Source organism: Callorhinchus milii, unplaced genomic scaffold (assembly GCF_018977255.1).
Source record: "Callorhinchus milii isolate IMCB2004 unplaced genomic scaffold, IMCB_Cmil_1.0 Scaffold1, whole genome shotgun sequence".
Taxonomy (NCBI): domain Eukaryota; kingdom Metazoa; phylum Chordata; class Chondrichthyes; order Chimaeriformes; family Callorhinchidae; genus Callorhinchus; species Callorhinchus milii.
In genome coordinates this window covers 46,551,159-46,805,706 of record NW_024704742.1, presented here as the reverse complement: position 1 = coordinate 46,805,706, position 254,548 = coordinate 46,551,159, and the positions used below count along the sequence as shown (strand labels likewise).

The 254,548-nt window shown below is 40.4% G+C and overlaps 2 protein-coding genes across 5 annotated transcripts; one reads left to right on the top strand and one right to left on the bottom strand.

The window, feature by feature from the left end:
- Positions 1 to 12,852: 12,852 nt before the first annotated feature.
- dthd1 (death domain containing 1) lies at positions 12,853 to 34,252 on the bottom strand. The gene is made up of 10 exons (XM_007889180.2): positions 33,967 to 34,252; positions 30,175 to 30,934; positions 27,818 to 28,148; positions 26,564 to 26,743; positions 24,239 to 24,480; positions 23,852 to 24,016; positions 19,492 to 19,781; positions 15,453 to 15,697; positions 14,317 to 14,377; positions 12,853 to 13,142 (listed from the first exon to the last, which is right to left on the bottom strand). The coding sequence occupies exons 1-10, from the start codon at positions 34,250 to 34,252 to the stop codon at positions 12,853 to 12,855; spliced, it is 2,850 nt and encodes a 949-aa protein (XP_007887371.2).
- Positions 34,253 to 54,852: 20,600 nt separating this feature from the next.
- arap2 (ArfGAP with RhoGAP domain, ankyrin repeat and PH domain 2) lies at positions 54,853 to 234,330 on the top strand. 4 transcript variants are annotated; one of them, XM_042341269.1, is made up of 35 exons: positions 54,853 to 55,166; positions 56,758 to 56,867; positions 85,936 to 86,036; positions 86,212 to 87,313; positions 97,107 to 97,186; positions 103,882 to 103,955; positions 104,709 to 104,791; positions 107,320 to 107,673; positions 114,710 to 114,779; positions 133,366 to 133,486; positions 136,364 to 136,551; positions 141,066 to 141,172; positions 145,770 to 145,969; positions 147,719 to 147,804; positions 149,270 to 149,452; positions 151,676 to 151,850; positions 153,302 to 153,433; positions 158,231 to 158,375; positions 164,601 to 164,703; positions 166,686 to 166,884; positions 168,140 to 168,203; positions 169,504 to 169,667; positions 174,728 to 174,940; positions 179,251 to 179,356; positions 187,113 to 187,260; positions 195,622 to 195,690; positions 198,085 to 198,159; positions 200,189 to 200,306; positions 203,827 to 203,955; positions 210,686 to 210,825; positions 218,530 to 218,612; positions 219,695 to 219,730; positions 220,602 to 220,665; positions 222,902 to 223,033; positions 225,939 to 226,348. In XM_042341269.1, the coding sequence occupies exons 4-35, from the start codon at positions 86,394 to 86,396 to the stop codon at positions 226,269 to 226,271; spliced, it is 5,094 nt and encodes a 1,697-aa protein (XP_042197203.1). In that variant the 5' UTR covers positions 54,853 to 55,166; positions 56,758 to 56,867; positions 85,936 to 86,036; positions 86,212 to 86,393; the 3' UTR covers positions 226,272 to 226,348. The 4 variants fall into 4 exon arrangements, with proteins under 4 accessions (XP_042197203.1, XP_007887279.2, XP_007887277.2 ...); XM_007889088.2 differs by lacking the exons at positions 54,853 to 55,166; positions 225,939 to 226,348 and adding an exon at positions 234,114 to 234,330 and having other exon boundaries at positions 56,422 to 56,867; XM_007889086.2 differs by lacking the exon at positions 54,853 to 55,166 and having other exon boundaries at positions 56,422 to 56,867.
- Positions 234,331 to 254,548: the final 20,218 nt, after the last annotated feature.

The following is a 254,548-nucleotide window of genomic DNA, read 5'->3' as shown; positions in this document are numbered from 1 at the left end:
TGGAGGCAGAAAGGTTGAACCACAAATTGCATTGATATAACATCTTTCTTGTCAGAGGATATCCCAAGGTGCTGGACAATTGAGGATTTGCACCCAAGCTGGGTGGCTGAGATAGTAAGGTGGGCGGGGTGAGGGACATGAAGCAGGCCATTGCCTGCTGGGCAGAGGTAGGGAACTGGCGGGATGGGAGGGTTTCAGAAGTTGGGTAGCTCTAACTCAGGAGGTAGTGTTACGATATATACAGTATTTATATTTCCCAGGAGAAATAGAGCAGGGAAACCCATCTTAGAATGCACAAAAACCTTGACCTAGAATGCAAAATCATTGGGGTGAAAATTGCAATATGTGACATGTTAATAATAATAAACATTAACATTAATGATAGTGCGCTGGACAGTCAGGGATTTGGACCCAAGCTGAGGGTTGGGATCATGGAGGGTGGAGGGACAGAGAGGGTAGGGGTAGGAGAGTGACCAAAGCTCGAACAGGAGGTTCTTGAGATGTGCCTTGAAGGAACAAGGAGAAGTGACTGTGGGATGGAGTTGCAAAGGGTGGGGCAGAGAGGCTGAAGGCCCGACCACCAATGGTGTGTAAAGTTAGTTCTCGTCCAGGATTTGGTGTGTGACAGACATTCTGTCAGGACAGCAGTGGTCCTGGAGTCGAGGGTGGGGCAGAGAGATAGAGTTGTGTGTCATCCGCATACATGTGGAAGTTGATCCCATTTCTGTGGATGATGTCACCAAGAGGGAGCATATAGATATTGAAGAGGAGGGGACCAAGGACAGAGCCCTGAGGAACGGCGCATGAGACAATGCAGGGGCTGGAGGAGAAGACGTTTGTGGAAACAAAGTGGAGATGGTGTGAAAGGTTGGATCTGAACCAGTCAAGGACAGAACCATGAAGGTTGGGCTGAGAGGAGAGAAGGTGGAGGAGGATAGAGTGGTCAAAAGTCTCAAAGGGTTTATAATGCAATCTGAACTCTATGATCGCCTTGTAACCTTGATTTTAACCATCTCTTCCTAACTTCAGGGGTTAGTGCTGATCCTAGCACTCTCAATGTTAGGTGAAATTGAAAGCGTGAAGGACAGACTATTGTTATCAGTGCAGCACAGCTAAATAACTTTAGTGTTACTGTGTGAATTACTGCTTTTGTTTAGCAGCATAATAGCTTCTCCAACATTGGCATCCCAGTAACAATAAGGTGACAGGGACAGATAAATCTCTTCATATGAAACATAGTAAGAGATTAAAGCGGTGACCTTTTCTCCAGCCTCCAGGCCAGTAAAATCCCATCATTCTCATAGGGGTATATCACCCACCGTTTGTTAATAATAACAACTCTTTATGTTACTTGTTTTATAATGGGATTTTTTTAGCATGAATTTCCCCTCATAAACAAGAACTGTTTCATAATGATTCCTATTTTTAATTCATTGTTCAATTTTCAACACAGAAAACATTGATTTACTTGAAGATGACATTAGGATACTCAATGGTTATTGGATAATTTTCTTCCATTTTTTGTAAAAAAAAACAAAAATAATTTGGTCACTCAATCCACGACTGTTTGTGCGCAACTGGCAATTGTGCAGGTTTCACCCACAAAATACAGTCACTTCACTTTACAGTATATTCCTTGAAGTGCTTTGAGACGTCTCAGTGATATAAGGCTCTATATCAAATACAGGGATTATTATTATTATGGAAGGAAATTTGCTCAGTTGAAGGGTAGGGGAAGGAATAGCCCTTTAAGTGTTCGTTGCCATGTGTGACCATTCAGACTCAGTCCTCCAGCAAAACTCCAGACATGATGTCATGAAAGTGCACAGAACACCTAATGCGGACATTATTTTGCTGACATACATCATTGCGATGCACACAATGTTAGTATCAGCAAGAAGAGTGTTAGAAAATGCTACAGCTAGGACTCCTGCTAGTCTGTAGGATTCAAGGATTCAGTCCAGCAAAGAACAGATACACTGAACTGAACGAGGAGGAAGAAATTCCACCTGGGTCTAGATTTACTCTATTTATGGAGCATTTCCGACAGTCTGGAATTTGGCAATTTTTATAAGTATAGGACTTAATTTGGAAACTGTTTTTTGTCATTTCTTTTAATCTTCAGACAAATTCAGCAATTTGGATACTCTTAAAATGTTCCATAAATAGCGTAAATGTAGACCCAGGTGGAATTTCCCGAGCAATTTCTGTATACATCGGCGAACATGTGCTGTCAGAGTCAACACCTGGAGACACAGAAAAGCGTGACTGGAGTTACAAAACGCTCCACTAAAATACAATACCTCAAAAACACATCGAGTGAAAAACCCTGGAGTGTCATTAGTGAAACCAAGTGCAATTTCTCTTCCATTTTCTCCCCAGTCCACACTGATTGGAAGTTGAACAAAGACATATCTCATGCAATTAATGGCCAATTATCTAGATGCAATGAAAAATAGGTTAGCACTGACAAGCAGAAGGTGATGATAAATGAAAAATCCTTCATGAGGAGCAATGAGTGCCAACTCTGCTCGGGTCTGTTCTATTCAACTGTTAAATAATTTGGAATAAAGTTCAAATTATAACATTTAAAACATTGCTAACAGTGCCAAACTTATTTTGCAGCGGGATAGCATAGTATAGAATACTTTTTCACAAAGTATTCAACAATTGAATACATAGTCTAGGCTGATAACAGGCGATCACTGCAGTGTCGGAGGTGCTATCCTTTAGATAAGACTGCAAATCAAGGTTCCGTCTGTCTGTTCAGGTGAATATTAAAAATCCCATGGCACAATTGGAAAAGAGAAGCAAGTTTCTCCCAATAATCTGACTTTCAGTCCGCCAAATAAAATTGGTTATTCACTTTATGGCTGTTCGCCTACAAAATATACAGCCACTCCACTTTACAGTATATTCTGTGAAGCACATTGAGACATCCTCCTGATGTGAAAGGTGTTATATCAAGTAACAAGGATTATTATTTTATTATTATTCTCATGCAGAAAAATTCTTTGTCACTTGGGCCTGGTCAGCCTGAGACTAAAATAAAGTACAATATACATACAACATACCACTGCTCCACCTTCTCTGCGCCCCCACTCCTGCATCCCTCACCCCTGACTGGTGCCCAGCTGGCTATGTAAAGTATTTTGAGACATCCGCCCAATGTGAAAGGCACTATATAAATGTATATTGTATAAATAATGTTACCTTTGCCACCATGTGTTGTACCAAATCTAAAATTACTCGATGATTGGCTGAAATGGGAACATGTTTCATTCACTAGCACTAACATTCTTTCCCTTAATAATCGCACATACTTCCATTTTACTTTAAAGGATCAAAATAATGGAAACATGGTTTTACAAAGCTCACGTGTGGGTCACTTGAACCAAATGGCATTTATTAGCACATTGTACCACCTAGTGTTAAATGTGAGTGTTACATGTTCAATTAAAAAATGCCAATAATCCTTACATTCAATATAATAATAAAAACCCTTGCATTTGGTACAGCACATTTCACATCAGGGAGAGGTCTCAAAGCTCTTCACAGGAACCACTCTGAAGTGGAGTGACTGTGTATTTGTAGTCAAAGGTGGCAACCCAATTGCACACAGCAGGGTCCCACAAACAACCATGAAATAAATGACCAATAGTGTCATGGGATCGTTAACACCCACCCGAACAGGCAGACCGGACCTTGGTTTAATCATTCGGAGAATGGCACCTCCGACAAAATTCTACTCCCCCAACACCTCATTGGAATATCAGCCGAGACTGTGAGTTCAAAGTCCTGACTTGGGGTTTGATCCCACAATCTTCTAACTCAGAGGTGAGAGTGCTACCAACTGAGCCAGATAGACAGTGGGTTCAGTGTTACACACTTTTATGAATCTTATTATTGGAACCCTGATTGCCCTCTTTAAAAAAACGTACAGTAATTTGTAGCTTCCACTCTGCTGGGATTGGAAGGCTGTGTTTGTACTGCATGTTTGGTTGTGAATTGCTGCAATTTTGGTGGTGAAGCACGTAATATAGACCAGGGTTAATGCAGAGCGAATAATTCTGTAGCCCTGCTCCTGACGAGTGAAGCTGAAGGTAGGAATTCAGCTCCCCTCTCGACTCTCTTCCCCCTCCTCGCTCCCTCCCTTCCCTCCCCTTACCCTGACCATTTCCCCCCTCCTCGCTCCCTCCCTTCCCTCCCCTCACCCTGACCATTTCCCCCCTGCTCGGGTCATGACCCAACTGTGCAGCGCCTTGGGACGTCCTCCTGACGTGAAAGGCGCTTTATAAATGGAATCTTGTTGTTGTTGTTGTAGGAATTTGGATTTTTGAATACCTGACCATGTGGTCTCTAGACTGCCTGCAGAACAGCATTTATTTTTGGCCTGACATACGCAGAAACCCATCACTATGTTTAAGTGTATCCAAAGTCAGAATGAGTTCCAAACACACCAACAACAACAACAACAACACGATTCCAATTATTGAGCGCCTTTCACGTCGGGAGGACGTCCCAAGGCGCTGTACAGTTGGGTCAGGACCCGAGCAGGGGGGAAATGGTCAGGGTGAGGGGAGGGAAGGGAGGGAGCGAGGAGGGGGTAGAGGGTCGAGAGGGGAGCTGAAGGCATGGTCAAAGAGAACGGTCACCACCAACTCATGGGCATTTCCTTGTGTGCACAATGGAATGTACACTTTCTTCCCGGAGGGACGCAGTTTGCTTAATTAATTCTGAAGAGTATTAGGCACTGTTTGGCAAGAACCAAGGCTTGGGGATTTCAGATTGTGCCTTAGGTGTTGCTGGAGGCTAAAACTACAGAGCTTGCTATTGAGAGCACTGTCTGCCAAGCTTCCCGCTGCTTGTCCAGCTTGGATTCATTAGGGCTTTGGCTTGCAGGGTTAATACGATTTGAGTGGGAAAGATCTCTGCTCCCAGTACATTAACGTTTAAAGGTGTAACTCTTGTTTGATCATCCAGGAGTATTCCACAATTAGAAATATCTGGCTTTGCTTAACAGACTTCAGTTCTACCTACTGGGAAAATTTACATTCAGCAGGGACCAGGAGATAATGGATGAAATGGCAACCCGTATATCTCCTTAATACGCTTCACAGGATTTTACTGTGAAGTGAAATAACAATTCATGAACCTGGCAGTCAATCTGCACACAGGATTGTCCCTCAAACAGCCATGAAATGAATGATGAATTTCATTGTTCATAACATTTACCAATATTATATAGAAATGCCGGGCTGCAACATTGGTTCTATTGCACTGTCAGTTATTTGGTCTCTTATCCTTATCCTTTTCATTCAGCTTGTGCAACTTTCCTCTCTGCTTTCCAAATTCCTTCTACAAACCTACCTCTTTGACCTGTGGTCACCTCGTACTCAACTCGCACCCACCTCTACCTCCTCCTCTGCTGAGGTTCCCACTTCATCTCTGGAAAGTACTTTGAAATGTTTAACTACATGAAAAGAGCGATATAAATGCAAATTGTTTAAATTGTTAGCATTTTCTGAATACTCAACTGAAGTGGTCACGAAGATTTAAACTGTGGCTTTGGTTTGGAGTATGTAATTCATTTGAGCATTGTTTCTCTGTCTGGGGAGAAACTTCAATACTTCAAATCTGATTTAAACATTGCTGCTTTCCAGTATTAAATCTTTGTTACTTTTATGTTCTCCAGTTAAAGAGCTACTTTCAGAATTCATCCGGGGATGATTTAGAATTCCCCAAACTAATTTGCCTTGAAATAAACTCTTCAATTTTATAAAGATGCCAGGAAGCGATAAAATCCTTTAAAGGGAGACTGTCTGTATTAAAATATCTTTGCCAAATCCATTTTTATTTGGAGCGAGAGCTCAATATAAGGGCTCAGTCTTGGGCATTAAACACAGGTTTCGGGGGTGGGCAAGGCACAAATGTTGCTGTTTGTAAGCTGTTATATTATGACCCTACCCCCACCCCCCAAAAAAAACACTAAGCATACTTTAGAGCTCAAAAGTGCAAAAAAACAACAAAATAGTCAGTATCAAAGATGATGGTGAGATAGACAGAGCCAGTGCAGAGCAGGGAGGGGACACTGTCATCTGTTGGCCATTCAGTATATTACAGCCGGTTTAGTTTCAATCTAACAATGATAATCATCCTTGAATTTGATATAGCGCCTTAACACGTCAGCCGAAACATTTCAAAGTGCTTCACAGGATTTACTGTAAAGTGTAATGATTGTATAATTGTGGGGTAAACAGTGCACACGTGGAGTCCTGTAGCATAACCCTTAGAGCACTCGCCTCGTAAGCAAGAGAACCTGGGTTTGATTCCTGGCAGAGCGAAACCTTAGGTAAGTTTCTTTACTCCACATGCCTCTATTTACTTAGCAGTAAGTAGGAACCCGGTTGTTAGTCGATTGGCTTTCTTGGGGTAATAGTCCCTTCAATAAAAATGAAAAATAACACTTTGGTCATTCAATCCACGACTGTTTGTGGAAAACTGCTGGGTGCAATTAACTGCCGTGTTCAGACCACAACATACACAGTCAATCCACTTTACAGTATATTCTGTGAAGCGCTTTGAGGCGTCTCAACAATGTGCTCAGGTGCTATTTCAAACGCAAGGATTATTACTATTATATAACATTTCATAGTTATTGATTTTTTTGTCCATTGGTAAGAGAACCTCTGTTCCACATTATGCACAAACACTGGGGCATCAACTTAAAAAGTATTTGGTTGGTCAGACCTGACAGGATAATTGATTTATGCTTTAGATCCATTCAATACAGACAGAGGTCATTGGAGGGAAATGTAATCGGTTTTCTCTTCTTCCAGAATTGATTCTGTAGATACTGGATCCCAACTACACTGTGCAGCTAATCCAAATTCTTCATGAGGAAATATTAATTAATTTGACACACCGCAGGCAAAATACAATACAAACAGTTGGGTAATGCTCATGGCTAAAACAGCCTACTCAATACATAATCTAATCATCTTTTATCATTCATTACAACATTTTCCTGACAGTTTGCGAGTTTTTTCTTCACAGTCACGGATGAAATTTTGGGGGGATTTTTCTGCATTGAAATTTTTAAAAAAATCTCCCACTTCCCATCCCACAAACTAGCAACAATGATAGAGGCCAAGAGAATTCCCAATTTAACACTTTATTTTCGGGATTAATAGCAAATAAAAAATGGTTGTCTACTTCATGACTGTTTGTAGGACATTACTGTGTGCAAATTGCCTGCCGTTTTCACCTACAAAATAATCACTAAATTTTACATTAATTCCTGTGAAACACCGAGATATTTCGATGATGTGACAAGGTGCTACATCAAATGCAACAATTATTATATTATTTTTTAGATAACAAAATATTATGGAAAGGGAGGCCAAGAAATGGTGTGTTCTGACTGCAGCAGTGATCTTCTTCAGGGTTTCCGACTGCTAGGAGGCATGAAAGATGACCTGGGTTAAATTGCTGTAACGCTTAGTCTCAAATGGAAATCTTTAATATGAACTGTATTCTGTTCAATAAAATAGATTGTTATAATAAATGCTTTATTTTTTGTTGATGAAGCAAGTTCTACAAGAGGCAATAATCAACAGCAGAGCCACAATCCAGATGTCTAGTGCAGCATTAAGCATCATCATTAAACATGAAATCAATGTGACATTGACTTTTAAACTTTTACTAGTTTTCCCCTGCATTCCCTTGATCTTACAACCCCGAACAGACTAATAACAATATAATCTTTCAAACAAACAAAGATGCTCTGCTATGTCGAGGAATGCCTGGGGCAACCCAATACGTTTTTGGAGATCACTGATAGTAATATGATTTCTCAGCCCAAATTCTCCATCAACAGATCTTCACCTCTCAGCAATAAGTTCCCAAGATCTTCCTCAAACTGCCCCAAATTCTATCTTCCCTGCATTGAAACAGCAGATGTTTATTCATTCTGTCAAAGAGAGATGAGGCTGTATTTAGCCCTATTTTGTCTTTAAGTAATTATTCCAAATGGAAATGTAACCAATAGTTGGAGGCTAAATAACAAAGAGTAGGGATAAACGGGCCCTTCTCAGATTGGCAGGATGTGACTAGTGGAGTGCCACAAGGATCAGTGCTTGGGCCTCAACTATTTACAATCTACATCAACGATTTAGATGAGGACATCGAACTTAATGTATCCAAATTCGCGGATGACACTAAACTAGGAGTAAACAAAGAGTAAACACCGAGGATTACATTAAAATAATGCAACAAGATATAGATAGGGGAGACGAGTGGGCAAATAGATGGCAGATGAAGTATAATGTAGGGAAGTGTGAAGTCATCCACCTAGGTGGCAAAAGCAGTGGAGCAGCTTATTTTTTAGAAGGGGAGAAACTAGATAGTGTTAGGGTTCAGAGGGACTTGGGTGTCCTTGTACACTAGTCACAAAAAGGTGCAGCAAGCAACTAGGAAGGCTAACGGTATGTTGGCATTTGTTACAAAAGGGTTAGAATATAAGAGTAGGGAAGTCTTGTTGCAACTGTACAGGACCCTGGTGAGACCGCACTTAAAGAATTGTGTGCAGTTTTGGTCTCCTTATTTAGGAAAGGATGTACTCGTCTTGGAGGGGATACATCGTAGATTCACTAGGTTGGTACCTGGGATGAGGGGGATGAGTTATGAGGATAGGTTGAGCAATTTAGGCCTATATTCTCTAAAATATAGAAGAATGAGAGGTGATCTTATAGAAACCTACAAGATTATTAAGGGGCACGACAGAATAGACAGTGGGAGACTTTTTCCCCTGGTTGGAGAAACTATAACCAGGGGTCACAGTCTTAAAATTAGGGGTAAGCCCTTTTGCACTGAGTTGAGGAAAAACTTCTTCACTCAGAGGGTAGTGAATTTATGGAATTATCTACCCCAAAGGGCTGTAGATGCCCAGTCCTTGAATATATTCAAGACTGAGATTGATAGATTTCTTGTGGATAAAGGGATTAAAGGATATGGGGATAAGGCGGGTACGTGGAGTTAGAATAGATCAGCCATGATCTTATTGATTGGCGGGGCAGGCTCGAGGGGCCGAATGGCCTACTCCTGCTCCTAATTCTTATGTTCTTATGTTCTAACTCTCTACTTCCAATTTGGATCATTTCTCTGTTTTCACTTTCCTTTACTCTTAATAATAGCATATAATGTCCCCCGCTTCACCTCCATGAAGGTGTTCAACATTGACTCACCTGAGGTATGAGGGCCCGGTATTCCCATAACTAAGTGTTATTTACTCTCTAGTTTTTGTGTAAAACAGACGCAAATAGGAAATTCATTCTCCAACAGGGAGATTTATTACATTCCAAAAGGAGGCCAAACATGAAGGAAATTGGGATGTGATCAAAAATAACTGTCACTGAAGAAACTCCTGTTTGGTTGCTATTTTGATTAATAGGATGAATTTCAAGATCCTCTACCTCACATACAAATCCCTTCATGCCTTAACACCTCTCTGACTTGTTTGTACCCATTCCTCTGCCCAAACTCTATGCTTGGCTGGCACAGGTCTGACATCTCCCAACCAGTCCTCACTACCATCAGTGCCATTTACCCCTGGAACTCTCTGTCTCAATCCATCCACAATTCCTCACCCTTTTTTTTAAAACTTTAAATCCCACTATAACCTAGTTGATCCTACATATGGTCACTTCAACCTTCGCTTCTCCCTTGCTTGGCATCCAACCTCACCACTGTGCAGCACACTAAGACTCTACAACAACAATCTGCATTTATATAGTGTCCTCCATGCCTGGCGGCATCCCAGAGCGCTTAACATTGGTGGAGCCTGATACCAAGCCAGGGGGAGGAGGAAGATGACCATAAGCACGGTTGAAGAGGAAGGTCTTCAGGCGCACCCTGAAAATGGGGAAAGAGCGGACAAGATGAAGCGATTGAGGGAGGGAGTTCTATAGCTTTGGGGCATAGTAGCTGAAAGCATGGCTGCCGATGGTGGAGCAGAGGATTCGAAGAACAGGGAGGAAGCCGGAGCCAGTAGAGTGGAGGCAGTGGGTAATGCTGTGGGGAGAGAGGAGGTTAGAGAGATAGGGGGGTGCCAAGGCATCGAGGGATTTAAACACTAGAGTGAGGATTTTGAAATTGATCCACTCTGTGACAGGGAGCCAGTGGAGTTTAGCAGAGACTGGAGTAATCGGGGTATGAAGTTTGGTGCGGGTGAGAATGCGAGCAGCGGAGTTTTGAATGAGCTGAATTTTGTGAATAGAGGAGGAGGGGAGACCGGCGAGGAGGGCACTATAGTAGTCCAGCCGAGAGGTGACAAAGGCATGGACAAGGGTTTTGGCAGCTTTTGGGGTGAGGTATTGTCAGAGACAGGCAATGTGGCAGAAGTGGAGGAAAGCGGTCCTGGTCAGGAACCAGATGTGGAGAAGGAAGGATAACTGGGGATCGCCCAAGTTGTGCACAGGTTCAGAGAGTTTTAAGGACAGATCAGGTAGATTGAGGATGTCAGAACTGCAGGGCAGAAGACATCGATGGGAGGCAAAGAGTATGGCTTCCGTCTTGTTGATGTTTAACTGCAAAAAATTTGCACTCATCCAGGCCTCATCCGCATACATTTGGAAGTTAACCCTGGGTCTGTGGATGACATCACTGAGAGGGAGCATATAGATGAGGAAGAGAAGGGGGCTAAGGATGGATCCTTGGGGTTCCCTGCAGATGACCAGGTGGAAGCGCGAAGAAAAGCCATTTGCAGAAATGTAGAAATGTTTGTGACTTTCACGAGCGCTGTCTCTGTACTGCGGGCAGGGCGGGAGGTTGGAGGGCGGGAGGTTGGGGGGATCAAGGATAGGTGTTTAAGGAAGTGGATGATGATGGCGGCGTTGAGGGGGAGTGGGACTAATCCTGAGGAGAAGGGCTGATTAATGATGTCTGCTAGCAGTGGGCAGAGAAGGGGGAGCTGGGTGATCAGCAGCTGGGTCCTGCGTGAAGGCCACTGTATAAATGCAAGTTGTTGTTGTTGCTATTTGCTCTGATCATATTTTCACCATTTCCCATGACATGCAGATATACTATCTATTTGAGAATATATATCATGGCTAGCAGAAAATTAGGCGAGATGGTATTGCAATAAACCAGTGCAACCCAGACATTTTTCAGGCCCATTTCACCACATCAATAATACATAATGTGCTAAACTATCTCATCTTAGTGAAAAATAATAAGATCAGTAATCGTTGTGTTTGATATAGTGCCTATAATGTCAAAAGGTCTTCTAGCGATTAAAACTGAAAAAAAATAGATTAAACTGACTGTCGGATAAACAGTAAATATATCAGATGTGTGAATCACGAGGTATTAACCAGAGTCCTATGTCTAATATAACTCATCTTCCCTGTGCAAAAGCTGAATAATGTGGTCCCAGAGCCCTCCGTAATTTCTTTTTACAATCCACTAATATGTAAACCTTTGCATTTATTATCTAGAAATTTGCACATCCCTCGACCACTCTGCTCCACCATCAGTGGCCATGCTTTCAGCCATTATGCCCCAAACCTCTGAAACTCCCTACCTCAATCCCTTCACCTTGTTCCCTCTTTGCCTATCTTCAGATCACAGCTGAAAAGGTTCTTCTTTGACCGTGCCTACAGTCACCTCCTCTTTCTCCCTGGTTTGGTGTCAAACTCAGCCATTGGTATGGACACCATCTTGCGTGAACGATGCTATATAAATGCAAGTTGTTGATGTTGTTATTGGAGATACTTGACTTATGGGGACTGTTCAATGACAAATATACTTTACTTTCCACATATTGAGCTGTCACTAGATAGCTCTAGATAGAATACTTGCTTACCCTGGGCAAATATTCTACTATGCATAGTGCTGATCATACATCCTCAGTAAAAACATTTTACAGTTGTCAATGCACAGCTACTCTAAGTGTTACACAATATCCCGTAACATTGAAACATTTTAACCAAATGAAAAACAATAAAAGAGGAATTAAACAGTTTACTTTGTTCATATATGTTTTTCTTGTGCTGTGAATTGTTGCTTTGGTACAGATGATTTGGGTCTAAAATGTAATATTACAAATTAGATTAGTTCCATTACTTGGAATTTCTGTTTTGTGAATATCAGATTGAGTGATTTGTGATTAAATTTACAGCTGGCAAATCACAAATTCCAATTTGGAAAATGTAACTTCTTAAAAAGAACACAGAGAGCGGAATATTGACCAGGTCTTGACCAGTCGGAGTTTTGCTCAGTTTCTTGTCATTAGCTCTCTAGTTTTTGTGGAAAAACAGAGTCAAACGAGAAATTCATTCTCCAACAGGGAGATTTGTTAATTCCCAAAAGAGGCCAAACATGAGGGAAATTGGGTTGTGATCAAAAGTAACTGTCGCTGAAGAACCTCCAGTTTGGTTGCTGTTTTGATTATTCAGATAGATTTTAAGATCCTCTACCTCACATACAAATCTCTTTGTGCCTTAGCAACTTCATGCCTTTCTGACCTGTTCATATCCCACTCATCTGACTGTCCACCCTACTCTCGGCTGATACAGGCTTTGCTCACTTGATATTTCTTCTGACTTTGCTTGGGATTCGCAATTTGTGAGCTGTGTATTCACCATGAATTCTGGAACTTATTATGTGAAAACCTGAAGTCACAATTCACACAATAAGCCTAGTTTGCATTTCAGACCTCTATCTGCAGCACTAAAACACCTCCAGGTGACTCTTTTTGCACCAATTGCTTAATGTGACGGATATATAGATGCACATTAATGCCAGGAGAGGCATGTCTATGATGGAAACCATTTTTTAAAATCAAACTATCTACTATTTCTCTTCCCCAATCTTCCATTTCGACTGTAAATCTTCCACTAGGTCTTGTCTGCTGCATTTATTCAAATGTCTCGAAAGGAGCCGTTGTTTATCCGCTGATGTTGGAAGGCTCTTTTTCCACATGCTCAGTAGCTTGAAGATTTGATGTGTCAAATCATCTGGGTTTGTCAGCTTGACGAGCTGAATCGCACTGCGTCGAATTCGAAGAGATGTAAAAAGCAGGAGTGCATCCTCCTCAGAAAGTTCTGAGGCCACCCAGTACAATACGTTATCTGACACTGCGTCTGTCAGTTAAAGAATTCAAAGCATCATTAACAGGAGGACCTGAGGCCTGATATTCTAGCGAGTCTTAACCTAATCTTAAGATTTACGATTGCGCAGAATTACAATAAATTCTTAAAATCAGCCCCAAATTGGAAGCTATTTTCGACACATTCTTTTAACAGAACAAAGCCGTCTTTCAAATTAAGGTTTTTCACAATTAGGTACAGCTATAAATTTTAAGACATTATGGCTAAGACAAGGTGGAATTTCAGGATTCTTGTGTCTTAAAACAATTACACTCATTTACATTAACCTTCCACTTTAAACGCACTTTTGTTCATCTTTCCCCTCCCCACCCCCTTGGCTCCCACCAGAATCTCTTGGTGCCAAGCCAGGATTGTTAAGTGCTTTGAGATGTCTTCCCAACATTATCCTTCCAGAATACCGATAATGGTTCGCATCAAAAGAATTGAAAGACTGGGGTTTTAACATTTTAGGAGTCCCAAACCTGTTTTTAAATCCTGGACAAAAAGTGTTGGACTTTGTAATAATTAATATGTCGCACACTCCCACCCCTCCTCACTCCTCGCCCCCTCTTCCCTTCCTCCCCCTCCTCCCCCCATCCCACTCACTGCCCCATTGATATAGCAAGGAGAGAATGCAAAAAACCTAGATGCCCATCATCAAGCCCACTAGACTCTATACTTCAAATGGAGAACTTATGCTCTGATCAGTTTAGTCCCTTTGATTGGATTTAAATCACCTGAAATTGTATTTAAATATTCTTTAAATTATCCAAAGGTTGTGGAAGCAAATGTGATTTCAATATTTTCCAGCAGAACAAGATCTATTTATTTTTCTGCCACTACGATGTAGTTTTGAAATATATCTCCAGTCACATTGTAGACCAATAAAGTACCACCGGATTATTTTATGCCAGAATGAATTATTAGACAGTTTACGAAAAAATTATTCATTGTATTTACATTGTGCTGGTTTTAAGAAGGCAATTCCTTTAACTCAACTAGTCCAGGCTTGCAATGTTCATTAATAATTCACAAAACAGTTTTCTGTGCACTAAAAGTAATGATTGTCAAAGCAGGCATCATAACATTAATCTTAGGATACAATGAAATCTTGAACCAAAGGTACAAGAGGTTATTAAATAGAAATTCAACAGGTCAGTTCCCTTACCCTTAGAAGGTTCTGTTGGAATTTGGATTACATTAACTGAACGATTAACAGTCCTTTCTCTCTGCAATAAAAAATAGATATTTAAACACAGGTAAGAAAAGATGAGAAGAGTGAAATTAAATTGGTGCGGATTTCTTAATTTTCTCCCTGAAATTTTTTATTTTCTGCTGAAGACAACTACAACTTGGGTTAACCGCATGGGCTACAGGTTTGAGCCCTGTGTCGAGAGTTAGAGCTCATGTAGTCTAAATTGACACTCCTGTGCAGTGCTGGGGCTGTGCTGCGTTGTTGGACGTGCTGTCCTTCAGATGAAACGTTAATCTGAGGTCCCATCTGCCTGTTCAGATTGATAATAATAATAATAATATAATAATCCTTGCATTTGATATAGCGCTTTTCACGTCAGGAGGACGTCCCAAAGCGCTTCACAGAACACACTGTAAAGTGAATTGACTGTATATTTGTGGGCGAACGCGGCAGCCAATTGCGCACAGCAATGTCCCACAAGCAGTCATATGGATTGAAAATGACCAATTTATTATTGTTTTTGGTTTTGGAGGGATTATTATTAGGCGTGTGGAGTAAGGAAACTTGCCCAAGGTTTCGCCCTGCCTGGAATTGAACTCAGGTCTCTCACTTGCAAAGCGAGTGCTCTAACCACTGAGCTACAGGATTCCACAAATGATGTTAAAGATCCCAAGGTAATATTCAAAAAGAAAAGGGAATTTTTCCTAGTCTCCTGGCCAACAATCCCTGAGATAAAATTGGTCACTCACTTCAAGTCGGTTCTTGTTAGACATTACTGAGTTCTATGTGACTGCTGCATTCGCTTACAATATACACTACAGTAAATGTTGTGAAATGGTTTGAAACATCCTCCTGACATGAAAGTTCCTATATCAAATACACAGAATATCATTGTAATCACCATTGGGAGGGAGGGGTATGCAACCTGGTAATCTAATAATTTCACAAATGAATTTTCCCTTCTTTCAAATACTACTATTTCCCCTCCTTCAAATACTATATGTGATGCAATGGACATGTTTGCAATTACTGTATCACCAGGAAATTTATCAGTCACAGAGAGAAATGCTGTAACAAGTATAGTGTTTTTATCCTGATTATTTTCTGACCTTGGGAAGTGTCAGTGCCAGTTTGCACACCGGGCTACGTTGCTGGCTCTCCTCTGCATTGTCAGCTCCATCCCATTGTTTGTTGAGCTCTTCTTTGGTTACTTTATAAAATATTGCCATTCCTTTGTAGTGGGGCGAGCAGTAGTTGCCAAATTCATCTACTTCATTGAGTTCAAGCTCAAGTCTAGTCTTCCTTTGAGAGTGGAATATTAATTGATATCCTTGAGTTACATCTCCCTCATTTCCTAAATCAAGATAGGAGAACAAACACATGAGTTTTACAGATCAACGGTTTGATATGTAATATTGGAGGAGAAAAGTGAGTTGTTAAGTTCTAATTATCACATAACCTCCAAACCCTCCCCCTTGCTTGTCGGATGTCAAATAAAAATATAGTGACAATTCTCCTTGGGGAGGAGATAGGTGGGGTCTCCTTGGAATTTAACTGGCTTCAAGGTAACATGTTTGGCATTGGAATGTCAGAGAAGAGCGAGCCCTCTGTGGTGGTCTAAGTAGTCCAGTTCCTCAGCCAGGCGGGTCCACAGTATTCTCGAGCATTGCTGATGACAACACAGCCAGCGTGGCTCATAGGCAGCATTTGGAAGGGCAGACCAGTCTCTGGGGGCAGAGATTCTGCACACTCAGCTCCTATTAACCCTGCAAGTCAAAGCCTTAAAAAAAATAAGGTGTTCCTAGCTGAACAAGCAGCGGGAAAGTGCCAGACAGTGCTTTCAATAGCATGCTATGTGGTTTCAGCTGGTTGGACGCCTGCAGTTCCCCAATGCACACGTTTTGGGCGAAGAGTGCAGCGAATACCTCACAAATTCAGAGATCCTGATTCTTTAAACATTCCCTCCAGGTTAATCTGACCTTTTTTTAAAACCTTTTTGCCTGAGGGCTGAATGCTCTTTCTTTACAATGGTGCATTGTGTTTTTGTTTCCTGCCTGTGTATTTCCCAAACGATTGTCCTTCTGTTGTGTAACACAGGCCAAGCCTCAATGTAATCAAGTTAATTGGAAGTCCTGTGAAGTGAAACATATGGTGTATGTTGTGATAGTTATCTCCATTTATAATATTTTCCTGCCCCAGGTCTCAACTGATTGCTTTAGCCACTCTTGAAATGTCCAGTAACGAAGATAAGTTGCCTCTGGGAATGGGGACTTTCTATACCTTGTAACAATATGAAACATGCATTGTGTGAGCATTGACGGGAAAAGAATTAGGGAAGATATTTTCTAGCCTGCACCTGCCTCATTTTCTGTCCCTTTATTGTTCATTATGTGCATGCTATGCTGTTACATTTGTTTGACAGCCTGGAAATTTAGTGACAAGTTAATAGTAAAGAGCTTTCTGCCTGAGAGCATTTTTGTTGTGACATTGGCAGGTGTTTATAAATTAGAAACTGTTCATGCACACTTTATTTTCTGTACAATTGCGTTCTGTACAAATTTTAAATGATTCCAAAATGTCACCTTTCTGATCAACTAACAACAATTTTATATTTCTATGGCGACTTTCAATGTTGGGAAGGTATCTCAAAGTGCTTCACAGAGCCGACTGGGAGCCTGAACTGGGGTGGGGAGCTGAGGAAGATGGGGGGAGGGAGAGGAAAGGTGACCAAAAGTGCAATTGAACAGAAAGGTCTTAAGGCAGTTTTAAAGGTGAGAACCGCAGGGATGAGGTGTAGGGACAGAATGATTGAAAGCTCACCCACCGATAGTGGGGCAGGATGGGAAGTGGCATGAAGCAGTTCACTGTGTGGAAGGAGCAGCTGGAGGTGGTAGGTGCCCAGGAGGTCATAGAGGTAGGCTGGGGAGAGACTATGAAGCTAGCTGATATGAATTTAATATCAAATTTAGCGTGCAATTAAATAATAATAATAATAATCCTTGCATTTGATATAGCGCTTTTCACGTCGGAAGGACGTCCCAAAGCGCTTCACAGAACACACTGTAAAGTGAATTGACTGTATATTTGTGAGCGAACGCGGCAGCCAATTGCGCACAGCAATGTCCACAAACAGTCGTAGATTGAAAATGACCAATTTATTATTGTTTTTGGTTTTGGAGGGATTACTTATTAGGTGTGTGGAGTAAGGAAACTTGCCCAAGGTTTCGCCCTCTGCCTGGAATTGAACTCAGGTCTCTCACTTGCAAAGTGAGTGTTCTAACCAGGACTCCAAATGTTTACATATGAAGTACATGGCATTATGTTTATTTGTATTGTGCAAAAATGCTTACAATAAAGATCAGACATACATTATACATGTAGTTAAGAAGTCTCTAGTGGAGAATTGGTTTAATAGTACTATTTAATGATAACAGGAAATCTGTATTCCTTTTGGTCGGCAATGCTTAAAAGCAAAACAAATGCCTCCCAAGTTCCACATATATATGGTTTCCATTTGTCTAGTATAGATAGGTTACACACTCTCCTCAGAGGGTTGCTATCTACTTACTTGACATGGAAAGCGCTATACCAAATTTATGATTACTAATTCCTGAGAAATTAAGTATAGTTTGGTAAGAGCCATAACTTGGAAACCACAGCATGTGACCCAGGGCATTGCTAGCGTTTAACTAACTTCGACCATTTAACTAACTTAACTAACGCAGCTTACCATTGCTGAGCACTGGGAAACTTCCTGTTCAGGCCAAAATTTTAGCGACTAACATGACCCTATCTGTTAAGGTTTTGGCTTGCAGAGTTATCAGGAGCTGAATGTGAAGAATCCAGTTCCTACAAGTTAAACCAATGAGTCAGGTTATCAAGTATTAGACAATCAAATATGTACAGAGGATCAACTCAATTTTGATTTCCATTGCCAGGAGTATCATCTTGTTGTTAATTCAGCCCCAAAGAGATCCTCCTGACCGCAGCTCAAACACACAAGCCCTAGTCATGGCTCCATCAGTTGTCGTCAGTTGTAAGTACAGACTTACAAAGCTTTAGGAGCAGCTGTTTACCTCTTTGTGGAACCAAAATTCTGTCAACATTTATAGAGTTAATGATGGAATTTGGAGAGTAAAATATTGAAACCCATCCAACAATCCTCACAAGATTCTATGCACTTTTTTATTCTGCCATAAATACTTCCACATTATCACTCTAAAATATTTTATTGGTCCTCAATACAATAACAACAAAATTACATTTGTATAGCATCTTGGGAGGATGTCCCAAGGTCCTGGACAATCAGCGTTTCGGACCTGAGCTGGGGGTCGGGGTCGGGATCGGGGAGGGTGGAGGGCAGTGGGGGAAGCAGGATGATTGTACGCACAGTCAAGGTGGAAGGTTTTCAGATGGGACATGAAAAGGGGGAGAGTGGGGGTAAAACGGAGGGATTGAGTGAGAGTGTTCCAGAGTTTCAGGGAGAGATGCTGTCCTGCATGATGGGCGCTATAAAAATAAAAGTCATTGTTATTAAGCATAGTATTTCCGCATGTGTCCGACACCTGACTGAAGAGAAAAAAAAGGATTGGAGGTACAATCCAGCAAATATCATAATAATCAAGGTTAGGTTCTGCTTCAAATTAACTATGATCTCAGTTTAAGAAAGGATTGGATACATCTGCAATGGTGTTCAAGATTGAACACCTGCCAGTAATAAACATCTTGACATAGACATGAAAAAAATGACTTACGAAAGTAACAGAGGCCATTGGAGCTGCAGACTATCATGAATCAATGTGTTTCATGATAGAAAGGGGGACAAAAGCAGAAAATTAGGAAGAAAAGATGTATCACAAAATCACAAGAGATATAGATGAAAAAGACCCTTCGGTTCAATTGATCTCATCTTTGCAGAATATCCACAGTGCTATCTTTCAATCAGTCTAGCCTCCTGGACTGTATCATCATCCATGATAATCCATTCCATCTGTGTAAATAAATACTTTCTGGTGTCTGGCCTAAAATTGCCTTTCACAACCCTGAACCTGTGCTTTTTTGCCTTTGTAATCTGAAAACATTAATATAGAGGTCAAATAAATATTTTATGCCAGCCTGACTTTAAAAGCATAATTATTAGCAACTTACCTAGTGATTTAATGTTGCCACTAAACTTCAGTATTAACTGCTCTCCCTCTCTCATCGGAAACTCTTCAGATGGCTCTGGAGGGCCCCTGTATCCCTTTTCTCGTAGTTTAGCCAATTCCCAAGGTGAATCTTTGGACGGAACCAGTTGAACTACAGCCTTGTGGAAATTGTCTCTTCTGTGATACATAACAATATTAACCATGGTGAACTGGATTGCTTCTTCCAGTTCTTGGATGAAAGAAACCAAGTAGCTGCTGTCCACCGAGGATGACAAACGAAGAACTATAAATCTGTTAGAGGAAAAATATACTGGTGAAATTTACAAAAACTATATAGTATCAATCACGATAAAAATTATTGTATTATGTGATAAGACCCAAAACTATGATAAAAAATATCAACATTTGTCTCTTATTTTAGCAGTTGCTGTCATTCCATCAAGATAGTTGAATAGGTGAAAGGGTAACATTTAAGAATTATATTGTAACAGGAGAGGCTGTGCAAGGCTTTAATCAGAATTGAGTCATATAAGATTGCCAAAAAAAAACAGACAGTTCATTAAATGTAATAATACAAGAATCTTTGAACTTGAAATGAAAGATTTGAGAGTTTTAAGAGAATTGCTGGTAAGTGTGTCTGGTCAGGTAAATGCAACTGACCTTAGGTAACAGCTGCAAACTGATTCAGTACCTATGGAAAGAAGTAAAATCTGACCTACTTCAGTTTGCCAGCTACCTGATCAGATAATATGTTATAATGTAAAGCGATAATCTTCACGCATTGCGTACAAACACTGTCAATACATCACTACACATCACAGTAAATCCTGTAATATGCATTGAGATATGTTGATGATATGATGAGGCACAAAGTCACAATGTGAGAAAAAACATTATGTATTATTATTATATTATGTCTCCTTTGTAGCATAAATATGAAAAAACATTAGAAAGCATTTCTCTTATATGGTTACATAAAATGTTATAATTGTCATGTCACCTTTTCATCACAAGACTGAACAACAGCAAACACCTTTATTAGACCACCATGGAAAATAGTTACCTATGTTTGTGCATTTCATTGGCTTTCAGAAGTTGCAATTAGCTAGTTTGCAAGTATTGCAAATTGGCTGTTGATAGTCAGAAACGTAAATCACAATTAACACATCAAATTCCACTTGTGAATATCACAGATTGTTCCCAATTGTCTAAAATAGCAATTTGTTAGAAGTGACAACCTCAGGAGCTGCGATTTATTGTATCTCCCAGATCTCCTAAATTACATTATTGTATTTAGACACATTCCAGCTTAATTGTTTATTAATAGTCAAAGTCTATTATTAAAACCTGTTCCAGCAAATGTTTTCCCTGATCCTAGCTGACATTTAATTAAAGAAAGTCAAGCCTTGATAAGATGGACCCTTGATTAGAAGTAAAATGTTTCAGCCCTCGCACACTTAGAATAATGAAGATTGATTGTGCATCTGGAATGCACTGAATTTTTTTTATTTTTGCATTATATACTACTCACTTATTATATCAATCCCATTCAACCAGCAAACGATACAAGCACAACATGTTTTTCAATAGAGTGCAATAGCGTTCATGTTGTCAAATTAGACTCTATGTGTCTACTTCATCATGTAAACATGTTCCAGATTTTTGTCCCCATGGAAAAATAAAACCATGTAGTAAATACAATCGGCAAAAATGAGTGAGGGAATCATACATAATATTAATTGTTGTATTCTAATAGAGTGCCTTACACTCAGGACATATCAAAGGGCGTCACAGAATTTACTGTAAAGTGTAGTGGTTGTGGATTTTGTATGGAAACTGTCTACTCAAGGTGTCAAAGTTGGGATCAGAAATATTGTTATGCAAAACACACATTAATCAGTCAGTGTTTACACGTATTATCTTAGGCTATGTGGACTAAAGGGATTTCTCCATTATAATCATGAAACGCCAAAGGTGCTATGTGTAACGCCAGCTAGAATTTCAGTCTATTAGCAGAGATGAAATTGGAATGAACGTCTGCATTTGTTGAAGTTAAGCTCTTTGACAAAGATATGAATAACACATGATTCACAAAGAGGTTTCTATTTAGTGGATTCTGCAGGGACCCAGATGAGCCTTTGATGGCTATGTAATCCACTTCCACAGAAATTGCAACTGAGATTGATATCCAAACAGTTTCAGAGAGACAACTTGAGACACATGCAGGTACCTGCAGGATTCACTATTTACAAAAATACTTTTGCAAATCTCGTAAATTGGAGCCCAATATTCAACTGCCTCCAGGTCTTTACAATCAACAACAACAACTTGCATTTATATTGATTCCCTCACACAAGGAAGCGTCCCAGAGCAATCGAATGGCCCTTGTATGGAATATTAAATTCTTACACAATATCAAATAAACACAAAGATCTAGCAGGAACTTGCCATTTGCGAGTTGCATCCACCAGAACAATGAGTCACATCACTCTTACCAGATTAAGCAACAGGTTTCAGGGTAACCTTTGAGCTCTCTAGTGATCCAAAACTACTGCTCTGGGGCAACACAGAGAAAGCCAATGCATACTACAGAGCATGTTTTAAAGGAATTTTCACTGGTGGGACTGAACTCACAGAGGCACTTTTATCCCACATCCAGAAGCATTAAAAACAGATTTCTACAGATGAAGCAATGCTTCATATTTTTTTTCAAATGATAGGATGATTGAAACACTATGAAACCAGAATCTAATAAGTAATGATCATACAATGTCTTTAATTATCAAATAATATTCCATAAAATTGGCCTAAAATTCTGTAAAACTGCCTAAACGCTGCCCGCTTGGCCAACAAAATAATAATTTAATAACAATAGAGATAACGGTGACAAAATTGTCATTAGCTTTAGTATTATTATGGAAGGGCAATTTACTGGTGGGTAATTTTGAAATTACAGCTGGGGGATTTCTACAACAACAACAACAACAAGATTCCATTTATAAAGCGCCTTTCACGTCAGGAGGACGTCCCAAGGCGCTGCACAGTTGGGTCATGACCCGAGCAGGGGGGAAATGGTCAGGGTGAGGGGAGGGAAGGGAGGGAGCGAGGAGGGGGGGAAATGGTCAGGGTGAGGGAGGGAAGGGAGGGAGCGAGGAGGAGGAAGAGAGTCGAGAGGGAGCTGAAGGCACGGTCAAAGAGAAAGGTCTTGAGACCGGCCTTGAAGGAGGAAAGGGAGGAGGCGGCGAAGGCACTGGGGGATAGAGTTCCAGAGCCTCGGGGCTGAGAGGCTGAAGGCCCGACCACCAATGGTAGGGCGATTGGGGCGGGGGACGTGGAGCAGACCGGAGCCGGAGGAACGGAGGGTACGGGCAGGTAGGTAGGGGGATAGTAGGTTGGAGAGGTAGGAGGGAGCGAGGCCGTGAATGGCCTTGTAGGTGAGGATGAGGATCTTGAATTCGATCCTCTGGGGGATGGGGAGCCAGTGGAGGCGAGCGAGGGTGGGAGTGATGTGGTCCCGAAGCCTGGTGCGGGACAGTACACGAGCTGCAGAGTTCTGAATGACCTGCAGCTTGTGGAGGGAGGTGCCGGGAAGGCCGGCGAGGAGAGAGTTCCCATAGTCCAGCCTTGAGGTGACAAAGGCGTGGACCAGGGTTTCAGCAGCGTGAGGGGTGAGGTAATGGCGTAGTCTGGCGTTCTAGGGGCTGGTGGGGATTTTCCCCAAGAATTTACTTGTTAAAAAAAGGCCTTGGTGCACTATACACTAATTTCCTTTGAACACTTGATTTTTCAAAAACAATTTAAAACCAAAGAAGCTGGAACTACCTGTAGTTCTTATTTTAAGATGTATCAGTGCTAGGATGGGGGATTCCTTTTGTATGGTTTAAGTGGTGCCTGATTTAAGTGAACAGTAGGATGCATGTGGACAAGATTAGAGAAGCAGAGTGATATCAATTTCACACCTATAAACCAGTCATTATAGAAGTACTAGCTGACACTAGGCTCCAAAGCTTTATCCGATTCAAATTCAACTCATATTAGGTTGCTTTCAGCACATGTTTTCGTGTGTGAGCCAGCCCTTCTTTGCTCATCTTCAGATCACACTTGAAGATTTTACTCTTCGATCGTGCCCACAGTCACCTCCTATTTCTCCCCAGCTCCACCTCAAACTTCACTATCAATTCTCTGAAACCCTTCCCTCATGTGAAGAGCACTATGTAAATGTAACTTGATGTTGTCGTTGTTGATGTTATGTTCTATGCAATACTGGAATTGCAAACCAGTTAAAAACAGAGAAATTAGGTTATTGCCTATAAGTAGTATACGCTCACTGAACTATTAGTTAAAGTGTACAAATATCATACCTCTCTACATGTTCAGCGATTTCAAATTCAACAAGTCCATTCTGCCCATTCTTTACAGTTATCGCGTCCATCAGAAACCACTGCTCATCTCTGCATTTAAATCCCAATAGCTTCAAGGATTCATTGGCCGGCTCACCGTGTTTTTTCACAGGGGCACTCATTGACCTGTAATTTGACAAATGACAAAGTAAAGATGTAACATTCTGTTGGAAGTTATCAGGTGTACTTCATAGATTTTTTTTAACCCACTGCAATTGTTACTTCAAAATGTATTAGCAATCTCACTGAAAAAAATTTGTTTCATCTATTTAAGAACCTCACTGCTGAATGTGTGGAAACTTTTATAGCTCGCGATAGTGCAGTTTAGCAGTTAAGCTGTCAATTTACCGAATGCGATGGCTGCTGCTCCTGTGGACCATGGCAGTGGCTGCTCGACCGTGGTCTGTTTCATCTCCTAATCTCTTTTTATCTGGATTTGGTGGGCAAGGCACAATGATAGCAATTGATTTTCGAAACTGCTGGGTTGAAGGATGAGTAATATGAACAATTGGGCTGGTTGAGACTATGGAATGGTACACATCTTGTCTTGCTTTCAAAGTAGACAGCAGCGTTGTATCAATTGGCTGAACCTATGAAAACAGATAGCACTGGGAGAGGTAAATGTTATGAAGCATTCCAGACTTCCAAGCTGTGCAAAATTGCTATGAAACCCTCTAAATCGTAAAGCTGAAGGTTGGCAATATTATTGCCAGCACATGACATCATAGCCCCCAAATTCCACCTGGTTTTAGCCTGTAAGATTATTTTGTTTTAAGATTTTCTGTATACTAAGCAGCTATTGCAGGGACCTTACTTAAAATCTAAACTCTGCTTTAGGGTCATGTTTCAGTTTACCTGATCCTACCAATCGGAGCCTCTGCTGATAAAATAAACCAGGTAGTATCGAATTTCAAATTAAAACTATACTTCATGTCTAAAAGACAAGTTTGAGCATTGTTGGAAACAAGAAGTTATTCTTGTGAAGCAAGATCTTTGGTACTATTTCAAGAAAATCTCTCAACAGACTTCATATCTGTTTAGCAAAGGCACAATATTAATAATACTAGTGAGCCAATATCATGCATAATCTGGGCAATCTGAAAAATCACTCAACATATCTAATGACCCATTGAATATTGCTATGAAAAGAAAGTTAATCACTTGACAAATTGACTTTAAACAGGTTCAGGCAAAGTTGCATGAGTAATGTTGCCCCTAATTCTTATCAAACAAAGGGGTTCATCTTGTTCCTTTCTCCTGCTGTTATGTTATTTACTTTTATATCTTTATGTTCATTTTCTTCTCTAATACAGGCATGTCCATTCATGTCCCAAACAGCCCAGTTTTTCCCTCTCCCTCCCTCATTTTTACCTGATAGGGCATGTCTATTTTCAATAGCAGGTCACAAGAGAGGTTTGAATGAAAAAGGCCTTCTTGCCAATTTGATCTTATGTTTTATATAATAAAAAATTCTGTGCATTTCATATAACATCCTTTCCCATCAGCAGGACATCTCAAAGTGATATTCTGTAAAGTGTAGTGACTATGGTTCTTTGTAGGCAAATGCAGCAGTAAATCTGTGCACAGCCGTAACAAATTCCCTTGTTTCTGAAAACATACTTGTGAGGAAAAACAGCAACAAAATGGTGCCTCGACATTGAGGAAAAAAATCTCAGGACACAAAATGTATCTCCTCCACAAAGCCCTTAGTCATCCCGCTGACAACAAGAGATGGCAGTTCTGATCCAAGATTGCTTCAGAGCCAAGATCACAGTGACAAACATGGGATTCACTGCAGGAGGCAGGCTTTATATCCGCATGTGCTTTTACCAACGTCAAGATGCCATTTTGCCTTAAGGTTTAAGTTTGCAGAGAATTGTGCAAAAATTCTTCAATTCAATTTAATTAAGAAGCCTTTTCTTTTTCAAGAGCTGTGTAAATCTAGCTTTCAAGTGAAAACGGAAATTTAAGCTTTTTTCCCCAATTCTGCATATTCTTAAAATTAGGAACAAATTACTCTTTCAGGTTATTACTGGGTAGAATTTCAGGCTAAAGGTCTTTTTCAACCCCAAAAAAAGTTCATCAGGCAGACGGACCCAAATTCCCCTGGTTCAATCCCTGGTTTGTTTTGAGTTAGCTGATCTCAGTCACAGCAGTGATTGGGATTGCTACAATTCAGCGAGGGAAATTCAGCCAGGGATTTCATTCCTCATAGTTATTGATTGATTTGCATGGATACCCTAAACACGTGGACATCATATTAGATTGCTCACACGTAGACATGTTGAGAAGTGTCAAAGCGCTTCATAGAATGTATTGCAAAGTGGATTGACTGTGTATTTTCTGGGCGGAATGTCCCACAAACAGTGATTAAATTATAATTTTTGGGGGAAGGGGATTATTATCCCTGGAAAGTGATCCACCAATTGACTAACAACAGGGTTCTTATTTACTCCTAGGTAAACAGAAGCATGTGGAGTAAGGAAATTTGCCCAATGTCTCGCCCCACATGGGAATCAAACCCAGGTCCTCTTGCTTGCGAGGCAAGCATGCTAACCACTAAGCGATGGGATTCCACGGTCAACTTGGATAAGGTACCATGCATCTTTCTCTCAGGGAAACTCAGTGGCCTGGTGAAAGGAGGAGATATATGTACATGTCTTTGATTCCTACCTTTGATTGCACTATGACTGGAGCACTAAATGTTCCTGGAAGATAGTTCAGTGCAATTCTTCCATCCATGCTCAGCTTCAAAGCCAATCCTTTTTTAGGTACCGTAAATCTCTCTTTTTTTAAGCAGGACACAACTGAAAAGATACCGAGTTTATAAACCTTAATCTCTGCATACGTTCCCTAAGGGAAGAAAATAATGCAGTTGCAATTAGAACAAATGAAATGTAATTTACCTTTTTAAAATGGTGCAATTACACTTACACTTACACTTTTGTGATTTTTGTTCATGGACTGTAACATTAGTGCGCAGAAATTGAAAAATGGATAGAGCGATCCATTTTCATTTGCTGTTGAATATACAATTGCAGGTTGAAACACAAAATCTTTGCAAATAGTTTTTTTTACTAGTTAAGGCAAAGTTAAATTAAAGGCAAATTAGGCCCAAATCTGAAAGGGACCAAAAGCAAAATGTTTAGTAATCAAAACCCAGAAAACTTTCGTTGCGGACCTCGAGATGGATTTTTCCCCTTTTAGCATTTTTTGAAGCAAAATTCATAGAAAATCCTGCAATTTCAATTGCAAACTGGAAGTTGTTCTTAACTCAGCAACTTCTGGATTGCAAATATTGCATTTTCAAACCCAATTAACATTTCAAAATCGCAATTCAACAGCTTTGTCCACACAGCAACAACATATAGTGGAGTCCTGTAGCTCAGTGGTTAGAGCACTCGCTTTGCAAGTGAGAGACCTGAGTTCAATTCCAGGCAGGGCGAGACCTTGGGCAAGTTTCCTTACTCCACACGCCTAATAATAATCCCTCCAAAACCAAAAACAATAATAAAATTGGTCATTTTCAATCTACGACTGTTTGTGGGACATTGCTGTGCGCAATTGGCTGCCGCGTTCGCCCACAAATATACAGTCAATTCACTTTACAGTCTATTCTGTGAAGCGCTTTGGGACGTCCTCCCGACGTGAAAAGCGCTATATCAAATGCAAGGATTATTATTATTATTATTATTATTATATACAGAACATACAACAGATCATCAGCACCTCTGGGACATCCTTCTGACATGAAAGGCATTATGTAAATGTAATTTGTATTGCACTGTATCATAATTGGAAGATTATTTTGCACTGAGAGCATTCATATTTATTTCATTTATGCCATAAATACTATTTAAGAGGATCTTTTGAGTTTGGGTGCAAGAGTGTAGGATTTGAGAAAAACGCTGGCTGCTGTTCACCAACCTTATGCCCATCATAAATTCCTTCCAAAGATATGGGACTCATGTAGCTTGAGCAAAGACTGCCATCTGACACCTTCACCATAATCTCACGATAATGTCCTCTGTAACTTGCAGTGAATGGGATGGCAATCCTGATTGGAAAGGGAATCTTTATCCTGGAGTCTGAGCACTGAATGCTGATCACATTGCTGACCAGCTCTTCACCATCATATATGACCAGTGAGCTCCTATCATTGATTATTCTACATATCAGTTTCTGGATTATCATGAAAGGGGCTGTTACATAACAGGGGATCTGCGGGTCACTTTCAGCATTCAATTCTGCAAGCAGCCTAAAAACAGACAGAAAACAGAACTGATATTCCACATATTCATTGTTTAGTATGATGAATAAAATGTTTCACCTTTTCTGCTGTAAGCACTATTTTTGATACTATGTTTTTGATTTATGCCTCATACTTCTAAGATTTTCACTCATTCTTTTACCATATTAGGTATCTAAACGTTTTACATGTGATAATTATTATTGCTAATTGGCAATGTTTCATATCAAATTCAATGTAATAATTATCAAATCGCATTTGTTCTGAAACATCACAATTTGCACCCTGAGGCATGCACATTCAGTATTGTACTGGCAACAAAGAATTCTTGAATTTTCTTGGATTTTTATGCAAATTGAATCAATTGAAATAAATAACTCTGAGTTTTATAATAATCAAATAATCCTTGGATTTGATGTAGTGCTTAATCAGTCGTCGAGACATCTCAAAGCCCTCTACAGGAACTAGTGCAAAGTGCACTGACTGTATTTTGTAGACAAGAGTGGCAACCAATGTATCTACAACAATGTTACACAAACAGCCATGAAATAAATGAACATTTGTTTCTAAATGAGAATAACACCTCATCACTGGAAGAAGAGGCATTGGACATAAGTGTGTCTCTCCCAGGGAACCCCATTGCACTATGAGACCTCAGATCAAAGCTGAGTTCCCACGGATTGATATGATGTACATGGGGTTTCCTACAGGAGACACACTTTATATCCTGAGACAGTCTTCAGTTTATTGCTGCTGCTAGTTTACTAACAAGCATTTTATCCATGACTGTTATTCCACCTTCACTGCTCTTTCCTTTGGATTAAAATTATATTCTTCCCGTTTTCCTGCCCAATTTCTTTCAGATTCTCGTGTTTCGGGTATACTTTTGCACGCGGCGGCATTCAAATGATAAAAATTACAAACCCTCAATGGATTTCTTGCTGAAAACTGTGCTCAACCACCTGGCCTTCGTAATGGTCAGCTGCACTATTGAGAAATAAGGTCAGTCTTGATTTTTACAGATTGGATGCAAGAGGGTGGTACAATTGGAAAACAACATGAAGTTGAAGGAGTTCATATACTGAGCAGTGGTTTGGGACAGATCAGTTGTGCACACAAATTAGTTATTGACAAATACTTGGGATAAATGGTGAAATGTTTGAAATGTTTTGTGCTTAAAGGGTCACAGCATTGTGTTGGGGCGTGTTCTGGTTCACGATACAGGCACTTTTGCATTGTAATAGGTAAGATGGTGCTCGTTGTTCCTGGTGCAACTCTGTCAAAACTTTCCAACTAAAATACACAAAATGCACAGTCACTACAACACTTTATAATAAAAGCTTTGAGCCATCTCGACAGCATGCTACATCAAATGCAAGGATTATTAATTATTCTTAGAAACTAAAACATGTTTTTATCATCTGCTTCATTGTAAATTTTCAATATAGTTTTAATATTTAGATCAGGAAACTTAATTAAAGTTTTACAAAAGCAAATTAATTGTAATACCAGGTGTTGCCAGTGATATAAACACGTTATCAGAGTCTAAAGTGCAGGTTGGTCAAATAGTGATTTGACTAACTATGTTCAAATGTACACTAGCACCTTTAATTAATGGCAAGATATTTAAATGCATTTTGATGTGATGTTTATAGCATCTTTATGGCACATGGCAGTCATGAAATGTAAAAACATAGAAATCTACAGTGCAGAAGGAGGCCATTCGGCCTATCAAGTCCACACTGGCTCACAGAGCAAGGAGATCAATTCAATAACCCCATAATCCTTCAATCTCTTCTCTTTCATATGTGCTGAAACATACTTTATTTGCATTCCTGAAATAAAATGCTTAACAATACCACAAATCTTACTTCAGTGTTTTTTTTTCTCCATTGTAATAGGACAAATTGAAACCTGTGTTGCCACTGTTATTGTTCAGAGCTGATTGTGCAGAACAATTTCATCAGTTGTTCATAGGCAGTTAATAATACCTCTACATACTTCCACCATCATCACTGAACTGAATTGTACTTACCCTGTTTGGGACCAGCTTTGCGGGTCCCTAGATTTCACAGGCTGAGCTGCAGAGTCAGTAATCTCATTTTGGTCATGGAATTTGTTTATTTTTAACCTGTCGGTCACACTTGTTTTTGACACCATACTTAGATGAATATCTTTGCTTCCACCTTGATTGCTAAATGGGATAGATTTTAGTGTTTTTCCGCTGTCTTCGACTTCCGTTTTACTATCCATATCTTCTGTTATTCTGAAAGGGCTTTTCACGTGCTCTTCCCTGTTGCCTGCTTTTTGAATTGTAAGTTGTCTATTATAATTTTCTTCCTTAGAAAAGACTGCACTGGACGCCTGAAAGTGTTCTTTATCCCCTGCAGTATCTTCTCTCTCAACTCCTTCACATGCACTTGGTTGAAAAAAGCTACAGCTGGATTCTTGCACACTGTGTCCCTTTTCTGTTATCAGAATGGTATTTGTTTTCTCAGACATGTGCTGATTATTTTGGGAATTACTGAGAGATGTTTCAAAGGCTCCTTTTTTCTTGGTCTCCCCTTCCTCTGAATTCCCATTTTTCTGGTGATAGGAGGGACTCCCGGTTTGCAGATGCTGCATATCAGATCCCAATTCCACCTTTTCCTCTCCAGTGCAGGAGCTTTGCATCTCCTTGTGGTCTGAAGGCCATTTGACATCGTACAAATTAGTTTCTGCACTTTTTAAACTTGCGATCAAATGGTTTAGAAAGTTGCTCGTCCACTCCAGGTAATTCAGATTAGCTGGATTCACTAGAAACATAATAAAGAGTGAATTAAAACAAAAAATCATCATGAAATAGGTAGAACTGAACCAATTATTAGTTCTTGGAACTAATAAGAACTACCAAGTTCTAGATATATGGAATTCTTCATCTGTCTGTTTCATGTATAAATATTCATTATTTAAGAGTTGTAACATTTAGAAGTAATGGAAGTCTAATATTATCTCCCTGGGTCTGATTTTATTACTTCACAGATACTTTTCCTAATCACACTAAAATAAAATAATGCTTGTATTTCATATAGCGCCTTTCACTTCAGGAGGACATCTAAAAGCACTTCAGAGGATTTACTATAAAGTGTAGTGACTGAACTTTGCAGGTGAAGGTGGCAGTCAATTTGTGCACAGCAATGTCCCACAAACAGCCATGAATTAAATCAGCTACCAGATTGTACTAGTAAATATTTCACCCGTTAGAAAGGTTGCTTTATGAAATCTCAGCACTCTGAAGGGTGTTATGAAACTTTGTTGTTTTAAGTTGTTTCAAGCTGTCAAGCAAGTTGTTGTCAAATATCATATTTATTCCATGAACAAAGAGATACTGATCTCCTTTCTAGGAGTAAGCAAAGTAGAGTAGAATCCCATTATAAAGCATTTCATTATAACATGGGTTCATGTATAAGCTTTGGATCCCAACATTTATTTACTCTAAAATATCTAAAGTACGTGCTGAATCCATTGACAATTCGGCAATGGGGAAGCCAAAATCAACATCTTCAGGGTCACAAGGCTTCTGTGGAATTTGATACAGATGCATCCGCTGTTTTGCCTTTAGCTTGCGTGCGGATTGAATATATGGAAGTCATTTCTCTCCATTACAGAATTGGTTGGGATTTTATGGACCAACAACTATCATGTTATAACAGGGACTTAACCTGCTCCGCCTTTCCCCACCTATACTGTGAAATGGATTGACTGTGTATTTTGTGGGTAAAATGCGGCAGCCAGTTGTGCACAGCAATGCCCCACAAACAGTAATGGTGTGAGTGACCAATTTTATTTTGGGGGATTGTTGGTCAGGACACTGGGAGAAACTCTGTTGACTTTTTGAATTGGTTTTGTGCTAGTGGTGAACAGCAGGTACGTTTGCCCATAAATATCATTGCACTTCACAGTAAAAATCCTGTGACTTGAGACATTCAGACAACTTGATAAGGCACTATATCACTATATCAAATGCAAGGATTACATATTTAAGTCAAAAGTTAAACTTACTGAAAGACTCAACTAAGGGATCATTATTGGTCTAAACTAGTGGGGTTCAATATTATAGTGCTAATGATAATCATAAGGGAAGAAAATCCACCTGAGCCTAGATTTATTCTATTTTTTAAGTGTTGTAGAGAGTCCATAAGGTGGCAAATAGTTGAATTCAGCCTTAACTTTGAAGTTGGTTTTCTGAATGTCTTCTACAAATTTTATGGAAAACCGGATTCAAAAATGAAGCTGTGTTTAAAAATTTGCCAATTTCTGGATGTTCTAAAATGCTTCATGAATAGAACAAATCTAGACTCAATAGAATTTCTCCCCAGCAATGCACTTTAAAAAAAATTGTTCACTCAATCCACAATTGTTTGTGGGACACTGCTGTGTGCAATTGGCTGCTGTATTTTACCTACAAAATACAGTCAATTCACTTTACATATATTCCGTGAAGCACTTTGAGACATCTCAAAGATGTGATAAGGCGCTATATCAAATGCAAGGATTATTATTATCATCATCAATTGCTCCAAATTTCTTCCCAGAATATTTGAAGTTCCATCTAGGCTTACTTAATCTGTGAGGTCATTTTATTTTAAAATTTAAGTTAACACAGAATTATGGAAAATTCCTAAATTCTCAATTTGGAAGCTAGTTTTCTACAGTTCTTAAAGAGAGTCAGCTTCCAAATTACTTAAATCAAAGATATTAAAAACTACCTCTAAAATTGTGTGCATCTGAGAATCATCAATGCTTTAGAATTACAGTAAAGTTCCCTTTTTTACCCAAATGCTCTAAATTCTGCCTGCACCTTAGATTACTTTAATTTGCATAAATTCTGTAAAGTGAAATTCTGCACTTTGAAACTTGAAAACAAAATGATTTTGCAGCCTAAGACTAGGTAGAATTTCAGATTTAATTTCTGCTTCTTTTCTCTCTTTTTGAAAAGCAGACTGGGATTAGAATATATTAGAATATATTAGAATATGCAGCACAGAAACAGGCCATTCAGCCCAACTGGTCTATGCCGGTGTTTATGCTCCACATGAGCCTCCTCCTGCCCTTCCTCAACTAAGCCTTCGAGCATAACCTTCTATTCCTTTCTCCCTCATGATCTGTCTAGCTTTCCCTTAAATACATCTATGTTATTTACCTCAACAACTCCTTATGGTAGCATGTTCCACATTCCCACTACTCTATGTGAAGAAATTTCTTCTAACTTCCCTATTTGATCTATTTGTGACTATTTTATATTGATGGCCCCTGGTTTTGGTCTCCCTCACAAGTTGAAACATCTTCCCTATGTCTACCCTATTATGCAAGGTTTTTTTTGACTGTTTAACTAGGAAGTCCAACAATAAGGAAGATTATGTGTGTTACACCAGAGACAAAACATTGAAACAGACGTCAAAACTGAGAAGCCCAAAACTACAGGAAAACAATCAACAAGCTATGTTGTAAAGAACATTTAGATTATAACAATATCATTTACAAGTACAGAGTGTTCAAGGACTAACTTGTGTACATATTAAAGTGTAACCTGATAACATATTTTGTAAATAAGCAATCAGGCATGAAATATCATTATTGCATTTACTATTTCAAAAATGCTGGTCATTCACTTCATAGGTGTTTGTGGGACATTGCTATATGCGAATTAGCTGCTGCATTTGCCTACAAAAACACACAGTCATTATACTTTACAGTATATCCACTGAAGCGATTTGGGACATCCAATGGGAAAGACGCTATACCAAATGTAAGGAATGATATTTATTTTTTGAAGTGCAGCTCTTACCTATCTGGTCAATGTTTGTTCGCTTCTGTTGACAGAGGCCAGCCACGATTTCAGTTGTCGTTTGAAGTATCTCTGTTGTACTTCTGAGTTTTTCTAGGATATCAATGCTGATCTGTTCACTCAAGAATAACACAGTATCAATACTCTGTTTGATGACCCCCTGGTCCTTCTGCTCAAGTTGCTCTGTTTTCTGAAGTAAGCATTTGAGGATATGGTTTTGTCTCTGAACAGAGTCAATGATATTGATGACATTGTCTAAATGAGATATATTTTCAGCCTCGGTCATCTCTGTTCCTCGCAGTGAGGGATTCAATTTAAAGGATGCCTTCTGGATCTTTGTCTCCCCCAAAACATGAATCAAAGAAGTAACATAAGTAAATTACTGAGCTGTGGATATTGTTGTGTGGGGACGTCTACCATTAATTTAGCTGCTCCTTAATGGTTCGCTTTCTTGCTGTTGACTGTTGTGTGCAGCCTGCTGCAATTAAATGTTACTAGGGTGACTCGAAGGTGTGTCACTCAGGGTTTGGCTTTTGGTATTGGACCTTGAAGCCTCTATAGACCTGGCTGAGAATACATACATTTATTTCCAGTTTGAATTCACAACAAAGAAAAGCTTGTCTGAAGTCTTAAATAATTAGTGTTCAACCGTACAATATCTAAGTTCATAACCTCTGCATTCCTTCAATGTAGCAATCGATTTTCCTAATTTTAACACTGAAATAAAGAGGAAAGGAATTTACATTTTTGTAGCGATGTTTTGTCACCTCAAAGCATATCAAAGTGCTTCAAAGGTAATTAATGTCACGTGCAGTGACAAATTTTTGAAGCTAAATAGACAGCCAGACATTTTGTGCAGGAAGGACTTACAAGTAACCATTAGGTGAATGATCAATTTATCTAAGGATTGTTGGCCATGATACGAGGAGAAACTCCCATGTTTATTCAAACAGTGCACTACCCCCTGGTGTTTTATTAAATAATAAAATAATAATAATAATATATGGTGGACTGACCACCAACTGGGTTTCACACAATGAAAATGCAGGCGTAATGTATTTTATTTGTTTTGGGCTTTTCATGTTACTTGCATTAGAATACAATTTTAGTTATTTAATGAGACATTACATGTAGGCACATATTCCAGAGGGCATGCTCTACTTCTGAAGGACACAGAATGTACCTGTTAACTACGCTTTTGGTCATCATGGAGTCCTGGAGCTCAGCGGTTAGAGCACTTGCCTCGCAAGTGAGGGACCTTGGTTTGGTTCCTGGCAGGGTGAAATGTTGGGCAAGTTTCCTTACTCCACTTGTTCTGTTTACCTAGCAGTAACTAGGAACCCGGTTGTTAGTCGATTGGTGGATCGCTTTTCTGGGAGTAATAATTCCTTCAAAAAAAAAAAAAAAAAAATAAATTGGTCACTTCAATCCGCAACTGTTTGTGAGATACTGCTGTGTGCAATTGGCTACTGTTTATCGTCTAAAATTATATAGTCAATTCACTTTACAGTATATTCTGTGAAGAGCTTTGAGACATCTCAAAGTCATGATAAGGCACTATATCAAATGCAAGAATTATTATCATCCCCCACACCAACCCTACTTCAGCCCCATCCCTCGTCCCCCACCTTGGATATCCAGGGGAAGTACTTTGAGATGCTCTTTTGACGAAAAAGGCTCTATATAAATGGAAATTGTTGTTGGTCAAGTTAAATAAATATTTCCCCATGAATCTAATGCTGTACCAAAGCCTACTACTTATATAAAAAAAAGTGTCTTGAATTGGGAAACAGTACCAATGGCAGCTGTTTGTGAGGCTAGTATCACATGAATATAGTTACCCCCATCACCCACCCCCAGCTCTGGTGCAAACTGTACAGCACCTTGGGATGTCCTCCCAACATGAAAGGCACTATATAATTACAATTTGTTGTTATTGTTGTTGTGTAAAACCACTACCGAATGGATCATCCCCCACATAGCCACACACTGAGAGATAGAATTCAGCTCAGTGGTAGAATTCAACTCAATGTGTGCATCACTTTGTTAGTAGGCTATAATGAGTTGGGAACAAGATTACATGAAGTTGTCAGAAACAACACATCACCCATGATTTAGTTTTGTTGTGATTTGAATTGGAGAAAATAAACTACCTTCAACTGGCTTTTAAATTGGTTTCAGTTAATTATTTTGGAGAAGGGTAATTAAAACACCTTATTTTCAAATAGAATTTCAAATTGGGAGTTAAGCCAGCTGTGCGTGAGGTTTTCTGTGAAATTTACTGTAGAGTCTGCTTTCAATTATAGCACTTGACATTTCATCAGTTTTGTGTTTACAAACAGTGTCGCTGACTTACACCGTGAGATGAAAAATCAGCTGTTTCAAAAAGATTTGCTAATTATTGAATATGTTATTGGATCTATAATTAAACAACACATTTTTCACTCCTGTATGTCTATGATCCCCTAATAATAGTCAGTCATTGTGAGTTGATGATATGAAAAGAAATAAAGTAAAAAAGTAAAACTTTTGAAGGTTAATTACACTGCAGCTCTTGGGGGATTTCATTTTTGAAGTATGTAATGATTCTGGAGAACTGTGCAAAATACTGAAATATATATTTCATTAGGAAGCCAACTTTTTTTTATTTCTGTAAGCCAGGTATCTGACACATGCGGTGTATCCAGACCAGTCTGTGAGTTCCACATATATTCCATTTATATATAGAAATTTCCCTACGTCTGAAATGGAGTGCGCACTCTCTCCCTCGGGTTTGGATCCTGATTACCTAATTCCGGAAAGTATTAGGTGCAGGTTGGTGAGAGCCAAAGCACAGGGATTCCAGTGTATGCATTGGGTATTATTGGAGTTCAGTTTGCTGAAACTGCATAGCTTGCCTTTGAGAGCCCTGTTGAGCTAAGCTTTCTGCTGTTTGTCTGGCAAGGGCTGCCCTGCCCATTAGGGCTTTGGCTTGCAGGTTAACACAAGGAAACTGAGAAGAATGCCAGTGCTCCCAGTTACTGTCTTTTTATGAACTGTGGAAAACAGGCTTTGAAACTTGCCTTAAAACCATTGTCTTAAAATTAAAGATTGTGCAGTATTTTGAAAAATTGTTGAGTTTTGCTGGTTTTGTGCAGTTCCCTGTACTGAACATTCAGGTCTCAGATTGCAAGTTCGCCTGCCAATTGGCAAGATACTGGTTTAACTGAACAAAACACATCAGCTTTAAGCTTGTGTCCCAATAACCTGCAGGTCAATGCAGTGGTCCATGAGCCAGAAGCACAACCATTCTGAATGGTGTCAGGGTGTTGGGTGGTGGGGGCATGAATTGAAACATTATAAGTACATCAACCCAAGCCAACTCTACCTGAGAATGTTTGCTCCTGGTATGAAGCGCAAATAGAATGATCAATTCCAGGACTGACATCTGTCAACATCAAAGAGGGCTAAACTTGATTTTGAAAGAAAAATAAACATTTTCTTTGTAAAACTCTGGTCCTAATAATAAAGAAAGCTTTTCTTTTAGGTTAATGAGTGTGATGATTTAGCCGCTGTGCCTTTTATACTGGATGCAGTTTTTGTTATGAAACATGTGAACGGACAAAACCTCTTTCTGTTACAAATGGATTTCCAGTTCCATCCGCACCACGCAGGCTCTGAATAACAAATCCAATCCGTCATACATCCAAGTTGAGTCTCCAAAGCCCCACTTATTAATTAGCATGATAACAGAGCGACATTCATATTGAAAAGCCAGTCAGTCCAAATTACAATCTAAAGAGTGATTCCTGGAATTCAAGTGACTGGCCTATCACAAACCAAAACCAAACAAATACAGAAATTCAGTGAAACAGTTCTGTTACCATGCTTAAAATAGGATATTTTCTGCATGGGTTTTTAGAGATTCATATGTGTGACCTGAAGTTTTGAGACTGTAACTCAAAAATATGCATTGTTCATCTATCTTCCATATAACATGTGTGTCAAGATTAAATGGGATACACAGAGCGAGGAGAGAACTTTAAATAATGAAGGGAAATATTTATTCTGCAGACCTGCTAACAAAACGTCAATGTGATAAAAGAGATTTTGAAATAAGGAGCGATTTACTGAAGCATTGATTGAATGGAGTTCGCAGTCCTGGAAGCTGGCAAGAGCAGCTTGTTTATCACACTGCATAGTTGCTATAGAAATGAAAGCAAGCAGAGAAGAAGATCTGTTTGTAGGTTTTCAGAAGGCCATTTATCATTCAGTGAAAATTAGTACTTTGCTTTTTCTTTGTTTTTTCTCCATAGATCTTTCTCCTTTAGGGGACTTGTGATACCATTGAAAGCCCAATGTGAGGCCAGGTAATCCAATTGGATGCCTCCCAAGTTGTCCTTAAACTCTGTATTTCTTGAGACAATAAACAACCCTGTTTGATCTTCCTTCTACTTCCTGTTAGGTGATTCTGAATGCCCATTGTAAGATGCTGCAAACTAATGTGGTATAACTTGCTATGCCAGCTGACAGGTATTTGTAACATATTGAGATCCAATAAGTGCTCGAATGATGTAACCACCAGAAAAGCTCCTTGCAATGTAAACTGAAGTGCCCTTGGTGGTCTGATTCCTAAAAAGGTGGGTCTGCAGTACTCCAGGGCACTGCTGATGACATCCAACCAGCGTGGTTCATGGTAGGACTTGGAGGGACAGACCAGTCACTGTTAGCAGGGATTCTTCCCACTCAGCTCCTCTTAACCCTACAAGCCAAACCTTAATGGGTAGGATAGTTCTAGATGAAGATGAAGGGTGAAGATGAAGAGGCTGAAGGCCCAACGGCCGATGGTGGGGCAGGCCAGGCGGGGGACATGGAGTAGGCCAGAGCCTGCTGAGCGGAGGGAATGGACAGGTTGATATGGGGTCAGCAGGACACAGAGGTAGGAAGGGGTAAGGTCCTGAAGGACCTTGAAGGCAAGGATGAGGATTTTGAACTTGATCCTCTGAGGGATGGGGAGCCAGTGGAGCCGGGCGAGGGCGGGAGTGATGGGGTCTCAGAGCCTGGTGCGGGAGACTACACGACCTGCAGGGTTATGGATGATCTGCAGCTTGTGGAGGGAAGAGTTGGAAAGGCCAACTATCAGGGAGTTGGCGTAGTCAAATCTAGATGTGATAAATGTGTGGATGAGGGTTTTGGTGGCCTTAAGGGAGAGGCAGTGGCGAAGCCTGGCAATGTTGCGGAGGTGGGGTAAGGCAGAACGGGTCACAACACAGATGTGGGGGAGAAAGTTAAGGGTCAAAAAAGATGCCAAAGTTCTGGACTGGCTCAGTGAGGTGGAATGTGCATTCTTGGATGGTGATCTCATGTCTGCGGATTATGTCACTAAGAGGGAGCATATACATGTTGAAGTGGAGAGGACCACAGAGCCCTGAGGAATGCCTCACGAGATGGTGCGGGGGCTGGAGACATGTCCGCTATGTAGAGACAAAGCGGAGATGGTGTGAAAGGTAGGATCTGAACCAGTCAAGGACAGAACCATGAAGGTTGAGGTCAGAGGGCAGGTGGCATTTGGGTACTCTTAAGCATGCAGACACCCGGGTGACCAAAAAAAATGTAAACTGTATTATAATAATAATAATAATCCTTCCATTTGATATAGAGCTTCATCGCATTTTCTAGATGTAGCAAAGCACTTCACAGAGTATTCTGTAAAGTGAATTCTCTGTATATTTTGTGGGCAAAACGCCGTAGCCAATTGTGCACAGCAGTGTCCCACAAACAGTCGTGGATTGAGTGACCAAATTCTTCTTTTTTTTTTCTTGAGGGATTATTATTAGGCGTGTGGAATAAGGAAATTTGCCCAAGGTTTCGCCCTGCTGGGAATTGAACACAGGTCTCTCGCTTCGAAATGAGTGGTCAACTGCTGAGCTACTGTAGGGATTTTCTGTAGGGAAGCCCCTGTGAATCATGTCGACTTGACTTGTCTCTGACCTGAGGAGATCACGAGAACCGAGGCCTCACAGGGCAAGGTGACGTACAGGGGATCTCCAGAGATAGCAGCGTTGATAAAATTAGTTACTTTTTCCAGTGTTTATTTTGTGGTTGTCCTGTTCAAGTGTTGAGAAAATGACATCTGAAAAATTGCATCTGGAAGCAGAAAAAAAACATCTTGGGACATAAAGTACATACACGCAAATACACAGGCAGTACTGTTTACAGAAAACTTTGTGAAGTACTTTGAGACATCTTGATACTTTAGGCGCTATATCAAATGTAATTTTTTTATCAACTGGTATATGTCATATTGACTTGGAAGAACTCATTTTCGAATGGAGATCACTTTGGAGCCACACTGTTGCAATTCGAGGTGATGTACATAGAGTTTCCTGGAGTAGACGCACTTTTTATCTTGAGACATTTTTCTGGTGCAAGGCCAAATCACTGAGAAGTGTTTTATTAATGTCATTAATCAAACTATATAAACACAACTGTTCTATCCAGGCAATATAGGCACAGATTAATATACAAGACAATAAGCAAGCATTTTAATTTGCTTGAACACTGTCCGTTCCAGGACTTCTACACTGTTTTCATTCATAGATTTTGGCATGGAATCTCTTTAAAATTGCATGCAGCGCTACTTTTGACATTTAAATTACGTTCTTAGAATCTGTGGCTTAGTTGGGATTAATGCCCACTCCCCAACCAGTGAGCAGTGTCATTCATACTTGGTTATGTTAAGGGAGACTTATTATACAAAGGCGGAAGCTGCACTCGTTATATATTTCCTCTGTAACTGTTTATAAACTTTTTTTTCTCCAGCAAGATGCAACTTTTAGAATGAAACATCCACTGAATGGAAGATGATGCTATTGTTACCTATGGTGATTTAAACAGTTAACATTTCTACAAGTTTTGGACTGCACGTCAAAAAGTAAATCTCTTTTTGGAACTGCAGTGCCTTAACATTGTGGCAGCTCTGAAATAACTATTGTGACTGTGGTTATTAGAGTACAGTAGCAGTTAATATGGTTCATATTGGTGTGATATGGGAATGAGATCTCTAGCCACCTTTACAGCACCAGAACAACAACCTGCATGTGGAGTCCTGTAGCTCAGTGGTTAGAGCACTCGCTTTGCAAGCGAGAGACCTGAGTTCAATTCCAGGCAGAGTGAAACCTTGGGCAAGTTTCCTTACTCCACACTCCTAATAATAATCCCTCCAAAAAACAAAACAATAATAAATTGGTCATTTTCAATCCATGACTGTTCGTGGGACATTGCTGTGCGCAATTGGCTGCCGCGTTCGCCCACAAATATACAGTCAATTCACTTTACAGTATATTCTGTGAAGCGCTTTGGGATGTCTAGATAGTGGTGGAGCTTGACATCGAGCGAGGAAAGAGGGAAGTTGACTATAGGCACGGTCAAAGAGAAAAGTCTTCAGGTGTGATCTGAAGACGGGCAAAGAGGGGGCAAGGCAGAGGAATTGAGTTATAGAGTTCCAGAGTCTTGCGGCATAGTGACCGAAAGCACGGCCGTCGATGGTGGAGCGGAGGGGATGAGGAACGTGTGTAAGGTTGGAGCCAGCTGAGAAAAGGGGACTAGTAGTGGAGTGTAGTGTAAGCAGATCAGAGAGGTAGGGAGCTGCTAGGGCATGAAGTGATTTGTAAGTGTCAGGCTCTTGAAATTAATCCGTTCTGCAATAGGCAGCCAGTGGAGCCTGGTGAGGACTGGGGTGATGGGGTATTGAGTTTGTTTTCAGGGCCCGGACTGAGTATAGAGGCAGCAGGTCATGCATAATAGCTATTTCTCCAGGATCTGGATCTGCTGAGACCTGATTCCCAAAGTCTTTGCTTCCACTAGCTGTGCATAAAGATCAGACTCCACAATAAAAAATCTCAACCACAAAGAGAGTCGATTTGGCAGTAATGTGACGGTAGTGACGTCATGGCCAAGGGGTCTGCATACTCATTTGAATGGAGACTCACTGTTTGTTGCTTCCACCGGCAGGTGGTAAACACTTTCCAGAGTCTTGGGGTGTAGTGCAATAAAAATGATGCAATCTCATTTGAATGGAGACTCATCATTTGTAAGAATGTTGCTTTGCTACTTGCCTCACTGTTTCAGCTACTTCCACCCCGCAGATGGTAGGAACTGTCTCACTTATTCATTTGATAGGAATGTTGTCCTTACCGCATACGCAGCCAAAACACTTGGCCACGCGTTTGTCATCTCTCTCCTCGACTATTCAAATACTCTCCTCGCCGGCCTCCCCAACTCCACAAAATACAGCTAATCCAAAACACTGCCGCACACATACTCACCCGCACTAAACGATGTACCCCATCACTGGCTCCCGATCATCAAATGGATCAATTTCAAGATCCTCATTCTCGTCTTCAAATCCCTTCATGCCCTGGCACCTCCCTACTTCTCCAACCTGCTTACCCCCAACCCACTATCCGCTGCTTCCAGTCGACTGGCTCCGGCCTTCTGCTTGTCCTTTGTGCCACTATGTACAAAAACTCTGGAACAGTCTTTCTCTATCCCTCCACCTTGTCCCTTCCTTCCCCATTTTCAAGTCGTGCCTGAAGACTTTCCTCTTCGACTGCAGTCATCTCCCCGTCCCCCTGGCTTGGCATTGTGCTCCGGGACACTACCCTGCCTGAGGGGAGCTATATAAGTACAAGTTTACACTGACTCAGTTAAAGAATGTTGTTGACTTCTCTGAATGGAACCTAATTTCCATAGAGACTGATTGTCTGTAAAAATATGGCTTTGTGTGAGTGTGATAATAAGTGAAGAAAAGTATAAAACTTGGTGTTATACAGCCAGGCAAGTGGCAGTTGTACCTTGGACGGACTTCTTTTAAGAAGTTAGTTAGCTCGCCCACCCGGCTAAAAAAGCTTCCCCACTCTGCTCAAACCGTAAGTGTCTTTATCCATTACAACTCTGGGGTATTATCAAATTGGATGCTTGTGACCAACAAATATATTACATTCATTTCAAGTAGTGCATGTTTTAATTCACTAATATAAACAGGATACTAGTTTTGTACTCTCATCTCGAAACCACTGTGGGATTTGATATAAAATACCAAGCTCTATCTCAGTAGCACTGCGATGATGTCAAGGTGTTTGCCCAAATGCAAATTTCCATTATAATTATTTGGGAAGGTTTCTGCCACAGCAATAATGGTAGTAGAATCAAGAAGCCAAGAATAAAGTCATCTGATCTTCAGGCCCAACTCCTGACCTCTGTTTTTCTTCTTTCAATACTCAGCATAACCAGTAATGGGTGTTAGTTTTTATCAGATGACGTATTTTCTTTCACAGGTGATGGTGATTATGGTTGAGGTTACAAGAGGGAATATTGTCCTTACATAATGAAGCACTGGAACGGGCATTGTCTGTGCGCAATTGGCTGCCGCGTTCGCCCACAAATATACAGTCAATTCACTTTACAGTGTGTTCTGTGAAGCGCTTTGGGACGTCCTCCCGACGTGAAAAGCGCTATATCAAATGCAAGGATTATTATTATTATTATTATTATTATTATTATTAGTGTCATAAAACACACATTTGGAATGTTAAAGCTGGGATCCAGATGTTTCAACATTGAGATGTGCTTTGTCTGTCCCAATGTCCTGGGACATATACAGCTGAAGAAAAGCCATACTTGGGGCCCCAATGGACAACAGCTGCATGAACTTTGCGGCCTTGAAACTTTGTTTGAAAAGAATAAGTTATACAAATGATTTACGTGCCACAAGGTGTTGTGTAAGCTTATGTGTTTCTGAAGTATTTGAGACCGCTTTGTATCTTTGGTTGAGGCAGAATCTATATTAGCTTCCTGAAGGGAAGCAGGTACATATCTAAAAAGGAGTAAACTACAGGGCTGTTAAGAAAAGGCAGCTAAATGGGACTGAATGGATCGCTCTTTGAAAAGCTAGCACAGATACAATGGGCCAAATGGCCTTCTTCTGTGCTGTAAATGTCTATGGTTCTATGAATAGCAGTGGACATGCCATGTGGTGATTTTCTTCCTGTTTTTTCTCCCCTGCAGAAATGGCATGCTAAAATCTTGTGTCAAATATAATGTAGATAGCAGTTTAATTTAATTTGTATTTAAATACTGGCTCTCTCGATGAGTTCATTCAGTAAGTAAGTCAATAAGTGAACCTTAGCGATCAACTTTAATCAGGTAAGTTCTTTTAAGAATTATAGCAAACCAGATTCAAAGTTAAGCCTGAATTCAACAATTTGGCAAATTTTGGACATTTTGAAATGTTAAGAAAATAGAGTAAGTTTAATCCATGTGGAATTTCTCCCCCAGGGAGAGGAAAAATGCCAGGGCTCTTGCTTCTGGTTGCCAGTGACAGGTGTACAGATAAGACTGGAACCTGAGGATGGAGTGGGCAAAAGTATCCATCCATCGCCAAATAGTCTGCTGGCACTTACTCCCAAGGCTCACGAGAAAATAATTGTCACTGGGGTAATGTGCTGGATGGCAAGAGAAATAATGGTTAAAAAATAAATACATTTCTTTTAAAAAGCACCTTATAATGTTAGTAAATATATTCAGAACCCATTGCTACATTCGTAGAATAATGCCCACCTTCACAGCAGTGAGTCAAAATAGTTGTGTTTGATCTTCCATTACTCACATTTCTGTGGATCACACATGGTGCAGTGTGTGTTATACATTGTGGTAGGAAGTGAGCTTTACTCAATGGCTTGCGACCAGGCCTATTGACCAGTTCTGGTGATTTGTACAAGTGCTCTTGGGCATTAAAACATTGTTGCAGTCATAAGTTACCAATGAACTAAGTAAATTGAGAATATTTTAAATCATAAATACAACGTTTGCACAAACTGTACATAATAAAAATTCAAATGGAGTTTTATTATTGGATAAATTATTTATGATTTCTACTTCAAGATGTTTACTTTGCCGGTTTCCTGTAAACATGATACCAGTCTCAGTGGAAATGTGGGTGGTAATTTAGATCATGCACATTGTATTTCAAATGAAACGACTGAATAAATCACTTGTGTGATTTGTAACACTACTTATCTAAATGGAAAGGAACCACAGCAGCTCACTACAAGATTGCCCGTGAAAGGTTGCATTGATACATAGTTTATTTTATGCTTGACATGTTTATTCGTTCGCCAATGTAAAATGCGAAATTCCATCGGAGAGTGCATAAGAATAATTTATCTAATAAAGTCAGACTGTTAAAGTTGTTCAGACACTTACAGTGATTAAGAATGTGCGCCCAAGGCATTGGAGACTCTGAAGCTTTAATATAAAGTAAGATGCATTCAAATAGAAATCAAATTCAAATTCAGTAGTTTCCAGTTATTTTAAATACAAGGCCAGAAAACATCAATCTACTCCAGTTGGAGGTTTCCTCAATTATTGGCTTCTTTTTTGTAAAAAGAAACTTGTAAGCTGGCATAATACTGCAACCATTTATTTCCTGTCAAATTTTGGTGTTTTTTCTGAAATATATTTTCCCATATATAAATATGACAACTTTTTAAAATAAATGTAAATGGTGATCCCGACACCAACACTTTTCAGTCCAGAGGAGGCCTCAATGTGCTTATCGTGATTGACTGTAAAGTTAGAGGAGCTATGTATTTGTGGGCGAACACGGCAGCCAATTTGCACATAGCAATCCTGGCATTTGGTATAGCATATTTCAGGTCAGGAGGACATCCCAAAGTGCTTCACCGGATATACTGTAAAGTGACTGTGTGCTTTGTGGGTGAACGTGGTACTGGATTTGGGCACAGCAATATTGTGAATGAAGTTCTATGAAACAGCTATGAAGTGAATAACCGATTTTATTTGGCGTCCCACAAAGAACAACAGCAACTTGCATTTATAAAGCACCATCTATGTGGGGTAGAGTTTTAAGAATCAAAATCTAATCAGTTTTTCTAGCATTACTAAAGAGCTGAGAATAAAGCCAAAACTTTAACATTAAACTCTTAAGAGAGGACTATCAGATCATAAAACTTTTTTTTAGTTACATGCAGGATTTGATTCATTCATTTAAATCCTTAAAACCACCTCCTCCGAGCAGGGCTCAGAATCAAATAGATAGCTCTGAAATGTGATTTATACTGCACTGTCAACATTTATTTGATATAAAATAATAATAATAAGAATCCTTGCATTTTACATACTGCCTTATCCTGTCTTTGAGATATCTCAGAATATATGGGCGAAACTGTTTTGATCTGGCACTATTATGTTGTATAACTAATTTCTAATTTCCCTTGAATTTTACCAATACCTAGTCCGGAAATCCCAAAAAAGTCTGTTTGTTATCCATAAAACCATATCCAAAGACCAGAATTAGGTCACCTCCTAATCTTTTTTACGCCAACAAGTTAAATTCTACCTCAAGTTACTGAAGTGAACAAGTTAAAATTTGAGAATTTGTACCTTTGCAAATGTGGCCAAACTATGTTTATGTTGGGTTAAATTAATGTATCTGAACATTATCAGATCTCCTGAATTCCACCTTAATTCGCTTTATTAATAATGGTTTCACATTAACTGGAAATGTCTATAATCAGCTCCAAATGTTTTTTTCTCTTTCTACTTTTGCCATTGGAATCCATCCATCATATATACTTGTGTTTTATGTTTCTTTCAGACTCCAGTGCACATGTTTCCATATTAAATTCCATTTACTATTTCTTAACCTTTCTCTTAATTTGCCCAGATTCCTTGGATAATATCAATTAACCACTTGTTACATAGAAACATTAACATTGAGATCAAAAGCACGGTCGAAGAGGCGGGTCTTGAGGTGGGTCTTGAAGGTGTCAAGGAAGGGGACGGACGGAGGGACTGTGGGATGGCGTTCCAGAGGGTAGGTGCAGAGTGACGAAAGGCCTTCCTGCTGATAGTGGGGCGAGCAAGGCGGGGGATGTGAAGCAGGCTGGAGCCCGCTGAGTGGAGGGAGTGAACAGGATGTTAGGGGTTTAGGAGGTTGGAGAGGTAGAGGGGAGGAAGACCGTGGAGGGCTTTGAAGGTGAGGACCAGGATCTTGAACTGTATTCTCCGTGTGATCGCAAGCCACTGGAGTTGGGCAAGGATGGGAGTGATAGGGTCGTGCAGCCTAGTGCGGGAGAGGATGTGGGCTGCAGAGTTCTGGATGATCTGCAGCCTGTGGAGGGAGGAGTTGGGGAGGCCGACAAGAACGGAGTTTGCATACTCAAGCCTCGATGTAATGAAAGCATGTATGAGGGTTTTGGCGGCCTGTGGTGTGAGACAGAGTTGGAGCCGGGTGATGTTGCGGAGGTGGGGGAAGGCAGAGCAAGTCATGGCACAGATGTGGGGTAGAAAGGATAGTTGAGGGTCAAACAAGACCCCAAGGTTCTGGACCGGCTCAGTGAGGTGGATTGTGCAACTATGGATGGTAATACTGTCAAGGCCTGAGGTGTGGAGGCGCTGACGATAGCCAATCAGGAGAGCCTCGGTCTTATTGCTGTTCAACTGAAGAAAGTTGGCTCTCATCCAGGACTTGATGTCTGATACACACTCTGTCAGGACAGCAGTGATCATGGAGTCAAGTGTGGAGGCAGAGAGATAGAGTTGGGTATCATCCGCATACATTGGAAGTTGACCCCCTGTCTGCGGATGATGTCACCAAGAGGGAGCAAATAGATATTGAAGAGGAGGGGACCAAGGACTGAGCCCTGAGGAACGGAGCACAAGATGGTTTGGGGGCTAGAGGAGAAACCGTTTGAGGAGATGAAGTGCAGGCGGTGTGAGAGGTATGATCTGAACCATTCAAGGACAACGCCGTGGAAATTGAGGTGAGAGGAGAGGTGGTGGATGAGGATAGAGTGGTTGATGGTGTTGAAAGCAGCAGTGAGGTCAAGGAGGACGAGGAGGCAGAGGGAGCCCTGGTTGCAGATGGATAGAATGTCATTTGTCACTTTGACCAGGGTAGTTTCTGTGCTGTGGGCGGCACGGAAGCCCGATTGCACAGTGATTCAAGTAGAGCTATATTATTCTGCAGTTGGCAAAGGCAGAACTCTGCATATGGCTTTAAAGTGGCAGCTTGGCTACTACTACTACTACCCCTAATAATAATAATCCTTGTATTTGATATAGCGCCATCTTCACATCTTCCAGACGTCTCAAAGCGCTTCACAGCATATACTGTAAAGTGAATTGACTGTATATTTTGTGGGCGAAGTGCGAAAGCCAATTGCGCACAGCAGTGCCCGCCAAACAGTTGTGGATTGAGTGACCAAATTATTATTATTAATAATAGTAATAATCCTTGCATTTGATATAGCGCTTTTCACGTCGGGAGGACGTCCCAAAGTGCTTCACAGAACACACTGTTAAGTGAATTGACTGTATATTTGTGGGCAAACGCGGCAGCCAATTGCGCACAGCAATATCCCACAAACAGTCGTAGATTGAAAATGACCAATTTATTATTATTTTTGGTTTTTGGAGGGATTATTATTAGGCTCTGTGTGGAGTAAGGAAACTTGCCCAAGGAATGCTCTAACCACTGAGCTACAGGACTCCACATATTATTTATATTATTTATTATTAAATATTATTTATTTTGGAGGAATTATTACTCCTGGAAAAGCGATCCGCCAATCGACTAACATCCATTTTTTCTACTTACTACTAGGTAAACAGAGGCGTGTGGAGTAAGGAAACTTGTCCAACGTTTTGCCCTGCCGGGAATCAAACCCAGATCCTCTCGCTCGTGGAACGAGTTCTCTAACCGCTGAGCTACAGGACTCTATGTTGCTATTGTGTTTGCATTTGGATCAGAAGGTTGTGACTTCAAGTCTCACATTGGCACTTGAGTTCAATGACCAAGCTGTCACTCCAATGCAGTAGTGGGGAGAGTACTACATTGTCAGAGGTGCTGCTTTTTCAGATGAAACGTGAAAGCGAGGTTTGTTTGTTTTGGTGGATATTAAAGATTCCATTTACCAAGGGGAGTGAGTTTCTCATGGTGTCCAAGCCAGCAAGAATATTCCTCTAATATTCATTCAACTTGGGGCTTCTTGTGGATCTTTGCTGGTTCAAATGGCTGCTATAATTACTCACAAGTTCAGTATCTATATGTATGTACTTAATAGTAATGTCTTGTGAAATATTTTGAGATATTTTGAAGTAATAAGGTACGGTAAAGGCCCTATAAAAATGCAAGATCTTTGAATTTGCTTCCCATCTCCAGAATGATTCAAAACAGCTGTCATAGAAGGAGGCTTTTTTGTCTCATTTTTTCATGTCATCTTAACCCTAGTTCGCTGCTCTTTCCCCAAACACTCAAATGTCCTTTCTTGGCATTTGCTCGTCTAATTCTTTTTTGAATGCTTTTTCGAATCAACCCTGCTCCAACAGCCTCGCCTGGCAAATTCCATTTCCTGACGTTCGTCTGAACTTCACCAACATTTTGTTTAATTTTAAATGTTTATCAACAGTCAAAGAAATAGGTCTTCAAGTGGGATTTGAAAGTGGAGAGGAAAGGGGCGTGGGATTATGAGGAAGAGTTCAGATACAGGGGCACAAATTGGTGAAGGCTTGTCCATCAATGGTGGGATAGTAGGCAGTCAGTGGATGCCAGTTTCACTGTGAGGGATCTAAAAACTTATAGAATTAGAGAGGGAATAAGGGGGAGGGAAGTAAACTTTTATTTAAAATAAATAAGTGTTTTGTTTACTTTGTTTAATTGTTATTATTTTTCAGAAGATCCATTCCGAAAACTAGACTGTTTAGCTTTGAATGGTTTCAAATTAACAGATATCAGTCTCTTACTGATATGACTCTAAAACAGCAGGATCACAGATATTAAATAGGAACAACATCAAAAAAAGACTGAACCGTTTGGGTTCCTTTTGCTGTCACTAATTTTTGCTGTTACTATTTCTGAATAGCCTTGAACTACAGCCCTTCTCAGCCTGCACTGTATTGGATGAGCTACAATTTGATCATTTATTTCATGCCTGTTTGTGGGATGTTGCTGTTTATAAATTGGCTGCTACCTTTTGCCTACAAATGACCCAATCACTACACTTTACTGTAAAATCATGTGAAGCACTTTGAAATGTTCCCTCAATGTGAAAGGGATAATATCAACTGCAAGGATAATTTATTATTTAATATGTCATTTCAACTGCCTTATCGTAGAGACAAAGGAAGCAGAAGGGGGGAGGAAAAAGCAACAGCAGGAGGGGAACAAAAGTGAAATCCTGTAACGTAGAGGTTAGAGCACTCGCCTTGCAAGCAAAAGGACCTAGGTTTGATTCCTGGGCAGGGCAAAATGTTGGCAAGTTTCCTTGCTCCACATACCTCTGTTTACCTAGCAGTAAGTAGGAACCTGGTTGTTAGTCGATTAGCGTGTCGCTTTTCTAGGGGTAATAATCCCTTAAAAATATATAAAATTAAACAAAATTTGGTCCCTCAATCCACCACTGTTTGTGGGACACTGCTGTGCGCAATTGGCTGCTGCGTTTCACACACAAAATATACAGTGAATCCACATTTCACAGTATATTCTGTAATATTATTATAATAATATTTGATACAGTGCTTCTCATGTCTTCTAGACGTCTCAAAGCGCTTCACAGAATATACTGTAAAGTGAATTGACTGTATATTTTGTGGGCGAAACGTGGCGGCCAATTGCGCACAACACTGTACCACAAATATTATTGGGATTATTATCAGGTAATATTGGGATTATTATCAGGCATGTGGAGTGATCAAATTTGCCCAAGGTTTCGGCCTGCCGGGAATTAAACCTAGGTCTCTCGCTTGCGAGGTGAGTACTCTAACCACTGAGCTACAGGATTTCTCATGCAGGAATATATCAATGAGTAGTTCAAATGCAAGGATTATTATTATAAAAAGCAGCAGATGGGGAAAGTATCAGTGCGAGGAAAAGGGCAAAAGCAGGGTGTTTCAGTGGCTGCTCTGGTTGCAGTGTTGTGCAGTGCCTGGCTGAGCTGAATTGTATAGTCAAAACCCAAAATACTGCAGGTGCTGGAAATATGAAAACAAAACAGTAGTCGCTGGGATCACTCAGCAGGTCAGGCAGCATCTATAGTAAAAGTGAGTCAACGTTTTGACTCTATAGTGTTGGGCAGTGCAGTGCCTGGCTGAGCTGAGCTGTAATTGTTGGGCTGAGCTGAGTTTATGGTGTTGGGCTGAGCTGAGCTGTTTAGTGTAGGGATGAGCTCTTTGGTATTGGGCTGAGCTGTTTGGAGCAGGGCTGAGCTGTTTGGTATTGGGCTGAGCTGTTTGGTGCAGGGCTGAGCTGTTTGGTATTGGGCTGAGCTGTTTGGTGCAGGGCTGAGCTGTTTGGTATTGGGCTGAGCTATTTGGTGCAGGGATGAGCTGTTTGAATTTGGGCTGAGCTGTTTGGTGCTGAGCTTGTTGGTGTTGGGTTGAGCTGGTTGGTGCTGGTGTTGGGCTGAGCTGGTTGGTGTTGGACTGAGCTGGTTGGTGTTGGGCTAAGCTAGTTGGTGTTGGGCTGGTTGGTGTTGGGCTGAGCTGGTTGGGGCTGGGCTGGTTGGTGTTGGGCTGAGCTGGTTGGTGTTGGGCTGAGCTGGTTGGTGTTGGGCTGGTTGGTGTTGGGCTGAGCTGGTTGGGGCTGAGCTGGTTGGTGTTGGTGTTGGGTTGAGCTGGTTGGTGTTGGGCTGAGCTGGTTGGTGTTGGTGTTGGGCTGAGCTGGTGTTGGTGTTGAGCTGAGCTGGTTGGTGTTGGGCTGAGCCGGTTGGTGTTGGGCTGAGCTGGCTGGTGTTGGTGTTGGGCTGAGCTGGTGTTGGTGTTGAGCTGAGCTGGTTGGTGTTGGGGTTGGCCTGAGCCGGTTGGTGTTGGGCTGAGCTGATTGGTGTTGGTGTCGGGCTGAGCTGGTGTTGGGCTGAGCTGGTGTTGGGCTGAGCTGGTGTTGGGCTGAGCTGGTGTTGGTGTTGGGCTGAGCTGGTGTTGGTGTTGGGCTGAGCTGGTGTTGGTGTTGGGCTGAGCTGGTGTTGGTGTTGTGCTGGTGTTGGGCTGAGCTGGTGTTGGTGTTGTGCTGGTGTTGGTGTTGGGTTGAGTTGGTGTTGTGCTGGTGTTGGTGTTGGGCTGAGCTGGTGTTGGGCTGAGCTGGTGTTGGGTTGAGCTGGTGTTGGTGTTGTGCTGGTGCTGGGCTGAGCTGGTGTTGGTGTTCTGCTGGTGTTGGGCTGAGCTGGTGTTGTGCTGGTGTTGGTGTTGGGTTGAGCTGGTGTTGGTGTTGGGTTGGTGTTGAGCTGGTGTTGGTGTTGTGCTGGTGTTGGGCTGAGCTGGTGTTGGTGTTGTGCTGGTGTTGGTGTTGGGTTGAGTTGGTGTTGTGCTGGTGTTGGTGTTGGGCTGAGCTGGTGTTGGTGTTGGGCTGAGCTGGTGTTGGTGTTGTGCTGGTGTTGGGCTGAGCTGGTGTTGGTGTTGTGCTGGTGTTGGGCTGAGCTGGTGTTGGTGTTGTGCTGGTGTTGGTGTTGGGTTGAGTTGGTGTTGTGCTGGTGTTGGTGTTGGGCTGAGCTGGTGTTGGGCTGAGCTGGTGTTGGGTTGAGCTGGTGTTGGTGTTGTGCTGGTGCTGGGCTGAGCTGGTGTTGGTGTTGTGCTGGTGTTGGGCTGAGCTGGTGTTGTGCTGGTGTTGGTGTTGGGTTGAGCTGGTGTTGGTGTTGGGTTGGTGTTGGTGTTGAGCTGGTGTTGGTGTTGTGCTGGTGTTGTGCTGGTGTTGGGCTGGTGTTGGGCTGAGCTGGTGTTGGGCTGGTGTTGGTGTTGTGCTGGTGTTGGGCTGGTGTTGGTGTTGGGCTGTGCTGGTGTTGGTGTTGTGTTGGTGTTGGGCTGGTGTTGAGCTGGTGCTGGTGTTGGGCTGTGCTGGTTGGTGTTGGGCTGTGCTGGTGTTGGTGTTGTGCTGGTGTTGTGTTGGTGTTGTGCTGGTCTGGTGTTGGGCTGTGCTGGTGTTGGTGTTGTGCTGGTGTTGGTGTTGTGCTGGTGTTGTGTTGTGTTGGTGTTGTGCTGGTCTGTTGTGTTGGTGTTGTGCTGGTGTTGTGTTGGGCTGTGCTGGTGCTGTGCTGGTCTGTGCTGTGCTGGTGTAGGTGTTGTGCTGTGCTGGTTTTGTGCTGGTCTGTGTTGTGTTGGTGTTGTGCTGGTCTGTGCTGGTGTTGGGCTGTGCTGGTCTGTGCTGGTGCTGGTGTTGGGCTGTGCTGGTGCTGGTGCTGGTGTTGGGCTGTGCTGGTGCTGTGCTGGTGTTGGGCTGTGCTGGTCTGTGCTGTGCTGTGTTGGGCTGTGCTGGTCTGTGCTGTGTTGGGCTGTGCTGGTCTGTGCTGTGTTGGGCTGTGCTGGTCTGTGCTGTGCTGGTGTTGGGCTGTGCTGGTCTGTGCTGTGCTGGTCTGTGCTGGTGTTGGTGTTGTGCTGGTCTGTGCTGTGTTGGGCTGTGCTGGTCTGTGCTGTGTTGGGCTGTGCTGGTCTGTGCTGTGTTGGGCTGTGCTGGTCTGTGCTGTGTTGGGCTGTGCTGGTCTGTGCTGTGTTGTGTTGTGCTGGTCTGTGCTGTGTTGTGTTGGTGTTGTGCTGGTGTTGCGTTGGCTGTGCTGGTGTTGCGTTGGCTGTGCTGGTGTTGGGCTGTGCTGTGTTGGTGTTGTGCTGGTCTGTGTTGTGCTGGTCTGTGTTGGTGTTGGGCTGTGTTGGTGCTGGGCTGTGCTGTGTTGGGCTGTGCTGGTCTGTGCTGGTGTTGGGCTCGTCTGTGCTGTGTTGGTGTTGTGCTGGTCTGTGCTGGTGCTGGGCTGTGCTGGTCTGTGTTGGGCTGTGCTGGTCTGTGCTGTGCTGTGTTGGGCTGTGCTGGTCTGTGCTGTCTGGTGTTGGTGCTGGGCTGTGCTGGTCTGTGCTGTGTTGGGCTGTGCTGGTCTGTGCTGTGTTGGGCTGTGCTGTGTTGGGCTGTGCTGGTCTGTGCTGTGTTGGGCTGTGCTGGTCTGTGCTGTGTTGTGTTGGGCTGTGCTGGTCTGTGCTGTGTTGGGCTGTGCTGGTCTGTGTTGTGTTGGGCTGTGCTGGTCTGTGCTGTGCTGGTGTTGGGCTGTGCCGGTCTGTGTTGGGCTGTGCTGGTGTTGGTGTTGTGCTGGTCTGTGCTGTGTTGGTGTTGTGCTGGTCTGTGCTGTGCTGGTGTTGTGCTGGTCTGTGCTGTGCTGGTGTTGGTGCTGGGCTGTGCTGGTCTGTGCTGTGTTGGGCTGTGCTGTGTTGGGCTGTGCTGGGCTGTGCTGTGTTGGGCTGTGCTGGGCTGTGCTGTGTTGGGCTGTGCTGGTCTGTGCTGTGTTGTGCTGGTCTGTGCTGTGCTGTGTTGTGCTGGTCTGTGCTGTGCTGGGCTGTGCTGTGCTGGTCTGTGCTGTGCTGGGCTGGGCTGGTCTGTGCTGTGCTGGTCTGTGCTGTGCTGGTCTGTGCTGTGCTGGTCTGTGCTGTGCTGGTCTGTGCTGTGCTGGTGTTGGTGCTGGGCTGGGCTGGTCTGGGCTGTGCTGGGCTGTGCTGGTCTGTGTTGTGCTGTGCTGGGCTGTGCTGTGCTGTGCTGGTCTGTGCTGTGCTGGTGTTGGTGCTGGGCTGGGCTGGTCTGGGCTGTGCTGGGCTGTGCTGGTCTGTGTTGTGCTGTGCTGGGCTGTGCTGTGCTGTGCTGGTCTGTGCTGTGTTGGTGCTGTGCTGGGCTGTGCTGGTCTGTGCTGTGTTGGGCTGTGCTGGTCTGTGCTGGGCTGTGCTGGGCTGTGCTGGGCTGTGCTGTGCTGTGCTGGGCTGTGCTGGTGTTGGTGCTGGTCTGGGCTGTGCTGGTCTGTGCTGGGCTGTGCTGTGAAGGCGGGGCGCCCCCAGGAGCTGCTCCTCCCAGTCCCTGACTGCGTTTCCTGCCTCTCTCTCACTCGCTCACTCGCTCAGTGCAGCGGAGGCTGAACCTGGTCAAAACGGGAGAAATTCCGGGGAGAGAGAAAGAAAAAGTGAGAGAAAGAGAGAGAGAGAGAGAGAGTAAATACCAAACCAACGCCCCCAGGAGCCCTGGGAGTGGGAGTGGGAGGTGCAGTGAGTGACACTCAGTGTCCACACACACACAGTCAGATTTCCTGCTGCTGTTGTGTTTGGAGGGTTTCCAGTCGTTGCAATAAGTGAGACAGACTTCACAGCCCCAGAGGGACACCCACACTCACCAGCTGTGTGTTCAGGTAGGTTTCCATCCCCCCCCCCCACCCCCACCCCCCCACCCCCACCCCCCCCCATCAGCCAGAGAACTGTGTGCAAGAAAGTACTGTCATTAAAATACAACTCTCCTCAAAAGCTCCAAGGCTGGGCCACAAAGTTTTGCAAAACTTTACAGTGGAGTTCAGCAGCTAATGCAGTGCCCTACAGGAGAACTCACACTCACTCACTCTCACTCACTCACTGTGTGTGTGTGTGTGTGAGTGGGGGAAAGTGCTTTGGCTCAGCTGTGTAACCAGATTGTCCTTTTTTTTTCTTTCCAATTTGGCACTCTCTTTACCTGGGCTTTTGTGTAATGAAACCGATGTTACAATAATAATAATAATCCTTGCATTCGATATAGCGCTTTTCACGTCGGGAGGACGTCCCAAAGCGCTTCACAGAACACACTGTAAAGTGAATTGACTGTATGTTTGTGGGCGAACGCGGCAGCCAATTGCGCACAGTAGTGTCCCACAAACAGTCGTGGATTGAAAATGACCAATTTATTATTGTTTTGGGTTTTGGAGGGATTATTATTAAGTGTGTGGAGGAAGGAAACTTGCCCAAGGTTTCGCTCTGCCTGGGTTATTGAGAGAAATGTCTGTTATGTCTGTCTGTCTCTGTGGAGGTGACTAACAAGCCTGGCTTTGCTTCCTCCCCCGCACCCCTCTTCAACTTTGCACACCTCTGAAACGTTTCTGTAGTAGTTGGTAGAGATTACATGACCTTCAAAGGAAATCACTATCAAGCAATTTAAAAAAATCAAATAATAACACATTATTATTATTAAAAAATAAAAAAATAAACTTTCTTCACGTTGAAAGGAAGCCTCAAAGTGTCAGTGTCAAAGTGAAAGTGTCAGTGCTGTGGAAGTATGATCAGAAGTTTTGCAATAGATTTAGAAGCAATCAGCAAAATAATTTATGAAGTTTCTTTATTAAAGTGATTCTATTTTTTAAAAAATATTGTGTTGAAAAAAACCTACCCTGTCTTGTGGTTTTAAAATGACCAGGATAAAGAACAGCAGACCGTACCCGTAGTGAGGCATTATTACCTTTGCTAATATCTCTGAATACAGAGGCTACTCATATTATTGCTTAATTTATTACATGTTCCCCTCTTTCCACTTGTAAACGCGAATCTTATTTTTTTACTGCAGACACTGAGCACACCTAGAACTTCCAGTTTAAAAAAAATGCTCCATCATAGACAGAGATTGGGTGTCTCATTAGAATCTTTAATAAAAAGACTTGTCATAAAGAAATGTGATTAAAACTTCGTCACTTACAGATAATCTTTTAAAACCATTCTGAAAGCACCGTAGGTTTGCATTTGTTACCTTCCACAGTCCGGCCCAGAACCTCATTTAAGGCAGTACGTCTGACTACTGCTTGCTTAATATTCATAAAAATCAGACAACATAAAATAATGTTAATCATACTTCTGTTTCTTGATGATGAGGCTTGCCCTTTAAATAAAGGCTGGATGTTAGTGTGTGGGAGAGAGAGAGAGAGAGAGATGTGTAGAAAGTGAAAGTCAGCTATCCGCTCAGGAATTTGACTGGATGTTTTGAAGTTGCTAGGACGGATTCAGACAGGATAGTATCCGCCTGTGGAATATTGCGGACCCAGCAACTCAGAGTTACGTTCGGCCAGCACTCCTGAAGGGACAAAAACAAAAGTAATGTGAGTTACTTCTCCTACTACACCCTCTCCAGTTCATTTCCTTAGGTACTATGATCTAAAAAAACCTGTCTCTTTTTTAAAAAAAGCAGTCAGATCAGGAATATTTAATAATAATTTATGTAATAATCCTTGTATTTCACTTCGCCTTATTATGTCGTGAGATGTCTCAAAGTGCTGCACAGAATATATTGTAAAGTGGATTGACTGTATTTTGGGGGGGAAAATATTAACATTTGGTAACTAGGTTTTAACTAGTTTCCTAGCATGGGGCACAGCAACCCTCAGATTAGTATTCCCATTTCTGGATCTTTCACTTGTAAAGGCCAACGTGCTGACCACTACTCTCTGGGGTAAACCATTGTGAATTGTTAATTTCACAGTTGAGAAGATGCTCGGAAGGGAATATGAGATTGTAATTTTTCAATGGAGTGCTGTAACCACAACAACTTGCAGTTATTCAGTGCCCTTCATTTGGATAGCGAATTGGAGCCGAAGGGGTCGGGGACATCCCGAAGATCTAAGCCAGCTGAGTGAAGGCGACAGGTAGAGAAGTGGGATGTGAGCTGGTTGGAGAGGTAGGGAGATGCCAGGGCTTGAAGTGATTTGAAAATGAGAGTGAGGATCTTGAAATTGATCTGTTCTGCAACAGGAAGCCAGTGGAGCTGCCAAGGACTGGGATAATTGGAGTGCAGAGCCTGGTAAGGGTAAAGGATACGGGCAGAAAAGTTTTGAATCATTTGGGTCTAGTTAATAATGAAGCAGGGGAAACCGGCGAAGAGTGCACTGGATCAATGCAGGAGGTGTCAAACGTATGAATGAGGGTTTCAGCAGCATTTGAACTAAGATGGGGCGAAGGCGGGTGATGTGGTGGAGGTAGAGGAAGGTAGTCCTGCTCAGGTATGGGATGTGGAATAGGAAGAATAACGGGATTGAACCTAACACCAAAATTGTGTATGGGTTCAATTAGTCTTGAGGGATAGGCAGGGAAGTTAAGGGGTTCAGAACCGCTGATGAGAAGACGTTGACAGGAGCTAAGGCTCAGCTGCAGAAAGTTGGCACTTATCCAGACCTTGATGTCTGACAAGTAGGCAGTCAGAACGTTGGTAGGACTGGGGTCGTGACTAGAGGAGGATAAATTAATTTGTCATCCGCAAATATGTGGAAAAGTGACTTCATGTCTGAGGTTGATATCGCCAAGAGGGAGCCTGTAAATGAGAAAAAAGGATCTTCTGAGAATAGAGCTTTGGGGGTAAACCACAGGAAGGAAAAACCATTACAGGAGACAAAATGGTGGCGGTGCTCAAGTAGAACTTGAACCAGGAGAGTTTGGTTCCACTGAGATAATAACAATAATCCTTGTATTTGATATAGGACCTTATCATGTCGTTGAGACGCCTCAAACCGCTTCACAAAATAAACTGTAAAGTCAATTGACTATATTTTGTGGATGAAATATTTTGAGATGGATGAGGGAGGAGAGGAGGATGGCATAGTCCACTGTGTCAAAAGCAGCAGAGAAATCCAGGAGGACAAAGAGACAAAGGAAGCCGGTGATAGAGACAGAGGACATCATTTGTAACCTTGACGAACGCTGTCTCAGTGCTGTCAGAGGAGAGGAATCAGACTGTAAGGGCATGAGAAGGGAATGGGAGGCAAGGTGTGAGCAAAATTGGGTGCCAATTCTGTATTCTAGCACTTGTAAATGGACAGTCGGAGTTAAGTTCTTATTATGAAATGAGTGTAGTTTAATGGTTTTACCTATTCAACGATTGCAGTGAAGTACCTTATTACTTGAAGAGCTCCTTTTCTGAATCACTGGAACCATCAACACAGTGTGCATGAGCAACTAAGAGAGCAAACTACATATTGGAGTGAATAACAAAAGGATTAGAGAATAAATCACAGAACTGAATATGTACAGAGCACTGGGCTTACCCCACTTGAATTAGAGGCTGGGGAAATTTAGATTCATCACATTGGAGAAGAGATGCCTCTGGCACTGAACCCTAATAATGTGTTTCATATCGTAGCACACACTGCAAGTGGGAACGGACTCCAACCTCGAAGAGAGAAAGTGAACAGAGCAATGAATATGTAAATTATTCTAGCTATGGGGGAAGGGAGGGAAAATGTCTCAGCAAATTCATGAAGGGATTAAATAGCTATTTGGTGAAGAAATCAATTTGAGGGGATTGATAGTGGGAGCAATGTAGGATTTAGTTTAACACTGACCAGCTTGATGATAATGTTCTTTTCTTCACATTGACAAGATTCCTACGGATTCAAATGAATTGGGGTTGCTCATTTGTTTTTGTGTTGAATTTCAGCCCCTCTCTGATGAAGTAGTAAATCTGTAATGAATCTCAGACCATCTGTTAGGTTGTGATATGCATTCATGTTACTTTAATCGTTTGTGTTAGTGACGAACCGTCCATCAGTCAGTGTGACAGCGAAGTGGAGGCTGCTGACAATGGAAAGTAATAATAATCCTTGCAGTTGGTATCGCATCTCTCCATCTCCCTGTACCCCAATCTTCTGTCTGTGCTCTCCGCTCGGCTAACACAGGCTTGCTGTACTTCCCTTGCCTATTCAGCCTCGCAATCGGTGGGCAAGCTTCTGCCATTACACCCCCACAGCCTCTAGAAACTCCTTGCCTCATACCTCCTTTATCTATCTTCAAATCCCACCTTAAAACCTACCTCATCTACCCCACCCATATATAAATACAAGGGGTTGTTTATAATGTTAACATTTTGAAGTGTTTCCAGGAAGTTGCTGTCAAATATATTTGTAGGTCAATGTGGCAGGACAATATCCCACAACCTGCCATGATCTGGGACAGTGTTATCAAACCACAAAGTCTCAGTGTGGCTCACAGCCACCTCAGCTTCAGTAGAAAACATGGGTCGTAATTCGCATTGACAATTTTCTTACAAAGACACAGGGATGGCTATTTAAACACATTAAATGTATGTGATAAAAATGTCTCTAGTCAAGCTTTTTGAAAATTCATATTTGAAAACATATCTTTGTATTCATATTTATAAAATTCTCCGTGAATTGATCTTTTCTGCATATTCATCAAAGGAAAATGCTGATCTCTCTTGCCAAACAAACATTTAGCGGAAGAACGGCACTGTCTGGTTGCACAATCATTTTGATCTAATTTTCAGAAATTGGTTGAGAAATACAACTGTCAAATCTCACACTAATGTCTTGCTTTGATTTATACTGCTAATATTTTCCTATGTTTGAGTTTTGCTGCTGTCTATGTGGTATCCTTGGTGTTGTCTTCACTGAGAAAGACTACGTCATGCTTATAAATAAATCTTGCGTAGGAAATTCTGTGACTTGTTTAATTTTTCGACTGGTGTGGGTCACACATGTTGTTCATGAGCTACACATGTGGCTCAGTACAAATCTGGGTTTGACAACATCTGGGCGATTAAGTGTGTAATGCAGCAGGTGCAAAGGAAAATTAATATCTGGTATTTGAGTTGAGCGCTTAGAGCAATTTTTTTCAGATAGATTAAGTTTTAGATTTCTGGGAGGGAGCTTTCATAAAAGTTTGGCATACAATAGCATATTTTATACGTGTTGTGAGCTATATAATTGCTGACTTTGAGATATGGTATTGGCTTGAATAATTACTTTTATAGTCGGGTTTTGTTAAAAGTACAGTCACACAATCGGACAAGATATTAAGGACCATTCAAGTTTTTAAACTAATTTTTACTGATAAATATTTCTACTTTTAGTTAACTCAGTTCTCTTCTGTGTTTTGGGAATGGTCACCTTTAACCCACTCTATGGCCACTCATCTGCTGTGAACTGTTTTCAGCCGTGATTCCATCTTCACAGGAAAAATAACGTCCTGAAAATTTTCAATTCTTTTTTCACTAGGGGTCCACCAATCCTTTTCAGTGCACTCTAATAATGGTTCATGGTGTAGAGATGGTAAAACTACAGCTTGGCTCTGGATATGTCCTCATTTAATACAGTGGTGATGTGGACACAGAAAAGCGCCTCCTGTCGTTTTTTTCATGCGTCAGCCTGGTACAGTGGTGGCACTCTGTCCTCTGTGTCAGAAGATTGTGGGTTCAAGTCGCATGTTGGGATATGGAATCATATAGTCTAACATAACATGTAGGAGCAGGAGTAGGCCATTCGGCCCTTCGAGCCTGCCCCGCCATTCAAACGTGGCTGATTTTCTAATCTAACTCCAGCTAATAACCTGACCCTGCCTTATCCCCATATCCCTTAATCCTTTTGCAATAAGAAATACATCTATCTCAGTCTTGAATATGTCAGGTGTGACTAAAATGACACTTCAATGCAGTGCTGGGGGTGTGTTGCATTGTCAGAGGTGCCATTGTTAAATTACGTTAAACCGAGTCCTGTCTGCCTGTTTAGGTGGATGTTAAAGATCCAGGGCACTATTCGAAAAGAGAAGAGAATTTTTCACGGTGTCTTGGCTACCAATCCTCCAAATAAAGTTGCTCACTCACTCCTTCGGCTCACATTGCTGTGCACACTTGCTTCACTTTTTGAACAGTTCCTTGGGATCTTGTGGAGTCCTGTAGCTCAGTGATTAGAGCATCGCCTCGCGAGCGAGAGGACGTGGGTTTGATTCCCAGGCACGGCTAAACGTTAGGCACGTTTCCTTACTCCACACGCTTCTGTTTACCTAGCATTAAGTAGGTATCCGGTTGTTAGTCGAATGGCGAATCGCTTTTCCGAGGATATTAAACCCGTCAAAAAATAAATTAATGAATAAATAATTTTGTGATAATAATAATAATAATCCTTGCATTTAATATAGCGCTTTTCATGTCGGGAGGACGTCCCAAAGCGCTTCACAGAACACACTGTAAAGTGAATTGACTATATTTGTGGGCGAATGTGGCAGCCAATTGAGCACAGCAATGTCCCACAGCAATGTCCCATAAACAGTCGTAGATTGTCACTCAATCCATGACTTTTTGTGGGACATTATGGTGCATTTGGCTGCCACGTTTCACCCTCAAAATATACACTTTGCAGTGTATTCTGTGAAGCGCTTTGAGACATCTTGAAGACGTGATAAGGTTCTATATCAAATAAAAGGATTATTATTATGGTTTAATGTCTCATCCAAAGACATCACCTTTAACAATGCAGTGCTCCCCCAGCACTATATTGCAGTGTCAGCCTAGGCCCTGAGCTCCGTGTCCTATTGTGAAGCTTGAACCTATAACCTTCTGACTCAGAGCTGAGACTGCTATCAATTGAGCCAGGCTGACAGCTCTCTTAACTTTATCTCAAATTGAAAGAGAGGAAGGAGTGGGGCAAAGAACGTCTCTTATTGTCTGGGAGCCAAATACTACATCAAAATTCTTGCTATAGGCTCCATTATTACTTTATACATTTAAATACAAAATTTCTCTACAAACACACAGTCACTACACTTTGAAATAAAATCCTGTGGAGTGCTTTGAGACATCATCCCGATGTGAAAGGTGATATACCAAATGCAAAGATTATCATCAAGTGCACAAAGCACAAACTGTTCTTTTTTTTGCACCACTTTGTGTGTAACCCTGGCTTGTTTAGTAGCACTCTCCCCTCTGAGTCAGAAAGTTGTGAAGATTCAAGCCCCACCTCAGGACTTTGAGCTTATAGCATTGGCTGACACCTCAGTGCACTGCTGGAGGAGTGCTGCATTGGTTGTGATGCTGTCTGTTCAGATGGACATCAATGAGGTGGATGTCAAAGATCCCAAGGCAGTATTTGAAAAGAGAAGGGAGTTTCTTCTGATGGTCTGGCCAATAATCCCCAAACGAAAAAAAAATGTTATTGACTTCATGGCTCTCTGTAGGACATTAGCTTTACATAAATCAGCTGTCCCATTTGCCTACACAGTCACTGCACTTTACAGTAAGCTATGAAGTGATTTGAGGCATTTCCATGTGATAAGGCACTGTATCAAAAGCAGAGATTATTATTATTATATTATTTATTCCAAAAATGTAGGCAAAAGTATATCTTTCAATGTCTTTACAGTGGGTCTCTCTGAATACACAAGGCTGGTTAATATACAATATAAATTATATTTGATATCTACGTTGTATATCGGTTACCCATTTCCAGCATCCTTGAACCCGTTGCCACTCCTACATGAAACAATGCCCATACTCACATGAGGTAGCAGGTTAGATAGAACAGTACAGGAAAACAAGTAATAATCCTTGCATCTGATATAGCGCTTGTCACACCTTCTAGACGTCTCAAAACGCTTCACAGAATATTCTTTAAAGTGAATTGACTGTATATACGTGGACGAAACTCGGCAGCCAATTGCGCACTGCAGTGTCCCACAAACAGTCGTGGATTGAGTGACCAAATCATTATTGTGAGGGATTATTATCAGGCATGTATACACACAGCTTCTCCCAGTGTCTCTCCTGTACACACAGCCTCTCCTGTACACACAGCCTCTCCCAATGTCTCTCACTGTATACACACAGCCTCTTCCAGTGTCTCTCCTGTACACACAGCCTCTCCTGTATACACACAGCCTCTTTCAGTATCTCCCACTGTATACACACAACATCTCCCAATGTCTCTCACTGTATACACACAGCCTCTCCTGTATACACACAGCCTCTCCCAGTGTCTCTCCTGTACACACAGCCTCTCCTATATACACACAGCCTCTCCCAATGTCTCTCCTGTTTACACACAGCCTCTCCCAGTGTCTCTCCTGTACACACAGCCTCTCCTATATACACACAGCCTCTCCCAATGTCTCTCCTGTTTACACACAGCCTCTCCCAGTGTCTCTCCTGTACACACAGCCTCTCCTGTATACACACAGCCTCTGCCAGTGTCTCTCACTGTATACACACAGCCTCTCCCAGTGTCTCTCACTGAATACACAGTCTCTCCCAATGTCTCTCCTGTATACACACAGCCTCTCCTGTATACACACAGGCCAGGAAGGGAGGTAACGAGACGCAAGATGGTCAGAATCAGTAAGAGACCAAGTCACCAATCTAGAGGAAACTGCAGTGAGCAGCAGCCACAGTACTCAAGATTGGAGTATCTGTATATACATTTTCAGTTGTACATGGAAATGGGGGTTGAGGGCTGCAGACTGCATTGTGGAATGCCAGTCTCATCTTTATGTACCAGAAAAGAAAGGTCCCATTCTGGTTCTTTGGTTTGTAGTTTTAAGAACATGATTGTGCAAATCTAATCCCTATTAATGAGCCAGATATGCGAGTCGTTCACCAGTCATGCCTTGGATTATTCTGGGCCTGTCTGACTTTGTACCAGCCATAAGCATCTTCGACCCAAAGAAGGCAAGTCCACTGAGGTCAGTCATTCTGTTAGGGAATCGTTGGAAGACTTTTGCAGCAACAAATGTACTACAACAACAACAACAGAATGAGGGTTTGCATCCGAGCTGAGGGTTGGATTTGGTTGGGGATAGGAAGCTGACTGAAATTGTGGTCAAACATCATTTGAGAGAAACAGTACACTCGAAACTCACCATAACAAACCCCAATCGGAACCAGTAGAAAAGATTGCTATATCAGGGTGTTCACTAGAGTTTGGCTGTCAAAGAATAGCACAAATCAGACTGGGATCATTAAAACTGGGGGTTTGTTATAAGCAGGGTTCATTATAGTTATAGGGAGTCCTGTAGCTTAGTGATTAGAGCACTCGCCTCACAAGCGAGAGGACCTGAGTTTGATTTCCAGCAGGCTGAAACGTTAGGCAAGTTTCCTTACTCCACACACCTCTGTTTAACTATCAGTTAGTAGGAACCTGGTAGTTAGTTCATTGGCAGATCGCTTTCCGGGGGTAATAATCCCTTCAAAAAATAATGATAATAAATAAATAAATAAATAAATAAATAAATAAATACATACATACATACATACATACATACATACATACATACATACATACATACATACATACATACATAGATAGATAGATAGATAGATAGATAGATAGATAGATAGATAGATAGATAGGTCACTCAATCCACAATTGTTATGGGACACTGCTGCGTGCAATTGGCTACCGTGTTTTGCCTACAAAAATATACAGTCAATTCAATTTACAGTGTATTCTGTGAAGCGCTTTGAGACATCTCGAAGACGTGACAAGGCGCTATAGAAACAGCAACAACAACAAAATTACATTTGTAAAGCGCCTTTCATGTCAGGAAGACGTCCCAAGGCGCTGGACAGACAGAGTTATAGACCCGAGCTGGGGGTCGGGATTGGGGAGGGTGGAGGGCAGTGGGGGAAGCAGGAAGATAGAAAGCAAGGTTGAAGAGAGGGTCTTAAGATGGGTCTTGAAGGTGGCGAGGGAAAGGGGGGGGGGGAGGGACTGCGGGATGGAGTTCCAGAGGGTGGGGGCAGAGCGGCGGAAGGCTGGTCCGCCAATAGTCGGGTGAGCGAGGCGGGGGATGTGAAGCGGGCCAGAGCCCGCTAAGCGGAGGAAGCGAACAGGATGGTAGGGGGTTAGGAGGTCAGAGAGGTCGAGGGAAGCAAGACTGTGGAGGGCTTTGAAGGTGAAGACCAGGATCTTGAACTGTATCCTCTGTGTGATGGCGGATCACACAGGATTGTTATATTATTAATATAGTGAAGTTCCACTGTACTGCACATGTGAGGAGCATTATCTTAAAAGTGCAGTAATTTTGTGTAGTTTGTGCTAGCAGACAAGGGTTGCATACCCAAGGGAGTAAAATCTCTTGTGGCCCACACTTGATTGCAAACATGGTTTGGAGGTTTAGCCACCTGATATTTTAATGGTTATAGAATTTCAACTCTTAACATGCTATGATTATTTGATCTATGTATTGGTCCAGCATGTTCTTGTGAGCAATGTTTTACTTGTTCAAGTTACTTTTTTAAAAACATAAATAAAGCTGTAGGCCTAGCAAATGAATGCTAAGAATGAATAAACTGAGTGTTAATTTCTGTAGGAAGGTTTTCTGTGAGCATGGAGTTCTGCTTTCTGGAATCATGGGCTGAGCTGCCTTGCCTTTTTGCAATGTTTTTCTATTTACCAAGTCCAACTCTAAATTGTAACATAATCTAGTGGTGTTTCTCATTTGTCAGTATTGTTGGTTTCTATTTCCTCTCCTCCCCAAAAGCTTACTTCTCAGTTTCTATTTGTGTGGCATGAAAACTTTACCCAAAGATCATTACCATTCAAACAATTGTTCTTTTTGTCTAGGTGCAAGGAATATTATTATTATCTCATACATCAAACCGAGAGTGGAAAATAATTCTTACCAGTAAAGGCCAAACTCTGATCGATACAAAAACAAGATCAAAACTTTGAAGGTAGCACCAGAGTACAGTATTCACAAGATTGCAAGAGTGGTTCAGATGAAGCAGGTTTTTTTAAACTATTTTAATATCATCCTTCCAGAGTACCAACCCTACCATCTTCCTATTTAATATTGATCTGTTTTGGGACATCCTCCTGACGTGAAAGGCCCTATACAAATGTAATTTGTTGTCGTTGTTTCTTTGAAGTGTCGAGTATCCTATTGACAAATGCCTTTCCAAGTAAAAGGCAAAATACTCAGATGCTGGAAATCTGAAATAAAAACAGAAGTTGCTGGGAACACACAGCAGGTCAGGCAGCATCTATGGAGAGAGGAAAATGAGTTAACATTTCAGGTCGATGACCTTTCGTTAGAACTCACGAGTTGGATAATACAATATAATCCCTCATTCAGATTGCACTTTGCTGCTTAGTTGTATATCCCTTCTGTTCATCTCTTTCTGCTGACACCATTGATAACTTCAGCCGTTTAACACACTTGAATTAAATATGGTCTTACAGTTTTAAAGTCAACATTTTGAGTGTGAAATATGCGGTATGTGGTATTATAGAGCATACTGCATTTTTCACCCCATAACTTTTTGTTTAGTGATGTAGTATTATAATAATATTAATAATCTTTGCATTTGATATGTCATAATGCCTCAAAAGACTTCACAGGATTCATTGTAAAGTGCGGTGACTCTATAGTTGTGGGCACATGGCAGCCAGTTTGTGCACAGCAGTGCTCCGCAAACAGTTGTCAAAATGATGATCAATTTTCTATCCTGGGAATTGTTGGCCAGGAAACCAGGAGGAACTTTCTTTCTTCTCTTTTTGAATTGCGCCCAAATATTTTTAATGTCCACTTGGACAGGCACGTTGGACCTTAGTTTGTCGCGTCATCAAAGAGTTGGTACTGCTGGCAATGCAGCATTCCCTCCAGCACAGCATTAGAGTGACAGCCTAGATAGACTATGTGCTCAAAATCCTAATGTGGCTTTGAACCCAAACCTACTGATTCGGAGGCAAGAGTATTACGAGATTAGCCAGGCTGACACCTATTACGTCAAGGCACCTTAGAATCTGTCCTGATGTATTTTTTAAGGAGAAACCTGACATTTCATGCAAGAAATAACTTCTAGATGTGAATGTCTAACATGTTTTCTGTGCTTACTATTACACAAGAGAAATGTGGACATCCATTCAGAGATGCACTAAAATTCTACATGTTTATGGTTATCATCAATTCTGTCCATAAACAAACTAAACAACATGCAATTTATTGAATGAATTGGTGATCATTAACACCAGTTTGAATATTGAATTTCCAATATGTTATAATTTCCTGACAGCAGTTTGGAAAAAAAACTATTAACTGCGACATATCTTGTAGCTTGGTTGGCCTTCAGACACAGCAGCTGATATGTTGTGTATATCTAACTTTAGAACAATTTGTACATATCCAGATTGTGGGTGTGGATGGAATCCAATGCCATGAGACCTCTAGGATGAAATATCTTATGTTTGTACTAACGTTGATGCCAGATCTCCTACACACTCCACAATCTGGTCTCGTTATCCAACCTTCTGCGCTGTACTTGACCATGATGAGAGTGCATTTCTTCATATGATGTCATTATTCAATGAAAAATAATCATTGGCTTCAGCATTCTGATTTAAACTTCTCCTTGTTTTGAAAGTTCTGCTGCGCAAATGATGGAGACCTTTATTTTCTCCTGACCGTAGTTTAATGGTGTTTGGCTCAGTCCATTCCACTTCATACAATTGAATGTCCAAGTTGAGCTTTTGCTTCAAACCTATTAAGTTCACAGAATGTTGTGCCGACCTTATTCAGTTGATAGGACTCTTGTCTCTGAATCAGAAGGTTGAATTTGGAAGCAGGTTTTCTGTAAAAAGTTCTTTTATTGCAGAAAACTGGCTTCACAGTTGAAACTCAATTCAACAATTTGCCAAATTATGGACAATCTGAAATACTACATATATAGAGTAAATCTAGATCCAGGTGAAATTTCTATCCATATATATGAACAATCTGGTTGCATATTATTTTACCACATAGAGCCAGGAGAATGAATGTATGACAGCTTACTGTATTTTGTGTATTGGAACACTTGCATGCAAATAATTGTGTTACAATGGTACTGTATTGTGAGCAGCAAAATTGAGTTTGACATCTTTTCTTGCATGTTGTGTTCTCAGGATATTGCCTGAGTAGGCTTGCTTTGTTTTAAGTGAAGTGTGAAAATAGGAAGATGACGTGCTTTGCATTGATTGGCTTATGATTTGATGTTGCTGGCGGACAGCCAGTTTTTAAGATCCTAAGTGTGGTTAAAGTGTGTCTAATTCAAATTGGCCATGGAGTACAGAGTTGGTGATACACTGATATATATTCCGGTTCACAGAGTTTCTGTAAATTTTATTTGAATATTTTTCATACTGTCTTAGAGCATTGATGAGACTGGAAGAATGCAATGTGGCATCGAAGCATTGGAAAAAACGAAATCCCCTGAAAGGATTAAACCATTAAAACTAACATTTTCCTTCCTGCTGCATCTTGTTTCTAACTTTTATTTGCTTATCGTGTCCTCGCTAATGACTAGTGATGCACACTACCTTTCTCTATTGTAGTCTCTGCATTGTTTGATATGACTCACTGTGTGATGCAAATCCAATTACAATCACAGTGAACTGGGCATGAACTCATAAACTGCACTGACTTGCAGCATTTAATTCAGTCAGAATTGCTATCAGCCCACATCAATCCTTCAGTGAACAAGCATGAGTGAGGGATATCTGCAACAACAAAATTACAGTTGTAAAGCATCTTTCATGTCGGGAGGATGTCCCAAGGCACTGAACAGTCGGGGATCAGGATACGAGTGTGGGGGGTCAGGGTTGGGATGAGGGAGGTAGAGAGGAAAGAGGGCGGCTGAAGGCACAGTCAAAAAGGAGGATCTTGAGTAGTGCGTTGAAGGAGGCAAGGGAGGGAGCAAGGCAAAGGGGTAAGGCAAAGGGGTTGTGGGATGGATTTACAAAGGGTGAGGGCAGAGAGGCTGAAAGCCCGGCCGCCAATGGTAAGGCGGGTCGGGCAGGAGACATGGAGCAACAACAACAAAATTACAATTGTATCGCACCGTTTATGTTGGAAGGATGTCCTTAGGCTGGACAGTTAGTGTTTTGGACCCGAGCTGGGGGTCGGGAATGGGGAGGGTGGAGGGCAGGGGGGGAAGCAGGGACATCGAAAGCACGGTCGAAGAGAAGGATCTTGAGATGGGTCTTGAAGGAGGCGAGGGAGGGGACGAGGTTGGGGCTGAGTGGCAGAAGGCCTGCCCGCCAATGTTGGGGCGGGTGACGCAAGAGATGTGAAGCAAGCCGGAGCCCGCTGAGCGGAGGGAGCGGACATGATGGTAGGGGGTTAGGAGGTCACAGAAGTCGGTGGGACCAAAGCCATGAAGGGCTTTGAAGGTGAGGACCAGGATCTTGAACTGTATCGTCTGTGATAGGAAGTCAGTGGAGTCTGGTGAGGATAGGGCTGATGGAGTCACAGAGCCTGGTGCGGGAGAGGACATGGGCTGCAGGGTTCTGGATGATCTGCAGCCTGTGGAGGGAGGAGTTGGGAAGGCCGACAAGCAATGAGTTTGCATAGTCAAGCCTCAATGTTATGAAAGCGTATATGAGGGTTTTGGCGGTCTGCAGTGTGAGACAGTGGTGGAGCCGGGAGATATTGCGCAGGTGGGGGAAGTCAGAGCGGGTCATGGTGTAGATGTGAGGTAGAAAGGTTAGTTGAGGGTCAAACAAGACCCCAAGGTTCCGGACTGGCTTAGTGAGGCGGAGTATGCAACCATGGATGGTGATGCCTTCAGCGCCTGAGGTGTGGAGGCGCTGACGGGAGCCGATGAGGAGGGCCTCGGTCTTGTTGACCTTCAACTGAAGAAAGTTAGCTCTCATCCAGGACTTGGTGTCTGACAGACATTCTGGTGGTAAATTGTACTTTTACGTTGTAAATTGTTCTTTACTGCAAGAAAAAATCCCATATAAAGCTTGATTTTACAAGCAATTTATTAGTATTGATTTGATGTGTGCTGCTTAGCATAAATTGTACTGTAAGATTTATTAAACTTGAACTGAGAGGCATGGACAGTACTCCTGGAGGTGTAATTACTGCAACCTGCATGAATATAGAGTCCTTCACGCAGGAAGGTGTGATTGAAACTTGGGCACCTATTAACTCTAGAGTTGTTTTTTGTTAATTCATTTTAAAACAACTTTCATTTTAAAATGAATTTCTTATCTCACGTGGATTGTTTTTTGATTTGAGAATACAAACTATGACTAGACTGCTAGGGTTGCATTGATTCACACCCTTCTGAAAATTGATTATTTATAACATAGTCATTTTTTGGTTTTACACTACAAATGTACACCTACTAAAGAGCAGCTGTTAGTAAGCTTTTTTTTATCATAGTTTTACTAAAATGCATTCAAAGATTAGAGGTGGTACAATGAAACGTTTTGATGTTATCTTAAAGCACAACTTGGTTCCATTCATGTTAAAATATCTGAATGTGTATTAACTCTTAGAAGTATTTGCAATTAGTCTCAAATCTATCTAAACATGAATCATCTAGTGTTTTTTGTGCTAGAAAACATCCGCAAAATAATGCTTTGAACTGTGCTCATAATTTGTTACAGAACAGATAGAAAGGGACGTGCTCCAACAGCGAAAGTCATTGAGGAAGTCGATTTTAATACAGACAAGAGTGGTGTTTGCACTGAAATGCACCATTTTTATTTACAAAATGGTCCTAAGCATTTCAAATGATTGTCCAATTATAATAGTGGAGAATTAGGCTGAGGATTTTGAACTCCTATTATTATATCCCATGCTGAGCCAGAATTTATCTTGAGTGAGTATGATCTGTAGTGGGAGTAAGCCAAGCATAGCAGCATTTTGAGTGGATTGGCTTTTGCATCTACGTTCGCTGTTGGAGAACGTCCCACTATATCTGTTTTGTTACACATTCCAGGTGATTCATGTGTAGATGGATCTTGACTGGTAAGTGCAATAAATGTCTGAGAGTGAGTAATAATAATGATACATATCCTTGCATTTGATATAGCGTCTTATCACGTCTACTAGACATCGCAAAGCATTTCGCAGAGTGTAAAGTTAATTGACTATATTTTGTGGGCGAGTAAAGAGGCTTCTATCAAATTTGGGATTGCATGATGCCAGAATCTTGAGATTATATCGTATTACATTTTTGACCTTGATGTGTTACAATTTGTAATGCTACCAAATTGTTCTTAGATCATTGTACACTTTGCCTGAAGATATACTTTGCTATGTTTTGCTCTCCATGTGATTTCCTGTATGTACATACAAGTGAGAGAGTGCTCAAAGTTTAGCATTGAAAGAGAGATACTCTGGAGATTTTGGTTTGTTCAGTTAAGTTCAGTTAAGATAATAACCAATTACATTTGTAAAGCGCCTTTCACGTTGGGAGGATGTCTCAAAGCGCTGAAGGATACTTAGAGACCTGAAATTTCACCAAAGCCCTAGTCTATAAGACTTTGGAGTCCTATGGTTCAGTGGTTAGAGCACACGCTTTGCAAGCAGGAGACCAGGGTTTGATTCCTGGCAGGGTGAAAATGTTTCCTTACTCCACACACCTCTGTTTACCTAGCAGTAAGTAGGATCCCGGTTGTTAGTCGATTGGCGGATTGCTTTCCGGGGTAATAATTTCTTTTTTTAAAAAAAATTGGTCTCTTCAATCCTTGACTGTTTATAGGACACTGCTGTGTGTGATTGTCTGCCATGTTTCACCCACAAAGTATACAGTCAGTTCACTTTACAGTATATTCTATGAAGTGCTTTGAGACGTCTCGAAGATGTGATACCGTGCTATATCAAATGCAATTATTACTATAATTAAAATATTTTATCTTAACATTTTAAGGTCCCACATAAAATTCCTGAATCCAAATCCTAATTCATTGTAATAATAATAATAAGGCTGAAATTAGTAATTTTCTGCAATTCTACATTCTCTTACATTCTAAAACAATTGGTCTTACAATCAATGAGTAAGTAGAATTGTGTGTGCAGTTTGGGCACTTGCCTTTAAAAAGGCCATTGATATGTATAAAGTTCAAAGAATAATGGCCAGAATGATTCTTGGGCATCAGTGTCTGTTATGAGGAAAGGCTATTAGTTTTCACTGTACAAATGATGGAGAGTATGTGTGTATATATGGGGTGGGGAGTTGTGAGTTGACAAATTGATGTGCAGGTTGTAAGATACGTCTCCAGCTGACTCAAGAGCTTGGATGCTGAACTGGATGACATGGATATATGGTTAACAAGCCTCAAGTGACACTGAAGATGATAACATATTCTTCCCTTACCTCCCATAGAGCAATTGGTGCAAGGGAGGTGGTGGGGGTGGGGGGGTTGGTGGTGAGAGGGAAGAAGGTGACAAACTTCTACCAAAAGCTGTGCCAATTAAGCTTAAACAAGAATCTGGTAAATCCCCTACCCCAAGATTTCTGCAAAAATATTCTGTCTCTTACAGTGATTCAAGCACCTCATATGGTCTCTTTGTACAGTAACTCCTATTGTTATTTGTCAGTCAGTTGAGACCAGCCCTGGGATGTTGGCAAAATATTATTGAATTGGCTCTGCCTGAGAGCTGACTGGGGGAGTAATTGGGTCTGCCAAGTCTGTCAGTGACATGTTGTTTACTGCCTCAATGTTGAATTGGCATTGTGTCTTGTTAAATATAGAAATCACTATTCCTGAACTTTATGGAGAAATCCAGAAGTCGCTGCAGTACTTTGCCTTTTGATTATGGAGAAATCGTTTTATACCCATTAAATATAATTGATTTATTTTCTTTAAACTAAAATCAATTTTAGAAAGTTGGAGAGGGCCTGGCCTGGCAAGTAATATTGTCTTTTTTTCAACTTACTCTTGGTTTTTAATTTGCAAAAGAGAAGATCGCAAATCGTGGCCAGAGTCCCAGTTTAGATGTTGCATTTCATAAACCCGGTATAGTGTAGTATACTCTCAATTTCAGTTAAGTCAGGCATTTTATAGGGCTTCACCTCTGTGTCCTGACATATATTGAAGCTGTTCTGAATTTACTTTGTCCCATGTCACCGTACTTACAGACATATTTCATTTTGTACAATATCATTTTGTTGACTCCGGTGGTGAAGGTACTTGCTATGTGTGTTTGTAAGGCCAGCTGTGTAAAGTATGATTAGTATCTCAGTGCACATTCTGTGGTCCCCAAGCCTTGAATCCTGCTTATCTCCAACAAAATTCTCTGGGTAAGCAGGATATGTTCCTCCAGAAAGAAAATTAGCACTTCATGTCAGACAGGAAAACAATATCTACGAAACATTCAGTGGTTTGGTTTGGAGACATTTTAGTATGATGATGAGTTCCGTATGAGAATAGAAACCTGTCTGACCAAATTAAAAAGGCTATAAGTATCTGATCTCGCTGTGCAGTGTGGCATGTAGTTGGTTAAGTAATAATTTATGTACATTTAGAGCTCTTCATGTCTGGAGGACTTTTCATGTTGTTTCACCAACTGCTTTACCGTAAAGCTTAGTGGCTTGGCAGCCAATTTGCTCATAGTAGTAACCCATAAACAACCAATTGAGTAAGCAATTTTATTTGGGAGATTGTTGGCCAGGACACCGGAAGAAACTCCCTTTGAATAGTGCCATGGGATCTTTAGCGTTCACCTGAACATGCAGATGGGACCTCGGTTTAATGCCTCATCCTGAGGAACTGCATTATATGGCATTACACCAGCATTATACTCAAACCTGCTTGGTTGGAAAAAAAAAGTAACTCGAGCAAATTTCATTGAGATTTTGTTGGAAAGAGGGAGATGTAGCAGTGCCTTCCCCTCTTAGATATAGGAGGCATCAACGTAGATAAGATGCTGATTATTGGTGGGTACTGTGCTTGTTCTATGAACTTGGCAACTGTTTTTGCAAAATCAAAGGACAACATTGTTATTGTTTCAAATAAATACTTCACTGAAATAATAATAATAATAATCCTTGCATTTGATATAGCGCTTTTCACGTCTTCTGGATGTCCCAAAACGTTTCACAGAATATACTGTAAAGTGAATTCACTGTATATTTGTGGGCGAATGAGGCAGCCAATTGCGCACAGCAATGTCCCACAAACAGTCATGGATTGAAAATGACCAATTTATTATTGTTTTGTTTTTTGGAGGGATTATTATTAGGCGTGTGGAGTAAGGAAACTTGCCCAAGGTTTCGCCCTGCCTGGAATTGTACTCAGGTCTCTCACTTGCAAAGCGAGTGCTTTAACCACTGAGCTACAGGACTCCACATAGACTTCCTTCAAACTAATTAGTGACTATCCTCCTTGGGGGGGAGGTAAGCAGGGTCTGCTTGGAGCTGAACTGGCTCCAAGGTGACATGCCTGGGAACAGAATATTATATTCAAGCCAGCCCTCTGTGGCAGTCTCGGTATTTCAGTTCCGCAGTATTCCAGGGCACTGCTGATGACAGCACAGGATCATTGGCAGGACCTGTAAGGGCAGCCCAATCCCTGGGGGCAGAGGGTCCCCCACTGAAATCCTGGTAACCCTGCAAGCCAAAGCCCTAACCGGTAGCCTGGTCCCAGCTGGACAAGCAGCAGACAGCACTATCAATGGCAAGCTATGCGGTTTTAGACTCCAGCAGTACCCGAACGCACACTCTGGAGTCCCCAAGCCTTGGCTCTTGCACCTGTGCATTTTAATATAAGATTTTTTTATTAATCTCCCAACATATTTGAGTTTATAAGATTTTGCAGAGGGTTGGACAATACAATTTGGATTAGTTATTGTGACGGGGAATGAGAAGGTGACTGAATTGAATGGATTGTGCAGAGTGAGTTGACAGGAACCTGAGAGCTGAATTGGTTGATGCAGTACTGGGACTTCCAAACTAATGCTGGTATATTGTGACTCATGTTGAATATTGAGGAAGAATAACCAATATCTGGAGGTTAATAACACAGGGGAAATCACAAATGATGGTATTTCTTCTTACTAGTAACTTGACTTGTCATTAACACTTGCTGTTTAAGCCCAGCTCAGTCTATAGCCTTCTTGCCTCTGAGTCGGAAGGTTGCAGTGGGTTCAAGTCTTATGAGTCAGGACTTTGAACTCATAGTCTAGGCTGATGCTGCAGTTCAGTGTTGGTGGGAACACTGCAGGGCCATCCTGCAGTGCACTATTTGAAAAGAGTAGGGAGTTCTTACAATGTTCTGGCCAGTAATCCCCGAATAAAATTGATCATTCACTTCATGGCTGTTTGTGGGATGTTGTGAGCAAATTGGCTGTCATGTTTGCCTAAAAATGACACAGTTATTAAACTTCATAGTAAAATATATCCTGTGTATTGCTTTGAGTAGTCCCACTGACCTGAAAAATGCTATATCAAATGCAAGAATTCAAAATTATTTTATTATTACCCACAAGAATATTAGGTATGCATTGAAGAAACCACAAAAGGGAAAAACATTTTTTTAGAAAGGGGATTTCCTTTTTCTGAGATATTCTTTTTAGGGGGTTGGCATTGTGTGGAAATTGAACCAGATAACACAGATCATTCTTGCTGAATTTAGTCCTATCCTAGTTCTGGGTGTATTTGTTATAGGACATTATTCAATCCTGAACTGACTGAAAGTGTCATCTTTTTCTGGGTTGCGAAGATCTTCCATTCCACTCACGCTTGTAATCTGCCACAAATTGTTTTGGAAAAGTCCTAGTCAATTTATCATAGCCCCGAGCTGGTTGGACTAGTTTCAAAGTTCAGTCATCAGTGCAGAAATCTGATGCTCATGTCCTGGATTCCTTCATAATATTCTACGCACAACCTGCAACCTGAATTCTTCAGTTGGAATCCCCAAAATTGGATGGTGCTGAGCTTCACAATATACTTCCAGTGTGTATTGTGCAGGTATGACAACATATGAAGTGACATTAAGTAAAAATGTCCACGAACAAGTGGCAGTTTCAGTCTGATGTGAGGGTGTTGGCAGATAATGATGATCAGAAAACAAAATGACTTAAGGGGTTTTGTTGCTAACATTTAAATGTGGACTTGAATCTGGTTGTGCATTTCAGGCTTTTAGGCCTCTCGAAACAATTGTCTTAGTCACAAATTTGACTGAGATAATGTAATGTTAGTTTCTGATTCCCTTGTTTGTATACATCAGTGCATATAAAAAGTTTCACAACTTAGGCCTCTGAAGTGCATTGCTTTGTACTGTACTGTATGTTCATTTTAAAGTTGGTAAAAATAATAATCCTTGGACTTTGTATTGTGCCTCTAACTTCAAATGTCTCAAAGTTCTTCACAGGGAATTGTTGTAAACTATTGTGCCTGTGTATCTGTGGGAGTCTGCATGCAGTACATGTTGAACTTCCAAATAGCAGATATTTATTGTTGCTTGTAGAAATAAAGCCGATTGAAGTACAGAAATTGTCTCAATCTTCATTTTGCTGTTTGGTTATATCTTACATCGATCGATCAACGTAAATCTGTGGCTGCTGTGTTGTGGCAGTAATGAAGTCCTCTGGTAACTGAAAAAAATCTATTGATAAGAATTATGAAATTTGGGGTTTGTGAGAAAATAATTGTGTAATGTAATTTGATGAATAAAGTAAGTTGCATATATGTATTGGTTTTGAAGTTCTTTTTACCCTCATAGGACAAAACTAACCTTTTATAAAAGTAGCCATGAGGCTCTCGAATTTCAGTGACTGTGTGGGGGTGGGGGTACAGAAAGCCAGGTCTATTTTGTTATTAAGATATCAACCTTGTCTCTGAGTCTAAAGGTTGTGGGTTCATTGTCAGACTTAGAGTTCCTAAGGCTAACTCTCAAATGTCATGCTGCATTGTCAGAGGTGCTGTGAGACATTAAACCGAGAACTGTACTTGTTTCCGTTTTCAGGTGGGTGTTAAAGGTCCCCGTGGCACAATTCAAAGTAAAGGGATTTCTTCCTGGTGTCATGGCCACCAGTGCCCCAGATAATAATAATAATCCTGACAATTGATATAGAGCCTTATCATGTCTTTGAGTCGCCTCAAAGCGCTTCACAAAATATACTGTAAAATGAATTGATGGTTTATTTTGTGGGCGAAACGTGGCAGCCAATTACACACAGCAGTGTCCCACAAACAGTCGTGGATTGAAAATGACCAATTTTTTGGGGGAGGGATTATTATTAGGCGTGTGGAGTAAGGAAACTTGCCCAAGGTTTTGCCCTGCCTGGAATTGAACCCAGGTGTCTCACTTGCAAGGCGAGTGCTCTAACCACTGAGCTGCAGGACTCCAGTTGTGGATTGAGTGACCATTTTTTTTGTTCATTATTCATTAACCCCAGAAAAAGATTCGCTAATCGACTAACAACCGAGTTCCTGCTTACTGCTCGGTAAACAGAGGCTTGGAGTAAGGAAACTTGCCCAACATTTCGCTCTGCTGGGAATAGAACCCAGGTCTCTCGCTTGCGAGGCCAGTGCTCTAACCACTGAGCTACAGGATAAAATTGATCGTGGCCTTTTGTAGGCAAATTTAATATGATTTTGTACATTTTCGGCTTGAGTTAAATTATTTCAGTGAGCATCTCCATACTACAATTAAAGCACAGCGTGGGTCTGAAATTGCATCGTTCTAGTTTAAAACTGAACTCTCTAAATTCGCAACATGGATTTTGTAAAATCACAAGGAAATTAAAGCAAAAGTATGTGTTACTGAAACGTCTATAATTCTTAAATATTATCAAGGGAGGTATCAACCCTGTGCACTTCCTGACATTGGGTACTCCTTGATCGCTTTTTTTATACTTTGGAACTGTTGATCAGAAGTGATTGTGAATATTTGTTTCTCTGAGATGGAATCAAGTAATTCAAGGAAGTGTAGACCATATTTGTCACCAAAGTATGCAATGTCCTCCATCGTTTCCTGAATTTTAAGAAAGAAAAGTATGAACTCAATCATTATGCAAACAAATGCTATGAAGTGACTATGAGGCATGGTATTTTCAGCTAGAATCTGTCTGACTCACAAGGTTGAGCCTGCACTAGTGAAAAACCTGAGTTCAATTCCAGACAGGGCGAAACCTTGGGCAACTTTCCTTACTCCACACGCCTAATAATAATCCCTCCCCAAAAAAACAATAATAAATTGGTCATTTTCAATCCATGACTGTTTGTGGAACATTGCTGTGCGCAATTGGCTGCCGCGTTCGCCCACAAATATACAGTCAATTCACTTTACAGTGTCTTCTGTGAAGCGCTTTGGGACGTCCTCCCGACGTGAAAAGCGCTATATCAAATGCAAGGATTATTATTATTATTCTGTGAAACGCTTTGGGACGTCTAGAAGACATGAAAAGCGCTATATCAAATGCAAGGATTATTATTATTATTATTATAATCAAGACCAGCCAAAACAGAGCCTATGTGGATTTTGACTCTGGGTGAGTGAGGGGTGAGGTTGGGTTGATATAGAATCACATAGAATGATCCAGCGCCAAAAACACCATGCGGCTCAACTTGTCTGTGTCAGTGTTTCTATTCCACACAAGTCCTCAGCCCTACAACACCCCTTTTCCTCCTTCTCCCTCTTTTCCTTCTCCCTCCTATATGTATGATCTTTCCTGGAAAATGTGTGTGTGTGTGTGTGTGCATATGTTTCTTGTGTGTTTTGTGAGAATGAAAGATTTGGCTCTTCAGTGTTGCAATGGGTGAATGTGCTGACACTCGGCCTGTAGACCCGTATTGAAAGAATGGACATAATGGGGAGCTGCAAAAGAGAACTAGCACTGAACGTTCTGACAAATTCAGTTATGAACCAATCCCTTGTTAGTTGTTTTTGTAGCGTTAATGTAAGCGTATTCTGCAGAATCTGTCATGCCCATGATTAAGCTGTTGCTGCTTCTAGCTGATGTTTTGAGGTTTCAGTATTAGGTTGTGTTCAGTGATCCTTTTGATAAGGTTTCCACCCCCACCCACGTTTCTACCGATTTAGATTTAAAACTGTTCCATTGATTTTGTTCCCCAAAGACACAATTTCTTATTTGTAACTTTAGCCAACTGCTACCATCTTTTTACCTTTGGTGGCTACACGCTTAATCCTTCATCTATCAACATTTTTGGCTCCTTTCTCCTCTGATTTCAATCGAATTTCCATATTTTTATTGCTAAAAGCTGTTTCCAAGCAGCTCAGGTTAATAATTATTATTATGTTATTATAATATATGGGGAAAGCTGCTCCATCACCTCCTATACACTTTGATAGAATTTTTTGTTTGTTTCTTCCCATGCCTCTCACCTCCTTTATACCTTTAAATTTTTCCTGTCTTTCTGTTTTATGCTCAGTACTTCTCTGAACTGTGCCTTTATCATCTTACACACTCTTCATTTTTACTATGCTGTAATCATCTTATTTATTCTTTATTGATTGATTCATCCCCACTCTATCACAACTGTGAGTATCCTTACCTATCTGCCTCCCTTCCTCCAAGAAGGTCAGTTTAAGGCAGTTTGTGACATTCTTGCCTCTGGGTCAGAACGTTGTGTGTTCAAGCCCTGTGTTTAGAGCTTTTATTCTAGGCTTGCGCTCCAGTGCAGTACAAGTAGTAGTTTAAGTGCTCTTTGAGACATTGTCCTCTTTGAAGGGATGCTATATACTGTAATTGCAAGTTGTTTTGTTGTAGTGGAATATTGTATCATCAAGGAGGATGCCCTTAGATCAGATATTAAATCGATGGACTGTCTGCCTGTTTCAGATGGAAGTTAAATTCAGTGGAAATCGCTTTCACCAGACACCGGTTAATCTCGGATGCCGGGTAAATTGGACGAAACCCTCAGCCCCCATTCATTTGCATTCTTACCCGTTTTAAATATGCCGGTTAATTCGTACAGCAATCCGGTTACTCTGGACAAAATGTGGCGCTAGTCGCTGCTGGATGAACGCACTCGCGACTTCGATGTCTCGATCGGCTCCATTCAGCGATGACCGGCTCTGGGATTGAGATGAGAGGAGTCAAACTGTGATTGACTGACAGCTGGAATGGAGCCCATCCATTCTCAAGCTGCTCCAAGACTGTCAATCACCTCGCAGGCACTGGCAATTGGTCCCCTTCCTGTCCCGTGGGAACGGCAATAGGAGGGAGGAGGTGCCACCACTCCTCTGTTGGGTGGGAATAGGTAATGGAACCTTGGTTACCCTCAGATACCGTTTTTTTATTAAAAAAATTTGGTCACTTAATCCACGACTGTTTGTGGGACACTGCTGTGCGCAATTGGCTGCCGTGTTTCGTCCACAAAATATACAGTCAATTCACTTTACATTGTATCCTGTGAAGCGCTTTGAGACGTCTCGAAGACGTGACAAGGCGTTATATCAAATGCAAGGATTATTATTATTATTAAGCCGGACAAAACGGCCAGCCTCAATGTGTCCGGTTTAATCGGCTTCCACTGTATCCATAATACTTTATAAAAAGAGAAATAAATTACCCAACAGTCCTCCAGATTAATTGGTCATTTGCCTCATGTGGCAGTTTGCAGGACCATCTGGTGTAAATAGCTTCCCTATTTGTCTACAAAACCAGTCACTGCATGTGAAATGCTTGAAATGTTTCTATGTGATATATGTGCTATAAAAGTTTTTTTTCTTACAATGTCTTGGTTTTTAAAGCCCAAACTTGACAGAGCTTAGTCCCTATTGGACTTGTCTGTTATCTTGTTGTTCCTAATACTTACAAGCTCGGTTGTATCCCATTCTTCATTTGGGTTTCACAACTGGGGATCAAAAAGTTATTGCAGAACCGCTTAAGGAAGTGGTTCTGCAATAGTGGCTACAGCCTCCTGCTGTAAAAACTGCCGTGTTTGTGTTGCATTTTTTTTATTTACAGCAGCACTGGGAATTCACATTAGAACCACTGCAGCTTTACAACTCATTTCCCCAATGTGAGGAACGCACGTGCTAGTAGATGTTAGTTCTTTGAAAAAAAATAGCCTTTTTCCCAACTATCTAAAGCACTTTGAGATGGTTAACTACATGAAAGGCGCTATACACAATAAGTGCAAGTTGTTGGTCTTGAAATGTTGGGTGGTGTGGGAGGGAGAATAATATCTCTTTGTATTGTAGAATATTAATTAGAGCATTGCCTCGCAAACGAGAAGACCTGGGTTTGCTTCCTGGGCAGGGTGAATGAAACATTGGGTAAGATTCATTACTCCACACGCCTCTGTTTACTAAGCAGTAAGTGGGAACCCGGTTGTTAGTCGATTGTGCTAATGGCTTTCCGGGGTTAATAATCCCTTAAAAATTAAAAGAAATAAAAAATTGGTCACTCAATCCATGACTGATTGTGGGCAGTCTTTGTATAATTGGCTGCCGCATTTCGCCCACAAAATATACAGTCAATTCACTTTAAAGCATGTTCTACAAAGCATTTTGTTTTGTTCTCAACTATGTGATAAGGCATTATATATCAGATGCAAGGATTATTATTGTGTGAATAAAGGATCAAATAATTTATGCTTTGTCAGTTTCTCATTATGTAATGTTTGGGGTAATATACAACACCTTTAGGATTTGGGATTTTTTTCATCCAGATAGAAAAGTCTTCATCTCAAATTGGAGTGGTTTGTTCTAGGAAACAAACAGTCATTTATGAGTACAAAAATTGCTGTCCTCCAAACAATAAAAAACTCCAAACTGTCGTCCTCCAAATAAATTTTAAAATGAATAAATTTGGTCACTCAATCCAAGACTATATGTTTGACACAGCTGTGTGAAATTGGCTGCCACGTTCCACTCACAAAGCATACAGTAAATTCACTTTACACTATATTCTGTGAAGTGCTTTGAGATATCTCGAAGATGTGATGAGGCGCTATGCAAATGGAAGGATTATTATTATGCTACACTGTAGTTTTGATGCTTGATACTGTATTAGTGACAAAGTGTGTATGTTTTTTTGTTCAGTGTGCTGGGCTTTCATGCAACTACCTTAGTCACTGCTTGTCTTTATTTACACTTTAAAGGATGTGTGGAATGTGGTGATGCACTTATCTGGTCAGGTTTAGTGTCTTCTACAGTTTGATAATTAGCCCTTAGCTGGTTTCATACACACAACATTAAAAAAGCAAATGAGCAAAACAAGTTAAGTTTCTTTTCCCTCCATTTTGTTTTGCGGTTCCAAAGAATAGATTGGGGAAGGAAGGACTTAAATGATCACAAAACGCCATGAGAGTGAATCATTTTTAGAGATGCAGTGGATTCTAATGATAGGCTTACTGAAGGTGCTGTGTCACTGCCCCTAAAGACCCTGAGGCAGTTGAATAATTCTTGATGTCTACTCACTCTTGGAATGTGTGAACATGCTCATCGGGAGATAGGAATGGATCCAGTGCTAGTGTAAACACATCGATATTCCACGCACATTGAGTCACTCACAGTGGCTCAGTAGTGTGCCCATTTTATTTTTGATGTTTTTTCTTTCACGGATCTGTTTTATCCACTAAATCTCCACCTGTTTTACTGGGTTAATTGGCTCTTTATTCTTTTGTGCTCCCTCTGCTCTGGAGTAGGTTGAAGTTTTTATCATTCGCAGCAGTAAGGGAGCACCAAGGCATCTGGCGTGCTTGTGAAACTTCTAGGAAGTATTTTATCATACACGGAAGAACATTACAGGTGGAAGTGAATAAAAATAGAATATTCATTTTACCACAAAACTACACCACACCTAATTTGGACCTGGTGATAGTGTGCATGGCACACAATGCCAGAGAACTTCACAAAAATCTCATACCAGAGCTAGTTTGTACAGTATAGTTCAGTGTTGTATTAGTGTAAAGCCACACATACTGACCTGCAGTGGGACATTTTATTCACTATGTCAGATATACTTTCAGGTTACAGGCTGATACGATTTTACCCATTTCAAAAAATAGCACCTGAAAGAGAAAGTGATCTTTTGCAAACGCTAATGACAGTCTGTGTCTTTGGAACAGTAATATGTAGAGGTTTTTAAAAAAATTAAAATATTCTTTGTGAATAATTCGAAAGATTATCACAATATGCTACATAAGTGAGCTAATGACTCATGGTCAAAATAGTAGTCAAAGAGAAAGGTCTTAAGACAGACCTCGAAGCGGTGAGGGAAGGAGTGAGGTGAAGGGATTCCTGAATGGCGTTCCAGACAGTGGGGGCAGATAGGCTCAAAGCCCAACCACCGATGGTGGGGCTGGCAGGGCGGGTGATGTGAAGCAGGCCAGTGCATGCTGAGTGTAGGTAGCGGGCAGGTTGGTAAGGTTGCAAAGGTAGGGTGGAGCAAGACGTTGGAAGGCTTTAAAAGTACGAGGATGTTGAATTCTATCCTCTGGGGAATGGGGAGCCAGTGGAGCCAGACAAGGATGGGGGTGATTGGCTCGTGGAAGTGGTGCGGGAGAGGACAGGAGCTGCAGAGTTCTTGGTGGAGGGAAGAGTTGCAAAGTTTAGCTTCCACAGAGTTGCCTGGATGAATAATGGTCTCGGCTGCCTGAGAGGAGAGGTCAGAGTACGGATGTAGGGTTTAAAGCACAGTTGAGAGTCAAACATAACACTGAGGTTTTGCACTCGCTCTGTGAGCTTAAGTGTGCATTGTGTAGTTTGATGCTATCAGCATCTGAGGTGAGAAGGTGTTGACTGGAGCCAAGAAGGAGGATGCCTGTCTTGCTGACATTCAACTGAAGAAAATTGGTTCTCATCCAGGACTTGATGTCCGACAGACAACTAGTCAAGGCAACAACAACAACAACAACAAGATTCCATTTATAAAGCGCCTTTCACGTCAGGAGGACGTCCCAAGGCGCTGCACAGTTGGGTCATGACCCGAGCAGGGGGGAAATGGTCAGGGTGAGGGAAGGGAGGGAGCAAGGAGGGGGGAAATGGTCAGGGTGAGGGGAGGGAAGGGAGAGAGCGAGGAGGGGGAAGAGAGTCGAGAGGGGAGCTGAAGGCACGGTCAAAGAGAAAGGTTTTGAGACCGGCCTTGAAGGAGGAAAGGGAGGAGGCGGCGAAGGCACTGGGGAATGGAGTTCCAGAGCCTCGGGGCTGAGAGGCTGAAGGCCCGACCACCGATGGTAGGGCGGTTGGGGCGGGGGACGTGGAGCAGACCAGAGCCAGAGGAACGGAGGGTACGGGCAGGTAGGTAGGGGGATAGTAGGTCAGAGAGGTAGGAGGGAGCGAGGCCGTGAATGGCCTTGTAGGTGAAGATGAGGATCTTGAATTCGATCCTCTGGGGGATGGGGAGCCAGTGGAGGTGAGCGAGGGTGGGAGTGATGTGGTCCCGAAGCCTGGTGCGGGACAGTACACGAGCTGCAGAGTTCTGAATGACCTGCAGCTTGTGGAGGGAGGTGGCGGGAAGGCCGGCGAGGAGAGAGTTCCCATAGTCCAGCCTTGAGGTGACAAAGGCGTGGACCAGGGTTTCAGCAGCGTGAGGGGTGAGGTAGTGCCGTAGTCTGGCGATGTTCCGAAGGTGATGGAAGGCGGTGCCAGTTGTAGTGCGGATGTGAGGGAGAAAGGACAGCTCAGGGTCGAACAAAAGAAAGGACAGCTCAGGGTCGAACAGGGTCGGCAGGGATGCCGGAATCATGGGTGGAAGCAAAGACATAGAGATGGGTGCCATCTGCATACATGGGGAAGTTAACCCCATGCTTGCAGATGACATCACTGAGCGAGAGGGTAGTGCCCTGAGGAACACCGCACCTTTCGGGCGGGAGGAGAAGGCGTGAGCAGAGAAGTAGGGAGAATGAAACCAGGAAATGACAGAACTGTGAGGTGGAGCTGAGAGGAATGGTGGTGGAAAACAAGAGTGGGGAAAACAACAAAAAAAGTAAAGCTGTCTGACAATCATTAAAACTGGGGTTTCTGATTTTCATTTTTAACCGATAAACAATAAAATACTCTGATACAAAAACAATGAAATTGGTGTTTATGCAATAAATGGTTGCTTATCTCGCAGATTAGGTTCTCTTTTTCTCTCGGCGACGTTCTGGTGTACCAACTGTACATTTGTCGCTCTCTGCTTGTCCCTCTCGCCTGTGTGCCATCTGGAGTGAAGGGCGCTATATAAATGCTTGTTGTTGTGTGCATAGGTGCGTCTGGTGAAGCAATTGAGCGGAGGGAGGCATGCTCGCTCTCACGCGTGTGCACAGCCATGTCTTCTCTTTATAGTATCAAAAGCCCCGACAACTACTGATTTATAAAGATTCTAAAATTGCTAAAAATAAACTGAAAATTAGAAGCCCTAATTATAACAGTGTATTCATCAGTTTGTTCAGCACCTGCATTGCAATAATTCTGCAGAACAGGTTATACAAAGTACAGGTTAGTGTTTGAAGAGTATGAAGGTCTGAACTCTGCAATGCAAAGGTTTGAGGAACTGAACAAATCCTGTTAATTGTGTGGAGAGTTAGCAGGTTTCAATGTGTCCTGGTGGATAAAGAGACTTGCATCAATATCTCTGCTCTCAATTCCTTCAAAGCTCAGAGCCTCATTCCACAGGGAATGATGCAAGATGATGAGAGGAGAGGGGTTTAGATGAAGAAGACTCTTTTGCCCATTTGATGTAACCCTTTCAGAATGACCTACTCTGTTCCTGTTACAGCTGGGGAGATGGGCATGGAGGACATTTGAATAGCCAAGGCGGGAGGTGACAAAGGCGTAGACGAGGGTTTCGGCTGCATTCGGTGTGAGGTATGGACGGAGGTGAGTAATGTGACGGGGATGAAGGAAAGCAGAACTGGGTGTAAGGTAGGAAGGATAGCTACGGATGGAAACCACGCCCAGGTTACATGTCATTTTATATAGAGCATCACGTTTGTTTCTTGGAAAAAAATATCTTCTGTGGTCAAACTAACGCTTTTGTCTTGATTTTTTTTAGTAAAGTGATTCTTTTCGTCTGAATGAGGAAGCAAGGCTACTTCCCACTATGATGGCAAGTTCCACATCAGATGCAGTGCTTCAGACAAGTTATGAAATCGTTCGGCTGCAGTAAGCTTGTGTTTACGTTAGAGAATGTGAATTGTGCAGAGGGAAGGCTGGAATGGGACTGAAATCACCACCATGTCATCATCCAGTGAGGCTGGCAGGGACATCGCAGACTGGCTGACCGGTATTCATCTGGAGCAGTACACAATTCATTTCAAAGAGTCTGGCTACTGCACAGTAGGGGCCTGTGAGCACGTAAACAATGAGACTCTTCTTGAACTCGGGATTGCTCCGACCGGACACCGTAAGAGAATACTTAGACAACTGTTCTGTGAGTTTCCACCAATGCAAGACGAGGCAGTGGGATCCCAAGCTCTTGATAAACAGGAGAACAAAGGCAATAAGCGAGACAGCGACAATCAGGGTGTTGCTTTACGCAGTCCACCTGCAATAGAAGAGATTGAAAAAAGCACTCCTGTGTCAAAGCCGAGAAGGATTTATGCTAAAAGTGGTTTAACTTCAGATCGCCCCGACCCAGCGCACTCTGATGGATGTGTCATCTCAAAAAGGAACACATTTCAGCCTCCTCAAGTGGCGCAGGTTGAAGGACAGCAGAAATGTTCACATGGCAAAGGCCTAAAACTGCATATTCCTGAGCCCGAGGATTCCTCTTTCAGTTCATGCGAACAACAGGGCGACGTGAAGAAGGATAATCCAGCCGATGGTCGCCCACCACTTCCACCGCGGGTGAATCAGGGCACTCCCCCTCTCCCATTCACTGGGGATAAGGCACAGTTGCCTTCTGCTTCTGCTGATTCTTCAGATTGCACTTCTACAAAAGAGACTTCAGTGGAAGCCGATCAAACACCAACCTCTCCTTTCTTTGAATTCAGAGGAGAAATGAGAGCGAATGCTTTGTATGATGGAATACAGATTGTTCCAGACCAGACTCTTATGGGAACTTCGAGGGAATCTGATCTGAGGAACAGGCCCCCTGCAGAGCTTCCCAGCCTATGTGCGGCACAGGCTGTACCGCTCTGTGCTGCAGACAACAGGTGCAGTTGCGTTTTATATTCGGCATTATTTTAGGTTTGACTTGAGCGTTTTGCGTACTGAATATTTATTTCCTCTTTTCTGGAGGGAAGGAGGGAGGGGCAGATTTGTTGATCTGGGATTTTACAAAATTAGGAACAAAAGAGGGTTATTGAACCCATCGACCCTGATCCATCATATTATTAATTCATCACAGCTGTCTGTATGGAGCTCATCATGTGGTGTAAATCTGAACTGCTTGTACCCAATTCCTCTGACAAACAGCTTTGTTTAGCTAAACACAAGCCTGATACGCATCCCCAGACCCTCGACCTCCACCACAGTGGCCAAGCCTTGAGCTATCCCTAATCTCTCAAACTCCTTGCCTCAATTCCTCCTCCTCTCCCCTCTTTCTTTAAATTCTATCAGAAAACCTATCTCTTCAACTGCGTCTATGGTCACCTTCCCCTTTCTCGCTTGCTAAACGTCCATCCCTGATATCCTCCATGAAGGGCAATGGGGTCCAAGTTGTTGACAATGAGGTATAGAATGCGCAATGTGTAAACTATATAAATCTGATGTCTGAACACCAATGGTGCTAGAGCCTAGAGCTCAGATAGAAAGGGAGAGTTGGTGATATTTGTGAACCCTGTGCCTGCAAATGATGTCACTAAGAGGGAGTATGCAGATGAAAAAAAGGGAGAGGACTGAGGATGGATCCCTGATAAAGGCCACACTTGGCTGTATGGGGCCAGGAGGAGAAGCCATTAGAAAGGATATAGTGAGGATGCTAGAATGGCAAGGAGTGGGACCAGGAAAGTGTGGAGGGCTAACATCTCTCCTCCCTGATAGTTTTTAATTAATACAGAAACTAAATGCCCCAAACTAAGACATGTTTTTGTTAAATAGAAATGCTCAAAAAGAAAAAAATCTTTAATACTGCTTTCAGTTGTACATTCAACAATAGATTATAAATGTGAACCATTACAGAAAACCTGTCAGTTTCACAGTTTTAACATTGGTATATTTAATTGTTGTAAACTACAGTCGTGACAAAACAGCAATTAAGTTTAGACAGCAAGTTTTGCTTTATATTGAAGCTTGCTCAATGCACTTTTTTATGTTTTTTTAATAACACAAGTTATTTTTAATCATGGCTTTTGTCCTCAACCTGATGACAATGCATTCCCATGAGATTACATATAAGTTCGCAAGTAGAAGTTTTTGTTGTGGTCTAAACCTTTATTGTTGAAAATATCAAAATCATAGAATTCTTTCCAGTGTTCTATGTTGTTTTCCAAAATGTTCCAATCTTAGTTTACATCGTCTTGCCTTCAATGCCGTCGGCAGCTGTTGTTTAAAAGCCAAAAAGCAGATGATCAAGAGCTATTTCAATTTGCATTCAAAGAATTGCTTTAAAAAGCATTTTCTCTTTGGCTCAATCCATTTTATGCTACTCCTTTCTTGATGGTCCGACAGCAGGATTGTTTAAAATCCATTAGATTTTTACCTGGCTGCTATTGTGTAACTGTTGTGCAACTTTGTGGATTGTTTGTTTTTAAAGTAAATATTTGAAGAGCTATTATACAGCGTGCTTGCAATTATTAAGGCTAATACTCACTCTCTTCTGCATTGAAGAACATTCAAAATTAATTTTTGGACTTATTTTGTATTCTCAAATATCGTGTTTGGGCTGAAAAAGTAAGAACTCTGAGTACCTCCATAAAGCTAAATAAATAATAATTTGGGATTTGATTTAGCGCCTTTTATGTCAAGAGGCCGCCTTCAAGTGCTTCAATAGTAATGTACAGAACTGGAAAAAACCATTGCGATAAGTTTCTGGCTAGTTCCATTTTCTAACATGCTGTTTGCTACTTTCAGTGCTCTGAGGCACTATCGTGCATAACCAACAACAACAAATTACATTTGTAAAGCTTCACCTTTCACATCGGGAGCACGTCCCAAGGGACTATTTAAATGTGGAGTCCTGTAGCTCAGTGTTAAAGCACTCACCTCGCAAGCGAGAAACCTAAGTTCAATTCCTGGCAGGGCGATACCTTGGGCAGGTTTCCTTACTCCACATGCCTGATAATAATCCTTCAAGAAAAAAAACTATTAAAGTATTAAAAAAAAACTATTAAAAATGATGCTATATGAATGTAGGTTGTTGGTAAAAGCACTGATAAATATATTACTATGATTAAAGTCTTAGCTGTTCCCAGGATGTATTCTTGATCTGTGCTGAGTTATAACTGATCTCACCTGGAGAGGTGAAGGTGCTCCAATTGACATTAATGCTCCTGGGTTACGGTGGGGAGTCAGCAAGGTCTGCCACTCCTGGCTAATAATAATAATAATAATAATCCTTGCATTTGTTTATAGTGCTTTTCACGTCTTCTAGACGTCCCAAAGTGTTTCACAGAATATACTGTAAAGTGAATTGACTGTGCACAGCAATGTCCCACAAACAGTCGTAGATTGAAAATGACCAATTTATTATTGTTTTTGGTTTTGGAGGGATTATTATCAGGCTCTGTGTGGAGTAAGGAAACTTGCCCAAGGTTTCGCCCTTTGCCTGGAATTGAACTCAGGTCTCTCGCTTGCAAAGCGAGTGCTCTAACCACTGAGCTACAGGACTCCATGTTAACCCATATTGGAAATTGTCAATTCTGTGAATGTGTGTTAAGGATTGGCCTGGGATATATCTGATTCTCCGTGGGGGAATTATCCTGGGTAGTCAGCAGGATTTAGAGGAGAAGACTAGTCACTGGGAATGGGATTCTTTCCACTGAGTTCCTGTTAACTCAGCAAACCAAAGCTCTAAAAAAGAAGTAGGTCCTAGCTGGTCAAGCATGGGGAAGTTTGTTACAGAGTCTTTTCAATGGCAAGCTATGTGGTTCTATGTTAAACTTTAGTACTACCCCAACTCACAAGCTGTTACAAATCTGATCATAGTTTCAGGGATTAGGTTAGAAAATTGTGTCCCTCCAGGGAGAGGGTGCACATCCCATTACCAGACAAAATGATAATTTCCATAAGTTTTTGAACTCTCAATAGTTTGGTATAGATCAGTGGCGGCCAACCTATTTTGTCGGGTAGCTAAATTCATTTTCTCGATTGAATATGTTTTGATTAATGTCTAACTCAGAAAAAAATGGAAACAAAACATTGATTTAAAATAAACTCATCTAGACGAGTGAGAATGCTCGGCAGGCCACCTCCTGAAGGTTTATGTTTATTTGCAGAGCCTATGAAACAGCCAAAGTGCCCAGTGGTTAATGTAGCATGAGGCATAGTCGCAACCACATTATTATCTAATTTTGCTTATTATCGATAAAAGATGCTGTAGTGACATTTGCTGTCCGCCTAACGTGAAAGGCGCAATACAAATGTAATTTGTTGTTGTTGTATTAAACCTACTGTGGTTTGAAAATAGTGAGCCTGACATTGCAAGGGGATAGTTCAAGCTCAAATTTCATTTGAGAAGTTCTTTTTCATCCATTCATTTTAGCTATGGTATCTGGCTGGGAGATCTCTTTCAAAAATCAACTTCCTCTCATTATCAGCGGTCAAAGTATTTTACAACAAATTAGTCCTTCCTCTATTGAAGGTTAAGTGTTCATGATGACAAGGCATTATGTTTAGATGAAATTCTGTGGCTGAGTATTCATTTAGAGGGAGAATTTGCTCAGATATAAATAAATATGTTGTGGGCACAAAATTGGCTGCAATGTTTGCCTCCAAAAGACAATGTAAAAGTTGTATAAAAGTCAGTATTACGAACCACTTTACAGCAAATCCTGTAAAGTGCTTTGAAATGCTCTGCTGATGTGAAAGGTGTTATGTAAAATAATAAGGATTATTGTTATCATAACGGCCAGGACTTCCTACTGGAAAGGAGCAATAGGTTGCAGGAGTAATAGTTTAGACCAGAATTGCTGCTTCATATGGTAATATTCTTGATCAGTAGTGCGACTAGCTGATTACTGAGCTTGTAAGATGCAAATAACTTCACATGTAGGCATAGTTACATTTTAATTAGAATGCAGCTAACCCAGGAGATGTCTTTTGGAGATGAAGGATGAATTGCATTTTTCATATTAACCTTCTGTTAGGAGCTCAGTGAACTAGTTTCAAATCATCTTATTCCCCAATGTAAATAGTGGAACAAGGTTTCCAGAGCCACCTTTTTAAAACAGATTCTATCCTTTTAATTTCATTACTTTAACTGAAGTCAGTGGGGGAGTTTGGGAAGCGATTCTAATGCTGATTAACACTTTTAATCTGAAATGTTTTAATGTGAGCATGCTGAGTCCAATAGATAAAGGCACTCTGCTATGTAACAACGGAGGAATCTGAAGCAGAAGGTTGTGGGTTTGATCACTAACCTTTGCTGAGTAGGAAAGGAAAAATCAGCCAGGGTTCTTGCTCCTGATTTACAATCTTTCACATTGGGAGGACGTCCCAAGGTTCTGGACAGACAAAATTACGGACCCAAGTTGGGGGTCTGGGTGGGAGAGGGTAGAGGGCAGGGGGGGAAGCAGGGAGATCGAAGAGGAGGGTCTTGAGATGGGTCTTGAAGGTGGCAAGGGAGGGGCGAGACGGAGGGACTGCGGGCTGGAATTACAGAGGGTGGGGGCAGAGTGGCAGAAGGCCCACCCTCCAATAGTGGGACGAGCAAGGTGGGGGACGGGAAGCAGGCCGGAGCCTGCTGAGCAGAGGGAAGGAACAGGATGGTAGGGGGTTAGGAGGTCGGAGAGGTAGAGGGGAGCAAGATAGAGGGGTTTGTAAGGTGAGGACCAGGATCTTGAACTGTATCCTCTGTGTGATGGGAAGCCAGTGGAGTTGGGCAAGGATGGGGGGCGATCGGATCGCGGAGCCTAGTGTGGGAGAAGACACGGGCTGCAGAGTTCTGGATGATCTGCAGCCTGTGGAGAGAGGAGTTGGGGAGGCCGAGAAGCAATGAGTTTGCATAGTTGAGCCTCGATGTAATGAAGGCATGTATGAGAGTTTCAGCGGCCTGCGGTGTGAGACAGTGTTGGAGCCGGGCGACGTTGCGGAGGTCGGGGAAGGCAGAGCGGGTCATGGCGCAGATGTGGGGTAGAAAGGATAGTTGAGGGTCAAACAAGACCCAAGGTTCCAGACTGGCTTAGCGAGGTGGAGTGTGCAACCATGGATGGTGATGCTGCCAGCGCCTGAGGTTAGGAGGCACTGATGGGAGCCAATAAGGAGAGACTCGGTCTTGTTGATGTTCAATTGAAGAAAGTTATCTCTCATCCAGAATGTCCCAAGGTACTGATCAGTCAGGGATTTGGACCGGAGCTGGGGTTTGGAATCAGGAGGGGTGGAGAACATGTATGGTAGGAGGGTGACCGAAGGCTTGGTAAAGGAGGGGGGTCTTGAGACGTGCCTTGAAGGAGGCAAAGGAGGGAATGAGGCGAAGGAACTAGGATGGATTTCTGAAGGGTGGGGTAAGAAAGGCTGAAGGCCTGATCTCCATCGGTGGGAGACATGGAACATGCCAGAGCCCGCCGAACAGAGGGAGGGGATATTTGGAGTTAGCAGGTCACAGAGGTAGGGAGGAGCAAGGACATTGAGGGCTTTTGAAGGCAAGAATGAGGATTTTGACAAGGGTTTATCAAGAACTGAAGTTGGCTCACTTGGTTTCCGATAAGTCTGAACTTTCTAAAACTTGTGAAAGTGAGCTCACAACTCTACTGGGTAAATTTACCACATGCTAGTACTGAGTCAGATGCACCAGGTTTTATCTTTTATTTGTGCCGGGTTTAATTCATGTATGGCAGGGCAATGCTTACAGTACTACAGTTTGTCTTGGTGCTGCAATAGAAGGGCAGGGCAATGCTTTGACTAATGCAATTGGCCTCGGAGGGAAGAAGTTGCCACCATGCACAGAAAGGAATTTACATTATATTTTTGAGTCTTACCGTAGCAGGAGGTTGCCTGTTCATATGCCACTGTTTTCCATGTTGCATCTTTTCCACTCTTTCTGTCAAACAATGCTGAGAGTTCATGTCTTCTTAGTTATAGAGTTCATACTTGGATAATTCTTTACACTTCATGGGGGATGGGGTTGACAGAGAGAATGAGCGCTTAATGGCAGGTAGGATCCCTGCTGCTCTTTGGAGAGGTTGCTCTCTAATTCTTGGTGGACAAGTCAAAGGGAGGAGAATTGAGTCAAGGTTTATGCATGTCATGTTTCAAATGGTGTTCTTGACCATAATTTCACACTTTGTAAATGCTTCATCTGCAGCTTTTTCTGTAGCCTATGCACGTATAAAGCCAAGTAGATAGAACTCCTCCCTGGTGGCTTTTGGTATGTTTGACTTCAACTGGATGGATCTGAGTTTTTTGTGGAATGTTGGGAGTTTTCTTTCTATTGAGCAAAACAGAAACTGAACAAACCTCAGTGTCACAGTGAGGTTCTCCCTGTGGATGGAAAAACTGAAGCACACATGGCTGTGGTTAGGGAATGAATGATAACCGTGTTCATTCTCCTGCATGTGCTTTTCCTGCTTAGCATTTTTTTTGTGTTCCTAAGTAGTCTCCACTTTGTATGTAATTATATGCAGTTGTCTCACGGGTAAAAGTTAAAATTCTGGATTTCTGCAGCAAGAGATATTTGCAAGAATTTAAAGTGTGCATAAAGATGTGACTTTCTCTTAACAGGAGCATTGTAGTGCTACTTCTAGTGCTGCTTTCTATATCACAACTTGCTTTATGTTATCTAAACCAGCGATCTCTGATGGTCAGCTTGAAAGGTCACTGGAAAAAGCAGCTGGTGAGTGATTTTTTAGGGTTAACATGTGACTTCTGAAAAGTCATATGAACATGCAGCACAGAAACAGGCCATTCGGCCCAACTGATCTATGCCGGTGTTTATGCTCCACATGAGCCTCCTCCTGCCCTTCCTCAACTAAGCCTTCAAACGTAACCTTCTATTCCTTTCTCCCTCATGTACATATCTAGTTTACCCTTAAATACATCTATGCTATTTGCCTCAACAACTCCTTGTGGTAGCAAGTTCCTCATTCCCACTACTCTCTGTGTGAAGACATCTCTTCTAAACTTCCCTATTTGATCTATTTGTGACTGTTTCATATTGATGGCCCCTGGTTTTGGTCTCCCCCACAAAACCTCTATCAGGTCACCCCTTACCCACCTCTTTTCAAGAGAAAAGAGTCCAAGCCTGTTCAGCCTTTCCTGATAGGTATAACCTCTCAGTTCTGGGATCACACTTGTGAATCTCTTTTGCACCCTCTCCAGTGCTTCTACATCTCTTCTATAATGTGGGGACCAGAACTGCCCACAGTATTCTAAGTGTGGTTTAACCAACGTTCTATAGACGGCTTTTCATTTCTATCCCTCTAGAAATGAACCCCAATGCCTGGTTTGCTTTTTTTATGGCCTTATTAACCTGGGTTGCTACTTTTAGTGAATTGTGTATGTGTACTCTTAGGTCCCTTTGCTCCTCTACCCCAGTTAGGTTTTTATTTTCCAATTACTTCTGATCTAATAAACCTTGCATTTGATATAGCACCTGAGCAGTTCATTGAGATGTCCCAAAGCACTTCGCGGAATATACTGTGAAGTGAATTGACTGTATATTTTGTGGCTGAAATGAAATATACAATATATTTTGTGTGCAAAACAAAATATACAATTGCCTCTAAGGCTATGGTTACATGTCCACCCATCACGATTTTAAAGTCATGTAGTTTAGGCTGGCATTCCAGTATAATCCAGGGGAGCGCTGCCTTGTCAGACGTGCTATGCTTTGGATGAGATGTTAAACCGAGGGCTTACCTTCTTGTCCAGGTGGATGTTAAAGATCCCATGACAGTATTTGAAAAGAGAAGGAAATTTCTCCTGGTGGCCTGGCCAGCAATCCCCCAGAAAAAATTGGTCATTTACTTCATGGCTGTTTGTGGGACATTGCTGGGCGCAAAATTGGCTGCTGTTTTCACCTACAAAGTACGCAATCACTACATTTTACAGTAAATACAAATAGATATATACACTGCCTTTCAAGTCAGGAGGATGTCCCAAGGCATTTAACAATAATGGCTTGCCTGTAAAGTCCTGTGAATTGCTTTGAGACATCCCCTGATGTGAAAGGCACTATATCAAATGCAAGAATTTGATTATCGATTATAGTAACAATTATTATTTGTTATCACAAATATTCAAGTGGGTGGAAGAGATTGCAGTTGTGTTTTTAAGTGTGCCGTGAACCTTACATGGTTGAATAAAATAATACTTGAGTTAAGGTATGGAATTGATATTTACTTAGTAGATTAAATAGTCACACTGTGACTAATGATTGAACTGCCCAAATTTGGAATAGAAATAAATTGAATGATGCTTTTATTAGCTGTTGGGACTCCTCATGCATTGCAATATTATGTCCAGGAACTGCAATGATACAACTTGCTTCATTTTACAAATGCTTTCTCTACGTAGGAAAACGGCCAGTCATAGTTGGAATCATCCTGTACTAATAGCCCAGTTTAGTCCAGGGCCACAGTACATCCATATTAAACTGGAGTATGTTATAACTGAGTCGGTCTATATTTTGAAAAGTTACTCTTCCTTCAACATTATCAGCTGACTTAAATTTCACTTAGTGGTAACCCTATAATTCTGACAGTAATTGGTAATTCTGTTATTCAAACTATCTTGGCAGAGTGCAGTAGTTGTTTTATATGTTGTTTCCAACAAGAGAATGAATGGCAATTCAAATCTTTAAATTTATGTTTCCAGTTCCCAACCGCCCTCAGCCCTGAAGTGAGGCTTCTGCAATGTATTTTTTCTTAAAAAATCCTTGTATTTGACATATCGTCTTATGTCATCGAAACATCACAAAGTGCTTCACAGGATACACTGTAAAGTGGATTGACTGTGTTTTTGTGGGAGAAAAGTGGTAGCCAGTGTGCGCACAGTAATGTTCCACAACAGCCATGGAGTGAGTGACCAGGTTTATTTGGGGTATTGTTGGACAGGACACAGGGAGAAACTTTTTTTCAATAGAGGAATCGAATCTTCAACATCCACCTGAACAGACAGACAGGACCTCAGTTTAATTTGTCATCCGAAGGATGGTAACTCTGACAATGCAATGTTTCCCGGCACTGCATTGGAGTGCCAGCTTATGTGATTCCAAATCCCGACGTAAGGCTTGACCCACAACCTTCTGATTCAGAGACAAGCGTGACCCAGGTACCTTTTAATAAAAAAAAGGTCACTTTGAGTTCTTGGATGATCCAATGCAATCCAATCCCCCCCCCATGCAAAACATTTTAGGGCCAAGCCACTCAGGTACTCAAAAAATGTGGTTTGTCTTTTGATCATAAAGTGAAGAGGCAATTGAATTATTTTGTAACACAGTTTGTGGTGCTACTTCATGAGGAGTGTGGAGTCCTGTAGCTCAGTGGTTGAGCACTCGCTTTGCAAGCTAGAGACCTGAGTTCAATTCCAGGCAGAGCGAAACCTTGGGCAAGTTTCCTTACTCCAGACGCCTAATAATAATCCCTCCAAAACCAAAAACAATAATAAATTGGTCATTTTCAATCCATGACTGTTTGTGGGACATTGCTGTGCGCAATTGGCTGCTGCGTTCGCCCACAAATATACAGTCAATTCACTTTACAGTGTGTTCTGTGAAGCGCTTTGGGACGTCCTCCTGACGTGAAAAGCGCTATATCAAATGCAAGGATTATTATTATTATTAGTGTGCATTGCACCTAGATGTTACAGGTGGACAGAGTACATTACATTCTTTCATTTCATTTACTACAGTTCCTTACTGAAAAGAAGAAACTTCAATCTATCAAATGTTTCCAAGACTTGTGATGTTCCAAAAATTCCATTATCATATGGTAAGTAAAAAAAAAGTTATACCTTCATAATTTTTATTTAACTTTTACCACCTACAGGTTTGATTTGCCTTTCCCTTTTTTTTACTCGTAAGTCTCTTTAGTTGACCAATGGAACAGGTTAGATTACTGAGCATGGTTTCTAGTGAACTTCATAACCTGGGCCAATAGAAAATTGTGGAAATATTTGCCCCAAATTGTGAGGCATTTGATAATTTTGCAGAAAATTGCAGAGAAATTTGATAAATTTTGTGCAGAATTGCAGAGGTTTGATTGGTGCTATTGAGAGACCCAATTCAGCAGTTTTCTTCAGCCTCACTGACTGACAAGTGCACTTAAAGGCAAAGGAACTAATGAATGAAGTTTGTTACACTTTTAACTTGGAGAGGTTAGCCCTGTACTGTAGTGTGGGCTTGCTGCAGTTTCATTCGAAACGTTAGCCCATCTTTTGACCCGCTGTGGATTTTATTTTTATTTCTGATTTCCAACATTTAGTCATTTTTCTTTCTTGGAAATGTCAATCTTACTGGGAGGGTGTGGAAAGCAGTAGCACAATCTCTGCATTTAAGGTAAAAAAAAAGGTTCCCCTTTCACTTTATGGCACTATTCCAGCTCGATTGTAATGCCGCCTTTTAATTCACTTCAATCTGTTTGCCGTTCTGTTATTGCAATTCTATTTAAACAGCTGCTTCAGCGACACACTGTGCTACAGTTTTGCAGGTTTTCCCCATTTAGACTGGACAGATATTATTGCAGTAATAGCAACACACCAACAAGAGTGTGTGTGTATATATGTATATATATATATATATATATATATATGTGCCCATTGCAGCTCTGGTTGCAAAAGGATCTATTATGGAACGTAGACAGCCACACAGACAGACATTTCATCTAGACATTATACTCAGCTGGGAGGACTGCTGTGGGAGGACTCCTTTAATATATTCTCTCTCTCAGTCTATCTCTCTCTCTCAGTTTCTCTTTCTCTCTCAGTCTCTTTCTCTTTCTCCCAGTCTCTCACTTTCTCAGTCTCTCTCACTCTCTCAGTCTCTCTCACTCTCTGTCTCTCTCACTCTCACAGCTCTCTCAATCTCACAGCTCTCTCTCTCTGTCTCTCTCTCTCTCAGTCTAGCTCTCTCTCAGTCTTTCTCTGTCTCTCCCACAAAACACACAGTCACTACACTTTATAACATATAGCTGGACCTGTTGCAGCTAACATAACGTGTAGAAACAGGAGAAGGCCATTTGGCCCTTCGAGCCTGCCCCGCCAATCAATCATGGCTGATCTTCTAATCTAACTCCAGCTAATAACCTAACCCTGCCTTATCCCCATATCCCTTAGTCCCTTTCGCAATAAGAAATATATCTATCTCAGTCTTGAAGATGTTCAAGGACTGAGCGTCAACAGCCCTTTGGGGTAGTGAGTTCCATACATTCACCACCCTTTGAGCGAAGAAGTTCTTCCTCAACTCAGTGCGAAAGGGCTGGCCTCTGATTTTAAGGTTGTGACCACTGGTTTTAGTTTCTCCAACCAGGGGAAACAATCTCCCACTATCTACTCTATCATGCCCTTTGATGATCTTATAGGTTTCTATAAGATCCCCTCTAATTCTTCTATATTCTAGAGAATATAGGCCCAAATTGGTCAGCCTATCCTTGTAACTCAACCCCTTCATCCCTGGCACTAGCCTAGTAAATCTACGCTGCACCCCCTCCAAGGCAAATACATCCTTCTTTAAATAAGGAGACCAAAACTGCACACAGTATTCCAGGTGTGGTCTCACCAGGGCCCTATACAGTTGCAGCAAGACTTCCCTACTCTTATACTCTAATCCTTTCATAATGAATGCAAACATACTGTTTGCCTTCCCAATTGCTGCTGCACCTGCAGACTAACTTTCTGTGATTGGTGTACAAAGACACCCGAGTCCCTCTGGACGCCAACACATTCCAGTCTCTGCCCTTTTAAAAAATAACCCGCTCTACTGTTTTTGCTACCGAGGTGGATGACTTTGCACTTCCCTACATTATACTCATCTGCCACCTACCTGCCCAATCACCTAACCTATCTATGTCGCACTGCATTTTTTAATGTGACCCTCTGTGTTGACACTTCCTCCTAGTTTTGTGTCATCCGTGAATTTAGATATATTAACTTCGATGTCCTCATCTAGATCATTGATATAGATGGTAAATAGCTGAGGCCCAAGGACTGATCCTTGTGGCACTCCACTAGTCACATCCCGCCAATCTGAAAAGGACCCGTTTATCCCTACTCTTTGTTTCCTACCCGTTAACCATTCCCTATTCGATGTTAATATGCTCCCCCCAATTCCGTAGGCCCCTATCTTTTGGTTTAACCTTTTATGCGGCACCTTATCGAATGCCTTCTGAAAGTCCAAATAGACCACATCCACTGATTCACCCTTATCTAGTTTACTGGCAATATCCTCAAAAAACTCTATGCGATTTGTCAACTATGACTTCCCTTTTGTAAAGCCATGTTGACTTGGCCCTAATTATATTGTGCTCCTCTAAATACCGCACTACCACATCCTTATTCAACAATTCTAAATTTTTTCTTATCGCTGATGTGAGACTAACTGGCCTATAGTTCCCCATCTTTTCCTTTCCACCTTTTTTAAATAGTGGTGTGACATTTGTGATCTTCTAATCCATGGGGACTGTTCCAGAATCCAAGGAATTTTGGAAGATCAGACATAAGGCCTCCACTATCTCATAAGCTACCTCTTTTAAAACCCTGGGATGCAAGCCATCCGGACCAGGGGATTTGTCACTTTTTAGTGCTAATAATTTCCCTAACACCAATTCTCTACTAATGAAAATTTCCCTAAGTTGCTCCCTGTCCTTATCCCTTTGGTGCATCTCTATTGTTGGCAGACTTGTTGTGTCTTCTAGGGTGAAGACAGATACAAAGTACCCATTTAGGGACTCTGCCATGTCCTTATCCCCCATTACAACTTCTCCCATCTCTGACTGAAGTGGACCTACATTTACCCTCACTAGCCTATTCCTCTTAATATATTTGTAAAAACTTTTACAATCAGACTTAATGTTCCTAGCTAGCTTACCCTCATACTCCATTTTCTCGCTCTTAATGAGTTTTTTAGTTTTATTTTGCTGGTTTTTAAAACTCTCCTAATCTTCAGATTTGCCGCTTTTTTGGCAGTTTTATAAGCCTTTTCTTTTAATTTGATGCTTTCCCTAACTGCTCTAGTTAGCCACGGATGAATTGCTTTCCCTGTGGTACTCTTATTCCGCAAGGGAATATGCAACCCCTGAGAATTTTGCACTAAATCCTTGAATATTTGCCACTGTTGGTCTACATTTGTACCTCTTAATCTTATTCTTCAGTCTATTTTACCTAAATCTTTTCTCATACCAAAAAATTAGCCCTATTTAAATTCAGAATACTTGCCTCGGATTTAACTATATCCCTCTCTAACTTAATGCAGAATTCAATCATATTGTGATCACTCTGTCCCAGAGGATTCTTAATACCTACACTGCCAACTTGCCCTGTTTCGTTACACAAAACAAGGTCTAGGATGGCCTGCCCCTAGTTGGTTCCTCGGCATGCTGCTCCAGAAAGTTATCTCTCATACATTCAATGAACTCTTCTTCTGACCTACTTTTGCCGATTTGGTTTTCCCAATCTATGTCGCGATTGAAATCACCCACTATTATCGCTTGACCTTTCCTACATGTGCCACTGATTTCTTGATTGATAGCCTGTGCTAAATTGTGATCGCTGTTTGGGGGTCTATAAACCACTTCCATTAATATTTTCTGCCCTTGATTATTTTTTATTTGCACCCATATTGTCTCGACCTCCTGGTCATCGGATTTCAGATCCTTCCTCTTCACTGCTTTTATTTCATCCCTAATTAACAGGGCTATCTCCCCACCTCGTTTCCCACAGTACCTATCTTTCCTGTAAACTGAGAACCCTGGAATATTTAACTCCCACCATAGATCTCCTTGTAACCGTGTTTCAGTGATGGCTACTGGATCGTACCCATATGTGTCTATCTGTGCTTTTAATTCGTCAGTTTTATTCCGAATGCTTCGCGCATTCAGATATAACATTTTTAATTTCCTACCATTTCCTCTACTCTCTGAGTCCTTATCTGCTTTGCCAAGCTTCTTACCCCTACTTAACATATTCCTATTATCTGGCATGCCATTCTGCACTGTCATCTTTACTTTTTCTAATGCTAACTTATGGTTTCTCGTACTTATATATTCCCCCCCTTTACCAGTTTAAATTTTTATTTACCTCCCTATTAATTCGTTTAGCTAGGACATTTGTCCCAGCCCGATTTAAATGCAGCCCATTTCTCTGAAAGAGCTCTCTTTTCCCCCAATACTCGTGCCAATGGCCCATAAAAAGAAACCCCTGAGTTTCGCACCACTCTTTTAGCCATGCGTCCAAGTCCTTAATTTGTTTGTTCCTGTACCAATTGTTGTATGGTACAGGCAGTAGTCCCGATATTACCACCTTCGATGATCTTGACTTCAATTTGGACCCCAGCTCTTTGAATTCCCTTCTCAAGTCATCTTGGCCAACTCTGCCGATGTCATTGCTACCTATGTGAAGTACCACCAACGGATCCTTGCCCTCGTATTTTAAATTATCCTCTAGCCCTGCCGAGACATCCTTCACCCTGGCCCCAGGGAGGCAACAAAGCCTTCGTTTCGGTTCTTCTGGTTGGGGTTGCAGATGATTGTGTCTGTCTGTCTAATAGTCTCATCCCCAATGACAACAACCATCCGCTCGTTTGCCCCAATGTTAGAGGTAGTTTTTCCTTCCACCTCACCGGCTTCCTTATCGATACAAGTTCCAAGGATCTCATATCTATTGCTCAAGGTTAATGCCGGATTTACTACCACTTTTTCCGTTGTCCCCCTGACCTCCTGACTGTCCATTGATCTATCCTGACCATAACCAATGTTGACTGTATATTCCCTCAAGGGAGTGACTGGCACCAGGATGTAGCTATCCAGGAAGCACTCACTATCTCTGATACTCCATAGTGTCTGCACCTCGGATTCCAGCTCTCTGAGCCTCAGCTGCAGACATCTTCTGCAGATGTGGTCGCTCGGGGCTCCCACATGTCACACTCCTCACATAACACCTGCCATGCCATTGTCACCACTTCCAACTTGAGTTAGTTACTTAAGTTAATTTAATTAAGTTTTAATTTAATCAAGTTGATCCAATTAAGTTGATCAAGCTAAGTTAAATCAATCAAGGTAAGTTAATCAAGTTAAGTCCGTGGTGTGTGATGTGTTGATAGTTGATAGTGTTGATAGATGTCAGTGTTAGTTTACTGTTAGTCTGCAGTTAGTGTTGATACTGACGTCGCTCTGACGTCACTTTTTAATTTTCTCGCTTTTTTTTATCCTCTGCTCCTGGCTGACTGACTGATTGCTCTCCTCGCCCCTCGCTCTCGTGCCTCTGACTGACTGACTCTACGCTTGCAACCAAAGGATTCAATATAGAATGCAGATGGACACAGACAGACAGACATTTCATCTTTTATCTATATTCATCTGGGAGGACTCCTGTGGGAGGACTCCTTTTGCGAGGACTCAGTGGGAGGATTCGGCGCTTTAAAAATGTAATTTTGTTGTTGTTGCCGCAAGTTAGCTTTGGGTGTTTGTGTTCTTTATTTTGTTCCCGTCGTTTGGCTACGTGTGTATTCTGTGACGCAGGATGCCACAGCGCCATGGTCAGCTGGCGTGGCCACCAGATGTAAGTGCAGTGAGTGTGTATATACGTACGTGCTCTTTGACGCACGATGCCACAGCGTCACGTTGACTCGATGGCCACTGAGCGTGACTGCAGCGATAAATGCAAAACTGAAACTAACTCATGAACAATAGGAGATACCCAAAACCAAATATGCCCATGTTATTCCTAGATGCAAGACCTTTCCGATGAGGTATAAATCAGGTCTCTATCAATCGGTAATTGCGATCCTTCTTGAAGCGCAGACAGATATTGTTGTTTTCTTAGTATAAATATATATAGAAGATAGATAGAAGAAGTTATATATTATATATACATATATTGCATCTTTCACTCCTGGTCAATGGACCTTCCCTGATGTTTGTTTATGGTAGTTCTGCACAGCCCAGCCCAGCCATATGTAAACTGCATTGTTGGGCTGTTCAGGTTGGTTGAGACACACTGTTTGTAATCATCACCATTGGGGAAATAATTTTTGTGTGTCTCATTCGTGTACGCGCACACTCTTTTCCCTCCTCTCTCTATCTCTCTTTCTGTCTCCGTGTCTCTAAACGTACACTGTGCATAATTGGAATGGATTATTAAATAAACACTTACCTTTGCTTTGTTGGCTCGGTCACCTGTGTGACTAATTTGTAAACCCTGAATCTTGCATTTATTCAAGTGACAGAGTTCACATGTACAACACAATCCGTAGAAAATTCCAGTACAACTTATAGGAACAGGAGTAGACCATTCAACCCTTCAAGCCATTCTATTAGATCATAACTGATCTGTACCTCAACCCCAAATACCCACCTTTGCCCCATATGCCCCATTATCTGACCCCCCCTCTAAACTATCTTATGTCCTGTATTTGATTCAGATTTCCTTGATGTAATATGAAAATAAATGATTTCAATGTTCTTATACAAAACAGATGATGAAAATAGGCCATCTCCTATCAGTCCATATGGGGAAACATTCCTGTACCAACATCCAGAAGACAGTGAGGTAGGTTTGTTAATCTAAAACTATTCCCATTAGTACAGGCGAATTGAGTTATACTTTCTTATTCAGATTGTAAACTTTTATGGTACAATTGTTTATGTTATTTTCTCACTGGTTAATTTGCATTGTCATTGATGTTGATGAAATGTGAACACTGATTTGAATTGATACTGATAATCGAGACATTGCTGTGCCCCATGCTAGCAAACTAGTTAAAACCTAGTTAACAAATTATTTGTTAAAATACACAGTCAATCCACTTTACAATATATTCGCAGCTGTTCTTCCTTACCCAATTCCGGTCCCTGACCAGGACCACCTTCCTCCATCTCTGCCACATTACCCGTCCCCAACCGTGCCTAACCCCAGATGCAGCCAGGTCGGCCTGAAGATCTTCCTATTCGACCATGCCTAAGGTCACCTCCCCCTCCCCCTGGCTTGGCGTTGTGCTCCTCCACTGTCAAGCGCTCTGGGACTCTACCATGCATGAGGGGTGCTGTACAATGCAAGTTATTGTTGTTGTAAATGCTTTGATGTAGCTATCCAACCTGAATGTTGGGATGTGATATGTGTCCTGTTGACGCTTTCAAAATCATCTCTTCAACCTCCACAATAAAATGATAGAAATGTGGTCAGGCATGAGTTCTCTTTAAAAATTAATCGCTGGAACTGCTTATTATTATTGAAGTACATCAAATCAAATGTGTGTAAGTTCTGTATCTCCCATATGAAAGTATAACTTCTTTATGTCATCAGGATTTGAACAAAGTTGCTCTGTACATTACTGAAACATCGACCAGAGCGAAGAATGAAGAAATGGGGACAAACATTGACTCCAGGTCAAGAAATTATCCATTTTTATTTTGCTCTGGTTATGGTGCTGTTGCTTTTCTTTGCTACATTTGTTTTAATTAGTGTTTCTAATGGTTTAAACCTGCTGATGCATGTTATCCGAGTCTCTGAATGCATATGTGAGTGACAGATTGCCTAAAATATTTATGGGTAGAAAATCTACCTGGGCTTAGATTAGAGCATCCAGAATTTGTCAACTTCTTAAACAATTTTTATTTTTGAATCTTATTTCCTAGAAACTTATTTTCGAAGAACTACAAAAAACAGCTTTCAAAGTTAAAACTGAATTCAACAATTTTTCAGAAATACAATATTAATGAATCAATTTAACCTAGACCCAAGTGGAATTTTACCTCATTAGTTGGATAAACCGGTATATTTTATGTTAGAGTAATAAATGCTATGCATGAGGTTACCAGTGTTCCTGAAGAAGAGGCAGAACTGAGTTATGTTGGAGTTGGCCACTGATCTCTGTTAACCACAAATGGTTATAATTTATTCTCAGGAAATTCCTGACTGCAGCCAGACATGCCCCTACCAGTGGAGAGAACTAAATTGCTGCATCATAACCAAGCACTGAATCCTTCACTGTATTTTTAAAATACAGGAAACTATGAAAGCTATATTTGATTTTAAACATGCGTGCCAAGGATTTCCCAATTATTTTTATCACTTTTCCCCAAGTGAACTAAAATACAACTTTTCCTTTGTGACTTTCCTAGTTTAAAGTAAGTGTAAGTGAAACTGTATAAGTAAAGGCAACACATGAATACTTTTACCTCATGCGAACAGGAAAACCATTATTTTCTGTCTGGCATTAATTTCCATGATTTTTGTCCCATTCAAGGACAACAAACCAGGCCTGTTAATTCCTGACTGAGAAGGGCTCACGTGGTTGGAGGAGTTGAACAGACACCATAAGTTCTAGTGATTTACCTCACTGCTGTTTTGGAAACAGAATCTGGCTTCAGTCCATTAGCATGCATCAGTCTTGGGCTTTTTTTACCACTCAACCTTCTCCCGTGGTCTCCAGTTCTCCCTTAGATTAACACTATGCAATTGCAGAGTGTGCGTTTTCAAACAGCTGCATCTCACAACTGCCTGGATGTCAGTGAAGAGCATCTGGTCTGCTTTCCCCCTACGGTTTAGTGGGAAAAGGCACTGCTAATTGCAGCATTAGCTCATGCAGGTCAGAAGGTCAGAGGCTCGGATCCAGTCAATGCTGATTTTGCTTATCAGTTGATGTGCTATAATTGACATTCCCATTCTGGATTAATGAGGGAGACATAAGCCTGAATTTCTCTCATGATTACTATCCTGACACGCTTACTGGAAGGTGCACAGGTGACGATTGGATTAGGCTTGGCTGTTTTGTCTTTCATGGCCCAATATTCCTTATGAACAGTATATTTTGAAGTTGGGACAGCCTTCTGACGTGAAACTTTAAGAATTTTTTTATCTAAGATATTGTTATGAAGTCTCCAGTTTGCAGGTGTTGCATGTTGGAGAAGTAAATCTGAACCGTGAACATATAAATATTTATCCACTGATAAGTGGAAAAGAAAATGATGTAGTTATTAAGCAGTCATTCTCAGGTGGTTATTACCAAGGATCGTCAAGTGCTGAAAGTATCTAAAGAGGATCTAACTATCCAGCAAATTGAACCAGGTTTGCTCAAGCTATATTGACCATTAGCGAGGGCAATTTTAGAATATTAGAAGAAAGTTTGTTCACTGACACATTCAACAAGACCTTGAAGGATTAGAGTGTTTAGAAAAAGGCCAGCAAAAATGATTTGACTTGAACTTGAAGTGACTCACAGAGTTGAGCCTTCTAGAATAGCCAACTATCACATTCCTATTACAGCTTCAAGCTGTTTCTTAAATAAGTATGACATCCATTTAATGGATTCAGATCTTTTCTCCATATTGACCTTTGTCTCAGCTGGCAACACACTCAAAGCATTTAGTTGGTACTCGTTCCAATTTAAAAACCCTTTATTGTTTTGATTTTTTTTCCCCTTACCCCTTTTAGGATATTACGTGGCACTACATACCACTTCTCTTTTTCTCCTTACGGCGCCAACATTTTTAAAGAAAAATTGAAATGATGAAATTTACAACTGATCTCATATCTTTATATAATATTGACTACTGTTGCAGGTTACAGTTATATCCAATTGGGCTGAATAGCTTATTTCTATGCAATATCATTCTATGTTATGCGAATTGAGGCTGTCAATTGCTCAACATTTTGTTACTCATTCTCAAGGCTACAACAATAACAACAACAAATTACATTTGTATTAGCGCCTTTCATGTCTGGAGGACGTCCCAAGGTGCTGGACAATCAGTGTTTCGGACCCGAGCTGGGGGTTGGGATCAGGGAGGGTGGAGGGCAGTGGATGGGGGAGAAGGGTGGCCGAAGGTACGGTCGAAGAGGAGGTTCTTGAAATGGGGTCTCAAGATCATTTTCAGGAAGAGTAATCTTGTATTTTTTTAAATTTTATTAACAGGAACCATGATCAGACCAAATTGTGTGCCGATCATGATAAGCAGAAATCTTCACACTTGGGTGGTTGTTCGACAAAGAAGGACTCCAAGACTGAACATTCTACAGTGGATAACAGTGTCTGGAAGCTTAGATCTGAATATACTACAACAGCTGAAGTCTATGAGAGCGTGCAAGCAACAAGTACCAGCAATTTTGCATATAGCGAAGGTCACCCAATGCAATTTGACTTGGGAAGACGATCCCTAAACAGTGATTCAGATATTCACAGTGACGTAGAAATATCACCCTACGCTTGCTTCTATGGTGCAGCAAAGAGTACAAAAGAAGGCTGGCTGGATAAGCTTTCACCACAAGGGTATATAAATACCATATTTTTTCTATCTATATTTTAAAAAAGGGTTATGATCATTTACTTCTCTAGTGTTTTCTTTGAATTGGAAGGATGCTGCTGTAATAACAGTAGTAAATTTTCTTGAATTTATAGTTACTTTTAACAATTATGATGAGGATCTCTTTTGTGGATTCAAAATTGCTCCACTGTGTACATAGGTTAGATATGTCATTGCAATGGAGTAACAAGACCTGATTAACCATCTTTAAACATTAGAGGATTGTGTTGGATTGTTTGACCCTAGCTCAATATGGAGTAAAACTATTAAGGTTATTGAATAATGTAGTATAAAAAAACTCTATAATGTAAACCCATGCAAAATATTGTCCCATGTTTATGTTCTTAATGACTGAGTGGATCATTAATTATTATAGCATTATTGAACTAATTATTTGGAATTGCTCTGCTGTTTTTCCATTTGTACTTCCATTGCATTCGCACAGAAATCTCATTGTATTTGCACAGAAATTGTGCACCTTCTTGCCTGAACAAGAAACACACTCCCTACAGTTAGGCGATTCAAGGGCAAGAGGACATGAATTCAAGATTATTCCTTGGGGAGGTTTGGAAGAACTTGTTTTCCCAGTGGGTTTTCAGATTGTGGAATGATTTGCAACTGCTGCCTGTTAGAGCAGTCGATTGGGGCATTCAGAAAATAATTGGACCACGTAATTGGTTTCTGTATGTGTCAGACACCTGGCTGACCAAATAAGAATGGATAGCTTCTTGGAGGAGCAAACACTGATACAACGTGTGTGATATATTTCTCCCCCCACACACATACAAGCACAGTGGGCCATCCTATTTAGATTTAACCCATTTAATTTATCCCCCTCGCCTCACACTGATATTAACAGTTGTCTATAGTTATTTCCCTTATTGCCTTCTGCACAGTTACCCACCTTCTGGAATTTACATAGTCTTTTTAGACGTTTATACAAAAATTGACTTTCCTGCAGTACCTTCTTAAAATTTGCAGTTCTGGAACTTTTTACTTGCCTCCTGCAATACAAATTATGCTAGATTTGTTGCAGAAGCATTTACCTAATTATAATAAACTGATATCTAGTTTATATAATGCTTATAAAATCAGTATAAATTTGGGTTGTGTCGCATAATCTGGTAACTAATCTCATTGGAGTCTGGCTGCTGAGACCTTGTGGAGAAGCTGTTATCAGTAGCACATTGATTTGTAGATTGGTGCAGTATAAATGCTGGTCTATGTAGATGAAGAGAGCACGTGTTATAGGTAGTGATATTGAACCTTGAACAGAGCACTTGGAGTGTCACATACAATTCCGGCAGCATATTGTGTTAGGACATCTTGGTATTGCAGAGGGTTTAGCAAAGGGCAATGACATTGTTGCTTAGGGAGACAGTGTCAACAAATTCCAAAGCAAGTTAAATAGCTATTTGATGAAGAAATCGATTAAGAGGTGTGAATATAGGCACCAGGTGAATTGCGATGTATTTGTTGGTCCTGTACATGCCTATTTTCCTACAACAACAACAACAACAAAAAAATTACATTTATAGAGCGCCTTTCACGTTGGGAGGACGTCCCAAGGTGCTAGATTTTAGCTGTGTTCAGAAATGGTCTTATCAAAATTCTTGGACGTCTGGGTGTGTCACTCAGTTGCTTTTGCACAGACCACACCTAGCAAATACGATTAAGAACAAAGTAGATTTATTGGACTGCCCACTCCTTACCCCTTCCCTGTTAACCCATCCTGGTCGGGCTCCCATCACTTCAACATGAAGCACTTTGGATTGCGAGCGACCCTACCTCTTTGACTGCATCTATCGTCGCCTCTCCCTTTTCCTTGCTTGGCGTCCAACCCCACCACTGTGCAGCACTCTGAGACACTCTCCTGCGTAAAGGGCACTATATAAACGCAAATTGTTTTATATGTTAAAATGACTATGTAAACTTTAACCCTAGAACTAATTTTAATTCCAGGAGTATAAAAAAATGATATTTTTCACCCACTGGCTCTTATTTGCCCCTTTCTGTAGACATCTGATAAAAACCGAAACACTCTATATGTTTCCATCCTATTGTATAGTACTTCTGCACTGCAGCAATAGCATAACATTCATATAACATTGTGAATGTTATGCTATTGCTGTTTGTGACCTTGAAGAAAGCATTTTTTTTGTTCACTGCAGGAATGAGTTTAGGTGCACAAAAATGATTTGTGCAATAGGCAGAAATCACTCTTCCTCAAAGCAAGTTGATAGTTGTGCATGAATGCCTTAAGCCTAAGTATTATCGACCAATTGAATCAAAACATCAAACAGGCAGCAAAACTGACCTCTGTACATGATCAACCTGGTGAGAGGTAGCCTTTTCTTTGCTCAGCTGGAAGCCAAGCAGAAACAGTTTCTAGCTGTGGGAATATAGCTGTCTGAAGATAAACATTCATACAATCATAGAATTGTACAGCACAGAAGGAGGCCATTCGGCCCATCATGTCTGTGCCGACTCTTTGAAAAGAGCACACAAAATCAATCCCACTCCTCCGCTCTCTCCCCATAGCCCTGCAAACTTGTCCTCCCCAAATAATTACCTATTTCTCTCTTAAAAGCTGTTATCGAATTGGCTACCACCAACCTTTCAGGCAATGCATTCTTGGCATTTTTATTGTAACAACAGCAACTTGCATTTAAACAATGCCCTTCACGTGGGGTAGTGTCTCGGATCAAGCAGTAATCTTGAAAAAACCCTCCCTTGATGCGTCGCAGCTTTCAAGCTACCGGCCCCTCCAACCTCCCCTTTCTGTCCAAGGTCCTGGAACGAGTTGTCGCCTCCCAGCTGCGCTCTTTCCTCTCCACCCATTCACTATTCGAACCCCTTCAGTCGGGTTTCCGTGCTGCCCATAGCACAGAAATTGCCCTGGTCAAGGTCACCAATGATATCCTGACCATCTGTGACCAGGGCTCCCTCTGTCTCCTCGTCCTCCTCGACCTATCGGCAGCATTCGATACGGTCGACCACGCTATCCTCCTCCACCGCTTGTCCTCCCACCTCAACCTTCCTTGAGTGGTTTAGGTCGTACCTCTCCCACCATCTTCACTATGTTTCCACGAATGGCTTTTCCTCCAGCCCCCGCACTGTCTCGTGTGGTGTCCCTCAAGGCTCTGTCCTCGGTCCCCTCCTCTTCACCCTCTATATGCTCCCCCTTGGTGACATCATCCGCAGACATGGGGTTAACTTCCACATGTATGCGGATGACACCCAACTCTACCTTTCCTCCTCTACCCTCAACTCCACGACCACCGATGTCCTGACAGCTGCCTGTCCGACATCGAGTCCTGGACGAGAGACAACTTTCTTCAGCTCAACGTGCGCAAAACTGAGGCCCTCCTGATTGGCTCACGTCAGCGCCTCCGCACCTCAGGCGCTGACAGCATCAGCATCCAAGGCTGCACTCTCCACCTCTCAAAGCCGTCAGGAACCTCGGGGTTCTGTTCGACACTGAGCTGTCCTTTCTCCCTCATATCTGCGCCACAACTGGCACCGCCTTCCATCACCTCCGGAATATCGCCAGACTACGGCACTACCTCACCCCTCACGCTGCTGAAACTCTGGTCCACGCCTTTGTCACCTCAAGGCTGGACTATGGGAACTCTCTCCTCGCCGGCCTTCCCGCCACCTCCCTCCACAAGCTGCAGGTCATTCAGAACTCTGCAGCTCGTGTACTGTCCCGCACCAGGCTTCGGGACCACATCACTCCCACCCTCGCTCGCCTCCACTGGCTCCCCATCCCCAGAGGATCGAATTCAAGATCCTCATCCTCACCTACAAGGCCATTCACGGCCTCGCTCCCTCCTACCTCTCCAACCTACTATCCCCCTACCTACCTGCCCGTACCCTCCGTTCCTCTGGCTCCGGTCTGCTCCACATCCCCCGCTCCAACCGCCCTACCATCGGTGGCCGGGCCTTCAGCCTCTCAGCCCCGAGGCTCTGGAACTCCATCCCCCAGTGCCTTCGCCGCCTCCTCCCTTTCCTCCTTCAAGGCCGGTCTCAAGACCTTTCTCTTTGACCGTGCCTTCAGCTCCCCTCTCGACTCTCTACCCCCTCCTCGCTCCCTCCCTTCCCTCCCCTCACCCTGACCATTTCCCCCCTGCTCGGGTCCTGACCCAACTGTACAGCGCCTTGGGACGTCCTCCTGACGTGAAAGGCGCTCTATAAATGGAATCTTGTTGTTGTTGTTGTAATCAAGCAGCACACAATATACTTAGTTTCTTGCTAAAACAATTGATCTTTTTATACACATGTAGTCCATTTTTAAGCCATGGGATATGGGGGGAGCGGGGCGGAGTGGGTGTGTATTGGGTCTTCTTTATGATACATTATGTTCATGCTACGTATTATTTCATGAGGTTGTTGTGTTGGCCTTACCCACTTCCTTTGCTTGTAACCAAGAGTTGATTGCACAATATTGTTTGTGGCTTACAAAATAAATGGGGCAAAGGTTAACATGATTGTTTTCCAGAATGCACAGGTTTGTAATGCAATTGTGTTGACATTTACAGATATCCAGTAAACCTGGCCAAACCTGCTGTACTTCGTGTACTGCTTGATTATTTCCACTAGATGTAGTTAATGAGCTGTTTAAATGTACGAAGGCCTCATGGCGTGCAGCCCTGACTTTGTTAATCGTGACTGGATTTCAGCCTCTTATTTGCTAACCGAGATTGAAAAGAAAGCCAAGTTCTGGGATTTGGAACAATTTATTTTTTTCTGGTTTCATCGTGTTGCCAAAGAAATGGCATTTTCATTAGGGTTCATATTCAGGTTTTAATAGTGTGAGAAATATACTCTGTACATCAGGCCCATTTCTCTATTACCTGAATGCTCTTCTCAATAATCCAAACTAGGAGTTTGATTATTGCCAACTGATCCTGTGCCTATATCTAAGGCAGATTGATACAGTGCCAAATACCTGATATTGTGGAGAATTTTATCTCTAGAGGCAGCTGCTCCTACCTTCAGAAGAGGAAAGCTATGCTTTACCTTAGCTAGTGTACATTGGGCTTACAGTTATTTCTGGGTGTCCGAGCAGCAATTAATCTACTGCACTTTTTTTTCAAAGAAGTGAATGTTTTGAAATCTGCATGGCCTGGAGAGGGAACCATTCCCCAGAGTTGGGGGAGTGGAGGGGACTTTTCAATCCCAAACTTGTATTCAGGAGGCAAAATTACTGCAATTGCTGGTCTTTTGTCACATATTACTATAAACATTTAATATAAAAATAAACATTTGATGTAGCATATTATCATGTTGATGCACTTTAAATGCTTCACAGACTGTTCTACATAATGCAGTAATTATTTGTAGGCTAACATGGCAGCCAGTTTGCACACATCAATGTCCCACAAATAGCTGTGAAGCGAATGACTAATTTTCTATCTGGGGGATTGTTGGCCGGGACACTGGAAGAAACTCCGTTCTCCTTCCAAAATGTTGACAGGATCTTCCAGACTCTGGAACTCTATCCCCCAGTGCGGCTCTGGAACTCTATCCCTCAGTGCCTTCACCACCTCCTCCCTTTCCTCCTTCAAGGCCGGTCTCAAGACCTTTCTCTATGACCGTGCCTTCAGCTCCCCTCTCGACTCTCTACCCCCTCCTCGCTCCCTCCCTTCCCTCACCCTGACCATTTCCCCCTTGCTCGGGTCCTGACCCAACTGTACAGCGCCTTGGGACGTCCTCCCGACGTGAAAGGCGCTCAATAAATGGAATCTTGTTGTTGTTGTTGTTAAAGTCCACCTGAACAGGCATACGGTACATCAGTTTAATGTCTCATACAAAGGGCGGCACCTCTGACAATATAATGCTTCCTCAAGTCTGCATTGGAGTGTCATCCTAGACTGTAAGCTCAAAGCCCCTGAATTAATTCTTGCAGTATGTGTTTTGCCCCCGTTTTGTGTTAAGAAAATTGTTCTTTTTTTTTCTTTAGATATATAATGGAGTGAATTCCTTAATGTCAAACTATCTTATTATTAATCTTGTGCCTTGCAAATGCAATCATGACTGCAGACTACAAGTATTTGGCCTGAATAGAAGGATATATTTTTAGTATGTTCTCATCTGTTCTCTATCTAGATCCTGATATTTCTGGGTAGCTGACACAGGTCAGGTTATGTATGGTACTATCATGCTGGATATTAAATTGTCCTGTTGCAAACATCCTTTTAATGAAGAGATGCTTCTGTTGCACTGAATTGATGAGGTCTATTTTATATTGCTCATAAATTGAAATGATTTTGTTATGAATTTTTCTATCTATCTTCTGCAGCCTTAAAATGGCGATATCTACATTCCATATACTTGTTGAATCAAGGTTGTAGGAGCACAAAATAGTCTGTGTAAATCTATTACCCGTTAGTCCTGTACAGTTTCTCCACATTGTAGTGTGCTTTTGAAACCCAGAGTCAATATCATACATCATGGTTCACCCCAAAACACACAGTCGTTACACTTTATAATATATCTTGTAAAGTGCTTTGAGACATCCTCTTGACGTAAAAGGAGTTATATCAAATTAAGGATTATTATTATTGTCAGCATTGCTGCCAATTATGTTTGTCACCTTGTGTTTAAAAGCAAATTCAAACTTCTTAAGGGAGAGTAACAGAACCACTGAAACTATTAAAGCTTTATAATACTTTAGCTTCACTGTTAGTGGTTTCAAGATCCTCACACTCGTGTATAAATCACACTCGCCTAGCACCTCATGATCTCTCTGACCTGCTTACATCCTACTCCTCCACCTGTCCTCTTCTCTCAGCGGGCTCTGACCTCCTGCACATCCCTTGTTCTCTTGGCTTCAGCAGCAGCGGCTGTGCTTTCAACCACTATGTCCTAAAATTCTGGGACTCTTTGTCTCAATCCCTCCACCTGAAGACTTTCCTCTTTGACTGTTGTTGTAATGAAGAACAGCCTTAACCACATAAGCACATTGACTTCTCTCTTTCTTCCCCTCCCTTATTATAGGAATTGTATGTTCCAGAAGCGCTGGGTTAAGTTTGATGGTGACAATTTGGCCTACTACAACAATGAGAAGGTATGTGAATCGATGCGTTACACTGATATTGATAAAGGCAACCTGTATTTCAACCGGCTATTTAAAATTGAAAGCTGTCAACATCAAATAACTAACTTTCGATTGTAAAATATTTGTAATTTTAATAGTGATCATTTTACTTTATTTGTCCTGATATTTAAGATAAGTAGATAGGTAGACATAATTGTATGACCAGTGGTACATCAACATTACCTTTTTTGCGGTTGAAGAGTGCAAGAAGATGCAAAAGAGCTTCAGTTTTGGTGAGGTTCAAACCCGTATCCCCAAAGAGACTGGAGCCTTAATTCAGCATTTTAGCCTGCTGTTCAAATTGAACTCAATTTGTCTTTCAGTGTCAATATCTTGAATCTTTAATGAATTGGATGAAATTCAGCGTGTATCTTTACTGTGCAAATTGCTTTTGAGATGGCGTACATCCCTCTGGTGAAATCGAGGTGACTGTCCTCACTGGATCAATGTTAAATCCAATTACTAAGGAAACATTTAGTCGAATTACACATAACTTAATATATAGGCACAAAAGTGCAGGCTACATTGGAAAACTCTTCTGATGAAAGTCACAATGGTCATCTTTGCTACATCTTTGAGTAACTGGAGAAATTTAGCAGTTTCTCACCAAATTGTGTAGATGATTCATTTGATGGATCATTTTGAAAATAACTTTGCTTCTTTAAATCTGGAGAGCCTGATTGGAATTTTGTATGCCCTCCATATCTTAAAAATATTCCTATTTGGTAAATTTAATAGTCTTCTTATGCTGTTACTCTAGGAATTTACAGTAATAAACCTAAAATATAAATGAAAAGTGCTCAGATTAGGCTCTGAATCAACCTATAAAAAGACTTTTACACGTGTCAGAAATCTGACCTTTTATTACAGACGATCAAGAAAAAGTGATTTCTTTAGCTTTAACAGAAGATCACAAATTACGTTTATCAGAGTAATATAAATTAAATATAAATTAAATATCAATATCAAAACATTCCTAGTAATTGCATTCCTGCTATTAACTATATTTGATGGTCACAGTTCATCTTTATAGGTTTAAGTATTAAATTTGGTCACCAACCATCAACATGTAAACTGACCACTGTCATTGGGATAGCAGTACCATTAATTTTAATTTTCCTTCGCTATCCTGCACAGTGCTAAGCTGATTCACAAAATCTAACGCTTTGAATTGTAAAATTACCTACAAAATACAGTCACGACACTTCACATTGAAATCCTATGGAGCGCTTTGAGATATCTTGACTGTGCGATAAAGCACTATAAAAATGCAAGGATTATTACTATTATAAGATAAAAAGATTTAAAAACGTTTAGCCTAAAATCGTAAATGTACATTTTAGAGCAATATTAGTTGATGTAGTATGTACGTATTTTGTACACATGTGTATTATCTATATCATCCATTTCCTAGATCATGCTGAATTTTGCTTATAGTAAGACTCTACCAATCCTACTAAGATCTAGTAGCTGAATGGTGAACGTGATGTAGAGTGACTGACTCGTCCCAATGCTCTGAACTTTCCTAGAAAGCTCCCAATTTAACTGTCTGCACTTTTTAAAAAAATAATGTTTTTTTCTTCTCCATTACGTTGGGTAATGAAGCATACTAGTCACATAGTCGATACATTTGTTTTTTTAAAAAACTAATTTGACATTGAATCACAAATACATAATCATATTCTATACCCAGCACTTAAACAATCTCGTATTTTACTAAACAGGGAGCCCTATCGATTTCATTATTTGTTTCCGATGAACAAAGTGTCAAATAGCAGTCACGGCTTCTGAAGAAAAGCTGTGACATGAACTGTTAGTATATTAGAGGTATTAAAGCCTTAGTCAAGTTACAAATGACACTCTGTTCATCTGTGACCAGGACAAGATCTGTCTTCTCGTCCTTCTCGATCTCTGCTGTCTCAGACACTGTTGACCACTCTAATCTTCTCCACTGCGCCTCTTCTCAGCTTCACCTTCATGGTTCTGTTCACTCTTACCTTTCCCATCGTCTCCACTTTGTATATGCTAGTGGCTTCTCCTCCAGTCCTCACAACATCATGTGCGGCATTCCTCAGGCACTCTGTCTTTGGTCCTCTCCCACTTAATATTTATGTGGAGTCCTGTAGCTCAGTGGTTAGAGCACTAGCTTTGCAAGCGAGAGACGTGAGTTCAATTCCAGGCAGAGGGCGAAACCTTGGCCAAGTTCCCTTACTCCACACGCCTAATAATAATCCCTCCAAAACAAAAAACAATAATAAATTGGTAATTTTCAATCTACGACTGTTTGTGGGACACTGCTGTGCGCAATTGGCTGTCGCGTTCGCCCACAAATATACAGTCAATTCACTTTACGGTATATTCTGTGAAGCGCTTTGGGACGTCTAGAAGACGTGAAAAGTGCTATATCAAATGCAAGGATTATTATTATATTATTATGTGCTCCTGCTCAGTGATGTTATCTGCAGAGTGGGGTTAACTTCCACATGTATGTGAATGACACTGAATTCTATCTCTCTTCCTCCACCCTCAACTCCTGGGCCACTGCTGTGCTGACAGAATTTCTGTCAAACATCAAGAGCCAACTTTCTCCAGTTGAATGTCAACAAGTCCGAGGCTCTCCTGCTTTGTTCCCGTCAGCACCTCCACACCTCAGATGCTGACAGCACTATTCATGGACGCACACTCCACTTCACATATGAAATTTTCGTGTCTTGTTTGACCCTCAACTGTCTTTTAAATCCCACATTTATGCCCTGACCCATTCTGTCTTCCCTCACCTCCGCAACATTGCCCACCGCCACCACTCCCTCTCCCCTTAGGCTACTGAGACCCTCATCCATGCCCTCTTCACGTCCAGGCTTGACTATGCTAACTCCCTTCTCACGCCCTTTCCTCCACAATCCTGTTGATTATTCACAATTTTGCAGCTAATTCAAATTTAATTTTTGGAATGGTTCAGAATGGTTTTACAATACAAATTACATTTATATAGCGTCTTTCAAATTGGGAGAACATCTCAAACTCCTTGACAAAGCTAAACACTTAACAAACTTCTGACAACAAGAACTTTCCTCTCCTGCACCGAGCTCTGCAGGTCGATTACTCGTTCAAGGCCCATCACAAGATGTTGCTATTTGACCGTGCCTTTAGTCATACCTCCACCTCCATCCCTTACCCTGCACCCTCTTGACTCTAACCTCCAGCTTGGTTTCAAATCCTTGACTATCAAGCATCTTGGGATGACTTGAAAGGTGCTCTCTAAATGCAATTTGTTGTTATTGTAAAGTCATTGGAAATGATGAATCTCTTTATATCTCTGTCTCGCTCTCACTCAGCAGTCCAAGACTTTTCATAGCTTTATTATATATATAACATAAAGATGTGATTACATCTACAAAACTAATGGATTCTTATAGACTTGGATCCCCTTCATTTATAGCTGGATTGTTGAATGGTATTGCACTGACACGGATGAAAACTTTAACTAGAAATAGCTGTGCGTGGAGCAGTAATGTAGCTTCTCATTTTTTTCAGCTCTGTCTGTGGAGTATATTTAAATGAAAGATAGAAATAGAGTGAATCCTAGACATGGAGAATCCATTAAAATTCTAAGCCTAATTGCATATTTTAATACAAAAACAGCTATAAAAACTGTGGCGGCTGAGAGGTAATCCACAATGAGCAGGCTTTACTGGGAAAGATATGCTGGGCTGGGATTTAGACATTAGGCTTCAACAGAAGCATGCAACTGAGCAAAAATATTTCCTTTGATCAGCAGGCAGGTTATTTTTTGAAAAGATGAATTATCTTCCATTTGGCAGTCTCAATGTCTGTATCACTGGTCATTACACATGTGACCATATTCCTGTCATTATCAACTTGGCTCATTTGGTAGCACTCTCGCTTCTTGGTCTGAAGGTTGTGAGTTCAAGCCCCTCGGGGAACTTGTGCTCACACTCCAGGGCAGTATTGGGAAAGTGCTGCAACATTGGAGGAAATGTCAAATAAAGGCCCATTGATTGTCAGGTGGACATTACAAATTCCATGGATTTGTAATGTCCACCTGACATGTCTGCCTGGTCTGACGTATAAATCCCATACCTCAGCGATCTCCTGTTACTACTCCCCTGGCCATTCCCGCTGCCTTGCCAATTCTGACCTGCTTTATGTCCCCTGCCTGTTCTGCCCAGCCATCACTGGGCAAGCTTTTAGGTACTCTTCCCTTGCCCTCTAGCTTTTAACTTTCTAAAACTCGTCTAAACATCTCTTTGATAACGCCTTTAGCTAGTGAGCATGGACTCCCACTCAGTCTTTGCAAAGTGCTTTCAGTTGTTCTTCCTACTGGAAAAGCCTTTTATAAGTGTACTTTTGTGTTGTAAGCTGTGTATATATGGTTTCATTCTGAATGTTTCCCTGGTCTGTTTTTTTTTCCATTCACTGATGTTGGTCAGAGGATGACAGTCTGCACTGAGCGTCCTTTGTAGCTTATACTGAATTGTTTTGGACTCTTTGCTAATGTTTCCATAGTCTTCTGTCAGTGCTTATGTGATTCCCAATCTCTTGGGATTTTTGTTGGTACTATTTCAATCAATTTAGTCAAAAGACCTTTGTGTTCCACACCCATAAAGAAATATACTTCAATTCTCAGTCAGGCATGGAATTAACTGGAGCGAGGGATTACATGTGGGAGTGCCATCCAAAATCCATTGGTTCAGCACTGCTTGGCTGACTTGTAGGCTTCGGGCTCATCAATGGTTGAGCTGCCTCCACCAGCATCGATCCCAAGTTGCTAAAACTTCAGAATACCACAGAAGGCCTGAGCTTGGCCAAGTAAAGCATCCATGTCTTTAACTAATGCTGAGGCATCCCACTGGTTACAGACGTTGGTTTCTCCCAAAGAGGCAGTCTCTGAATTGGCTCTGATTGTGGATTAGATCCCAACTGCCCTCAGAGGAGCTGTATAACAGGAAATTGCTGATGTATTCAAGTTTGTGCTAGTCTGTTGGGGGATTACTATCCTCTCAAAGCAGATGGCTGACATTGTACAGTTGATTACAGTTCCAAACATACTCTTACCAGCAATCCACCAATGCATGAATCTTCTGGGATTGTGTGTCTGAACTCTGGTGCTAATCGGTTATCCTGGGGCCTCTTGTTTCATTCATTTATTACTAGGTTTTTATTCTTTTTTTTATTTTAAAAACAGCTTTCACATTCATTGGAAAGGGAACAGCAATGATACACTGGAGTTGTGCTGGGGACAAGAAGTCCTATGAATTAAGGGAGACTTAAAACGTTGGGATTGTGTTCCCTTAAATGGGAGGGGAGAATGTAGATGTTTTCGGAATGATGAGTTGTTTTGACAGGTAAATGAGAGCTAATTTCCACTATTTGTTATAATTGTAAAAAGGGGGGTCATCAATTGAGGATTGTTACCAGATGGAAATTGAGGGAGCTTAGAAGAACATTTTTTACACAGAGGATCATCAGAATGTGGAATGCTTTACCAAAAATGACAGTCGAAGCAGAGTCCAGATAACATTTTCAAAATGAATTGGAAAAATATTCAAGGAAAAAGTAACGTAAAAGTTGTGTGGGGAAAGAACAGAGAAATAGAATAGAACAGGTTGGTCCAATGGGGTTGCTAGTACCACTACAAACTTGATGGTCTTTCCCATAAACACTTTGTGAGATAATGTTTGCAGCACTTCAAAACTATTACTATCATTGGATTTGGAATCACATAGTCTAAGCTGATACTCGAATGCAGCTCTGGTTGCGGGGGGTGTTGCATTGTCAGAGGTGCCTTCCTCTGCCTGTTCAGGTGGACGTTAAAGGTACCATGGATCTACTCAAGAAAAGAAGGGAATTTCTCGAGAGGGTCTGGACAACAATCCCCCAAATTAAATTGGTCACTCACTCCATGGCTGTTTGTGGGATATTGCTATGCTCATCTGCCCTCTGCGATTCGCCCACAAAATCACAGGCCGTTCACAGTATATCTTGCAAAGCACTTTGAGACGTCTCAATGATGTGATAAGGCATAAGATCAAATGCACATATTATTATAATTATAAATGTAGGGTGACCCTGTTGGAATGGCCCGAGTTGAGTGCAGTTTTGTGGGTAAGGCTGAAAAGGATTATTAGGATTATTATTATTATGTGTATAGCGTGTGTACAGAGGAAATTACAGGGTAATTCACCAATATCAAATGGAAGCATTATTATTAAATCAACAATCGTGAGGTGCAGCACCCTCCTCACAATCTATCTAAAGACACAACGTCAACCATTTGTTTTTTGAGTTTGAAGCAATGGCGAGCGTTGTAAATTGAAGGCCCTGGAGTGGCTTGTGTGGTTTTTTTGTGTGTGGTTGATCTGTGAAAGGAGGAGTGAAATTTGCACTCTCCTGGCCAAACTGAACTTTTTAACCAATTGCCCTGTGGCCTTGTGCTGTCACCTAGTGGACATTATTTTAACAGCTATGATATACAATATAATTTACACTTATATAGCACCTTTCAAGATAGGAAGATACCCAAAGTGCTTGATCATTCTAGTTGGATGTAGGAGCTGAGGGTAGGAGCTGATGGGGTGAGGAAAGGAAAGATAACCGATAGCGTGGTCAAAGAGGTATGTTTGAGGTTTTATCTTGAAAGAGGAGAAGGAGGGACCTGGAAATGGAGTTCCAGAGAATGGGCGCCAAATAGCTGAAATAGTTTGGAAATGCTACAAACTCAAATCTTAGAAGATGGCAACACATAAGCTGGCAATAGCGTGGTTTCTGATCTGAGGTGGTCTGAAGTCTTGAAGTTATTAAGGATAATTTGTTATTAAGTTATTAAACACTCCACAACCTTGAGCCTTCCTACCTCTTTGACCTGCTAACTGCATATCAACCTGTCCTCTCCCTCCGCTCAGCAGACTCTGGCCCGCCTCAGGTCCCCGGCCAGCCTGCCCACCATCGATGGTCGGGCTTTAGCTTCTCTGCTCCCACCCTTAGAACTCTATCCCACTGTCCCTTTACCTCACCCTCTACCTTGCCTCCTTCGACACCCATCTCAAGATCCTCCTCTTCAACTGTGTCTTCGGTCACCCTCCTACCCGTACCGTCCCTGCCCTCCACCCCTCCTAATCTCAGCCCCCTACTCGGATCCAAATTCCTGTCTGTCCAGCGCCTTGGGACGTCCTCCCGATGTGAAAGGCCCTATACAAATGTAATTTGTTGTTGTTTCTGGGAGAGAAACTAAATGCATTCCAATTTGAAAGTATTCTGAAATTAACTATGCACTGAAGCCTAATAAATGAAAGATAGGAAAACCCAATGATACAAACTTGAGCATCAAAAGGTTTTTGTAGGCAATTCTTTAGAGATGTCAGATCCTTGAAGTTAATACGGATAATTTGTTTTGAAGGAGTTATGAGGAGCCACTTAGTATATTACATACATTTCAATTCAGCGCCTTGAGAAGTCCTCCTGACGTTAGAGGCCCTATTTAAATGTAAATTTGTTGTTATTGTATTGTACTCAAAGTGTATAATATGTATTTTTCCTAGTTTCTTTTTTCATTTTTATTTTTAAATGAATCTTCTCTACACAAGGTCCTTATTTATGCTGAGGTACATTTCCACAAATGACCTGCAATAACTCAGTCCAAATTATGCTATTTTACATGTGAGCCAGATATTGGGCTGTATGTGTGTGTGTGTACTTTTCGATCGTGCCTTCGGTAATCTTTCCCCTTCCACCACCGGTCTCTGATCCCAATCTGCATCTTAGGTGCAAACTCCTCATTTTGTCCAGTACCTTGGGACCTTCTCCTGATGTGAAAGGGACTATATAATGCAATTTGTTGTTGTGTGTGCTTGTATTTGATAAAGGAGCTGGTTTACTGAGTGAGCTCTCTTCAAAGTCTGGTAAACATTATAACCCTGTGCTAGTTAATATATTCAGGCTTGAAACATCAGATTTTAAAGAATGCTACAGTACTTTAAATTAAACTAATTGTCTGTATGATTATCAGCTGGGTTATAATGTTTACTAGACTTTGAAGAGAGCTAACATGATCCAGCTACTTCATCAAATACCTCATTCAGTAAGAAATGATTTCCCATAGCAACCAATATTCATGATACCTAAAGCAGCAATTACAGAGAACAAGAGAATTGCTAGCTCAGGATTTTCATTCTTTGTTTGAGATAAATCTCAAACATTTATACAGTCAATTCACTTTACAGTATATTCTGTGAAGCGCTTTGAGATATCTCAAGGACTTGATAAGGCGGTGTATCAAATGCAAGGATTATTATTATATTCTGGCCAGTAAATTTCAACATGTAAAAGAGGTTTCTGTTTTATTGTTTATAATTTTGAGGCTAGAGACATGCATATAAGTATTAAGGCAATATTGCGGAACATTGCTGAATGTATAACACAGTGGACTGTTTCTTTGTTCCAGGATCATAATAATAGGAATAATCTATTTTGATACTTTGAATGAATTAGGAATTGCTGCTATACTTTAACACTTATGTTAGCATCCTTTCTGGGTCTGAACAGTGACTATTGTAAAGAGATGTTAGCTGCCCCAACCAGGTAATTTCTGCAACAAACAATCGGTGGAAACAAATAGGATTATCATATGCATCATTTACAACATCGTGAATTTATACAGTGTTTGATTTTCTATCCTTGCACTTTACATGTAAGGATTATTGTTGTAATATTTCAAATATGGTTTCTCTAAAGATGCCTACAAGGATAGAATACGTTATTTCAACAAATTGATGAGATTCATTCCAGTAATGGATTGCTGCAAGTAACCTGAAGCACATGGTCAAATCAGAAGGTTTTCTATGGGTCCATAAAATCCTAATCTGCCTTATAATGGGCATAATTGCTGGTTAGATGAGCAGTCATGTCACTGAGTAGAAAGCCAACCTGTTTCCTGTGCTGAAAAATGGTCAACTTTCAGGTTATCACTTCACTGTCACCCAGAAAGTCACACAAGCCTCAAGTACTTGACCTAACCTGGTAGCATCAGTAGGTTATTGTGTATTATTGCTAGTGCAAATAAGTTAGGTTATACACCATCACGTTGCTGGCATGTAGCTCCTAGAAGTGACAACAGTAGCAACCTGGTGACAGAGAGGTCAGCCAGTATTTGCTTGGAGAAGCTGACCAAGGTTCCCCAGGGCACCCTCCTTAATCAAACCTGTGTTACAATGACTCAAAGTATATTATCGAAGCCTGCTAAAAATCGATGCAAAATTAATGCGAATAATAATCAATACTTTGAGAAGCAAAAGTTAGTTAACATAATAATATTCTAAAAAGCGTGAGGGCACTATTTAGCTTCATTAGTGACATAATGAATTGTCTGTATACATCACCAAATGGTACGAGCCCTGTAATTACATTTCTAATATATCCTATTTGCTCTTTCGTATGTAAAAATCTTTTCCTGCATTATGTGTTGACAACATGAAAAGATTGTAGCTATTTTGCACAAACGCAAATAATTCTGAACATCAAGCATGTTTATTTGTTCTTGCTTCGACGTCCAGTATTATGATGGACATATCAAGCAAAGTGGGTTTTGTAGGTTTAATTTACACTTACAGATTTATACATTGACATCTGCATGCATTTAGACATGTTCTGTACTAGGCTTTCCTAAAGGTAGAAAAACTAGAGAACCCATGAAGAGAAACTATCAAAATGTAAATTTACAGGACCAATTCTTCCCCATGGTCTGAGGACGATTCATACCATTGAGTTATACCCATTAAGATTGGATTTGTCATATTGCCCCAAAGGTAGGTAGGTGTATGTCTTTTACAATAAAGAAAAAACTGACTATTTAAAAAGCATTATTTAACATATATTTGTTGTTGTGGAGCTTTTGCCAGCATTGCCTTGAAAAAGATCTTGTTAATGTATAATTTATCTTCCTCAGGCCAGGGTTTGTCCTGAATATTAAAGCTTTTGTACAGAAGCGAAGTATCCAGATTTAGCAGTGACATCATACCAATTTATATTTACGGTTGAAAGCCTAATTTATCCAGGATATTGTCACATTTTTGAAAATATGTAAAAGGTGTGCATTAATTAAAGTGCTTTTCTGAAAAAGGTAGTACAGTACTTCCTTCGGCACAATCTGTTTTATTTGCAACAAAATCAATTGGAAAAGTGCCAAATCGTAAAATAGCTATCTCCCGGTGACCTATTATTTCAGCAGCTCTTATTATTTTGTTGTTGTTCAAATGCCAGTAATACATGTTCAGTTTGGCTCAGGTGGTAGTACTCTCGCTTTTGTGGATCAGAAAGGTTGTGCCCCATATTAAAGCTTTGAGTTTGCAGACTAGGCTAACATTTTAGTGCCATGTTGGAAAGCACTACTTTGTTGGACGTGCCTTCCTTTGAATGAGATGTTAACAGAAGTCTCCTCTGTATGTTCAAGATCCCATCACATTATTTTCCCAGTTTCCTGGTGAACAGTCCTCCAGATAAATTAGTCATTCACTACATAGTTGTTTGTGGGATCTGCTGTGTGCAAATTGGCTGCTGTCTGTACTTATAAAAATAACTTATAGCACTTATATATTAGTAGAACAGCTTTGTTTGATTTTTGTGTGGTAACATTATAGAATTACGAAGTAACCTTGGTATTGGTAATAATAATAATCCTTGCATTTGATATAGCAACTTATATCTTCGAGATATCTCAAAGTGCTTCACAGAATATACTGTAAAATGAATTGTCTGTATATTTTCTGGACGAATCGTAGTATTTAATATGCTAATATTCTCCTAAAGATGTTTAACCTTTTGTATTCTGAGTCAAAAGAGCTCAATAGCATTCTTTAATAACAATTTCTGTTAATTTACCATGAAATTTACCATTTGTTGGCAGTGCCTTGCCATACCTTGGTCCAATAATTCAGTTCACTATCTTACAATTTACTAAACTGACCATTACACTAAGGCTGCTTTTATATAAGAATATATACTTGGGAGCCATGCAAAAAGCTAATTGCAAGGAATGAACTACAACAGAGAAGATGCTTTAAAATGTTGGCAAGGTGAGCCAAAAGCAGTAAATGTTGTACCACAGAATGTTGGAGAGTATTGCCAAACCAGGCATTTAGAGCCAAAGTTTTGAAAGTCGTGCTTTGAAAGTGTAAAAGATTTAAGGGAGGAACAAATGTTGTCCTCGGCTGGAATCCCACTAGCCAACTGTTCTCACCTGCTAACAGTTGGAATAGTATTTAGAAAAAAAATTCAGAAAATATATTCGTCTGATTTCTCACTTATTCTATTCTGTACATTTCTTGGAAAGGTTTATGATTACATTTATGTTTTGCATGATGCCAAGTAACATGCTGGTGTCAGGAATGTGAGAAATGGTTGGGTTAGACCAGAAAACATCAGCTATGAACATTTGCTACAAAGAATATTAAAATGAGCTGTATACAATTTCACAATTGCATAAGTCTAGTAACTCAACAATATTAATCTAAGTGGACACTTCAGGTTGTTTCTTAATTCAATGGACCATTGAATTTTTTGTATTCCACTAATACAATATCAGTTTATTTGTAATACGAGTTCTATTCATGTAGCAATCAGGTTGTTCAATTACGGTTACTAAAAACTGCAACAAAATATGTTGCGAAAAAGAAATGTGCTTGAACATAGAGATGGCTGTAGTTGCACCATATTTCCAGTAGATGTCTGCATATACCACGGAACCATCAACTGTTCAAGCTTTTGTAAATTTATAAAAATGGAATAAATATTGGACCAAATATTATTATGTGACAATCCATTTCGAGGATGCTTTTCACATCGTCTCTGTATGGTAGTAAAATAACAAACTTGCATTCGATCATATAACAAGTGTCCTGTACCAGGGCCGAGGTTCAAAGTCGTATCTGAAGAACAACCTTTGAGAGTGAAGCTCTCTCCAGAATTGCACTGGAATGTTAGCTTAGAGAGAGGGGGAAGAGAGAAGAGGGAGAGAGGGGGGGGATGGAGGACAGAGAGGGAGAGGAGGACACTCTCTCTCCTTCACTCCCCCTCTCTCTCACTCTACGAGCTGTGTCCTTCCAACCGCTGGCTCTTGGCGCTGCCCTGGGAGGATGTTCGCCAGGGCGGGAGGGAGCAGAAGGTGAAATGTTGGAAATGGTAGCCTGCCAGATAAAACTACTCGCTGGCGTGCGGGACCAGGCTGATCTAGGTTATGAGTTCAACGTTTCCGTGTCGGGCTTGAACCCATGACCTTCCGACCTGAACATGTGTACTAACAACTCAGCCAGGTTGACGCATAGGTTATTTCCTTCATAGGCAAATCATTATTTTTGGCCAGCAATTATCTTTTTAAATCATCCAGTATACTGAAAATGCAATTTTTAATAGAACACTTGTATTAGTTTGAACAATAGATCAAAAATATTAAATTAAGTTTCGAGACATTAATCTGAGGTCCGTCTGCTTGTTGAGATGGGTATTAAAGATCCTCCAGATAAAATTGATCATTTACTTCATGGCTGTTTGTGGTACATTGCAATTCGCTGTGTTCGCATACAAAATATAGTCACTACACTTTACAGCAAATCCCGTGAAGCATTTCGAAGTTGTCCTTCCAACATGAATGGCGCAATCTCAAGTGCAAGGTTGATCAATTATTTTCTCATTCCATTGCTCGAGATGTAGTAGTAGGTTAAACAATGGAAGATTGGTTTCCTCTCGAAGATGGCTTTTGCTGACCTCAGGGGAGCTATGCAGTGGGTGAAGAGAAAGCTGACAGGCAGAGCCCCTTCTCAAGTCATTCAGAGGACTCCTGGTAGATTGTAAAATGAAAAAAAAATTGTGAAACACAAATTAGATCAGCTTGATATATAGAAGCGATATAAAACAATATGGCCCAATTACAGCAGCAACACCGAAAATATGGAAACGTGAACCTTCTCGTCCGATTCCAGAAATGATTGGAATTCTGCACAGTTATGGGAATGTAAAAATAAATCCTCGATTCCACGCCGGTTCTGGGGTTGACCCTTTGGGGCAAAAATACTTTTTTTATATACAATATGCATTATAATAATTACATTCTTTTTAATGCTCACATTGAGCCCCATTTAGAGATGTATTACATCATCACAATATATATTTATAAAATCATTTTATGTCCAAGGTCATATCTAACCAAAAAGACAATTGCGTTCCTTGTTGCTGATTGTTCAGGCTCTTGTTTCTGTACTATTGTTATGTTAACTGGTCAGTAGTTCTTGCAGTTGATGTAGTGTCAATCTCACTGAGTCATAAAGTTGTAGGTTCAAGGATCGCATTGGGTCTTTGAGTTTACATTCTAACCAGACACTACAGGACAGTGCTGGGGAGTGCTCAAGTGTTGGAGGGCCCATCCTTTGGTGAGACATTAAACCAAAAACTTGTGCCGTTAGAGATCCTATAGCACTATTCCAAAAAAAGAAGGGAATTTCTCTTTGTGTCCTGACTAACAATCTGCCAGATAAAATTGGTTGTTTACTCCATGGCTGTTTGTGCGATGTTGCTGCGTGCATGTTAGCTGCTGTGTTCACCTACAAAATACAGTCTGTACAATTTAGAAGTTTGTTTTTGTGATTAGGCACTATATCAAATGCAAGGGTTATTATTATGATCTGTTCAGCTACTCATGCTTTATAATAACAATCTTTGCATTTGATATAGCACCTTATCGCATCTTCTAGATGTCTCAAAGCGCTTCACAATATACTGCGAAACGCGGCAGCCAATTGTGCAGAGCAGTGTCCACAAACAGTCGTGGATTGAGTGACCAAATTCTTATTCCTTTTGTATATTTTTTTCTTTTTGAAGGGATTATTATCCTCAGAAAAGCAATCCGCCAATTGACGGGTTCCTACTGACTGCTTGGTAAACAGTGGAGTAAGGAAACTTGCCCAATGATTTGCACTGCCCGGGAATCGAACCCGGGTTCTCTTGTTTGAGAGGCGAGTGCTCTAACCGCTGAGCTACAGGACTCCACATTTGCCTTACTGTTTTACGGTATAACGCTTATATGCACATTAAGAAACAACTGATATAAAAATTTAAAATGCCCAGTTTCAAACAAAAAAAAACACTGCTCAAAGTGCAGAGGGAATTTTTTTCAGCTACAATTTTATTATTAATTTTACTGAAGCTGTAATCTTTGTATGTGAAATTGCTCGAGGACTGAAGAGCCTGCTTACCAATTTTTCTAGAAAGTGCTAGAAAACTGTTATGCAGATTTGAAATTGATCTGTTTAATTAATTAGTTGCACAGTTGAAAAGGATGGGGTATGGGGTGGGAAGAGAGGGGACTAGAATAAATGTAAGGCTTTCTGTAAGAATGTTGGTCAGATGTCATTTGGAATATCTTGTTTTGGGCAGCTAAGATTTGGAAGGATAGGACAGCTTTAGAAGCCTTCCAAAGATGATTCACTAGATGTAAAAGGCTAGATAGATTTGGGTTAGATGCCCTGGTGGTATGAAGGTTAAGGGTTGATTTGATTGAGGTGCTTAAAACAAATTAAAATGAGGGACAACCTTTCCCCGCTCTGCTAGAGGAATCTCCAAAAAAGGTCATGTGGAGTCCTGTAGCTCAGTGGTTAGAGCACTTGCTTTGCAAGTGAGAGACCTGAGTTCAATTCCAGGCAGGGCGAAACCTTGGGCAAGTTTCCTTACTCCACACACCTAATAATAATCCCTCCAAAACCAAAAACAATAATAAAAAAAATTGGTCATGTTCAATCTACGACTGTTTGTGGGACATTGCTGTGCGTAATTGGCTGCCGCGTTCGCCCACAAATATACAGTCAATTCACTTTACAGTATATTCTGTGAAGCGCTTTGGGACGTCCTCCCGACGTGAAAAGCGCTATATCAAATGCAAGGATTATTATTATTATTATATTATTATGTGCCTGGCAGTGGATTATTGAAATCAAGTTAATCCTTTGGGGGATGTCTGGGTGTGCAGTCTTTGAACAATGTGAGTCCACAGGACTCCCAAGGCACTGAGATGACAGCCAGCCAGCCTGACTTGTTGGTTGAGTTGCCAAAGAAACTGGGGGATTGATACTGCAAGACGATTTGGACATCAGTAAGACGAAGAAACAGATAAAAGAAAAGAACATGGTTGGCAGAGGTCCAAAGCAGCAATTGAATTGAAAATTAAAGGTCCTGTCACATTGCTGTTTGTAGTTTGACGTCATCAAGGTTCAGACTACTTAGCCATCTGGTAGGCTTTTTTTCAAATAATAATTGAGTAGAGAGGAAGGCTGTCTAGAATGTTGTCATTTTCATGTGCGGGATAAGTATTTCACCTATGTGAACAAAAAGGGTAGATATCCGTTTTCTTTCTGCCTGTTGATTATAACTCTGGTTCTGAATAATGTAACTTTTTTTAAATGATCCGATTTTCATCCACAGTCATCGTGGAGTCCTGTAGCATATTGGTTAGAGCACACGCCTCGCAAGCAAGAGGACGTAGGTTTGATTCCCAGGCAGGACGAAACGTTAGGCATAATAATAATAATCCTTGTATTTGATATAGTGCTTTTCACGTCTTCTAGATGTCTCAAAGCTCTTCACACAATCTACTGTAAAGTGAATTTGACTGTATGTTTGTGGGCGAAACGCGGCAGCCAATTGCGCACAGCAGTGTCCCACAAACAGTCGTGGATTTAAGTGACCAAATTTTTTTTTCTTGAGGGATTATTATCAGGCATGTGGAGTAAGGAAACTTGCCCAAGGTTTCACCCTGCCGGGAATCGAACCCAGGTCTTTCGCTTGGAGGCGAGTGCTCTAACCACTGAGCTACAGGACTCCACGACACAATCAATGCAACACACGTAACAGATGACATCAACACAGAATTAATATCATGCAATTGACTGCAGAGTTGAAATATTCTACCTTCTTATGTTATGTTCAGCTCTGCATTGAAGCTATACACCAATTAGCAAGTTGTGGAGTGCACTGCAATATTAACCAAATTCCTAATAATAATCCTTGCATTTGATACAGCACCTTACCACATCTTCGAGACATCTCAAAGCGTCTTTATCTTTCTTTGCTCTACACTCCTCTGGTTACCTAGTAGTAAGTAGGAACCTGGTTGTTAGTCGATTGGCCGTTCGCTTTGCGGATCGCTTTTCAGGGGTTAGTAATCCCTTCAAAACAAACATAATAATAACAGTAATTTGGTCACTCAATCCACGACTGGGACACTGCTGTGCAACTGGCTGCTGGGTTTGGTCCACAAAATATATAATCAGTTCACTTGATAGTATATTCTGTGAAGTGCTTTGAGACGTTTTGAAGATGTGATAAGGCGATATATCAAAAGCAAAGATTACTATTATTATTAATAATTTTATGTATCACAGTCGAATCTGAAATGCAAACTTGCAGTATTGACAATTTGTGTTTTAAAGTACGGGGAGAACTTCGGGCAGAACAAGTTAAGAAAAACATTTTTAAAATGTGGCATTATTCCAAATTTCCTTTGAAATTAGACTGCAGCAGTAATTATAGGTTTAATATCCTTTGTCATAATTACTATGTTATGGTGACACTCCCATCATCAATCATACATTGTTCAACATTTTATTATTAAAAGGAGGTGTTTAAAATTATCAACATGATTAATTGGAGCACTGTATAAATTGGCTTGTGATATTCATTGGAAAACAGAAACTCCTTAGAAGGCTCATGATTAATGATGGGGCGAAAACATATGGAAAAATGTGTCCATTGTGAAATCAGTGGCTGCTTATCCAACCTCTCTCACTGAGATGGGATTATAATATTATAATAATAGTAGGTCAGCAATTGGGTTGATGTTGGTGTGTGTTTGTAAATTATAAGGATGGATGCGACGTAGTGCCAAATAACCCTCCTGCCAGAGTAAACCTTCACAGTGTGGACTTTGAAAAGATCTGAAAATAGGAGTAACTGAGCTTTCAAAGGGTAAAAATCAGTTGTTTGTTAAATACAGTGGAATCTGCTTTAGGCAAACACCGGTTAACCCCAGACGCCAGGCAAATCGAACAAAACCCCTGGCCCCGATTCATTTGTATTCTTACCTGTTTTAAATATGCCAGTTCATTCGGATAAAAATCCAGTTAAACTCAGTCAAAATGTTCGTCCTCGAAATGTCCGGTTTAATCGGCTTCCATTGTATTTGGATAAAAGTGAAGACAAGCAATTTTCGCTTTCAACATTCTCCACGGCCTACCTCTTTGACCTGCTAACCCATATCAACTTATCCGCTCCCTCTGCTCAGCAGGCTCCAGCCTGCTCCATGTCCCCCGCCAGGCCCGCCCCACAATCGGCGGTCGGACCTTCAGCCTTTCTGCCCCCACCCTTTGGAATTCCATCCCATTTTCCTTGCGTCTTGCTCCAGGCCTTGCCTCCTTCAAAGCACGTCTCAAGATCCTCTTCAACCGTGCATTCAGCCATTTTCCTACTCTTATCCCCCTGCCCTCTGCTCCCTCCTTATCCCAACCCCTAGCTCGGGTCCAAATCCCTGACTGTCCAGTACCTGAAGACATCCTCCTGATGTGAAAGGCGCTATAGAAATGTAATTTGTTGTTGGTGCTGGGTCAAATTGGAACAGCAAGACAAAATTATTCCAAGGCTGGAAATTGTTTTTGTCTGGATTCCACAGATGTCTATGGTCCTACACTGTAGGTTAAATTTATCTTATTGGGTAGTCACGTCTGTGGAGCTGGGAGATGGATTAATTGAGGTTTGATGCACGAATTTGGTATACAGTAAAATTTGCAGAAGTCTTATCTTTATAAATCATATAATTGCCTGGGTCATACATGCATTAGATTTCTTTCCACTACTCGTATTTATCATCTCTTAACTTGTAACACTGCTCTCCTATTCTCCATTACTCCCCCATTTACCGGATGCATTGAATCGCAAAAAATGATATCCTGACCTGTCAATACACGTGCACCTACCGGCCGGCTGCATTAAATCGCGGGAAACTTAGTCTTGATCCATTGCCGCGTGCACAGAAGAACTTAATTTCACTCGATTCAATGTGATTCCAGTACTTCCCAATAAGTGTGCATGTGTTAACGGATCAAGACGCATTGAATTCCGGAAAACATAATCGTGATCTGTCACCATGTGTGCACTTACCAGCTCCAGTGACAAGGCTACATTAAATTACGCACTTACCGACTACATTAAATTACGCATGCGCAGTGTAGATTATTGATTTAATCAGATTTTATACAACTTATACTGTTTGACTGTAATTCGGACTTTGTGTAGGTCATTTAAATGTTATGGTCCCTATTGATACGACTTTTGTAAGTTTCACTGTAGTGGAACTGATAGGTACTGATCACAGCTTTCAGAGAATCCTGATCAATTATTGACTTCTGTAGATCTGTGTGTCATTGTTGCTGTAGAAAAAAAAAATTGATATTTATTTGTGTTTTTTTTGTTTCTATGTTCTCCCATCTCTCTCTCGCCATCAAAGGAAATGTATTCAAAAGGAATAATTCCAGCCTCTTCAATAATTACGGTCCGTGGAATAGGAGACAGCAAATTTGAGGTGTTGACCTCTAACAGAACTTTTACTTTTAGAGTCGAGAAAGAAGGTAAGATGTGGAGTGTGGCCCAGTGGCTGAAAATGTTGATCAGTCTCCGAAAAAAGACCAGAAGAGAGAAAGAGAGAGGATAACATTTCTTTAACAATTTACATTTATATAGCACCCTTCACATAGAGTATTTTGCAAGGACAGGGTTGGATGCTGAACAAGGGGAGGTGATGGGTGGAGGGCGGGGTGGCTTTCAAAGAGGTAGGTTTTAAGACAGGATAGAGAGGGGTGGGAGGGGGGAGTTCTAGAGGTTAGGGGAGTAGGATCTCAAGGTTTTTCCACTAACAATGGTGCAGATTTAAACTGAACATGTTCACTATTCTATAACATTTTTCAGTAATCTGCACACATTTTTGAGCTCCCAATAATAAATGTAAGCCAAAGAACTATTTTGTTTTTTATCAATATTTTGGTTCAGCATTAATATTGATTTATTTTTCCTTCCTCACAATGGAGTTCTGCTCCAAGTGACCAGCTACCCAAATTCCCCTTCCTCCTGTCGGACGCACCTGGCGTAGACTGTACCCAGTACTTTTAGTAAACCCAGGTTTGAGGTTGGGGAGAATTGTGGGTGTGAATGCACTTTCCATCACTGTGGAACAGTGCTATTGAACTCTCGAGGAAGGGTAGTTATGGGCAGAATACTTGACTGATTCATAAAAAGCAGCATGATGCTGTGCTTTAGACTCTACAATGTAGAGGATGGTTGGATGGGTCTTCTGGTAGGATGAGATTAAATTGGCTGAAGGACCTTTTTCATCTGGACTCATCTTGGAGCCCTGTAGCTCAGTGGTTAGAGCATTTGCTTTGCAAGTGAGAGACCTGAGTTCAATTCCAGGCAGAGGGCGAAACCTTGGGCAGGTTTCCTTACTCCACACGCCTAATAATAATCCCTCCAAAACCAAAAACAATAATAAATTGGTCATATTCAATCTACGACTGTTTGTGGGACATTGCTGTGCGCAATTGGCTGCCGCGTTCGCCCACAAATATACAATCAATTCACTTTACAGTGTGTTCTGTGAAGCGCTTTGGGACGTCCTCCCGACGTGAAAAGCGCTATATCAAATGCAAGGATTATTATTATTATTATCTGAATCTCTCTTGTGAACTTTCTATCTTCCTGTACTGCCCTTCTTGATTTGATTTTTACATTGATGCCTTTCTATATTGCACAGAAAATTCAGACTGTTTCGAATCCTAGAATAGGTACCACAGTTTGTAACAGAAGCTGTTAACATGCATCCTGCAGTGTATGGAATTTTCCAACCAAAGCTGAGCTCTATGAAGCTGCCAATCTAATCGTGGGGAGCCTACAATTTTGTATTTAAAGTGTTAGGATATTTCAGATCTGGGTATTCAGGTATGAAATGTACAGATCTTTACATCCCTTGTGGCCAGGATAAGGTGTTACAAGTCACGAAAGTGTTCTTGTCTTACGCAGTCATACTTGTAGTATGTACTTTCCAGTTTAACAGCAAATTCCCTCAGTAATACATCTTGAGCTCCTGACCTTAATTGTACAGTCGGCTGAATAACAACATTTTTAATTGCATGTTAACTTCAACGTTACATTTGACATTTTCGCGCCCTGGGTTAATCTTGCACCAAAAGCAGCCTTTGTTTCTAAGCAGTGCTTGCCAATTTATATCAAAAGTGTAAAGCTGCACTGTTTGAAGTAATTAGCAGTGTTAGTACATTGCCAGCAATGCTGCTTATACTTGATCCACTTATTGTGCTAAGTAAATCATTGTGCATTACGTTGGATTGCCTTGATAAGATGTGCGTGTAGGGGGCACCTCTATGATGGACTTTGCAGCTCATACTGTACTAAAATTTAGATGGAAGTGCAGAGCAGATAGTAGGTACTCTCTCCATATGGGGCGATGAATAGTCGATTGAGAAATTACCCTGGAATCCAGTTCCCTATCTCTTAGCAGATGGACTAAGTTTCTGATGATCAGAGATCCAGGCGCAGTTGCTGTCTGCCTTTCTAGTCAATAGATGTACAACACTGGAAAGCATCTCGGGGGTGAGAGGGGTACTTTTCTTTGCTACTTCTCCAGAAAGATGATGAACCCATTCTCAGGAGATCCCTTTCTGCCAGTGTTAATTTCCCAAACCTGAAAGCACTTGCTCAGAAGCTTTGTGCAATTAGTGTATCTTTGACCATTTTCCAGTGGCGAGAAATCAGAATCTAGAGCACCATATGGGTTGAAAAAGCTGAGGAACTGAGGTCTTGTGAGTCTGTGTGACGTGCACAGGCTCCCTGCAGGAGATGGGACATCGAAGCATCAGTTACGCTACCGCTTTCCTGAGAAGCACTTATTGAACCCCGATACAGTGGGAAGGTGGGTCAACAACAGCCTAAAATAGAAAAGGTGTGTCAATCACCTTTTCCTCTTCCTACTGCATTCCTGAGACACGTTCTGGTGCTTCCGTTGAAACATCTCCTTTCAGGCGGGATATTCACCTCCCAGTCTTTCCGGAGCGATACTGACAATGCTTCACACATAAGAACCATCCATTATGGGTCACTGAAAAGTGATTGAAAGTAAGATCTGTAGATGTTTTGTTTCCTTCCCTGCCCTGTGGCATTCAGGTTGCTTGTCTCTCTTCCACTGTTGCCCAGACCAGAGCTAATTCATTATCAACCAGGCCTTTGGCAGCTGTTATGGTTTAACTACTCACCAAATTACTTGCTAAGCCATCCAGAGACATCACTGCTGAAAAAGTTTATAAGAAAAATACTTTTATTAGATACTGAGTTTCTGCCTATTACTGACTCTTTAAAAACAAATGTTGTCTTTAATATATTCCTTGAAACATTTAAGTTAATGTCTTATAATTGGCTATTTTATTTCTTATTATCTATAGGTGAGAGAGATGACTGGATTAACAAGCTTTTGAATGCAGTAAAATCTCAGAGCAACACGTTTCCACATCTGGGCAGCCGGTCCAATGTCTCATTTGAGAAATCTGGCTATCTTGAGCTAAAAGGCTACAAAGCACGAATTTTTATTGCATTGAAAGGTGTAAAAGTGTGGATTTACAAAAATGAGCAGGTAAGACTTAACAGTTTTCAGGTTATTTACTTGTTTCATAATGTATTAACTGTAGTGCATCTTATGCAAACCCCATATCAAGCTGTCCGCTCCCTCTGCTCAGCAGGCTCCGTCCTGCTTCACATCCCAGCCCGGCCAGCCCTACCATCGGTGGTCAGGCCTTCAGCTTCTCTACCCCCACCGTTTGGAACTCCATCCCACATTCCCTTTGTCTTACTCCCTCCCTTAGCTCCTTCAAAGAACGTCTCAAAATCCTCCTCTTTGACCGCACATTTGATCACCCTCCTACCCTTCCTATCCTCCACCTTCCCTGATCCCAACCCCCAAGCTCAGGTCCGAATCCCTGACTATCCAGCACCTTGGGACGTCCTCCCGACGTTAAAGGTGCTTTACGAATGTAATTCATTGTTGCTGTTGATTCTTGGAATTTGGTTGAGCTGCTGCAATGCTTTTTGAGCCTTTTGCTCGAGGAAATATTGTAGCCCATGTGATTTTGTGGTGTTTCTTATTGCAATGATGGTTTTGAGCAGCAAAGATTGACTAGCGCAGTGGAAAATCAAGATACTTTCCGAATGATTGGGGCTTCAAAGCACATGACTCTTATGGCTCTTTTTAGATATAAGAACATAAACCTTTGATCAAGAATAGCAGGATTTCATTTCACCAACTTTGCCCTTTGCAATGAGAATCTGTTGAGCTCTGTAAGCCTCTCCTCGTACAGGTATCTTGGAGCTTGATCATTCTTGGAAGTCTTCTCTTAACGCTCGTTTTGATGTTCAAAGCTGTGCACACAATGCCAAATGTGACCTCCTCACATTAACATCACTGTTTAAAAAAAAATTTGATGGCGAAGTCCACAGTGTAAAACAGGCAAACGCTGGAGAAAAGGCCCATTGAGACATAAAGTGCAACTTGTGCATGGATCCCCATGTACATCGTGCAGTTTTGTGAGAATCGTCCACTAGATAGTTTTTATACTTTAACTACTTCATCAAATAATTTCACTTGGCTTATGTGACATGACTTATTGCTTCTAAATTCATGTTGACTACTCCTTATAACTTCTGTGTTCTTTAGATGATAATTGATAGCTTTGTACACAATGCTTTCCACCATTTTCTCTGGTTTGGATTTTATGGGCTCATGTCTTGTTCCTTTTCTTTTAGAATAACAGATAACATGCTGTCTTCCTGTGCAGCTGAAGTGCTTCTAAAATATTAACCTGGCTCTACTTGTTGTGCACAATTGGCTGCCGCGTTTCACCCACAAAATATACAGTCAATTCACTTTACAGTACATTTGAAGACGTGATAAGCGCTATATCAAATGCGGGGGTTATTTTATTTATTATTTCATTTGATTTCTTAGATTCCTAGAGTTTATTCTTGATAAAAATCAATGGTAACAGTAACATAAAGAGCATCTTAAGTAGCAGTGTCATGGTCGAACAATAATAAAAAAAAGTGGCACTTCTCCAGTGTTATAGGGACATTTGAAGCTTGCAAAGATGAGAAAATGAGATGCCAAGTGTTCGTGTTCGTGTGCACAATTTTCATCATTAACACTTGACTTAAATATTATTGTGGCACACTTCTACACCAGTTTACAGATTGCTCGCAGATACTGAAAATGGTGAACCTGTTTATTAACACAGCAAATTTGTTCAAATTGTGCACAGTGGTTTATTTTAAGACATCTTGGACTCACTGAGGTGATACGCAATGGGAAGTAATCAAGTGACCTGTTTGTTATAATAATCCTTGTATATGATATAGCGCCTTATCGTGTCTTCGAGACGTCTCAAAGCACTTCACAGAATATACTGTAAAGTGAATGGTATACTTTGTGGGCGAGACGCGGCAGCCAATTGCGCACAGCAATGTCCCAAGAACAGTCATGGATTCAGTGACCAATTTTTTTTAAGGAATTATTGCCCCCAGAAAAGCAATCCACCAATTGACCAACAACTGGGTTCCTAGTCACTGCTTGGTAAACAGGCGTGCGGAGTAAGGAAACTTGCCCAACATTTCGTCCTGCCGGGAATCAAACCAAGGTCTCTCGCTTGCAAGGCGAGTGCTCTAACCACTGAGCTACAGGACTCCACAATTGCTAGCTCATGAGTTGCAGGTCAAACTTTGTGACCTACCATTCTAATGCCAAAAGAATCGAAACATTTAAAAAAAATAAACACATAGGAGTCAGCTGTGAACTGCTGTAACAAGTATTGTATAAGGACACATACTTGATGTTCCCCAGGAATTAGCAGGTCATTTAAAAAGATTTTTTAAAATTTCATAGTAACCATGGCAATTTTAGCTTGCCATGCAAATGCACTTATATCATTTCAGAAAATCATTAATTTTTCTAACTCCTGCCTCTTGTTTTGTTTGTTGTTGTGTTGTCTCCCCCCCCAGACCCCCCCCCCCCCGTCTGTTGAACTGCATGATTCATCTATGGTTATGATTCCACCGCTGCCAGCCCACTGCTTTGTCTATTAGGTTACTTTCCATCAGTGAGCTAACACGTGTCAACAGGCTCCTGAACCACAGAGAGCTTTACCACCAAGCCTATTTCCATGCAGTGTCTATTCATGTGCACTTTGCAGACATGATTACTTGATTGTGACCACTTCTGTATGCATGGATACTCCAGGTCAGAATCAGGACTGTTTTTCTCCCTCTTCCCTTATCCAGGGGTATTATGTTTAATTTCCTGGCACAGATGCCCTAAGTCACCACAAGTGAGATTCAAACCTGAGATCTTTTAGTCTTTACAGATTTGCTTTGCACCTTTATCTGTTCACCGTGTTACTCTTTGATTACCTAGCCTCAATGACAAACTCTGTGAATTGAGGTGGAAAACTATACTCATTTGGTGTGACACCTGGTGACCGGAATAAATAAGAATGTTAAATAAGAAATACTGTAATCAGGACATTCAATTAACACTCGAGTCTCTGGTTTTGTGAGCCAGTTGTTAAAGTCATCCTGTTATATATATATATATTAGGAATCTATCATCATTGTTTTATTTTGATCGACTAGCAGTGGAGATAGCATAGAATAGCAGGAACAATGTTACTAGCAAATGCAGTTTCCCGTTCGGTGCTTTTTTCAATGAATACAGGGATCTGTGTATCTTCTCATGCTGTGTAGAACCAATATGTGTAAATTGAACTCAAAATACAATAAATGGATTCTGCTGGGTCCATTCAATATTATCAGGTCATAGTTTAGTACAAAAGGCTAAATCATGATTTAAAACATGGGGCTTTAAAACATTTGTAATAAATATCTTGTCTATAAATCAGAAAATAAGGACCAGGTAGAGAATAGAAGGTAGTAGCCATATCAATGCACATTTTCAAGGTTTAAATGTCACTATAGATATTCATTTAAATTCTTCAAGAATCATTAAATGGCAAAAATGGATGTGCCTCTTTTCCCCCATCTTAGATATTGCAGAGGTAGCACCTGTAATAGCTTCTACAACTTCCCGCAGTGTCTTCCATTTACTGTTAATGTTACTACATTTATTTTGAAAAGTAATTGTCATTTTAAAATAGTTATTGAAGACAAATCCAGTCAATCGTTGTGATTTTGTACAGTGTCATCTGAGTTCCCCGAATCCATATTTAGACTGAAAGGTAATTGTTTAGTAAGTATTTCTATACTTATTCCATAATTATCAACACCTCTATGCTTTCAGGGATTATGGATATTATACAGACATTCTACAATTGGATGGATGAATGACTGCCTTTCTAAGCCCATTGATATCACTTTAGTTTGGGGTCAGATATTCAATGTCATGTTTACTTTACACTGATAAACCAGAGGAAGAGATTAGCCTTGGAAATAGCAAACCTCTCCTGGTGATTTTTTTAAACTTTATTTTTAACAGTGTGAGAGCCAATGAGTATGATGAATATCATGAGTGTGACCAGCCCTTCGCAAACAGTTGGATTTGGCATTTAGTTTACTAAACATGGCATCACACAGGATCATGTTCAAAAAAGTCTTGGATGGTTATTTTTTTGTTTAAATGAAACATATTCCACACTTACCCCTTCTTTTTCTCTTTGACCGTGCCTTCAGCTCCCCTCTCGACTCTCTTCCCCCTTTTCGCTCCCTCCCTTCCCTCCCCTCACCCTGACCATTTCCCCCCTCCTCGCTCCCTCCCTTCCCTCCCCTCACCCTGACCATTTCCCCCCTCCTCGCTCCCTCCCTTCCCTCCCCTCACCCTGACCATTTCCCCCCTGCTCGGGTCATGACCCAACTGTGCAGCGCCTTGGGACGTCCTCCTGACGTGAAAGGCGCTTTATAAGTGGAATCTTGTTGTTGTTGTTGTTTTTGCATAATCGGAAATTGATAGACTTTATAAACTTATTTATCTAATAGTACAAATGTCATATTAAACAGAGTGCAACAACATCTGCAAAACAAGTTAAGAATAATTTTGTCAAACTGTACTTGGTAGGAAATCCTGACTACTAAAATGTTTTGATTCTCCAGGATTTTAAAAGTGGAGTCGGTATAACTACGGTCGACACAAATGTGGCTACAGTCAAAGACGTGGATCGTAAAGGTTTTGAATTATCCACTCCATTCCGAAACTTTAGGTAAAATCTTCTGAAGCTGTATTGATGTTGACTTTGATTTTTTTCTCTCCTCCACCAATCTATTATGTGGTCTACTGAAAGCGAATTTAATTTGTCAAATGAAAACAGAAGTCTCTGCGAACACTCAGCAGGTCAGGCAGCATCTATGGAGAAAGAAATGTGAGTCAACGTTTCAGGTCCATGACCTTTGTTAGAACAGTTCGATGTCCAGGTGTCGATGAGATGGCAGCAAGCAGATTATATAACTTAGACTTGAGGTTTTCTTTTGAAACAAAATAAAAGTCTTGAATCAGACTAGAGGTGAAGAGTCATCGATTTGATTCCTAACAGAAACAGGTGATGTTGTTTTCATGAACTCCTTCAAAAAAGAACCGAATGGTCCCCGAATGCCCAGAGAGTAAAGACATTGCTGGTGGGTAGAAGTCATTGCCTGGTGCCGCAGGTTCGAGGTCCTAGTTTGTACTGAGATAGTTGTTCTCAACTAGCTTCAGCACCATTTGTTTAGGGATGAATAAATCCGCCAGTTTCACTATCCAGTTAGAAAATTATGCTAGAAAAAAAGGAAACATCTGTTTGAGAACAATTTTTACAGGATATTACAAGATATAGGCATAGACACATACTTGTTTGAACTCTACTCCATGGTGTACTATACATAGTGTTACAAGGGCAGGGGGGTGGTTTAGATTAGGAAGACAGGTTTGAATATTAGAGATGTGGGAACGTAAGAATAAAATTCACCTTTTAGTGGATTGAGTTTGATAATTGTATGCATTCCCCTACAAAAATACACAGTCACAACACTTTACAGTAATATCATGTGAAGCTCTTTGAGACAGCCTATTGATGTCAAAGTGCTATCTCAAATGTAAGCATCATTATAAGATTATTATTATATAATCTGGATTTATCTGTGCAGAATTTAATTAGATAGCTTGTCATGTACTATGGAGCGAGCCAGCTTGACACCCTCAAAATCCTTTCTCTTTCCATGCTTTCTTATGTACATAAAGCTTTTGCCCTCATGACTAGCACTGCTTAACACTGGGAAAAAAATTGTATGGAATGGAAATATAATATATTGTCCTTTAGCTTGATCAGCCCAGTAGATCATCTAAAACCATAAATGAAAGAAAATCGGCAAGAAAAACCAAGTGTCCATGTTTATTACTTTTTCGGTGACTTCCACCCATGGAGTTGAACTATGCATTTTTATTTGTTGATGTCCCAAAATGATTATATTATTTGCAACATTTCATGCTGCCGACTAGGTGTGAATCTCAGTTTATAAGACTTTCCGTTGCTTTTTGTACGGGCATTGGTCAGGAAGTAAGAGCACGCAAAGAGTTTTTATTTTTATGGGAATATTTTTAAAACTATTTTTTTTCCCCAATATATCAATACTAAGGTTGACTATGGAGAAAGCATGCAAGTAAACAGAATTTAATTGTGCCTTGGTAAATTTGAACTGGATTTTAATTTATCAACAAATTGTACTGAAAAAGAACCATATTATATCCACTCACACTTTTATTCTATTTGCAGTAGCAGCGAAGAAATATAGAACCATTTTTGATGAACAGAGTCCCCAAAAGTGTGAGCTGAAACATTTCAGGCTCTATAATGTATATTATGTATTATAATTGTCAGCCTTTTGGTATTGTAAAGTTTGTAACTAACATTATGTTTATAATACTTTTGAAAACAAATGAAAATGTGCAATATATTCCAGTAGATAGAATGGATTGCAAAAATTTCAGTACAAATCAGGGTTCAGTTTATAAAATTATTTATGTGCCCTTAATATTGTAAGTTCAAAACGGCATCAAATGTACAAGCACAGAAGCAATGTGTGTAAGCACTCTCAGGACCTGGGACTGGTGTGATCTGCTAATTATGTGGATTGATAAAGAATGCAGCTTTCTGGTGGTAGTGTTATTGCTTTGTTTAGCTGGAAATTTTTTTTGCCTCTTTTTCTGAGTTGGCATGGAGAATGTATTACAAAGGAAAAGCTTTTCATGAGTCCTCTTTGTGAAATTTGTCACAAGGAGAATTCACATATTGGTATTATTTTAATCCTTGCATTTGATACTAAAATCTTCTGTCAATTGCAGAGTGTTTAGTCTGTTTACTCTGATGCAAGAAATGGGAATCTAACTCAAAATGCTGAGATTCAATATATGGTGTTTAAACATCTGAATATTTCCTTTATAATTTACTGCAGAAATGTTCAAGATCTGAAACCATTTATAAATAAAAATCTGAATTTAATTTTGTTCTCACACTCCACACGTCCTCAATCCCTCAAGAAAAAACACAATAATAAATTGGTCACTTCAATCCACGACTGTTTGTGGGACACTGCTGTGCGCAATTTGGCTCCCGCATTTTGCCTACAAATATACAGTCAATTCACCATACAGTATATTCTTTGAAGCACTTTGAGACGTTTAGAAGACATGAAAAACGCTATATTAAATGCAAGTATTATTATTATTTTAAAAAGCTATTTTCTTTCTGATCTTTTCTGATATTTTCTGGTCCTCACATACAAAGCCCTCCATGGCCTCGCCCCACTCTACCTCTGCGACCTTCTAACGCCCTACCAACCCGCCCGTTCCCGCCGCTCAGCCGGCTCTGGCCTGCTCTAGCCTGCTTCACGTTCCCCGACCCACCCGCCCACCATTGGCGGGACAGCCTTCAGCCACTCTGCCCCCAACCTCTGGAATTCCATCCCCAATCACTCCGCCTCTCCCCCTCCTTAGCCTCCTTCAAGTCCCGCCTCAAGACCCTCCTCTTTGACCATGCCATCGGCCACCCCCCTTCCGATCCCCTACCTTAACCCCCAACCTGTGGAGTCCTGTAGCTCAGTGGTTAGAGCACTCGCTTTGCAAGCGAGAGACCTGAGTTCAATTCCAGGTCAGGGCGAAACCTTGGGGAAGTTTCCTTACTCCACACACCTAATAATAATCCCTCCAAAACCAAAAACAATAATAAATTGGTCATTTTCAATCCATGACTGTTTGTGGAACACTGCTGTACGCAATTGGCTGCCGCGTTTGCCCACAAATATACAGTCAATTCACTTTACAGTGTGTTCTGTGAAGCGCTTTGGGACGTCCTCCCGACGTGAAAAGCGCTATATCAAATGCAAGGATTACTATTATTATTATTACAACCCCAGCTCGGGTCTAAAATGCTGTATTCTGTCCAGCGCCTTGGACATCCTCCTGACGTGAAAGGCGCTAAACAAATATGATGATGATAATGATAATGATCGAATGAGTTAGAGTAAGTTACTTGTGAAAACAAATGGGATTGGCTACTGGGAACTGCTGATGCCTGGAAGTATGGGAGTTAGTATATGCTGAAAGTACATATGGCAATATGTGTGCCTATTGTACACCACTTGCTGGTGTGGTAATATATGTCATGGGAGGAGGGAGGGGTTCAGCCTTTCATGTCAAATGTGACATGAATATAATTGTGGAGCTCTATAAAGTTAATAGAATACTGCCTGTAATTTACACAGCAGTTGACTGGAGCTGGATATGAATTTGTGAATACATTGCTTATTTCCCTGCAGAGTGTGGTTTTGAAAACTAATGGATTTTGCAGCATTAGTGGGTGGATGTTTCTAATGCACATTTGACTTCTGTTGAAGTGTCCTGGGACTGGCAGAAGTCCTAGTTTAAGAAAGTTCTTTATATTTCTTTAAGGAAGACTATGCCCGTCAGCGTCATCAGTTTTTATTTTGCCTCGCTGCATAGATATACAAGCTTAAATATAAAATTCTGCTGTCACACCTAATTTGTTGTATTTTGTTTATATATGTGATGGGGAATACCATGTCTGAATTTGTTCTGAATCAGTTACGAAATGGGTTAAAATCATAATTACTAGTAATCCATGCGGATAGCATCTTAACACATCATTTAGATGTCTGAAAGCGTTCCACAGGATTTTACAGAGGAGAGTAGTAACTGCGTATTTATAGGAAAACATGGCAGTCAATTTGCATATAGCAATATCACACAGTCAGGAAATGAGTGAACAATTTGATTTGGGTGATTTTTAACCAGGACACCAGGAGGAGCTGACTTCTCTTTTAAAATAGTGCCACAGGATCTTTAACATCCACCTGAACAGGCATAGACAAGACCTTGGTTTAATATCAGCCTCTCTGCCCCCACCCTTTGGAACTCCTTCCCACATTTCCTTCACCTCGCTCCCTCCCTTGCCTCGTTCAATGCACGTCTCAAGATCCATCTCTTCGACCATGCCTTCGGCCACCCTCCTTCCCTCTCTGCCCCTCCACCCTCACCCCAATCCCACCCCCCCCCCCCCACCCCTTGCTTAGGTCCAAATTCCTGACTGTCCAGCGCCTTGGAATATATTTATAATATCTCTTTTCCAGATAGAATTTAAATATGTATTTTGTATACATTGCAAACCATGTCACATGCATCAGACACAGGTGTGTAAACTGGTTATGTTCTGCCGAGTTCCTCATCCTGCTAAATTAATAACTAGCTTTATATAAACTATTAGACTGGATAATTAAAAAGAAATGCGGAAAATAAAATCAATGTTTCAGCTTCACAGCGGAATCTGAAAGAGAGAAACAAGATTGGATTGAAACTTTAGAAGGATCCATAGCAGAAAGCCTCTCAGATTATGAAGTGGCAGAAAAGATTTGGTTCAACGAGTCGAACAGAAGCTGCGCAGACTGCCGTTCACTGGACCCTGAATGGGCATCCATCAATCTTTGCGTTGTCATCTGCAAAAAATGTGCAGGTAATTAATGGAACAAATGGGGGAGGGGGGAGCGGATGCGAAGAGTAAACAGGCACAAAATGCAACAACATCATATCTGTTCCACTTTATTTTTACGGAATGATTTGAGTGAGCGTTTTTCCCCAACATTTTCTTTCTTTCACTTCACAGCATATTTTTAAAGAAAATTCCCTTTCTTGCTTTGCTTGTTCAGGCTACCTGCGGGGGACTCTTTCAGCTCTTTTGCGATGAGCCTAGTGATTCCTTGCTGGCAATAGAAAACCTCCCATGCAAGCCTCTTGATTTTTATTATCTTCTTCCCCCTCCGACATCTGAGAAGGATGTCTCCCCATTAATGTTCTAATGCTCAGTCAACTGAGGCTTGTCTTCACATGTCTGATATTTGAACGTAATGTGTTGAGTTCTTTGAGCAATCATCACAGTCTCTTTATTGTGTGAATTCACTGGAAATTTAGGAAAATGTGCTTTAAATACATTTCATTTTGAACACTTGTATTTTTTCCTCCATCAATCTCTCCTATAAGTGTTTGTCTCCTTTTTTTTCTGATGAGTTACATTTCTTTGAGTGTGTGTTATCTTTGTACCTTGCCCAAGTGGACACTATTGATGTATGAACCCTGCTGGGTTACTTGATGGGGTCTCGTGCAATATTGTTTGGTTCTCTGATTTTTCTCATCTATGTGCTCTGAGCTGATGGCCCCTTGCAGACATTATCCACAGGCATGGGGTCCAATTTTATATATACCTGGTTGACACACATCTCAAATTTTTATCTCCACCCTGAACTGCAGGACTACTGGTGTTCTGACAGTCTGCCTGTTAGACATCAAATCCTAGATGAGCCATAACTTCCTTAAAATCAACGCCTATAAAACTGAGGCTATCGTGCTTGGTGACCACCAGCACCTCTTTGCCTCTGGTGCTGACCATATTGGCCTCTCCAGTTGCTCACTCCAATTTGCAGAGACTGTGTAGAACTTTGGTGTTTTGTTTGATCCTCGATTCTCCTTTTCGAGTCTTCATTTGAGCTCAGCTGAAGCTGCTTTTGTTCCATCTCTACAACATTGACATCTCTCCCACTACATTACTTCAGAACAGCTGGATCTCTCATCCTCATTTTTGTCACCTCAGATTTGACTTCTCCCAACACACTGGTCACTGACCACCCCAACTCCATCCTTCCAAATCTCCAAAGGCCGACATAAAAAATGTTGGATTGTTTTGCGTACCAGGCTTTTCCTGTACTTTGCTGATGTGAGATTACAAATTTCTGTCTGAAGTTTGTAAACTGGAAGTTGCAATTAAGACAGCTTAATGTGATTTGGCGATATTACAAATTTGACACCAACATCTGCTTGAAATTCCAAATTATAGCCTGCTCCTTCATAGGAACAAAAATGAGTTTCTGTCTAGAAAAGCTTTTAATTCATTAAGCTTGTTGCTTTCTCAGAGATTTCTAAACTATCTTTTGACTCTCCATTGTGTCTGGATACTCTTAGTTTTCCAAAAATACTTGAATTAAAACTTCAATATTAAACCTTGTTCTTTCTCTGTGAATCCACCTCCTTCCCACAGTCAACATTTCCATTTGCCCGGCAGCTATGAAATGAAACCTACCTATTAATTTACAGAGCAGTTTGAATTCTACCAAAGAGCATTTTCATAATCTCCAAAGACTTTGTAGCCTTGAGTGTTTTCGATCATACGTTTAAATGTCAGTTATCAATATAAATTCTTTATTTGTCACAGGTCAGCACCGATCATTGGGATCAAATATATCTAAGGTTCGAAGTTTGAAATTGGATATTAGTATCTGGAGTAATGAACTTGTGGAGGTAAGAGGCCAACTGAGTCCTGCATTGAGAAAGCAGCGAGCAATCTTGTCCACTGAATAAGTGGCAGTTCGCCTGCTCCCTGTTTCCTTAAGTTAAATTTAGTGTACTTGTTATGCATCTTGTTGGAAGTGCATTGGTGAACAAGCCGTGATATTAATGAGATCCCCATTCCATGACCCATGAGCCGTTTTGCTGCAATTCACAAAAGTATTTCTTGGCATTTCTTTGGCACTCGGCCAAAGTGAACTTGGAGCCCTCAGGTTTCTAAATTCAGTGATGCAACTCATTGTAAAATATTAATAAGAACTACTGTTCACAAAGTCACTTATTTTTCCCAACTGGTCTTAAGTTCCTTGGAGACCATTCTGTAGCCTGTTAAGTAAGATAATTGTATGTTGCATCTGAGTACTTTAGTCAGTATCATCAGGTAACGTGCTGTGGAGAGCTTTAACTGGTTCTAATTGACCACTGAAGATGACCACTGCATATGTCACTTCAGAAAACAAATTGCCTAGTGCACAAGTGAGCATTAATAGGTCAAAATAAGGTTTCAGTATTGTAATACTTTATGCTGACCAATGATTCTTAGCCCACTGATTAAAGCTGAACTGTGTCGCAATATAAAGTTACCATAAGGGGAAAATTGCGGAATTCATAGCTGCAATGTTTTCTTTAAAAGATTTCCAAGCTGGATCTGATGAACGTGTGCAAAATCACTAGTCCTGGCCTTTGGAATAAACGTCACCACCTTGCTTATGAAGACAATGAGAGAAGGTTTTGACAACCTTTAATCTCGTGCCCAGGGCAGATCAACTGTTTTAATAATAATAAATAAGAATTATATATAGCACCTTTTCTACTTTAGCGAGATTGATTGTGTATTTGGTTGCAAATGATGCGATGAAATGAAAGTACTTTTGATCCTAATACAAACAATGAAAATCCTTACATTTGAGGTTGAGAGGATGTCTCAAAGTAATGCACATGATTTACTGTAGAGTGTAGTGACTGTAGACAAATTTAATATCATAGCCAGTTTGCACTCATCAATGTCCTAAAATAAGCTATGAATGACCAATTTTATTTGGGAGATTATTGTCAGAACACCAGGATAACTTGCTTTCTTTTTTTGAATAGTGCCATCAAATCTTTAACATCTATCTGAACAGGCAGATGAGACCTTGGTTTAAAATCATAGTGCTCCCCAGGATCGCATTGGGGTGTCAACCCAGATTGAGTTGAATGCTTAATGTGGGGCATGGACCACATTGACTCGGAGATGTGAGTTCTACCACTGAGCCAGGCAGATGCATGCAACATTGCAAATCTGATTCCTGATTTGCCATTTCAATACAGTTTTGCAGTCTCTCACCAATAGAATGTTTGTGTAGCCAAATAATAACATTGAAATAAGGAAGCATGTTTGATTCTTACACATGTTTAATACCTGTGCTTTGATGTACAGCTTTTCATAGTGGTGGGAAATAAGAATGCCAATAGTTTTTGGACAGCAAACCTGAAAGCAGAGGAAGAGCTGGATATGGATGCACTACCAGACCGTCGCCTCGAATTCATCACTCAGAAATACAAAGAGAGAAAATTTCGAAAAATTCCTTTAACTTTTCTGACTCAGGAAGAACTGAACAAGGTAATGTTATTGTGTATATATAACAGAGATTTGATTTGAGAAGAACTTATTCCTGCTGTAGTTATTGTTCCTCTAAACTTTCCTAATTTTTCCCTAAACTCTAAATATACTGTTTTACACAAGTTGCTCTCTGCATGTTCACTGATGAAATGGAGTCTTATTGCATTGTCTCATACTTATTCTTTCTCATTAAATTCCTGTTAAATTCTTGTTAACCTCTGACAACCTTTTAAAACCAACATTTTGCACATCTAACATTGCTTCTTGACTGCTGATATTTTTTATTTTAAATCTTAATAAATCATGTAGTTTGGCCCAACTAGATTTCTCAATTCAAGAAATGAAAGCAGAGGTTTGACACTGGAAATAAAAATCATTATGGGTCCTGGTGAATGTATTTAATCCTTGATGACAATAACTAGCGCTCCTGTAGTGCCTTTCCTGTTGGATGAGCATCATGAAGCAATTCACTTGTTTTAGCGCACTTTACGTGTCTGAGATTGATCCAATCCCATTTGGTATAACTGTACCAACGTCTGCTTGGGCTATTGATTGGGTGACAAAAATAGTCTTTACAAGCTGTTGTAGCAGTACGGAGGTTTTAAGGTCTCATTGATTAAGTTCTCATCAGCTTGATGACTTGTGGTCCTAAAGAACTCGGTAGCTGCCTAGTACTGCACTTATATCACATTACGACCTATGCCCAGAAATCTCTATAACTTAGAAGTATTTGGATTGGCTATCTCACTCAATGTCTGACAGACATTCTGTCAGGACAGCAGTGGTCCTGGAGTTGAGGGTGGAGGTAGAGAGATAGAGTTGGGTGTCATCCACATACATGTGGAAGTTGACCCCATGTCTGCGGATGATGTCACCTAGAGGGAACAAATAGATGTTGAAGAGGAGGGGACCAAGGACAGAGCCCTGAGAAATGCCGCATGAGATGGTGAAGGGCTAGAGGAGAAGCCGTTTGTAGAGATGAAGTGCAGGCGGTGTGAGAGGTACGATCTGAACCATTCAAGGACAGAGCCGTGAAGTGAGCGGAGAGGCGATGGATGAGGATAGAGTGGTCAATGGTGTTGAAGGCAGCAGAGAGGTCAAGGAGGATGAGGAGGCAGTGGGAGCCCTGGTCGCAGATGGACAGAATATCATTTGTCATTTTGACCAAAGTTCTTTCTATGCTGTGGGTGGGATGGAAACCCAATTGGAGGGGTTCGTGAGGGAGTGGTGGGAGAGGAAGGAGTGAAGCTGTGAAGAATTGACTCATTCCAGGACCTTGGAGAGGAAAGGGAGGTTAGAGATGGAGCGGTAGTTTGAGAGCAGGGATGGTCCAGGGAGGGTTTTTTAAGGTTTGGAGTGCGACCGACATTTTTAAAGGGATGGGAACAGTACCAGTACCAGGGAGACGTTTATGATGTCTGTGAGTAGAGGGGCAATGAGGTGGAGCTGGGAGGTAAGGAGAGGGATAGGAATGGGGTCGAGGGAGCAGGTGGTTGGTTTCATGCGGGTTACAGTGGTGGTGAGAGAGGAGTGGGAGACAGTTTCAAAGGTGTGGAGGGAGGGATGGGTAGGGGCCGGGGGGAGATGGGGAGGGGATAGTAGATGGAAGGGCAGAGGCAGCTGAGCAGATCCCCTCGACTTTCGATTTGAGGAAGTCCAGCATCGCCTTACAGTTGCTCCTTCCTACCTCTCCGACGTGCTAACCCCTTATTGACCTGTCCGCTCCTGGCAAGTCAGCAGGCTCCGTCCTGCTCCATGTCCCCTGCCCAGCCCACCCCACTATCGGTGGTTGGGCTTTCAGCCCTCTGCCTCCACTCTTTGGAACTCCCATTCTACATTCCCTTCGCCTCGTTCCCTGCCTTACCTTCTTCAAGGGAGGCTTCAAGACCCTTGTCTTTGACCGTGCCTTCGGCCACCTCCTGCCCTCTCTGGCTGCCCTGATCCCAACCTCCTCCCCGCTCCAATCCTAATTCCTGACTGGACATCCTCCTGACGTGAAAAGAGCTTTACAAATGTTATTTTGTATTGTATCTGCAGAAGTAGACAGTTGATCCTTCTGAGAATAACATGTAACATTGTCTAGTTTGTAGACATCAAAGTTGATGCTTCTTAAAACTTGTTCGAACATTTTTTCTGATATAGTTTATTTGTCTATACCTGAGTGTTGAATTCTTTTCTTGCGTCCCTCATTTATAAAGTCTTCTAATGTTTTTGTAAACTTAGAGCTTATGTCAAGCAGTGGTGAAACAGGATGTCTTAGAGACCATGTCACTGGTTTTCAGCGGAGCAGATGCTATGTGTGCAACAGGAGATGCGACTCACTGTACCCCCTATCTCTTAGCCCAGAAAGCTGGTCAGCGGTTGCAGATGGAATTTCTTTTTCACAATAAACTCTCAGGTAAAACGCTTGGTACATTTGAAGGCTTTCAGCTTAAAAGTATACTGCCATCTAACCATAGAATGTGAGCATCAAAGCTGTTTGATCTGTATTGTGAAGAACTTCCATTACATTTCCCTTTTCAAGTGCTCTGAGTTGTTACCCTGCGTGAAGGCAGCTGTATCAACGCAAGTTGTTGTTTCCCTTGGATTCAGAGACTAAGCTGGCCATTCCGCTGTGAGAGTTGCACATACAGTAATAATCCTTGCATTAATATAACGTCTTATCACATCAGGTCCCCCGGCTCTGAGTTGTGCTCCACCATTGTCAAGCGTTCTGGGACGCTACCCTGCATGAGGGGCGCTATATAAATGCAAATTGTCGGTTTGGTTGTTGTCGTCTTCCTCATATGTATGCCACCTATGCACTGGAAATTTCCCTGTGTCTGGAAGGGAATGAGAACTGTCACCTAGGAGTGAGAAGAACAACAACAAATTGCATTTATATAGCACTTTTCAATCCAGGAGATATCCCAAGGCGCTGGAAGAATGCACTCTGCTTACTTAATTCTGGAAACAGACACAGCCTGGCAAAAGCCAAGATTTTGTGTATTCCAGGGTGTGGGATCCCCGCCTGATCCGCCCTACCATTGGTGGCCGGACCTTTAGCCTCTCTGACCACCAACCTCTGGAACTCCATCCCACAATCCCTTTGCCTTGCTCCCTCTCTTGCCTCCTTCAAGGCACGACTCAAGACCCTCCTTTTTGACCTTGCCTTCAGCCACCCTCCTACCCTCTCTGCCCTCCCTCATCCAATCCTGCGCCCCCACGCTCGGATCCTGCTCCCTGACTGTTCAACGCCTTGGGATGCCCTCCCGAAGCGAAAGGCATTTTACAAAAATGTAATTTTGTTGTTGTTGTGAGTTAACCAGCTAGACCTGTATAGCTCGGCATTGGGAGAACTGTCTGACAAGCTTCCCACTGCTTGCCCCAGCTAGGATCGCCTTACTTGGACTTGAGGGTTGATGAGAGCTAAGTGGGAAGACTCCCTCCCCAGTGACTGGTCTGCCTCTCTAAGTCCTGTCGATAAGCCAGGCTGGTTGGTGTATCTTGGAGTATTGCAGAACCGGACTATCGAGTTCACCAGAGAGGATTGACTTGAACCACATATTCCATTGCCAGACATTTTACCTTGGAGCCAGATGAGCCCCAAGAAGCTTGATAATCCCTAAACTTGAAAAATAATATTTTATGATTTTAAAATTCCAAATGTATAAAAAATGGAAGGGTTCAGTCAAAAATCCTGTAACTATCAGATGTAAAGATGATCTCATAAGTGGATGCACCGTTGCATGAATCATTGCAAGCAGCCGCTGTTTTATTACAACTGGAATGTTTAATAATAGTTAAAAAATGCGTAGTTTTAAAAAACTCATTATGTGAATCACTACTGACCTCTTCTGTTTCTCATAGTTATTCCAAAGATTGACTCACCATCCGAAGCTGCCGTTCATTCTCAGACCTCTTGCTCCACCTTCCTTTGTGGTTTCTTATACAAGGCCATTAACACTACAAAAACAGTAAGCGAGAAGAGACTGAAGGAAGGTACGTGATTCAGTCATGGTGTTTTTACTTAGAATAAGTACTCAGCACTGTTAGCCAGAGTGAACACACATGTAGTTAAGTGCCATTTAATCTGAGGAAGATTAGGGTCTCTAAGTTCACTATGACTCAGATATTGCAAAAAAAACACTTCTACACTACAGTTGCATCTTGTCATGAGTTTCTTAAGTGCATGTCTAAAATAACTAGAATTTTGACCAATTGAGTTTCATCCCCTTCCTCCAGCCTTGCGGGCAGTCACACTGTGTTGAATTGATGGCTGTCCAGCTCTTCCTTACTTCTCCCTCCTACAAGTTACTTGTTTTATTCTTTTGTTCATGATAAACCAATCTATCACCTGTTTTTGTTACAAAAATAACCAAATTTTGCTTCAGGTGGAATTGTTAGATTTGTCATGTGTAAATCACATTTTTATAAAAATGCATTTCCTATGTTGGGACTATGTGAAAATTGATGTTATTTGTGTCTGACATGAGTAACGTGCCGAAATACTGAGAGTGAGTCACCAGTGTTCTTAGAACCATTTTGCTTGTCTAAATCAAAATGAAGAAATGAAATGTGAATCAATTATGTGCTCTGTTTAACGACTGCTGCTTGTTTGAGGTTCATTAACGCAATGGAAAATGCAAGACGCCATTTAATTTAGGTCCTTGAATGATCTTTATACTTAATGCCACTTGCTTCCCCCCCCCCCCCCCCCCGAGATGAATAAAGATTTGAAATTTGTTGTAGCCATTAAAATAATTAGGAGGGCATGTGATCCCGATGAAAGTGTGGAAATTAAAATATTTCAGCTCCAGATTTTTTGTGCGCTTACTTTCAACTGCTGAAGAATCTGGTAATGGTGTAAGGAAGCAGCTATTGATTCCATGGCAACAAATGAACCCAGAGAAGATTACTGGTTTGTTTTGAAGAGCTTGATTAGAATCTGCAGACTAGAAAATGTTGCTCTACTGTCCACTGCACTCCAGTTTTGTATTTAGTTTCTTTTTTTGCCAATAGATAATCTCATGCAGACAAGCATTATTTCTTTCCTTTAAAGAAAACGTTTCAACGAATCACATTCTGTGTAGAGCTAGCCTTTTAATGCCCTCATTGAAATCAACTGTACAATCCACAAGAATAATTCTTCACTAAGAGTTTTTCCTCTTTTTTTCGTTAATAGCAGACATCTTTTTCTTCTATTTTGTATATCCTTGCAACTTTGCAAGAGACAGAATGTACTAGAGTTTTCGTAACTCTTAGAGTTGGAGGGTCTGCTGATGCATTTTTATTAATAAAACTGAAAAGCTTTTATTGAACGAAAAACTGCAGGATAATAATTATCACCAGTGTTTGCGGAAACAAAATTTTAAGCTATAATAGGTTTTATGTTTTTTTCTCTCTCTGGGAATATCGAATCCCTTTATTTGCTGCCTGGATAGAAGACTACCTGCAGGGAAGTCTCCAGGCAACCAATGGTGTTGTTCTGGGTTGGCTGCTATGGGTCGCTCAACAGTGGGGATGATAGAAACTCCCTTTCATGTTGAGGAGCTTCTATTATATATTGCTCATGGCAAGATTGCTGAAAGCTTCAAGTGTTTCTGTTTGTAAAGGAAAGCTGTCTGTATTCATGGTGTTTCTACCACATGAGCACTGAAGCACTTTGTTCATTTAGCTTCCACTCCCTGCTGCACATTGATTTCAGTAGAACAGTGAGGGAACAGCTTGTTTTTCGCTAATCTTGATTGGGAGTGTATTTTATGTGTATGTGTATGTCTTTTTACTTTTTTAGTAATTTCAGATGGTAATTCCACAATTACTTTGACAAGTAGTATAATGTAAACACATGCTGGGCTTTAATCTACACTCCTCCTTGAATACAGTAGACGTTTCTTAAAAGCGACTCCCCTGTTCTAACTCCTGGGTCAAATGTTCTATATGTCTGCAAAACATGTTATGCTTCCAGTTGTGTATAGCTGTCTATGCTTCTTGGTTTGTATGGCCCACTATCATAGTGGGTGATGCATTTTCCCAGTGTCCCATATATTGAGCTTTTCCTGTTCATTTGTCTGATTTATGGTATTTGAAGGATACGGGATTTGACCTATCCAGCAGGGATTAGAAGATTAGATTTGTGGCCTGTTGTGATTTCTGCCCTCTGATATTTTCTGCTAAGATTGTTCAAGGGAGGAACAGCCCATGGAAACATTTTGTCACAATAGATCCAGGAAATTGTACCATGGACTAACATGCTTTTTGCAGTTTTTAGATAACACAACTTGTCCAGTTTTGTGATCTAAGGCCATGTTGACTTGTTCTTTCTCTTGACATGGAATGTAATTTCGCCAACTGTGACCTTTGTGACCTTTTATGGTAACATCAACATTTATGAGAGGTTTTGATTGTTTTTGTTCTATGCTGTGACATTAAGTTGGCACTGTAATGCCACCATGTAGTAGAGAATAGATTGATTCTGTCTCAGCTGTTATTTCCACTATGTGTGAAGAAAGACCAAGACCTTTTGCTATTATGTGCTGTAAAGTCAGCAATAGATTCTGCAATCAAACTGTTACGAACTTGAAATATTTTCTGATGCTTTGAGCATCTGAGTTACAGTTGTGTGTTTCACATCTTAGCAGTTGGACATATTAATTTGGTATTAAGTTACATTAAAATTTCCATCAGTTTCATCATAGGTATTAATAGTAAAAGCTCTCACTGGAATATGCAACCATATATTGTTCCTGCTGATACAGCCATTGAATGCGGAAAAGGATCTGGAGACTTGCATTTTGTTTAACTAAATGCAGAGCTAAGATTTTGATGCATTGCTGAATAGTTTCTGAATCTTAAGGTTAGTCAGGGTGCAACTTGTGACTGCCTCATGATTCACTGTATTTAATCAAATCTAAGGTAGCCTTGAATCTAATTCAAAGATGGATTTTAGAGCTTGGTGAGGAATTCACAGAAAACAACAAAAACTTTTACATAACGCGCTTCTTGTAGGTGATGACACAGAGCATTTCACAGCAGCAGGGTTAGATGTGGAACAAGGAGTAGGAGGTAACTATAGGTGAAGTTGAAGAGGTAGGTTTTAAGGTGGGATTTAAAGATGGATAGAGAGAGTACGAAGCAGAGGTTTTGAGGCAGGGAGTCCCAGAGGTTAAGGGAGGAGTGACTGAGGGTTTGTCCTCCGATGGTGGCATGGAGGAGCAAGGGTGTCACAGGGGGACAGGGCCTATCTCTCTGACCTCCTTCAATCTTACTTCCAAAAAAAAGTGTATTGAGCTATACACACCTGGAAGTATATTGATATTGAGTCATATATAATACACAGAACATTTTACCAAAGGTAGAGGAGTCACTAATAAAGCCCAGTACAATCTTCTATGTAATGCAAAAATTTTTGGCATGGGATCAAGGCAAATGGAATGCTGATACAAATACAGTAGATGTTGTCTTCACTGCTAACATTTGGTTAAGGCAGTAGTGGCTAAGCTGTATTGGTTGGCCAACAAAATAATCATAGAAATAACAAATAGCATAGATTCATGCAATAAATCAATAAATCAATATTCAATCAAGAAACATTGATTTTGTTGGCCCACCAAAGAGGATAGCCACCACTGGGTTAAGGGATTATTTGTGTTTGATTATTTTCCTGCATGTGTCCCCATTGTTATTTGTGGCTATGTCACCTTCACAAGAGCAGCTTTGGTACAAAACAATGAAAAGTGCTATAACTGAGCCAAAAAGTGCAATTTGCTCAAACTTGGACCGAATCAGAAATTTCCTTTGCAAGTATCCTTAATCTAGTGTCCAATAGTATATTGTAATTACTGAGCAAGGGAATGTCACTGGAGAACTGGATTACATTTGTATATTCAAAGCACTCTTAGTAGCCTTTAAAATGAAGTTTTAGGTGCTCTACATTATTGTGGTTGTGAAGTCCTGTGGTTAGACCATTCGTCTTGCAGTGAGAGACCTGGGTTCAAATCCCGGCAGGGCAAAATGTTGGGCAAATTTCCTTACTCCACATGCCTCTATTTACCTAGCAGTAAGTAGGAATCCATTTGTTAGTCGATTGGTGGATGACTTTTCCGGGGGTAATAATTCCTTCAAAAAAAAAATTGTTCACTTCAATCCACGACTGTTTGTGGGACACTGCTGTGCACACTTGGCTGCCGCGTTTCGGCTGCAAAATATACACTCAAATCACTTTACTGTGTATTCTGTGAAGTGCTACTCTGCAGTGTATCCTATGAAGCACTTCAAGGCGTGTCGAGATGTGATAAGTCGCTGTATCAAATCCAAGAATTATTACATTCTGTCTTCAGAGGCTATATGCCCCTTTGCTAATGAACCACGTTGATATGTCTGAGAATTGCTGTCTTCATGATGCGAGGTTCCATTCTAAGACATTAGCAGTAGCATGAAGAAAATGCTGGAGTTGTGTCATGGCTGTGTATCTGGACTATGAGCAGCTCTTTCTCTCTGAAATCCACGAGCATGCAATTACGGGATTCTGGCTCAAATGCGATTTCATTGCATAGGCAGAACTTAACCTTTTTAAAAGAAAGCCCAGAATTAAAAACAATAAACCCGTATCATTACAAGTCTCGTGCTCTCAGTTTTTTTTTAAAAGACCTGACCCATTCGCCTTTTTCAAGTTTTATATTCTCCGGATCCTCTGGCTGCTTTTTGGAATGATTAATAAGACTCCACTATGGGAGGCCTGTTCACAGAGATTACAGAAGTTTTTTTTGCTAAACCTAAACTTCTTTCCTTTGTTTGCAGAATTCAATAAACGATGGTGCACCCTGGAAGGTGGATTTCTCAGTTATTATGAAAGTGACAAGTCGGCCACTCCCAACGGAAGGATTGATATCAGCGAAGTTGTCTGCTTAGGAGTGAACAAGCCTGACCTCACGTGGGGTACTGGGTGAGTACTGTGAACTGTAATCACTTTTGTGTGTGTGGTTTGGATTGGAGATGGAATTCCCTGAACTTCAAGTTCTGGATGACTGAGAGAACAAATTATTCTGCGACCTGGCAGTTTAATGTAGCAAGCGAGACCTGGTTATTAGTGGTTGGAGTTGAATCAGCACATTGCTTGCTGATGACACAGAGAGGGTAGAACTTGACATTTTATTAAAATAATTTTTTATCCAGTTGGTCTTATCCCTGGTGTTCTTGTGAAGCGACCATGTAGTTTTATGAAGTGTCTAATCCATGTGAAACAGCGAAGATGCAACTGTTCTTTTTTTCCCCAGTTGGCTTAATCTTTGCTTTGAGATGATGTAAAATACTTTTTTTTATAATGTTTTAAATGTATTCCTGATCATGCAAATTAATTTTAAGTGATATTCTGGTAACTTGAGTGCCAGGGTGCTTATAGTTGTAAAATTCCCGACTGCTGCTAATTGTGTTCCGTGCTGCCGCTTCTTTTAATGTACTCAAGGAAGTTTTAATGTCTGCAAAGGGATTTTGTAGATTTAAGGTGAAGCCTTTTTATTATAACATTGTTGTTCATTCTAAATTCAATCATAATGCTCTGAGGCAATGTTGACATGTAGTAGCTGTCAGAGATCTACATTAAAGAAAATCTACACACGCTTCTCTTGTGCGTATAAAATTGCAAAGTTGTAAAAAATTCATGATCCCAAAGCAAAAAGTTCCAAACTTGGTGGATTTAGAGTGTGATTCTTGTAATGCTTTCATAGAATTTGTTCTATTACCCTAGACGCTACTGGAGATGAGAATCTTAAGTCTGTGTATTGTCTAATTTTGGGAGCATCATAAATATATAAATTGCTATGATATCCAGTATATCTACTCTTCTTCTCAGCACATGAATCCCTTTTGTAATGTTAAAAGTTCAAGTATTCATTGTTATAGTGGAGAGTTGATTGTATCTATCAGTGTATTGCAAAGTCTTCCTGAGGGCATCTGCAGTAATTGCACCCTAGTTCTATAAGGCTCCTTAAGTTTCCATAGAGAAGGAATAATTGCCATTTGAGGGTAAACTTTATTTGTATACTTACTTTGGGACCATCATTTACTCCACTGTACAAAATATTGTGATGTGGTATTGAACATGAAATTCTTAATGTCAATTATTTGAATTTGGGCTCAGTGATGGCGAGTTTTACACAGCAATCAATATACTTTATTATCCAGACGTCTTGGTTCAGATTGTGTATACAATAACACATTGGTGAAGATTGAGGGGAAAAAAGGGAGTCAGAAATTAGTCCAAAGAGAGCATATATAAGCACACCAATTTTATGGGATAGATGTTCTGCACAGCATCACTCTTGTGAATGTGCCACTTTGAACTTGATGAATGCAAGGCTTCTTGAGTAGATTATTGACAAAGGCCCTGTAACTATAGTTATTGGAAAAAACAAAAGGTGGGGGAAATAAATCATCTAGATTTATGTTGGCGTGACTATGCATCACATTTGTACTTACAATAAAGGTTGTGTTCAGTATCAATCTCTGAAGAGCACTCCCCCACCAAACATAGGGTAGTATGACATTTCCTTCTAAATTGTAACCTCCCACGTGAAAATGCTATTATTGTGATTCATGGGCAGTTTTGTACTGTGGCTTTGAACGAACTAGAGACTGGGTTGAGAATGCTCAGATTCATTTCATTTAGGATGTTTGCTGCTGGCAGAGAGCAGAGATTTATAATCCCATCAGTCTGGATTGGATTCATCTCTGTCCCCAAGGTGAAAAGTCAATATTCCACCCTTTCACATTATGTAATTTCCTAAATTAACATAAATTCAAAGTGTAACTAAATTTTAAGAACGACCAGATTTGAACAAAAGCATTAGGAGCGATGGAAGAAAAAATATGCAAATCTGCAGCACAAAACTGCCTACAAATTTGAGCGTTAAATTGATACACTCATTCAGAGGCCATTATGATGGCTGATGCAACAAATGAAAATATCACATAGAATGCACAGGCCATAGAAATTATTGATTTTACTGAAATCAGAGGCTAACATGTTATGAAAGTTGACCATTAAATTGCTTTCAGTTTGAATGGGAGTGGATGAAGACAGTCTTTTGTTACAACCCCTAATGAACCGCACACAAACTGCAATGCAAAGCTGAATTTTTAGTGTTAAGTTTTACGATGAAAACACAAAGCTATTAGAAGTGGGTTAATTAGATAGGGACAGCATGTTTCACTAGCACATTTAAGATAACTGAAATGTGAAAAAAAATCTCATTTGGAGGGGAACTAATTGCATTTCACATACCAAAGGAAAACAAAAAGATAGAGAATAAACAGACTGTGCCAATCTGCCTTCCTGCAGTTCAGTGCAGTGCAATGCTCTTTGTAAAACTTAATAACCCAAGTTTTAGATAATACTGTTTAGACAGGAGAATGATCAGATAACATCGAGTATAACAGTGAGGAATTATTTTTTCATAAGAAAGTTTAAACCTTATTTATTATCTGTTCAGTCGTGCTGCTACAGAAACAGTAGTCTCTGACTGTGGTGTGCCTTGTATCTTGAGGTCATGGTATGTCATTTATGGTTTTGCCTCAGTAATTATGAAACTGTATAAAACATGCTGCTTACAACTTGTTTCATGTGGAAAATAATACTCTTGTATGACTCCCACATTTGTAGTATAGTGGGATAATAATCATATTGAAATGCCAACAAAAAAATTACTAGATAATGCTATATTTGAAATTGTACAAACATCTGAATTATTCAATACAAGGGCTGTGACATGTTGCAAGAAATGTCTCCTGTTTAAAGTGTGGTGTGTGCATGGAATCATCAGTGTGCAAAGCCATTACATCCTCCTGTGCATGTCCGATTGGTTCAGTTACAACTTTGAAGGTGGATGCAGTAAATCCCTGTTTAACAAGCACTCTGCTATAAGGTGGATTTGATTATAAGGAATATGCCTTGTGGATCTGCCCTATTGACTTTGTGCTGTGCATACAATACAAAATCACATTTGTATAGCGCCTTTCACATCGGGAGGACGTCCCAAAGCCGCTGGACAGTCAGGGATTTGGACCCGAGCTGGGGGTCGGGATCAGGGAAGGTGGAGGTCAGGGAGGGTAGGAGGGTGGCCGAAGGCTCGGTCGAAGGGGAGGTTTTTGAGACTCACCTTGAAGGAGGCGAGGGGGGGAGCGAGGTGAAGGGAATGGGACGGAGTTCCATATGGTGGGGGCAGAGTGGCTGCATGATATGTACAGGAAGTTTCCTGTGCATGGATGCCATGCATATGTGCAACATATGAATTGGTGGTGACCTTTTAGTGCAATTAATGCACTAGAATTTTAGTGCAGGAAGCCACATATGCAGCGACGTCCCAGGTCGTGTGATCAGCGACATCACCATGCAGGAGGGCTGACTTGTGGCCATTCTTGATCGTGCCCCTTTATATGGTTTTGTAATTTTGTGAACTACTGCCTTTAAATGGGATTCTCGTGTTTTAGACTGAACAACACCAAGTTGCAGAGATAGATATGTCCTACTCTGATCTGCACTGAAAACCTTTGCCTTGCAAATGTGATGGAGTCCTTATAATGAGGGTTGAACACACATTAAAATGAACGATGACCTCTATATAACTTTCTAGCTCTCAGCAGGACTGGATTGGGTTGCAAGCTTTGTCTTCTGGTAACACCAGATCAATTCTTTCCTTTATAGTGTCATTTGTTTTGCTTAGAGTGCCAATAGTTTAACTTTTGGAAGTGATTTGTGATTCCACATTAATTATATTTAAATCATAATTAATTTTGCAGTTATAAAAACACTGTTTTAATTGAATCAGTTCAAAAGCCCCACACTTCACATGCACACCAAGCAAATAAAAACAAGAGGTGATTTTCACACCAGATTTAACAGGAGATATAAATGGTGCCATTGAGCTGCTGATGATGGTAAATAGCAATGTTTTGTTTGTGAAGGAAACGAGTGGCTTGATATTCTTGCAGGAAACTTCTGTGTTCATTATACAGCTGCAATGCCCAGGATGGTGGATTACTCTTTCTCTTCTTGTATTTCACAAAGTGCATTAATAAAAACTTTAAGCTTTACAAAAGATGTTAAGATAATGAACTTCTGATTGTGCAGCTCAGCATTACTGACTCTATTCCTTGTTGAGTCAGCATCTTGCTTGATCTACAATACTCCTTGGAAAGGGCAAATCTGAACGCTGGGAACTTGAGCAGTTTTGCAATCGAATAATCTTATCAATTATTGAAAGCATTGATGGAATATGCACTTACATTTAATCAAATAGTAAATAGCACAGTTCCTGAATAAATGTGCATTCAGCATTTTATTGGAAATGTGTTGGCGTCAGTGTCAGCTCATTCAGATTCTGCTGTTTTAACCATTAAATGCTTCAAGGGTACTTCAGTAATCAGAACCACATCAACTGTATTTGTTGTATCTAAACATTACATGAATATTTCAGTACAGAACAATGAGTGCAGGACTATATGGACACTGTTTGGTACAAAATAATGAGTGCAATTCCACATGCATATTGTGTGATATAGAACTGCAGTACTATATGGACACTATAATATAAGACAATGCGTGCAGTTCAATATGGATATGATGCAAAACAATGAGTGCAGTACTATACAAAACAGTATAATGCAACACAATGATTACATTTTTGTCACAAATATTCATACCTGAACAATTAGTTGGTTATTTAGTCCAGCTCTGAAGTTAACCTAGTGAATGGAGGTAGCAAATTCAGAATTTTTTCACTCCCTTATCAGTTTGACGTCCAGGAGAGATGACCAGTAGAAAACTTTTTCTGTATGTGTTTATGGAGGAACACCTTCTAATTATAATATACCTGGAGTTCCTGATAACCAACAGGCTTTCTCATTTACCAAATGTTCTTTACAGCTGTTTAAACAATGATAAGTTTTTTTTTAATGTCATCATTATCTTTCAGCAAATAACTGAAAATATGAAAAGGTTATTTTAAATGAGAAGTACATTAGCAAAGCAGATGTATAATTAGCATTTCTCAAGCTTGGTTAGCGATGTAGTGTAACTATTGATATTGTTAATCAAGCAGGGTTAACTCCTTGAATATTATGTTGATTTCTTTGCATTCATTTTTTGCACATACAATGGCCTTTGCAGATTTCAAAGTGGGCATTTTTTATCACATAATGCCACAAGTGTGGGCTTAAAGTTTCTAATTCTGAATTTTTATAACTGCACAGAACCACAGCGGTGTTCCATTCAAAGCTTTGAACAAACATAATAGATAGTTCAAATGGTTGAGCATCAGATATGAGATCAGAAGGTTTTGAGTTCAAGATCGTTCGCTCATTTGCCTTGGTTGTGTTAGGTTCATCCCCCTGTGGATTGGTAGATAGTAATCTTTATGACAAGGAAGCATTCAATCTCAATAAACAGGTCTAACAAAACTAATTCAACTCACTTACCTTGACTCACACATCCTTGACATTGCTGAGCATTCACAGAGCAGTTTATGAAGAAGTTTGCTGACTAAACTGGGTTGCATGGTAAAAGAAAGGCATGCATCATAATAATAATCCTTGCATTTGATGCAGTGCCTTATCACATCTTCAAGGTGTCTCAAAGCTTTTCAAAGAATATACTGTAAGGTGAATTAATTGTGTATTTTCTGGGCGATATGTGGTAACCAATCGCGCACAGCAGTGTCCCACAAACAGTCATGGATTGAAGTGACCAATTTATGATTTTTGCCTTATCATGCCAAAATGTCAATTAATTAAGGTACTTTCAATTGTAGTAAGTTTGTAGGCTAACCATTTACACCAGTAAGTTTCCACTAACAACCATGAGATGAACGATCAATTAAACTGGAGAATTGTTAGCTGGAACATTGGAAGAAATTCCTTTCGCTTTTTAATTGTATCATAGGTCCTTAACATCAGACATTAGGTGATCTTAGCTCGTTGCTCTGGAGAGGTTCAGCCTAAAAATATATTTAATGTGGAATCTGATAAGCCAATATGTACATTCAATGGTGGAGTTTTGCTTCAGTATAAAGTACTTTAAAAAAAAGATACAGCTTAAAGCATTAAGACTTGAACTGTAGCTCCTGCTGTCATATTGCAAAGATCTAATGCTCTTTTTTATTTTCATTTGCTTCAGGGTTAGTTATACATTTGAGATGTATTTGCTGTCAGAATGTCTCTTTTCCTTCGGAACTGATAGTGCTGAAACTCTAAAAGACTGGACACGGGCAATATGCAAGGTGAAAACAACTTTTGGAACATCATTTCAGTGCTAAGTGAGGCAGAAGCCTTGTGATGACTGATATGGGAATTTATATTTGCATGTTGATTACCATTGGTATATGTGGAATGGATTTTTCAGCTCTTTGTAGCAAAGTTACAGTTTGCCACATACATTTCTAAAGTATGCTAAATTTTCCTTAACCTTATCTGAACCCACAAGCATACAGACATTACGATGCACATCATGCTGTGCGTAAACCATTGAGATAAAACTCTCGGATTTCAGCTGTTCTAAATGGATTTTATTCTTCAATAGTAATAATAATCATAAAAAGTAAATGTTTCAAAATTGACAGACTTCATCCTTGAGTCCCAGGCAAGACAGAATCTGCAACCTGAGTTATGTTGGGTGATATCAAATTAAGATTGACTGAGTGACTTTGTTACTCTGACTTTTTCATTCCTGATGAACTGCTTGATCATGGCCAACTTCCCCAACGGAAGATACTGATACAAACGTAGAAGTGAACGCCATTAGGTGCTGTGTTATCTGATCTCTCCCAGAGTAGCTGGTCAGGTCCTGTGATTGGATGAAGGAGAGGAAAGGGAGCCAGGGTTCCCACACCAAATCCAAATCCCTATCTAGAGCCGAGAACTGGCAGCAGCATGCCCATAGACTTCTGTTAGTTAAGGAAAGAATCTGGATTGGTTGTCATGCCCACTGTTGAATGACTTATCACGACACAAGCTATTTATCAAGTGATTAGTCTAGTACATTCATCAGAGGTCAACTTACAACTAAGGAACCATGCTCTAGTACAAAGATGGGGGAAGCTAAATGTCATCAGGATAGACTGAAGAAAATCTTGTATAAGTAAAATTGATGGAGGAAAAATATAGAGATACCATATGTCTTTTTTATATGAATCAATCATTACTGTATAATATGCTTCCATTGAAGTATGAAGCTTTCTAAAATGAGGAACCGAATCTAGATTACTTAGATTATTCATCAAAATTATGGGAGTTTCTCAACATTTTATTTCATGTGTATATATATATAGGCTGAGTGTAAATTTTCTGATATTAGAATCACCCATCAATCAATAAACTTATTTCTATCTTCTATATAAAACTTCACTACTATATGTGGGGAGGCATAAGTAAACTTTACTGTTTATAGAGTCTATAGATTCCGGGATGCTACCCTGTGGGAAGGGCCACTATTTAAGTTGTTGTATATATTTTTCCTCCATCAATTTTACTTAATCAAGATTTTTTGCAGTCTATATTTAACTTCCCCCATCCCTGTACTAGAGCATGGTCACAGCAGCCTAGGACATCTTTTTGACGTGACGAGTGCTGTACAAGTGTAATTTGTTGTTTGAAATTGAATTTCAGCTCTACAATATTGATTTTATAAATTGAAAGTCTTTAATAGTTAACATTAAGATTCTATTTTATGTTGTGTTAACACATGAAAAATTTACTATTGGTATGTGTTTCCTCAGTGTTGGTTTCGATAAGTAGAAAGATTTCAGTTTTGTATATCTTAACTAGTTGAGACAGATGCAAAAGTTTTTTCTAAACACAAAGACCCATAATGAATGCATTTGTGCCACTGTCTGCCTAACATAAAGACATATCGACAGTCTAAAGTTGCAATAATCCAAAAAGATGTTTTGTTACACAGCTCTGCACAATGCAGGTTGCAGTTGAATTTTAGTGGATATTATAACATCACTATAATTATTCACGTTCTCTTGCTGTCTGTCATGCTTAATATATCTGCAGAATTGCTTTACTGTATTTGTAAATGTGTAAGACTGACACAGTCAAATTAGAAAATGAAGAAGTACCATTGAAACCTGTTTAATTCATTCCATTAAATATAACACATGTCCTCATTTTATTGATGTTTTAAGATTTATTTTCCAGATATACCAATGTAAACCTCTGTGGTGTAAATTGCTGTTGATTGACCTTCTGTGCGTTCCAGTGTTTTATTCCTGCTGTGGTAGAAAACCTGTTAAAGAAAGATTACGAGTTGATTGGTCGGCTCTACTACAAAGATGTGCATAATTTGGAACGCTGGAGTGCAGGCTGGTTTACTTTAGAGAAATCGAAACTCTGCTTCTGCCCTGAGCAGGATGGTGCTGAAGAGGATTCTGTGTATTTAAAGAGACTGCAGGAACTTAGTAAGACTTTAACATCCTACACTCACTCGTTTGCTTATATAATAATAGTAAATAATAGTAATAATATTTGTGTTTGGTATAATGCCTTGTCACATTGTTGAAACATCTCAAAGCACTTCTTAAGATTTATTGTAGAGAATCAGTGACTGTATTTTATAGGTGGACCAGCAGAAAATTTGTGCACAGTAAAGTTCCCCCAAACAGCCATGAAGTGAATGACCAATCTTCTTGGGAATTGTTGGCCCAGAGAAATTGCCTTCTGATTTCAAAAAGGGTCATGTGATCTTTAAAGTCCACTTGAACAGGTGGAAGGGGCTTCTGTGTAACATGTTATATGAAGGATAGCACCTCTGACAATAAGGCGCTCCTCCAACATTGCCCTGGAGCATCAGTCGAGATTATTTTCCCAAATTCATGACATGGAGCTTGAACCTACAGAGACAGAACCTGTCTCAGAGACAGCATGTTATCATCTGTGCCAGGAGTAAAGGGTATTAAGAATTCAATGTGACTACTTTGGTCCTAATGGTGAAAGGAACCCGAACGGTGACAGATTTTCTACTTTCCTCTTGTTGCTTCTCCCATTTGGTGCTGTTCTTGCATCCTTGTATTTTCATCCTTGCATTTAATATAATTCCTTATCACGTTCTTCTAAACATCTCAAACCTTGCCAGATTTCCCTTCCTTTACTAAGATCTAATAAATATGAAGTACCCTATTCAGACCAGTGGCCTAAATAACTGCAAACATTTCTCCTCCTGGAAAGACAGATAATCACAAAGAAAGTGGTTTAAACTCACGAGTCCTAGATTCTAACATCAGTTCTCCTGCCAGACACTTGTTCTTCCCTCCACTAAATTTGAGAAGGTTGTGTTTGAAGAATTGTACATTCCTACTGAAATTTGCTTTAGTAAAAATGTCTTAAGTAATTGTGAACATTTTGCATTGTAGAAATCTGGCCCTTGTGGGATTTTAGAACCTGGACGATTAAACTTGTGTTTTGTGTAGTTTTGTCTTCATCTCCTTTTTGGATTCAGCATCGATTTTTAAATACTAATTGAATATGTAAAGATCTGTACTTACAGCAGCAAATAGAAAAGGCTGTACATACTTTATCTGTAATAAAATTCAAAACCTGTGAATTGTAGTAGAAATGTTTCTGACAAGTTTTTGATCTCTGAAGAGAATTTTGGCTTGTCTTTGCTCAGACATGTGTTTAAAAATGACCAATTTGTTCCTTTTGTTCTATTCACAGCTGTCACCACGCAGCTTGAACACAATGAGAAGAAAGACGTCTTACTGCTGGTAGAAAAAGGAAGGTAGAGATCTTCTTCAATTCATCCTTATTTTTGGCAAATGTCAGTGTTACTGGGTATGCTAGGTGCTAGACTTGTTGAAAGTTCTGCAATGTACAAAGTTAGCAATACATATATACAGCAATAGTGTAAAATGGCATCTGCTGAGGCACAACTGAAGATCTCGAAACATTTGCAGCTTTTATATATTCAAAAAACTAAACGTTGAAAGTACTGTACTGCCCATTGTCTTAAGAAGCCCCAAATTACATTTTGAAATATTGCATTAAGTACGTTTGTCAGAAATCACAGAAAGTCCAGGCCTTTTCTGGGATAGTATTAATATATTTTATTAAATATATACAGTTGCATACATACTTTATTAATTTAATACTTTATTACAATTGAACAGTTGTATTTAATACAGCTGGGCATGTATTTTATTCTAGCAGTTCAAGCAGTCCTTGGTTAATATCTGATTGCTTTCCGTACACTGGTGTTAGTGTTATAGTATTATTAATTATTCAGTACTGTCATCAAAACTATGAATGCAACAGATTAACGTAGTCTGAAATCCTCAATGTGATTACTACTGATGTAGTCATTATTAGGTGTCCTTTATTCTCTGCTTCCTATATACTCACGATTATTCATAAATTTCCAGCAAATAGTTCATGCCATTAATCCTTCATTGTGGATATCAGCAGAGTCCACTGGAGTTCAGCATCCATCATTAAACCCAATACTAGCACAAAATGGGAAAACTGAATAAACCCAAACCTACAAGCTTCATAACGCGTATTATATATGCATACCGGCTATCAGCGATGCCACAAAACTAATCTCACTAAGGTGTTCAGATACATTATAAAACTTGAGGAATGAATTGCAAGTGTAAGTGAAGTGCCTGTTGAGGTGAGGTTCATTGTCATGTAATTTATTTTGTGAAAGAAATGATCAACATAGCATTTATTTAGTGCAAATAAATTCCATCTGAACTGTCACACCAGTGGTCTGGAATGTGGTTTATTTCAGCAGCAGCTGTAATGTCAGCCAGACCAATCTGTTGCATTGATGTTCAATGCCATCCTTGATGAAAGATTGGTGATATTGTCATAGCAATTTAACTTTTAGCAAAAGACTAAGACATACCATTCCTTCAAATATTTGGTGCGGCTACATTGAATAGTTTCCAAGACTGTGCTCTTGATTTATAGTTCAGTTGGCTATAGGTTATCAGTCTAATAATGTTCCTTCCAAAGTTATAGAATCTCTGTAAACAGAGAAACCCTTCGAGGTCTAAAAGTTTGTTTTAACCTTGCAGAACTTTGTACATGCATGGCCATACAAAGTTGGATTTTACAGTCTGGCACATGGCCATCAAAAAGGCAGCGGGCACAGATGGCAATGCACTGCGAGACCAGCAGCTCAGCAAAAATGACATTCCCATCATTGTGGACAGCTGTATAGCATTTGTTACACAGTATGGTAAGCAACCTCATTTTAGAACTACAGAATGTCACCGTGAGTCATATCTATTTCCTTCTTTAATGCCAAGAGCTATTTTCTCCATATGCTTTATAGTTGGCTTTGATTTTTTTTGAGAAAAATTGTGAAACATAGATTTAAATGAAGAGATCTAATTATTTCAACTACACTTCATTAATTGTTCCAAACAGCCAGTTTGATGCTGAAATAAACATTTTCAGTCATTTACCAATCACAAGAATGTCCTTTGGTCTATTTGATCTCGTCCTTCCAGAACACCCACCCTGTGATCCTCCTGTTCAGCATTGAGCTGTTTTTTGAATTAGTCCCCTGTTCTGACCTCCACCACCATTCCTGGGAACCTGTTCCAGTTGTTAATTACCCTCTGGATAAATAAATACAACTTCTATCCTGAAATTGCCCTTTGAAATCCTAAATTTGTATCTTCTTGTTCTGCTGTCTTGATATATCTGAAAATGTGCAAGCCACTGTTTTTCTGTGTTTACTTTCTCAAACGCATTTAAAATCTTACATACATCTATAAGGATCTCTTCTGAGTTTTCTCTTTTCAAGAATGAAATGCCTTAGCTTATCTAATCATTGCTCAAAGCTCTTTCCTTAAAACTGGGGATCATCACTGTGGCTCTCCTCTGCTTCTAGACTCTGGGCAATCTCTTATGTCCAGCAACCAGAATGTCATGCAGTGTTCCACGTATAGCCTGATCAGAGCACTATATAACTTGAGTATGGGATCTGAATTGTACTGATTTGACTATATAACTTGGTGTTGTCTGTAAATGTAACTACCTTACATTGGGTGTACAAATCCAGGTCATAAATATACAGTATAAACACATCTCCGGTTTATTTGACTGGCCTTTGGCCATCTTCTCCCGCCCCCCCCACCCACTTAGATCCAACTCCCAGCTTGGTTACAAACCCCTGACTGTCCAGCACCTTGGGATGTCAAATAGCACATTCAATTTGCTATTGTTAGGGTTAACCTTTTGATATCTATTCTTTTTTGCAGCACTAAAAAATATCTAATATTTATCATACATATGCTCATATTTTTACTTCTTTGTTTCTCCTATCTCTCCTGACCCACTCCCATGCTTAAACCTACTTCTCATGCCATGTTTAGTGGACATAGGAATATTCTGGGCCTTCCCATAAGAGGCTAAGAGGCATAAATAACAATCCATATCAGTCAAAGAGGTTCTTTATGTGGGAAAGGGCATGTACATATTTTGGTATTGTAATGTGTCTGTCTCCCACCCCCCATTAACTGTTTAAGTTATGGGATGTCTAGACCAGGTCTAAATCTGACTGCTTAACAGTGTATGTGGAGAGGGGTGGCTGAAAGGTTTGGTCAAAGGGGTGCTTTTGAAGGTGGGGAGGGATGGAGCAATGCCGTGGCACTCTGGGATGGAGTTTGAGAGTGAGGAAGGAATTACTACGATGGAGTGGGCAGAGGATGTGAAAGTGGCCAGTGATTGGAAAGTAGGAACCAGGACAGAAGAGGTCATGCAGGTAGGCTGGGGCGAGGTAACAGAGGGATTTAAAAGTCAGGACAAGAAATTGCCTATGAGGTAGCCGTTCAAATCCAGGTGTATGGAATGAGAACTTAAAGCCTGGTCGCTAAAACTACTCGGCTGCAAATCAGTGAGCTATTCATTTTGGCACTTGTCTACTTACCCAGGTGAGGGGCAATTATGTTGAGTTGTACCTTTTTTCTACCTTTGTCTACATTTTAAGTACTCCTGTTTCTGTGCTACTCGTACTTCAGCTGCAGTGATGGAAGAGTATGTCCTACTTGCTCTGTATGACATTTCCATTTTCCACTCTGTCTATTCCTGCAGTCTGTCTCAGTGAGATTGTCAAATCAGTCCTGAATTATGGGCAATTTTGTGCACTTGAATTTGTAGCCACTGGGAATTGAATTGTGATTACCCGTCTTCAATTCACCAGGGACCCTCATCATAGTCACCCAAGAAGTATGTTTCGAGTTCCAGGCAACCCATTTAAAAGCATTTGATTTTCTTGTGTGTCAGGCTGCCTAACAATTGAGGATAACAAAATGCTTTTAGTTTTGTTGTATTATTTGCATATTTTACATAACTTTAGATAATTAATTTCAATTATTTTATCTGATTGCTATTGATGTAAATAACAATATCTATCTAATTTTAAAATTATATCTTCTAGAATCCCTTATTCTTTTGTTTCATTTTTGAGTGTAAATTAAGGACAAATGTGAACATTTGAGCAAGCCATCATTAAAAACTGTTAATCTGTCGTCATGAAGTGTAGAATCTATGGTTGTGGATAATAAATCAAGATAGAGTAAAATGCAAATAACTAGATTCTCAAAAAACAGAAATCTTTAGATGTATTGAAACCTGTATTAAAATATGATTTTTTAAAATATGTTTGTATTTTCATCTTCTTCAAAAATGTTACAGATTCTGTTTGTTGTGGACGTTCAAAGTATGAACATTTTTACCCCACGCCACACAACAATGGATTAATTGTCATTCAAACATTATCCACCAACACTTAAAGTAACCTACTTGTGGGATATAAATCCTATCCCTTATGTCTTCATAATAAGCGGACTGCAACAGACTATTGCGATCCATCCTGCCATTACAAGCAGGATTTGGATGACCAATTTACAATTTGGAAGGTTGGTGGTGAATACCTAGTGTTAGAAGGATGAGGTTAGTGTTGAGGAACAACAATTGAAAGGGACTCTTCAGAGCATACGTTTATGCTTCAGAGCATCTCGAATTCAAGATCCTCATCCTCACCTACAAGGCCATTCACAGCCTCGCTCCCTCCTAACTCTCCGACCTAGTATCCCCCTATCTACCTGCCCGTACCCTCCGTTCCTCTGGCTCCGGTCTGCTCCACATCCCCCGCCCCAACCGCCCTCCCATCAGTGGCCGGGCCTTCAACCTCTCAGCCCCCAGGCTCTGGAGCTCTATCCCCCAGTGCTTTCGCCGCCTCCTCCCTTTCCTCCTTCAAGGCCGGTCTCAAGACCTTTCTCTTTGACCGTGCCTTCAGCTCTCCTCTCAACTCTCTACCCCCTGCTCGCTCCCTCCCTTCCCTCCCCTCACCCTGACCATTTCCCCCCTCCTCGCTCCCTTCCCTCCCTCCCCTCACCCTGACCATTTCCCCCCTGCTCGGGTCCTGACCCAATTGTCCAGCGCTTTGAGACGTCCTCCTGACGTGAAAGGTGCTCTATAAATGGAATCTTCTTCTTGTTGTTGTTGTTGTAAGAGTATACAAAATGTAAGACAAAGTAAATCTGAACAATACTTTCAAATACACTAAGGGAGCAGTAAAAGTGTGTACAGGTCCAACATTGTGAAAGTTTAGGATAGATATGACCTTCTTCATCCAGACGTCTCTTATGATTTCGACAGATGTTTGCTTTGATATTCAAAGTCTATGTGGAAATGAAACCATTTACAAATCCTTATTGTGTTTCAGGGTGGAATGCTTTCACTATTGTGTCAGTCAATTTTGTGTAGTAGGTAGCACTCTCGCCTCTGGGTTGGAAGGTTATGGGTTCAAGCTACACTTAGGAACTTGAGCTCATTGTTTAGGCGGACACGAGTTGAGTACTGTAACATTGTAGGTGCAGGTCTTTAGGGTGAGATATTAAACTGAATTTCATTTGTCTCTTCAGTTGGATGTTAAAAATTCCATGAAACTGCTGTCTTTGAAATAATTCTCCCAGTGTCCAGGCCAACAATTCAGATTCATTGGTAATTCACCTCAAGACTGTTGGTGTGACCTTGCTGGCAAATTGGGACACTGCATTCTGTTTTCAACAATTGCACTTGACAGAAGCATTTGAGACATTTCAACATGACAAGTTGCTATAGAAATCCAAGTTCTGACTTTAAGAATTGAAACAAAACCACATGGTTTAGAAATTCATGTTCAGTTCTGTAACTTGAGTGCCAATAATTTTAGCCCTTAAAATGAGAAAATTGTAGCTTATATTTGTTCTGTTAAAGGTCTTGGGTACAATCACACACCAACTATTCTAACAATGTAGTCTATTGAGTAAATGTTTCAAAGGTCTTCATTTGGATAACAGACAGTCATTCAGAAAGAGTAGTCCTGTTTTTTGAGCCTGGTGATATTTCTGCAAGAACATTCTTTTTCCAGGCAGTAATGTGGACTATGATTGACATTGGGTACAAATCCTATGTGGTAAAGGTTTGTGTTTTATTCTCTGTTTGATCAGTAAAGTGACTGAGCAAAAATAAGAATAGATTATTTGCTTGTAGTGGAAAAATAATAATAATAATATGATAATAATAATTGTTGCATTTGATATAGCGCCTTATTATGTCTTCGAGACGTCTCAAAGCGCTATTTTGTCGGCACAAAGTAGTGTAGTGGAAATCTGGAACTCTCTCCCCCAAAAGGCTGTTATCCTGAATCAATTAAAATTTTCAAGATTGAGTTGGATAGATTTTGTTTTAGGTAAGAGTATCAAGAGATATGGGGCAAAGGATGGTAAATGGAGTTGAGGTTCAGATCAGCCATGATCTAATAGAATGACAGAATAGACTCGAGGGGCTGTGCTCTTGTGCTCCTACAACTGTTACTACGCTTTACAGTAAATTCTGTGAAGCATTTTGAGATTTCCTTCAAACATGAAAGGCGCAATATCAAATGCAAGGATTATTAGTATTATTAGTTTTGTCATACCACACCACAAAAAGGATTGCTGCTCAGTTTTCTCAAACATTGAAACAATATTTACAGTTTTGCTTAGGCCCGAATTGTGTGTTCCCCCCCCCAACCCAACCCCTTCAAGACTGTTCCCTCTTCTCCTGAAGGTGCTCATATCCTTTTCCTTCTACTGGAAGCACTGTTCTATCTGATCCAAGGCATCATTATTTTAGGTGTGAGATTTCAGTCTTCAACTGTATATGTTCGATACAAGGTGTGTGTGTGTGGGGGGGGTGCGGTGGGGGTGGGTGGGGAGGAGGTGGACTTTTTAAGAAGCTTAGATATTTCTTTTTATCCTTCAGGCCTCAATTGTGAAGGAATGTATCGGAAAAATGGCACACCATCACGGGTTAGCCAGCTACTGGATCAGTTTAGAAAAGATGCCAGAAATGTAAAGCTGAGAGCCGGAGAACATCAGCTCGGCGATGTGGCTGATGTACTGAAGCGATTCCTGTTTGAAATGGATGACGCACTGCTCACCAAGGAATTGTATCCATACTGGTTGTCTGCATTGGGTAATATAGCTTTGTATGCTCTGTGCCTATTGTCTATAGTTTCTATCTGTATAATGCAACTAATGATTTAGTTTGATGCAAAGTTTTAATGAGTATTTTATTTTCAAAAAGACTTTCGTAAAGAGATCGTTGTTTGCCTACAAAATACACAGTCACTACACTTGATAGTAAATCCAGTGAAGTGCTTTGAGACATCCCCCTGATGTAAAAGGCACTACATGAAATGCAGGGACCATTGTCATTCTAATGCTGGTTGAAATTTTGAAAATCGGCACTGCTCACTATTTATGTGCCCAGTTCATCTATCCCTGTGCTTTTTTATGCCAACTGACCATGAACATTTTGGGGGATTGAACTGATGTGAAAGTGAACTGCACTAAAGCACAGGTACTGAGAAAACATTAGGAGAGAATGGTTTCAGAGATCTGTCGATTTGCAGTGTTCCAGTATAAGTGCTTGCAGTGTAAATTTGCTCATATCAGTAACAGTTCTTGGAAGGTCAAAATGGAACTGCCCAGAATGTTTAAATTATGATTTTTAATGTTCACTTAAAGAGGTGTTCATGGAGCCACTTCTTTAAAATATTAAAACATACCTAGTTATTGATATGCTGTGAATCTTGTTCATGTGGAATCCTGTAGCTCAGTGGTTAGAGCACTCGCCTCACAAGAGAGACCTGGGTTCAATTCCTGGCAGGGTGAAATGTTGGGCAAGTTTCCTTACTGTTTACGTAGCAGTAAGTAGGAATCTGGTTGTTAGTTGATTGGCGGACAGCTTTTCCGGGGATAATAATCCCTGAAAAAAAGTAATAATTTGGTCACTCAATCCACGACTATTTGTAGGATACTGCTGTGCGCAATTGTCTGCCGCGTTTCACCCACAAATACAGTCAATTCACTTTACAGTATATTCTGTGAAGATATTGGTGCTTTAATAAGAAGTGATTCCTAATGACATTCCTTAATAAGGAAACGGCAAGTAGATGTCATTGACTTGTCAACCCCACCCCAACGTGGAGTCCTGTAGCTCAGTGGTGTAGAGTCCTGTAGCTCTGTCGTTAGAGCACCTGCCTCACAAGTGAGAGACCTGGGTTCAATTCCCGGCAGGCGAAACCTTGGGCAAGTTTCCTTACTCCACACGCTTGATAATAATGGCTCAAGAAAAAAAAGTCATAATTTGGTCACTCAATCCACGACTGTTGCTGTGTTTCTCCCACAAGTATACAGTCAATTCACTTCACAGTGTATTCTGTGAAGCGCTTTGAGATGTCTCGAAGATGTGAAAAGCACTACAACAGATACAAGTATTATTATTATTATGTGAGCCATCTTTAGAGTAGAGTTTCCTACACTAGAGTAACTACACTTGGCATTAAATTTAAGACATTTTGTCAAAAGACGCTATATATATATAAGTTCCTTGTTTGTTTTACCTGAGCTTTCTGTACCCCTAGCACAGCTGTCTTTGCCTAATGATAACATAATCTGTCTGTCACTCTTTATGTTAGAGTTTACTAGCTCTTATCTGGCCAGTTAGAATTGGTAATCCTGTTGTGCCGTCTGCACCTCATTAACTCCAGTCAGTCTTTTACAGCTCAAAGAAGACACTTTACAGTCGAGCATTATTTTCAGAACTTGTAATACACCCACACCAAGTCACTCATTTACAGATGTCCTTTTAAAAAAAACAAATTCTAGATTCATACTCCTGCTATATTTTTTGTGGACACGATGTGCAGAGAATTAGTCTTGGGTCTGTTTCAGTGTCCCATCTTTCAAACGCTGGGGGAACAGTCACTTTAAATTCTTTCATTAAATAATTTCACCTATTTAAACTTCAGAAACTTTAGGCAATACTTTTGTTGAGGTCTCCAACTGAATTTTTGATTTGAAAACTATATCTCAAACTATTTATGCCCTACTTTATCTGCACAAACATTGTAACTTCGCAATTCCCACTTTTTCACATTTAATAATCATTTCGCTAGTTTCTGGTTTGCCCCATAAATAATTTATATTAGCCCAAACCAAATCTTTTCATTTTATTCCCTATATCTACCACTGGGAGAAAAACATAATCTAATCCTTATACCACTCTAGACTTTTAAATTAAAACCTATGGCCCCCTAGTTCCTCCCCATCCCCCTGGCTCGGCCCCGGGATCCGTTACTGTGAAGCGCTCTGAGACACCGTCCGGCGTGGAGGGCGCTATATAAATCCAAGTTTCTGTTGTTGTTGTTGTAGTTCTCTGACTATGTCCATATCCAACAACATTATTTTGAACATTTGAATCATTTTAGTTATGTGCTTTGTGCCCCTCCTCATCCCTCCTTCAATCATTGTTCAATAAGGACAGGTTCAGATCTGAAATGATCTCTTCATAATTTAGCTCCATTACAATATACATTGCAATGTTCTTTTTCAGGTAAGGTGCCCAAAGCTGCAAAAGAAAATTCATAATGTAGTGTCGCCAGTGATTTATATCATGTTAGAATTATTTACTCTGAACTTCCAGTCAAATACTTTTGCATTTTGCTTTGTTCACAACAGCCTCAGCTTGACAGAAACCCAAGAGTCAATAGTTGCAACAAAAACCCTTTACATTTCTGCTGATATGGAGTCTTCATTTGACATTTCTTCACTTATCTACTTAATTTATCCAGATCTTGCATGCCATTTATCCCACTTAGATTATTCATCAGTCCCCATAGTTTGGTGTTATCAGTAAATGTTGTCATATTGCAAGTGTTCTATCCAAGTCATCATTGAATACTGAGAACAACAGGGAATCTAGGAACAGACCGTTATGGATCTCTGCTAGTCATTGCCCCAGGTGAAGCCTTTTCTATTTACCTTTGGCCTCCTAGTATTATGTTCCATGAGATTTAACCTTTAGAAATATCATATGTGGAATTTTATCAAGTGGCCTCTGATGGATTGCCATCATCCTCTAGATTAGATTCTTCGTCAAGAGTTTCAGTAGATTTCTGAGGTCCTTGATTCCATGTTGACTGCATTTTATAGCTTCTGTGATCTTTAGAAGAGCATTGAAAGGGTCTTGTAAAATGTGCTCAAGTATTTTCTCCATTATCAGATGTTAGCCTAATTGGTCTATATCTCAGTCTTGAATAATCGTCCAGCATAGTTCCACTGATAATAGTGCTAATAATCGGATAATAGTGATAATCTTGCATTTCTTTAAGAATCTAAGGGTGAATTTTGGCTCGCCAAGTAGACCTTTTAAACGTTTGAATTTCTTTAGGATTCTCAAAAGATGTGATAAGGCACTGTATCAAATGCAAGGATTATTATTTATTTATTGTGATTCTGATGATATCCATATTAGAAATCCTGGAGCCCAAATATCTGACTGTTGAATTTAACAACTGTTCCTTCTAAAAACTGATGGAAATATCTATTCAATATCTAAATATGTTTTCCTCACTTGTACTCGAAGAGACTAATTTGATGTCTTAAATGGTAACTACTGCTAACCTAGCAAGCAAAGAAAAATTGATCCCTCCTTGCTGCAAATTGTCTTTCCATTATTTTACTTCCAAAATTCCTTTTAACGAATCTAGTCCTCACTACTTTATGTTTCCTTGTATTGTGTTATGCTTGCTGGTTTCTTGGTATAATTTAAAATATCTAATTTTAAGAAACGTTACATGATGTGAGATTCACACCGCAAATCACAACGAGGTTCATAAATCACAAAGTCCCAGATTGCAAAGGTATTTCGCATGTACTCGGGGAACTGTTGCGTCAATTCACTGAAGAGAGAATTTTTTAAAAAAGTGCTTATACCACTTGAGACTTTTATTTTTTTTGATGTATGGAAATCTAGTCCTAGTATACTGAGAGTAGGTTTGCCATTCTATGAAGAGCTCAATCTCATTAAAGTAAGTTCAGCAGGCACCCCATGAGAGAATTCACAATTATATAAACCTGCCTAATAAGACAGAGGACGCTTTTCTACAGTGAGGTTTAAGTTATGGTATTTCTTAACAAGATAAGGAATGCAAGTCATGGGTAAATAGAAACTCTTTCCAGTAAACAAGAGTGTAATCTTACTTCCGAAGTGGAGTTCTACAGGTCAATGGAAGTTTCAGTGGTGTTCCTTATTAAGAATCTTACAAAGTAGAACAAATATGTTTCCCATATAATGGCGTGTGTAATTTTTATGGGTAGGATGAAGAGATCAGTGCATTGTTAACAATGGAACAGTGAGGTAGAGGGCATGTTTTGGGTCTTTTTGATGCCATGGCATTTTGTGAACTTTTTATGACTTGTGCAATCGTCTGTCAACAGATGTGCAAGATGAAAAGGAACGATTGGAAAAGTATCGGATGTTAATACAAACTTTACCGCGTGTTAACAGGGTCACTCTTGCAGCTCTGATTGGTCACCTTTACAGGTAGGCTAACATCTCTTTCACTTTACCATGAGCAGGAGCAGTGGCTGTCCTTATTGAGCATATTTCAGGTTATCCATGCACTAAATGGGAATGAAAGCAGATATCTGGTCCAGTGATGAATAGACACATTTAGAGGAACATTGCAACATTGCTGCAGCTAACAGGACCGTGACATCTAGGCAATAGTTTTAGTGCAACTTGTTCATTAATATTTCCTCACGCCTGTAGGTTTGTGGATAATCTGAAGCTCTTTTATATGTAACTGGTGCAGTCTCAATTTTATTGTAAATGTTTCAGTTTTGGCACAACCTCTTTCTTCCAGTCTATCGAGTGCCTTATTTTAGAGAACCCTTTGGTTGGCACAAGGTTGGAAAACTGGTGCATGAATTAATATACTGGAATGAAAAGGATGCCAATGTTGATTAGTCAACGGAAAAGATTAAGTACTTCACTCTGAATCTTTGGTGGACTTGACTTAGGTTATAGTCCGACATTGTCCTGAATTGAATTGTTGACAACAGCTTCACATGGTATGTGGAGAACTTTTTATTCACACTTCTATACACATTTTTAAGTTGGGTCTAATGTAGTTACAGATATCTTATGAATTCTACTACTTTTTGAATAATTACATGTTAATTCTGTAAGAATTTGCATGACAAATTGCTCTCTTTATACAAAAATCATAAGTCGGTGCCGCCTCTTAGGGAGGTTTCAATATGCTGAGATGTTTATTATCATTTCATGTTTTTTTTAAACTTTGTGAAATGTTACTCCTGGTATTGATATTCTCTGTATCTGTGACCATCTTAAATAAGGCATTAGGGACGGGACCATTTCAGTAATAATAATAATCCTTGCATTTGATATAGCGCCTTATCATGTCTTCGAGGCATCTCAAAGCGCTTCACAGAATATACTGTGTCCCACAAACAGTCGTGGATTGAGTGACCTGTTTATTTTTTTAAAGTAATATTTAGACTGGTTATAGCTTTTCATTTGGATGATGAATGGATCGGATTCCCATATGTTTATATTTTGGACTGAAGTCATAACTCGTATTGTTTTGATCTGCTTTGTGTCCCTAAAATTACAAGACCTTCATAATACTTGCTTTATTACCTTACATTTCATTTTCTGTTCTGAATTCCTAAGAAACTTATTTTGGCCTTTGCCTTGCTCACTTTGCATAAAGTGGCTGCCTCCAGGTTTGTTCCAGGTCTGCTTCTCTTATCGCGTAGTGCCAGCAGTCTCCCTTCTCTTAACCTTGTGTGTCAGTCTGGCTCAATGGTAGTATTCTAGTCCCTAAGTAAGAAGGTTGTGGGTACAAACCCGACATCAGGATTTGGAATCACATATAAGCTGACACCAATGCAATGTTGGGGGGTGTTGCATTGTCGAGGTGCTATCCTTCGGATGAAACGTTAAACTGAAGTCTCTCTGCCTGTTCAGGTGAACATTAAAGATCCCACATCACTATTCGAAAAGAGAAGGGAGTTTCTCCTGGTTTCCTGGCTGAAGTAAATTTGGTCACTCACTCCTTGGCTGTTTGTGGGACATTGCTGTGCATAACTGTATTGGACGTCTTGGACGTCCTCCCGACGTGAAAGGCGCTATATAAATGTAATCTTGTAGTTGTTGTTGTATTTCCTGTGAAGCACTTTGAGGCTTCTTGATGACGTGAAAGGCGTGATATCAAATGCAAGGCTTATTAAGAATGAACATCCTGATGAGACTGCATGTATTCTGTTGCTGCTCATTCAGAAAACTGAAGCTTGTCATTAAATCACTGTAAAAGTACAAATGTGTGATTGTGCTGAATCTAGCTGTCCCAGTTAAATGTAATAGGAGTAGACCCATGTACTACTTAGTTTTGAACACCAGAGAGTACTATCTCTTCATATTTCCCAGGAACCGCTATAGTTTGGGTTTTGTGCATTAAGTGCAAGTCATTGAAATGTCATCAGTTTTGTTCTGTTAAAACAGAACATTCTGTTTTACTGACTTTCCCTGCAAGTACAATTCCCCCAATATAGCTCAGTCTATCAAGGAGTACACATTCTACCGGATTGTACATGATGGGGAGAAAAAAGGAAATGAGACCATGAGGATTATATTATAAATATGAAGATATTTCCATGAAAAGTATATTTATGGAGTTTAAATGCATACTTGTTTTACTTGCAACAGATTGGAGCTAACATTTGATTTGTATTTAGAAATTTGCAATGTATTGATTAGGAATTGCCTGGATGGGGGGTTGGGGGGGGAGACAGTGCAGATTTTATTTCTCTCTCTCTCCAACCATAACCCCCAAATGTAAATGCAAATGTGATGCCATATGTCACCCAGCTTAGCGGATGGCATCATTGAGAATGCTGTAGGATGAAATCCCTGGTGTCAGATGCATTTTCTGAGTTTAAACCACATGAGTTTAAACCCAACAGTTGTTATGAATAATAATAATAATCTTTACATTTATTATGGCACCTTTCATGTCACGAAACTGCTTTACAGGAGTTACTGAATGACGTTATTACAGATCCTGCTGACTTTTTTTAACATATGCATATTATATATATTATATTTCCCCTTTCTACAATTTGATTTTATATCAGACCTTTGAATTAAAACCTTTTTCTCCTATTGAAAATGATTTGAGCATGAAATGAACTGCAAACACTTGCAACTGATCATGTATTGTGATGATCACGTGCACAGTAACATCATATGCAGTACCAGTAATCAGTATTGACAGAGCTCGGAGTTCCAAACCTGTTTGAGGCCTCTCCACTCTCATCAGGGTCATGCACACTCAACCCATTGCTGCCTCCAAACCATATCCGACTGTTTTCTACCTTCACAGTCTTTAAGTGCAAAACTTAACTCAGCGTGTAACCTGAAACCTCAGTTGGCACGATTGATATCCCTAATCCATGTCAAAATGAGATTCAGACTTCTCTCTGCAAATTGAAATCTTTTAATCAGTCAACCATGCATGTGAGGATGCAGTTTCACCTTTCCTTTTTATACTTCATTCACACATCACAGTTGAGTATCTATTAAAATACAATTATAAAGCAATCTACATATATTACAAACTACTCAGAACAGACCTGAACTGATGCAATTTTTTTAACTGTTTGATACAATTGTGTTATAGTAGCATCACTCCATCTTGTGTCATTGGCCCTTCAGCATTTCCGTACAGGATCCTTTTGTCACTGTTGTCCATGGTGGAGCACAAACAAATGGTGTGTGTGAATAATAATAATCTTGCATTTGATAGAGCGACTTATCCCGTCGTTGAGACATTTCAAAGCGCTTCACGCGGTCTACTGTAAAGTAGTGTGACTGTATATTTTGGGCGAATGTGTGGCTTTGGAAATTGGCTGTTTCCTTTTGTTTCCCTTCTAGCACAGGCCCATCGCCTCGTCACAAAATCACATGAGAGGTTTGGATGAGGAACGCCCTTTGGCCCGTCTGATCTCATGCGTCCAGAACATCCACCCTTCAGTCTTCCTATTTACAATATCAGATTGTTTCATGAGACCTTGCCTGAAACAGCCTTCCTCTAAAGCCACTGCAATTGTTAGCCACCCTCTGTGGAAAGTCAGTCTATTAGGAAGGTCAAGTCAAACCCTGTTATTAGGTGTGTCTAATATTACTGGTTCATTTAGAAATCTGATACCCTGTACCCACGGCCAGTGAACCAGCAGGCCTCATATATGTAATGCATGTGACGTTGCCAGCGACCTAAGGACTGGAAGCTGGCCAGCTCTGTGCACATGTGGAGTGAATGCGGAAGTGCTGACCAGAGATCGTGATCCCATTATAAGGCAGGTTTGCATATTGTTGACCCCCAACTGCTGCCCTTTTACAGGGTTCTACTTTATGAGAGTAATGGACGGAAGATATTGTCTTGGGAAGGAAATAAATTGAATTCCACAAGGTGTGGTGTACTATCGTAACACATTTTGGACTCGGATGCAATTTTATAGCTGACAAAGCAGCTCACAAAGGCAGAGAACATAAATGGTTACATTTACCTTAGTAAAAGGTTTTCTCAAAAGCTTTTTGCTCGAATCCTTGGCATTTAGATGAATTGGTACGTGCTGGAGACACTTTTCCATTTGGAGTTTTATCTGGAAACGTACCTTTATTTCCCGGGGTAACCCAAGAAATAATAATAAGATAATCTTATGCCGAAATGTCTTATAATTAATGCCAAGTGTAGTGACTGTTCTTGGAACTCTACTCTAAAGGTGGCTCACATAATAACAATATAACAATAATAAGCATTTGATATAGCACTTTTCATGTCTTCTAGACGTCTCAAAGCGCTTCACAGAATATACTGTAAAGTTAATTGACTGTATATTTGTGGGCGAAACGTGGCAGCCAATTGCCCACAGTAGTGTCCCACGAACAATCGTGGATTGCAGTGACCAATTTATTAATTTTTTTTTGAGGGATTATTATCAGGCATGTGGAGTAAGGAAACTTTCCCAAGCTTTCACCCTGCCGGGAATCGAACCCAGGTCTCTCGCTTGCGAAGAGCTACGGATATTTTCTGCCATTAACTACAAACAGTGCAGAAAGTGGAGAATACATATTTTGCACAAATACACTGGAGTTTATTGGTGTTGACCAGTGACTTGATCACTTTTTTCCTTTTTCTCTTTCTCTTTTTCCATTCTGTTCTTTCTGCTTCAGAAAGTACTGATACATTTGGGATTGATTGCTTTAGTTTCTTTGCTATTGCATTCTCTTGTATTGTGCCCAAAACGTTTTAGTTATCACATACTTTAAGTCTACTTGTCTCAGCTGTATCTCAAACCAGTGCAAACAGTTAGAACTGCACAACAAAGGGGAAACATTTCCACCTGGGTCTGAATTTACTTATTCACGTAGTATTTCAGAGCATCCAGAAAATTCGTAAATACAGCCTTATTTTGAATTCTGTTTTCTGTAAGTTTTTTTAAGTAACTATAGAAAAACAGCTTCATAGTTTAGACTGAATTCAACAATTTGCCGAATTCTAATATATACTTTGAAATGTTACATATGTAAAATAATTTTAGATCCAGGCAGAATTTTAACCCCATAAAAAGGTTATTGTGTCAGGTGTGAGAAAGTTCTTTGGGACTAGCTAGATGGAATACAAGGTCTGCTCCAATCCTGTCACGTTCATGTTCTTAAAGATTCTAAGATTTAAACATTATTAAAACAAAATGAAATAACCAATCCAGTTATATCATTCACCAGTTTGCAGTTTCTCCGGTATCTATAGTTTTTTGCTGCTGCAGTTTTAACATTTGGAGCTCCAGAAAAATTTGATTAATTGGATACAGATAGGTGATGACCAAGCCTTGTATTTAATGCCACTCATATCCTGATCGGAATTTTTTGATGAACTGATTTGTGAATTTTTATGTGCTCTTTTAAATTAGATTTTTTTCCCCTGCCCTCTTACGCTCCTTTCACAAGCTAGAAACAATTTTTTTTAATGTCGCTGAACCTCTCTTAAGCTTTTGGCACTTGCATATCAAACACTTGCAGAGCTATTGCTTTGAGTGATCCTTGGGTTTTGATTGTGGCCCAAGTCCCCAAAACCTGTACAAGCCATTGGAAGATTAATGTATTGTAATGTGTTAACAATGAAAGTCCAGTGTGAGATGCTTAAGTGCATACGTGTTCATTGCACATGTGGTGCTAGCTGAGATTTTGTGCAGACGCTGATGGCAATTCGTGTTTCGGGAAATAAATGTGGTGCATTGAATTTTCATGGTTCTGGTGATTCAGTACGATCAACCCATATAATTACTGTCAGTTTTCTGTGGAATGATAATGGGGATGGGAGTTCTATCCATCATTAGCACAGAATTGTTAATTAGCTTTTGGAGTAAATGACTTGGATGAGAGCATCACTAACATCGACGGAAACACTACTTTATTTAGACAATATGAATTGAAAATAATGGCTTTCAGAGATTTTACTAAATTTTTTTGAAAATCATGCACATGGCATTTGGGCTTAATTAAATCTCTCAAAGTCATATTAGAGGGAATAGATAGCACAGAGGTTGAGCACATTGTCTTTCCATCTCCTGATATGAATCCAGCCCAGATTGATTGCATGCAAATGCCTTCTCTCTCCTGGCTGCAAGGTTCCTAAGGGGAATGGATGATTTTGTGCAGCTTCAACCATTTCCTTGTAAGCACGTACAAAGCTGCCCAAAATGCAGCACAGGATTGACTAGTCTTTAGTTGACGCTACAGAGAGAGTTATTCGGGAATAAGAAATGTTGCAATGATGCTGTAGGGGGTGCTCTGAGATTGATAGTGCATTTCCAAGACAGAGAAGGTTTATTCTGGAACTGGCTCTTGCGATACTGGAGATTGCTTGACAGAGGCTGATACAAAAGTAAGGGGGTGGGGGAGAGATTTCAAATTCTTATCATCTTCAGCACAATAAGTCAGCTACTATTTGGAAAATCTAGAGGAACCTGCAATCAGGTGCTTTAAGGTGCTAGGTACCCAATCACTCACTACTCTTAAAAACAGAATGCAGCTTCTCCTGATGTCCTGGTCAACAATCCCGAGGATAAAATTAGTGATTCACTTAATGATTATGAATCTTTGCTGTGTGCAAATTGGCTGCTGCGTTTGCCTTTAAAATACGCAGTCACTATTCTTTACAGTCAATTCTGTAAAGCATTTTGAGCGGTCCTCCTGATGTGAAAGACGCTATATCAAATGCAACTATTATTGATAATTTAGAAAGATATGCAGGGAAATTCTCCAACTGAGGCATGTTACTGCTAGGTTATCTCTTCGGACGACATTCCCATTCTTGAGTTCTAATTCCAGACACGGTTTCCAGTTGCTTATTTTGTTACTGCCTACAGAATACTGGACGGAGTCAAGTTTTGTTGTACTGGGAAACCTACTGCTTTGCCTCAGGTCATTATAACCAAGAGGAATCATTTCCACTGTGACCTAGGGTCGTAGCCCTTACACCTACTTCAAATGTAATAACTTTCCATTTCTCCACAGAGTTTAGCAAGTGTTGCATTGGGTCATAAGGCTTGGTTTATATATGCCTACGTTGCTGCAATTCACTTTTAGTTTCTCCGAGTGTTCTGGCGAACAATTGTCTAGGTAGAATTGGTCATTCATGCTACTTTTGTTTGGGAGACATTTGCCTGCAAATGCACAGTCACTTCACTTCACAGCAATTACCTGTGAAGGGCTTTGAAATGTTTCGACATCAAATGCAAGGTTTATTGTCTGTTTAGCCTGTTACAATAAAATACAATGCAAATTTACATTTATATAGACCTTTCACTTTGGGAGGATGTCCCAAAGAGCTTTACAGTCCTGGCTTGGGGGTGGGAGCTGAGGGGGGTGAGGAGGGAAAGATGACTGTGACAAAAGGAGCAGTCAAAAGATGAAAGTCTTGAGATGGACCGTGAAAGAGGTGAGGAGGGAGCAAAACCCACTTAAAACGGAATTAGTGAAAACACAGAAAACCTGTTAAAATTGGTAGAACAGGTCATTTCTTCTGAACTTTACCAAGTTCCTCTGTTCATTTATGGCTTATCTTGTTGAATAAGATTGAAGTATTAATCGTCATTTTTCTTAATTTGTGCTTTGGGCTGTACATAGTTAGGCTCAACACTTGGTCACTGTCCTCAAAACCTATAACATTCCATGACTGAGTTGCTCAAATTATTTCTTTCTTCTCCAACAGGGTACAGAAATGTTCAGAAATGAATCAAATGAGCACACAGAGCTTGTCCCAGGTGCTTTCGTCATATTTATTCCAAACGGAGGGTCAAAATAAACAGGAGGAAAATGTCACAGAGGATCTTATCAATCTTTATGTTCGGCTCTTTGATGTAAGTGAACATTTTTGATGATAAACTGATAGTTTTCTTTTGGCTGAGCCATCATTGTTTTAGCAGTTAATTATTTCTGCAGAATTTTAATAAAAATAACTAATTTTCAAAGCAGACTGTTTTTGGCTTTAACTCGAGCTTTGAAACAAACACTGATAGAGTGGAGAGCCTGATATCCATCTAAAAACAAAAACAGAAGTTGCTAGGAACACTCCGCAGGTCAGGCAGTATCTATGGAGAAAGGAAAGTGAGTCAACGTTTCGGGTCCACAACCCTGCGTGAGAATTGGGGCATGTTGGGAGGGAGAGGTAAAAGAGGCAGAAGGGTCATGGACCCGAAACGTTGACTCACTTTCCTTTCTCCATAGATGCTGCCTGACCTGCTGAGTGTTCCCAGCGAATTCTGTTTTTGTTTTCAGATTTCCAGCATTGCAGGATTTTGTGTTTTGTTTTCTGATATCCATCGAATCGGGACTGGACTATTATGGATATGGATGCAGTGTGGCTATCGGGTCTCTTTTTTGGGGGTGTGTTTCTCCATGTTTATGAATATCTCTTTCTGCCTCTGTCTATTTTTAGTCTGCGTATCTGCATGTCTGAGTCTATTTTGCTCTTTCCGTCCGTCGCTTTCTTTGTCTCACTCACCATCTCTCTGTTTGTGTATGTCTCTCTCACTCTATAATTCAGTACATATCAGGAATAGATTGCTCCACCTCACACTGTTTGGTTAAATATTGTACCTACATGCATTAACTAAAATATTTTTTGCTTATTTTGCAACCCAAATTCACTTCCCTATTGGAGCTCGATGTAGATCAGCAGACAAACATATAGTTATAATGCGGTTATGAAATGTATTCATTGTCAGAACTAGCTTCATTACGGTAAATGTAGCCACCGATATACATTTTGGACTGAAGTCACAACAGTATTCAGACTTCAACTTAAAAATTTCTGCTCAAAAACTCTGTCTTTTAAGACTCCTCAAAGATCAGCCAAAGAGTAATTTTTTTTTGTCCAAGTTATTTGGTTAAGTCCAATGTGTCATCCTCCCCTACCTCTCTGACCTCTCTCCTCAAAACAATACCCGTTGCCTTCGTTCCTCTGGATCTGGCCTCCTCCTCATCCCCCGAGTCCTCTGCTCGGTGGTCGTGCCTTCAGCCACTTTGTCCTGAGGCTCTGGAACTCCCTTCCTCACTCTCTTCTCCTCGCCCCCTCTCTTCCTGTTTTCAGGTCCCTGCTGAAGACCTTTCTCTTCGACCGCGCCTTTGGTCACCTTTTTCCCCCTCCCCCTGGCTCAGCCCCGGGATCCGTTACTGTGAAGCGCTCTGAGATGCCATCTGGCGTGGAGGGCGCTATATAAATCCATGTTGTTGTTGGATAGGATAGGAGGGCACTTTGAAGATACTGTATCTGGGTTCTGCTGAAGCTGGCAGGTGGTTTCTAAATACTGGGCTTTAAATTTTGCTGAGCAGAGGAAATTGTTAGAATTCTACATTTATTAATTTTCATCAATCAGTGCTGTAAAACTAAACGGCAGAAAGAAACTAATGATTCATGCCCAGAGTCAATAGATGTACAAGGCATAGATTTATCAAGAAAGTGCTTGGACATTGGTAGCCTCCATGGAATACTCCTTGTTGGTGAGTGTAGATGTGTTTTAAGAAAGATCTATAGAACTGTAACCTTTAAAAGGGCCATTCACCCCAATGAAATGAGGGAGTATTAGATCACTCGTCTTTAATGATGATACTGGTACAGAAAGGTCCTTTCGTTTGCTTTGGTCGTCAGAATGGTACATTTACTGACCTTCTGCAGCAACTGGGTTTTATTCTCTGCTTCTGTGTAAATGCATGAACCTTTGGCATTGTGCACTCCGAAAGGAATTTCCCATTCATCGCACGCTTCAAAGGTTGGTAAATTTATCCACGATGAGAGAATACATCCTGGGTTTAGCTTCCATGTTAAAATATATCTTTGCCAAGTAGATGTTAATGAACTGCTGTAAAAAGTATTATAACATTATGTTTATTACATTGTGATAATATAAAACACAATGTGTTACAAATGTTTTACACATTGTGTTTATTATAATCTGCCACCAGGAAAAACAAATCTTGTTTTTACAATGTTCGTCGTGTAATAATATTGCTTCTGAAGTAACTGTGATATCCTAACACCTATGGCACACACTTGGCATTATTCATTAGTTCACAATTTTATCACTAAGTTAATCAATTCTAAATCTATTTTTATGCTGCAAAGCCAGAGGGCAGTTGTATATATTGGATGGAGATGTGATATGATCATTATCGCAAAGACAACATTTGCAGTAAATTTTTGTCTTGTACTTAATGACAGCAGTAATTGAATATTAGTTTTTCTGGTGCATTGGATGAGGCCTCTTGACTTATATTAATAATCAAGATATGCTCTTACTATTCATACAACTTTGATCAGTCTTGTGCTTTTTCTGGCCAGAATGCTCAGCTTCGTCTGGATGGGTTTTGTGATGACTTTACATCTTTAATTGTGCATGAGTTTAGATGAGGGATCTACTATGATAATAATAATAATAATAATAATCCTTGCATTTGATATAGCGCTTTTCACGTCGGGAGGACGTCCCAAAGCGCTTCACAGAACACACTGTAAAGTGAATTGACTGTATATTTGTGGGTGAACGCGGCAGCCAATTGCGCACAGTAATGTCCCACAAACAGTCGTAGATTGAAAATGACCAATTTATTATTGGTTTTGGTTTTGGAGGGATTATTATATATATGAAATTAGCATGGATTGAAGAGTGGCTAACGGGTAGAAAACAGAGAGTAGGGATAAACGGGTCATTCTCGAATTGGCAGGATGTGACCAGTGGAGTGCCACAAGGATCAGTGCTTGGGCCCTCAGCTATTGACAATTTACATCAATGATCTAGACGAGGACATTGAATGTAACGTATCTAAATTTGCAGATGACACTAAACTAGGTGGGAGAGTAAGCTCTGAGGATGATGCAAAAAGATTGCAACGGGATATAGATAGGCTAGGGGAGTGGGCGAGTAGGTAGCAGATGGAATTTAATGTGGGGAAGTGTGAAGTTATTCACCTGGGTAGAAAAAATAGAAAAACAGATTATTTTCTGGAGGGGGAGAGGTTAGATAGTGTTAGTGTGGATTTGGGTGTCCTTGTACACACGTCTCAATAAAGTTAGTTTGCAGGTGCAGCAAGCAACTAAGAAGGCGAACGGCATGTTAGCATTCATTGCAAAAGGCTTAGAGTACAAGAGTAGAGAAGTTTTGCTGCAACTGTATAGGGCCTCGGTGAGACTACACCTAAAGTATTGTGTGCAGTTTTGGTCTCCTTATTTAAAAAAGGACATACTTGCCCGAGAGGGGGTGCAGCGTAGATTCACTCGGTTAGTTCCTGGGATGAGGGGACTGACTTATGAGGATAGGCTGAATAAACTAGGGCTGTATTCTCCAGAGTACAGAAGAATTAGGGGGATCTTATTGAAACATATAAGATTCTTAAAGGGCTGATAAAGCAACAACAACAACAACAACAACAACAAGATTCCATTTATAAAGACACTGAGGGTCTGTTTCCCCTGGTAAGAGAATCTATAACCAGGGGACACAGTCTTAAGATTAAGGGTCAGCTTTTCAGAACAGAGTTGAGGAAACATTTCTTCACTCAGAGGGTAGTGAATTTACGGAATTCATTACCCCAGAAGGCTGTAGATGCTCAGTCCTTGAACATCTTCAAGGATGAGACTGATGGATTTTTAAAAAAACAGAGGGATTAGGGGATATGGGGATAGGGCAGGTAATTAGAGTTAGGTCTGAAGATCAGCCATGATCTTATTGAATGGTGGGGCAGACTCGAGGGGCCGAATGGCCTACTCCTGCTCCTAATTCTTATGTTCTTATGTTCTTATGATCGAATTATGCTATGCTTTGTACATTGCTTTTTGAGCATACTCCTTGTGCAATGATTCTTTGTACCTATTATAACAAACGTATCTTCTCACTGTTAGCATCGTTAGCTTTGTTCTGCTTGTGTTCAGTATTTGAAAATTATAGTTACCAAAACAAAGTTGAGACCAAACAATATAGAACAATAAAGGAGAGGGCATAATTTGACATGATAATGGTGATTGTCAACTGGTGATCTCAGCTTGAATTATAGAATAGCCAGAATTAACCAACAAAGCATAAGCGCAGGTAACTCGATGTTTAATAAAAGCGTGAAAGGAACACTTCATGATAAAGGCCTACATCGAGTGTCTCTCATGAACATTCATTGCTGCATTTATGTGATTGAAAGGCAATCAATTAATTTCAGTGGAGCAGTAGGTTGCTGGGAGGTCTGGGCTCCATACTGAGAGGTCATGGCATAGCACTAGCCTCAGTCAATTGGCTACCGCATTTCGCCCACAAAACACACAGTCATTCCACTTTACAGTATATCCCGTAAAGCCGTTTGAGACGTCTCAACGTGAAAAGGTGCTATATCAGATGCAAGGATTATTATTATTGTTGTTAGATTTGAGCATGAATAAACACTATCAAACATTATCCCAAAGTACATGTTCTCTAAAAGGGACATCAGGAAGCAAACCTTCTTCTCTGGTATCTTCAGTTCTGCCATCCACAAGATCCAGTTCAACCCAAACTCTGTCGCACATAACCTCACCTGTACTAAACTCTGCATGCTCATCACCCAATTTTCACCAGGCTTCACTGGCTCCCTGTATCTGAAAGGATTAATTTCAAGATCCTCATGCTCACATGCAAATCCTTTCATGCCCTAGCACCTCCTCTCTGACCTGCTCACACCCCACATTCTGGCAAGAAAAAGCTCTGCCCTGCGCTCACTTGGAACAAGCCTGATATATGCCCTGACCTCTCAGCACACATTTAGTGGATACTACGCACTTAATCTCCCTGGCTCAATCCTTTGACCTTGCCTCTATCTACCTTTAAAACCCATCTATTTCCTATTTCTTTAATCATGCCTATAGACAGACAGTTCGCCTCCCCTGCTCGGCATCCAATCCCACCACTGGGGGGCGAGGTGAAGGGATGGAGTTCAAGAGGATGGGGGCAGAAAGGCTGAAGGCTCAATCGTCGATGGTGGGTTAGCAGGGCGGGGGACATGGAGCAGACTAGTGCCCGCCAAACGGAGGGAGCAGGAAGGTTGGTAAGGTGTTAGTAGATTGCAGAGGTAGGGAGGAGCAAGACCGTGGAGGGCTTTGAAAGTGAGAACGGCGATCTTAAACTCGATTCTCTGGGGGATGGGGAGCCAGTAAAGCCGGGCGAAGATGGGGATGATCAGCTCACAGAGCTTGGTGTGGGAGAGAAAAATTGTTGTTGGTATTGTCAGAACTCTAAGTGCTCAGCTTTGTCAAGGACTTTGAGATGCCCTCCTGATGTGAAAGGTGCTATATAAATGTAAATTGTGTTGTAAAACCATTCAGAACCATTATAAAAATCGAATTTGTGGATTTGAATTAGCTTCTCAAGACTTAAACAGTTAAAGCTGGAACATTGGTTTGTAATTAATGGGCAGAATGATATCTTAAAGTCTAAGGAAGAGTGTGTCTTTGAAGGATAATGCACCATTGTTTTGTCCTTAAAGAAGGTCAGCCTGGAACAGGAAATGGGGTCTTCTGAGATGCCATCTTTTGGTACAGTGTGTAAGAGGTTACACTGATCATCTGCCAAAGCACTCAAAACAATGCATCAAATACAAATCAAGTCACAGACTGCTATTTGGGAAAGTGAATGAAAGAGATTTTGATGGAGATGAGGCAAGATCATTTGTTTTGTGATCTGTAACAGCTTTGGATTCAGCAAGGTAGCAGGATTTTTTTGGATAAAAATAGAGTGGCCATTCACAGGTTTATGTGGTTGGAGATTTTCAGCAGGTTAGCCTGATTAAAAAAAAATTAAGTGATTTGTGGTCCAGTTCACACTACATGCTAATGTGATTTCCAGCAGCAAACTGCAGGAGGCAGCATTGCACTGTTTCAAGCTTCACAGGAGATGTGCTGAAACTGGTGAAAAACAAACTTTTTAAACCTGATTTTCAATGTTTGCAAAGAAAAGTATGTGGATGCCGATCAGCACTGAAACTCAGTTTTGCATTGACAGTGAAGGCTTGATCATGGTGTCCAATGTAACTGAGTCGTTTTAAGGATCTATCTATCACCAAATGCTTTTGAGACAGAAACCTTACAGTCACGATTAATACAGCAAAACTAGTACATATTTTGTATCTATGCAAGAAAGCATGTAATACATTTGGGCTATAAAAGAAAGGGAAATTCACTGACAAGGACTGAGGAATTTTGACCACATTAGTGAATTGACCTCACTAGTGAATCGTGACTACATCCACTACTAAAACTATAAAAAAGACTAAAACTACTATGATAACACTACTGTATGTACAGTATTTATTGCAATCATGCACATGTTTCCTGTTGCATTAGTACTTAAAAAAACTATCAAACTCAAGAATTTGTAACTATTATGTTTTAGATCTATCACGTGGCAAAACGTTTTTTTGAGCAAAATATTTATATATATTTATTTGTTGATATATATTTACGCTTGTCTCAGATAGTATCAAACACGTTACAGAAAACAAAACAAAACATGTTATTATCCTGTTACAGGAGGACACAACGGACTTGGCCCCTTGTGGCGGGGGAGGGTGTTTTTGCCTCTGTGCACTCAACTTTGGAGAAGGGACCAAGGCTACCCCGCCTTGGGGTTCTGCCACCCTTTGCAAGGCCCGTTACAAATTGGGTCTTGTACCCCTCTCCCTATCCCTCCCCTCTTAGTGGACGTGTTCACAACACACAGGTTGTGCGCACTTTTTTGGGGGACGCTCCCTTTAAGACAGTCAGGAATCTCCCCTGGGTGCACCACATCCATGTGCGTGCCCGCGCATACCCTAATAAGGCACACTTGTCGCTTTTGGATGGCACCCTTGATGTGCACATGTTTACCCAAACCCACACCTGGAAATCTTGCAAATACAAACCCATATGTTATATACCCAACCTGTCCCAACCCTGTCACTGCAGCATCCCTGCCGGGGTTCTGTTCCCCTTTTCTACAGGGAGCAGTTACACTGGTGGGCTCGTCTCGGCTCTGCTGTCATTTTACAGGATGGTGAGCCTTTACCTCGCTCCTTGCCACTCCCCCTTTTATGGGGGGAGGCAGGCAGACATACATATATTTTCAGGATGCTGTTTGTTTACATCTCGAGTGCCCCTCAGTACATTTACATGGTTATACACACGTTTATTCACAGTTTGGAATGCGCTTGTGGGTTATCCGGTAAGCGTGGCTTGATGCCTCCCTCTCACGGATAGGGTCCCTGGATGCTTTATGAACTACAGTCAGCCTTAGTTATAACATGGTGTTGAGAATCCATAAAATCCCATTCTCATGTTATATTGGTAGCTGGTTTTACTACACATGCACACATCTGAACAGCTTGCAGGGAGCAGTCCAGCCAGATAGAAGCAAATGTCCGACTGCCAGACTGGTGTGTCACTTCTCGTTTCCTGTCCATGCAAAATGTGGCAAGTGACGCCAAAGTCAGCCATTTTTAGTCCAAGAAGCTAAAATGTCTGTCTCCTGGGCCATTATGTCATCAGTGTCACTTCCTGCTTTGCGTATGCACAGTTGAACCTAAAATTCATGTTGAAAATGAACAATTGAACCAAAAATCAAACATTTTAGCACAAAAAGCCAGCCTGTGGGAAACAAAGGGGCTGACAGTGGACATGCCCAGTGCACAGAATCCACAGAACTCTGTTTTAAGTGATTTCATGCTATAGTGAAGGGTATTATAGCGGGACTACAGTGTGTACACAGTACAGTATTTGTTCATTGCCATCGTGCCCGTATTCCAGGTTAAATTGTTGCACCTGTAAAAGTCATCAAATACAAGACGAGGATAATAAATCAACAAGCTCAAAACAGAATTGGCTCGGTCGGCTGTGACTGCTCTCACAAGGGTTTCAAACGATTGCCAGAGTTGAATGGTCACAGTTGAGTGGCTGCCTTCTTGCGAGCCACACACACGTGTAAGTCAGCAATGGAAGTGATGTCAGTGTGACAACCTGGAAGTGGGGCTGACAGACATATTTTGCAGACCTATTATACTGAAGTGTCTCTTGAATGCAAGATACGTGGTTAGAATGAGATTTACCCGTATATCTCTTGAATTAATGGCTGAGAGTGTAATGTTGCAGAATCCTTGTGTTTCCTAGATGTACTCTTAAGGTGACCATAATGTTATTGGAATGTTTCATTTTTCCTGTGCTGTGTTTGGAATAGGTTAATGAAGACCAGGTCAAACAGATGGATATAGAAAACAGCTATATAATGACGTGGAAAGATACACAGGTATGGAAATGTTAATTATTGGTTTACAATCTGAAATTGTATTCCATTTTATTTTCTTCCAAATTAGTCATTCACTTCATGTCTGGGTGTCGGACATTGCTGTGTCAAATTGACTGCCATGTTTGGTTACAAAACACGCAATCACTACACTTTACATTAAATGCTGTGAAGCGCTTTTAGACACCTTGACACCACGATAAGCGCTATATCAAATACAAGAATGATTTAAGTGTCTCATTTAATGGATCTTTAGTTATCATATGTGCAGCAATGTTGAAAGCATATCATTAATATAGATTTTAGTGAGTTTACAATATAGGCTTATTTATGCACTGGTTAGATGTATATTTGTATAATCTGACCATTTGTGGACCAATGCATGTCAGCATTATGGTGTACACTTGGCTGGGCTGAATAGCTTTGTGTTCCAAAGTAGTATGTGTTGATACTGAATTGTTGGGATGTTTTTAGATACAATGACGAATGTTATGCTTAGGCTTCTCCTAGTTGCCAGATTAACCGAATTGTTTTGTTGCATCTGAGCACGCATGTACCAGGGAAATGTATTAGCAAATATAAGCATTATACCGGTTTGAAACATTGGTATTTGGATGGTATTGGTATTTGGCCACACAGATTTCTCTTCTTTCTTACTCTCCTTACGCAGAATGCTGTTCTCCTGTAAGCCCTTATTACCCTTTCTGCTCTCAACCCTTGTTGCTCTTTCTGCACTCAGCCCTTAGTGCTCTAATTTTGTGGAATTGCTTCTCGTCCCAGTTTTTTTCTCTTTCACCTTCTCTTGCCCCTTCTTGCTTTCTTTCCACACTTTGGGCATTTAGCAGTGAGAAAAGACAAGGAGCAAAGCTACATTGACTTTTGTGAAGTAAGCAATGGAAAAGGTCCTTAATTCAATTCCTGAGTTAGCTGAACACAGCTATAATCAGCTTGACTGAGAAGGGAAAAAAAATTTAGTTGTCTGGTTTCTCATCCAGTAATCTTTGCTAGAAGGTGTTTAGGAAAGAAAAAACTGAGCTAGATTGGGGAAGAGAGGATGAGAGGGAAATAATTATAAAGCTCAAAGTAAATAAACAATAATTTAGTCATTTAATCCACGAGTGTTTGAGGGACACTGCTGTGCGCAATTGGCTGCCGTGTTTCGCCCACAAAATACACAGTCAATTCACTTCACAATATATTTTGTGAAGCGCTTTGCGACATCTCAATGACGTGATAAGGCGCTATATCAAATGCAAGAATTGTTATTATTAAGATAGCCTGCCGCTACTTATTGTCTAATTTATCCCTAAAGGTTATTTGGCGGAGTTGCCAAAGGGCTGTTTGCATTTCGATCTATATTGCAGCATGAATGCCTTTCTTCTAGAAAGGAGGGGAGAAGAGGTGAGAAGATTGTGGGGAAGAAACTATTCGAGGGAAAGAGAAGCACTTGACCAAATTACTGTGGTATCAATACAATTCAGTTGAGGGGAGGAGGATGGAATGAAAAGAAGAAAATGACTTCAGTGGTGAGCTTAGAAGATGAATCAAAAAAGGCAAATGAGTGGATGAAAAGGGCTGAAAAAAATTGTCATGGTTCAAGTATTATGAGGGGAGGGGGGGGGAGAGACGGTCAATGTGTCTGCTTGCTTAATAATTAAGGAATACAGTAAATGAAGTGCTGAAAGGCAGCAACAGTGAGACTGAATTTTGCAGCAGAATCATTAAAGCTCACGGACTGACTAGCCAGCCCAGCTGGTGGTACTGTTTGGATTGCATCCTTCATGCCTTTCTCACCCAGAAATTGCAAGAATATTCATGATTTCTACTTGGAATTTGCTGGATGGTTTTGGATGGAACAGGTTGAATTTAATCGCATGCAATGCAGTTTAGTGAGCAGACTAAAAATATTTACAAATACACTGAACTTGTCAGATTTTAATTGATATTATCAAAACTGCGGTGGTAACAATCCTATAATGTGAAGTTGATAAAATAAGAGTGTTATCAAATAACCTTGTTTTGGTAGAGTGCATTGATCATGGAGATCAACATCTGGAGTCCACCAGTAAGTATAATGCAGTGGTTTAAAAGGTGTTTCATTTGTACTGCTGTTGTGAAACTGCAATTGCCAAGTTCATTTCAATTCCTCTGCTAAGTGGCAGCTAGTTTTATTTCACGCAGGACGTGAATATTTTCTCAACCATTTATTTAAGAAACAAAATTCTTATTTGTGTGCCTGATGAGCAAAGGTACTGTAACTGACTGTTGACATTAGATCTTAATATGAATAACGAATAATGTAATCAACTTCTAACTTGTCTTTTCACAAAGCATCTTTTTCAAGCATCTATGAAGAAGTGAATAAATAAGTAGTGGCTAATAGATATTTCTATTCAGATTCCACAGACTGTGGACCTTATTATTGAGGTGTACCTAGAGAAGAAGGAGCCTGATTCCAGCTACATGTTGAGGGTAAGTGTGTGTCTCTCAAGAGAAATGTCCAATTTGTATGTGCAATTCTGTCTGACTTTAACACTTTTAAGCGTGGCGATGGATTTTTGTGCAAGTCCAATACCCGGTTGACCAAGAAGCAAATGGTGTCACCAGTTACTCATAACCTAGGCCAATAGAAAAGTGCGGACATATTTGCCTAAAATTACAGGACAATTTGCCCATAGTTGTTGGCGGGTGATTGGTGCTATTGAGGTAGATCTTACTAACAACCTACATTTTTTCACTTTATTGATAAAAACTAAACATGAGGAAATAACACATATTAGATTGTTACAAATTTTTTTAAACAAAACCTGGGTGGCCCATTTGTGGGGGTGGGGGGGAGCTGGAGGGTAAACCAGTGCAGGTCAGAAGGGCCTGGAGATCCACCAAAAAACAGACAGGATCAGTGTCCTAACTGCGGGGCTGCAAGAGCTCACCACCTCCTGCCTCTCAGGGCTCAGCACCACACACAGACCCAGAGAGAGACACACGCATACTCAGAAACACACACACGCAGATACACACTCAGACACAGAGGCGACACGCACAGACACAGAGAGAGACACACTCTCACAGACACAGAGAGAGACACAGACACGAGAGAGACACAGACACAGAGTGACACACACACACTCACAGACACAGAGAGAGACACACACACTCACAGACACAGAGACACACATACTCACAGAGACACACACACTCACAGACACAGAGAGAGACATACACACTCACAGACACAGAGAGTGACACACACACTCACAGAGACACACACACTCACAGACACAGAGAGAGACACACACACAAAGAGACACACACACTCACAGACACAGAGACACACACACTCACAGACACAGAGACATACACACTCACAGACACAGAGACACACACACTCACAGAGACACACACACTCACAGACACAGAGATCCACACAGACACAGAGACATACACACACACACACACACACTGACAGAGACACACATACTCACAGACACAGAGAGACACGCATTCTCAGAGGGAGAGACACAGACACACTCATAGACACAAAGAGACATAGACACAGACGGAGGAGAGAGACACATTCATGCAGAGACACTCAAACACATACACATAGAAGAGACACACACGGACACACTTATAAACCACAAACACAAACATACAGAGGAGAGACACAGACACACTCACACAGACGCTCACACTCATACAGAGGAGAGAGACAAACTCACATAGAGACACTCACAAACACATAGAGAGAGAGAGAGACACACACACACACAGAGAGTCTCAATAAATAATAATCCTAGCACTTTTCATGTCTTCTAGAGTCTCAAAGCGCTTCCCAGAATATACTGTAAAGTGAATTGACTGTATATTGTATGGAATGCTTCCTGACCTGTTCTGATGAAGAGTTGTGGATCCGAAACGTTGACTCACTTTCCCTTCTCCATAGATGCTGCCTGACCCATTGATTGTTCTCAGCGACTTCTGTTTTTGCACCACAGACAGTTGCGGATTGAAGCGACCGATTTTATTTCTGTTTTTTTTTCTTGAGGGATTATTAACAGGCATGTGGAGTAAGGAAACTTGCCCAAGGTTTCGCCCTGCCGGGAATCGAACCCTAGTCTCTTGCTTGCGAGGCGAGTGCTCTAACCACTGAGCTACAGGACTCCTAATCGCAGGGCCTCCGAGTGGAACGAAGCCCATTTCCCGCTTGCGCTGCATCGCGTCCAGAGCCGCCCAGCTCTCAGAAGCGGCGGGTAAACAGCGCGAGAGTCCTGGGCGCCAGAAACTACATTGTTTAGTGGGTTTGTCGCAGAGAACGCTGTTTATAACAGATTCTGTGGAAACGCTGTGACCACACTTTTCTATTGTCCCAGCTCATAACTGGCTAAGTGTATATAGGCAGAATACTTAGGAGAAGATACGTTTTTTCGAGGTTTATATGATGCCTCAAAGTACTTGAGCAGTTTATAACAATTATCTGATTTTTAAAAAATACATTTAGGTATCTCCGACTATGACAGCAGAGGAATTAACCCATTCTGTATTGGAAATGAAGAACGTTATCAGTGACAAGAAGGATGTTTGGGTTACGTTTGAAGTAATCGAGAATGGAGACCTTGGTAAGATAAAGAGAGAATTGATTGCAGAAACCTCATATACCAATGCTTCTCTTCCATAACAGTCTGATACTGAATAAGGGTTTTGCACAGCGTTTTATTTTCCAGTAACATTCATGCACAAAATCCTCTGGCAAGTGGTTGGAGCAAAATGATAGTATGGTATGAGGAAATCCAGTTTATAAATGTGCATTTGGTCATTCCACTGCATGCACCTGAAGCTTACAAACCTCAATAGTTCAGTTGAGATATTTCAGATTGTTTTGTCTTCACAATTTCACAGCGACTTGATTTTTAAATAAAACAAAAACGACAGGGTTTCTGTTGAACGGCGAGTTAAACCAGTTTTCTTCCTGAAACTGGAATTGAATCCAACCCAATGAGATGGCGTCAGATTTTCCTTCCTCTGAAACAGTTGACATGAAATGAATGTGAGTGTCTCACAACAGTTACCGGAGCTCGACTTGGCATTAAATTGCTAATCTTGTTCCGAAAGACTGCAAGATGTAACAAGTACAAATGCTACATTGGTGACTTAGGATGAGTTTTCTGAGGATGAGTTAAGGCGCGATGTTGGGTCATAAGAGAGAACTGATTGTGCTGGAATTGTGACCAATTATTATATAATTTGTCAAGAAAGGGACAGATTTTATATGTATACATCTCATCAGTACATAAATAAGGCTTTCTTCTACATTCTTACTAAAATCTGTACCAGATTTGCTGCATGCCGACTGCTGCACTGAAAGCCCAGAGTTTTNAAAAAATCATTTTGATGAGCACAAAAATTTAAACAATTAAAATCCACTTCCTGATAGTTTAGTGCATGAGTACACCACCTGGGAAGGACAAGATCAGGCTGTGATGTTCGCCAAGATAGAGAGGCCAGCTGATGCTCTCTGTCAAGATTCACATATGAAGAATGATCACTTGAACAAGTAACAGGAGGTCTGCAGGCGTCTGGAACCATACCCCAGCACAGATCATGAACTACATGAGCAGCAGAACATTGAAAGTTTTTTTTTGAAAAACAACAACAAGATTTCATTTATAGAGCGCCTTTCACGTCGGGAGGACGTCCCAAGGCGCTGGACAGTTGGGTCAAACAAGATCTGGATACTTTGATAGTTTTATACATAAACGGGGGGAAGGGAAGGAGGGATAATAATAGCGGTGAGGCTCAACAACAACGACAGATTACATTTATATACCACCTTTCACTTCGGGAGAATGTCCCAAGGTGCTAAATGTGGAATATGGGGCTCATATGGAGTATAAGCACTGACACAGACTAATTGGGTGGAATAGCCAGTTTCTGTGCAGTAGAGTTCTGTGTTATTGATTTGCTGAATTTAAGATCCTGCCTCACTTCTCACATCTCTAAAATCAGAGCACTTGGTTCACTGCAGCTATTGAATTAATGGACTAGGTAAAAGAGGCAATATACTGACCCTGTACAGGTTTGCCAGTTATATTGTACAAAAATTCAGAATACTTTTCAGAGGGTTCCCCTTCAGCAACTAAGAATAACAGTCAACGTTTTAAATAGGATATAATTCCTCCTAAAAGGCAAAAGTTTACCTTTTTTATTTCAATCGCATAAATGGCGAATGTACAATGGAGAACTGTGGATTGCATCATTACATATATCCACCAACACTCGTCTTGTCATTGTGAACGTTTTTTCATTCATTTCTCTTCATCTGCACAGATGGAGTAAACTGCGTATTCAATTCCATAGTTGCTCATGGGATATTGTGGAACATGCACAATGCCCATATTTATTAAAAAATTATTGAGTGAGAGACGAAACAAGGAATATCTCAACATCCACTTAATGAGTCCTTGATCTCGGTTAGTTGCCGAGTAGAGGAATAGAAGCCTAATTGGTGGTTTCTACATGATTTAGTTGCGATCTGATTAATTCAACTTTGAATATCATTTGCATGCAAATCTATTAGTCCAAGACTTTTTAGATATTGTTGAGTACCATGGATGCAAAATTTATGAAGACGACTCTTCTTAACCTTTCAGCTCTTGAAGGACTTTTGCAGCTCTAAAACCGTAATAGATTCTGTCATACAATGAGATTGCAAAGCTTTGTAATAGCAAAAAAAATCGAGTGAATTTGCAATGCCAGAGACAATAAACCTGTTAATCTGTGCATTTTACTGCTGAATGTTAGGAAGTGAAATTAGAAAACTGTAGACAACCAAAGATAACTTGTAGTAATTGTAGTTTAATTTGTAGAATGCTGGGAATATATTAAGATTGTAATCTTGAATCTGTTTTTTTAATGCTAAAATGGAATTGCAGTTCCTGACTAGGTTGCTTATTTGAACATGATCTTAATTTACATGAGTGCAGAAATGCATTTGCAGTGATGCTAAGGGCTCCTTACACATCTTACAGAAAGCCATCTACGAACCACAGTGGCTGAAGATGGAGGTGATGGAATAACCTGAAGGGCAGAAAGACTTTAAAGTTGAGGGGAAACAAATAGTATTGAGAACTTCTGAGTTGAATTAAAGATGACTACAGAAAGTATTCACAGAGATAACAAGGCAATAAAAAGGTAGATTAGAAAAGAAAAGAGCAACAGAATGCAAACTTTTTTTAAGATATGCACATAGTAAAAGGATTCGGGTGCAGTGCAGACAAAATGGGTCACTTAAGGTTATGGATAGAAACTTGATAGACCATGGATAAATTCCACATCTAGTCATTTGGTTCTTAAAATGCAGTTAAAGCTGTGTTTCAAAGAAACTCAAGCAATAAAGGGTCTTCAGGGCACTTGGACTTCAATCGTTTCAGTTCTCGTGGAAGGGTGTGATGCTCATCAAGCGAGCTGTAGGATTCACTGTTCCAGAATAGTGCATTTTCAATCCTGTTGTTTACGATCACATTTGAAGAATGACTGAGGCAATTGATAACGGTCTTCAGAAACAACCACCAAAATACTAGCTTAATCATAGAAAACAGAAGGTAGTGATACAAATAAAAATAACATTGCAGCGTCTAATGGAGCCCTGCCTGCAGGAGTGTGTTCTGATTCCTCGGCTGTTAACACGTTTCCAACACGATACCTTGAAAATTTGTAGATGATAAGAAGTTGTTCCCAGATGTTGGGCATAATAGAGATTGATAACGTTAAATTGCCTTGGATAAACTAAGCAGATAGATATGAAGAATGGCAGATGGATTTTAAAGTGGATGAATGAAAGGTAAAATCTATTGGTACAGGATTTCAATGATGGATTGTTTTAAAGAACTTATCACATTAAATTGTAATTTCCTATTAAAATAATTTATTTATATATCTGACGATTCCCTGTTCTCTAAGCTTTTTATTTTGTTACGTGTTTGATTTTCACAATTTGTGTGACTTCATTTTTTCATTACTGTTCTGTCTGGAGAAAAAATTATTTACTTCTGGAAAATTCATACAACCCTGTTTTGGCTTATTGTGCTATTGAACATCTGAATAAAATGTTTATGCTGTCAATCTTTCCTTCCCCCACAGAGAGGCCATTGCACCACAAAGAGAATGTTCTGGATCAGGTCCTCCAGTGGAGTTTACTATCGGAACCTGAATCCGCTTACTTAATTGTAAAACAGTTTCAAGCTGCAAAGGCAATCAAAACGTATCTAGGTATGAACGTTCTTTTCCTCTGATAACTGAATATTCAATATAATAATCCTTGCATTCGATATAGCACCTTAGACACTGTGGGAGCAGTGTCTAATTCTGTCTGAATCTTCATTTATGAGTAGAGTATTAGAAAATGGGTTATAATCTAATTGATGACCAATTCAACATGAAAAATCCACTTCAGGAGATCCAATAGCGTAAAAGCAGTTTAATGTAATCTTCAGAACAACTTACGCATCTTGACTTGTTCTAATTCAGCTCTTGTTTTCTATGACACGTATTGTACACCATCATTGTTCACAATGGTGTCTTGGTATCTTGAGATCTGCTGTGAGGGGCCTTTGTAGAGATTAATTTACTTTATATGATAGGAAACTGGGATATCACTGTCTATTAGGCTCGGTTCTTTGTGCTATATTACAGCAACAACAAATCACATTTATATAGCCCCTTTCATATCCGCAGGGTGTCCCAAGATGCTGCCCAGTCGAGTGTTTGCAACTGAGCTGGGGGTTCATATTACAGTGATATGCAGACCTGATTTATCTAGGTGTGTTGGGGTAGAGGTGGGGGCAAGGGGATGCAGAGTAAATCAGGTGAGAGCCACATAATCCATAACGGATTCACACTGGAGACTGGCTGTCACGATTGTACCCTATCTATATTATGAACAGTCATTCCCTCCCTCCCTCACCCCCAAACAGGAATTTGTTAAATGAGGAGGCATGGAATCTAATCTGATTTTCAAGGCACCATTGGGGAGAAATTCCACCTTGGTCAAGATTTACACTTTCTGTAGCATTTTAGAGCATCCACAATTTAGCAAGTTGTTGAATTCAGCCCCAACTCTTCTTATCGAGACACAGACTTACAGAAAACCAGCTTCAAAATTAAGGCTGTGTCTCAGTATTTGCCAAATTGTGAATGATCTGATATGCAGCACCAATAGAGTAAAGCTAAACCCAGTTCAAATTTCTCCACAGTCAAATCACATTCTTTGCTTTTCTATTGCTCACTTTGAAGTATGTTTTAATATATAGTACTTAATATCCTGCACAACAACTTCAATCTGTACCTTTGTTGACTTTTCAACACCTTTTACAGTGTTGTGGGTGAAGTATTATTATATTATTATTATTATTATCATCATCTCTAGCAATGATTCAGCCATTGCAATTGGGTCAAAGCAATAGTTTAGGAATCCCCAGATTTTCAATTATTCAGTAGAAGGAGCAGCCATCAGTCAGAATGGTGTAGGTCAGGGGTCAGAATGTCCTGTCACGTGGAGACATTTCTTCACGCATGAGAAGACTGTTCAAACTCCGGGAAACCACAGCTGCAAATTCCACCCTTGGCTCTTATTTGGTTTGAAACGTTCCTTGGCGATTGGTTCAGCTTTCTGTCACTCTTCTTGATGTTATGGAGTTAATAGTTAGTGATGATAAGATTAGTTCAGATGAAGGTGGCCCATCTGATCTCATTCCTCCAGAATACCCACCCTCCATCATAACATTAAGCTGTGTTTTTTAATCAGGTTCAGTATCCTGCTCCCAACCATCCTACCTGATAATCGTTTCTTTATTATTAATTATTATTAATTACCTCTGGATAATGAAAAACTTCCTGGTATCTTTCCTTAAGTTGCTCTTTGCAACACTAAAACAGTGTCATCTTGTTCTGCTTTCCTGGTGCATCCTAAAGTATTGTTCTGGGTTTGATTTTTCAATCCCATTTAAAAATGTTTTACCCCTTTATAAGGTCCTCTCTGTGTCACCTCTCAAGATGAAGAGCACTGGCCTGCCTCATCATTGCTCATAGTTCATTCCTCTAACACTTGGGATCAACACTTGGAGTCCTGTAGCTCAGTGGTTAGAGCACTCGTTTTGCAAGCGAGAGACCTGAGTTCAATTCCAGGCAGGGCGAAACCTTGGGCAAGTTTCCTTACTCCACACACCTAATAATAATCCCTCCAAAAAAAAATAATAAATTGGTCATTTTCAATCTACGACTGTTTGTGGGACATTGCTGTGCTGCTGCCGCGTTCGCAAACAAATATACAGTCAATTCACTTTACAATATATTCTGTGAAGCGCTTTGGGATGTCTAGAAGACGTGAAAAGCGCTATATCAAGTGCAATGATTATTATTATTATTATCAACCTGTTGTTTTCTCCGCTGCGGCATAAGGGAGCTGCATTTCCACATGTTGTATTATTCATCTGAGTAGGTTACTTTGTCAGCAGTCGTATGGGCAACATTGAAGATTTCAGTTTATGCATTTTTTTATAGTTTGTTTTTTCTCTCACTCTCTACTGTTTTGCTTTCTATTGTTTTTGCTTCATCATCATGTTTTCAGTAGACAGGTTGTATTCAGTTTCTTGTCGTAACTTGGAAGTAAAATGTAGGAAAATAAAATTGGTTTGAAACACTGTTGTAGTTATGAATATCCAGAATCAGGAACACCGCTGCCAGTAAAATACCACTGTCAGTAACATGGTCAGTATTACAAGTAGCATCTTTGGTGACACTGGATAAAGGAAAAATCCCATTCGTGGCTAACATTACCAGAGGCGCTATACATGACTGGAGACTGGAATTTCAGTTCAAATGTTAGGCAACAAAGGGAATTCAGTGCCATCACCAATGATAATTTACACTTATATAACGCTTTTCACATAAGGAAAACATCTTAAAGACTGAGTTGGAGTCCAAGCTGGGGTAGGTTAGGGAGTATAGACACTGAGGAGCTCCCAGAGATGGAGGTGGATACCAGGTGGGGGATTTCCTACTACCAGATCCAGTGGCATTGAGACCAGTTCTAACAGTCCGATTTCTAAGGTCAACTAACTCAGAGTGCACTCTGATTCGAACCTACAACTTCTCTGTGTGGCCTTGTGCTGCATGACACACTCGAGCAAATTCTATTTTATTGTATTTGTGAAAAGGGTATTCATAATGAAACTATACAAATATTGAAATGCAGAAATTAATGCACATCTGGTGCGGGCTGCTGTTTTGGATAAATCTAAACAAATAATATTTCATAATTCAAGTACATTTTGCAAAGATTACTTGGGAGTCTTATTACAGCTGTCTTTTCCATAAAAGTACTTTGACATTTTTCAGGATCTAACTTCCTCATTTCCACAAGTGAATTTTCAGACTTACCCTGCTATTCAAACATTCTCTATGCTATAAATGGAAATACGGAAAGCCAACAGTACTCCAATTGTCCAAATATTGTTTTATCACTGCCTTTTCTTATGGTAACAGCAGATAGGCTAATGTAATTTAGCAGGTACACTGTTATGCTGCTGCTATATTATTTGGGTATGTACTGAACATGTGGTGTAAAAGCTTGATCCATAATCTGAAATTGACTATCTTAGATACAATGATCTTAAATGATACGTTCAACTGACAGATTTGTTTCAGGATCAAAGAATGGACATTTTTAGATGAAATGATGCAATCTATCATTATTGTCAAAAACAAAACGGTGATATTTCCGTGAGTTTCTGTGTCAGCCTAGACAATGGGTTCAGCGAATCTAGTCTGGTTCACTTCAGATAGAGATGAACTATCCAAGGCTCACAGTTTACCAAGACTGAGTTTTCTCTACTTGATCAAAGGACATAACACTTTTTATTCTTCTTAGCATTGTTCTAAACATTTTCCCAAAAGTATCTCTTCAGATGAATGCAGTTCATTTAAGTCAAGATTGGCAAAGTGCTTGAATGGGAAACCTGCAGTGTAAATTGCATCTCAGTTCATCCCAGAAAATGTGCTTCTAAAGTAGAGTGCGCTTCCTGTAGGGCATTTTATGTACATTACACTGACCATAAGTACTTAATAATAATAATAATCCTTGCATTTGATATAACTCCTTATCACGTCTTTGAGACGTCTCAAAGCACTTCACAGAATATATTGAAAAGTTAATTGACTGTTTTTTGTGGGTGAAACACCCACATTTTAATTAAGATTTCTGCTTAATCAATACAGTATACATGCGTGTTCTCTGCTGGAGATGTACTTCATGTCCCAAGGCACGTTTTGTTATGTGAAATGCGATTTATGCTGTTTTCCCCCTGTTCAACCACAATGTTGTTAAGCAAATCTCCATTTCCCTTCCCCTCCATTTCTAATCTGTCCCGAGGTAACGCAGTTGACATACTGTGATGTTGATTTCTTATCAGTTTTGCAGCTTCTGCGTTAATAAGAAAAACATTTTAATTATGTTATCTTCAATTGAGTAAAGTCAGGTGGTTAGTTAATGAGATTATAAGTGTAAATGTGGTCACTCATTGGATGGTACATAATGGGATTTGTTAATATTACAGCCAACAACTGCATGCGATTAGCTGTTGTAAGGTAGCTTTGTGAGTGGTTATCAGATGAGGGTCCATGACCATGATCATGTCAATGTCTTGGATGTCAGTTCTAATTTGCATCCACATTTTGGTCCATTTGATAAACATCATCAGACGATCCAAGTGGAACATGAGGTTCTGGAACTCAACAAATATAACTTCTGCTTACAACTGGTGTATAAAGTAAGCATCAATATGTTGATAGTTTCCAAATCGAAATATATTGGGGTAAGCTGTGGTAGATTGTTTTGCAGTGCCACTTCATACAACACAGAAGGAAACCATTCAGCCCAACGTGTCTGTGCCAGCTCTTTGAAAAGAGCTATCCAATTCGATCCCACTCCCCCGTTCTGTCCCCATAGCTATGCAAATTTGTCCTCCCCAAACAATTATCTACTCTCTTAAAAGTTGTTATCGAATTGGTTTCCACCACCCTTTCATTACTTAAGGTACATGTTCATTTGAGGCTTGGGCTGCCAGCTGCCAGAAGGTGTTACCTGAAGTCCATATTTGTGAGCACAAGTTCATATATAAAAGTAGTAAATGGCAAGGAGGAGAGTAGTTGACTGCAAGATGTCATAGACAGACTGGTGAAATGGGTAGACACATGGCAGATGAAATTTAATGCAGAAAAATGCGAAGTGATGGATTTTGGGAGGAAGAATGAGGAGAGGCAATATAAGCTGATGGTGCAATCTTAAAGGGGGTGAAGGAACAGAGAGACCTGGGGGTTCATATAAGCAAATCTTTGAAGGTGGCAGGACAGGCAGATAAAGCTGTTAAAAAAGCATATGGGATACAAGGCTTTATAAATAGGGGCATAGAATACAAAGGTCAGGAAGTTATGATGAACCTTTATAAAACACTGGTTAGACCTCAGCTCAAGACTGTGTTCAGTTCTGGGCACCACACTTTAAGAAGGATGTAAAGGCATTGGAGAGGTGCAAAGGGGATTTATCAGGATGGAACCAGAAATGAGGGACTTCAGTTATGAGGAGAGGCTATAGAAGCTAGGGTTATTCTCCTTGGAGCAGAGAAGGTTAAAGGGAGATTTAACAGAGGTGTTCAAAATTATAAGGGGATTTGATAGGGTGAACAAGGAGAAACTGTTTCCACTGGCAGGTGGGTCAGTAACCAGAGGACACAGATTTAAAATAGTTGCCAAAGAACCAGTGGAGAAGTGAGGAGAAATGTTTTCACACAAGCGAGTTATTTGTATGTGGAATGCATTGCCTGAAAGGGTGGTGGAAACCAATTCGATAACAACTTTCAAGAGAGAAGTAGATAGATATTTAGGGAGGACAAGTTTGCAAGGTTATGGGCAGAGAGCGCGGGAGTGGGATTAATTTGGATAATTCTTTCAAAGAGCCGGCACGGACACGATGGGCCGAATGGCCTCCTTCTGTGCTGTATAATTCTATGATAAAGGGCTTGGAATCCACCATGAGAGGTAAGTAGCTGCTGCTGAAGCTCTGCATCTGCAACAGGTGGAACCATTGCTCAATGAGTCAGGATGTGTGTCCGAGCTAGTGGCAGGAAGCTGGTAGCAATGCTGTACTGCTCACTGGGAAGCTCACAGGGAATTCCTGGTACCTGCAATCTACCTAGTGCGGGCTCAAACCTATGCTTGTTGGATGTTAGATGACCAGCTTGTGACTATCCTTTGTGAGGGATGGTAAGCGGGGTCTCCTTAGAGCTCAATTAACTCCAAGGTAACATGCTTGGGCAATGGAATGGAGGTCACAATAGTCCAGTTCCTGAATGAGGCAGGTCTGCAGTACTCCAGGGGACTTCTAATGACAAACACACAGCCTGGCTCATCAGCAGGACTTGGAGGAACAGATGCAAGTATTCTTCCCACTCAGCCCCTGTTAACCCTGCAAGCCAAAGCCCGAACAGGTAAGTGGTCTTAGTTAGATAAGCAGCGGGCAGCTTGCCAGATAGCGCTTTCAATGGGAAGCTATGAGGTTTTAGCTAGTTAAACTCAAGCAGTTCCCCAACATACACACTAATGTCCCCAAACCTTGGCTCTTGCATTTAATATTCTTTGGAATTAGGTCAGTGAGGTGTGTTCTCTGGTGAAAGAGCATTCTATTTCCAGACTCATGGATTTCCGTGTGCAGATGGCATACGGGAAACTCTATCTGGTTTGGATAACCTTAAGCCTGGTGATGGATTTCTGTAGGTGTCAGACACCCGATTGATCCCCCCAAAACTACCTACATTTACTTTTAATAGTTTACAGTGACTCAATGCAGTCTATGTAAATAATTGCATAGCATTTTCAAGGAGCTAAAACAAAGGCCTGCAGTGGGAGAGTGTGGAGAGCTAATGCAATTTCACTTTGTACTTAAAAGCAAAGAACATGAAAGAACCTGGAAAAGCTGGAAATCTAAAGTGGAGGGAAGAGCCATCAAAATTGCTATCTGGAAATAAATTTCAAGACCGCTATTGTGTCCTAAAAGATGAAAAGCTGCTCCTGTACAAGGATATGAAAGTGAGTGTACATTCTACATTGATTGCTTAGTTAATGTGCTTAAACTTGTTGGGCAAAATAAATAGCCTCATCTCGGTACTTTAATAAAAGGGACGTGAAATATTAAAATCTGGTTGGTTTTAAGTTAGTAGAAAGCATTTCACAATGAACAATCTTGCTATTCCCCCATGCTATTTAGGTATTGTGCTTGTTCTTTTTACACATTGACTGAGACTGCTTTGGAAATTGAGACAACTGCTTTACCTATATATGCATACAATATAATACATTGCACATATATATAGCGCCTTACACTTGGGAGAACATCTCAAAGCGCTTCACAGGCCTGGCAGGGTAGGGTAGCTGCCAGGCCCGAGCTGAAGTGGTTGGGGGTAAGGCACCCGAACTTGTGGTCAAAGAGATACATCTTAAAGTTGGCTTTAAAAGTGCGGGTCGGGGGAAGATTCAGGCGGAGGGATTCCAGGAGGGAGTTCCAGAGAATGGGACAGAATGACCAAAAGCACGCTCATTGGGGAGGGTTCCAGGAGGTGGCAGAGTTAGGGTGGAATGATCATTGGAGAAATTTGAATTTGAGGATGAGGATCTTGAAGATCTTCCACTTGCTGAGGATGGGGAGCCAGTGGAGCTGAGCAAGAGTGGGGTTGATAGGCTCGGGGAGCCTAGTGCAGGAGAACTATGACTGTAGAGTTCAGCATTTGTGCAGGAAGGTACTGGGGACTCTGTCGAGCAGGGATAGAATAGAATAATCGTTAGAATAACCAAATCTGGACACGATAGAGGCATGAATGAGGATCTCGGAACAAAGGAGATTAATGTTTAACATACAAGAATATATTTTTGTGAGTAATATCCATTGTTTATGCATTGAAGGCATTAAAATACTGTCTTAGTGTTCTAACTTAGAATTGAGGTAAACCATGAAGTTATTTTGAAACATAGATCGCTGCATGGACTTCATAAAATACAATACAAAATCACCTTTCACATCAGGAGGACGTCCCAAGGTGCTGTAAAAATTGTTTAGGGGGATATATTTCTTTGGGTATGATTTAATTTTCAAATGTTTTGACTTTGGGACTGGAAACAGAATAGTAGTGAGATTTTCAATTTGTTTCTTTGAATACATTGGTGTTCACTATAATTAAAGTACTGTTTCTTTCAGCAGTCTAACTCTGGTGCTAAAATGTCCATAAACTACTGTTGCAAATCAATTTGACCTATCTTCCTCAGGAACATGTTGTTTATTGCCTAATATCCTACAATGTACTGATAAACTCCATACTATAAAAGCATGGTTATTGGGACAGTTTTATGAACAGAATAAGCTTTTTGCTGTTATATTGTTCATAGCATTGTATAAACTTGTCAGAATCCTGGCACTAAATGTAACTTATCTGAGTAAATCATTGCAAGCACTGTATAGAATAGAGCTGTTTGTACTGTTACAGAATCATGGATATTACTGCATTGGAGAAGGCCATTTGGCCAATTGAGCGTAAACTGCCACTGACTCCTTCATTTATGGTGTCTATACTTGTCCCAATTTCATTGTCCTTTTTTGTACCATTTTTATATTGTTCCTCTTCAATTGTTCATCTAATTCCCTTTCAAATATTATTACAATCTCAGGCCCAATGTGGCAAAACATTCCACATTTTGATAACTCGAGGTAAAACAATTCTGGCCTTTTCAGTGACGGTCCTGGAGATTATGCCCCCCTTTTTAACAGGTTATTAGTCATTCATTATCTAGCTTCTCAAAACCCTTCAGAATTTGTAGATCTCTATTAAATCCATTCTTAGCTCTGTGTCCCTGGCAAAATATTTGAGGCGATTCTCATACCTTTAACCCTTATCGCTGATACCATTTGTTTGAATTTGTGCTACACTTTTTCCATGGATCTAATGTCAATTCTTTAATGGGGATTCAGAATTGCACACAATATTGTGTGCGCTAACTGTGACCTATTCAATGTCCTTACGTAAAATGAGCATTACTTGCTTGCTGACATTCACTATAAATGTGAGCTTGTATGGAGATGGTGGAATTTCAGAGCATGTATTTTAAAATAGATAAACACAGTCGCGAGAGTGTGAGATTGCAGCTGATGTGATCACACTATTTGCCAAAGACAGTCAGAACTATCCCAAGTTCTATAAACATATTCCCATTCCCTTCTGGATCAGATCAATTTGTAGTAAAGAAAATACTGATGCAATTTTGGAGATTTCCATCACTTCAAAAATTACATTTTCCTATGACCTTTATGGTTTCATACCCCAAAAGGTATTTCTCTTTCAGTTGCTGATCGATTTTTTGTTATTTCAGATTTCCACCATGTTCCTTTTTGTTGTTCATTTCTAGCCATAGTTGAAATCAAAAGGTTGCGCACACCATCGTGTCCTAAAATATAAAAGGTGTGATTTTAAGATATTCTGAAATGAACAAGGTGCAGATGATCAGTCCTGAAACATGAAGTTTCCATTTTGGTTAAAATTCTTAACTAAATTAATAATAATATTCCTTGCTTTTGATACAGTGCCTTTCACGTCAATCTCAAAGCATTTCACACAATATATTGTAAAGTATGTATTATGCAGACTTTCCAACATTACAAGACATTTGGAACTAAAAATAATAATCCTTGCATTTGATATAGCGCCTTATCATGTCATTGACACAACTCAAAGCACTTTGCAGAATATACTGTGAAGTGTAGTGACTATATTTTGTGAGTGAAACATGGCAGCCAATTATACACAGCAGTGTCCCATAAACGGTTGTGGATTGAGTGGCCAAATTATTATTTTTTTATTATTAGTAGTATTGACTACAGTGAAGATGATGAGACCCTTTTAACAAACAAAAGGGAAGAGGAGTTTTGAAGGACACTGATGCAGCTGTTTTATTTAAACTTGCATTAAATGGTTTCATAAATATATTTTGACATTAAGCCTGCATTTAATTAAGTAAACCAAATCTGCAGGGTATTTTCTAAACAGGTGTTGCAGCAATGTTCTTGTTTATTTCCTCAAGTTGTTACCTTTAATTATTCAGGGTGAGAGATTGGAGCACAGCACATCACTGTACATAAATAGAACTAACTTCTGAATTAAGCATAAAGTTTAAACAAACTGTTAAAAGGAGCGTTGGCTTCCTTTTCATTGATTATGAATGGAAAAGTAACCTCATTTATTACCAACAGACAAGAAGTTATGATATTATAAATGAAGCATCGTCTAACTATTAACTATGCATTAAACGCTTCCGAAAAGCTCATCCCTAACTTGAAGTTTAAAACTCCTTTCCGGCAGACGAGAGCCCAAGCCAGTCACTGTGTGAAACTGGGGTTTTGGATTAGCGTCCATTTTATTTGTTAATTATTTTGGGAGGTGCGCTGTTACCGAATAATGTTTGACACACGTAGGCTGAAGGCACATTTCCATTGGAAAAATATATTCTGAGGTTTAGAACAACAGCTGCTTGATGCCTTTACCTGGACTCCAGATTCACGAACACCCACTCATTACATCTCGGGCATGCTTCTGTGTTACTTTGCTGGTGAGCACAGTTACATGATGTACTTAGTGAAAACGTGTCATGTAAACGCAATAGAAGTTGCTCACTCTATCCTCAGTTTTGTTTACAGCTAGGTATGTCTTTGTAATAATGACATGTCCGTCTAGTGCACTAAAGCAATACATTTGATATATTTTTAAGTATCAGCTCAAGCCTTCTCTGTGTGCTGATTCCATTACAATTCTCTTTTGAATAGAGTTGAAGTACCTCCTCTCAAGCTTGTTATCAGCTACATTGCATTGGGTGCACGAAGAAGACCGATATAGCAACAGTTAACTCCTGAGTTTAGGCTTGAGATTGATTCTTGGACAATACTTTGAGTTTGCTGATTTAGCTGAAACCAAGACTTAATCGTTGCGACTGTGGAGAACAGAATTAATACTTTTTTTTGCTTCTTAGCCTTCAGTTTGATTAAGAGTTCAAAGCACTGCAGGGATGAGTTTAAAATACAATAATGGATCGCAGTAAACACCAGACTATGATTGTTTTCATACATGTACAGCTCACCCATCATTATAGTGCGTAGAATGAAGGTGAATCTTCAGCCTGAGATTCAGTTTGTGGCAATTCATTTTTTGAACAAAGATCAGTACTCAGTCAAAACAACAATAATTTTGATATAACATAATTGATGGCTTTATAAAAATATCTGTGGGGTAATGTTTGGAGCAATTAATGTACTTTACCTCAAATAGATTGCCAAAGTGATTATGATCCATTCTGAACACATTGTGTGTCTCAGGTAATGGGGAATAATAATCCTTGCGTTTAATAAAGTATTTTATGCCCTCAAGACGTTTCAAAGTGTTTCACAGGATTTTTCTGTAAAGTGTAGTGACTGTGTATTTTGCAGACAAATGTGCCAGCCAATTTTCTCCCACAAACAACTATTAAGTGAATGAACAATTTTATCTGGGTAATGGTTGGCCATCAGGAGGAACACTTTCTAACTTTACGAATAGTGCTTTGAACGTGCGTACGGGACCTAGATTTAACATCTCATCCAAAGGATAGCATCTGCAACAACGCAGCACATTGCAGTGTCTTAAAATGTCAGCCTAGACTGTCCTGCATACAGTTCTGACACCTGAGGCATCACCATCCATGGTTGCACACTTCACCTCACTAAGCCAGTCCGGAATCTTGAAGTCTTGTTTGACCTCAACTGTAGGAAGTTTGCACTCATCCACTGGAGTAACCCGCAGGTGACCTGGTGGGGGCAGGGGGAGAAATCATTTGCCGAGATGAAATAGAGGCAGTTGGTTAAGTATGACTCGAACAATGCAAGTGTGGTCCCATTCAGGTGGATGAGGGAGGAGATGCGGTGGAGGAGGATGACATGTGTTGAACTCGGCAGAGAGATCCAGGAGGACGAGGAGGCAGAGGGAGCCCTGGTCACAGAATAGAGAGAATATCATTTGTGACTTTGACAAGCGCTGTCTCCTTGCTGTGGGCAGGTGAAAACCAGACTGCAGGGGCTCGAGGAGGGATTGGAGGGAGAGGTGTGACTGAAATTGTCCTGAAACAATGGGTTCCAGGATTTTGGCAAGGAAGGGTAGGTTGGAAATGGGAGGGTACTGTGAGAGATTAGAGGGATCGAGGGTGGGGTTTTTGAGGAGGGGTGTGATGATAGTCGTTTTCAGGGGGAATGGAACAGAGCCTGAGGAGAGAGACTGGTTGACCATGTCTGCCAGCAGGGGGGAGAGGAGGGCGAGTTGAGTGACCAGCAGCTGGGTGGAGAGGGGGTCGAGGTAGCAGGTGGTGAACTTCATCTGGGTGATTGTGGTTGAGAGGGAGAAATGGGGGCAAAAGAGTGTAAGGAGTGGGTGAGTGGCAAGAATAAAAAGAATTGATATGTTAGTAGATGACTCATCCGTTTGGTGGAGGCATCTGTCACAAGGTCTCGTATCCTTAAAATCGGAATCAAGGCAGTTAGAACTGAGGTCAGGGAGCATTTCTTCAGAGAGAGTTGTGAAGGTGTGAATTGCTCTGCCCCAGAAAGCTGCAGAGGTGAAATCAGTAGCAGTGTTTAAAAAAGCAATGGATAGATGCTTGGGTGGAAGAAGTGTAAGCGGTTCTGGTGAAAGGACGGGGCATTGGGATTAACAGATCTGCCAAGATCTGATAAACTGGTGAATATGCTGAAGCCCCCTCATGCTCCTTCAGCGCCTTGGGACGTCCTCCCGACGTGATAGGTGCTACACAAATCCAATTTTGTTCTTGTTGTTTTCCTATGTTCCCATATGTACCTGTTCTGTGAACGTTGTGTCCATTCACATGGAATGTTGGGAATGTGGCATATAGTTGATTTGGAATTATAACTCAATCTCATTCAGATAAAGTTACATCATTGTCTATCTGGAAAGAAAATAACTGGGTAACTAAGAGGGATAGAAACAAATAAACAATTTAAATATTGACGCAAAGAAAAGCTGCAGATGGCATTGCAGCTTGTTGAAATGGTGCGAACAGTGTCTGTTGTGAGCAGTTTTAGTACTGGAGTGTTTCAGGTTAATATTGATCAGCAACAGTGTCTGTTGTGAGCAGTTTTAGTACTGGAGTGTTTCAGGTTAATATTGATCAGCAAAATTGTCTGTTGTGAGCAGTTTTAGTCCTGGAGTGTTTCAGTTTAACATTGATCAGCAACAACTGTTCTTTTTAAAGAAAAAAAACAACTAATGTTCCACAGCAAATCTCTAGCAATGTTGATGAACGGAGATATAGCAAATGTGTCCCTGTACACAATTGGAATAACAGCAAGATCTTTGTGACAGGAGAGCAGGGTAGTCGTGCAGCACTTTGCAAAGAAATTAAAATGCGCCACAGGTTTCAAGGATGTGGTTGCAGGCTGCAGGGAATATGTCCTTATCCTGCAGGCTTGGTTAAGATTGTCTCAAGGCTTGTCTCAAAACGTATCTCTTTGACCGCGCACTTTTTGGTCATCTTTCCCCACTCCACCTCCTTTGGCTTCCAGGTTGGGTTCCCAGCCAGCAGTGTTAAGTGCTTTGAGACATCCTCCAGAAGTGAAAGGCATAGAAGGCCCAACCAAATTTATAAATATATAAATGTAAATTGTATTGTATTCTTGGCGCCACTGCACCAAATCTGGTGTTGTGGATCTTTAGGCTGAAAAAGGCTGAGGTTATGTGAAGATTTTATTCCCCAGCTAACTCATTTCATGTGCATAATAAAAGTCAGTACATGGGTATTAGCAACCATTGAAGAGAACTTTTTGTTTCCTCAACACCAGCCAACCTTGTTACCTTTGAAAGCGAAACCAACAAGTGACGATGCTGTAAATCCTTTAACCTGCACTACTCGGCTGATTTAAAACATTTACATAAGTTTTCTACTTGAAAATTTGGCATCAAAGAAAACCAAGTGTGGCTTTCATTGCACCTTCCTTTTTCGCAGATGCTAATGTGACCTTTGTCACCAAGGATATATTCCTCCAAGTTTGTAAATCACATCATTCACGTTTGAATTTTAAATGGATCATAATATCACTAATCATCATATAGAAACTGACTCTAAAAAGGTGTGTTCTGATCATGAAGTATTGCACTGCTACAAAGCAGAGGCACAATTTGATTTCACTTCAAACTTTGTTTTGCTCAATAAATTGCATAGAAACATGACATCAAATTATGCAAGCTTTTGTATCATGCTAGTTTTAACATTGCCTGTCTTGTTCTTGATTTGGGAGTGTTTGATGGTGATACCAGCTACTTAAATAGAAAAGGTGCCCAATCCCTCGTATTGGCAGATCTGCTTTGATCAAATGTCAGGTGGGGAGGGTGAGCAGAATTACATTCCTTCACATATTCAAGTGCCCATTAAAAGCAAGTACACAATGGTAATTTTTTTCAAATCAAACATTACCTTGCCATTTACATTATTCTTATACTCTAAGCAAGTGCAAAATGTTATATTATTGTGAGAATGCTTGATCCAATTTTATTGCATCTATAATAAATGCGATATTAGATATCAGTATTCAGCCAGTAATGTTTTACTTAATGAATACTGAGCAGATTTTGGGAATACCAGCTTAATGATCCAATAACATTTATTGATCAGACCTTTCTCTGATCACTATCTAATTAAAATGTGTTCATTTTCCAGAGCAACAAACCAGAGAGAGAAGTGCTCATCAAATCCTTAAAGTTTTACCTTGGCCTGAAAAGGAGACTGAAGTCTCCATGTAGGTAAGGACACACTAACTTGCGAACTACATTTATCACTGTGCTTGCAGCTTCACCAATACAAAATACAATTCTCTTTTCCGTATTGCAGCAGCACAATGCAGAGTTTATCAGTGACAGTTTAATATTCATTGGGTCATCATCCAACAACAACAAAGTACAAATTGACTGTAGTACTAACCCAAATTATCTTCCAGTCCTAACTCAGTATGCATGCACGCGCTTACATACTTTTTTTTAAATGTTGACTTGCTCATGTGGAGAACATGCAGATAGTTGGGATGCAGATAGTGTCATTCCACTGTAATTATACATTTGTGTTACCACATTTGTATCTTACACATGTTGATTGTGCCTGTTTTATCAGCTAACAGATTCAATATTTGAATTTTACTTTATTTAAAAATAAAAAATTTCCCCTCCTTTCAAATTACTATTCATTCGGTAAAACTGTCTCTGGATAAAATATAGCCCCAGAATTCTTTGCTTATGTTTTCTCATATGTCAATCTAAACAGTACTTGTCTGTGGTTTGGAAATCATGACTCTTATTGTGAGAAATCATCAAGTGTTTCAAAGCTTTTCAGTCAAACTGTTCAAGTGTATCAAGGCTATTAGTCCAAAAGTAGTTTGATGCATTTGCACTTAAACTGAATCATAATATCACTAATAATCCACATGAAAGTGACAATAGAAAGCATAAATTCTTTGCCCGCATTGGAATATGCATTTAGAATGGGTTTAAATGGGTTTCTGAATCAGAGATGCACTTAAGTAATCCATTAGATGGTAGGTACAGCAAATGAAAGCAAATCCTGTGCTATAAGAGCTTTACATGCATAGTGTATCCCATATTTTAGCCACGTTTATATTTTCTGTTTATGTGACATTACCTTTTAAATTCTGAGTTTCTAGACTTGTCATCTGCTGCAGATGTCACGCTCAGAACCAACCCTCAGATCTTCCATATTCAATGCATCCCATTACTGATGCTGCTTCTTGCTTCCCTTGTATTTAGTACCTTCTGAAGGGCACAAAAGAAATCCCATGATAATCTGTCTCTCTCTTTCTCTCTCGATTACACAGCCTGGGCTTTACTCTTTATGCAGAAAAACAACAATGGTAAGTATTGAATTCACATTCTGGACTCAACACAACTTATTCCTTGTGAAGACTAGCTCAAAGATATTTTCCCTGGCAAGGCAGATGTTTAATACCAAATTGAGACTAACATTAAGCATGACAAAGATTATGAGCAAGAAAGGAATACAAGGATATGGAGGGTGGAGACTTGTGTGGGAATGAAGAATATAGCAAGTATTTTTGTGATTCCAAACTCGTGAGCCAAATAACCCGTTTTTGTACTGTACAATCTATGTAAATTTATGTAAGTGTGTTTAATACTTGAAAGGATAGAAATGAAGAGATTCAGAGAAGGAAATCGAAGCAAATGAATAATAGTTGATAATAGTTGGAAATGTAAGAGACTAAACAATAACAGGTTTGCTTATGGCACAATTGGGGTGTGGAGCCTGTCATTTTACTTACTTAAAAAAAATCCCAAATATGTAACCGTAACCTTCTGCCTCAAGCTACTGCCCGGCTTCTCATATGCCAAGAAATGTCTGATTTCCAGATCATCAGGTCACCACTGATATTACTTCAGCAATACAACGCAATACAACACAACACAATCCAATACAAATCACAAAGACCAGGTGATTCAGAGATAATTTTTTCAATGCGGGGAGCCAGATGGCGCGCACAGTGAATGCGGAAACACTGACTAACAATCACATCCCTTTATAACACGAGTTAGAATTTTATAATGGGGCTGTACTATAAATGGATTTCACAAAAATTAAATAATCTATTTTGAGCAGGTAATGTCATATTGAAATCTCATATTGGTAATGTTAAATTAAAACAAAATGTGTTGATGTGATAAGGTACTATATCAAATGAAAACAATATTATCATTGTTTACCTATAGGTATTTGTGCTGTGATAAAGAAGAAACTTATACAGGATGGCTGGCCAGTTTGCTGATCGCGCAGGTAAGAAACTGAGTGGAGCCCTAGTTATTCTTCTATATTAAATATCTTAAATCATTATTCTTTTAATATGCTACATTCGCTTACAAATTCACTTTTGTAGTCACTCCACTAGACAATTTATCCTGTGAAGCTTTAAAATATCCTCCCAACATGAAAGGTGCTATATTAAATGTAAGGATTATTATTCTTGTCAGTATTACTCTTAGAAATAAATGTTAATGGTCAGCATCTTTTAGCTTCATATGTTTCAGTAGAAGGCAGCACCAAATGTTTTGGACATTGATATTTAAGCAGCTTTTGGCTACTACTTTTAAGGGTGTGTTACCAAACTCAAAACGTTAGTAGCCATTAGTACCCTAGTGTTAATGACCTGCAGGCTACGAAGTAAAGCATTGACTGGTTTATATAAAGGTACATGGTGCTGGTTCTCAAAACAGAACAAATATAAAAGCTTGGTTTAACTCTCAATGTAAGCCTTTCAATTCTTTCTTGACTGTGTAGTGCAATTTGAATCAAGTTGAAGTATTTTTTTAAATGGATGGAAAGCATTGCTTAAAAACATATGTAGTTAGTGAAAGTGAGAACTGGTTTCCAGCACCGGTAATTGTTTAGTTTATTTCACTGTCTTGAAGTGCAAAATCTTTTTAATGATAGCTCCGTGGAGCAATGCAGCTTTGCTAGGAATACGCTCAGAGGAATATTAAACATCTTGAAAGCTTCACTTTTAAATCCTTCATTTTTACAAGTGCTTGTTAGTACATTGAATTCTGTAGTTTCTATGGAAACGGGCATAACATTCTGACCGAATCCTTCACAACTACAAGAGGTTATGCCACAGAAACACAAGTTTAAAGGTTACAGCCGATCTTTGAAGGATAACTCATTAAGCATTGGAAGATTTGTTCTAGGCTTATTGACAAGTTAACAGTGCAGTTGCATGCATTCTGCTGAAATCTTGAGCGTGAGACAAGGGATGCATATTAATTTAGTCAGCTCCTAATACAGAGCCAGTCACAGAACAGGAAAGATTTACAGAGATAAAAAAAGGGAGGTTTCATGCATTATGGAATGAATGCACTATGAATGTGTTATGAAACATTACAATTTTCCAGTTATTCCTAAAGACTCTGTTGTCCCCCCGACAAGTTTGTTACCATGTTTGCTTCTAGAGCAGGTTCCCACATCTTTGTTTCCAGCTAGCATTCTCATAAGTCCTGTTCCTGACCCTGGAGTCATAGTTTCAGTGATGATTCACAGGATGCCGATTGACGTAAGCTGGTATTCCATAACGAAGTACTGAAATGTAGTCAAACATACATTTCAGTGTTAAAATCTTCAAGCCCAACCATTTTGCAAAGTCCAAAGTTTTCAGAACCCCCACCGTTGTTAGCGGTCACATGTCTATGCTACTCACAGGATACACTTTTTACTCAGATTGAGTTGAATAGGTAGCCTGTGAAGAAACATTGAAACTGCAGGATTGGGAACAAAAATTGTTGACCACAGTGAAGATCATGAAACGATTTCAATCCCAATCATTTTGCCTAAGTTAGTGAGGGAGGGGGAAAGAAGACACCTGCAGCCATCTTTTGAGTCTTTAGATATGGATGGAAAATTGCAGTGTTTCTTGCCTGTTTCATCCCAAATCAATTCAATGCTAAACTATTTACATTGTGTTCAAGTTATAACATAATTAAACTCTTAACTTGCGAGATTTAGCTATTGAACTTTCTAGCTGATTATGGGACTTGTGTAATATCAGGATGTGACTTAAATAGATTTTGGTCTATTGACAGTAAAGGGATAGTAGATTTGTTGATGCATTGCAGCTTGTTAGAAGCAATAATCCAAAAAATAAAGTTTATAACCTATCCACTGATTCATCAATAAATAATCTAAGAAAACTAAAATATAACCAGTAACTCGCTGAAAATATGTCATGCGAGGTATGTGGCACGGCAGAAACTTGTTCTGCCGAGTTTGATGAAAGAAAATTGAATGTGTCATTCAAATAAAGTGATTTTGATTCTAAACTAATGGACGTGAGCTATCAGTGCATGATTTTGTAATTCTGTCTGCACTTCAGAACGATGTTGCCAAAGGACTTAATACTGATATCAAGCTCTTTGGCAACATTAATATTAAACAACAGGGTGGATTTTAGTTCTGAGAATAGTGCAGAGATTTATCTTTCGTAGATCGGGGGAGAAAAAAAACATCTTTTGTGTTTCTGCAGCATGAAGGTGACCTTTGGCCGGCACTTGGAAAGATCCCAATTACCTCTTTGATGTTAAATGCAAAACTTTGCAGCAAGAGTTTAACACCAATCCAAAAAAAGGCTGAAACAAGAAAAACAGAACGACCACAGGTAAGTTACTTGTAAATAAGTCATCGCTGTGTTCTGAAGATTCTCCTAAATCATGGAATTCCTTCTGTCACACTAAATTGAAATCTTTTATTAAAATGTGAAAAACAGCAAATACGATTAATAGAGATGAAATGGAATATTCACATCAAATGTAAAATAAACTGTTATGTTCATCTTTAATTCATTAAATTGGCTTTTTACAATAATATTTTGAATATTGTGATTAATCCTGAGTATCACGAATCAGCTATGGAGCAGTGTTCTAAAACCCTTCAATTGGTATGTTTTTAAGATGAATGTTATCAAAAGGGACTTGTAAATAATCACGTTTAATCAGTATTGTCAATATTTGGAGAAATGAAAAATTGGGTAATGGTTGGTTGGCAGTGAATTGCAAGGCAAATATATCAGCACAACCATTCTGAGAAGGTAAATAAACATTGGGCAGGTTTCTGAGTCTAACCACCTCTAACATTGAGTTCTCATCTTAACTCTGGTCCTTACATAGTTTTACATTACCTGCTTTTGACTGAACCCTTCCCCCCAAAATACATTTTTTTCTAATTAATATATATATTAATATAGTAGATAATTATTTGGGGCAGACAAGTTTGCAGGGCTATGGGGAGAGAGCGGAAGAGTGGGATTGATTTGGATAGCTCTTTTAAAAGAGCCGGCACAGATACAATGGACTGAATGGCCTCCTTCTGTGCTGTTTAATTCTATAATTTTAATCAGAATATGAGGCAGTGAAGCATACAGAGAACATGTATGGTAGTTGGAATGTTAAATAATATTAGGTCTGTAGCTGCTGATCTCAGAGTGTGTGTTTTGGACATGTCCAATATGCCCATTGGTTTATTTTTCAAAACGTTTCCAGTTTCAGCAATCCCTCTTCTAATAATGTGCCCAAATGGAAAAGGATACACAGAAAAAGTATCAGGATATTACCTTGAGATTTCAATTGTATGTCTATTGAGGTCATTGTTGATCATCTGAATAAGATTCAGAGCAGAAGCAGCACTGAGCAAGAGCAGAATGTAATTTCCTTTTGCTATTCAATGAAATGTATGAATGTATCTGCGTTTGGACTCTTAACTGACCATGACATTTTCCACACATTGGCAAACGTTGAGGCAATCTATGGGTGCATATCTTACCGCTGCTTGTGCAGTGTTAAACTGGTAATAGTTTAGGAAATGTTTTTGGTCAACACATCTATACCAGGATTTCTACTTGATGTCCTTGCATAAGTTTACCCATTTAGGCTGGGTAGGGATCATTAGAAATGAAACTCAGGAAAGCAATTTTCATCCTGTTTATTAGATGAATATCTAGTTCATTAGATGAACATAGCTCAGGAAAGTTTTCCTGTGAGATATTCCACGACAGGAAGGAAATCTGCCAATCTAAATCACTAGATATCATGACACCGTGGATTAACTGGCTGTTGGAGAGAATTATTAAGTGTCTCTTCAGACTCCCTTGAAAACGTTGTAATGATGGAATTAGGTTTGAATATAAAGAGACCATTGATCACCACGTTATATGTATAGCACAGGGTTCTTTAATAATGCTTTAGTCCATTTCCTCTCATAAGAAAATGCAGACATGTCATGTTTCACACTGGTTTAGGGAATTTTCTGCACCAATTAATAAGACTGAAGAATGTCATAGAAACTTGCCTTGAAGTACTTGGAAGAGTTTTACAGTTGTGGATTGGAAGAATTGGTGCCGTTAATGTTTGTCGTCAAAATAGGATGCTTTGTTCAGCATGTTGATTGTACCTTGGGCTCTTTACCTGCACCAAGTGAGATAGATTGCTTGCTCACAGCAAATACTTGATGAATAATGTACAAGAAAGCTGTAACAAGTCTGTTACAGCATATGGTTCCACAAAGTCGAAAGAGATTGGACTCACCTCCTTAGTTACCTCCAGCATCAGCAGCACATCTCCTCACCACAGTGAAGAAAACAAAGTGACAAAAGCTGACTTTGACTTCACCCAATGCTCCTTACGATGTAAAGATGTAAACCTGCAGCATTGGTAAATTAATTTACAAAAAGCTCTAACCAACTTATGTCTACGTTCTTCTGGATGAAGGATGTCTCAGTTCATCAAAGTATGCAATACTGAAATCTTTCAAGACCAGCACTGAGAAAATCCATATAGTCAATTTTTCATATTTTAACCCCAAAAATCATATCAATATAGAAATGCTGTGGAAACATAATATTAAATATTAAAACCTTTCAAATTATAAAATGAATATTATAGAGCTAACACTGCATTGCAAACACTAAACATTTTATGAGGATTACATACCCCTCCCCCCCATACTTATATTAAGGCTTTCAGAGTACCATTATTTATTGACGGGCGATTCTAATGTAAAAATAGGTTAACTGGTGACTGTCCGCCTTGTCTGCTTTGAACTGAGCTTTGGACTGAGCTGGCTCCAATGTGCCTGGCAATGTTTGAATTGATTCAATCCTCTGTGCTGATCTCAAGGGGAGACAGGGATTCTTCCAATTTGGCTTGTTAACCTTCTTAAGTGAAGGCTCGAATGGGTAGGGTAGTCCTAGTTGATCAAGTAGCGGTAAGCTTGCCAGAGAATAAAATTAGCTGGTTAAACTCCAGCATTAACTCAACGCACGCTCTGGAGTCCCCAAGCCTTGGCACTCATCAGCCTGTACCTAATACTCTCTGGAATTAAGTAAGCAGATGAGTCCCTCTGGGGAGAGAGTGTGAGTTCCATTCCAGACATGGGAATGTTTCATGCATAAGTGACGTACATATATGGAACTCTCTGGTTTGGGTGCTCTTAAATGGTGATGGTTTCTGCTTGCTGAGGTTTTGCAATTAAGTGTTGCCTTAAATTAAGTGATTAACTTATTTTTGCAGGACTATGGGAAGTTGAAGCTAAACCATGTACTTCGCCAGACATTTCGCGAGGATACACTAGGAAGATCATCTCACATGGCTGCCTGCCTAGAATCATCAGCTGTTTCCCCTGCCACTGGACAGCAGCCAACCAGGCTTGCTTTATACGCAGGTCAAACAGATTTCTTGCATAGCAGCGCAAAGTCAAAACATGGGAGAGCACCACCAGTTCGAGGTCGACCAGAAGTCATCTCTAATAAAACAGTTTTGGAGGCTGACCCAAGACTGCATTCAAAACTCATGCAGGAGTTAAACTCGGTGTTTCTAAAAAAAAAAATCACTGGTGAAGAATGAATAATCACTATTAATATTAATCCAATGTTACTTATTTTAAAAAAAAATTTTCATGTGAATTTTTGTTCTAGGAAATTGCCTAAAATCGGAACTCTAAACTAGGCTGTTCAAATGATTTACAGCTGTTTACATTTTCTCATTCGCTCCTTATTTAATGAACATCAAGGTAAAGCTTGCATCAAATCCAGTTGCATTGTTTTAATAGCAGCTCTGGATCAACAGAAATACTCACTACTGGATTTGGAGCGTATACACCTTATGCTTTTCCCTTGTTAATGTTTAACCACCACATTGTGTTTGACATCTTTGGAGCTCACATTAAATTTTAGTGTGAACACATTAGGGGGATTGAGAAGAGTTGTATTCTGTACAACAGCCTCCAGTTTAAACGCCAGTTTGCCAGCCAGATTCAATCCCTGGAAGTGCAATAAATCACTTGAACCAAACTTCACCTATAAATAATAATCCATTTGACTTGGGCTGTCCATGTGCAGTGAACATTAAACACCGATTCACAACAATTCAGCAATAGAACCAATTTTTTTCCAAGAGTAGGATAGCAAAATGCAATGGTTAGCATGAAGCAATATGCCGGGAATAAGGCCTTACAACAGCATTATCCTTGGTCATTTATCTGTAAACTATACTCCAACATATGAAATCTAATAATAAATATTTATTACAATTTAGAAACAAGTGGCTGGAATTCTGAGATTTTAAGTGGGATACTGTACATAGCTCCAATACTTTTTGTTGCTTTCCGTGTGCCTGACTTTACTGTTGGGAGTGCGTGCTGTCATTTTTAAACTCTGGTTTGCAATTGCTGGACACTACTTGGGCGGGGGATGAAACTGACATACATTTGTTGATTTAATGTGCTGTCATGAAAAGAAACTGATGGTCAACAGAGGGGACCAAGCCACTAGCATCTCATTGTTAGAGCAACATAGGCCAATGTAGCAACGTGGGGGAATGGGTGACCAGTGGGATTGGGGCACAACATTGCTATGCAGTGCCCAGGTGGCATTTATTACTGTTGTTATTTTACATGCAGTATGAGTCCAGTTGAAGAAAGCAAGAGTGTAATAAAAGGGATGTATTTCTTTTTGCTGCAGAAACATGGTCAATACGATTAAAATGGTTAGTAATTCAAAGCTTTGCAAACGTTTAACTCAAACCTGTTTGCTGATGGATTTATCAAGTTTACACAATGATTGTCATTTTGAGATGCTCACTATGATAACTGTCATAACATTGAGGCTTGACTATGCAAACTCCCTGCTTGTCGGCCTCCCCAGCTCCTCCCTCCATAGGCTGCAGATCATCCAGAACTCTGCAGCCCATGTCCTCTCCCACACCCGCCTCTGTGACCCTATCACCCCCATCCTCGTCTGACTCCACTGGCTTCCCATCACACAGAGGATACACTTCAAGATCCTGGTCCTCGCCTTCAAAGCCCTCCATGGCCTTGCTCCCCACTTCCTGTGTGACCTCCTAACCCCTACCATCCTGCTCGCTCCCTCAGCGGGCTCTGGCCTGGTTCACATCACCCGCCTCTCCCAGCCCACCATTGGCAGGTGGGCCTTCTGCCACTCTGCCCCACCCTCTGGAACTCCATCCAGCAGTCCTTCCGCCTCGCCCCCTCCCTTGCCTCATTCAAGACCCATCTGAAGACCCTTCTCTTCGACCATGCTTTCGATCATCCTGCTTCCCTCACTGCCCTCCACCCTCCCCAATCCCGATCCCCAGCTTGGATCCGAAACACTGACTGTCCAGCGCCTTGGGACATTCTCCTGACGTGAAAGGCGCTTTACAAATGTAATTCTGTTGTTGTTTTTGTTGTTGTCTTAGCAATAATATAGAGTTGTGTTTCTTAACATTTTTGATACCAGGGACCAGCTCAGTTTATTTTTAAAATGTGATGGACTATTAGTAAATGAGCATGTCAGCTCACTCAGGCTAAAACAATATCTAATATAGTTTGGCATCAAGGTTAACACAGACTGGTGATGATCCTAAGATCAATTGATGTTATAGAGGACTGAACCTGCCAATTAACAATACACAGTCTCTACTGGAAAACACTCGGCTGGCATAATTCAGATCAACGGATTTGCTTATTGAATTCACAACGTCAATGGCAAATGAAAATAGTTACTGAGGTGACTGAATTTGTGGCATCGCAAAGGTCCCTTTTTAACTCTGATTGCTTACTAACTTTCAGACCATGGCTTGATTTGTAGCCTCTACGCTCTGGCCAAGCACAGAGGTGAAGGAATGCTAGAATAGGTCTCAAGCATTGTATGCATGGATTTGGGGGATTTGCTGTGAAAGAGAGATTCACAATTGCTCAGTTTTTGCTGTGATCAAGTATGAGACCTGCCATTAGAACATTTAAAAATAGGATAAATCTGACTATATGCATAATTAATTAGCAGTCTTGTTCAAGTGAGCTACAGGGATTGCTTGTGTTGAAATAGAAAATTGCACTGGTACAGTAAAGGGTGGTTTAGAGACTGAGGTACATTGTTAGAATAGAATACAATTACCTTGTACTCCAATTAGCTCTTCCCTTGCAAGTATCTGAAAGTAACACTTGCTGCTGAATCCGTGTTTATTTGTTCATTTTCAAGCGCAAACATCTGCTTTGACAAGCAGAAGTAATTTCACCAAAACATATTGAAGCAGCTTTTTGTTAAGAAAGGTTTCACTTTGTAATTGACCAATTTTCTTCAGACTCTGGATTTTTCATATAAAAGCTTGCTGTGGGTGATCCATATATCAGTTTTTCAAAATCGGTGGAGATTTTATTGGCTTGGTTATAGATTCAGAAATGTCTGTCTCATTGGTCTAATTGGAATTTGGATGATCGCAGTAAGATAATACTGCAGTTAATATGTGTGTTTATATGACAAGCGGTTTCATTTAGATGCCCCATATGTATATTTCCGTGCAAATGTAGCATGCTGTTGCTGTAATCTGAATATATCAGACCTCCATCACAGACAAGAGTAGAATTCAGTACTATAACATGCTTTTGTCTAAAGTGGCTATAGCAGCTGCATGAAATTGGTCTTCTTCACACATACAGGCATTTGTATTGATATACTGAAGCTCTACTCATGCCCACAGGGTAACATGACTCAACACATAGCATCTCAGATGGCAGTTCAAAATGTGAGAATAGGAAACGAATTAAAATGAATGCTCACTCTTGTACTGTCAGAAACCTCAGCGGAGTACACTTGATAACCAGAAAGAACAGGTTCCAAGATGTCTCTCCTCAAGTTTATTGGTTGTTCTAATGGTTATACGATATTAATACAGTGCAAGATCACCATTAAAGGCAGTCACCTAGATGGGCATATTTATTGGTCAGGTGACATTATTTGTGAGTTTGGGATTTTAGTCATCATCAACAAGTGTCATGAATTGTGACTTGTTCTCACTGAGGTTCTCACAAGTTGAGATTCTCAACATTCTGTGCCTCAAAGCTGTTATTTGCTACTTATATTGTCGTGTTATTTTTCTTCACATTTTGACTGCTTTTAATCCTTTCATTTTTCAAAAAATTCTACATTCAGTCTTTTTTGGTAAGAGTTCAGATGTGGATGTCGCCCTCTATTGAAGCAGACTCGAGCACAGGAATTATAATAATGATAATAATCCTTGCATTTGATATTGTGCCTTATCACGTCTTCGAGACGTATTCACAGGATATATTGTAAAGTGGATTGACTATATTTTGTGGGCGAAACCTGGCAGCAGGGTCGCACAAACAGTCGTGGATTAAGTGACCAAATTGTTGTTATTTTTTTTGAAGGGATTATTACCCCCCCAGAAAGCGATTCTCCAGTCAACTAACAACTGGGTTCCTACTTACTGCTAGATAAACAGACGAGTGGAGCAAGGACACTTGCCTAACATTTCGCCCTCCCTGGGAATCAAACTGATTAATCGAACATTAATCTAAACATAATTTAAGGGGTTTTGGCGTAATATATCTTGCAATTTGCCTGCAAAATATAAAGCTTTACTTTGTAACTTTCTCCAAATCACAATAAGTTCAATAATAACGTATATCGGACAGTTCTATTTTATAAGTGAAGTCAAAAGAGTCCACTGTCCCCAATTCACTTACTACTTAACCAAATAGGACTAAACCTTGCTAAGATTTTAGGCAATAATAGAATCCACTTGATGGACAGTGGAGGAAGGAAGGGAGGACTGAACAGTTATTCTGTTCATCAAATCTCACATTGACTGAATCTTTTAGATGCACTTTTTAATTCCAGATCAGCTGCAGTAAATTCAAGATTGCCATAATGAAGTGGATAGACAGTTTCAGGTGACAATTATAACTGAAACAAATACAGTACCTTAATGTATTTGAATTAGAGATCCATGCAAATGTAGTAATTTAATTATGAACTGTTAATTTCTTCCACTTTTAATCAGTCAAGAACACTCGATCAACTTCTGTTCGACCGAACATTTGATATAACCATATTTCACTGTGATTTTAAAATGAGCTAAGATTAATCTGCATCAGAAATTTTCTTATGGATAAAGGGATTAAGGGATATGGGGATAAGGTGGGTAGGTGGAGTTAGAATAGATCAGCCATGATCAGCTATTGAATGGCGAGGCAGACTCGAGGGGCCGAATGGCCTACTCCTGCTCCTAATTCTTATGTTCTTATGTTCTAAAATGTTCTAAAAACTCATGTTACAGCACAGAAATAGTTGCATATGCACAATTAATAACTCCCCTTTCTGCCCCTGAAGAAAATTGTGAAATCAGTAAAGGAAGTAATAACACTTTTTCATTGACATGGGAAACATAGTCTGAGATTTAGCTGCACTTTCTAAAGTGATTTCCAGCCATTATTCTCCAAAGGAAAATTAACGGTCTTAAAATTGAGGAGAAAAAACAATTATGTGTGTGGGGGGGAGTTTTAAGGATCATAATTAACTTAATTGTAAATACAATGTAAGTAATTTACAAACCAAATCATTCCCCCGCCTCCCCAAGTCATTATAAATATTACTCCTGGAATCCCCCGTTTCAATCTAATTCCAATAGAAAGTCAATTTAAGAAGAATTCTTGACTGGATAACTTGCATGGCAGGCTCTCATCTCCGTCAATATGCAGCAATTTTATTGAGTAAAGTGTTTTTATGTGGGTAATTGTGGTACGGTAATGCAATTTGTTTCAGGATTTTAAAAGAAAATCTGTATGTGAACCAGACAGTCAATTTAAAGTCCTGCCTTTTTGTCATAGTCAGAAGACAGCACAGGGCTGGATCATGAGGCATTGCAGCTCCTGTTCTGGCAATATCAAAAAGCTACAAGTGGTTCAGAGTTTGTTTCTGTAGCCGAGGCACGTTCATACTTTAGCAGCATTTCATGAGCCCTTTTTATTTAATTGATGAGTTGGATTCCATTCCAGATTCTTTATAAACTAAAATCTCCATGCAAGTGAGGTTTGTGATTTGCAGGCACTTGAACTTTGCTATTAGGTGATATATTTCTTGGTAGTTAAATCAATTTGGAGTATTTCAGATTCACACGGTGGAAAGGTGGAGCTGATCTATACCTTCTAGTTTAGGGTTAAAGGAAAGCAGATGAAATCTTCACTGAGATCCATCTGCATGTTCGGTTTTGAATATGGCACAGTTTAACTCCCTGTTAAACTGATGCGCAGAAACTGCATCAGCAACTCACATGAAAGCATTAACTTGCCACCGTCCATATCACAAAGGTGAGATGTGTAATACAGGTCTCCAGATATAAAAAGTCTGAACCCATGATGTAAAGTGTGTTTCAATACCTCGTTCGAGTTAAGATTTCATCTGCTTTCCTTTAACCTTATCACGCGACATTAAACTGAGCTTCCATCTGCCTGTTCAGCTGGAAGTTAAGATCCAGCGGTGCTAATCGAAAAGAGAAGGGAATTTCTCCTGGTGTTCTGGCCGACAATTGCTCAATTAAAATTGGTCACTCGCTTCATGGTTGCTTGTGGGACATTGTGTATGCAAATTGGCTGCCAAATTCACCTCCACTTTATATTATATTGTGAATTGCTTTGAGACATCCTCCTGATGTGAAAGGCCTTGTATCATATACAACGATTATTATTATTGTAAAGTGTATTTGCCTAAAACCTGAGAGACAAGCCAAGTTTGACTGTGCTGTTGAACAGGCCGAAGGGACAGTGCTATTCAATGGTGTGAATGTGACCAGTTCATTTATTAGTTGATGTCTTATTTACAGTCACATTAGATTGCTGAGATTTGCTGAATTCTGCATGTCTAAATAAACTGTCAAATTAGTAGCAATGTTTTTTTTAGATCCTAAATACCTTCTTTCTGGAACAAAATAGAGAATTGCCAAATTGATCAATATTTGTTTAGCTGTTAGTGTTATTAACATTGTGGTTCATCAAGTGGATTAATTGTAAAACTCAAAGGTTTAATCTAATGCTATTATTCTTTTAGTACTTTAAGACAGCAAAGTTTAACAACTCACGTAACACCAGATATTAATTATACCACTGTGCCTTCTTTGAACATTCAAAGTGACATCTCATTCTTCATTTGCAAATTCAGATTCCAATTTCCAGCAACAGAACATGTTCAGGTGTGTTCAATAATGTGTGCAGAGGTAATGATCTAAATAGGAAATATCTTGCCTGATCTTTAGTGAGAAAAGTCTGTTCAACAATGTAAATTCTGTATTTTTTAGAGTTTAGTAGCAAAATAAACATTGATAAATTGGATGTATTATAGACATAAGAGGCAGCAGAGGTTGTGTAATGAAATACGAGACTTTCACTCCTGTGACTAATGCTGCTACTGCCATGTTTTAGTGGAATGTGCAATTTGTAGTTCATTTTTGATATTAAATAATAAACGTTTGGTAGCAGTTAATGCAAAATGTGGGCATGTAAATTATGCAGCCATCATTTGTAATATGAATGTAAACAGTACTTCTTTTGCAATGGCTCATTCAGCAACAATTTGTCTATTTTGTCAAAATGTATAATGCTTGAAAAATAGGAGCTCAAGTCCCCTCTTGTAAATATCTGCGTTTGAGATTGTACATTTATCTTAACCCAGCCAAACTGTCAGCAATCCGGTAAAACAAGTAGATTTGTAATTGCAACAAATGACACTTATATTTAAAGTACGAATTTTGACTCCTTGTTCTTCAACTAAATAAATAGGTTTGCTGATATTGCAACATAGAACTTTCTCAGTCTCAATAATCATGTGTAAGGTTACTTTAAACGTTTATGCTTCATTTTGATTAGAATCCACTTCCATAATTCATGAATGTTTTTGTTGTATGTTGTGTCAAGATTCTTATTGAACATGATGACATTTACACCAAGAAATGTACATAATTGCATTTGTAGGCATTGGTTACGAATATGTTGCTCCGTGGAATAAAGGATTTATTTCTGTGAAGGTCAAAGCTCTATTTTTATCCTGCAGCACACCTGGGCTTCAGCATTGCGGTTAAACAGCATGTCTTTTTGCTCTGACTCATTTATTCCCATGCTACTTCATTGGTTTTGCTTAGAAATGTTCAGTTAAGTTAGCAATGTGTTTGGTCTAATGAGCCTTGATCTGTTTTAAAATTAAAGTCTGATCTCAATGGTCAACATTTTTATGCAGAGTTTTAAATCCATTAAATAATATAACAAATAGGAGCTTGTAGGAAAGTATGATTCTTTTTCTGCAAAACACTATTTTCTATATTATTTAATGGATTTAAAAGGATAGCAATAACCTTTGACTTAAATTGAATTAGAAATATTTGTTTGACTGCTTACAGGGCGTGAACCTCCCTGATGGCGCAGATATTAAAGGTGGCGAGAAACAACTGCACACATCTTGAAGATCCCAGGTGCAATCTTTGGTCTGTCCCGAGCTAACTAATTTTAGCTGGGACATCGTCAAATTACTTTGGAAGATGGGAGGCCATTCAGCCCATCAAGCATGTTGCACCAGTTTATCTTGGCAGCCTGTAATATAAAATCTCTGATATACAAATGCTTGTAGTGGTGATTTCCTGTGCTAGAGAAATCATCAACAACAACTTGCACTTATGTAGCGTCTGCCACGGAGGGTAGCATCTCAGAGCGCTTAACAGTGGCAGAGCCTGACTCTGAGCTGGCGGGAGAGGGGAGATGGCCATAAGCACCTACTGTTCTGTAAATCATCCAGTTTCTTGTCCCTGATAGTTATCCAGGGTGCTGCCTCTATTGGAATACATGTGTGTGGAGGTTGGGCAAAATTAGAACATGGTAGTGCCTCATGATTGCATAGCCTGCTGACCCTCACTGGCTCATGTGATGAATGTGTACCTGGATTATGCACCGGACACAAAAAAACCTTACCCAGCATCTTGAGAAAAGGGGAAAAAATATTTAGAAGAGGAAGTTGTGCAGAAATAGTTTTGATGCTTCTCCATGAACTTGCCTTCAGTTATCTTTCCCTTCCCTTGGCTCCCACCCCAGCTTGGATGCCCGGCCAGTACAATTAAACACTTTGAGTTATCCTCCCAATGCGAAAGGCGCTGTATAAATGTAAATTGTGAATTTGAATTGTGTATAAACTAAGCTCTGACCGTAGAACAGACTGAAACTACTGCTTGTCAGAAATGAGTTAGATGAAAATAGTCTGCCATTGTATCTCACCATCTGTTATGCAGAATCAAAGATTGACTAGCCACTGTCATAAACAATTCCAGTGGATAATCTGGGTTTTTGTGCGTTAACCCCAAATCCAGAATCCATTCTCTCTCACTACAACTTGCGTTGGGTAAGTTCATTTCAGTTAAACTGATCTCAGCTACAGCCCTAACCAACAGAGAGCTATGTTTGTATGGGGTGGTTTCTTATTGGCATTTGGTGTCCCAAAAAGGGATGTAAAGTTGCATACTTGGGATTTTCCTCTATTCTGCAAGCTGGGCCTAAGAAGTCTGTGAGCTGCAAAAACATAAACAGACTGCTTCGTCTATGTGTTGTGTTTTATTTAGGTTTTACCACTCAAATGAGATTAACTAAAAGTTCTGACAAAAGATCGTAGACCTGAAACGTTGACTCACTTTCCTCTATCCATAGATGCTGCCTGATCTGCTGAGTGTTCCCAGCGACTTCTGTTTTCATTTCAGATTTCCAGTATTTTGCCTTATGTACTTTGACTTTAGTTGGCTAGAACCTTACCGAGAACCTTTCACTCTTACTTTTTTTAAAAAAAAACTCTCCTGCAGTTCCCATTTGGTCTTCTCCTCATGTTGAAATGAAGACTCCGTGTTGTAATACATAGCACACAGCTGCAAAACCGAATCCCATGCTTTCCAAATTTTTCATGATATTAAATCCCTCTATCAAGTGCACTTTCAGCTGATCTGTAAAAGGGAAACATATCAGAATGTGTTCATAAAATAATTCTTAATAAATGCATTGTGTAAAATCGTATGCTGGAGTGTTGTTATCTATTGATCATGCTCACTGAGAAGAGATTGTCATATCCAGGTCAAGTTTTTTATTTAGAGAATGATTTTCCAGTAATGATAGCAACTACAACAACTTGCATATATATAGCACCCCTCATGCAGAGTAGCGCCCCAGAGCGTATCTAAGTAGAATAAGCATAGGTGCATCTATGTATAATAATGACAAATGCAATGATTTACAGTCATCACATCAAATCTGGTATGAAATGTTATATTTTTCACCCTATAGTGGCCCAAAAACTGTAATTGGTATATATTGAATCTTGTTTCATCTGATGTGTGGAAATATATTCAACAATTCTCTTGTTCCTGTAAGTATTAAAGTATTGCCACACAAACTAAATATTTACAGCTGAAGAATAGATAGATACATGACTATTATTTTCAATGATATTCTGCTGGAATTTAATAAACACACCACCTTGTATGGCATGTACACCGAATATTAATTTAATTTAAATGAATAATTTAACTGCAATTGTTATCTTCAGAGATTGTAAGCAAAAATTTAATATAAAAAGTGGTTGTTTTTCAGGCTTCTGTTTTCAACTATAATTTGATCTAATTCGATCATTGATTTTTGTATTAGACTTTTAGGAGGGGGGGGGTTACCTTTCTTTCAAACGGATTTGTATTTATATGGTTACTCTAGCAATCATACCAATAACAACAAAATTACGTTTGTAAAACGCTTTTCACGTTGGAAGGACAGCCCAAGGCGCTGAACAGTCAGGGATCAGGACCCAAGTGTGGGGTGGGGCAGGGTTGGGATGAGGGAGGGCAGAGGGGTTAGGAGGGTGGCTGAAGGCACAGTCAAAAAGGAGGGTCTTGAGTTGTGCCTTGAAGGAGGCAAGAGAGGCAGCAAGACGAAGGGGTTGTGGGATGGAGTTCCAAAGAGGGGCTGCAATCAAAATGCATATCTTTTGCTAAATCATTAAAACTTTATCCTATTGTCTGTAAAACCATGTGGCCAATTAAAGGTAATTTAAGTGCGAGAGGAACATTCTTTAACACTCCATGTTATATTTTCATCAACATTTTAGAGTTTGAGTGGTGATTCACATAAATGTAAAGCTTTCTTTAAATGGCTTTCACAAAATAACAAGTAATTTTATCTATAATGGATCAAATGGGCATCCTTACAAGTAATGTGTTAATTCAGATGACTCTTAATAGGGAGAAACTAGATAATAAATTTACAGCTACCATTAGGTTTGGAATATTGTTTTAATTCCTCCTGTTTGAATCCAACTAATGGTAGATATCAAGTAAATTCCTTTGTCCCTATGTATCCTGTTCTGTTTCTCTCCACTGCAGTTTATATTCTAGAAATAAAGCTCTGGAACTACAAGTTACATTAATTGTTTTGTGCAGTACCAAATGTAAGAGCGAGTATGCAAGATTTAGAGTAGCTTAACTTTCACTAAACTTACATTTTGAACGTTATGAACCCCAAGTCTAAATTTATCCGATGCCCCAGATCCTCTGTTTAGTCTATGGGAAATATTGATGCATTTCTAATAATGGATTTCAAGTACTTTTACCGTGCGTAAAATATATTATTTGTAATTGCACATGGTTTTGTTTTTACTACAGGTTTTTAACTCCATCTGGATTTTACTAAAATTGTACACCAGCTTTTTTTCAACTTAATTGAGCAATGCTGTGTAAAGCTTTTAGATAAATAAGTACTCTAAGCAAGACATTCTTCATTTTCTGTAACCCAGTTTTTCTGTAGTTTATAGTTAATAAATCCTTTTCAAATGAAAAGTTTTAAAAATCATTATCATAGAAGGTGCTAATGTAACAAAGCATACATGATGAATATCTTCAAATTTAATCCAACCGTTGTTGGTATATCCTCCCGATGTGAAAGGCGCTTTACAAATATAATGGGTTGTTGTCACAAAAGCCCTTCATCAAATTACTGCATGTGTAATTCACTTTATCTCATTTGTTTTTATTTATAGTATTACAGGTTACCTTTTTAATGTTTTTTAAACAATAAATGGTCATTTATTTTTACAGTATTTCAGTTTGGCTCAGATGGTAGTACTCTCATCTCTGTATTGGAAGGTTTTGGGTTCAAGCCACACATGGCTATTTGTGGGTTATGCTGAGAACAAAATAACTGCTGTGTTTCCCTATAAAAACAGTCATTACAAATGACAGCAATTGCTTCTGAAGCGCTTTGAAACATTTCAAACTAATGTACCAAAAATCCAAGTTTCTTTTTATTAGATATGGAGGATTTTTTAAGGCACAGATTTGAAAACGAGAATGATCGTAGCACTTCAAATTCTTTGGTTCAGGTTTAGTTATTTGTGGAGTGCCATAAAATACTAGTGAGCACATTTGCCTCACAAGCGAGAGGACCCGGGTTCAATTCCTGGGAGGGATGAAACCCTCGGCAAGTTTCCTTATTCCACACTCCTCTGTTTACGTAGCAGTGAGTAGGAACCCGGTTGTTTGTGAGTGGTGGATCGCTTGCAGGAGATAATCCCTCAAAAACAATTCGGTCATTCAATCTACGACTTTGTGGGACACTACTGTGCGCAATTGGCTGCTGCGTTTCGGTCACAAATACAGTCAATACACTTTACAATATATTCTGTGAAGCGGTTTTAGAAGTCTCAACTCAAATACAAGGACTATTATTATTTCAAGTGATAGCCAAGACCAATGTTTAGATGTGCTCTAAAATATATTAAAATCTTAAGTGATTTTAGTATCCTATTACCCAATGTAGGATTCAAGCTAATACTGATTGCTGTGAGACATAAGAACTAAAGGTCTAATGCATGATGGACTCAAGTATTGACAGTAGATTAAAGGAGAATTTACTGTGATGTTTTATGGAAGATATATGACACACTGAATTTGTAAAGAAATGTCAATCATTGTCGACTGGATTTGGGAGTAAATTTCGCTTTCACAATTTTGACTCAATTGTTCAAACTAATGTTGGTCCAAAACCACTTTACAAAATTGTTTGATGGCTGTCTTGAGTACAAGCTCAACAGTAGCAGTCCAAGAGAACATTTATCCACCCAAGGCAGCATTTGAGTGCTGCTTCACAGGGTGCCGGAGTTCAAAGGACTGTATTCTACTTTTAGCTGCACAAAAAATGTTGTTCTCCCGAATCGTGAGCACAGAAACCTTTGGGCCAAACTGCTGCGCTGAAGTGACAGGGTAATGGCATCCAAAGTGGAGTAAATTTTTAAAAGTGTTCTTACCTTCTCTACTTGCTATTGCTATATTTGGGCTCTTAAATTGAAGGGAGCCTATTTTGTTTGAACTTAAAGTGCAGTTGTATGATCATAAAATATACAGTGCATTATGAATAACTGCTCAAAGAAACTGCAGGTTCTCTCTTGCTGTGTACAACAACCGAGATGGATTGGATTGCAGAGTGAGGGCTTTTGCAGTCTCCTGTGAGAAGTTCTGAGCTGCTCATTATTTTCCGGTCTCAGCATAAATTGTTCAGCTCTCTATTTCCAACATAAAAAAAATAGCCCTTTCCTGGGTTGGAACTCACAGGAGATTCTAGATCAAGGCATGTTCTTATCAGGAGATATTGCTTGTTCATAGGTGGAAAAGGCATAATTAAATTTTCTGAATCCATTTTTCAGTGTTAAATGCTAAGACACCATCCTTTCTTGTAGCTAAAGTTCAATCCTTTGTTAGACTTTTTCAGCAGGTACTTTCAGTGTCTCCAACCTGAGGTTGGTGAGAACTCTATTTTTGAGCACTTTCAAGACATCCTTCCAACATGAAAGGTACTGTACAATACAAAATTACATTTGTAAAGCGCCTTTCACATTGGGAGAACGTCCCAAGGTGGCTGAACAGTCAGGGATTAGGACCTGATCTGTTGGGGGGGTGGGTAGGTTTGGGATCAAGGAGGGTGGAGGGTAGAGAAGATAGGACGGTAGCCGAAGGCACAGGTGAGCAGGAGGGTCTTGAGGTGTGCCTTGAAGGAGGCAAGGGAGAGAGAAAGGCAAAGGGATTGTCGGATGGAGTTCCAGAGGATGGGGGCAGCGAGGCTGACGGCCTGACCGCTGAGGGTGGTGCGGGCTGGGTGGGGCTCATGGAGCAGGCCGGAGCCTGCTGAGCAGAGGGAGCGGACAGGTTGGTATGGTGTTAGTAGGTCAGAGAGATAGGAAGGGGCAAGGCAATGGAGGGCCTTGAGGGTGAGGACAAGAAGTTAGAACGCGATTCTCTGAGGGGTGGGGAGCCATTCGAGGGTGGGGTTGATGGGGCCATGAAACGGACACAAGCTGCAGTGTTCTGTATGATCAATTGAAGAGTTGGGAAGGCCAACAAGCAGGGCATTGGCATAGTCGAGCCTGGTTGTAATGAAGGCATGTATGAGGGTTACGGCGGCCTGAAGAATGAGGCAGTGGCGGAGCCGAGTGATGTTGCAGAGATGGGGGAAGGCGGAGCAGGTCATGGCATGAATGTGGGGGATAAAGGACAGATGAGGGTCAAACAAGATGCCCAGGTTCCTGACTGGCATGGTGAGGTGGAGTGTGCATCCATTGATGCTGATGCTGCCAGTGCCTGAGGTGCGGAAGCGCTGGTGCGAGCCGATCAGGAGGGCCTCAGTCTTGCTGACATCCAACTGTAGAAAGTTGGCCCTCATCCAGAACTTGGTGTTTGACAGACAGACATTCAGGACAGCAGTGGTTCTGGAGTCGAGGGTGGAGGCAGAAAGATAGAGTTGGGTGTCATCCTTGTACATGAAGTTGACCCCCATGCCTACGGATGATGTCACCAAGAGGGAGCAAATGTGTTATTCCTTTTATAGCACATCTGAACCATGTCTCTTGTCAATGGACAAAAGAAATGTGGGCTTTAGCCTATAGGTAAAAGGTTATTATTCATGTGAAACATATTGTGAAAGTTGAATGGAGTATTGCTCAGAATTCAACAACAACAAGAAGATTACATGTGTATAGCAGCTTTCACGTCGGGAGGATGTCCCAAGGTGGTGGACAGAGTACAGCATTTCAGACCCGAGCTAGGGTTGTGGGGGATAAGGGAGGAGAGGGAAAGGGGGGTGGATGATAGCATGGTCGAAGAGGAGGGTCTTGAGGAGGGACTTGAAGGAGGCTAAGGAGGGGGCGAGGCAGAGTGACTGGGGAATGGAATTCCAGAGGTTGAGGGCAGAGTGGCTGAAGGCTCTCCCGCCAATGGTGGGGCGGGTGGGTCGGACAACGTGGAGCAGGCCAGAGCCTGCTGAGCGGAGGGAGCGGATGGGTTAGTAGGGGGTTAGGAGGTCGCAGAGGTAGGGTGGGGCGAGGCCATGGAGGGCTTTGTATGTGAGTACCAGGAAAATTCAGTAAAATAAGAGCAATTTATTGAGACACAGCAAAACCAGATAGTGATCTGTATAGTGAGACCACATTCAGTGCTGGAAGATAATTAGACCAGTAAGTAATATTTTTCTACAAGAGCAACTTATCTCTCAGTCAGTTAAAGTGCAGAGTCCAAGTTGCTTTAATACAACCCTTTTCTTAATGTTTAAATTAATTGTCACCACTCATAAAAATGTTAAGAATGGAAGCATAACAACTCTATCAGAAGCTATGTATAGATAGGGCATCTAAAAAAACAGAAGTCGTGTATTTCTTTGGCTATCCATTTTGGTGAGGACAGCCTCTCTTGATACAGGGGAAATGGGATAAAATGTGTTGATTAGATTTTGTGCTAAGATATCCCCACAGTTGAAGGAACTGAAGATAACTTTGAAATTGCAAACATTTACTGTGAGCTGTGAGCTGATGCACAATGCATGCAGTATTTATATACCATTTGTATATGACATAAGATGTCTAGGATTTAATGCACTTTTTTAAAAAAATAAATAACTTCATCACTTTTTTTTGGTTAGCCGCATCTATGATACGTGCATCACGCTTAAAAGTATTTAAACCAGACTGGGAGTTCCACATATGCATGCCATCTACAGATGGAAATGTCCTTGTATCTGGAATGTGCACTTGTTCTCTGAAAGGATGTACTCTGTTTACTTAATTCTGGAGATTAGGCTCAGGTTGGCAAGAGCTAAGGTTTGTGGTTTCCAGACTGTGCGTTGGGTATTGCTGGAGTTTAACCTGCTAAAACCTCTTAGCTTGCTATTGAGAACACTGTCCGTCAGGCTTCCCAGCTAGGACCACCCTACCCATTAGGGTTTTGGTTTGCAAAGTTAACAACAACCACAACTTGCAGTTATATAGCACACTCCACACAGGGTGGCATCTCAAGAGAGCTTAACAGGAACTGAATGGGAAAAATCCCTGCCCCGAAGGATTGATTTGCTCCTCTAAGTCCTACCAGTAAGCCAATCTGGCTGAATTGTCAGCAATGCCTTTGAGTTCTGTGGGCACAGCTGGCTCAGGAACCAGCCTACTGGGACTCTCACAGAGGGGTGACTCGAATCTGGCATTCCATTGCCAAGCAGGTCACCTTGAAGCCAGCTCAGCTATAAGGAGATCCTGCTTATATCCCCCCCCACCCCACAAGGAGACACAAGTTGGTCATTTGTCATCCCTTAATACCACTACTCAACAATTCATTTATCAGGAGAGAATTTCATTACTCAAGAGCAGCAAATTAATTACCATTTTGTAATTCATGTTAATTTCCACACAACATCTCAACAAAGCACACTTGAATGTATTCCCAATAGATTGTGGGTTTAAACAGGAAGAGGAATGTAATTTGTCATTCTCTATTACTAATTGAAATTTAGGAAGGAGGAGGTGAGTCAGAGGACTCTGGGATGGAGTTCCAGAGAGTGGGGGTAGAACGGCTGAAAGCAGCATCTCAACTAAAAGGTTATTATTCATGTGAAACATATTGTGAATGCCTACAGGCTATTTGACCATTGTAACTGAGCCCAATTTATCTGATGTCCATACACTTGCACTACCAGCGAAGCCACTAAGGACAATCAATGGTGGATTCCTTGGCGATTTTCTCTTCCTCTAACCGTAGAGCTGAGAGCAATTTTAGTGTCCCAGTTATAAATCAAATATATTTCATTTGACCAGTACATTCTTATTAAAATATTGCTGGAAAAGAGAATTGAAAATCAGATTTTCCCTTCATTAAGTGCTGAAGTAGTTCAATGAATTTAACACTTAAGAAGCTGAATGTAATAGAATCAACCGTTAACTGGAGCGAAATTGAAACCATCCAGGAAACGTATTATTGAATGTACATGTTGCTCCTGCCTTGGAGTCGGCTAAAGCAAAAATAGTCAAACTGGCCTTTTACATAGTAGCAGTAAAGAAATCTTCTGGGTTCACCAGTGAGGGCTCATTTTAAAGGTTTGCAATTCTGAAACTCTTACAATTTTCGCATTGCTAGAATCTTATTTCCTCCCATTTCTGGTAGAGAATAATCTTTCAGTCTTATCTTCCAGGTTAAATTATATTTTTCTTGACAAATAAAGTAAAAAACATAATCCTCTCAGACAAAAGGACAAAATCCTGTTTGTGGGACATTGCTAAGAGCTAGCTGGCTGCTCAATTTCACCCACAAAATACACAGCCAATCCACTTTACAGTATATCCTGTGGAGCTCTTTGAGACGTCTTGGCAATATTCACTATTAAACTCTATTTTGACTCCCCACAAAGCAAGATTAACCTACCCTCTGAGAATTTGGATTCATAATTAAAAACACTAGGAAATCCCTGATTGCTTATCCTTTCTACACATGTGCCTTCCAAAAGCATCTTTGCATCATACACTGTTTTGTTTCAGTTATGTTAACGACTCTGTAATTTATAATCAACTTTATTTTTGCAAACACAAGTGAACCGTGGAACACGAAAAGTTTTTTTTTTGAAAAACGACTTTAGTTATTTTCCAACCAGGAAGTAATGAAAATATGATTTCTATTTAAATGAAAGGCAAACAGAAGCTCCATGAGGTTTAAAAATCTAATTGAAGTATGCAGAATGTCTTAACTTGCAATTTTGCTCAGGAGGATTCCAATAAAAAAAATCACTGTGCTTGTGAGTGAATATTCCATTTATCCCCAATTATTGCTAGGGTAGGGTTGTCATTCAATGGCGAATTGAAAGTCACACAGATAACTCAATCATCTATAATATTTGCTGTAGACAGGAGAGTACAGTCAGCTTTCATGCCACAACAGCTAAAATGTACATTGCACACTTCATGCATAATGAATGTCTCAAAATATTTAATTAATATGATGGAGAGTTAGAATCGGAAGAAGAAAGGGAGAGTTAAGGATGATAGTAATAATATAATAATTCTTGTATTTGATATAGCATCTTATCAGGTCGTTGAGAAGTCACTAACTGCTTCATGGGATTTTACTGTGAAGTGTGATGTCAGTGTAGAAACTTACAGAACTGAAGATGACCATTTGGCCCATCATGTCAAATGTACTTGTGTATTTGATATTGACTTGTAGCGTGGTTGAATACACTGGTTTCTACAAGAGTCTTGAAGGCAGGCAAAGTGATTTTGGAAGCAAATTCTATAGGGCAGGGGTATAGTTGCTGGAGGCTGAACCACTAATTGTGGAGCACTGGGAGTACGGAACAAATAATAGACCATAATAGAAGAAGCAGAGAGCAAAATAATAGAAATAAGATAAGGATATCTCACAGGTAGGGAGAAGCGAGATCATGAAGGGATTGGAAAGTCAGGACAAGGATCTTAAAATTGCTCCACTGGGGTACTGAGAGCCAGTAAAGCCTGGAGAAGATGAAAGCAAAGACAAGTTGTTGGCAATTGAAAACATTTTGAGTTATCACTGAGTCATGACCACAAAATGATTGTAAAATGGGTCAAATGTTGATGATTCACACTAACTTGACCAACAATGTCCTTTTAAAGCAAGCAAGCAAACATTCTTTGCCCCTTTGATCTGACTCAGGGAGAATTTTTTCTTTGTAATACTGAAGACAATGGAATGAAAAGCAGCGTGAATTTAAAACAGCCAAATTGCTACATTAAAGATGCTTACATTGGAAGTTGAAAAAGTCTTGATTTTATTGGTTGATATTTCCTGCTGTACTTTGCGGCTTACCAGAATCTAATGCAGTGTTTATGTGCCCCTTAATCTACCTATTACTGTACTGTTGTCATGAACAGGGACAAGCGTAATTTTTTCTGTACACATTCTCAGCTGGTAATGAACACGTATTTGATCCTAATTGACCTTTCCAGCAGTTCGGAATATTCATTATCTTTTGACTAAAACAAAATTTGCTCTCAAATTAGATATCATTGGTTTGTTTGTTTGATGCTTTCAAATAAGGAGATGGAAAATAAACCCACTTTTTTTAAAACGCTTTGAGAAATACTCCTATTAGATTGAGCAGTGTTGTGTTAAATGAGTGCTGTGTTGACATGAGACTGTTTGAGTAGCAGAGTAACCCAATACACACACTGGGGTTCCCTAGCCTTGGCTCTTCCCAACCTGTGCCTGATATTCTCCCGAATTAGCTAAGCAGATGCATCTCTGTGGGGAGAAGGCGCATATTCCATGGACATTTTCAAGTGTAGGTGGTATGCATGGAACTCTTGCCTGTTTTAGATAATCTCAATCATGGTGATGGGTTTCCGCATTTATCAGATACCTGGCTGACCAAAACAGAATTTAATAATTGTGTGACTACACCTACCATAGACTTGTTCAAAATGAACAAATGATCTCATTTTTCAAAATAATTAGGCAATCATATTTTTTCACAGAATGCTTTGTTTTTTTTTAGAAATCCAGTCAAGCAAATTTTCATAGTTTCCACAAAGGATTATCTTGCCAGAATATTAATGGAATGAAGTGTCTAACTAACCCAGCAAATTAAATTGCAACAATGAAAAAATAATCTGTAAACCACAGGTTATGAATGAAAGTTCTCTGCATAAACAATGCAAATTTTCTTTCCTCTCCACTGTTTTGAATATGGAATGTTAATAAGAATAATCTCTGCTTTTGATATAGCCCTGTTCATGGTGGGAGGATGTCTCAAAGTACTTCAGAGGATTCTTGTGAAGTGTAGTGACTGTATTTAGCTTATCTATATGACAGTGATTTTCTTTCAGGAATAAACTGCAGATAAAAGTGCAGTCCTCTCTTGATATGTGATGTTTTGGAATCACAAATACGAATTACACAAATATTCCTCTCTACGTGAGTTGCTGTTCAATAATGGATTGAAAGGCACACGGATAACTCAATAAACAAGCAGCTAACTGCAGACGGAGGAACCAAATTACCAAAACCACCACAAAGTGTTGACCTAATTCCGATACACCATTGTCAGGGATTTCTGCTGTTTTCTATGTTATTAATAAATTATTTTATCCAATTACTGTTGTCTAATTTTCCCACTAAGCATCTACCTCTCTGCTTCTGGTCTGACCTATTCTTGCTGGGGGTGTGGTTCCAAAGGCACTGACTGCTCTCCAGTAACTCAACCAAGTTGCCATTGTTCTCGTCTGAGCCTTGGCAGTGACTGTTGGCACTCCACTAGACCGCAGCCAAGCCTGAACTTTTCTTATCTGACTATCACAGACTCACAACTAGTGCTGCAGAGGGATCAGGAGCAGGATACCTGGATGGCTTCCCGCTCCCTAAACTTGGGAACACTAGGGTCAATTTAGCCTCCCCATGCAGTCCTGGCTGAGTCCAGAAAACTCAGCATGGATTGGGATTTGAAGCAGAAAGTCCCGTAAACTACAGCACTAACCACCTCACCATTGAAACTACACTACACCTACTCGACTTGGAACCATGTCAGCCTCAAGGAAAGCACCTCGCACACGATCTCCACTTCGTCTCCACAAACAGCTTCTCCACTAGCCCCTGCACCGTCTCCTGTAGCATTCCTCAGGGCTCTGTCCTTAGTCACCTCAGTCTTCAATACCTATATGCTCCCACTTGGTGACATCATCCGCAGAAACGGGGTCAGCTTCCACATGTATGCGGATGACACCCAACTCTATCGCTCTGCCTCTACCCTCGACTCCAGGATCATTGCTGTTCTGACAGAATATCTGTCAGACATCAAGTCTTGGATGAGAGCCAGCTTCCTTCAGTTAAATGTCAACAAGACCGAGGCCCTCCTGATTGGCTTCCGTCAGTGCCTCCACACCTCAGGCACTGACAGCATCACAATCCAAGGATGTACACTCTACCTTACTAAGCCAGTCCAAAACCTTGGCAACCCTCTTGTTTCTACCCCACATACTTGCCATGACCCGCTCTGCCTTCCCCAACCTCCACAACATCGCCCGGCTACGACACTGTCTCACACCGCAGGCCACCGAAACCCTCATACATGCATTCATAACATTCAGGCTTGACTATGCAAACTCTCTGCTTGTTGGCCTCCCCAACTCCTCCCTCCATAGGCTGCAGATCATTCAGAACTCTGCAACCCGTGTCCTCTCCCACACCAGGCTCTGTGGCCCCATCACCTCCATCCGCACCCAACTCCACTAGTTGTTTCTATTATACAGAGGATATAGTTTAAGATCCTGGTCCTCACTTACAAAGCCCTCCATGGCCTTGCTCCCCCCTATCTGTACAACTTCCTAACCCCCTACCAACCTGCCTGCTCCCTACGCTCAGTGGGCTCCAGCCTGCTTCACATACCCTGCCTCGCTATTGGCAGGCAGGCCTTCAGCCATTCTGACCGCACCATCTGGAACTCCATCTCACAGTCCCTCCACCTCGTGCCCTCCCTTGCCTCCTACAAGACCCATCTCAAGACCCTCTTCTTCATCCGTGCCTTAGATCACCCTCCTTTTCCTCCCCCAGATCCTCCACCGTCCCCAATCCTGAACCCCAGCTTGGGTCTGAAACACTGACTGTCCAGCGCCTTGGGATGTCCTCCCAATGTGCAAAGCCTAAACAAATGTAATTGTGTTGCTGTTTCCAAGATGAGGCTCTGGACCAAGAATCCTGAAGGATTAGATGTTTTCCCAACTCTCATGGTAAACTGGTACAGAGCAGAGATAGATCTTGGGGACTTCTTAGCTCTTTGTGTCTTAGTACCAAACCACAGTGTATTTGAGCCACCGAGAGGCCTCTGCTGTTAGTGTTTTAATCAAACAAAAACTACAAGGGAAAAAAAGGTGTAATAAGAGAAACAAATATAAATCAGAGAATGCTGGAACATTTTGTTTTCTAACATCAATTAGAATGTTATAATAATCATTGCATTTGGTATGACTCCTTTCACGTCAGCAGGACATCTCAAATTACTTCACAGGATATATTGTAAAGTATAGTAAACAACAACAACAAGCATTCATATAATGCCTTTCATGCCAGATGGCATCTCATAGCGCTTAAAAAGTTAAGTATAGTGACTGTATTTTGTAGGTAAACACAGCAGCCAATTTGTGCACAGCATTGTCCCACAGCCATGAAATGAATGACTTTTTTTGGACCAGGACACTGGGAGAAACTTCCTCCTCATTTTGAATAGTGCAATTGGATCTTTAATGACCACCTGAACAGGCAGATAGGATCTTAGTTTTAACATCTCACTCGAAGGACAGCAGTAGACTGTATGAATTCTGAGGACTGACGTGGGGCTTGAACCCAAAACCTTTTGACTCAAATGAGAGTACTACAAATTGAACCGTCTATGTATGCTGAGCAGGAACCAGAAAATATTGAGGAAAAAAACATCCTACACTATGTAGAACTATTAAATGCCTGTTTCACATCACAGGGACTAGTGAAACAGCCCGTGAAATTGACATGCATTTAACAAATCTAATTAGATCCATAAGGAAATGCAACAAGAATGAACATGAGGCAGAGCTCAAAGATGGTGCATTAACACTGTCAATTTGCTGACAAACAAAATAATTAGGCACTTGATATTTTTCTGAAAGGATTAAAAGACCCCAGAAACAGGAAAAAAAAGTCAAAGCGAAGCATTCAAAACAAGAAGTAAAAAGTATCTTGTTGAAGTCTGCACTCTTATGTATGCAGCACATCACAGTAATGATGTGCATGCTTTGTTTTAAATATGGGGCTTTGGTATGCATTAAAACCAAAGAGAGCAGTATGACTTACAATGAGGTCAGATCAAACTAACTATTGATTCCTCAGGTTGCAAATATTTGGAATCTTGCAAAAGCTAAAAGAAATAGGACGGGGAAGCACCCTTGGGATCTCAAGCAAATAGGACTAAGAACGCACCAAAATGAAGGCAACCATGGCAGAGTCTCCATTGTTGCATATAAACTATATGCAAGATTTCCCTTGTGAAACACAGAGCCCAGGTGGACCAATTTATACTGCTTTCAATAAATCAACATTACTCGCACTGCTATAAAATTCAGAAGGACATGTCAATGGTGCTGTCAATATTTGGCTCAGTTGTTAACACTCTCATCTTTGGGTCAAAAGGGTATGAGTTCAAGCTTTGTGCCTGGACTTTGAACTCAGTCAAAGCCAACCTTCCAATGCAGTGGTCAGAGGTGTCATCCTTCAGGTGAGATGACAACAACAACAAATTACATTTGTAAAGCACCTTTCACGTCAGGAGGCATCCCAAGGCGCTGGACAGTCAGGGATCTGCACCTGAGCTGGTGGTTGGGATCAGTAGGGTGGAGGGTGGGGAGGGTAGGGGTAGGAGGGCGGCCAAAGGCACAGTTGAAGAAGAGGATCTTGAGATGGAAGGAGACAAGGGAGGGGACGACGTGGAGGGACTGCTGGATGGAGTTCCAGAGGGTGGGAGCAGAGAGAATGAAGGCTGTACGTCAATGCTAGTGCTGGCAAGGCGGGGGACGTGAAGCAGGCGGAGCACGCTGAAACGAGGAAGCGGAAAGGTTGGGTAGGGGGTTAGTAGGTCACAGAGGTAGGGAGAAGCAACTCAATGGAGGGCTTTAAGGTGAAGAGCAAGAACTTGAACTGTAGCCTCTGAATGATGGGGAGCCTGTGAAGTTGTGTCAAACAGAACACTGAGGTTCCGTATGGGTTCTGTATTGGCTCTGTGAGTTGAGGAGTGCATCCGTGAAGGGTGATGCTGTCAGCGCCCAAGGTATGGAGGGACTGATGGGAGCCAAGCAGGAGGGCCTATGACGTTACATTAAGGTCTTATCTGCCTAATCAGGAGGATGTTAAAGATCCTTTTGGATCCTTAACATGGCACCATTTGTAAAGCGAAATTAGTTTCTCTCTGTGGTGAACAATACTCTGAATAAAATTGATTGTCCTCTTCATGTCTGTTTGACCCCAGAAGTTTTTCCAAATACAAAATGGCTACCACATTTGCAGACAAACACTCACTGGAAAAACACTCAATTCCCTATGAAATAATAAGAGCTGTTTCGATTCTGTTGGAGCTATATCACATTCAAGGATTATTATTTATATTAAATGATGAAAACCCAGCTAAGGTACAGGAAATTTCATTTAAATAACTATTTTTAGCTCGGTGAGCACACATGCTCTCTTTATAATCGCAAATGTCACACCACTATTTAAAAAAGGTGGAAAGGAAAAGATGGGGAACTATAGGCCAGTTAGTCTCACATCAGCGATAAGAAAAAATTTAGAATTGTTGATTAAGGATGTGGTAGTGCGTTATTTAGGGGAGCACAATATAATTAGGCCAAGTCAACATGGCTTTACAAAAGGGAAGTCATGTTTGACAAATCTCATAGTTTTTTTGAGGACGTTTCCAGTAAACTAGATAAGGGTGAATCAGTGAATGTGGTACATTTGGACTTCCAGAGGGCATTCGATAAAGTGCCGCATAAAAGGTTAGTCCAAAAGATAAGGGCCCATGGATTTATGGGGAGCATACATGGATTGGGGAATGGTTAACGGGTAGGAAACAAAAAGTAGGGATAAACGGGTCCTTTTCGGATTGGTGGGATATGACTAGTGGAGTGCCACAAGGATCAGTCCTTGGGCCTCGGCTATTTACCATCTACATCAACGATCTAGATGAGGACATCAAAGTTAATATATTTAAATTTGCGGATGACACAAAACTAGGAGGAAGTGCCAACACAGAGGGTGACATTAAAAAATGCAGCGAGACATAGATAGGTTAGGTGATTGGGCAGGTAGGTGGCAGATGAATTATAATGTAGGGAAGTGCAAAGTCATCCACCTCGGTAGCAAAAACAGTAGAGCGGGTTATTTTTTAGAAGGAGAGAGATTAGAATGTGTTAGCATCCAGAGGGACTTGGGTGTCCTTGTACACCAATCACAGAAAGTTAGTCTGCAGGTGCAGCAGCAATTAGGAAGGCGAACAGTATGTTAGCATTCATTATGAAAGGATTAGAGTATAAGAGTAGGGAAGTCTTGCTGCAACTGTATAGGGCCCTGGTGAGACCACACCTGGAATACTGTGTCCAGTTTGGTCTCCTTATTTAAGGAAGGATGTACTTGCCTTGGAGGGGGTGCAGCGTAGATTTACTAGGCTAGTACCAGGGATGAAGCGGTTGAGTTATGAGGATAGGCTGACCAATTTGGGCCTATATTCACTAGAATATAGAAGAATTAGAGGGGATCTTATAGAAACCTATAAGATATATATATATATATGATAGAGTAGATAGTGGGAGGTTGTTTCCCCTGGTTGGAGAAACTAAAACAAAGGGTCACAACCTTAAAATCAGAGGCCAGCCCTTTCGCACTGAGTTGAGGAAGAACTTCTTCACTCAAAAGGTGGTGAATGTATGGAACTCACTACCCCAAAGGGCTGTTGACGCTCAGTCCTTGAACATATTCAAGACTGAGATAGATAGATTTCTTATTGCAAAAGGGATTAAGGGATATGGGGATATGGCAGGGTTAGGTTATTAGCTGGAGTTAGATTAGAAGATCAGCCATGATTGAATGGCGGGGCAGGCTCTAAGGGCTGAATGGCCTACTCCTGCTCCTACACGTTATGTTATGATGCTTCTGCGATACAGATCCGAAGTTTGATCCTTGATCTGTGATGCGTTAACCAGTCTTAGTCTGTGCAACTGTGTAGACCAGTGGTGGCCAACCTTTTTGATCAGCCAATAAAATACATTTTCTTGATTCAGTATTTCTTGATTTATGCCAATCAAGAAAAAACTGGGGACAAAATATTGATTTAACACAAACTCACCTAAATTCATGCAAATGTTTGGAGGGCCACTTCTTGATGCCCTCCAGACCATGGGCCACTTCCAGCCCACAGGCCATGGGTTGGCCAGCACTGGTATTGACATTACAATTGTTGTTATCCTGAACCAGGGAAGATGAAAAAATGGCCAGGGTTCCTCTTCGTTATTAATAGCCATTGGCCTTTGGTGGATACATTTAGTATATTATTTTTCACATCAGGAGGATGTTTCAAAGCAATTCACAAGATATACCATAAAGTGCAGTGACTGTAGATGAACATGGTCTTTCCAACTTTCTGCAATACATCACTCGAAAGGTTCACAGAAAATAATAATCACGGCAACTGTTTTCCTGAAAAACGTGGCTTAAATGTGCTCACAGCACTAAAGAAAAACATTCAGCACAACCCAATCCATTATTTTTGCTTAATGGGACAACACATCGTAAGTGGCAACATTATCTTCGACATAAATACCTATCAGTGGTGCAAAAAACATGCAGAGCTTGTTTTCGAGTCCGGAAGCAATTATAATTAAATATGTGCAGACCTGCCAAGGCACCGTTTGAAGTTAATTTCTACCTTTGCTGCCAATGACCTAAATGTCTTCGGTTGAAAACTGACACCAGTAGGTTATTTAGCTGAACTCTCACAGAATACTGTAGCTCTGTAACACTGCACAACAAAAATTAAACTTAAAAATTAAATTAATCTTAATTTGGAAGTTAATTTCCTTTTCAGAATGTGGAGAACCAATTTCCAGATTCAAAGGGAAATTAAGAATTTTCCAAGATTCTCCGCCACTTTAAATGTTAAGGCAAAGTGTAGACTTAGAGTAGGTGTCATTTTTAACCTAATATTTGTAAAAAGAGAAGCCTCCCAAACATATTGGTTTGATATCTTTGTGAATTTTCGTGTAATTCACTTTAGCTGCATGTGTTATAAATCTGTAGCAGTTTCAACACAGAAATTTTGGAAAGTCTGGTCATTTAATTGAAAGATTTTCAACGTCAGAACTCAAAGACATTGTCTTATTGAAAGATTTAAAAATGTAGAAGCGAAGATAATAATAATAATCCTTGCATTTGATATAGCTCTTTTCACGTCGGGAGGACGTCCCAAAGCGCTTCATAGAACACACTGTAAAGTGAATTGACTGTATATTTGTGGGCGAACGCGGCAGCCAATTGGCACAGTAATGTCCTACAAACAGTTGTGGATTGAAAATGACCAATTTATTATTGTTTTGTTTTTTTGGAGGGATTATTATTAGACGTGTGGAGTAAGGAAATTTGCCCAAGGTTTCGCCCTGCCTGGAATTGAACTCAGGTCTCTTGCTTGCAAAGCGAATGCTCTAACCACTGAGCTACAGGACTCCACTTTAATAATAATCCTTGCATTTGATATAGCACTTTTCACGTCGGGAGGACGTCCCAAAGCGCTTCATAGAACACACTGTAAAGTGAATTGACTGTATATTTGTGGGCGAACGCGGCAGCCAATTGCGCACAGCAATGTCCCACAAACAGTCGTAGATTGAAAATTACCAATTTTATTATTGTTTTTGGTTTTGGAGGGATTATTATTAGGCGTGTGGAGTAAGGAAACTTGCCCAAGGTTTCGCGCTGCCTGGAATTGAACTCAGGTCTCTCGCTTGCAAAGCAGGTGCTCTAACCACTGAGCTACAGGACTCCACGATTTGGAGGCATACTATGATCTGATTTCCCATAAATTATCTACATACATCAAGGGTCATTCTCCAAATATTCCAACATTTTGTCCTCAAAATATAGCTTCAAAATCCTCAAAATTATCTTAATTTGAAGATTCTGCAGAATTTGGTGAAATTCTTAATTCAGAACTGTATCTGATACATGTGGAAAGCCATCAACATACTAATCAGTATCCAAATCAGAGTTTCACATATGTATGTCACCTACACTTGGAAATGCCCTTGTGTTTGGAATTTGTTGTGCAAATATTAGAATTTGAATCCTGGAGGGATTCAACCTGCTTAACTGAAACAGAAAATTGGCTTCCAAATTAAGATTGAAATAACTAAGGTTCCAATATTCTGTACAATCTTGAATTTTAAAATGGGAGATGATTGTGTGAAATTACGTTTATAACATTAGCATATATTATAATCCTGCAGGACTCAATCGGCAAGTGGGAGAGCAATATAAAAGGAGGAGCATAAGATACACATAAATGTTGGTAGTTAGCAGCAGCAAGAACCATACATGCCTGAAACATATGTGTCTAGGAAATGTAGACAAACATCTTACTCTCCCTGGAATTTGAGGAAGTCTGTGAGGTTGGAATCCAACTCAACAATAACAACAACTTGCATAATATAGCGACCTTCACGTGAGGTAGTGATCTCAGGGTGCTAAAAAATGGCTTAACTCACTTGTTTTGTAACACCACATGATGGATTCACTAACAGCAATTATCCCAGCAGCAGCATCCTTAGAGTTGGTTTGATAAACTTGGACAATCTGCCCTGAGGAGACAAATTAAGTGACGTAGAGTTCAAACAAAGTTCTGTGTGTCAACATTTGTGGGTTACCAGGCTATTACAACTCTATTAGAACATCATTTAGATTTTGTGTCTCCCAAC

Coding starts and splice junctions, on each gene's coding strand:
- arap2 (XM_042341269.1), top strand. CDS start 86,394: ATGTCATCATCCAGTGAGGCTGGCAGGGACATCGCAGACTGGCTGACC. Junction 104,792..107,319: donor GGGACAAACATTGACTCCAG/GTCAAGAAATTA, acceptor TTTTATTAACAG/GAACCATGATCAGACCAAAT. Junction 147,805..149,269: donor GGAGTAATGAACTTGTGGAG/GTAAGAGGCCAA, acceptor TTTGATGTACAG/CTTTTCATAGTGGTGGGAAA.
- dthd1 (XM_007889180.2), bottom strand. CDS start 34,252: ATGACCGAGGCTGAAAATATATCTCATTTAGACAATGTCATCAATATC. Junction 14,378..15,452: donor TGGCACTGACACTTCCCAAG/GTCAGAAAATAA, acceptor TTTTTATTGCAG/AGAGAAAGGACTGTTAATCG. Junction 13,143..14,316: donor TCCAACAGAACCTTCTAAGG/GTAAGGGAACTG, acceptor TTTAACTGACAG/ACGCAGTGTCAGATAACGTA.